The 263,436-nt window shown below is 44.8% G+C and overlaps 3 protein-coding genes and 5 non-coding genes across 12 annotated transcripts; 6 read left to right on the top strand and 2 right to left on the bottom strand.

Annotated features, from left to right (window-relative positions):
- Positions 1-4,598: 4,598 nt before the first annotated feature.
- Positions 4,599-4,670, top strand: TRNAH-GUG (transfer RNA histidin (anticodon GUG)). The gene has a single exon. It is a non-coding gene; the product is annotated as a tRNA-His (tRNA).
- Positions 4,671-5,308: 638 nt separating this feature from the next.
- On the top strand, positions 5,309-5,380 carry TRNAD-GUC (transfer RNA aspartic acid (anticodon GUC)). Its single transcript has one exon. It is a non-coding gene; the product is annotated as a tRNA-Asp (tRNA).
- A 1,198-nt stretch (positions 5,381-6,578) lies between these two features.
- TRNAD-GUC (transfer RNA aspartic acid (anticodon GUC)) lies at positions 6,579-6,650 on the top strand. The gene has a single exon. It is a non-coding gene; the product is annotated as a tRNA-Asp (tRNA).
- A 493-nt stretch (positions 6,651-7,143) lies between these two features.
- Positions 7,144-7,215, top strand: TRNAH-GUG (transfer RNA histidin (anticodon GUG)). Its single transcript has one exon. It is a non-coding gene; the product is annotated as a tRNA-His (tRNA).
- A 2,486-nt stretch (positions 7,216-9,701) lies between these two features.
- TRNAH-AUG (transfer RNA histidin (anticodon AUG)) lies at positions 9,702-9,773 on the top strand. The gene has a single exon. It is a non-coding gene; the product is annotated as a tRNA-His (tRNA).
- Positions 9,774-24,415: 14,642 nt separating this feature from the next.
- On the bottom strand, positions 24,416-39,875 carry CPOX (coproporphyrinogen oxidase). Its single transcript, XM_077821755.1, has 7 exons — positions 39,365-39,875; positions 36,865-37,008; positions 35,573-35,683; positions 34,051-34,192; positions 30,026-30,244; positions 27,016-27,120; positions 24,416-26,330 (listed from the first exon to the last, which is right to left on the bottom strand). The coding sequence occupies exons 1-7, from the start codon at positions 39,834-39,836 to the stop codon at positions 26,243-26,245; spliced, it is 1,281 nt and encodes a 426-aa protein (XP_077677881.1). The 5' UTR covers positions 39,837-39,875; the 3' UTR covers positions 24,416-26,242.
- A 92,956-nt stretch (positions 39,876-132,831) lies between these two features.
- On the top strand, positions 132,832-229,790 carry ST3GAL6 (ST3 beta-galactoside alpha-2,3-sialyltransferase 6). Of its 4 annotated transcripts, none has more exons than XM_077821716.1 (11): positions 132,832-133,024; positions 180,589-180,766; positions 181,097-181,187; positions 186,465-186,542; positions 195,131-195,234; positions 198,032-198,095; positions 212,192-212,287; positions 217,806-217,992; positions 219,379-219,516; positions 222,553-222,705; positions 225,777-229,790. In XM_077821716.1, the coding sequence occupies exons 2-11, from the start codon at positions 180,760-180,762 to the stop codon at positions 225,855-225,857; spliced, it is 999 nt and encodes a 332-aa protein (XP_077677842.1). In that variant the 5' UTR covers positions 132,832-133,024; positions 180,589-180,759; the 3' UTR covers positions 225,858-229,790. The 4 variants fall into 4 exon arrangements, with proteins under 4 accessions (XP_077677842.1, XP_077677859.1, XP_077677868.1 ...); XM_077821724.1 differs by lacking the exon at positions 132,832-133,024 and adding an exon at positions 175,359-175,435; XM_077821733.1 differs by lacking the exon at positions 219,379-219,516.
- A 4,040-nt stretch (positions 229,791-233,830) lies between these two features.
- On the bottom strand, positions 233,831-239,827 carry COL8A1 (collagen type VIII alpha 1 chain). 2 transcript variants are annotated; one of them, XM_077807309.1, is made up of 3 exons: positions 239,515-239,827; positions 237,721-237,723; positions 233,831-235,737 (listed from the first exon to the last, which is right to left on the bottom strand). In XM_077807309.1, the coding sequence occupies exons 1-3, from the start codon at positions 239,825-239,827 to the stop codon at positions 233,831-233,833; spliced, it is 2,223 nt and encodes a 740-aa protein (XP_077663435.1). The 2 variants fall into 2 exon arrangements, with proteins under 2 accessions (XP_077663435.1, XP_077663436.1); XM_077807310.1 differs by lacking the exon at positions 237,721-237,723.
- Positions 239,828-263,436: the final 23,609 nt, after the last annotated feature.

Below are 263,436 nucleotides of genomic sequence, written 5' to 3'. Positions count from 1 at the left end.
GCACGCGGCCCGGCGGCAGCCAGGCTTTCCGAAGGGCAGGGCGCCCACGTGTCGCGCGGGCTCCAGCAAGGCCCCAGGGACCCCTGAACGCCGGGACTGGGAGGAAGGCGCGGAGCTCGCCCTGGGCACGCTGCCCGAGCGCCTTTGTAAGGCGAGACGCCTGCACCGGGCAGGCAAGCGCAGCCTTGAGGCGGGGGTGCGAGCCGACTGCTGCAGAGCGGGGACAGGGGGCTTGTCACGCCCTGTAGAGGCACAAAGAGCGGCCCTCCAATTTTGCTAAAAGTAGCCGCTTCTACCAGGCAAATACGGCCTTTTGGCTACCCCGTCCGAACTTGCGACCACCTGGTGCGGGGGTATTGAATCTGGAGGGGTGGGGGACAGCCGGCAGAATTTGCTACCTCCTTGCACATTTGCGATGTTATGTCTTTGATTATTGAGGTGCGCTGTCTCATTTTGTGTGCGAGTATGTCTCAAGGGAGGGCAGACACGATCCCAATTTGATACCGCACTGGCCCATTTCATTTGCTACCGCCTTGCTCATTTGCAACGGATGTATTTGATTATTGAGGTATGCTGTCTAATTTTGTGTGCGAAGGGAGGTGAGACGCTGGGGTACAACGCACAGACCACACCCAGTCAAAGGGCTACTTCCCGTGGTAGCAAATTGGGCCAAAAATGAAGCCAATCGATCAGTACTTGCTGCCCGCGATCCTGCCCCCCACTCCAGTGATAGCGAATTCGGAGGTTTGGGAGGAATCGGCAGAATTTGCTACCTCCCTTGCTAATTTCCGATTGATCTATTTGATGATTATTCTGGGGCGGGGTCTCATTTTGTGTGTGAGTATGTGTAAAGGGAGGTGAGACTTTTTCATCCCAATCAACCCGCATGGCAACCCCTGCACTGGGAGAAATCTCCAGGGAGCTATTGCATCCCCCCTTTTTGCTGCCGGAGTGGCATCAAGAGGCTGATTAAGTGGATAAAGTCTCTTCCAAGGTGGCCTTAAAGCAACTGTGTTCCACTATAGAAACCCTTTTTTGAGATCCTGATGATGAAGGAAATGCCACTCTACCCCCAAGCCCCTATATTTGCAAGCACACCAGGTGGCTCATCCCATGGGGTAACTATTACCCCAAGCTGAGCTCCCCCCAAAGCTGAGCCCACCCATACTGTCCCCTTTGTGTCGTCACACCGGTGTCTTCCCACACAAACTTCTCTGTTCCTCTTCCCCTCCCACTGTATCACTGACAGGTGGACAATGAGCAAAGTCCCCATCCCACTCCAAACAGGGCCTACTGTGGTGCGACCTGCACTTGGAAACTCCGCTTTCTTCCCCCTGCTGCTGAGCATTCCATGGGATGCCAACATGGTTAAGTTGTTTGTAAGTCTGCTCACCTTCCAGCCCCCTCCAAGTGTCACGGTTTGTCGTGCTCCACATTGCACAAAGGAATAAAGTAAATAAGAAAAAAAAAATGGAGCGGCGAAGACGCTTGTGCTTAACTTGGGGTGCTGCTGTTGTTACACGGAAAGCCGTGAAGACTGGTGAAAGAGCAAGGAGTGCTGTTGCATAGCGTGGATTATAAAGCACAGTCACATGGGCAAAGCAGGTCTCTTGGAACGTGGCGCAAATTCAAAAAACAATCTCACTCCTCCCGAGTCCAGTGGTAAGAAACTATAATATCAGCAGCTGTACCTCATCATATAGGCTGGTGAGGTGGGAGGCGCTGTGTAGCCCCCAAAGGTGGCCTTTGCTGGGCAAGAGCATGCGAGGAGGGCCAGGGCTTTTCCCAGGGCTGTTGCTACAGCCAAAGCCTTTAGGAAGCTGATGAGAGCAAGGGGTGTTATTGCCTGGTGGGGCTCATGGTATGGTGTACACTGCCCGTAGCTGGTCCCTTGGTGCTCCGTACAGTGGCTAACATTAGAATCATAGAATCGTAGAATATCAGGGTTGGAAGGGACCTCAGGAGGTCATCTAGTCCAAACCCCTGCTCAAAGCAGGACCGATCCCCGACTAAATCATCCCAGCCAGGGTTTTGTCAAGCCTGACTTAAAAACTCCTAAGGAAGGAGATTCCACCATCTTCCTAGGTAACGCATTCCAGTGTTTCACCACCCTCCTAGTGAAAATGTTTTTCCTAATATCCAACCTAAACCTCTCCCACTGTAACTGAGACCATTACTCCTTGTTCTGTCATCTGCCACCACTGAGAACAGTCTAGAGCCATCCCCTTTGGAACCCCCTTTCAGGTAGTTGAAAGCAGCTATCAAATCCCCCCTCATTCTTCTCTTCTGTAGACTAAACATCCCCAGTTCCCTCAGCCTCTCCTCATAACTCATGTGTTCCAATCCCCTAATCATTTTTGTTGCCCTCTGCTGGACTCTTTCCAATTTTTCCACATCCTTCTTGTAGTGTGGGGCCCAAAACTGGACACAGTACTCCAGATGAGGCCTCACCAGTGTCGAACAGACGGGAACGATCACATCCCTCAATCTGCTGGCAGTGCCCCTACTTATATACCCCAAAATGCCATTGGCCTTCTTGGCAACAAGGGCACACTGTTGACTCATATCCAGTTTCTCGTCCACTGTAACCCCTAGGTCCTTTTCTGCAGAACTGCTGCCAAGCCATTCGGTCCCCAGTCTGTAGCGGTGCATTGCATTCTTCCGTCCTAAGTGCAGGGCTCTGCACTTGTCCTTTTTGAACCTCATCAGATTTCTTTTGGCCCAATCCTCCAATTTGTCTAGGTCCCTCTGTATCCTATCCCTACCCTCCAGCGTATCTACCTCTCCTCCCAGTTTAGTGTCATCTGCAAACTTGCTGAGGGTGCAATCCACACCATCCTCCAGATCATTTATGAAGATATTGAACAAAACCAGCCCCAGGACCGACCCTTGGGGCACTCCGCATGATACTGGCTGCCAACTAGACATGGAACCATTGATCACTACCCGTTGAGCCCGACAATCTAGCCAGTTTTCTATCCACCTTATAGTCCATTCATCCAGCCCATACTTCTTTAACTTGCTGGCAAGAATACTGTGGGAGACCGTGTCAAAAGCTTTGCTAAAGTCAAGGAACAACACGTCCACTGCTTTCCCCTCATCCACAGAACCAGTTATCTCATCATAGAAGGCAATTAGATTAGTCAGGCATGACTTGCCCTCGGTGAATCCATGCTGACTGTTCCTGATCACTTTCCTCTCGTGTAAGTGCTTCAGGATTGATTCCTTGAGGATCTGCTCCATGATTTTTCCAGGGACTGAGGTGAGGCTGACTGGACAGTAGTTCCCAGGATCCTCCTTCTTCCCTTTTTTAAAGATGGGCACTACATTAGCCTTTTTCCAGTCGTCCGGGACTTCCCCCGATCACCATGAGTTTTCAAAGATAATGGCCAATGGCTCTGCAATCACATCCACCAACTCCTTTAGCACTCTCGGATGCAACGAATCCGGCCCCATGGACTTGTGCACATCCAGCTTTTCTAAATAGTACTGAACCACTTCTTTCTCCACAGTGGGCTGGTCACCTCCTCCCCATGCTGTGCTGTCCAGTGCAGTAGTCTGGGAGCTGACCTTGTTCGTGAAGACAGAGGCAAAAAAAGCATTGAGTACATTAGCTTTTTCCACATCCTCTGTCACTAGGTTGCCTCCCTCATTCATTAAGGGGCCCGCACTATCCTTGACTTTCTTCTTGTTGCTAACATACCTGAAGAAACCCTTCTTGTTACTCTTAACATCTCTTGCTAGCTGCAACTCCAGGTGTGATTTGGCCTTCCTGATTTCATACCTGCATGCCCGAGCAATATTTTTATACTCATCCCTGGCCATTTGTCCAATCTTCCACTTCTTGTAAGCTTCTTTTTTGTGTTTAAGATCAGCAAGGAGTTCACTGTTAAGCCAAGCTGGTAGCCTGCCATATTTACTATTCTTTCTACACATTGGGATGGTTTGTCCCTGTAACCTCAATAAGGATTCTTTAATCCTTGGTATGGTATGGTGTACACTGCCCGTAACTGGTCCCTTGGTGCTCTGTGCAGTAACTAACCTTGCTCGTTAGTATAGTGGTGAGTATCCCCACCTGTCACGTGGAGACTGGGGTTCGATTCCCCGACGGGGAGGGTGACCGCTTTTTGAATGGGGGACAAAGAGATGCCGACCTCGGCCTGCACATTCCTCGCCGCCTCCTTCTATGGCGACTTCCGTTCACACCCCGCAGTGCTGATTTTCACCTCCACAGAGACAGTTACCTCGCATGGCCACCGCCGCCTGCTTGCCCCAGCGAAAGCCTCTACATGGCCTTCCGCCACTGGGCCCAGCTTCAGGACCTGCACGTGGGGGCACGTTTCAGAGTGGCAAAAAGAAATACACTGGCCAGGGGCCTGAGGACAAACGGGGAAGGACCTGGTGAAGGGGTGGAGGAAGAGAGAAAAATGGACAGGCATCAGGCTGCCCTCCTGTCTTTTTTTCTTTTGTTACGATTTTACCTGTGACAGCAATGGGGAGGCTTGAGAAATACCTGTGGCCGCGGATGAGGTCGGTGGCCACCCTGAGAGCGCAGAGCTGAGCATTTTCTACTCAGCTGTGGCATCAGCCAGCAGCTGGCCGTGGTCGTATAGTGGTTAGTACTCTGCGCTGTGGCCGCAGCAACCTCGGTTCAAATCCGAGTCACGGCATCCCTTTTTGGTGGGGGATACCCGGCCGCACGCCCAGTGGCTCAGCCTGATTGCGTCCATTTGCAAAGAGAGCCAGCAGCTGGTCCCTAATTTCTGCTTGGAAAGGAAAGTCCATGAGGTACTTCCATGAGCAAAAGAGTAAGAGGAATTCTTCCTGGGCGCCAGCGTCCAAAAGCAGGGTATTCCACCCCGGAAACCGTGGTGCTTCAAATGTCCGGCCACTGCGCATTGAAAGGAAGGATCTGCGGGCCTGAGAAACTGCAGCCCTCCAGAAGCTCTTCAAAAGCCAAAGGGTCCATGGGTGAGTTTGTGATTTGTGAGTTTGAGGAGTGTGTGAAGTGTGGAAGCGGGAGGGTAGAGAGACCCAGTTGTGAGAGGAAAAAGGTGCTGGGCAGCTCATCGGTGAGGGCAAGGTCCCGGGCAGGTGTTGTGGGAGGAGCTGTGTAGCCCCCAAAGGTGGCCTGCTGGCAAGAGCATACAAGGAGGGCCAGGGCTTTTCCCAGGGCTGTTGCTGCAGCCAAAGCCTTTAGGAAGCTGAGGAGAGCAAGGGATGTTGTTGCCTGGTGCAGCCATGGTATGGTGTACCCTGCCCTTAGCAGGTTCCTTGGCACTCTGTGCAGTGGCCATTCTTGCCCCTTTCCTCGTTAGTATAGTGGTGAGTATCCCCGCCTGTCACGTGGGAGACCGGGGTTCAATTCCCCGACGGGGAGGGTGACCTTTTTTTGAATGGGGGACAAAGAAATGCCGACCTCGGCCTGCACATTCCTTGCCGCCTCCTTCTATGGCGACTTCCGTTCACACCCCGCAGTGCTGATTTTCACCTCCACAGAGACAGTTACCTCGCAAGGCCACCCCTGCCTGCTTGCCCCAGCGAAAGCCTCTACATGGCCTTCTGCCACTGGGCCCAGCTTCAGGAGCTGCACGTGGGGGCACGTTTCAGAGTGGCAAAAGGAAATGCGCTGGCCAGGGGCATGAGGACAATGGCCCAACCAAACGGGGAGGGACCTGGTCAAGGGGTGGAGGAAGAGAAAAAAACGGACAGGCATCAGGTTGCCCTCCTGTCTTTTTTCCTTTTGTTACGATTTTACCTGTGACAGCAATGGGGAGGCTTGAGAAATACCTGTGGCCGCGGGTGAGGTCAGTGGCCGCCCCGAGAGCGCAGAGCTGAGCATTTTCCACTCAGCTGTGGCATCAGCCAGCAGCTGGCCGTGGTCGTATAGTGGTTAGTACTCTGCGCCGTGGCCGCAGCAACCTCGGTTCGAATCCGAGTCACGGCATCCCTTTTTGATGGGGGATAGCCGGCCGCACGCCCAGTGGCTCAGCCTGATTGCGTCCATTTGCAAAGAGAGCCAGCAGCTGGTCCCTAGTTTCTGCTTGGATAGGAAAGTCCATGAGGTACATCCATGAGCAAAAGAGTAAGAGGAATTCTTCATGGGCACTAGCGTCCAAAAGCAGGGTATTCCACCCCGGAAACCATGGTGTTTCGAATGTCCGGCCACTGCGCATTGAAAGGAAGGATCTGCGGGCCTGAGAAGCTGCAGCCCTCCAGAAGCTCTTCAAAAGCCAAAGGGTCCATGGGTGAGTTTGTGATTTGTGAGTTTGTGAAGTGTGGAAGTGGGAGGGTAGAGAGACCCAGTTGTGAGAGGAAAAAGGTGCTGGGCAGCTCATTGGTGAGGGCAAGGTCCCGGGCAGGTGTTGTGGGAGGAGCTGTGTAGCCCCCAAAGGCGGCCTGCTGGGCAAGAGCATGCAAGGAGGGCCAGGGCTTTTCCCAGGGCTGTTGCTGCAGCCAAAGCCTTTAGGAAGCTGAGGAGAGCAAGGGGTGTTGTTGCCTGGTGCAGCCCATGGTATGGTGTACCCTGCCCTTAGCAGGTTCCTTGGCACTCTGTGCAGTGGCCACTCTTGCCCCTTTCCTCGTTAGTATAGTGGTGAGTATCCCCGCCTGTCACGCGGGAGACCGGGGTTCGATTCCCTGACGGGGAGGGTGACCGCTTTTTGAATGGGGGACAAAGAGATGCCGACCTTGGCCTGCACATTCCTCGCCGCCTCCTTCTATGGCAACTTCCGTTCACACCCCGCAGTGCTGATTTTCACCTCCACACAGACAGTTACCTTGCATGGCCACCCCGCCTGCTTGCCCCAGCGAAAGCCTCTACATGGCCTTCTGCCACTGGGCCCAGCTTCAGGACCTGCACGTGGGGGCACGTTTCAGAGTGGCAAAAGGAAATACGCTGGCCAGGGGCATGAGGACAATGGCCCAACCAAATGGGGAGGGACCTGGTCAAGGGGTGGAGGAAGAGAGAAAAACGGACAGGCATCAGGTTGCCCTCCTGTCTTTTTTCTTTTGTTACGATTTTACCTGTGACAGCAATGGGGAGGCTTGAGAAATACCTGTGGCTGCGGGTGAGGTCGGTGGCCGCCCCGAGAGCGCAGAGCTGAGCATTTTCCACTCAGCTGTGGCATCAGCCAGCAGCTGGCCGTGGTCGTATAGTGGTTAGTACTCTGCGCTGTGGCCGCAGCAACCTCGGTTCAAATCCGAGTCACGGCATCCCTTTTTGGTGGGGGATACCCGGCCGCACGCCCAGTGGCTCAGCCTGATTGCGTCCATTTGCAAAGAGAGCCAGCAGCTGGTCCCTAATTTCTGCTTGGAAAGGAAAGTCCATGAGGTACTTCCATGAGCAAAAGAGTAAGAGGAATTCTTCCTGGGCGCCAACGTCCAAAAGCAGGGTATTCCACCCCGGAAACCGTGGTGCTTCGAATGTCCGGCCACTGCGCATTGAAAGGAAGGATCTGCGGGCCTGAGAAGCTGCAGCCCTCCAGAAGCTCTTCAAAAGCCAAAGGGTCCATGGGTGAGTTTGTGATTTGTGAGTTTGAGGAGTGTGTGAAGTGTGGAAGTGGGAGGGTAGAGAGACCCAGTTGTGAGAGGAAAAAGGTGCTGGGCAGCTCATCGGTGAGGGCAAGGTCCCGGGCAGGTGTTGTGGGAGGAGCTGTGTAGCCCCCAAAGGCGGCCTGCTGGGCAAGAGCATGCAAGGAGGGCCAGGGCTTTTCCCAGGGCTGTTGCTGCAGCCAAAGCCTTTAGGAAGCTGAGGAGAGCAAGGGATGTTGTTGCCTGGTGCAGCCCATGGTATGGTGTACCCTGCCCTTAGCAGGTTCCTTGGCACTCTGTGCAGTGGCCATTCTTGCCCCTTTCCTTGTTAGTATAGCGGTGAGTATCCCCGCCTGTCACGCGGGAGACCAGGGTTCGATTCCCCGACGGGGAGGGTGACCTTTTTTTGAATGGGGGACAAAGAAATGCCGACCTCGGCCTGCACATTCCTCGCCGCCTCCTTCTATGGCGACTTCCGTTCACACCCCGCAGTGCTGATTTTCACCTCCACAGAGACAGTTACCTCGCAAGGCCACCCCTGCCTGCTTGCCCCAGCGAAAGCCTCTACATGGCCTTCTGCCACTGGGCCCAGCTTCAGGACCTGCACGTGGGGGCACGTTTCAGAGTGGCAAAAGGAAATGCGCTGGCCAGGGGCATGAGGACAATGGCCCAACCAAACGGGGAGGGACCTGGTCAAGGGGTGGAGGAAGAGAGAAAAACGGACAGGCATCAGGTTGCCCTCCTGTCTTTTTTCCTTTTGTTACGATTTTACCTGTGACAGCAATGGGGAGGCTTGAGAAATACCTGTGGCCGCGGGTGAGGTCGGTGGCCGCCCCGAGAGCGCAGAGCTGAGCATTTTCTACTCAGCTGTGGCATCAGCCAGCAGCTGGCTGTGATCGTATAGTGGTTAGTACTCTGCGCCGTGGCCGCAGCAACCTCGGTTCGAATCCGAGTCACGGCATCCCTTTTTGATGGGGGATAGCCGGCCGCACGCCCAGTGGCTCAGCCTGATTGCGTCCATTTGCAAAGAGAGCCAGCAGCTGGTCCCTAGTTTCTGCTTGGAAAGCAAAGTCCATGAGGTACATCCTTGAGCAAAAGAGTAAGAGGAATTCTTCCTGGGTGCCAGCATCCAAAAGCAGCGTATTCCACCCCGGAAACTGTGGTGTTTCGAATGTCCGGCCACTGCGCATTGAAAGGAAGGATCTGTGGGCCTGAGAAGCTGCACTCCTCCAGAGGCTCTTCAAAAGCCAAAGGGTCCATGGGTGAGTTTGTGATTTGTGAGTTTGAGGAGTGTGTGAAGTGTGGAAGCGAGAGGTTAGAGAGACCCGGGTGTGAGAGGAAAAAGGTGCTGGGCAGCTCGTCGGTGAGGGCAAGGTCCCAGGTAGGTGTTGTGGGAGGAGCTGTGTAGCCCCCAAAGGCGGCCTGCTGGGCAAGAGCATGCGAGGAGGGCCAGGGCTTTTCCCAGGGCTGTTGCTGTAGCCAAAGCCTTTAGGAAGCTGCGGAGAGCAAGGGGTGTTGTTGCCTTGTGGAGACCATGGTATGGTGTACCCTGCCCTTAGCAGGTTCCTTGGTGCTCTGTGCAGTGGCCAGTCTTGCCCTTTTCCTTGTTAATTTAGTGATGAGTATCTCCGCCTGTCATGCGGGAGACCGGGGTTCGATTCCCCGACGGGGAGGGTGACCTCTTTTTGAATGGGGGACAAAGAAATGCCGAGCCCGGCCTGCACATTCCTCGCCACCTCCTTCTATGGCGACTTCCGTTCACACCCTGCAGTGCTGATTGTCACCTCCAGGGAGACAATTACCTTGCATGGCCACCCCCGTCTGCTTGCCCCAGCCAAATCCTCTTCATGGCCTTCTGCCACTGGGCCCAGCTTCAGGACCTGCAAGGGGGGGTCACGTTTCAGAGTGGCAAAAGGAAATACGCTGGCCAGGGGCATGAGGACAATGGCCCAGCCAAATGCGGAGGGACCTGGTCAAAGGGTGGAGGAAGAGATTAAAACGGACAGGCATCAGGTTCCCTCCTGTCTTTTTTCCTTTTGTTATGATTTTACCTGTGACAGCAATGGGGAGGCTTGAGAAATACATGTGACCGCAGGTGAGGTCGGTGGCCGCCCCGAGAGCGCAGAGCTGAGCATTTGCCACTCAGCTCTGGCATCAGCCAGCAGCTGGCCGTGATCGTATAGTGGTTAGTACTCTGTGCCATGGCCGCAGCAACCTCGGTTCGAATCCGAGTCACGGCATCCCTTTTTGGTGGGGGATACCCGGCCGCACACCCAGTGGCTCAGCCTAATTGCGTCCATTTGCAAAGAGAGCTAGCAGCTGGTCCCTAGTTTCTGCTTGGAAAGGAAAGTCAATGAGGTACATCCATGAGCAAAAGAGTAAGAGGCATTCTTTCTGGGCGCCAGCATCCAAAAGCAGCGTATTTCACCCCGGAAACTGTGGTGTTTCGAATGTCCGGCTACTGCATGTTGAAAGGAAAGATCTGCAGGCCTGAGAAGCTGCAGGCCTCCAGAGGCTCTTCAAAAGCCAAAGGGTCCATGGGTGAGTTTGTGATTTGTGAGTTTGAGGAGTGCGTGAAGTGTGGAAGCGGGAGGGTAGAGAGACCCGATTGTGAGAGGAAAAAGGTGCTGGGCAGCTCGTCGGTGAGGGCAAGGTCCCAGGCAGGTGTTGTGGGAGGAGCTGTGTAGCCCCCAAAGGCGGCCTGCTGGGCAAGAGCATGCAAGGAGGGCCAGGGCTTTTCCCAGGGCTGTTGCTGCAACCAAAGCCTTTAGGAAGCTGAGGAGAGCAAGGGGTGTTGTTGCCTGGTGGGGTCCATGGTATCATGTACCCTGCCCTTAGCAGGTTCCTTCGTGCTCTGTGCAGTGGCCAGTCTTGTCTCTTTCCTCATTAGTATAGTGTTGAGTATCCCCGCCTGTCACACAGGAGACTGGGGTTTGATTCCCTGACGGGGAAGGTGACCCCTTTTTGAATGGGGGACAAAGAAATGCCGAGCCCGGCCTGCACATTCCTCGCCGCCTCCTTCTATGGTGACTTCCATTCACACCCCGCAGTGCTGATCTTCACCTCCACAGAGACAATTACCTCTCAAGGCCACCCCCGCCTGCTTGCCCTAGCGAAAGCCTCTACATGGCCTTCCGCCACTGGGCCCAGCTTCAGGACCTGCGCGTGGGGGCACGTTTCAGAGTGACAAAAGGAGATACGCTGGCCAGGGTCATGAGGATAATGGCCCAGAGTGATAAGAGTGTGACTTTGAGGCGTGTCTGAAGTGTGAATGCGGGAAGGTGGTCAGAGGAAGAAGGTACTGAGCAGCCCGTCACTGAGGGAAAGCTCCCAGGGAAAGGTGAAAAATTGGGAGAAAGGCTGCAGCCTCTGAGAGCACTGAGATGAGTGGGTTTGTTCTGTATTCTGGGTGGTGGCCATGAGTGCATAGTCATTCATGCTCTTTGTTGTGTCCATAGCAACCTTTAGTCGAATGCGAGGTGTAGGCTCTCTTGATACATGTCGTGAGTGGATGCTTGTGAGAAGGAACAGGTCCTTTCTCCCAAAGTGTAGCCTCGAGTCTCTATTTGGACAGGGTTACAAAGGATTTAGATACAAATATGTTCAGCTTTCTCGCCAGGTCTGAACTTCAGGGACTGAGTATGCAGATCTTCAGAACTTATCTCCAAGGAGGGTTCTAGCCTAGGTCAACATCAATACGCCTTGGTGCTTATCTGGTAACTGATATGTTCGAAGACCTCAGAAATAATAACTAGCTTATTCTCAGAATCTCTTCTACAAATGGCAAAACTGAGGCACAAAATGGGGAAAGGAATCTCCGCAGGGCAAATAGGGAGGCAGTGGCAGATCTCTAGGACTAGAATTCAGGGTTTTCACTCCCACTAATGTGCTGTGACCACTTGGTCATGCTGCCTTTTCATTATGAAGGAAGAAATCAAACCAATATTATGAACAGAGGACAGAACCAGAACCCCTGGCCACTTCTCTGAGTTGTTATATCAAGTAATAGAGGTGTAGATTTGGTAGGCTCCATCCACTGTTCTCCTATGATCTTGTGGGGGTGTCCAGGTAGAGCACAGGGGAGGAGGAGGTTACGCCAAAAATAATGAAAGAACATAGGGCTGGCCTACAGGATGTAGCTGGATGGCATATCTCCCTTGAGGTATACTGGAGACTGATACTTACACAGTTTTTTTATAGTGCCGTGGTAATTGTCAGCTAAAAGGAGTAACTTCTTTCTCTGCACAATGAAACACTATAGACATTGGAAAGTGTGACCTCTTCTAATCAGCAAGGGACAGTACTGTGCAACGCACACACAAACACAATAGCAGATGCCACTCAGACTAACCATCCCAACATAATGTTGCAACACTAGGTGCAACACTGTCTTAATGTCACTGGAACTTTTCTAAGTGCATGAATTACAGGTGGTACTTGTGAGGTCATCTTTATGGTGTGCTTACCTGGAAAGCAGTTAAACCTTCAAATACCATCTTGTATTCTTTAAGTATATCCCAATGTCCTTGTGGTTCTTCCTTTACCATACTCTTTGCACTGAGTTTAAACTTGTCACAGCCTATCCGCCCAGTATAGTTTATGAGTCAGATTATACTACTTGAAATTCCAGCAAATTTTATATCCCGATACACATAATCCCGGTTGCATTTACCACCTACTTGCAGTTTTTCTGCTGAATAGGTTATTGATACTCAAGCTGTGAAGTGGTTTGGCCCTTAAAGTGTTGTATAATTTTACAGACATAACACTGGCCTGTGGTTGTGGATTGAAAAACTCACGGGTTTGTGATCATTAATGAGCAAATCCACATTCCACGCATACTTGGGAGGCTCAGTACTCAGCATACTGAGGAACAGCTCTTATGAATGCTCATCTGCTTCTGTGAGGGTATACATCTCTTTGCCATGGGACTCTTCCTTTCCAGAATTACACATTTCGGGAAAATGATTGTGTTTGCCACATCTTCAGCATTCTTACCCACACGCATGGCAGTTCCTTATGGTATGGCTACAGCTACATTTCTAACAACCTTTAATTGCCTCTGACTGCTCTTTTTTTACTTATATTGATCTCAGGCTTGTATTAGCAGCAGGATGCCCTCCAATCCATGACTGCTAGTCTGGGTGCTTACTAAAGGCAGATTTATGCTGCAATGTGTGCACATATTTTTCTGGTTCACCCAGCCCCTTTGATAGTGTTGCAGTCATTTCATCAGCATGACATATATCCACAGCACATTCAAGGGTTAAAGTAAGCTGTGTCTACACTACACAGCTTTTAGCGACACGGCTGTGTTGCTACAGCTCTGCTGCTAAAAGTCGATGCTGTGTACGGCTCTACTCACAACAAAAAACTTCCACCTCCAACGTTTGCGTTGTCAGCAGGAGAGCACTCCTGCCGACAAAGCGTAGTTCACACTGGTGCTTGTCGTCAGCAAAACTTTTGTCTTTCAGGGGATTTTTTTTTAACACCTCTGAAAGGCAGAAGTTTTGTCATTCAATTGCCAGTGTAGACATAGCCTTAGTTTCCTTCAACAACCTAGCTTTCAGTGAGAATGGCACAATACTACACACAACGTGGTCTTTAATGAGCGATTCACACACTTCTCCAAATTTGCAAGATTATGCTGCCAGTTTTAAGCAGTCACATATTTGTTTCTACTTTCCCCATCTGTCTGACTTCTGGTGAAAAATCAGTACCTTTCACGTGATATTTCTTTGAGGTGCACAGTATGCCTCCAACTTATTCTTTCAGACCTGTATTTTTCTTTCTTTGCCACATCATCAAATTGAAAAGTATGAAACACCTATCTTGCTGCTTCCTCTGTCACAGAAAGAAACAATGCTATTTGCAGCTGTTCATCTTTTTTGTCTGTGCCACTTGCAATGCTGTACCGCTCAAATCCTTGCTCCCACCTTCTCCTGTTTTCTGCTCAATTTCCTTCAAACACTAAGTTTCTTGGAGGCTTTAGCTGGCCCATTTAAAAAAACCCAACTCTTACCATTATAATATAAAAAAAAATGCTGAAGACTTTTTTAAGTAACAGTAAATACTTTAAAAAAAGAAAAGGAGTACTTGTGGCACCTTAGAGACTAACCAATTTATTTGAGCATGAGCTTTCGTGAGCTACAGCTCACTTACTTTATTTAACTTGCTGCTGAGAACTGTACAGAGTGGTGTGGCTGGCCTGCCTGCCTGGCTCCAGTTCCAATTTGCAAGCAATATGATTCCACTGATAAGGCTCACTACATAATGATTCCCCCCATAAAACACCGGGTCACTTTGGTTCCTACGCCAATGTTTCTACTACAGTAGAACCTCAGAGTTACGAACATCTCGGGAATGGTGGTTGTTAGTAACTCTGAAATGTTCGTAACTCAAAACGTTATGGTTCTTTCAAAAGTTTACAACTGAACATTGATTTAAAGTAGCTTTGAAACTTTACTATGCAGAAGAAAAATGTGGCTTCTAACCATCTTAATTTAAATGAAGCAAGCACAGAAAGAGTTTCCTTGACTTGTTAAATCTTTTTTTAAACATTCCCTTTTTTTTTTAGTAGCTTACGTTTAACACAGTATTGTACTGTATTTGCTTTTTTTTCTTTTTTTCTTTTTTTTTTGGTCTTTGCTGCTGCCTAATTGTGTACTTCCAGTTCCAAATGAGGTGTATGGTTGACCGGTCAGTTCATTATTCTGGTATTCGTAACTCTGGGGTTCTACTGTATCATTACAGCGGTGACCAGAAACCATTAGTTCAAATCATTAACTACAGATTAAAGCTTTATGACCGTTAAACCACAAATTACCAACATCACATGTCAAAATATACAAAGTAAATAGCCTTAAATCAAATTCTAGTAAATTCTCAAGCAGCATATTTCTTTCTCTGCCTTTCTGGAAATTTCAAATATTATTGATGGAAATATTTTTCATCAGTTTGTGTGCATGTGGTGAAATCAACATTTACTAACATTTACCAATAAATATCTAATCCTTCCAAGCCTAACTACAGACGGCCTTCCTTTGTTTCATAAATCCATTAGTTTTAAATGCAAAACATGTTTTGAAAAACTTTTTTCTTATCTATCCAGCACTTTTAAAGTAGTTTTATTTAATAATTAAAAAAAAATACTGGTTTTGTCCATTTGTAATTGGGGTGACAGGGCACTACCAGCAGCACCCCAATCACTGCCATGGCTACAGTCTAAAGAAAGCTGCAGGCCCACCTGGAGGATCCTTTTTATTGTGGGATTATGAGCACCTAGTGGTAATCATTGGCTAATAAAGTAATTGGGAGGATATAAGTGGAAGGCACAGGAAGCAGGCGGCTGGCTTAGAAGGTGAGCCTGGGTTGAGGAGTGAAGGCTGTGGGGAAGCCTCCATTGCACTCTTATTTTGTAAGAAAAAAATAAATGCCCACTTTGGTGAAAGATAACCTCGTGTGTGTTTGTGACCGTGAGACTACCCATGAATTGGCCAGGTAATGAAGTACAATAGGTAGCAATTCAGGCACCCTGTTGTTATACCAATAAAATAAAAACCAGCAGGATCTTATTAAAGGGGAAAAGGCAAAATACCACATTTATTGTGAATATAGAAAGAATCATAGTAAGCAGTTGGTTATAGCTATAACATTCCATTCAATTTCATATTTATTCACACAATCATTCATACAAACACACACACAGAGGTTCTGCAAGGTTGTTATCATAGTTACCAGCCTTAGAGTTGCTCATGCCAATCCACTGGCCAGGTGGTCTGGACATGAGGAGGGAGCAGGGCCTTGTCAGATGCTCATCTGATGCTCCTGGAAGTTGGTTTGCAGAATCAGACCCCAAAGTTCTCACTTTCTAGACAGGTTTCAGAGTAACAGCCGTGTTAGTCTGTATTCGCAAAAAGAAATGGAGTACTTGTGGCACCTTAGAGACTAACCAATTTATTTGAGCATGAGCTTTCGTGAGCTACAGCTCACTTCATCAGATGCATACTGTGGAAACTGCAGCAGACTTTATATATACACAGAGAATATGAAACAATACCTCCTCCCACCCCACTGTCCTGCTGGTAATAGCTTATCTAAAGTAATCGTCAGGTTAGGCCATTTCCAGCACAAATCCAGGTTTTCTCACCCTCCACCCCCCCACACAAATTCACTCTCCTGCTGGTGATAGCCCATCCAAAGTGACAACTCTTTACACAATGTGCATGATAATGAAGTTAGGCCATTTCCTGCACAAATCCAGGTTCTCTCCATTTTTATAGGAATTTCTTCCTATGGCAGTCTATGGGAATTGCTTCATCATGCTGTTGCTGAATCAATCAGCAGATGGCACATTCCTGACGGCTCCGTACTGCCAGATGTTATCTTGTTCTTTGGTTCTCCCATCCTTGAGGCTGTTGGGTGGATTCCAGTCTGCCCTCCGGGGGTCCTCTGGTTATTTCCACTTGACACCTTCTTTGGCCGATGGACACTGGATTCTTAGGCTGGCACCTCCCTGATCATTCAGTTATTATCCACGCCAAGCATCCATCCACATACATCCTCTATCTCTATTTTAATCACAATTGTTAACAAAGCGAGATGAATACAACAAAAGGGCGGGGAGTCTCTGGGTGCTGTTTCTGTTGTTACAGAGTATTGCTTTGAGTTTCTCTCTGTGTGAGTAGTTGTTGTTACAAAGAATTGCTTTGAGAACAGACTCTGTCTTAGAATGTACTAACGCAATTAGCAGCTTGCAAGTTTCACACATAGAGGGAAGGAAACAGTACCAAAAACCAAGAGACCTCTTAATTAGTGATAGCCTGGAATTTAAACTATGGGGAATCAAACTCATTTGTGATTTTAATACAGAACTTCTTTAATGTGATCCAACAATGATGATTGTAGTAATAAATTGCTTGTTTAAAATTGTTAAAAAGTATATAATGCCTTTTGTCTGGCAAAAAAAAATTTACCTGGAACCTAACCCCCCCATTTACATTAATTCTTATGGGGAAATTGGATTCGCTTAACATCATTTCACTTAAAGTTGCATTTTTCAGGAACATAACTACAATGTTAAGTGAGGAGTTACTGTACAAAGCAGTACAGACCGACGCATGTTCATTTTCATTATCTGAGTCAGATGCCACTAGCAGAAGGTTGATTTTCCTTTTTGGTAGTCTGGGTTCTGTAGTTTCTGCATCGGAGTGTTGCTCTTTTAAGACTTCTGGAAGCATGCTCCACATCTCGTCCCTCTCAGATTTTGGATGTCACTTCAGATTCTTAAACCTTGGGTCGAGTGCTGTAGCTATCTTTAGAAATCTTTGTGTTTTGTCAAATCTGCAGTGAAAGTGTTTTTAAAATGAACAACATGTACTGGGTCATCATCTGAGACTACTATAACATGAAATATGTGGCAGAATGCAGGTAAAACAGAGCGGGGGACATACAGTTCTCCCCCAAGGAGTTCAGTCACAAATGTAATTAATGCATTATTTTTTAATGAGCGTCATCAGCATGGAATCCTGTCCTCTGGAACAGTGGCCAAAGCATGAAGGGGCATACGAATGTTTAGCATATCTGGCACATAAATACCTTGCAATGCGGGCTACAAAAGTGCCATGCAAATGCCTGTTCTCACTTTCAGGTGACATTGTAAATAAGAAGAGGGCAGCATTATCTCCTGTAAATGTAAACGAACTTGTTTGTCTTAGCGATTGGCTGAACAAGAAGTAGGACTGAGTGGACTTGTAGGCTCTGAAATTTTACATTGTTTTGTTTTTGAGTGCAGTTATATAACAAAAAAAATCTACATTTGTAAGTTGCACTTTTACGACAAAGAGTACTTGTATGAGGTGAATTGAAATATGCTATTTCTTTTGTTTATTATTTTTACAGTGCAAATATTTGTAATAAAAATATACACTGTGATTTCAATTACAACACAGAATACAATATATATGAAAATGTAGAAAAGCATCCAAAATATTTAATACATTTCAATTGGTATTCTATTGTTTAACAGTGTGATTAAAACTGCGATTAATCACAATTAAGTTTTTTAAACACAATTAATTTTTTTGAGTTAATCCTGTGAGTGAACTGCGATTAATCGGCAGCCCTAATTTAAATAAATCCAGGCTGGAAGAGGTAGAGTGAGCAGGAGAGAAAACAAGGAAGGTTAGAGCACCTGAGATGTGGGTGAGGGTGAGGGTGTGAGTGGATGCATCTGCAGCAGAGTATATGATCTCTGAGGTTTGCAGCCTTTAGCCCAGTGGTTTTCAAACTTTTTTTCTGGGGACCCAGTGCTTGGGGCAGGGAGCACGCGGAGCCCTGTGGCCTCCCCACCTAGGAGTCGGAAACTGCTGCTGATCACTTCCGGGGTGCAGCGCAGTGTCAGAACAGGTAGGGACTAGCCTGCCTTAGCCGGGCAGCACCGCTGACGGGACTTCTAACGGCCCCTGACCAGTGCCAGTAACGGTTCTGACCAGAGCCACCACGACCCAGTGCCTTACCCTCCGTGACCCGCAGTTTGAAAACCACTGATCTAACACACCACAAAATACTGGACTGCGCTGCACCCTAGCTGCGTTACTGACTGGGAGCCGCCAGAGGTAAGTCCACACCCCAATCCCCTGCCCCTGAGCCCCCCCAAACCTGGAACCCCTTCCTGCACCCCAAACCCCTCATCCCCTGCCCTAGCCCAGAACCCTGACCCCTTCCCGCACCTCAACCCTCTGCCCCAACCCAGAGCCCCCTCCCACACCCTGAACCCCTCATTCCTGGCCCCACCCGGCAGCCCTCACCCCTGCTCCCCAACCCTCTGCCCCAGCCCTCAGCCCCTCCCACACCCCAAACCCCTCATTCCCAGCTCCATTGGGTCGCGGGCATCAACAATTTTCTTCAATTGGGTTGCCAGAAAAAAAGTTTGAAAACCACTGTGTTAGATGGATGCTAGCTGAAGATGAAAAGCATGTGACGTGCATAGGCGCCAACTTCTCCTCACGCCGGTGGGTACTCATGCACCTCCACCCCCAGCCCCGCCCTGGCTCCACCCCTGCCCTGCCCCCTCCCACCCTTTCCCCCATTCCAATCCCTTCCCCAAAGTCCCCACACCAACTCCGGCCCCTCCCTGTCCCTATTGGACTCCTTCCCCAAATCCCCAGCCCCGCCTCTTCCCCTCCTCCTGCCCTGAGCATGCAGCGTTCCTGCTTCTCCCCCCTCCCTCTCACAGCTTGTTGTGCCATGGAACAGTTGTTTTGCGGAGGCAAGCTCTGGGAGGAGAAGCAGGGACGGTGCACTCAGGGGAGGAGGTGGAGGCAGAGGTGAGCTGGGGTAGGGGGGCGGGGCAGGGAGCTTGGCTGCCGGTGGGTGCAGAGCACCCACCAATTTTTCCCAGTGGGTGCTCCAGCCCCGGATCACCCATGCAGTCGGCGCCTATGACATTGTGTGAAAACCAGACAATAACTATGCTCTTGAATGAACTCACACCGGAAAATGTTAAAAGGCAAAAAACACATCATCACCTGTGGGTGAACGCTTTTCACAAATTTCGGAGTAGCAGCCGTGTTAGTCTGTATCCGCAAAAAGAAAAGGAGTACTTGTGGCACCTTAGAGACAAACCAATTTATTTGAGCATAAGCTTTTGCGAGCTACAGCTCACTTCATCGGATGCATCTCTCACTTGGAGAGAATGTGTGGGTTTACAAGGAGGGAGGGAAACTGAGAAAATCACATTAATTCTTCTTAATAATTCATTGATTGAAAAACTCAGATCTCTTCCCAGCTACCTGTCTCCTAGAGCAGCCTAGGAAATGCAGGGTTCCATGCTGGTAGATTGTGGCATTTTCTGTTCAGAGAATAGGGGACTTCCCTCATCTACAATACTTGCTGGTTCTGTTTCCCTTTAATCAAAGAAATTAACAGGCTGCTCTTGCCTAATGCAATCCATGGAGTAAAATCCTGGAGAAATGGATAACTCTCTCCAAGGTCAAGGCTGGGATGGAGCATTATCAGCAGTTTTATCCCCTCTAATTTCACATTAACTCAACTGATGGTCAACTATGTCTTCGGCACAGTTATGTCAGAGAAGAATTCACCCCCCAGTTTAGGGGTCCTTAAGTTGAATGTTGGAAATATCAGAGGTTCTCTTTTGCTAAAGCTTCCTAATTTTAGCAAAGTGGGGGAAGTTACATCTCAAGAAGAGATTGGTGCAGCAACTCTACCTTTAGCTCTCTGAAGGATGAAGCCTTGAATAATCTCTGGGAAGCGTGATAACCCAGGATCTCCTGTTTACTAAGCAGGGGCTTCTAGCGCTACCAGCTGGACCCTCTGACCTGGTATTCCATGGTAAATACTGCAAGCCCCAGATGTCATTATTGAATGCTTTCGTGGCTGTTCAAAAAATGAAGAGTTAAGTTTTCATTATACTTAGTGCAAAGTCACATTGATAACACCCCATGCAAACATCAAATCTCGGTGCAGGGTCACGACAGTCAGGAAAATTAAGATAAGTGGATGGAGAGGACTGATTCTGTAGATCACCCCCCCCCCAAAAAAAACATGGTGAACTTCATATGGGGGAAAAAAAATCAGCTAATGAAATCAACTTGTCCCAGAGAGATCAAGGGAAGAATGTAGGGCAGAGCTAGCCAATCTAGTCCTTGTGGTTACTGCCAAGGCTCAGAAACCCCCACTATCTAACATGCCTTGTTTCAGCTCCAGTTGCTGGGCTCCCTGCACTTAGGGCAATTAGATAGTATAATCTTCCCAGGAAAGCCTCCATCTAGAAGGGGCATCTTGTCTTAGAGTAATTTGCTCGTAGCACTAGTTATGAAAATCAGACCTTCCTCCCTTTACAGCATCAGCCAATATGTAGCAAATCCTATATGTTTATTGCCAACCCCAAGTGATCAAAACAAAATGAGTCAGCTGTGAAATATCAGGAGTGGCATAAAAGTCACAGAAGTTGGGTTCTTTTTATTGGCATTCTGGTTTCTGAACCTTAGAATTACACTCTGTTCATGGTTTCAGGCTTTTCTCCGGAAGCAGAAATTCTCCGGTAACCACTTGCTCCCGAGAGCCGGGGCTTTAAGAAAACCACCAAATATCATAAGCTTGATAATAAAATTGCAAGGGCTAACAGAGAACTCGGCTTGTGCTTACCATGGCACTCACACTCCTATTTGTGAATAGGATTAGAATAAATTGTTTAGTACACTAAAAAGTAGATGATACGTCTGAGGGAAGGGAGCAGAAGGAGACTTCGCCGATTGGAAGGCATGAGATGCACTGTCCTAGGGTTGGGGGTTCCACGACCACCGCTCCCAAGAGAAGGAAGCGGGTGGTGGTGGTCGGGGACTCTCTCCTCAGGGGGACTGAGTCATCTATCTGCTGCCCCAACCAGGAAAACCGAGAAGTCTGCTGCTTGCCAGCAGCTAAGATTCGTGATGTGATGGAGAGACTGCCGAGACTCATCAAGCCCTCGGATCGCTACCCCTTCCTGCTTCTCCACGTGGGCACCAATGATACTGCCAAGAATGACCTTGAGCGGATCACTGCAGACTACGTGGCTCTGGGAAGAAGGATAAAGGAGTTTGAGGCGCAAGTGGTGTTCTCGTCCATCCTCCCCGTGGAAGGAAAAGGCCTGGGTAGAGACTGTCGAATCGTGGAAGTCAACGAATGGCTACGCTGGTGGTGTCGGAGAGAAGGTTTTGGATTCTTTGACCATGGGATGGTGTTCCAAGAAGGAGGAGTGCTAGGCAGAGACGGGCTCCACCTAACGAAGAGAGGGAAGAGCATCTTCGCAAGCAGGCTGGCTAACCTAGTGAGGAGGGCTTTAAACTAGGTTCACTGGGGGAAGGAGACCAAAGCCCTGAGGTAAGTGGGGAAGTGGAATACCGGGAGGAAGCACGAGCAGGAGAGTGTGAGAGGGGAGGGCTCTTGACTCATACTGAGAAAGAGGAGCGATCAACGGGTTATCTCAAGTGCCTATACACAAATGCACAAAGCCTGGGAAACAAGCAGGGAGAACTGGAAGTCCTGGCAAAGTAAAGGAATTATGATGTGATTGGAATAACAAAGACTTGGTGGGATAACTCACATGACTGGAGTACTGTCATGGATGGATATAAGCTGTTCAGGAAGGACAGGCAGGGCAGAAAAGGTGGGGGAGTTGCACTGTATGTAAGAGAGCAGTATGACTGCTCAGAACTCAAGTATGAAACTGCAGAAAAACCTGAGAGTCTCTGGATTAAGTTTAGAAGTGTGAGCAACAAGGGTGATGTCATGGTGGGAGTCTGCTATAGACCACCAGACCAGGGGGATGAGGTGGATGAGGCCTTCTTCCGGCAACTCGCAGAAGTTACTAGATCACACGCCCTGGTTCTCATGGGAGACTTCAATCACCCTGATATCTGCTGGGAGAGCAATACAGCGGTGCACAGACGATCCAGGAAGATTTTGGAAAATGTAGGGGACAATTTCCTGGTGCAAGTGCTGGAGGAACCAACTAGGGGCAGAGCTCTTCTTGATCTGCTGCTCACAAACCGGGAAGAATTAGTAGGGGAAGCAAAAGTGGATGGGAACCTGGGAGGCAGTGACCATGAGATGGTCGAGTTCAGGATCCTGACACAAGGAAGAAAGGAGAGCAGCAGAATACAGACCCTGGACTTCAGAGAAGCAGACTTTGACTCCCTCAGGGAACTGATGGGCAAGATCCCCTGGGAGAATAACATGAGGGGGAAAGGAGTCCAGGAGAGCTGGCTGTATTTTAAAGAATCCTTATTGAGGTTACAGGGACAAATCATCCCGATGTGTAGAAAGAATAGTAAATATGGCAGGCGACCAGCTTGGCTTAACAGTGAAATCCTTGCTGATCTTAAACACAAAAAAGAAGCTTACAAGAAGTGGAGGATTGGGCAAATGGCCAGGGATGAGTATAAAAATATTGCTCGGGCATGCAGGAGTGAAATCAGGAAGGCCAAATCACACCTGGAGTTGCAGCTAGCAAGAGATGTTAAGAGTAACAAGAAGGGTTTCTTCAGGTATGTTAGCAACAAGAAGAAAGTCAAGGATAGTGTGGGCCCCTTACTGAATGAGGGAGGCAACCTAGTGACAGAGGATGTGGAAAAAGCTAATGTACTCAATGCTTTTTTTGCCTCTGTCTTCACGAACAAGGTCAGCTCCCAGACTAATGCACTGGGCAGCACAGCATGGGGAGGAGGTAACCAGCCCTCTGTGGAGAAAGAAGTGGTTAGGGAGTATTTAGAAAAGCTGGATGTGCACAAGTCCACGGGGCCAGATGTGTTGCATCCGAGAGTGCTAAAGGAGTTGGCGGATGTGATTGCAGAGCCATTGGCCATTATCTTTGAAAACTCATGGCGATCGGGGGAAGACCCGGACGACTGGAAAAAGGCTAATGTAGTGCCCATCTTTAAAAAAGGGAAGGAGGAGGATCCTGGGAACTACAGGTCAGTCAGCCTCACCTCAGTCCCTGGAAAAATCATGGAGCAGGTCCTCAAGGAATCAATTCTGAAGCACTTAGAGGAGAGGAAAGTGATCAGGAACAGTCAGCATGGATTCACCGAGGGTAAGTCATGCCTGACTAATCTAATTGCCTTCTATGATGAGATAACTGGTTCTGTGGATGAAGGGAAAGCAGTGGACGTGTTGTTCCTTGACTTTAGCAAAGCTTTTGACACGGTCTCCCACAGTATTCTTGCCAGCAAGTTAAAGAAGTATGGGCTGGATGAATGGACTATAAGGTGGATAGAAAGCTGGCTAGATTGTCGGGCTCAACGGGTAGTGATCAATGGTACCATGTCTAGTTGGCAGCCGGTATCGAGTGGAGTGCCCCAAGGGTCAGTCCTAGGGCCGGTTTTGTTCAATATCTTCATAAATGATCTGGAGGATGGTGTGGATTGCACCATCAGCAAGTTTGCGGATGACACTAAACTGGGAGGAGAGGTAGATACGCTGGTGGGTAGGGATAGGATACAGAGGGACCTAGAAAAATTGGAGGATTGGGCCAAAAGAAATCTGAGGAGGTTCAACAAGGACAAGTGCAGAGTCCTGCACTTAGGACGGAAGAATGCAATGCACCGTTACAGACTGGGGACCGAATGGCTCAGCAGCAGTTCTGCAGAAAAGGACCTAGGGGTTACAGTGGACGAGAAGCTGGATATGAGTCAACAGTATGCCCTTGTTGCCAAGAAGGCCAATGGCATTTTGGGCTGTATAAGTAGGGGCAATGCCAGATCGAGGGACATGATCGTTCCCCTCTATTCGAGGCTGGTGAGGCCTCATCTGGAGTACTGTGTCCAGTTTTGGGCCCCACACTACAAGAAGAATGTGGAAAAATTGGAAAGAGTCCAGCAGAGGGCAACAAAAATGATTAGGGGACTGGAACACATGACTTATGAGGAGAGGCTGAGGGAACTGGGGATGTTTAGTCTGCAGAAGAGAAGAATGAGGGGGGATTTGATAGCTGCTTTCAACTACCTGAAAGGGGGTTCCAAAGAGGATGGATCTAGACTGTTCTCAGTGGTAGCAGATGACAGAACAAGGAGTAATGGTCTCAAGTTGCAGCGGGGGAGATTTAGGTTGGATATTAGGAAAAACTTTTTCACTAGGAGGGTGGTGAAACACTGGAATGCGTTACCTAGGGAGGTGGTGGAATCTCCTTCCTTAGAAGTTTTTAAGGTCAGGCTTGACAAAGCCCTGGCTGGGATGATTTAATTGGGGATCGGCCCTGCTTTGAGCAGCGGGTTGGACTAGATGACCTCCTTTCCAACCCTGATATTCTATGAAGTACCTGTGATTTAATTACTTCCATAATTTATGCTCCTTCACCATGAGAAACCAGTGACACAAACACATCTGCAGCTCTAGCCACTTTATTCAGTTTCACAGTAGTGTCAAATGACAAGTCAAATAGGAAACAGAAGAAAGCTGCAAACACCATCTTGCTAAAACAAAAGAGGGCACATTTTTCAGATTTGGGTTTCTAAAAATACCTTTAAAAAAATGGCCTGATATTCAAAGATTCTGAGCACCTTTGAAAGTCAGTCCACTTGGGGTTTGCCCATTGGTTTAACTTTAACTGAATTAGTAAACCAGGTTAACTAGTGCAAGTCTCTATGTGACCATTCATACCTGTTTATGCCTGGTTTCAATTTGTCAGTGCAAACTAAGCTACTATAAGCCAGGTTGAAGTAAATATAATAGTGCCACACAAAGCTACACCAGTTTAACTAAGCTGGTTTAAGATCAGACCTTTAGCTAAACTGGTGCAGCTTTATTTAGACCAAGCCGCCTTAGATACTTGGACCTGGAAAGGGTGAGAGTCTGTCACTTGTTCATACTGAGTAGTGCTTTACTCCTCAAGTAGTCCCTCTGACATGAATGGAGTTACTCAAGGAGTAAGGTACTATTCCACATAATCAAGGGCTGGGGAGAGAGGGGCTTTGAATGCATCCTGGATTTCAGTGCTTAACTTTAGACACCCGCATTTAACAATGTTGGATGTTCTTCTGTGAGAGTGTAGAGCGCAGCATGTCAGAACTTCCCTCTTTTAGTAAGTGTTCTCTACAATCTTTGCCACCATCCCCTAAAAGCCTCAGAGTCAGCAGTTAGTGAAGAACACTTTATCTCAGAAGTACATTCATGTAAATAAAACCTAGTGCAAAAATTAGTATATAGATGGATTTCCTCCTCTTTTGGGTCAGCGCTTTGCTTAAACATATGTTTTGCTCTATTTTAGTGGAAAGGTGAATTTTAATACATCTTCGAGGATTTTTGATCTACAAAGCACATTGATAAAACATTTTTTACACTGCAGTCTTGATGGCTGGGATATGATTAAAGTAAAAACACCTTCCTTAAAATGTATGGCTTCATTATTTTATCTGTGCAGTCTGTCTTTAACATAGCTCTGCTTGGTAGGTCTGAATAAAGGCAAGGTAGCTAATCTTCCTTAGTTTGCCCAGAGTAAAATGTTTCCTACCTGCTTTCAGTGGATTTTCAATGTGTTTTTTAAAGCAACCACCACTCCATGGAATTGCATTTGTCTAGTACATTTTTAGGAACGCAGGGCCAGATTTTAAAAAGTTATTTGGGCACACAATCGAATTGTGTGCCTAACTCCCACTGAGGTCAATGGGAGTTAGGCACCAAAATACCTTTAAAAATCTGTCCCTTAATGAAAAATAACTGTGATATAAAGTATTTGAAACTGGATTTAAAAAGAGGTTTAATACGCACCAGAACAGAGACACTCATTTAACTGTGAAACAAATAAGAACATTATTTTTAAAATGTTAAAATTTCCTGTGAATTTCCTAACAGCAAGCAGTGTAATTTAGGGCACAATTCACCTTTAGCTTGGAAAACACTAATTCTTTAGGGAAACATTTTATAGTATTTTATACCACTGTGTGTTTAGACAAATTGAAACAGTTACTGAACACATCAGTTGGTCCTACTAATATCTCACGTACCCACCACAAGGCAACAGACAGAGAAAAGTGTGCCAGCTAGTGAAACACTTCACCAACATGCAAAGGACGACAAGTTTACAACATTTTTAAGGCACGTGAGAACATCATAATTCCAGACAGGAACTGCCAGGCCATGGCAGTTTGAGTGAAATGGTTGGTAAGACTTCATATTGTTTGCTTATAGTTGAGCATCCCCCTCACACTATTCATCAGTGCACCCAGTCTTTGGGATTGCGCAGGACTTCCAGGATTTCAGCTTCTCTGGACTTCTCTGGTGGCGTGTGCATGTACTGCCATCTGCAACACAACAAAGAGGGAATACAGCTATTAGAGTCTGGCTGGCTGGACACCACTTGTCCAAAGCTGTGTTCTGATTGGATGTGGATGGCTGGGCCTTTCTGTGGATGCATAGTCACACACAACTGAAACTTCATCTCCAGTTAGGAACGCATATTCCTACGCCCATTATATTCAACGGCTTAGGTTTCAACTCCCCTCTTGCCCCAATACACCAAACTGCAGCATGTGGTCCTTTCACCCACTGCTTAGCTCATTGTCTAGCGTCAAAGATAAATAAAGAGCTCTGCAATAATCCAAGGTTAAAAATGAAGGTAAAATAGTCCACTGAGCAACAAGCTGCTGCTGAAACGGCAGGGAACCATAAAAGTGTATGGGGGGGCTGTGGAAAAAATAGTTAAAGATATTCCAAGCAGTAGAGAGTATTTAACCTTTTCCATTTTCTCATTCTTTTATTAGGAACTACTTTTCAGGTAGTGAAGGGAAGCAGTTTCCAAGTACTTCAGCATATAAAATCAGTCCACCCCAGCAACATGCTGGTTTCACAAAAGTAGGATTGGGGAGTGATATATGGTCTGCAGGTACGTATGAGGTACATTTACTGCTGCCAATACCTGGCCAAGACTGGACAGCAGGAAAGAAAACAGTGTTCTAGCATGTGAAAAACATGTAACTTTTCCCTTACCTGGCAGTCAGTGGCAGAGACATAAGAATGCTTTCAATCCTAGATCCTGGCGTTGCAAGGCCAAACTTTGTACCTCTGTCATAAACAAGATTGAACTCCACATACCTATGGGGGAATAACACAGACACAAAGGGTTAGCACAAAAACAAATTTATTGTCACATAGGTTGATGTTTGCAAGTAGCAGAAGGCTGCAAACAATAGTGCGTTTCAGTCTCCTTGACCCTGAAGACACCAGAACAAAGAGCACCAGTTTGGGGACCAGCTGTCCCACTGCAGCATATGTGTAGGAATGAATATGTACCCTTGTCCCCCTGTGAACAACAACAGGAAGCAGAGACTTTTACTGCACTCGCAGGCATCACAAAACGAGAACGGGAGGTTTCCAAATAAGTCAAATGAATTCACTGTCAACTCAGTGACTCAACAGTGAACGTCTACGCCATTCTTGAACAACTTTTTGAGAGAATATTGGAACCAACCCTGCAAGCCACAGACCCAGTTCACCAATAACCACAAAGGCAATGCACAATATGCAGTCTGGTTAAACTCTCAATAGAAACTCTTCACAGTTACAATCTGAAGCCATATTTGCCTCCTAAATAAGATACAAGATGGAGGCAGCAAAATCTTTAGCAAGTCTCCAGATGAAGTTTTCTAATGAAACAGCTACTTAATAAATTTACAGCCATCATGTTCTGGGCAACCTTTCTGTCCAAAGGGGCCACGTGCCCTTACAACACTGATCTTCCCAGCATGCAGTTCTTTACATAACAGGGGACATTTTCCAAAGGAGCTCATCCAGCTAGACTCCCTTTTGACTATTGTAAGGCTCTGTGGTGGCCCTGTCCTATAGCTAATAGGGAAAGGGTAAACAGTCTCCCTCTGAGAAAGACCTGCAGCTACCCAGCACTTATACAAGGATGTGTAGGGCAGAGTCAGCTGCAGGGAATTATAAAATGCCCAGCATCCCAGAACAGTGGCAGAGTGTGTGAGGCAGGGGATTTGGGAAAAGGAAGCTATGTTGTTCAGTAACACCTGCCTCCCAACCCCACCCCAGCCCCCACTGCCAAAACTTGTCTGAACTCTGTCCAGGCTGTACTGGGCTTGTCCTGCCCGAATTGCTGGGCTAAAACACCCACTCAAAATTCCAAGCATTGACCCCAAGAGTAGCTATAGACAGAGATTTAAAAGTAAAAGCTATATAAAAGACAAGAACTTCACTTCATGATTTAAAATACAGGAATGAGGTAGCACCTGCCAGTGCAAAAGTGGACACAACTCTCTTGTACAGAGTTAAGAAAGAAGGGAATTAAGATAAAATTTTAGTGGAAAGCATTCAAGACAGATTACAAAAAGCTCAATCCCCACCTAAACGCTAAAGCTCGGAGACACTTCCTGAGGCACATGGTGTATTCCATAAGTAGTGGTCAACATGCAGATTGGGACACCTGAAGCACTGTTGTGGCCCAGCTGTCTCTGTTATTGTTCTTTGCCTCAGCCCCTCAAATGGGAGAGTGCAGGGACCCTGCGTGGCACAGAAGCAGCCACTCTGCTTTCACCGTCTTGCTCCAGCATTCACGGCACTGAAAAGAGCCCCTACAATTCAGAAGTGGCTATCTTAACAACCAGACACTTTAAGAGAGGGACAGTGAGGGGTGGGACTCCTTATCTTCATGCAGAGGAGTGAAGATAACCTAGCCCAAGGCTCTGCAGGGAGATCAAACAGCAGCCTAGTAGGGTCTTGGCTGCAACCTAATGGAAACCCATTTTCCCACAACCCTCCAGAGTTTGCCACAACCATTCTATGGGCCTGATCCTACAATGCCCTGCTCATGTGAGTAGTCCCATTAAAGTAAGTAGGATTGCTCAGGTGAGTAAAGGCTGTAGGACAGAGACCAAAACTCAAAGGCAATCTTATTCTTTTCTATATCTTCTATATTCGTTTACTGGTTCATTCACTTTCTTTGAAGAAAGGGAGGAAGCCGGACAATAAGAAATAGCAATAAATGCTTTGAATAGAAATGGTGGAGTAAAAGGAGGAAAGAAGTAAGTACCACAGCAATTAATAATAGGATTACAGCTGACATTTACAAGGGATTCTCAGTCCCTTCAGATTTCTTATGCTACAGAGAATTTCTAAGTCAACAGAGAAGGAGTTTTGCCAGAGCAAGGTATTTAAGGAGTGCCATATAAGCAGTAGCTCCTTCTCATTTTGTATCTAGTGACAAAAGCCATTTGAAAGCCCACCTACAATATTATCCTGCAAGACATCTTGCCTCACTAAATTTCACTATCATAAAGATGGGCCTCTTCTAAGGTGAGAGAGAAATTAAAAAGGAAAGGTCTACATAAAGCACTTTATTACTTTTAAGAAATGCAGGAAATGGATGGCCTGATTTTTCCTAGTCTGTATTATTATTTACCATTGTCCCCATACTCACCTCATTACAGAACATTAAAACACAAGCGCTGTACCAGTAGGGATGGCCAATTTCCTCTTAGTTTAAAAACCTCATGTTTTAATAATGAGCATCATTGGCAGTGCTCAAGAGACTCTCTTTGAACTCGAGAGTTCCAAGGATTTCAGACTATGCAAAAGAAATCTCTTAAGGCAAAAAATACTTTATTCACTATGATACTCAGTTTGTACTGGCAAAGAAGTATAGGATCCTATACTTCTAAAATGGAATTAGCCTGAAGTCCTTTAAAAGGTTAAAAAAACCAAACCAAACCAAAACAAACACCCAAAAAAAATCCAACACAACAACCCTGAAAATCCTACTTAAGTTGGTACAACTGCATTTCTTAGGTTTTTTTTTTTTTTTTTTTTTAAAAACATAACTTTGTGAATCTGCAAAGATTCAACGTGGGAATGTTACAAAAGAGTTCTTGGAAAAACTTTTCCAGACACATGCAAGTTTCCCTAGTGTCATGACATAGAGGAACCAGTCTCACTTTCTCCTTTTCCCCAACTCCACTATGTTACATTTGGTTCCTGCATTACTCACCTCCCTCTGCGAAGCTGTTGCCATAACTTTTCCTCTGGTGTGAAAGAGTCACGGGAGTGTTTCTTCACAATGGGAACATAGCAAGGCACAATGGCTTTGGCACAACTCTGCACAAACTGAAATGCTTCTTCTTTTGAGGGAGAGTCCAGATCATCGAAGAATATGCCCCCAATCCCTCTTCGCTCTCCACGGTGCTTGATGTAAAAGTAATCATCACACCTGGAAGAAGCAACAACCAGACGTCAAGGCTAGTGCATTAAGTTCAGAGTAAAACAATCAAAACCCCAGACATTAGACAGGTGAAAAGCAGATGAAAGGTCAAATCCTGCAAGATACTGAATGCCCTCTTTGCCCATTGGCTTAAAGGAAAGCTAAAGGTGCTCAGCACCATGCAGGACTAGGCTCTACATTAGCTGCCATTAAGGGTTAAATCATACTCTCAGTATAAAGAAGCATAACACTGCTTATCTTAAAAAGAAAATCTGCTACTGCACATGTACACACAGGCATAATAGCAGATTTTGAAATACGTGGCTATGTATGCAAACATTAGTCTTCAAGGCTACAAGTCCACACCTTTCACCTTACCAAGGAAACTGGGGGAAAATCTTACCAAGGTACATCTGACAGATCTCTGTAGCACTTGTTTCCAGAGCTGTATAAAAATTCACATTTTATTTTGTGGAAGATTGCACACAAGTTTTTGCCATTTCACGTTCTCCCTAAAAAACACTTTCTCCTTTGCAATTTTACTAGTTTCTTTTAAAAACACTTGAAAGATTCACAAATCTTAGCAACATTTGCCCATGAAAGCAGGCCCAATTTCAAGTTTGAGACAGAACGAGAAAGTCTTAGTGTCAGGCTGTGCATTTTGAGACAAAAAGAGGACAGTATCTCCTTTTCTGAGGGTTCCTCCAAGGAGATCCCGTCTCTCTCTCTCTCAGTACTAGAATCTCATAACATCTGCCCGAAATGGCTGCTCTCAAGCAATAAAAACAAAAATATGGGGCCATACATGCACTGAGATGGAGAAGTTACTGTAAATTGAAAGACATTTCTCTTTGGCTGGGAGAATCAGCTTTTTATTCCAAGGTGGGTGCAGAGTGAAACTTAGGGAATGTCTACACTTACCTCTAGAGCGATTGATCCAGCAGGGGTTAATTTATCGTGTCTAGTGAAGACGCGATAAATCGACCGCCGAGCGCTCTCCTGCCGACTCCGGTACTCCATCAGAGCAGGAGACAGGCAAAGTCGACGGGGGAGCGTCAGCTGTAAACCTACTGCAGTGAAGACACCGTGGTAAGTAGCTCTAAGTACATCAACTTCAGCTACGTTATTCACATAGCTGAAGTTGCGTAATTTAGATTGATTCCCCCCCACAGTGTAGACGAGGCCTTAGAGAGCCAGTGGGACAGTGTGTGAAACTCAACAGAAGAGCATAGAGTACAGTATAAACCTGATGAGACACTTTGGACAGAAATTAGCACAGCAAGTATAAGTGCGAGCTTTTCCATTTGAGAAAGTTGGGTTCAGGGGCAGCACGTATGTCCCTAGACAACTGCTTCTTAAACCAAACACGAGTGTTGGGCTGTTTGCACAGGAAGGAAGTGATTCATCTCCCCTCCTCATGGGAGGAGAAGGAGTGTATTCCTTCCTGAGGCTGCCTTCTGAGTAAGGAACAAGGAAGTGCATGCTGATTCCACTAGATTCTCTCCTCCCCCCTGCATACATATACATCACTTGATAATGAGTAACGGTTGTACAGCCTTCCTTGTGGATATCTGTCAACACTTTAAGCAGACATACCCCACACTACTGGCTATCCTCAACCTCTGTAGCTTGCTTGAATAGTTTTCTCATCTAGTAAAGGAACTGTAACAACCTGTACAGAAGCACTTGGATATAGCCTACTATATAAGAGATTCCTCGAAGAGAAGATCATCACATGCACATTAACTAGCGTGCCTCCTAGATAACAGCAAAAATGAACTCACACCACCCACTTTATCTCTCACACTCAGACAAAGGCTGGCAGCTTACAGAAAGAAGTTACCCTTCCTCTGGATACCATAGCTTGTGGCAGATAAGACACTGGATGCAGAGCAGCAAGCAATCCATTATGCTTTAAGACTAAAGGGCGCCATCAGCTATGTCTTCCAAAGTGAGAGAGAGTCAGTTTAAATCTGTCTTTAAGTGATGTACAGCTGAACTTCCAATGCAGTTGTCATTGAAAGCTGCAGCTGTTTACAAAGCAGGATGCTCCCCTTGCATGCAGCAAGGACAAACTCCTTTCCCTCCTTGGCCAAAAAAAGCACCCTAATTAGTTCTGAGTAATATAATTTAACCCAGTAATTGGCTGCTTTATCTGACAGCAAAGATGCTGGGGTGGGATTTTCAAAAGTGCAGTGCTATCCCAACTGATCCCACTGAAGTCAATAGGAGTTTTACTACGGATTTCAGTGAGAGCAGAGTTAAACTACCTCCGAGTCCTTTTGACAATTGCACCCGAGGGTCTTGCCCCAACGAGGAAGAGGAATTGTTTAGGAAGGGCTAACAAGGTACAGGATATCTGGGAGCAGAGGGATGAAAAGAGAAGCAAGTTTCTTAGCTTGAACCATAAATAAAATGTTTCTCACCAGAGAGCTCTGTGGAATAGTCTCCCAGGGGAAGGCATGAAAGCCCAGTTGCTTGAGACATTCACAAAAGAGATTAAATTGGACAAGGCACTTTTGGTCTGCAATCCTCCATTGGCAGGGAATGGACAAGGTAAACCAACAGGTCTTTTGCAGCTCTGAATGTCTAAAATTAAGATGCCACATTGTGGCTCCTCACATCTAACACTATTTCATAAAGACTAGAAGAAAGTTGTCTACGGTTTTGCTTTCTGACATTCCCTCCCTCCTCTACCCCTGCCAATACCTGTATCTCTGGCTACTTTCCCCCAATCCCTCCCTCCAAAAATACAAAATAAATAAAAATATGCTTGAGTAGTGTTATGTTACAAGGAGATATAGATGGTCTTGTAATTAGGGCACTGGAATGAAGGTCTAGGTTTAATTGCTTAATATCTGTAACGTGCTTTGAGATGCTCATATGGAAGGCAGCAGGCACGACTGAAAAGCATTGTTATCAATAAATAAAGCAGCTGGCAATTTCACTCATGTATAATTACAATTGGGAATGTTTTTGCAATAGAGGGCGAGTGTGTTCTTTAGAGTTATATCACCTAAACCCTGCACAAGTTACATGTGTCAGACATTGTGCCATATTGTACAGTATTATTTATTAGGAGACAGGTCAGCAACAAGTAATATTATGCAAACAGAGCAATTAAAAACATTATTAGTGCAAACAGACCATATCATAGTAGAGAACTCTCTTTTCAATGAAGAGCAGCAAGCAAATTAGTTTGTGATTCTACAGCAGTCACTCCCTTCAGAGGATCTCAGTTCTTTTCAGGGTGTAATAAGTTAACCCTTACCATCTATCTCACAGGGGCATTTATTTTTTTCCTCTATTTTACCAGTGGGGAAAAATGAGACACACATATGTTAAGTTACTTGCCCAAGCTGACACAGGAGATCTATGGCAGGGACAGGGATATGGGGTCACACAGCAACTCTGGAAAACAGGCTACAAGTATCGATTTATGAGCCCAATTTTAGACACTCAAATTTGAGATATTGTCCCATATGAATAATGGAGATCTCCAAGTGCTTTACAAACATATCTGGTCAAATTTTACCCAGATACACACTGGCAGCTCCAGCAGAGGTTCACTGGGAGCTGCTCATATATATCTCAGAGGGCAGAACATGGCCCTGATAAACCAGACTAATTATATATCACTCTCAGATGCTTAACCAAGATTCCCAATAGCTTTGTGAGGTGGGCGAATGACCAACTTAAAGCAACAGCATTAGCACGGCCTGTTGTGCGATACCTCTTCCTTCCCACAAATGAAAAAAAAAAGAAAAAAAATCTGACCCAAAGTAAACAATTCAAATACGTCTCCCCACACATACCACTTCTTGTACTTGGGGTACAGTTCTGGATTATGCTGATCACAAGCTTCCTTCAGAGTTTTGTGAAAATGAACAGCATCCTCTTCATTCAAGTAAGTTGGAGTCAGGTCTGTTCCACCACCAAACCACCACTGCTTAGTGCCTACAAAAGACAGACATGCAACAACTGCTTTATTTCCAAACACAAATGATATACAAGGGTAGGTGTCAGATACAAACTAACAATTGCAACTACTTTCAAACATTAAATTCAAGAGTACCTAAAAGTAGCACTGTAAATGCTTAGTTTAAACTAATATTATATGGGTGAAAATGACTCATGAATCCTGACAATTATTAAATAAACCTCCAAGCAGGAAAGTTTGTACAGCATTATATCAGTTGACCTGACTACTGCCCATTCTCATGTGGTATCAATTGCACAAGGTTAGTCTTTTATAGTTATTATCCTGAATGGGCTTACAAAAAAAATTCTCTCAGGTTTGTAATGATAGTCAGGAGCCACATACAGTATATTAGTTTAAGTTAACCCTGCAGCAGGAAGGGAATGAGCAGGGAAATGAGTCAATTCCTATAAAAAGTTGTTTTGCAAATTGTGGTCCATGGACCACCGGTGACTGGTCACATGGTGTCGCTCCTCCTTGAGTCCTATTGATAAATTTCATTAAAATAAAGTTAAAAATAATCTCAGTACTTTCCTAATATTAGTTCTGTCATGAAAGCAATTGATGTAGTTGCAACAAGGAAGTTATGGGACAGGGAGGGGAGGGAAAATAGGTGGTATGATAGTGAATGGAGAGGTGGTCTCTATGAGACACACTGCATTAAGATGGGGTCCACATCTGGAAACCCCTGCTCTACAAGGCAGTAAGTTTCCTCTATATCTATCTATCTCCAGGCAGATAAAAGTTATGGCAGAAGAATTTTATATGAAATGAGGTTTATTTACAGAAGTGGCAGGAGGCAGAGCTTGTTTAGATATATGTACAAGCTCTAATTCCTGCCATTTTGTGAATAAACCTCATTTCATATAGAATTCTTCTGCCATGACTTTTATCTGCCTGCATATTTTAGAGTGCACAGTCACATTTCAACATTTTCCATGCCCACCGTTTTTAAAACACAGAGAAGGACAAAATCAGTCTGGTCTGCAGTGATCAGTCATGGAAAAGTATCTAGGAGATTACTGGCATTTTTCTAAGTATTTATGTTTTAGTGTAGTTTATTGACAAACAATTATAACATATACATTATATAACCACATTAGTCAGAAGCAATTTACAAACAGTAATTAAGTTGCAAAAACCTGCAAGATAGATACAACTATTACAACTATTTTACAGATACATAAACAAGAGTTCAGAGGTTAAGCGACTTACTCAATGCTACACAACAAATTTGTGGCATAGCTGGAAACAGAATTAGAAGGGTTCGTAATCCTGTGCTTTACCCACTAACTCACGTTCCATCCTTAAAGTTTGACTCCATATTTGTACACACTCCAGAACATTATAAATCTTACCGTCTGCTTCCTCAATTTCAAAGTATCTGTAGTTGAAGTGTATAGTTGGAACATGAGGATTCTTTGGATGGATAACGGAGCTTACACCCATGGCACAAAAAGGCAATTTACCTAGACAGCAACACATACATAAAAAGCAGTAGTTAAGAACGGGAACAATTTACACGCAGCACCTTTTATCCTGAAGGCTTCCAAACTACGGCTCCAATTCTGCAACTGGCTCTGCATGGTGTGTCATTGAAGTCAGCATGTCTACTAGACGGGTCTGACCATAGGAGCTAGCTGAAGAATCAAGATCTAGTGAATGCTGAAATGCAGTACACAAGCACAATACCAGCTCTTGCAATTTTCTCCTCCAAACAAACAGCAACATTTGGAATTTGAGAAATGCAAAGCAAGCTCAAGTTATCAACAGTGAGCTGTCATTTATGACAGTGTATTTATGGTCAGAAAAGAGACCCAAAAATAGCAGTGTAAATGCTTACAAGCTTGCTCCAGGTGCATCTTCCAAGTTATGCTGGTTTACTGCAGTGACAAAGAAGTATTACTAAGACCGCATGGAGACCAGGAGAAACTGGGTTCTATTCTGCCTTTTGTTTCAGCAACAAAACAACTCAACAAGTTCTAATTGACATGGGGTAGGGGAGGAGTTCCCTTTAGTTCCCTTAGAAAAACAGAAACCTAAATTGTACTTTTGTACTGGGGTTGTGTGTAATGGAACAAGATTTTTATTCATGAACAAATATGAGATGAAGGCAGAATATGGAATACTATGACATTTTTACTGGATCCTTTTTTGACTTGAACTACACTTTAGTGTTACTGCAAGGCTAATAGGAGCCAAGAGTTAAAAAAATTCTTCTGGCAAACATAACATGCCATCATATTAATGAATGTTGTTTTCACCTTGAGGTTGTTTTAATAGTCCACATACCTTTTCCTCTTTAATCTGGATTTTGTAATTGCTCAAACAAATTTGCCTGCACTTCTTTTGTCCTCAAGATAGAACAACAAGACAAGGGAGGTGAAACTTATTTTGATATTCAAATCTTTGGAGATTTGAAAGCTTCCTAGGTGAGTGTTCATGTTTAGAACCTGTCATGCATGCTATAGGAAGAGTTGTAGAGCACTGAGAAGAGAAACAATTTAATTCAGAAATGTGGCCTTCTTCAAGATCCGTTTGATGGGGTAAGGCAGTTTATAAAAACATAGGTAAGAGAAGTTTGGACTTATTTGTCTCCAACACAATAATTCACTGTAGGTTCAAATAGGTTTTAAGTAGCACATTTTACCATTTTTGGTCTTCAGAGTTTTCCCTCTGCTTCTCATCTGTTGTACTGCTTCCTCGGAAAGATGCCCAGAAACTACAGAAACATTGACGCCTGCCTTCTCAAAGACGTTGCCATCCTGGAGCACACAACTGATACCACCACCACCTGTTAAACACAAGCCCAGGAAAGTTTTGGTCTCAGAAGCATCTTATTCTGCCAATTCTTAACACTGACTAATAGAGTACAGGTGACCATTAGGTCTTCAAGAGCTATCTTGACTCCTTTGCTTACCTTGAATAACTACAAATGATGTTGATGATAAAATTATCTAGTTCTTTTACAGATCCACCCCTATTATTTGACAATCACCTCTTGAAGCAGTGAATTTTACAGGCTGACCATAGATTGTGTGAAGTACCTAGAGAGCCCATGTATTCGGTCACTGGAAACACAGTGAAGTCTGGAGTTACTAGAACCTGGCTAGAAACAGAACTATAAACCAGACTCACTTGTAACTGTGAATAGAAACAAACAGCCAGATTTTGACTTCAGTTGTGCAGCAGAGTTTTCGCCATAAAAAACCCTCCCGATGACCCAAGTTACATAAGTGGCAAGACTAAATGGTCAGCTTAAGTACCATTAGTACTCTCTTCTGAATTTGAATTTGTTTTAAGCAGTTCCACATCTCCAAAGTGAAACCAAAGACTGTAATTAATATCACACTTCATTCTCAGTCATTCATTGTCACTCATTAAGGGACACATTTTATCAAAACTTCTCATTTTAAAATACTATGATTGCTCCAAATCAGTTAGAAGCCTTGAAAAATCCATTCTCACTCTCCCACTTGTCAGCAGGAATAGTGAAATATTCCCTGGCAAGTACGGGGGCTTGTACAGAACTTAGTTTCATTTAAAACAAAAATCTAGCTCTTATGATTGTGAAGCGAATCTGTGAAATGTAAGGAGAATTCAGGAAGATTACACTTGACTTTCAGACAGCTTCTGTACTTCTGATGAAGTGAGCTGTAGCTCACGAAAGCTTATGCTCAAATAAATTGGTTAGTCTCTAAGGTGCCACAAGTACTCCTTTTCTTTTTGCGAATACAGACTAACACAGCTGCTACTCTGAAACACGGCTGCTTCCACAGCTATTCATAACTTTCCAGAGCAGCAGTAGTCTTTGAATAAGAAGGCTCCATTCAGCTTCTCTGCTGCTATTCAGAACCCTGAATGGAATAACAAAACTGTCACAAACCATGTCAGTTTCACACTGCTGCTTGGGAAAACAATGAGGAACCATATATGCAAGTACTGGAGTTGTTCAGGAGAAAGGGAGTAGGAATAAAGGAGGATTCAAAATAAACCTCTCTTTTGCCTCCAGCAGTCAGGAGGCTACTGAGAAGGGGTAGGTCTGGGGGAAGGGGGCAGATGGAAAACAACAACTTCTTGCAATTCAAGGAAGAGGCATCTTCACATTTATCAGACACCTACTAATCAAAGGCAAATACAGAAGATAGAGGTCCCCCCCATCAAGCAGGGTACATGGAAAGCATCCTGGTAGAAATCCCAGCAACCCTTCTCTTCCCTGGAGCTGGAGAGGACTCGAGATAGAGCCAGACTTCTCACTAATACCTTTATTCTGGACTCACTGGTAGGGCCTAGCCTTCTTTTGTACAGTAGGTTTGTTTTTCTATGTAGTATGTGTCTGGTAAATTTTTCAAGCCTTAACCATTTATATCCTCCCTTTTAGAATCTGTGTGTGACTGTGAGAAATGCCCAGAATTTATGCCTTGGAGAGTAGAGGCAGAAATGTGGTATCTACAAGAAAAGCAGCATAATAAAACAGAATCTGTCCATACCTCAAACAACTCTACCCCGTTTGGCAATAACTGATGACTGCAATATTTTACAAGAGAATTACTCAACTGCTTTTTGGCTTAACATAACACATTTTATTTTACACTGGGTGGGAAGTGATTGCTTAATTGCTAGAAACACAAAGACCTGTTCCTAGGAATTCCTAATTTATTTTCAGGGTGCAGCAGAGCTCTGATATTGGAAAGGAAAGAGGCCAGAGGAAGGGTCAATCAGATACAACATTCTCCAGATGATGCACACATAAGCATGCCTCCTTTTGGCACCCCTCTTTTTCTTTGACCAGTGGTAATGTGATGTGCGGATCTGTCCCTGACGGATCAAATGATTAACACCCGGAGGACCCGCTTCCCACCCTGCTCATGACAAGCTGGGAAAGCGTAGAAGAGAAACAATCCCCTCCCGTATCTTAGCGGTCGGCACGATCTACCCAGGGTGCGGCTTCACCGTGGGTTTGCGGTCTGATCGCCCACCTGTCAACTTGTTGTTATACCCGGAGTACGTGCGGCCGGGCACAGACACCCTGTAAGGATCCTCCGGTCCGCCCACCATGCGTGCAACTCACCCCCCAGGTGCGCGCAGCCAGGCTCCCACTCCGGGCCCTGCACCCTCGGCCCCGCTCCCCGGCCCGCTTGGCTCGTCACCTTCTTTCCTCTCCCACCGGTCCACGGTGAAGGCGGCGCCGCGATCCACCTGGGCCAGGGCGCGGCACACCTGGCTCTGGGTCTCCATGATCAGCATCTCCATGCGGCTCCGCACGTCCTGCCGCCGGCTCCGCAGCTCCCGCAGCCCGCTCACCGGCGGGGCCATGAAATCCCCGCAGCGCCGGGACAGCTCGTCCTCGTCCTCCGCCGCCTCCCCCAGGCTGGGCGCCACCGGCTCCCGCGACACCATCTCCGCCCGCCGCGCCAGCCCCAGCCCGGCCAGCGCCGCCGCGGCCCCCGCCAGCCCGGCCAGCAGCGAGCGCCGCCCGGGCCGGACCCCGGCCCCGCCGCCCGGGAGGCCCCCGGCGCCGGAGGAGGAGCTGAGCCCCCTGCGGGAGGCGGCGCGGCCCCAGGGGCAGCATGGACGCAGCGCGCCCCGGGCGCCCCCAGCCCCACGCAGCAGCAGCGACATGGCAGCGGCAGCAGCCGCCCGCAGCCCCCGCGCGCCGCCTGCGGCAGCCAGCGGCGCTCCGAGCACGGCATGCCGGGAAATGTAGTTCCGGTGCCGGCCGCTCCCGCCGCCCAGGGCGCTGCGCCGCACTACAGCCCCCAGCAGCAGCGGCGGCAGCAGGGAGGGGCGGGGGAGAGGGCTGCGGGCCACCCTAGAACGATGGGGCGGGGCGTCTCGCTCGCGCCGGACTTGGGCTGCGGGGGCGTCTGAACCCGGCGGGTGCTGCAGGGTTTGCGGGAGAGGGGCAGCGTAATCAGGCGCGTCCGGCGTCCCCAGCAGCGGGGCTGCAGAGTGCGGTAATCCCCACAGAACCGCTCGGTGCCTGGTGCAGGGCAGGGGGTCAATCCCCCCCCACCCAGCGGTTGCTGCCCAAGGCAGGGCTGCCGTAGCGTTCACACGAGTGAATATTGTTCTCACCTGCGAGGTGACAACGGGCGTGTGAGCATTCGTCCCCTGAAGACTTGGAGGCTGCGGAGAAGCGGCCCTTGAGATCAGATCCAGAGCGTGCCCCCTGACCAAAACTGATGCCACGCTAACTGAATGGCTCCTCCAACCCTCTGTGGGGTACGCTCTCGGAAGTCTACAGCAGAGCTTTATAATGTATCTTACAAACAAATCAACTGATCAGAGAAAGCCGACTGTCAATGGTACCGATCTATCCTGGATGCTGAGAAAAGCAACTTTTACTTGTTACTTTATTCAACTGTCCTGTGATTTCCCAGGGACAAGAATTTGGCTGCTAAAATACATAGTTTGTGTCAACCCAGTTTTAATAAAAGTAACTAGAGTTTTATATCTCTGAGTTACATCAGAAAAACTTTGAAGTAATTTTTGAATTCACTGAGAATTCGGATTACTTACTGTTGGCTTAACAATAGCAAGTGCATCTACTGGAGCCCTGCACTGCTTTTTGGTGAGCTTTGGTGGCCCAAAGAATTAGCTAATTGGGCTATGACTATAAATTGTCATTCTTTGTATTGAAGTAGTCCCTACAAACCATATTGTGCTAGACACCGTACAAATATAGTGAGAGGCAGCCCCAGCCCCGAAGAGTTCACAATCTAAATAGACAAGACAGAAGTGGAGTGACTTGCCCAAGGTGACACAGCAGATCCATGGCAGATCCAGGAATAGAACCATCCATAGTCTTCTGATGCCTCATGCAGTGCCCTATTCACTAGATTCTGTATGTGTCGCACAAACTATTCAGTCACTACCATCTGCTGGCGTTTTTAATTTGAACCTCCAGAGATGATGTAATCAAGTATATTTTAGAATGTTAAGTTCACAGTTTACTAGCAAATTGCTATTGTATATTAAATGCAAAAGAAACAAACAAAAAAACCCTGTTAATTTTGTTAAAGCTGCACAGGTAAAAATCAGTCAGGAATGGAAAAATTAGTTTCAGTGGCATCTTGGTAATGTTGTTCATCCTATGTAGTAATTTTAATAATAATGATCACATAGTACCTTTTGTCCTAAGGCCTCAAAACACTTTACAAAGGTGGGAATGTATCATCATCTTCATTTTGCAGCTGAGGAAACTGAGACACAGAGTTTAGTGACTTGACAGAACCAGGAATCGAAGGTAGGGATAGCTGGAGAGGCAACATGAACTAACAGGGAGGGGACAGGGCTGGGAGACAGGAGACTAGTCTTTTTCAGGTGCTGCCATTGACTTCCTGTGTGACCTTAAGCAAGTCACTTTGCCTCTTTTCCCAACTGTGGTCTGTTTTATCTATTTAGATTGCAAGCTCTTGGGGCAGGGACTAGCTCTGATGATGTGTATGTACAGTGCCCAGCACATGGGGCCTAGTATGTACTACAATAATGCGAATTATTAATATACATAAGGTCTCATCTATTTTGGCATCTGTCCATTTGTTGCTACTGAACATGGGGTTATGTTTCAAAATCCAATATTGTAGTAATGATTAACCACAAAAAAGGGTAAGAAAAACAAGGAAAGGCCTTTTTTTTTTTTTTTTTACTCCTATAAGAAAAAAAGCTGGAGAGACTAATGTTGAACTGATAGAACATGTTGATAACAAAGTTCCATAGGGCCCTGGCTTTCACTAGTGTCTCACCTTCTGTTAATTTATCTTTTATTTTGCTTTTCTTAATATCAGGAAAGGGCTGCGCTAGGGAGCTGTGAGTAATGAATCTATATTCCACCAATATCACTGTAGGTTCTACCTGATACAGAAAAAAGTTAGGACCCTTCTTCTGTAACCCTTGCTCACCTAAGTAATACTTTTCCATGCAAATAATCCCACTGAAGTTAATACAACTACTCATGTGGGCAAGGGCTGCTTGTATGAGTAGAGGTTTCTTTTTTTGTTTGGGCCTGTCAAGGTTCCTTCCCCACTCTGAACTTCAGGGTACAGATGTGGGGACCTGCATGAAAAAACCCCTAAGCTTATTTTTACCAGCATAGGTTAAACTTCCACAAGGTACAAATTATTTTACCCTTGTACTTTATTGCTGCCACCACCAAGCGTCTAACAGATATATAACCGGGAAAGAGCCCGCTTAGAAACGTCTTTCCCCCCAAAATCCTCCCCAAACCCCACACCCCCTTTCCTGGGGAAGGCTTGATAAAAATCCTCACCAATTTGCATAGTTGAACACAGACCCAAACCCTTGGATGTTAAGAACAATGAAAAAAGCAATCAGGTTCTTAAAAGAAGAATTTTAATAGAAGAAAAAGTAAAAGAATCACCTCTGTAAAACCAGGATGGTAAATACCTTACAGGGTAATCAGATTCAAAACATAGAGAATCCCTCTAGGCAAAACCTTAAGTTACAAAAAGACACAAAAACAGGAATATCCATTCCATTCAGCACAGCTATTTTCTCATCCATTTAAAGGAATCAGAATCTAGTGCATATCTAGCTAGATTACTTACTAAGTTGTAAGACTCCATTCCTTTTCTGTTCCCAGCGAAAACATCACACAGACAGAGAGAACCTTTGTTTCTCCTCCCACCCTCCAGCTTTGAAAGTATCTTGTCTCCTCATGGGTCATTTTGGTCAGGTGCCAGCGAGGTTATCCTAGCTTCTTAACCCTTTACGGGTGAAAGGGTTTTTCCTCTGGCCAGAAGGGATTTTAAAGGTGTTTACCCTTCCCTTTATATTTATGACAGGGCCTAAACCTGCAAAAATGTATTCTTCTGAAAGATCCCGTGTACTGCAAAGGGCCTATTCATACGGACATGGGCTTACAGGATTGATCTTTTTATTGTGAACTGGCAATATCATTCTATATAGAAAATGACTTCTTATTTGAGTACATGTTTATTTAGCATATTTACAGGCCTGCTCCTGTTTAAATTATTGAGAATTCTTCCATTGACTTGAGTGGGAGCAGGAGGAAATCTTTTTATCTGTAAAGTTCAGGCACTGGATCAGAGGTAGGCAAACTGTGGCCCGTGGGACCATCCTGCCCGGCCCCTGAGCTCCCGGCTAGGGAGGCTAGCCCCCGGCCCCTCCCCTACTGTTCTCCCTCCCCCGCAGCCTCAGCGTGCCATGCCGTCAGTGCTCTGGCCCGCTGCTCCTTGCCAGGCAGCGCGGCAGCATAGCTGGCTCCAGCCAGGCGGTGGTGCTGCAAGCTCCTGCTGCTCTGAGTGGCATGGTAAGGAGGCAGAGAGCGGGGAGTTGGATAAGGGGCGGGGAGTTCCAGGGGGCAGTCAGGAGACAGGGAGCAGGGGCGGTTGGATGGGGCAGAGGTTCTGGGGAGGCGGTCAGGGAACGGGGAATGGGGGATTGGATAGACAGAGCCCCAGGGGGGGCCTGTTGGAGGGTGGATAGGGGCTGGGGCAGTCAGGAGACAGGGAGCAGGGGGGGTTAGATAGGGGATGGGGTCTAGGGGGGGCGGTTAGGGACGGGGTGTCCTGGGAGGGGGTGATCAGGGAACAAGGAGCAGGGGGGAGGACTGGATGGGTCAGGGGTTCTGAGGGGGGCAGTCGGGGGCAGGAAGTGGGAGGGGGTGGATGGGGCCAGGGGTCAGGCTGTTTGGGGAAGCACAGCCTTCCCTACCCGGCCCTCCATACAGTTTCACAACCCCGATGTGGCCCTCAGGCCAAAAAGTTTGCCCGCCCCTGCACTGGATAGTTCTAACAAAACAAAAAGTTGGAACAGTAAGGGAATGGGTCAGAGTAGGGCCAAATGCCACACCCTCTTCAACACCTGCCACTGCCATACCTAATATCTCCATATATTTTAGAGGTTCATTTTATTACAGCTGAATACAGATAAAGGAAAGTACATCTTGGCCTGGTTAGTAAAATGATAAATCCAGTGTACTGATTAGCTACTTTTTCAGCTGACTTGAAGTCAGAATGGGAAGCAACATCAGTGATCAATTAGTACAATGAACTGACTAGCACAAAGACAAAAGACTTTAGTTAACAAATAAAGCCACATTTTCCCCCAAGCAAACACGTAAGTGACAGTATAACACTGTATAATGGTACTGAGCTAAACTGATCTACAAGAGTTTTGTTTTATTACAAATAAAACAGATTTGTTACCTGTACTTTTTTAAACATAAGCCTATTGTTGTTTTCATCATTGTTGCCGGCACCCAGTGCCGAGAGGCTAAACAACAGCTTGGGTTGGTTTGCTACCCGGTGTGCTACACCCAATAATCACAACGGGGTGGAGAAGGAGAAAAGTTTATTTGCAGCTGCAAAAAGGTACAGGGAGAATAAAATCTCAAATCCTGCACACAGAGCAGGAAGTTACACAGGCTTTTATACATCCTTTTGTCCCAGCATACTTATCCAATAGCAAGCTGCCCTAAGTATCCATATAGCCAGCCAATCTAGTTCCCAGCTAGTGCCCTTGTTCTTTGCATCATTTCTTAGACCATACATAAAGCTGCTTTATTCAGCATTGTTCTTCCATATCTTCCCTGTGTGGCCTTGCTTAGTTTCAGGCAGTCTGACTCTGCAACATATTGTTGCAGATTCTCAGCATAACTGCTGTGTGTGCCTCCAGGCGGGGGGGCCAAGGACACTTGGGCCTAGTACGCAGAGCTGCTGCGAGTGCCTCCCGGCGGGAGGGGGGGCCAAGGACACTTGGGCCTAGTGCGAGGGGGCTTCATCGACACTCGTGGTCTTCCATCCCCTCGAGTTACCTAGTGGCCATGCCTCAATGTCCCCAACATCATTAATATGATATATCTACCGTTAGATGAGAACCATGAAAACACACATCTGGGCTGGGTGGGAACAACATATAAGAGCCAAATTAACATTTTTTCCCCTCAAACTTCTACTCGTGTCTGTTTTTTCATTGGGTCAGTCATCCTAGTGAGCAGAGGCAACAATGTGGAGGCTTCTCAAGAGGACACTCTTGTTTGGTGATGTTCATTGGTGGAATAACCTCAGGGATAGCCCTAGACGAAATGGTGCCCCAGGCGAGGAGCGTCTTTGGTGCCCTCCCCACCATTTGTTAAACTTTTGAATACTTTTTTTTTATTGCATTTGTCCTTTATTAGTTGCTACTTATACTCTTCAAGTTGTAAAACACAAGTACATGTTCATAATTACACAATAAAACAAGGTTCGCAGTATCACAGATGGGCTCTCACTTTACTTCGTTCTTATATCTCACTGACTGACTGGTGGTGCCCTTCCCCTTGTATACCCCCGAGGGCATGGCTGACTGTTCTAGGAGGTTCAAGGAAAATGAAGTTCTCAGAAAGGCTGGAAGGTTCCATGAAATTCTACAAAGGTCCAGAACATTCTAGGAGATTAGTGAAAAATGAATCCACATCTGGAATGCCTGAAACATGTTACTTCAAACATTCTGTTTTCCTTTTTGTTGCTAACAACACAAACAGCACCCTGAACCTGGTGCCCCCAAAGTCTGGCTCCCCAGGTGGTCGCCTGGGTTGCCTGCCCCTAAATCCGGCCCTGCTCAGGGTTAACTCAATGGAGAATAAGCAGAGCTAGGTGGATATAGCCCAGGATTGGGCATGATAAGATTGCTTTAGACATTTGCACTGTTGAACAGACTCCACAATCAATTTCTTCATTGTAGAATACTATCTGGGGGAAAGTGCAAAATAGAATAGTCCACTTGGGGTGTATGGCTAAACTGCAATAAAACACTCGCTGCTGGCCCATGTCAGCTGACTTGTGCTCTCAGAGCTTGGGCTGCAGTGCTATAAAATTGCAGTGCAGACCGAGTCTGAACGTCTACACTGCATGAGCCTGAGTCAGCTGCCGCGGGCCAACCATGGGTGTTTTATTGCAGTGTATACACACTCTTGGAGCACAATTCCTTCTCTTTTCCTTTACTGGTATGGCTCCATTCTTTAGCAGCAGAGAGTGCTGAGAAGCTGCTCAAACCATATGTTGAGGGAGGGGAAAAATCTCTGAAACATGCTCTGTCTTCTTGATATCAATCATGGGACTTGATCCTACAGAAGATTGTAGAGAAGAGTTGTTAGACAGCAGTCCTAAAGTGCTGGTGGGATTATTGAATGCAGTGCATTGTTACATTCCAGTTCAGTAAGGTTAGGTGAGGGGAATGGACATTGCAATCTGTCAGGTCAGCAAGAACGTTGTGCCAAGCCTGCATCATTAGGCACTAAGCAGCTGCCTGAGAGATACTGTTCTTTGGAATGCTTGGACGCATTTCTGTGTCAGATGGTGACACTGAAGACTTCTGCAGCTTTCCTTTTCTTCTCAAATTTCACCTAGTAGCCAGTACTCCAGATTAGCAATAGAAGTAACTGAAAAAATCCCATGACTAGCATTCACTGGATTGGATTGAAATGCCTTTGCCCTGGTCATGCTCAATCACCAGGGGGCAATGCCCATGTCCATACTACTAGCACCTAGTACAAAGGGGTCCTGATTCCTGAGTGGAGTTCCCAGGCATTACAATCATAATATGATCTCAGTTCAATGAAGGTGTGAATGTCTGCTCACATTGCTGAGCATCTGTGCATATTTCTCTGCACTATGTGGAAGTGCAAACACTGAGTGCTAGCAGTTTGGCCTTCTCTATGTTATGTTTTCCATACAGCAAGATCAAATCAGGTATTTTAGTCTGGATGATTTATTGCTGATTAAAGAAAACAACTCAAAAAGATGGAAAAAATATGCATCTCATTTTGTAGCAGCCATCCTGAATTGTTTGCAGACTGTTTACTTTCATTATCATTATTCATTATACTGGATGAGCAACCTGCAGGATTGAACCCTTACGGACTTCTGTGAAGTTATTTCAGTATTAGATTGATTCTTAAACCAAGAAAAAAAATCTTCTGTCATTTTAGGCACCAGGGAGATGACTGTTCTCAAGTCTTTTTCTATTAAATGTATTAGATTTTTCAGTGCATAGCCCAGCTAGGCCCTGTTCCCTTATCAGAGCCTCTGGATGATATTGCTATACTAATAAATAAAGAAATAATAATAATATAAAAAGTGCCCATCAAAATTCTCAAAGCACAAGTGGAATAATTAACCCCTCTCTCTCCCCATAAAGGACAATATTACCAAAACCAATCTGCCCAGTGGGCCAGATTCTATTGTGTCATTTTAATCTGGTATATGAAATACTACTATTACTGGATTCTTCTTTATGCCAAAACCTTCTGAAATCATTATGGGCCTGATTTTTAAAGGGGTCTCACTACAACCACTAATTTTGCACCAACAATGATCACTGAAGATTATAATTGAAAAGGTATAATTGAAAACTCTTTTAAACTACTCTTACACTTTACAGGGTTCTAAATTAATTGTATCAACCCAAGACAAGGATCCAGGCATCAATGAAAACCTCAACCTCTGCTCCATGTGCTACTGTGGTTAAAAAAAAAAAGCTAACAAGATGTTAGGATGCTTAAGAAATAGGATGGAAACTAATACTATAATGCCTTTCTATAAATCCTTGATGTGCCATCATTTGGAATACTGTGTCCAGTGCTGATCAATCAGTCTCAAAAAGGATATTGCAGAGCTGGAAGGGGTTAACGAGAAAAGTGACAAGAATGATCAAAGGCCTGAAAAAGCTCTCATATGAAGAGAAATTGAAAAGATTAGGATTGTTAGAAAAGAGGTGAATAAGAGGAGCTATGATGAAAGTATATACAATAATGAATGATCTAGAGAAGGAAGATTAGAGCTTTTGTTCTCCCTGTCTCATAACAGAAGACCAAGGAGACATTCAATGACATTAAAAGGTGGGAAATACAAAACTGATAAAAGAAAATACTTTTTTCCACACGTGATTAAACTGTGGAACTCACCGCCACAGAAAGTTATTAAAGCCAAGAACCTAATAAGAATCTCAAAGGGATTGGACATTTATATGGATATCAAGAATATCCAGAGTTATAATAATTGACAATGAAAAATTTAGAAGAGATATTACATCTTGTGCTTCAGGTTTTAAGCCAATCTCTAACTATTACAGGTCAAGGTGAGACCTCCGTAAAGTGCAGATTATTCCACATCTGCCTACTGCAATGGCTCTTGCAGCATCTGACCATTGTTTGGGGCAGGATACTGGACTATGTAGACGTTTGATCTAACCCAGTCTGGCAATTCCTATGTTCCTATGTTTTTTTTGTTTTATTCTGTTTTAAATCAGACCCAATGTCTATTGTCTAAAACAAGGCCTGTGAAATTTTCAGACACTGGCTTTTTTGACTAAAGATATGGATTATATTTTGTATGACTTGCTGATAGCTTTGATATTGTATATTCTGTGTAATGTATATTTTTCTTGCTGAAATCTTCTGAGGTCAGGTGTACTGTTTAAATTAATTAATTTTAATTTCTGAATGTGTTGTATTTCATAACTATAATGTGAGGTGAGATGCTGAGGTAATGTGATATCTTATAATTCTATATTTTTTGGCAATTATCATACCCCTATGTGTGAGGCTGTGTTGGGGTGGATAAACCCCACAGAGGTCAACAAAGCACTAATGGAAGCCTGAGAAACCAGTTAGCTCACCCTGTTGCACCTGGAGGGTGTGTCAGGTTCAATTCAGTATCAGACCCAGCTGGGGAGGAGATGGGTGGTTTCTATAACGGAAGGAGCTCCGTGCACTTGAGGAAGAAGATATTATGTTATTTCCTGAGGAGAAAGGAAAGGTATCTGTCTGTTCAGGGTTGAGAAATAGAAGAACCCCTCTGTAAGGGAAAAGAGAGGAACAAGGTACAGTAATTCCTCACTTAAAGTTATTGTTTCATTGCTGATCAATTAGAGAATATGCTTCTTTAAAGTTGTGCAATGCTCCCTTGTCATATTGTTTGGCAGCTGCCTGCTTTGTCCACTGCTTGCAGGAAGAGCAGCCGGTTGGAGCTAGCTGGTGGGGGCTTGGAACCAGGGTGGGCCAGCAGCCCCCCTATCAGCTCCCCTAAGTTCCCTGTGTGGCAGTTGCTTAGCAGGCTATCAATTGCCCAGCAGTTCAGGTGTCCCTCCCCCCACTGCCATGTGCTGCTCCTGTCCTCTGCCTTGGAGCTGCTCCCTGAAGCCTCCTGCTTGCTGTGGGGGGAGGAGGAGTGGTGCAGATGTCAGGGTGTCCCCCTCCCACTGCTCCTGTACCCCATCCCCATGGAGGGGGGGGATGGGACAGGGCTCAGGATGGAGGGAGCTTACTGGCAGCAGTTGCTGTTTCAACTTGCTGATCTAATTAAAAAGGCAATGTACTTAGAGTGGGGTCTGTGCAGTTAAAGAGCAATGTGCATGTCACACAAACATGCACGTGTGCTCACACACCCCGCACTTTGGAAAATGGAAGGAGTGGTGTGCTCCAGTCCAGTGGGATAGCATAGGTTCACCATCATGTTCAATTTCCACAGGGAAACTGCCACTCTTGTGTTGTCTCCTCCCTCCGTTTGTGCTGCCTTGTACAGTGTGAGGCTACATTAACAACGTGTTAACCCTTGAGGACTCAACTGAGTGCTAGTTCATCCTTTAGCAGTAAGGCATCCTCTGGGAAATATCCCACCTTCTGACTTCACCACCTCAACCAAGCTTCACAATAATCCTTGCTGTGTACAGTATTAAATTGTTTGTTTAAAACTTATACTGTGTATGTTTGTGTATACACCTCTACCCTAATATAATGTGACCCGCTATAACGCGGTAAAGCAGCGCTCTGGGGGGGCAGGGCTGTGTGCTCCGGGGTTCCCCGTGTCTGGCTCCAACACGCTGCTCTGAGCAGCATATTAAGGGTGCCGGGCCGGGGCCGATGGGTTGGATATGGGGCAGAGGGTCTTGGTGGGGGTGGTGGCGGTCAGGGAGCCGGGGGGGGGGGTTTGGATGGTTCGGAGATTCTGGGGGTGGTCAGGGAACGGGGGTGTTGGATAGGGTGTGGGAGTCCCGGGGGGCCTGTTGGGGAGGGGGTATGTGGATAGGGGTTGGGGCAGTCGGGACAGGGAGCAAGGGGGTTGGGTGGGGTCTTGGGAGGGGTGGTTGGGGTGGGGGGTCTCTGGAGGGGGTAGTCAGGACAAGGAGCGGGGGGGTTGGATGGGTGGGAGGTTCTGAGGGGTCAGTCAGGGTGGAAAGTGACTATTAAGAACGGAAATCCTTGAGGCCAAAGCAAGTTTGATATAACATGGTAAGATTTTTTGGCTCCCGAGGACTGCATTATATCTGGGTAGAGGTGTATATAGTCTTTTGTCTGGTGAAAAAAATTTCCCTGGAACCTAACCCCCACTACCTCTATTTACATTAATTCTTATGGGGCAACTGGATTTGCTTAAAATCGTTTTGCTTTAAGTAGCATTTTTCAGGAATGTACCCACAATGTTAAGTGGGGTGTTGCTGTATAGGAACCAGGGTTAGTTTCTGTAGTTGGCCCTTCTGGAGTAAGGGGAGGCTGGCTGGCCTTGAGGGAAATGGCCTTGTGGGTTGGTATCCTGACAATAGGACATGGGATAACAAGAATTGGAAGAGGCTGAAATCTCAGCCCTGTATGGGAGGGAGTGAGTTGGTGGTGGTGGTTTGTCTTCAGTCACTTGGTGAAGAAACGGGAACTGACATAAAATTCCAGGGGAGGCAGAAGACTTCTTGGTTTGCTACATGTGTTAATACTGGTGAAGGATACTATTCAGAATGCTGATGGCCTGGAAGAAGCCAGACTCCAGAAGGACTTGGCTGGGGGGCCAAATGTCCCACTGCATGAGACGGATGATGATGCCACAAGGGAATGCACTAGGATTGTGAGTAATGACAATGCCATGAGTGAGGGGCTGCTTGGGGATGCCAGGTTGTTACATAGACCTATGAAGATTCCTCTTGAATGAGGTGGGTTCAGCTATCAGTGTTGGGGAGATGGTGAAGAAAGAAATATGGTTGAATAAACTAACAAATTTCTCTTAAATGAGAGAAGCACACTGATTTAACTTACTCTGACATTTAGATCAATTTAGCTTAAACCAGTGCAATGGGCTGTGTGAACCCTAGATACTAAGTCAATTAGGAATTGACTTAAGATAACAGTAAAATGACACACTCAAACCAAAATCAGGATGTCAACATGGGTTTTCACTGGCTTCGCTCAATTGGTTTAAAAACTGCCTTAAGTTAAACTTTCTCATGTTGACAAGGCCTGAAATACACTATTGCTTGTGTAAGCAGTGTCAGGATGAGCTCCACCCTGGCATCTGGTGGTGAGGTGTGGCAAGTTGTGGAAAAGAACTTCAGGGGCCGATGTCATTTGCATAGGCACACCCACCACGCCTAGAATGAGACCATAGCTGCTCAAATGGTCACTTTGGCTGCTGTGGGATCCCCAGCGTCTCTGTTATTGGGGCAGGAAGAATAAATTGTTATTACCCTGATTATGGGAACTGTGCTTGGAACTGTACGTGGCCTTTTGTTATGATGGAGGGATTCACCATCAACTAAGTAGCACTCGCTAGCCAAGGGTCATGGGTTCCAAAACTGTGTGAATAGAGAGAGGCTGGGGACAAGTATTAATACTTGGTGGCATGGGCCTCTTGGTGAGGGCCTTACATGCTAATTACACTTCCTCCTCTCTCCACTGTGGAATATCAGAGCTAATTTTGGTTTCATTAGAAGTCTAGTTATAGGCTGCTGAGCTCACTTTGGGCTGACAGTGCACCAGCACTGGGGCTCCCCTACTACAAGCTGAATTCACCTAAGAGCTGAAATCACTGAGTGTTGTGTTAAGTAGTGGGGGAGCCTGAAGATATATTGTGGAGCAGTTTGCGGGACGGCTGGTGAAGCAGTTCGACGCGGAGCAGCGTGTGGATGGCAGGAGCTGCTTGTGGGCCGTGGAGCTGAGCGAAGGAGTTTGTGGGGCGGCGGGCGGAGCGGAGCGCAGCTGAGCGAAGGAGTTTGTGGGGCGGCGGGCGGAGCGGAGCGCAGCTGAGCGAAGGAGTTTGTGGGGCGGCGGGCGGAGCGGAGCGCAGCTGAGCGAAGGAGTTTGTGGGGCGGCGGGCGGAGCGGAGCGCAGCTGAGCGAAGGAGTTTGTGGGGCGGCGGGCGGAGCGGAGCGCAGCTGAGCGAAGGAGTTTGTGGGGCGGCGGGCGGAGCGGAGCGCAGCTGAGCGAAGGAGTTTGTGGGGCGGCGGGCGGAGCGGAGCGCCGCTATGGGGCGGTCAGCTTCAGATCATGTAAGGTGCCTCTTACCCCCGTCCCATTTCCACCCAGGTTGGGAGGTAAAGCTCCGCAGATAAACTTTCGAACTCTGGGGCTGCCCTGACCAGGGACAGAGACTTTTGGGGCATTGGACTTTTGGGACTTTGGGTGATTTGGGGTTGCTGGACTCAAGAACCAAAGGGAAAAGGGCATGCCCCAATTTGCCTGGGGTGGGTTTTTTTTTGCTCATGGGTTGTGTTATGAATCCTGTTGGTGGTGTTTCCCCAACATAATGCCACATTGTTTCTCTCTGTTATTAAAAGGCTTTTGCTACACTCAGACTATGTGCTTGCGAGAGGGGAAGTATTGCCTCTTGGAGGCGCCCAGCGGGGGTGGTATGTATTTGTCCCAGGTCACTGGGTGGGGGCTCGAGCCGGTTTGCATTGTGTTATTGGAATGGATCCCCTAGATATTGAACCCGGCCCTTGTTGCTGCCAACTCTGACGGGCAGAAGGGTTACACTTGCACTAGCGGAGTCTGGTGGTGGATGCCAGCCCATGCATATATTCAGTGCTATGAGTTGCATTTTATACCACCTCAGCTGGCAAAGGGTGTACAGGGTGCAGTTCACCTTGACCAAAGTACCCCATTTGAGAGCAGGAGGCCTATGGCTATTTGGGAAACTTTAAAAATTATACCATGTGCTGCACCTAAAGGACAAATAGGTTCTGTGGTATGTGTCTTTACACAGTTGATTCCTCTTGCTACTGGGAATAACATCTACTTTGTTCTATTTAGATAAAGCACATGAAGAAATTTGTATAACAGTGTGAAGTACTTCCGTCTCTTATTGTAAACTCTGGACCTAAACGTCTACCCTTGATTAGTGATTTTGCCCTCCTGCCTTACTTTGCCTATTGCCAGTCTGTCCACCTGCTGCTGCGGCCGAAGTACTCTTCTCCCACAACTCTGAGCCCCTCACTTTTCAAATACCTCCATAGGTTTTGGTCATATTCAAGCTCCTTGTCCTTCCTACCTAGCTCTACAAGGCCATGAGTTTGCTCTGCCTGCTCTAGATCCCTGTTTTCACATCACCATCATGCCACATCTTCCTGATCCTCTTACCTTACTGGCCCCTTCTCCCATTCTTCACTTCGTGCCTCCAACATGCTGGCCTCTATGCCAGGAACACTGTCCCTGTCCTCACCTATGAAGTGCCTTTTCTCTCCTCCTTTGAATCCCTCCTTAAAAACCCAACTCATTAAGTAAGCTTCTCCTGAATAATCCCCATGCCTGCCCTCTCCAGGGCTGCCCCTGTGCTGTCTTGTACATATTCTTGCCTAACTTAGATAGTGAGCACTTAACAGGGAATATCTGATCTGTGGTTGTAACGTGCCATGTAATTTTATTGTGCAACAGAAATGTTAGCCAAATGAACTACAGTATGTATCTGAAAGATCATATATTACAGTTGATGTTACTATTGCTATGACCACTAGAGGGCATGCAGACTCTACCAGTTCTGTTTAGCAAGCTGTGGAAAATAACTCATTAGTTGACATTTGAAAGAATGATTTCACTCAGACTAAAGTTATTGGTCCCAATCACAGGGGCTGCCTGTAGCGAAGACCATGCTGACCTCAGGTAGGTGAAGGGGAGCTCCAAAAGGCAGTGTAAGACTTTGGTTTGCACTGTCCCAGGGCTGAAGCCACCGTGTACCGCACTGCAAAGGCCTGATCCTTCTCATGTAGATTAGTGGTGGGGAGAAATGAAACTTCAATCACAGATCAGCGCAGTACATGGGGCATACATCTACATCCACTTTCTTCTGGACATGTTGCCTTTGTCAGCTAGGCTTCCTATACTGAGGTACAAAAAACCGAGACATTTGAACCACTTCATCTGTGACAGCTACCTCAAAGGCATGATCCTGGTAAAACACTGACAGGTGGCAACCCTAATGTGGTGTGTGGGTGTGTATACACATACACAGTTGACATAATAACCACCAGAGAAGGCCGATTGAAGTGGAGTGATCCTTCCAGGCTGGACTCCACTGGTTCTACAGACAGACTATGCTGACTGGCAAACCAGCATTGTAGGGAAGTTCAGAGATCTGAAAATAAGTGTGATCTAACACATTGCATCATATCCTTTGAGCCCCTCAGCCACATGCTATGCTATGCAATGTGACTGTGAGGAATGATTAAAAACAAGGGCAGGACAAATACTGGTATCTTGTGATATGCTCAGATAACCTGATAGCTTGTCTAGGTACTTCTATGGCTCCTATTTGACAAGTTACACTTAACTGAACTTAAAATGTGTTTTATCAACCTGACAAATAACTGTCTCTGGTATTTAACCAGTTCTATTATAAAATACTGGGGAGATGGGGGGGACCTAACTTTCTTTTTATTTTATTTTATTTTTTTTTTTGTAACCAAAGGTTAACTCCTGGAATAGGTTTAAAAGTCAGCTTTACATTTTTTAAAGTGTGTGTGATATCTATATCTCTTGCAGGCGGGTCCCAGCACTGACACTTTCAAGTATTACAAATTCTTCTTCTCATAGTGGGTTGAACCATATCCCAGGTCTGAACTCCCCTCAATGGGCTTGTTCAGATCTGGATCCAGATCTGAACTTTGCATCTATATCAGTTAGAGAAAACCTGTTAGAGCTTAAGATGAACTGACTATTGGAAGCATTAAAATAGGTAGTGGGTCAGGTGCTTAGAAATTTAATTTACATAGGTAATAGGGTAGCAAGCTGCCAAAATAGAAATCTCATCTAATTAGCTAATGTCTGAGCTGCTGTAAACTTATGTAGCTACATGGAAGTCAGACCTATGCTGATTTATACCAGCTGAGGAGCTGGCCTTATAGTCTTAAACCTGTTGCTTTAAGGTGACCTGCAAAACAGAAAGGTTGGTGGTCCCTCCTTGGATATTGGTACTGTGCATACAAACAAATGCCTGAAAGCTGCTTATTCTGCTTGTTTTGTACATTAATTCAGATCTCATCCACCTGTCTTTCCTGCAATAATCTACCCATGACTAGAGAACTCCTAGTTAGAATTAGGACACACTACAAGTACCAAGGAAACGAAGCCTGAGCAATTGAGAGGATTTTTTTAGACTACCTTTTTGTTTTTAAAACTTATTTAACTCAACTCACTAACAAAGAACTGGAAGAAAAGATCTTTGTTAAATTGGACTTCCTGGCACTTCAATTAAAAACTGGTCCACTTCTCTGGCTTCTCTTAGGAAACAGAGTCAGGGAATTCAGGACTCTTACTATTAGTAAGTAACAGTAATGTAAAGGACCAACTCTATCAAATTCCTTCTGTCATGAAGTACCTAGATAGTGACCTCAAACTCTCTTGTCAGCAGATCAAGACATTTGATCCACACAGTATTCATTAGGGAAGTTATTCTGCTTTAATATTGCTCAGGTCACCATTAAGGTTTGGCATGATGGAGCAAGCTGAATGACATTGGGGTACATCATGTTTTTCAGTATGTGTTGGAGAGGGAAGTGACTGCCTTTTGGTGTGAAATGTCAACATTATATAGGATTCAGAGTAGCAGCCATGTTAGTCTGCATCCACAAAAAGAAAAGGAATACTTGTGGCACCTAAGGATATGTCTACACTATGAAATTAGGTCGAATTTGTAGAAGTCGGTTTTTTAGAAATCGGTTTTATATATTCGAGTGTGTGTGTCCCCACAGAAAATGCTCTAAGTGCATTAACTTGGCGGAGTGCTTCCACAGTACCGAGGCTAGAGTTGACTTCCAAAGTGTTGCACTGTGGGTAGCTATCCCACAGTTCCCGCAGTCTCCGCTGCCGATTGGAATTCTGGGTTGAGATCCCAATGTCTGATGGGGCTAAAACATTGTTGCGGGTGGTTCTGGGTACATATCGTCAGGCCCCCCTTCCCTCCCTCCCTCTGTGAAAGCAAGGGCAGACAATCGTTTCGCGCCTTTTTTCCTGAGTTACCTGTGCAGACGGCCATACCACGGCAAGCATGGAGCCCGCTCAGCTAACCGTCACCCTATGTCTCTCGGGTGCTGGCAGATGCGGTACTGCATTGCTACACAGCAGCATCAACCCATTGCCTTGTGGCAGCAGATGGTACAGTACGACTGGTAACTGTCATCGTCATGTCCGAGGTGCTCCTGGCCACATTGGCCAGGAGTGCCTGGGCAGACATGGGCGCAGGGACTAAATTTGGAATGACTTGACCAGGTCATTCTCTTTAGTCCTGCAGTCAGTCCTATTGAACCATCTTATGGTGAGCAGGCAGGCGGATATGGATTGCTAGCAGTCCTACTGTACCATCTTCTGCCAGGCAGGCAAGAGATGAGAATGGCTTGCAGTCCTTCTGCACCGTCTGCTGCCAGCCAAAGATGTAAAAGATAGATGGAGTGGATCAAAACAAGAAATAGACCAGCTTTGTTTTGTGCTCATTTGCTTCCCCCCCTCTTCCGTCTAGGGGACTCATTCCTCTAGGTCACACTGCAGTCACTCACAGAGAAGGTGCAGCGAGATAAATCTAGCCATGTATCAATCAGAGGCCAGACCAACCTGCTTGTTCCAATAAGAACAATTACTTAGGTGCACCATTTCTTATTGAAACCCTCCGTGAAGTCCTGCCTGAAATACTCATTGATGTAAAGCCACCCCCTTTGTTGATTTTAATTCCCTGTAAGCCATGTCGTCAGTCGCCCCTCCCTCCGTCAGAGCAACGGCAGACAATCGTTCCGCGCCTTTTTTCTGTGCGGACGCCATACCAAGGCAAGCATGGAGGCCGCTCAGCTCACTTTGGCAATTAGGAGCACATTAAACACCACACGCATTATCCAGCAGTATATGCAGCACCAGAACCTGGCGAGCGATACCGGGCGAGGAGGCGACATCAGCGCGGTCACGTGAGTGATCAGGACATGGACACAGATTTCTCTGAAAGCATGGGCCCTGCCAATGCATGCATCATGGTGCTAATGGGGCAGGTTCATGCGGTGGAACGCTGATTCTGAGCTCGGGAAATAAGAACAGACTGGTGGGACCGCATAGTGTTGCAGGTCTGGGACGATTCCCAGTGGCTGCAAAACTTTTGCATGCGTAAGGGCACTTTCATGGAACTTTCTGACTTGCTTTCCCCTGCCCTGAAGCGCATGAATACCAAGATGAGAGCAGCCCTCACACTTGAGAAGCGAGTGGCTATAGCCCTGTGGAAGCTTGCAATGCCAGAGAGCTACCGGTCAGTCGGGAATCAATTTGGAGTGGGCAAATCTACTGTGGGGGCTGCTGTGATGCAAGTAGCCCATGCAATCAAAGATCTGCTGATATCAAGGGTAGTGACCCTGGGAAATGTGCAGGTCATAGTGGATGGCTTTGCTGCAATGGGATTCCCTAACTGTGGTGGGGCCATAGACGGAACCCATATCCCTATCTTGTCACCGGAGCACCAAGCTGGCGAGTACATAAACCGCAAGGAGTTCTTTTCAATAGTGCTGCAAGCTCTGGTGGATCACAAGGGACGTTTCAGCAACATCAACGTGGGATGGCCGGGAAAGGTACATGACACTCGCATCTTCAGGAACTCTGGTCTGTTTCAAAAGCTGCAGGAAGGGACTTTATTCCCAGACCAGAAAATAACTGTTGGGGATGTTGAAATGCCTATAGTTATCCTTGGGGACCCAGCCTACCCCTTAATGCCATGGCTCATGAAGCCGTACACAGGCAGCCTGGACAGTAGTCAGGAGCTGTTCAACTACAGGCTGAGCAAGTGCAGAATGGTGGTAGAATGTGCATTTGGACATTTAAAGGTGCGCTGGCGCAGTTTACTGACTCGCTTAGACCTCAGCGAAACCAATATTCCCACTGTTATTACTGCTTGCTGTGTGCTCCACAATATCTGTGAGAGTAAAGGGGAAACGTTTATGGCGGGGTGGGAGGTTGAGGCAAATCGCCTGGCTGCTGGTTACGCACAGCCAGACACCAGGGCAGTTAGAAGAGCACAGGAGAGCATGGTACGCAGCAGAGAAACTTTGAAAACCAGTTTCAGGACTGGCCAGGCTACAGTGTGAAAGTTCTCTTTGTTTCTCCTTGATGAAACCCCCCGCCCCTTGGTTCACTCCACTTCCCTGTAAGCTAACCACCCTCCCCTCCTCCCTTCAATCACCGCTTGCAGAGGCAATAAAACCATTGTTGCTTCACATTTATGCATTCTCTATTCATTCATCACACAAATAAGAGGATAACTACCAAGGTAGCCCAGGACGGGTGGTGTAGGAGAGAAGCACCAGGAGGGGTGGTGGAGGGAAGGACAAGGCCACACAGCACTTTAAAAGTTTAAAACTTTAAAACTTATTGAATGCCAGCCTTCTGTTGCTTGGGCAATCCTCTGGGGTGGAATGGCCGGAGGCCCCCCACCGCGTTCTTGGGCGTCTGGGTGAGGAGGCTATGGAACTTGGGGAGGAGGGCGGTTGGTTACACAGGGGCTGCAGCGGCGGTCTGTGCTCCTGCTGCCTTTCCTGCAGCTCAACCATATGCTGGAGCATATTGGTTTGATCCTCCAGCAGCCTCAGCATTGAATCCTGCCTCCTCTCATCACGCTGCCGCCACCTTTCAGCTTCAGCCCTCTCTTCAGCCCGCCACCTCTCTTCCCAGTCATATTGTGCTTTCCTGCACTCTGACATTGTCTGCTTTCACACATTCATCTGTGCTCTGTCAGTGTGGGAGGACAGCATGAGCTCAGAGAACATTTAATCACAAGTGAGTTTTTTTCACCTTCTAATCTTCACTAGCCTCTGGGAAGGAGAAGATCCTGTGATCATTGAAACACATGCAGCTGGTGGAGGAAAAAAAAAAAAAAAAAAGAGGCAGTGGTATTTAAAAAGAAAAAAAAAAGATTTTCTAGAACAATGGGTACACTCTTTCACGGTAAACCTTGCTGTTAACATTACATACAGAGCACATGTGCTTTCGTTCCAAGGTCGCATTTGGCTCCCCCCACCACATGGCTAGCCCCTCACCACCACCCCATTTCCCCCCCCCCCAGGCTAACAGCAGGGAACATTTCTGTTCAGCCACAGGCAAACAGCCCAGCAGGAATGGGCACCTCTGCATGTCCCCTTAAGAAAAGCACCCTATTTCAACCAGGTGACCATGAATGATATCACTCTCCTGAGGATAACAGAGAGATAAAGAACAGATGTTGTTTGAATGCCAGCAAACATACACTGCAATGCTTTGCTGTACAGTGATTCCCTGAGTACGTGCTACTGGCCTGGAGTGGTAAAGTGTCCTACCATGGAGGACGAAATAAGGCTGCCTTCCCCAGAAACCTTTTGCAAAGGCTTTGGGAGTACATCCAGGACAGCTGCAAATGCCAGGGCAAATTAAACATGCTTGCTTTTAAAGTATGTATAGTATTTTAAAAAAGGTACACTCACCAGATACCCCTTCTCCACCTGGCGAGTCTGAGAGGCAGCCTTGGGTGGGTCCGGGGCGGGGGGGGGCGGGCGGGGGAATTGCCTCCAGGTCCAGGGTGAGAAACAGTTCCTGGCTGTCGGGAAAACCGTTTTTTCCGCTTGCTTGCTGTGAGCTAACTTCATCAATCATCATCATCAAAACCTGCTTCTGCATTGCCTCCATCTCCACTGAAGGAGTAAAACAACACGGCTGGGGTAGTGGTGGCTGAACCCCCTAAAATGGCATGCAGCTCATCATAGAAGCGGCATGTTTGGGGCTCTGACCCGGAGTGGCTGTTCGCCTCTCTGGTAGGCTTGCCTCAGCTCCTTAAGTTTCACGTGGCATTGCTTTGGGTCGCTGTTATGGCCTCTGTCCTTCATGCCCTGGGAGATTTAGACAAAGGTTTTGGCATTTTGAAAACTGGAACGGAGTTCTGATAGCACGGATTCCTCCCCCCATACAGCGATCAGATCCTGTACCTCCTGTTTGGTCCATGCTGGAGCTCTTTTGCGATTCTGGGACTCCATCATGGTCACCTCTGCTGATGAGCTCTGGCCAGTGTGGCAAGCTGCAGGTAACCATGCAAACAGGAAATTGAAATTCAAAAGTTTGCGGGCCTTTACCTGGCCAGTGCATTTGAGTTGAGAGTGCTGTCCAGAGTGGTCACAATAGAGCACTCTGGGATAGCTCCTGGAGGCCAATACTGTCTAATTGCATCCACAGTACCCCAAATTCGACCCGGCAAGGCCGATTTAAGCGCTAATCCACTTGTCGGGGTGGAGTAAGGAAATCGATTTTAAGAGCCCTTTAAGTCAAAACAAAGGGCTTCATCGTGTGGACGGGTGCAGGTTTACATTGATTTAATGCTGCTAAATTTGACCTAAACTCCTAGTGTAGACCAGGGCTTAGAAACACAATAGGATGCAATTCTTGATCTGGACCTTCCTGCATTAAAACTGCTCCCACCCCACGCTTGGATGCATCGGTGGTTACTAGGAAAGGTTTGTTAAAGTCTAGGGCCCTGAGCACAGGGTCAGACATGAGTGTCGCTTTAAGCTGGTTAAAGGCCGTCTGACACTCAGTCCACTGAACTGCATTTGGCAGTTAATTTTTGGTTAGGTCTGTCAGTGGGGCAGCGATTTGGCTGTATTGCCGTACAAATCACCTGTAATATCCAGCCAAGCCTGAGCCCTGGTCTACACTAGGACTTTAGGTTGAATTTAGCAGCGTTACATCGATGTAAACTTGCACCCGTCCACACGATGAAGCCCTTTATTTCGACTTAAAGGGCTCTTAAAATCGATTTGCTTACTCCACCCCGACAAGTGGATTAGCGCTTAAATCGGCTTTGCCGGGTCGAATTTGGGGTACTGTGGATGCAATTAGATGGTATTGGCCTCCAGGAGCTATCCCAGAGTGCTCCATTATGACCGCTCTGGACAGCACTCAACTCAGATGCACTGGCCAGGTAGACAGGAAAAGAACCGCAAACTTTTGAATTTCATTTCCTGTTTGGCCAGCGGGGCAAGCTGCAGGTGACAATGCAGAGCTCATCAACAGAGGTGACCATGATGGAGTCCCAGAATCGCAAAAGAGCTCCAGCATGGACTGAACGGGAGGTACGGGATCTGATCGCTGTATGGGGAGAGGAATCCGTGCTATCAGAACTCCGTTCCAGTTTTCAAAATGCCAAAACCTTTGTCAAAATCTCCCAGGGCATGAAGGACAGAGGCCATAACAGGGACCCGAAGCAGTGCCACGTGAAACTTAAGGAGCTGAGGCAAGCCTACCAGAAAACCAGAGAGGCGAACGGCCGCTCCGGGTCAGAGCCCCAAACATGCCGCTTCTATGATGAGCTGCATGCCATTTTAGGGGGTTCAGCCACCACTACCCCAGCCATGTTGTTTGACTCCTTCAATGGAGATGGAGGCAACACGGAAGCAGGTTTTGGGGATGAGGAAGATGATGATGAAGTTGTAGATAGCTCACAGACAGCAAGTGGAGAAACTGGTTTTCCCGACAGCCAGGAACAGTTTCTCATCCTGAACCTGGAGCCAGTACCCCCCGAACCCACCCAAGGCTGCCTCCTGGACCCGGCAGGCGGAGAAGGGACCTCCGGCGAGTGTACCTTTTAAAATACTATACATGGTTTAAAAGCAAGCATGTGAAAGGATTAAATTGCCCTGGCATTCGCGGCTCTCCTGGATGTACTCCCAAAGCCTTTGCAAAAGGTTTCTGGGGAGGGCAGCCTTATTTCGTCCTCCATGGTAGGACACTTTACCACTCCAGGCCAGTAACACGTACTCAGGAATCATTGTACAACAAAGCATTGCAGTGTATGTTTGCTGGCGTTCAAACAACATCCGTTCTTTATCTCTCTGTGTTATCCTCAGGGGAGTGATATCATTCATGGTCACCTGGTTGAAATAGGGTGCTTTTCTTCAGGGGACATTCAGAGGAGCCTGTTCCTGCTGGGCTGTTTGCCTGTGGCTGAACAGAAATGTTCCCCACTGTTAGCCACAGGGTGGGGGGAGGGTTGAGGGGGTAGCCACGCGGTGGGAGGAGGCAAAATGTGACCTTGTAACGAAAGCACATGTGCTCTGTATGTAATGTTAACAGCAAGGTTTACCCTGAAAGAGTGTAGCCACTGTTTTATAAAATGTGTCTTTTTAAATACCGCTGTCCCTTTTTTTTCCTCCACCAGCTGCATGTGTTTCCATGATCACAGGATCTTCTCCTTCCCAGAGGCTAGTGAAGCTTAGAAAGAAAAAAAAAAACGCACTCGAGATGAAATGTTCTCTGAGCTCATGCTGTCCTCCCACACTGACAGAGCACAGACGAACGCGTGGAGGCAAATAATGTCAGAGTGCAGGAAAGCACAAAATGACCGGGAGGAGAGGTGGCGGGCTGAAGAGGGTAAGTGGCGGGCTGAAGAGAGTAAGTGGCGGGCTGAAGACAGGGCTGAAGCTCAAATGTGCCGGAGCGTGATGAGAGGAGGCAGGATTCAATGCTGAGGCTGCTGGAGGACCAAACCAGTATGCTCCGTGTTTGGTTGAGCTGCAGCAAAGGCAGCTGGAGCACAGACTGCCACTACAGCCCCTGTGTAACCAACCGCCCTCCTCCCCAAGTTCCATAGCCCCCACACCCAGATGCCCAAGAACGCGGTGGGGGGGCCTCCGGACAACCAGCCACTCCGCCACAGAGGATTGCCCAAAAAACACAAGGCTGGCATTCAATAAATTGTAAAGTTGTAAACTTTTAAAGTGCTGTGTGGCATTTTCCTTCCCTCCTCCACCACCCGTCCTGGGCTACCTTGGTAGTTATCCCCTTATTTGTGTGATGAATGAATAAAGAATGCATAAATGTGAAGCAACAATGGTTTTATTGCCTCTGCAAGCGGTGATTGAAGGGAGGAGGGGAGGGTGGTTAGCTTACAGGGAAGTGGAGTGAACCAAGGGGCGGGGGGTTTCATCAAGGAGAAACAAAGAGAACTTTCACACTGTAGCCTGGCCAGTCCTGAAACTGGTTTTCAAAGTTTCTCTGCTGCGTACCATGCTCTCCTGTGCTCTTCTAACTGCCCTGGTGTCTGGCTGCGCGTAACCAGCAGCCAGGTGATTTGCCTCAACCTCCCACCCCGCCATAAACGTTTCCCCCTTACTCTCACAGATATTGTGGAGCACACAGCAAGCAGTAATAAAAGTGGGAATATTGGTTTCACTGAGGCTGCCTCTCAGACCCGCCAGGTGGAGAAGGGGTATCTGGTGAGTGTACCTTTTTTAAAATACTATACATACTTTAAAAGCAAGCATGTTTAATTTGCCCTGGCATTTGCAGCTGTCCTGGATGTACTCCCAAAGCCTTTGCAAAAGGTTTCTGGGGAGGGCAGCCTTATTTCGTCCTCCATGGTAGGACACTTTACCACTCCAGGCCAGTAGCACGTACTCAGGGAATCACTGTACAACAAAGCATTGCAGTGTATGTTTGCTGGCATTCAAACAACATCTGTTCTTTATCTCTCTGTGTTATCCTCAGGAGAGTGATATCATTCATGGTCACCTGGTTGAAATAGGGTGCTTTTCTTAAGGGGACATGCAGAGGTGCCCATTCCTGCTGGGCTGTTTGCCTGTGGCTGAACAGAAATGTTCCCTGCTGTTAGCCTGGGGGGGGGGGGGAACGGGGTGGTGGTGAGGGGCTAGCCATGTGGTGGGGGGAGCCAAATGCGACCTTGGAACGAAAGCACATGTGCTCTGTATGTAATGTTAACAGCAAGGTTTACCGTGAAAGAGTGTACCCATTGTTCTAGAAAATCTTTTTTTTTTTTTTTAAATACCACTGCCTCTTTTTTTTTTTTTTTTTTCCTCCACCAGCTGCATGTGTTTCAATGATCACAGGATCTTCTCCTTCCCAGAGGCTAGTGAAGATTAGAAGGTGAAAAAAACTCACTTGTGATTAAATGTTCTCTGAGCTCATGCTGTCCTCCCACACTGACAGAGCACAGATGAATGTGTGAAGGCAGACAATGTCAGAGTGCAGGAAAGCACAATATGACTGGGAAGAGAGGTGGCGGGCTGAAGAGAGGGCTGAAGCTGAAAGGTGGCAGCAGCGTGATGAGAGGAGGCAGGATTCAATGCTGAGGCTGCTGGAGGATCAAACCAATATGCTCCAGCATATGGTTGAGCTGCAGGAAAGGCAGCAGGAGCACAGACCGCCGCTGCAGCCCCTGTGTAACCAACCGCCCTCCTCCCCAAGTTCCATAGCCTCCTCACCCAGACGCCCAAGAACGCGGTGGGCGGCCTCTGGCCATTCCACCCCAGAGGATTGCCCAAGCAACAGAAGGCTGGCATTCAATAAGTTTTAAAGTTTTAAACTTTTAAAGTGCTGTGTGGCCTTGTCCTTCCCTCCACCACCCCTCCTGGTGCTTCTCTCCTACACCACCTGTCCTGGGCTACCTTGGTAGTTATCCTCTTATTTGTGTGATGAATGAATAAAGAATGCATAAATGTGAAGCAACAATGGTTTTATTGCCTCTGCAAGCGGTGATTGAAGGGAGGAGGGGAGGGTGGTTAGCTTACAGGGAAGTGGAGTGAACCAAGGGGCGGGGGGTTTCATCAAGGAGAAACAAAGAGAACTTTCACACTGTAGCCTGGCCAGTCCTGAAACTGGTTTTCAAAGTTTCTCTGCTGCGTACCATGCTCTCCTGTGCTCTTCTAACTGCCCTGGTGTCTGGCTGCGCGTAACCAGCAGCCAGGCGATTTGCCTCAACCTCCCACCCCGCCATAAACCTTTCCCCTTTACTCTCACAGATATTGTGGAGCACACAGCAAGCAGTAATAACAGTGGGAATATTGGTTTCGCTGAGGTCTCAGCGAGTCAGTAAACCGCGCCAGCGCGCCTTTAAATGTCCAAATACACATTCTACCACCATTCTGCACTTGCTCAGCCTGTAGTTGAACAGCTCCTGACTACTGTCCAGGCTGCCTGTGTACGGCTTCATGAGCCATGGCATTAAGGGGTAGGCTGGGTCCCCAAGGATAACTATAGGCATTTCAACATCCCCAACAGTTATTTTCTGGTCTGGGAATAAAGTCCCTTCCTGCAGCTTTTGAAACAGACCAGAGTTCCTGAAGATGCGAGTGTCATGTACCTTTCCCGGCCATCCCACGTTGATGTTGCTGAAACGTCCCTTGTGATCCACCAGAGCTTGCAGCACTATTGAAAAGAACTCCTTGCGGTTTATGTACTCGCCAGCTTGGTGCTCCGGTGACAAGATAGGGATATGGGTTCCGTCTATGGCCCCACCACAGTTAGGGAATCCCATTGCAGCAAAGCCATCCACTATGACCTGCACATTTCCCAGGGTCACTACCCTTGATATCAGCAGATCTTTGATTGCATGGGCTACTTGCATCACAGCAGCCCCCACAGTAGATTTGCCCACTCCAAATTGATTCCCGACTGACGGGTAGCTGTCTGGCATTGCAAGCTTCCACAGGGCTATAGCCACTCGCTTCTCAACTGTGAGGGCTGCTCTCATCTTGGTATTCATGCGCTTCAGGGCAGGGGAAAGCAAGTCACAAAGTTCCATGAAAGTGCCCTTACGCATGCAAAAGTTTCGCAGCCACTGGGAATCGTCCCAGACCCGCAACACTATGAGGTCCCACCAGTCTGTGCTTGTTTCCTGAGCCCAGAATCGGCGTTCCACCGCATGAACCTGCCCCATTAGCACCATGATTCCCACATTGCCAGGGCCCCTGCTTTGAGAGAAGTCTGTGTCCATGTCCTCATCACTCACATTACTGCACTGATGTCGCGTACTCGCCCGGTATCGCTTTGCCAGGTTCTGGTGCTGCATATACTGCTGGATAATGCACGTGGTGTTTAATGTGCTCCTAATTGCAAAAGTGATCTGAGTGGGCTCCATGCTTGCCATGGTATGGCGTCTGCACAGAAAAACGGCGCGGAATGATTGTCTGCCATTGCCCTGACGGAGGGAGGGGCGACTATTGACATGGCTTACAGGGTTGGCTTACAGGGAATTAAAATCAGCAAAGGGGGTGGCTTTGCGAGAAACTGAATGGCCCCCTCAGGGATAGAACTCAAAGCTGAGTTTAGCAGGCTGTTGATTTTACAGAGGGAAGGAGGAGAAAATAAATAGAAAACAAATCTGGTCTATTCCTTGTTTTGAGCCACTTCATTTATCTTTATACACCTTGCTGGCAGCAGACTGTGCAGTACGACCACCAGCCATCATCATCTCCTGGGTGCTCGGCAGAAGACGGTGCAGTATGACAACTAGCCATCATCTTCTGTGGGCTGGAGGTTAAAAGACAGCGCACTGCCGGTAGGACTGAATTGCCACGAGACGAAACAAGGGAAATGACCTGGCTGAGTCACTCTCATATTTGCCCAGGCGTCCAATTAAAAGAGCACCCTGGACTACGTCAATGACGGCTACCAGGCATACTGCACTGTCTGCTGCCAAAAGGCAATTAACTGCTGCTGTGTAGCAACGCAGTACCACGTCTGCCAGCACCCAGGAGACATACTGTGACGGTTAGCTGAGTGGGCTTCATGCTTGCCGTGGTATGGTGTCTGCACAAGTAACTCAAGAAAAAAGGCGCAAAACGATTGTCTGCCCTTGCTTTCACGGGGGGAGGGAACAGGGTCTGATGATATTTACCCAGAACCACCCATGACAATGTTTTAGCCTCATCAGGCATTGGGATTTCTACCCAGAATTCCAATGGGCGGCGGAGACTGCGGGAACTGTGAGATAGCCACCCACAGTGCAACGCTCCGGAAGTCGACGGTTGCCTCGGTACTGTGGACACGCTCCGCCGACTACATGCACTTAGAGCACTTGTGTGGGGACACACACGCACAATCAACTGTATAAAACCGCTTTCTACAAAACCGACTTCTATAAATTCGACCTAATTTCATAGTGTAGACATACCCTAAGGAAAAAAACTGTCTGAGAGGGAAACCCACTGGTCAATCCCCAAAAAGGAATGTTACGCCATTGTGTACGCTCTGAAAAAACTACATCCACCTGCAAACCGACCATGGTGTGCTGAAGTGGCTTCATACCGTCAAGGAAAATAACAAACTTCTTAGGTGGAGTTTAGCTCTCCAAAATTTTAATTTTGAAATACAACACATTCCAGGAACTTTTAATAAAGTGGCTAATGCACTCTCCCATAAGTTTCCCAGAATCGACTGGTTAAAACAGTCCTTGAAATGTGGGACATATTGTTAGTTTTTATATAATCAGTAATATATCTAGAGGTGCATGTGTTTTAACTCTGTTTTCTCCCAGAGCTCCAGGAAGAAATCACAGCCAGTGTGGTACAGGCCGTCCACCACAGTCTGTGATTTGGGGGGCTGTCATAATCAGACAGCTAAGGGTAGTCTAGAATTCCTCCTTACTGCAAGGGGTTAAGAAGCTCAAATAACCTGATTGGCACCTGACCAAAAGAACCAATGGGGACAAAAGATACTTTCAAATCTGGAGTGGGGGGAAAGAGAGGCTTTGTTTGTGCTCTTTGTGAGCTCTCTTGGAAAGCAGAGAAGCACTAGGTCAGAAAACTCTTCCTCCTATAAACCATCCTAAAGTGAATCTCAATATTGCAAAAAGAATAAGTAAATAAGGCAAGGCACATTAGATTACTTTTTTGTTTTCAACTTTGTGAATTTCTCTTTGTTAAAGAAAAGTTTATCCCTTCTCTACTTCCCCCCCACCCCCATAACTTTGAAACTGAAGCTAAGGGGGGTTCCTCTGTGTTTTGAGTCTTTTGTTACTCTGTAAAGTTATCTTCCATCCTGATTTTAGAGGTGGTTCTTTCACCTTTTCTTTAAATAAAATTCTTCTTTTAAGAACCTGATTTTTTTTTTCAGTGTCCTATAGATCCAAGGGGTTGGGTCTGTACTCACCTATACCAATTGGTGAGGATGATAGTCTCAAGCCTTCCCAGGAAGTGGGTGTAGGGCTTGGGAGGGTATTTTGGGGGAATAGGAATTCCAAGTGGTCCTTTCCCTGATACTTTGTCTAAATCACTTGGTGGTGGCTGCGTACCATCCAAGGACACAGAATTTGTGCCTTGGGGAAGCTTTTAACCTAAGCTGGTAGAAATAAACTTAGTGGTCTTTTGTGCAGGTCCCCACATCTGTACCCTAGAGTTCAGCGTGGGGAGGGAACCCTGACAGGCCCCATACTGAGAGAACCCAAATCCCCTGACTTCCAGTCCAGTAGGCTTACCCCATGAATGAAAACATAAAAGAAAAGCGGGAGAAAAGAAAACAGACCAAAAACTATTCCCAAATGTGTGCTGTCTTGTGTGTTAGGGTAAAAAAATACCACATTCATTGTACTGTAATCCTGAAGATAACTGGCAAAGTTTAAAAAGTAGACTAGCTTCTAGCATGCCCTATTGATACAGTCCTAGAGAGGAGGTTACTGAGCCCTGTGGGGTTCTGCTGTGGATGTGAAAACATTCATTACAGCCCTCTGAGTGGGAGGAACTTTGAGAGAGATCTTAGGGGTCTGACTGGAAGACCATAAGATTTGGTCCTCTCCCAAGCTTCTGATACAATTCAAGCTCTGGCTACTCCCAGTACCAATTAGGCTTTTCACTCACAGACTGAGCGTATCTTTATAAGATGACCACCTCTCTAATTTCTTGTGAACTTTGATTAAAAGTGAAATTGTCAACCTTGTTTACATTTAAATTACAGTACCACCATCAGGTCTTCGATGCTGGAACTTAAGATAATGGCCCCAGGAAAAAGTACCACCTCAAGCCAGTCTAGTTTGACTCCTGCTGCTAGTACAAAAGCACAGATTAAAAATGCTTCCTGGTGATTCTGTTCACAGACCCTTTTCTGTTCACTTTCTACAACTACTTGAGCAGTCAAGTTTTTCGAGCACAAATAAAATTCAGTTTTTTCATGAGTGAGACAGTCCAAATTTTCACTGAAAATGATATTCAAATAGTAAATTTGATTGTAACAGTCAAAGTTGGCACCATATTGGTCAGTTACATGTTTTGTTCAATAGGGGAAGAAAAACAATAGTACAGGACTTGTGACACTTAACATTTGAACATCCGACATACACAACAGATCATTCATCAGCTGTTCACATAGGGGGAAAACACTAAAGTAGAATAACTTCTATAAATGTAAGAATTTTGCAAACTGTTCATGAACAGAAGCAAAATTAATTTAAATAAATTACTTATTAGGAGATGCTGACTCAGCTCTGGCTACTAACAAGGAATCAAATATAGACTCCAGTAGAATGTTTCACTTTACCTTCCAAAATTAGAAAGGATTAAATTCAGGTGTTTGGAACAGTCTTTAAAGATGGTCTCTAGGGGCCTGATCGTGCAAACGTTCATGGGAGTAGTACTACTGAAGTCAGTGGGGCTATTCATGTGAGTAAGCGTTAGCTGAATCAGGCTGGGCTTGGGGGGAGGGAGAACAGGAAAAGGAGTCACAATTCAGGATAACTGCACCTCCATGATCCAGCAAAGGCACCCACTTTAAGACTGCCAGCTATCACCTCTCTTGGGCAGAGACCCTCGTCTTTCTCACTCCTGCCTGAGCATTTTCCAGGCTGCACGGTTCCCTGCTTACATCATGTTGTTCCCAGCAAGCCACATGGCCTAAACAGGCCTCATCTGTACTTTGCTCTCAAGAGACTCTAAACTAGTGGTGGGCAACCTGTAGACCACAGGCTGCATGCGGCCTGTCAGGGTAATCCACTGGCAGGCCGCAAGACAGTTGGTTTACATTGCCCATCTGTAGGCATGGCCATCCACAGTTCACCATTCCTGGCCAAGCCAGTCAATGTAAACAAACTGTCTTGTGGCCTGCCAGCAGATTACCCTGACAGGCTGCAGGTTGCCCACCACTGCTATAAACAGTGTAATTGCCACAATAATTTACCCCACAGCTCTTTCTATGCAAGCAGGTTTATTCTTAAGGTGAAAGCACAACAGAGAATGTATTAGCATGCACATAAATTCTTTTTTGTTAATAAGTTTACAAGAGATCATTCTCCTTACCCAGCTCACATAGGGGCTCTGGTAGGAGTCAGTCCTTGAAAACCCCTTTGTGGGGTTTGCTGTGGTTACAAGTTCATAACTGCTTTAATCAATTCATGGGCATGTTTGTTCTGAGCTAATCTTTCCTTTACAGAGTTTGGACCTTTGATCGTCAGATTCTCGGAACAGGTAATCAGTAGACAATCCTCAAAAAGGCTGGGCTTATCCATAACTAGAGATAAGCACTTGCATTGCACTCCTAGAGATTCTGCTGGCAAACCATTTGGAAAAGTCTATTCTTGTCTGGCCCATTACTCCACATAGTCCTCTGAGGCTCATAACACTTCCCAATGCTCAGAATAGTACATAACCTTTGTATTTAATACAATGGACTCCAAAGATACTTAAGCTTAATTCAGTAAGGCTTTTCAAGAAAATGGCAGACAGCTGCCATGTCAGTTTTCTTCCTTGTGACTATCCGTTCCTAAAGCTGCTGAACTAGGGCCAGGTTCAATAAAAACAGGAAACACATTTAGCCTGCATTCCTGTCCCATGAAAATTGAACTCATCAATGTTTTCGTTTTGCATATGAACAATAGTCAAATGAAGACCTTTGGAAGTTTAGTCACTACCTAGTGAATGGTGTTGCACTGTTTTGGTAGGGAATCTGTGCTGTGTAACAAGAAAGGGACAATGTATGCTAAATGGGAGAGGGAGTGGAAGTCTATGTATCCTATGAATATTGTTGGTTCATCCTGGTTTGGATGTGACTGGTATTACTCTATTGTTTGTCTTCACTTCTACTTCTAATTTTATATTTAAATAAGTAGAAAGGAAGAGAGTACTGGATATAAAAGATAAGGAAATACAGCAGGATCACCCTTTTAAAAAAAGATCCTATAGAATATAATATGGTTAAACTCAAATATAATATTTTAATCTATAGATTTAAATAGAAAATTTATTACCTCTGCTCTAGAATTATATAGGATGGCTTAAAACAAACAGGCCTGCATCTGTACTTTGCTCTCTAAGACTATAAACCCTATAAAAATGGTTAATAATTTCTATGAAATTCTATAGGTTCTAAACAAATAACCTGCAAAAAACCTTAGTGGTCTCACCCCTATTAAATGCTTTAATCTGTAGCTTCCCTTATGAATGAGTCCCATAGTAACTTTATGTACTAGGCCAGTTTTGAGACCTCCACATAATGTTTCAGCAATTTAGAAAACATTTACACACATTTGCTGGAAAAAATATTCAGTAATATGAAAAATATATAAGGTTAAGTCTTACTAGCTTTTACCACAAAGATTAATTGTCTGCTAATTTACTGTTGGTGCCACAAATGAACTGACTGATCTTTGTATCAGATATCTTAATTGTTCTTTTGTAAAAGACAAAAGCCTTTTAAACTACCCTGTAGAATCTTGTATTCTATGTATCTTAAACTATTTTATGGAAGTGTTGATTACAATTTTGACAATCCTTCCCATAAATTATACTACCATCTAAGCATCTATATATTTGATTGCATGTTTTAATGCTCTGGCCTTTGGAGCATGGGAAATATTAGTGTTAATGTATGTGTTAAGTTCCATGTGGCAGGATCAGCACTGGGGTTTAATGTTCAAACAATGCTACCCCGAATCTCCAATTAGTTATTCCCTTTAAAATACGGCATACAAGCTTTATTCTGCAAAGATGATTTATTAGGTTTTTTAGGACTGAGTATTAGCTAGGAAGTTCATGAATTGTTATTTACTCTTAGCTCTCTAAGTTTCCAGTATCACGTGTGATTATAATGAGCAGGTATCTTGTCTTTTGCTGGGCACAGCCCCTCCAAATCTTGCCCCTCCCTGCTCCCATTATACAATGGGACAGTACTGGTCTTACTGCTGGGGGGGCCCTGATGCCTCCAAGAAATGAGAGCAGAACTCCCCCTTTATTGTGCATTTACTAGAAGTGAATAGCCAGACTCTCAGCCAACCCACAATGTGTAATATGGCAGCATTAACATGCAAGACTAAAGCAGATGGAAACACCAGCTTGTCCTGATTCCAAAGGCTACAGCCAAAAAATGCATTAGATTCTGGGATGTTCCAGAACTAAATCAAACCACTTTCAAGCTCTTTCTAAATATGTGATGGCTTTGTTCAGCTTGATCACAAACAGGCAGGGGCTAAAGGAAAAGCTCAGGCTTCTAGTGTAGACAAGAGCCAGGAAAGTAATCCATGATTTGTCCTTAAAGTCCATGAGGATCATCTCAAGCATTTCCAGTGCCTATGGCATGAAGATTATCTTAGATTTTGTAAGATAATCTTCATGCCATATTTGCCAAACCAAATAAAAACACATGTTTCTGACAAGCATGCGAGCCCCTTAATCGCTTAAACTTGCTTCCTCAGAGATCCATGTAGGCTGCCGGCTGTCTGCGCTTCTGTTTTAACCCCATCAGAGGCAACATAGCAGGAAAGCAAAGAACACAGACTTAGCAAAGGAATGTCTCAAGCCCTTGATTTATTTGTAATGAACTTGAGTTATAGATATTTGAAAAATAACAAGTCCTGAGCACACCCTCCCCTTGTGTGAGCTCACCTCTTCTGTGATTCCAGGGTCTGGCAGAGTTTCAGGTTGGGCGGAATCCCTCCTGCCCTCTCCCTCCTCCCAGTCCACCTTACATGTGACAGTGGTTGTCCCCCCTGCTTTTAAAATAGGGCTTCCATCCCTGGGCTGCGTGCTCAAGCTGAGGAGCTCCAGATCCACCTGTTGTGCTTACCTCACTTTTGGGCCCCTGGGCAGAAAGATCCACAGGCATGGGCCAGTAGCTGAGTCACTCAAAGTTGATAGCTCCAGAATACTCTGTGAGGCCCTTTAATGGGGTGTCAAATACTGTTCCTTGGCAGGACAGCTGTCTGGAATGCAGTACAATAGGTCATCCAGACTAGGAGTACAACCCAGGATTCATAACTTGATACAGACGTGTCACAGCAGGAACAAGAGCTATTCAGTGGGATGGAGGACCCAAATTCTTTGGAGCAGGGGTCCCATAACAAACACAACACTTGCAGGAACCAAAAAACTGAGGGAGTCGGGGAGAGCATATGGGTGAGCACCCCCCCCACCCTTCTTGTCACAATCAGGTAACAGTGAGGGCGGCGAGAAGAATAGTTTCATGCTGGGGTGTGAGAGTTTGCCAAGATGAAGCAGCAGCAGATGCTAATGGCTATGATGTAGCCATGGTAGCACGCAGAATGGACTTCCATCTTGAACAGTCCCTTACAAGTCTTCCTTTGGCAAGAGTCAGTATGGGAGCATCTGGCTAATCAGCTGAACATGAGCTCCCAGTGTGACGCTGTGGCCGAAAGAGCTAATGTAATCCTGGGATGCATAAACAGAAATCTCAAGTGATAACAGAGGCTATATTACTCTGTATTTTGCACTGGTGTGACCACTGCTGGAATAGTATGTCCAGTTCTGCTATCAACAATTCAAGAATGATACTGATAAATTGGAGCGAGGTCAAAGAAAAGCCACAAGAATGGCTAAAGGATTAGAGGATCGGCCTTATAGTGATACTCAAAGAACTCAAATTATTTAGCTTTAACAAAGAAAGTTAAGATGATTAGTCTAAAAGTATCTACATGGGGAACAAATATTTAATAATGAGCTCTTTAATCTAGCAGACAAAGGTCTAACACAATCTAAGGGCTGGAAGTTGAAGCCAGACAAACTCAGAAAAGACAAATAAGATGTAAATTTTCAACTGAGTAATCAACTGTTGGAAAAATTTACCAAGGGTCAAAGTGGAGTGTCCATTAATGATAATTTTAAAATAAATATTGGATATCTTTCTTAAAGGAATATGCTCAAGGAATTATTTTGGGGAAGTTCTGTGGCTTATGCTAGACAGGAGGTCAGACTACATCTGTGTTTCTCAACCAGGGACCGGCTTGCTGCCTTCCTAAACTGTGTCAGAGAGATCTCTCAGGGACTGATGAGAAACACTAGACTAGATGATCACAGTTGTCCCTTCTGGCCTTGGAAGCTATTAATCTAGGTTTCTTAAATGCCTCAAAGTTGCATCTTCCAACCTCATTTGTGGTCATCCTGGTGCTTTACTTCCTTCAACCTCAGTGCTATAAACCTTCTGTAAAAGCATTCCTTCTACATGTTGGAAGGACCCTACCATTGCAGTTGTCTTGTTTTCAACTGGTGCAAGCCTGCAAGTTGCTGGGATAGTTCAAGTATCTCCTTGTTTGTGATGCAATCAAACCAATGGATGTTAAGAATACACCATAGTTTTTGACACTGAGTACTATTTAGTTTCCTCTCCTGAGCTGATTTCAACAACCATGTTTCTGCTCCATAGAACAGAGTTGTCATCACTACCACACTGACCACTCGTATCTTAGTTGTCACACAGACATCCTGATGCCCAAACAGGTCTTTGAAGATGCCAAAATGCCATCGATTCAAGATCGATCTAATGTGTGACTTCTTCAGTTACAGAACCTCCTGCTGCAACTGACTGCCCACATAGATAAAACTTGTCACAGTTCAAGGCAACTGCACCTGAATTCCCCTGGTCCAGCAGGGGCACCCAGACTCAGCTTTCCAGCCATGACCTCTCGGGCAGAGACATGCGTCTCTTTCCACCCCCTGACCAGGGTATTTCTAGGCTGCCCGTTCCCTGCCTTCCCTGTGAGTTCCCTAGTGAAGTCAGACTGCTTAAGCATGCGTGCTCTGCTTTTTGCCTCAGGGTATGAACAGTAACTACCGCAATTACGTTACCACACAGCACTTTCTGTGCAAGCACATTTATTCTTAAAGGAAAAGCATTACAAAGAAAACATATTAAAAAAACCTACTTGCATACTAATATGCTTACTGGAGGTGGCCCTAACCCTAACAGGGGCTCTGCAGAAGAACTATGCTTCAAACTCCACTGAGGAGTATTTCTGTTAGTTCAGAACAAGCACACATTGATCCAGTTTTGCATCTTTGATCTGCAGAGAGCAAGAATAGGTAACCAGCCAGACAATGGGTTTCTTCTTCAAGATGTTGCTTCAGAAGAATAGGTTTGGAGGTGGGTAATTTGCATTCCCTTCTTAGGAACCCAAAACAACTAAACATTCACTTTTGTCTGTCCTATTGTTTTCAAAGAGTCCTTTGAGGCTCATTACCCCTCCCAGAGTTTATATTAGTCATGTCTCCTCTTTAAAGAAGTTGCATACCATTCCACACGAATACAGAAGCATTGTTTTAAAAATGTAAATGAACTCCTAAGAGTCTTAAACCTAATTCAGCAGGTTTGTCCAGCATAGTACAGTAAATTGCCATCTCTGTCACAAAATTATTCACCCATTCAGTGTCCGTGCCATCTACATGCAGCTTTGGCAGGTCATTTGTTTTGGTTTTATAGGGGATGTGCATAGTTTTGGTTTTATCACCGTTGATCTTAAGTCCTATAGATGCTCCAGGTTTTTCACAGCTCTTCCAGCCTTAGCTGAAAGAGCTGTGGAAAAGCTGCAGCATCTATAGGACTTAAGTTGTCTCTCCAAGTAAGGCAATATCATCTACATCAGAGGTGGGCAACCAACTCTTGAGCTCCTGGCCAGGGAGGCTAGGCCCCTGCTCCCCCGCCCCCCCGCAGCCTCAGCTCGCCATGCTGCCAGCAATCTGGGCAGCGGGGCTGCGAGAACCGCCGGCCTGTCCTGGTGCTCTAGACCGTACAGCAGCGTGGCTGGCTCCAGCCGGGCACTCTGAGTGGCATGCTAAGGGAGCCGGGGGGAGTGGGTGGATAAAGGGCAACAGGTCCCGGGGCGCAGTCAGCAGACAGGGGTGTGGACAGGGGTTGGGGCAGTCAGGGGACAGGGAGCGGGGGGTTAGATAGGGGATGGGGTCCTGGGGGTAAGGGGACAAGGAGCAGGGGGTTTGGATGTGTCAGGGGTTCTGAGGGGGGCAGTCAGGAGGCGGGAAATGGGAGGGGGCGGATAGGGGGCGGATAGGGGGCAGGGCCCAGGCTTTCTGGGGAGGCACAGCCTTCCCTACTCAGCCCTCCATACAGTTTTGGAACCCCAATGTGGCCCTGAGGCCAAAAAGTTTGCCCATCCCTGATCCAAACAATACTAATAATGTGTCAAATGTCACCTTGGAAGGGCACAGAAATTGTGTAAAGGTCTCAGAAGGCACATGATGCAGCAACGTGTCATTAAAGAGTATAAAATTGGGAAATGAAAATTGGCAAATTGTGCCCCACATTATCACTCAAAATATAACCTGGTTGGGGGAGATTTGTTTCATAATATAAAATTAGAGATTCCGCTATCCATGCATTGGAGAGCCTTGCTGAAGTCCGCAGAGGTTGTATGGGGCACTGCTTAAGAAACAAGCAAGACGTCACATATCCTCAGGTTAAGTATGGGTGAGGTTGTGAACACTATCACAAAATTGGGAAAAGACCTTACAACAGCAGGAGCCAATAACTGGTGGGATGACTTAATGCATTCTAACATGGAAACTGGAATACAACACCTGATCCTGCAGCCAGTGAAAATCATGTGCCTTATGCAAGGGTTAATTATAATCTCTGTGTTTTGCTTCATAGGGTGGTTGTGTGTGTATTGATGCAAAATGTCCAGCAAGACCTTGTGTGTTCTGGGCCTAACATCCCCAGGCCCATGTACGGCACATTAATTGGCAACAATATCTCATGCCATGCAAGGGGATGTGCCGGCATTCTTGAGATATGTAGAGCATGGAATTGGGTTGTGTGTAAAGAGGCCACCAATAGCAGCCTAGCCCTGCTGATTGACATCTTATGGCCCAAGTCATGTTTTCCCCAATGGCTGGTAGGGGGCCCACCACATAAAAGTTAATTGAGTGCAGAACCCATATCTAGCATTACTTACGTAGGCATGCCGTGACAACTAACAGTGAACAATGTAAGGACAGGGCTAGGAATAATCATCGAACCGATGGTCACCTGGATCAAAGGACTCTCCCCATGGACTTATTCAGGCAGGACAGAGGAGCAGGACAGTTGGTAGTGCTACTGAAATAATGGACATTCTGTATGGAAGTATTGGACAAGAGTGGTAGTACACAGATGGCATCTTGTACCACAAAGCCCCCAGATTTGCAGGAATATTAATATGCACCAAGCAGGGGGTGTTTTTCTGGAGACACCCTGAACTGGAAGAAACGGACAAGTACATAACAGAGGACAGAAACATGGCGTAGTGGGTGCATGTAAAACAAGAAAAGGAGGGGATATGTAGGATGTAATATGTAGAATGTATATTTTAAGTGTTGGGACATGTGAAAAGATGCCAACTTGTCTAGGAAGGAAAGAGAACAGCCAGGTAAAAACCTGAGCCAGCAACCTGATCAGGTAAACAACTGGGGTCAGCAAACTAATCTTAGTGCTAGGCAGAAAAAGCATGGAAAAGAAATGGAAATGATCACATTTAATGTGGAAGCTAAATTCAGAGCTTAATGAGCTCAAATCAGAGGGACTGGATAACTTCCCTCTCAGAATACTGAAAGAAGTAGCACATGAAATCACTAGTCGGGTAGCAAGGATTTTTAATAGATTTATCAAATTGGGGGTGGTACCCTATGACTGGAGAATAGCAAACATAGTATCTATATTTAATAAAGGATGGCTGGAAATATCATCTGGGCACCTACAGGCCTGATAGTCTGACCTCAATAGTATGCAGGACTTTAGAACAAACTTGAAGGAAAAAATAATTAAAGATGGGGAAGTAAATGGAAAATGGGATTAAAATACAACATGGGTTTACTAAAGGTAGATTGTGCCAGACTAACCCGATATCTTTCTTTAAGGTGCATTAACTCAAATGCTTTGCTGAAGTCTAAATGCAGTAAACACAGTACCCTGTGAGAAATTATTCATTAAATTAGAGAAACTGGAGATTAGTACAGGAATTGTAAGGCTGGTAAGGAAACGGCGACAGGGTTATGCTGAAAAGAGAACTGTTGGGCTGGAGGGAGGTTACTAGTGAAGTTCCCGAAGGACTGGTCTTGGGACTGGTCTTATTTAATATTTTAGTTAATGGCCATGGCACAAAAAGTAGGAATGTGCTAATGAAATTTGCTGATGACCCAAAGTTGGAGGGAATCATCAGGGCAGAGAAGGTTTAGAATATTATGTAGGAAGAACTGGATGATCTAGAGAACAGGAGTATTAGAAATGGAATGAAATTAAATAGCATGAAATACAAGGCCATGTGCTTAGTTGTCACGGAGTCACCAGGGGATGCTCTGGAACTACTCCATACGAAGCCAGTCAGAACTCTGCGGGAGCCTCCTCTCTATGAGCAGACTGTCTCCAGGGCAAGACGCTTACACAGCTTCGAAATTCCTGGGTCTGACCTCGGAGCATTCAGCATCACCTTCTTACTCTGTGCGCTTCCCACAGCGATTCTGCACAGGTGGGCCTCCTGGGGAAGCAAGAAGGTCCTGCACCCCAATTCCACAGTCAGACGTGACTGCCAGCCAGCCAGTAAAACAGAAGGTTTATTAGACGACAGGAACATGGTCTAAAGCAGAGTTTGTAGGTACAGGAAACAGGACCCCTCAGTCAGGTCCATCTTGGGGGCCAGGGAGCCCAGAGCCCGATCTGGGCCTCCCTCCATTTCCTCAGCCAACTCCAAACTGAAACTCTCCCGCCCCTCCTCTTGCCTTTGTCTCTTTCCTGGGCTAGGAGGCCACCTGATCTCTTTGTTCTCCAACACCTTCAGTTGGCACCTTTGCAGAGGAGGGGCCCAGGCCATCAGTTGTCAGGAGACAGGGTGTCAGCCATTCTCTCTGCAGACACCATCACACTGGCCCTCTAGGGCTCTGCAACAATCACACACCCTTATCCCACCACCTAGATACTTAAGAACTGCATAGGGGAAACTGAGGCACCCACATAGTATTCAGAGAAAACATTAAGAACATTCCCACTTCGTCACAGGGACTAATAACAAGAATTTCTGCTATAAATTGGGGACTCATCGGTCAGAAATGACAGAGAAGGAAGACCTGTGTGTATTAGTCAGTCACAAGACCCCGAGCCACAAATGTGATGCTGCCATGAAAAAGGCAAATGTAATCTTAAGGTATATTAGGCAAGACATTCCCAATAGAGAGAGACAAGTATTAATGCCATTGTTTATGGCAGTGTTGAGATGTCATCTAAAGAAACACTGAGTACAGCTCTGGTCACCCGTGTTCAAAAGAGATGAATTAAAACTGTAACAGGTATAGAAAAGGGCTACTAGGATAATCAGGGAAATGAAGGGCCTATTTTAAGAGAGGACACTAAAAGAGCTTAGTTTGTTTAGCTCAGGAAAACAAAAGCTGAGAAGGGATATGATTGTTCTCTATAAATACATTGGAAGTGGAGGTAAACCCAAGGGAGGGAGAAGAGCTATTTAAGCTAAAGGACAATGGTGGCACAAGAACAAATGGATATAAACTGGCCATGAATAAATTAAGGCTGGAAATTTAGAAGAAGGTGTCTAACCATCAGAGGGGTGATATTCTGGAACAGCCTCCTAATAGGAATAGTGGGGGCAACAAACCTAACCAATCTTAAAATGGAGTTTGGTAATTTTATGAACAGGATTATATGACAATGTTGCTTGTGATATCAGAGGATTAGACTCAATGACCCAAGAGATCCCTTCCAGGCCTATATTCCTGTGAAAGAAAATTGAAGGACCTTCTGTGTTTAGCTCCAAAATGCATATGATGGATTTTGGGGGTCAGTTGTTGAGTCTTTGCTGTGGTCATTATGATTTATGGCCTAAATTTTCAAATTCTTGGATGCCCAACATGAGGCATCTTCAGGGGGAGTCAATTTTCAGAAGCTGGGTGCTCAGCACTTTCTGAAAGTTGGCACCTTTTAGAACAGCGGTGGGCAAACATTTTGGGCCGAGGGCCACATCTGGGTGGGGAAATTGTATGCGGGGCAGGGGGTTGGGATGCAGGAAGGAGTACAGGGTGTGGGAGGGGTGCGGTGTGCAGGAACGGGCTCAGGGCAAGGGATTGGGGCAGAGGAGGGGTGCAGGGTGCATGAGGGGACTCAGGGAAGGGCGTTGGAGTGCAGGAGGGGTCTCAGGGCAGGGGTGCAGGAGGAGTGCGGAGTGCAGGAGGGGTGTAGACTGCGGGAGGGAGCTCAGGGCAGGGGGTTGGGGTGCAACAGGGGTGCAGCAGGGGGCTCAGGGTTGGGGGGCAGGAAGGGTGCAAGGTGCAGGCAGGGGGCTTAGGGCAGGGAGTTGGGGGGCGGGGTGCAGCAGGAGTTCGGGCTCCGGTCTGGTGCTGCTTACCTGAAGCGGCTCCAGGGTGGCAGTGGTGCACACTGGAGCCAGGGCAGCCAGCCAGCCAGCCAGCCAGCCAGCCTGCCTGCCTGCCCGCCCGCCCGCCCTAGCCCCACGCCGTGCCACTCTGGGAAGTGACCAGCACCATGCCCCTGCACAGCCCCTGGGGGAGGGGGGTGCACAGGGCTCCATGCGCTGCCCTTTCTGCGCCTCCAGGTACCTCCCCCGAAGCTCCCATTGGTCGCAGTTCCCCGTTCCTGGCCAATAGGAGCTGCGGGGGGCGGTGCCTGGAGGCAAGGGCAATGCATGGAGCCCTCTGCGCCCCCCTCTCCCTCCCCCCCCAGGCTGCAGGGACGTGGTGCTGGCCACTTCTGAGAGTGGCACGGGATCTGCGGCAGCACAGGAGACAGTCCAGCTGGCTGGATCCCAAGCCCTGATGGGCCAGATATGTCCCGCGAGCCGTACTTTGCCCACCCTGTTTTAAAAGAATCTCAAGTTGGACACCTAAAAATGGAGGCACCCCAAATGACTAATCACCTTGGAAAATTTAGGCCTATCCATATAGTACCAATTGGGGAACACGGGTAAGCGTTAAAGCAGAAAACCATTTCTCCAATAGAGCAAATGTACAATGCAGAGTTGGCATTGTAAGTTGTAAGCAACTATATTCTATAGCTAGTGAATATAAACTAACTATAAACTAAAACTTGGAATGTCTGAGGCCTCAATACCTCCATTAAGCCTACCAGAGAACCTAAAAGTACTGAAGTAGGGGGCAATATACTTACAATTTTTCTTGTCTGAAGTTTATCTGCTCTGCCCCACTATCTACATATTTAAATAAATAACACCCCATTCTCCCCCCTCCCCCCCCCCCCGATGGAGTGGCTAGGTCTTTATGCCTGATCTCAAACGTGGGCAGGCTCACAATCTTCGCTTAAAAAGAAAAAAGGCATTATGTGAATCCAATAGCTGACTTCAAAGCCTCCAACAGAGTTGAAAACTCAGCATATATCTTGGGGGCATCCATAAGGGTTACAGACCTAACCCCTCTCCACAGGGAGAGAGCAAACCCATGAATCTGACTGCAAGAGGGGTTTTGTTTTTCCTCAGCCCTTAATTGGGCAAAGCACCCATTGATGTCAGTGTGATTTTTGTCTTTTGGCCAAATACACCAGAATTTTCTAGAATCTCTTTGGTGATTATGTAAATTTACCCCATGAAACCAGCTCTCTTCCTGATATGCAGTCTGACACTTAACATCCTGTTTTGCTAAACTTGGCAAAGATCAGCCCTCAAACAACTCCTCCAGCCCTATTGCATCACTCCGGCCTGATATTTAGCCAAAAGGTAGGTAGCTTTCCTGTAGACTTATGCTGCTTTATCTATCTTTGTAGTATTTAATTTAGTTTTCCAGGTTGTGTATTTTGTGACTTATTATTGCTGCTGTTTGAATTGCCTGAGCAGTGTCCTGAGTTCCTGGGTTGACAAGGTTGTTTTATAGTGAAGTTATTTCTAAAGTTGTTGGGTACATCCGTTTTATGAGAGCTGATCAGTTGCTAATAATATAAAAGCAGAGATTCTCACAACAATTTTTTTGGTAGCCTGTGACAATTTTTCCTAAAATACTTAATTAACATTGGGAAAAACAAATAGGCACATATACATGTCCAAATCATTGTAATTTTATCTATGTAGGGTGGTTGTTCTTTTGAGGAATCAATTATTAAAATGTACAGTTGCCTCTATTCTTTACTGAACCTAAACAGAATAGAAGCACAAATAAGGTGCTTTGAACGTTCTTGCCTTTTTTTTTTTCTTGTTTCCTTTGGGTTTTTTTAGACTTGCTAGCTGTATGTAAGTCTGCTGTGAAAAATGAGAAGAACAAACATACAAATACCACTTTTCACAGCAGACTTACTCAGCCCCAGCAAGCCCAGGGACAAATTTAAGCCCTGGATGGGGAGGTAGGACAGAGGCAATGGGGGCCAAGGGCAATGGGGCACTGGGGAAGGCAGGGGGGGCCAGAGGTGAGCTTAGGCCCATAGCCAGGGAACGGAGCCCAAAGCCCCACACCAGGTGACAGAGCCTGAAGCCCCGTGGCTGGAGCACGCCACCCCAGGGCTGAAGCCCAACCCCGTTGCTCCCAGGAAGGTGGGGAACTCAATGAGTCTGCCTGCTCCTCCAGCTTGTGGGTCTCCAGAGGTGGACAGGCCTCAACCACTGCTGGTGGACCCTGGGGAGGAGCTGCTGCTCCCCCCACCCCCAAATCACTGCTCAGGAAGCTGTGGCTGCAAGAAAAGTCTCTGGTGGCTGCATGCGAGAAACGCATCAAGGGTGGATGTAATAAATAATAACGATTATAAAGCATTAACTAATTAATCCTCACAGGACTTTGGTGTGCACTTCATTGATCACTGAAGTAGGAAGAAGTTAAGGTCACTATTTTCAGAACTGTTCATTAATTTTGGGTGCCTAACTTGAGATGCCTTGTGCTTGGATTTCAAAGGTACTGAAGACTTACAACTGCAGTTGAAGTCAATGAGACCTGTGGATCCTCAGCACCTCTAAAAATCAGCGCAATCTCTCCAGTGGGATACGTGATTATTACAGAGATGCAACTCTTGGGGGCAGGAACTATCTTTCAGGGGCGGCGAGTTATGTGGGCCCATGGTGCCCGTGCTCCAGCAATATTCAGAGCCCGGGGGACCAGCTCCACCAATGATTGGGGCCGGGTCTCTCCCCTGGCCCACCTGCCGCCTCTGCGCGCCTCCCCGGAGCATCCCTGCCTGTGTCCTGCAGCTCTGTGCTCTCTGCTGGCTCCTGGCATCAACTGCTGCCGCCGCAGGGTCCTAGAGCCCCCCAACCACTAGTGCCAGGGCAGGCTGACCCTGATCCTGTCCTTCTGCAATGGATGGACCCTTCCCTTTTCCAGCAGGACCCTCCACCAGCACAGGGGTCCCCCACTGACCACTGTCACAGCTCCTGCCCCACCCTGGGCAAGGAGAAGCAGCAGGGGAGGAGATGGTACACATGTGATGGCAAACCCCCCCAGCACCCACCACAGGGGAGGTGAGGGGGCTTCCTGGACCTGAGAGGGGCCCTAGGAACACATGCAGTGACAGTGGTGCGAGGTGCGTGTGCTGTAGGGGAAGAGAGCTGTGGGGGAGTCCTCTCTGGCCCCAGCTGGGAGCAGCCTGTCGGCACCCCAAACTCCTCATCCCTGGCCCCACCCCACCCCAGAGCCTGCACCCCCAGCCAGAGCCATCATCCCCTGCACCCCAACCCTCTGCCCCAGCCCTGAGCCCCCTCCTGCATCATGAATCCCTCATCCCTGCCCCCACCCCTGCACCCCAACCCTCTGCCCGAGCCCCTCCCACACCCCAAACCCTACATCACCAGCCCCACCTCAGAGCCCTCACATTTTTACATTATTAAAAAAAAAAAATCTGCTTACAAGGCAGGGATGTGGGGGGCGGGACTTGGACCCATGCTGGCCACCACCAAAAATTATACAAACCAGCCACCCCTGCTGTCTTTCTGATCTGAGTTTGGACAGTGCCACCTGCAATGGGGTCTTGGTCCACAGCTGGGGCTCTTAGGTACTACCATAATAACGTAATGGGTGCTGCTGCCAATTTGGCTGCATGTGACTTATTCATAGTTCCACAGCAACTCAGTGCAGACCTGGACTTAAAAATCCTGAGTTCCTGGCTCCTACCCCTACGTTCCTTCTAACAGTAGATCATGCTGTCTGTTGGCTGTTCTGTTCCCTATGAGACCGTGCTAGAAATTAAATGAGAATGAGATGACAAGAAGACATTTGATATCAATGTACATTTTGCCTATTCAAATATTTATTTATATTGCAATAGCACCCAAAGGCCCCCAATCAGAAATGAGGCCCTATTGTGCTAGGTACTGTACAAACACAGTGGAAGAGACAAGCCCTATCCCCAAAGAGTTTAAGCCCCATGAATTTGGATCTAAAATGATATCCTGGATACAAGGCTACATTATGCCACACAAAGCACCAGCAAAGCCCTAACAAAGTATTCAAAATTCATGATTCAGACCCCCAAAATGTCAATATTCACTAAACAATCATGAGGTTTTAAAAATATCTTCAGGGTTTATTTGCCTTGCCCCTAGGGTTCATGTTTTCAAGCTTTAGCTCTGAAACGATGAGGGCTAAAATCTTACTTTTTTTTAACAAAAGCTGAGATTCACACCAAATCACCTGACTACAGGAGCGGGAGCCTGAGAAAACCACCAATTAGCATGAGACTCAGGGTGACCATACATCCCGTTTTGGCCGGGTAGTCTCCTTTTTAAGCCCTGTCCCAGATGTTCCAACTTTTTTGGCAAATCTGGGTGTGTGTCCCATTTTCTCTTGCCAACTGATCAGGGGGCATGCCTCCCTTAGATGGGCATGGAGGAACTTTGAGGGGCAGGGGGGTTAGTGACGACACCAGATGTCGGGCCGCAGGCTGTTGCTCCAGCCCTGGGCAGCGGGGCTCAGGCCAGCCCTGTGCTGAGGGGGAAGGGCTTTGAGCCCTGGACAACGGGACTCTGGCTTTAGCCCCAGCCCTCGGTGGCAGGGCTCAGGTGAGCCCCACACTTGGGGTTGGGGGGAGGCTTGGGCCAGCCCCAGATGGTGTCCTGTTTTCCCTTTGGGAAATATGGTCACCCTAATGAGACTCTCAATAAAATCACAAGAGTTGGCAACACTGCCCCCTTCACTTTGCTCCATGGCACCAAGCCAGGATGACCCTTCTCACTTTGGCTTGGCAACAGAGCCATTTGCTGCAGCGTACTCAAGAAACTACAAAGGGGCATCCAGTATAGCACCAGGGACACTGAAAGCTGAACACATGTGTGTAATACACCTCAGAATCATAGGAGCCGACTCCAGGGCTGGAACACCCACCGGGGAAAAAACCAGTGGGTGCTCACCACTCACCGGCAGCCCCCCATCAGCACCTCACCCTCTCTCCACCCCAGCGCCACTGCTCACCACGATCAGCTGTTCTGCGGCATGCAGGAAGTGCTGGGGAGAGGAGCGAGAGCTGGGCGTGCACAGGGGAGGGGGCAGGAAGAGGCAAGGTGGGAAGAGGCAGGATGAGGGTGGGGTGGAGTGGGGGCGGGGCCTAGGGTGGAAGGCTTCCCCCTCCGGCACATTAGAATCTCAGCGCCTCTGCTCAGAATGACAAGCCTATTCCACACCCCTGGGTGCTTTATAACTGAACTTTTCAGCTAATTTTGGGGGTTATCTATACACTGGAGTAAGCCTGCTATATCAGTGCCAAGTGACCAACAAACCCAAAATGTGCTCTCATCATTTAAATAGTGGAAGTCAACATTGCTGGAAGTTACAAAGAACTACAGAGTACGACCACAGGTTTCCAGCCTCTGTTGTATCCAGTCACTCTGCTGTTATTGTCCTCCTTATTCCAAATCCACCTGAGTCATCTCTGGCATTTTTGCTGACTCAGGCAAATTGGAAAATATCCAGTCCAGCAGAAACCCTAGCAATCAACTGGTCACTGCCTAATGCAAAATGTTTAAATGATGCTAGCAATTCTGCCAACACAGTGCCGCAAATGCAGGACACCACCAATTGAGTAAGAGACCCAGAATAGTTGGCTCTCCCTGAAATGTAACTGGTTTTGTGCTCTTTGTATCAATTATTTCCAATTTATTTTAACTTCTTCCAGATGATCACCACATGTCTGCTAATTGGAAACATCTGTATGGTCAGCAAAGGGTATTTTATACTTGTTTTTTCACAAAGAAAAAAATCCTAAGCAAAGGCCCTGCCTAATGTACATAGAGCTGAAAAGCTAGGGGAGGTGAATTAGAAAATTTGCATCAATTTAGCTAAACTGATTTACTTAAATGAGTGCCACCCCCTTACGTAGACTCTCTTAAATGGGGTGAAGAACAGCTAATGTCGATTGAGCTTATTAGTTATTCTTTAACTGTTTTAAATGCATCCATATAAGGAGGTGGCACAGATTTAAGTAAATCAGTGCAATTTCCATGTATGGACCAGGCCTTAGATAGCAGGGCTTTCATTGATGGAGGGTTTTTGTTGCCAAGAAGTTGGTACAAGGTATGGCTATAGGCATCTGAATAAGGACTTTGATCCTGCTACCATTCAAGCCAATGGGAAAACTCCATTGACTAGAATGGTGTGGGATTAAGTCCTAAGTGAGGAACTCCTACAAAGTAGTATTTGGCCTGGGGCTGGTTGGGACAATTGCAAGGTGCCTGGTATGCTGTCAGTACCAGATTTACAAGGGCGCCGGGCCCACGCTCCAAAAGGGCCCTGGCCCTGCTGCTCTTCTCTGCCCCCTGCCCACCGCTCTCTGCTGCAGGGGCAGAAGCTTGGTGCTGCTGGCTCCTGGGGCTCCTGCTGCAGCAGGGCAGGCTCTGCTGGCAGCCAAGCTCCTTCCCTAGAGTGCTGTGATCCCACCCCCTCCTTCTCCCTGCCACCAAACAGCTGTTTGCTGACGCGAGGGAGGGAGAGGAGCAGGGCTGCAGCATGCTTGCCAGTCGGGGGAGGAGGCGGAGAAGAAGCAGGAGCGGGGCCTTGGGGAAGGGGGTGGAATCAAGGCATACTCCCTCCAACCCCCTGCTGTGAGCTGCTCAGGGCAGGAGTCTGAGAGCACCCCTATGACCCCACCCCACACCTCCGGCCCTCTGCCCTGACTCCTGCACCCCACTGACACCCCCCAGTCCTGACTCCTGCACCCCCAAGCACCCCCATGACCCCAGCCCTGACTCCTGCACCCCCCCATATCTCCACCCCTACCCTGAGCACCAAATGGGAGCTCCTGCACACCCCCCACATTCCTACCTGCACCCCTCACACCAAATGGGAGCTGCCCCAGGTAAGCACTCCACACCGCAACCTCCTGCCCCAACCCTGAGCCCTCTCCCTAATTCTAGCTCCTGGCCAGACCCTGCACCCCAACCCCCCGTCCGCTCCTGCATCCTAACTCCCTCCCAGACCCTGGACCCCCAGCCCTGTGCTCAGTGCACCCCTACCCTCTCTCTCAGTGCAGAGAGAGACAAAAGAGAATGGGCTAGAACCCATTGCAGGGGTAAACTGCAAGCGCAGCAGGGCTGGGGAGGGGGTAAACAGGATCCCCCCCACCCCTGCCTACATAGAGCAGCAGGCAGGGGCGGGGGGGATCCTGTTACCCCCTCCCCAGCCCTGCTGCACTTGCAGTTTACCCCTGCCCCTCCCTTGCTCCAGGGACCAACCCTAGCTCCCACCCCGCTGTGCTTTTGCCCCCTGCCCCTGCCTTGCTCCAGTCAGCAGGGACTAATCCTCCCCCCATGCCCCACTGTGCTCATCTTGCCCTTGGCCCCTGCCTCGCTCCAGCTGGGGACCAATCCTTCTCTCCCCCTCCCCCCCCCCCATGCCCTGCTGTCAGGGTGGATAAAAATCAATGGATTTTTTTTATTTAAATCGGATTTTTGAGGAAAAAACCTATCTAAAGATCTTTTTAATTAAGATACATTATGTCTCATCATGGAATAGGGATTATAAATTCTAATTCTATAGTATGAGACAATACATTCATGTAATGTTTAAGAAAAGTTTTGTAAATGAGTTCCAATAGTTCATGAATTAGGGACCCAATCTTATGGGGTTCCACAGGCTTCTGTATAGATTATTTCGGTTAATCTTTCTATCTACCCAATAGGACTCAATGCTCAGTCTAGAACAGAGGTGGGCAAACTACAGTCCATGGGCCACATCTGGCCTCCGGGACCATCCTGCCCGGCCCCAGAGCTCCTGGACAGGGAGACTAGCCCCCGACCCCTTCATTGCTGTCCCTCCTCCCCCGCAGTTACATCGCCGCGCGGGCAGCGCTCTGGGCAGTGGAGCTGCGTGCTCCTGCAGGGCAGCGCAGCAGCGTGTCTGGTGCTGGCCGGGCAGCACGGCTGCCAGACATGCCGCTCTGAGCGGCATGGTAAGGGGGCCAGAGCGTTGGATGAGGGGCAAGGGATCCCAGGGGGCAGTCAGGGGACAGGGAGCAGAGGGCGGTTGGATGGGGCGGAGATTTGGGGCGGCGGTCAGGGGACGGGGGCGTTGGAGAGGGCGTGGGAGTCCCAGGGGGCGTGTCAGGGGGCCGGGGTGTGGATAGGGGTTGGGGCAGTCAGGGGACAGGGAACGGGGGGGTTGGATAGGGGGTGCGGTCCTGGGGGGGCAGTTAGGGGTAGGGGGTCTCAGGAGGGGGCTGTCAGGGGACAAGGAGCGGTGGGGGGTTGGATGGGTCGGGGGTTCTGAGGGGGGCAGTCAGGGGGCAGGAAGTGGGAGAGGGTCGGATAGGGGGCAGGGGCCAGGTTGTTTGGAGAGGCACAGCCTTCCCTACCCAGCCCTCCATACAGTTTTGCAACCCTGATGTGGCCCTTGGGCCAAAAAGTTTGCCCACCCCTGGTCTAGAAGATACCATCAGAGGTGCTTAGTTTTGCAGTTCTTAAACTGTGGATTTGTCTCTCCAGAGGTAACATGCTTGTTCACAGCAAAAATGTTTTAAAATAAATAAATATATAGAGGTGAGAAATAATAGACCTCAACTCTATTGTCCCTCTGCAAATTTGTGTTCACAGAGTCAATCCCTTACTTCTCTTTAAATGTGAAAAGTTTCAAAAAAGTTCAATAAATAGAAGATTGTTGGGGGCGGAATAGAACTGGACAAGGAGAAGAAGTCTGGAGATAAATGTGAGAAGCGAGGGACATATGCTTTTTTGTTAAAATATTATGTTTGCTGTTGAAGAAAAAATCCAGAATACTTAACGTGGTTGTTTCAGTTAAATAAAACAATTTAAATGTCTGTGTGGTGATGTTCTCTTTCTAATACAGCATGGCAAGAAAATCCTCCAAATATTAATGATTAACCTGTTGAATTGGAGATAGTTCACCTCCCAATGACTTCATAAATATCTGATTCAATTATCTTTGGTAAATGAAATAACCAAACAACCATTCATTTTCTGATATAACTTAAAAACTCATCTGAAAAGTTTCCAAAATAAATCCACCATTTAAAAATGTATAGTGTGTACCTTCTAAAAATGAAACCTACATCTCTCGCTGAGTTGTGAAGAATATGTATTAAGGTTATAACAACCAACAAGAATGCACTTTTATGTAGAAACCAAGATTAAATAGAGTCTTCCTGACTAGTGATGTAAATCAAATCCACCCTGCCCGGTGTGCTATTGCCCCGGCCCCTTCTTTCCCCAGGGGGGGCCCACAAATATGTTTGTCGCTGGGCCCACAAAAAGTTAATCCAGCCGCGCATGCAGCTCATCCATTCGTCTGTGGCCAGACGTAAATTTTCCGATTTGCAAAAGCATTTTGTCTCTTTGGTGCTGCATTTGGAATTTTAACCATTCAAAATAAACTGTTAAAGACAATACTAAACCACAGAGATAGTAACTGTCCCTGTTTCAGGGGTGGGGGGGGGGGGCATTCTTTCACACTTATTCAGATGTCTGTCACAGAACTGCCAAGGTGCTGTCTACGTCTCCCTTCTTCCTGGGGCTAACATTAGTGCAGTTCCATTGATGGTAGCAACACGGGGAATGCTTGTGTAAATAAGATGCCAGGGGTCACTGGTATTTTTTACCATCATGTGAATTAGGCCTGCTCTGAGCAGGGTTATGTGACAGTCTAGTATGTGTTCACTGCACCAGGGAGGTGGAATTCCCAGCATGGGTAGACAGACCCTAGCTCAGCTTGAGCTAGCGGACTAAAAATAGCAGTGTGGATGCTGTGACCAGGGTTAGCAGCTGGAGTCCAAGCCTGCCTGACCTTTGGTTCAGAGTGGCTAGCCTGAGCTGCCGCCAGTGCCACACCTCCCGGCTGCAGTGTAGAAATACCCAAAGCTTGTACTTGCTGATTCTCAAAAATTTCTCAGTTCTTGAAAGTGGGAAGAATTCTATAAATGTGTTGACATTAAGACTGCAATCCTACAAACAGTTGGATAACTTTATTCATGTGAGCAGTCCTATTGCACATGACAGTGCTACTCCTGTGTGCAAAGTTACTCATCTTCAAAAATGGCTGGAAGATCAGGGTGTTAATCTATTTGTAGAGCTATTTGACCGACAAATAACTATAAAAAATGGGGAAGTGGAGGGTGAGCTCTATTAGTGGATGTGGTGAAACTGAGTTGGAGACTTTTTTGTAGGCTATCATTGCTGTGCAGTGGAAACTGCCTGATTTAGCATCGTATTTCTTCTGACATATGTTCTGCGTGACCTCTTTTCCCCATGATTTCTTTTCCTCTTAGCTTTAGGATGTTTCCTCTGTTTTCTTGTATCGTAAAGCAGTGAACAAATGTCAGACATTTGTTAAAGACATGCCAGAGTATGGCTTTAGTGCAAAGAGCACTGGACTGAGACTCAGGAGAAGTGGAGTCTATTCTTGGTTTTATTGCTGGCGGCTGGCAAGTCATTTACTTCTCCGTGCCTCAGTTTCCCATTTATAAAATGGGGGATGATGGTACTGGCCACCTTTGTAAAGCACTTGGAGTTCTACAGATGCAAAGGGCTATATAAGAGCTAGGTATTATTATTTATATTGCATTTATCTTTGTATTTCTTAATGCTCCAAAGCCCATGGAAGGGAATGGAAAGGCTTCCATGGACTTAAGTGGGCTTTGGATCAGGCTCATCATTCCTTTGTACTCTTCAGACAATAAAAAACTCATTATGCTTCCTTTGTGTTTCTCATTTGGCATTCAGAGACTGCTGTATTTTATATGAATCTGATACACCTGTACGTAAACGTATGCCACTCTATCCCCCAAGTTGAATGACATGCGAGGTGACTGTCCAGGATTCATCCAAAGTGTCCAGGAGTTAAAATGAATGCTCTGAGACATCAGTGTACCTGGCTACAGAGTGGTTAATAAAAATTACACTGCTGGTTGTTACTGCCAAAATGGGAGTATTTCAGGCATCAGCACAAAAGGACAAGGAGCCATAGCAACAGAACATTTCCTGGTATTTAACTCTGGCAATGTTTTAAGGCTTAGGTTCTGTGAGCAAAATGGAAAATGGGGCAGCTTTGTCTACAGTCAGAGATTTTTACAAACCATTCCAATCATGCTAAAACCAGTTCAGCTACCCTGGAGATGACAACAATGGGAGCCCTCAGTGAAATGGCTATCTGGCTGTGACAGCTGATTTCAGCACTGTGTTGATTAAACTCACTCAGAACAGTTTGAACAGACAAGGTACTAAAAATGGCTGCTGGAGCAGGGGCGCTGTCTACACTAGGGGCCAAGTCTAAACTGGGAAACTTCTAACTGGTTTCAAAAGTAGTTCATTTAGACTAGTTTTAACAGCTGGAGCCATAGGCAGCTGTTTTTATTGAAATGGTTGCAAGACCTCAGGTCTTAGGGTTCCCAGTATTGTTGCTATTGGTGTAGCTGAATCTATGTTAGCAACAGGGAGACTTTGTAAAACTGCTCTACTATAGACAAGGCATAAGTGTACAATGAGGTCAGCATCACATAAACAAACAAGATCTAGCAATGTAGACTTTTTGGAAGCGGGCAAAGAAGAAGCAATAACAAATTTGTAGCAGAGAAAGTCTGCTGGGCTTTTCTCAAGAGGTGCTCTGAGCGGTGTGAACTAGAGTGGGAAACGGGTCAGACAGACAGACAGCAGTAGGAGAGTGGGCAAAGGAATCAAGGGTGGACGGTGACCATGGAACCAGTAGCGTGTGCGATTCTCAAAGGTGCCTGCAGGGCTTAGGAGTGCAAGTCCCACTGGGGTGGGAGGCTCCTGAAAAAAGGTGGGACGGGACTAAGTGGAGAGGAAGCAGACCATGGTAAAAGAAGGACTGAATGATGTAGCTGGGGGAGTGAAAGAGCAAGTGGCCTTAAAAGTGATCTGGAAAGGGAAAACAAATTGGAATTTTGTGTGGAATTCTTTCTTTTGCTATGATTTATACAAAACAAACTTTTCAAGCTTTTTTTACATTAGAAATTCAGGTCTCATCTGTCCTGTTTTCCCTGAAGACTCTGGATAACTGGAGAACTAGTAGAATGATGACATTACAAGTACCAAGGAAGTGAAACATAACTCAGTAGGAAAGTGATTTTATTCAGGCTCTTTAAAGCATTTTGTTTTTATTTGATTTTGCTAAATACCTACAACTCAAAGACTTGGGAGAAAATGCTTTGTAAGGATTCAGTAAACTACTTCATTTAATGGCTGTGAAAACTTCATTACATGTTTCTGAGTCATCCAAGAACAACAACAAAAAGAAAAAACAACCACAAAAGAGAAGATTAAACTTAACATTTCTAATATTTCCAGAGGGAAAAAAGTGAAAAAAACCCACTTTTTATTTTTAGGCCTTCTTAATATATCAAAGCAAGAAAAGGACAAAAACTCATTTCCATATCTTTAGAGGTCACTTTTAAAAGAAATAGGGAGCTGATCAGGCAGAGGAGGCTCAGTGAGAAAGAGAGGGGGATGAACTGAAGACACATGAAGAGAGACCAGGGCAGTGAATGGAAATGCACCAGAGTAGCTGGTGAAACAAGGAAGGTTAGGAAGAGGAAGTGAGGGACAGCAAGGTCAGCCACATGGGAAAATGAAGTCACCCAGGACAAGGGCTGTGTTCAAAGCAGGTTGATTTGTATTGCATTTGACTGAGAAGCATTGCCTTGAAACACTGATTAGGGAAAACCTCCTGTTTCCACAGGAAAGAAACTGAAACTACTCTAACTCAAAGGCAAAAGCAGCAGGGCATGTTGAGGAGACGAACAGACTGAACTCCGTTATTTAAACATTATGATTTTAATTATATTGCATATTAGTCTGTATTCGCATCTTGCCCCAAGGGGAATGACAATGAAATACCAGCCAACCTACAGCAGTTTTGCCAAAATTACTTTGTTACTCTCCCGGGGACCTTCAGTCCATGAAAAAGATTGTGTATGTAAGCAGAGTCAGGATGAGCTCCACCCTGACATCTGGTGGTGAGGTGTGGCAAGTTGTGGAAAAGAACTTCAGGGGCCGATCTCATTTGCATAGGCACACCCACCCCGCCTAGAATGAGGCCATAGCTGCCCAAATGGTCACTTTGGGTGCTGTGGGATCCCCAGTGTCTCTGTTATTGGGGCAGGAAGAATAAATTGTTATTACCCTGATTATGGGAACTGTGCTTGGAACTGTACTTGGCCTTTTGTTATGATGGAGGGACTCTCCATCAACTTAGTAGCACTCGCTAGGCAAGGGTCATGGGTTCCAAAACTCTGTGAATTGAGAGAGACTGGTGATAAGTATTAATACTTGGTGGTATGGGCCCCTTGGTGAGGGTCTTACATGCTAATTGCACTTTTTCCTCTCTCTACTGTGGAATATCAGAGCTAATTTTGATTCTATTAGGAGTTTAGTTACAGGCTGCTGAGCTTACTTTGGGCTAATGGTGTACCAGCACTGAGGCTCCCCTACTACAAGCTGAATTCACCAAAGAGCTGAACTGACTAAGAGCTGAAATCACTGAGCGTTGTGTTAAGTAGTGGGGGAGACTGAAGATATATTGTGGAGCAGTTTGCGGGACGGCTGGAGTGCCTTGTGGACAGGCTGGTGGAGCAGTTCGTGGGACGGCGGGAGCTGCTTGTGGGACGTGGAGCGGAGCAGTTAGTGGACTGGCTGGTGGGAGCAGTTTGTGGGACGGCGGGAGCTGCTTGTGGGACGCGGAGCTGGTGGAGCAGAGCGGAGCCCGATGGAGCTGTGGGGCAGTCAGCTTCAGATCATGTAAGGTGCCCCTTATCTCTCTTCCACCCCCCCACCCCCCGATCTCCACCCAGGTTGGGAGGTAAAGCTCTGCAGATAAACTTTCGAACTCTGGGGCTGCCCTGACCAGGGACAGAGACTTTTGGATCATTGGACTTTTGGGACTTTGGGTGATTTCAGGTTGCTGGACTCAAGAACCAAAGGGAAAGGACATGACCCAATTTGCTTGGGGTGGGTTTTTGCTCATGGATTGTGTTATGAATCCTGTTGGTGGTGTTTCCCCAACATAATGCCACATTGTTTCTCTCTGTTATTAAAAGGCTTTTTGCCACACTCAGACTCTGTGCTTGCGAGAGGGGAAGTATCGCCTCTTGGAGGCGCCCAGCGGGGGTGGTATATATTTGTCCCAGGTCACTGGGTGGGGGCTCGAGCCGGTTTTGCATTGTGTTATTGGAATGGATCCCCTAGATATTGAACCCGGCCCTTGTTGCTGCCAACTCTGACGGGCAGAAGGGTTACATGTAAATCTGGTGCTAATTAGAAGTGGGTAACACTGTTGCTCTTGTTTGGAAAATCCACGTTTGCAGCATTATCCAAGTAATTCTTCCCCCACGCCCGAAAACAAAAATCGTTTTGCAGGAGTCTTCAACCCCCTGAATTTTTTGTTTTCAGGGAGGAGAGGTGCAAGCGGGGTGGGGGGTAGCAGTGGGGACAAAATCATGGGAGAATAAATGAATTGCAATCAAACAGAGGGAAATTAAATCCATTTTTATGGGGGGGAATGAATCTCTGAGTTTCGTAAAGAGCTGCTGGGCGGGCTGGTGCTTCCCCTAAAGAGGCTTGATTTTGTGGCTGAAGTACCAGCCTGGGAAGCAGACGAGTCTGAACTCTAATCCCTCTGCTGATCGGCCATTGAACTTTGCTTGTGGTTTGACTTACATTATTTAGTAGCTAAATGTCATTTTTCAGATGAGGAAACTGGGGTTTGGAAGTAAAATAACATGTTCTCAGCGGTTCAGCCTTGGTAAACTAGGTCTCTGGAGTCACATTCCTATGCTCATGAATTAGCTAGATCAGTGGGTCTCGAACTTTAGCAACCTGAGAACCCTCATTTTGATTTAAATTTTTTCATGGCCCCCAAGCCCCCCACTCAGCCCCAGGCCCTACCCCCACTCCACCCCTTCCCCCAAGGCCCCCCCCACCTTTTCCTGACCTAGCAACACCCCTCCCCCTCCTCCTTCCGTCCCCTTCCTCCGAACACACCCTGTCCACGCTCCTCCCCTCCCTCCCAGCAACTCCTCCATGCTGCTGAACAGCTGTTCCCCAGCACGCAGGAGGCGATGGGAGGGAGGGGGTGGAGATGATCAGCAGGGCCTGCGGTCCCCCTGGAGTGCCCTTGCAGACTAGTTTGAGAAACGCTGTGCTAGATGACAGAGCCTCTCAGGCAGGTGAGTTAACTGTTCGGAGCATGAGTTTTCCAAGCTGCAAAATAAGAATAATATTTGGCTACACCCGTCTGTGAACATCTTTAATGCTATATATTTGCAGGGTTGGTTTATGGGGACAATTATTACCCCCATGCTTTCTTTGGGAGATAGCGTGTCCCCCAGCGGGCTAGGTACAGGATGGGAATTGGTAAACCAGGGTTGTAATCCTGTTTCTGACACAGAGATAAAGTCTCAGAAGAGCTGGGATGATTTGTATTAGCATAGCATACTCCCATAGCACCTAGGAGCCCTAGTCATGGACCAGACCGCCACTACGTTAGGCCCTGTATGGTGTTAATACCATTCAGACCAGTGTGCAAGAATAAGATTGACAGGTGATGCTGCTTCATGAATAGCAATGTCTGTCATCATCAGAAAAACCAGTTAGCACAATGGATAGGGCTATGACAGTACTTCACTTTTAGAAATACTGACTCAGCAATTTGCCATGTCAGCGCTGATGATGTGGGGGGCAGGCCATCTCCTAGAATGGCTCTGCCAGACTGCTCTGTGGTTTCTTGTCTCACAATATGACTGAGAAGACTGTGACGTACTATCTTTTATTAGACCAACTTCTGTTGGTGAGAGAGACAGGCTTTCAAGTCACACAGAACTCTTCCTCAGAGCTGTGTGGCTCAAAAGCTTGCCTCTCACTAACACCAGTTGGTCTAATAAAAGGTATTCCCCACCTTGTGTCTCTAATATCCTGGGACCAACATGGCTCCAACTACAGTGCATATGAGAAGACTGTGACACACGAGCTGTGCTCATGAGAAGAGGATCAAGAGAAAGAGTGTGTGTGTAGGGGAATGGTTCCTGCAGTGTGCAAAGCTGACTGTGCCCCATGGGAAGGTTTAGATCGTATGGTTATAGGGGCTTTAAAAATGCCTAAGATAGAAGATAAGATACACAGAGGGGGCTTAATGCCCTTCTTGGGCTATCTGCTTTAGTTGTTTGAGGCCAGCTGCCTATTGTGTAGAGAGCTTTGAAGTTCCCACTCAATGTGTACACCTCTCTCCAAAACCACCAGGTCTTTCAGAGGACAGACCACAACAGGGACATGACCAGGAGATGACCTAATAAAACACAGTGAGGAAGGGACTCTGTTTCACAGCACTTCATATCAGGTTGTGAATGCTTTAGGACAGGGTGCCCAAGAAATATGTAGCCTCCTAGAGGAGAGAGATGGCTCCCTTCCCTCTGTAGTTCCTCATCCTTTGAGAAAAGCAATAAAAGGCAGATGAGGGACCCAGAGTGGCACCGAGAGTGCATTCAAAACTTTTGAGGGACCCAGCATTGGGATTTGGGATCTGTTGCATCCAGGGAGGGAGGAGAGGAGAGGGGAAAGTAGGCTGGTCCCAGTTCTTTATTCAAACCCCAAAATTAAAAAAAAAAAAAATGATAATCAATTAAAGGTTGTTTTTTTTTTTTTAGAAATGTCACCAAAATAAATGTGAATGAATTTCATAACAATTTATATTAGTAATTTATTCATTATTCAAATGAGGAAGTAGGTTTTGACTGGCTGTGACAGGATACTTCTTGGGTCACCCCCCCCCGTGGCACATCCCAGCACTCAGAGGGTTCTAAAGTAGCTGGGACACATCACCTCTGACCTGAAGCTTTGTCACACTGCCACCCCAGTTCCTTTTTGTACATGGAATTTGAATAAGGAACTGAGTTTTGACTGGTTACATATATGCCAAAATACTTCTCTGGTCACCTCCAGGGTCACATCCTTGCAACTGTTATGAAGAGATGATGCCATGCCACTCCCAGAGCCAAAGCTTCATTTCTGGGCAACACTCTGCTAAATGTTGTATTCCCATTTCTATTTTGCTTTTCCTTTGTTAGTAAACATACAAGAGACATGTAAAATCACTCCAAAACAACATTCAATCAACCTGTTGCAAATCCAGCTGTTATGTTTTCACAGATATTATGTGACAGTTAAAATTAGGAAGTTGATAAGAACACTGATTTATTCTTAGACAAATAAGAACAAGGTTACATTTATCAATTTGTTTAATTGTGTTACAAATGTTTTTTATAATGACTGTTGTGTCTTTTGCTCTTTACAAAACAAAAATGAGATGAAACTACATGGGCACAACTAGGTCAAAAACATACAAGGATTAGGTTTAATGCATACTGCTCCTCTGACTCGTTTTTGATGGCTTCTAAAACATATAACACCAAAGGCTACTTAGGGGATACTTCCTTATTCTTATACACTACAGTTAGTTGAAGCAGCTAGTGTCTTTTGAATTGCATGAGACTCATGCAGTATCAATATGTCTTGGTGAACTTTCCTTTTCAAGGAAGAACTCATCTGCGGTTAGAATACCTCCTGTTCCTTTCCTTCATAATTCCAAGGTTCCATCATAGAAATGCCACCCTATTTGTCCAACGTTGTGGAAAACTACAAAACAGTTCCCCCTGCTGTATATTATCCTAACAACTTTATAGCTGTAGTGAGAACACCTTTGCTTTAATAAACCCTAATGCTTATGCAAATAATTCTGATGTCCTCTGCTGAACTAATCAATATTTGAAACATTTTAAATACTAAAGGTACATTCAGATTACATGATCAGATGAAGGGTTTTTCTTGGACAGGGTTGTTTCATTCTCTGAATAGTCAGTGAATAGTATTTGAAAAGATGCAATTCAGTACTTTACTATAACAATCAAGCTGCATCTTGTTTTCTTTCAACTTACTTGCTATCATACATGGAAATCTCTGATGGACGTAGTCAAAGGTCAAAGTTCTGATTTTTGCTGTGCTCTGACTTAAATGCAATTAGAATGAGTAAGATGCATGGTTCACCATTAATGAAAATATGTTTACTCAATTGGTGTATTCCACTGCATCTGTTCACTTTACTTATTTTACAGTTTCAGAGTGAAAGAAGTTACTATTTCTTATAACCAAAAATATTTTAGTAGACAGCAGTTGTTGTTGTTGTTAATGCTAATCATTGGTGACACCCACAGGTAAGCATTCCTAAGGATTTGTACTTTAAGACCCTGTTTAGCACAAAAGGGAAGATTTTTTTTCATGAGTTCCTGCATAGAATTCCCATATAATTTTGGATTGTCTGCCTCTCCATAAGGAAGCTTTTATGGTCTGTAATCCTGACACAACCAACCTACTACACCAAATATCCACATGGAGGGAGAAACTTTGATAACGGTGCCTGTGCAGAAGGGCCAGTAAAATGGTTTCATAGATTCACGAAGGCTAAGCTGTTCCTCATGTTGGATTTTCAGACAGTGGGTGTATATGACTTGTACCTTGATGCCACAGGGTCACTAGCTGTCAAGAGACCCCCATCAGGCAAATATTGAATCTTATGTTTTTATGTGCTCAGTGCCCTTCAAACTCAATCTACAAACTACCGGCAGCAGCATTATTAACAGCAGACCAAAGCGCTCCAGCAATTTCATATTGGCTGGCCTGACTTTCTCCATATACCCTTAGGATAACTGGTCAATGTCACAGACCACAAAAAGTGGCATATAACTTTAGCTGGTCTTGAATTATGCTACTACAAAGTTTTCAACCAGATGTTTCATCTATATTATCTCCGCGCTTGTTTTGAAGTCTGTTGTGTGTGTGAAAGCCAAATGATTTTGCAATATAACATTTGTGCAGTGCAATGAATAAAAATATGTGGAGACGATTCTAATGTAAGGGTTTCCACTGATCACAAGAAGTTTTTCTAGCTTGTTTTTGCATTATTGCAAAATGGGAAAACTGTGCATGAATGCAGCTAAATGATTAGCAAACTCAGCCTGATTTTCAGTACAGCACATCTCATCAAACTGCTCTAGGACATAACAGTGGGGTAAAACATGTGCAGGGACAACAGCTGTCCTTTGCTAAAAAAGTTCTTGAATTTGACAAGAAAATAGTGATTGAGAATAAACAGGAAATTTGAAGAAATTTATCTTTTTGTTAAATCAATTCTCACATGCCCGGAAAAAGATGAGCAGGACAATGTGAATTCTCCTTCAAACATACATTATCGTACTCAGCTGTAGGCAGGCCTGTTCAATTATGTCCCAAAATCACCATTACGGAGAGGCATTATGCCACAAGAGATGGAGAGCCCCTAATCAGGGACAGCAAAGCCGGTGCTGAAAACTCATTCAGAATTGTTAAAAAAGCACATTCTGAATGACAAGCTCCATCATAGAGCTTCAGAGTTTGTGGAAGTTATGAGAGACACTGTTCAAGGTTAACCGTGTGCAAATGTAATAAGCATTTTGCAGGACAGTGACAGAAAGAGGTCAAAAAAGAAGGTAGCTAATAATTTTATTGATTCAATATTCTATGCAATGAGAAAGGGGAAATATCAATGAATTGCAATAGGAGTGGGCTGTTGTATGTGATTATTTCAGAGGCATCTTGTTTTTCCTGGGTGTTAATGCAGTCCTGACAGATACTGCAATCAGTCCATCCATCCTTCCTTCACAAGCTATTTTTTGAAAAACAGTACTGGATTTTACTTCACTAAAGTTATTGGCTATTAGTGCAGTAGAGTCAGTTTGATTTGTTTTCTTAATTCTTTCCTTTCTGGCAGATGTTTGTGCTCTAGGCCAATGCTGTGTTTTATTTCTCCTGTCACTTTTACAGTTATGTTCACATTGTGATCCTGCTTTTACAGTCTCTTTTTGATAGTCAGATCCAACCAAAACCCACCCATCAAATTTATATTTTGCTTTCACATGCCAAAATGGAGCATTTTTCTTCCTAGATGTCTTTGCTTTAACATGATCCTGTTTAAAGGAAAAGCAAAGAACTTATAATTTTCTTTTATTTTTTGCCAAAATACACGACCATCCATTTTCCAAACAATATTGTGCTAATGTTGATGACCGATATATCTGGTTCCACTAATTTTTACACAAATATATTAAATGTAGATGTATGGAATAATAATAATCCCTAGCTGTTATACAGCACTTGTCATTAGCAGATCTCAAAGCCCTTTACCAGGAAGGTTGGTATAATTATCCCCATTTTACAGAGGGGGAAACTGAAGAACAGAGAGGGGAAGTGACTGGCCCAAGGTCACCCAGAAGCCCGGTGGCAGAGCCAAGAATGGAACTGAGGTCTTAGACTCATAGACTTTAAGGTCAGAAGGGACCATCATGATCATCTAGTCCAACGGTTCTCAACCAGGAATGCGTATATCCCTGTGGGTACGCAGAGATCTTCCAGAGGGTACATCAACTCATCTAGATATTTGCCTGGTTTTACAACAGGCTACGTAAAAAGCACTAGTGAAGTCAGTACCAACTCAAATTTCATACAGACAGTGACTTGTTTCTACTGCTCTATATACTATACACTGAAATGTAAGTACAATATTTATATTCCAATTGATTTATTTTATAATGAAATAATGAGAAGGTAAGCGATTTCTTAGTAATAGTGTGCTGTAACAATTTTTTTTTATGTTTGATTTTGTAAGCTGTATGACTCTCGTGAAGGTGGTTTTCTTTTTGCGGTGAAACTTCTGAGTTTCACCACAAAAATTCATTAACAAGTGTAGACGCTCCCGCAGCTTTAGCGCAAAAAAGGACTTTTGGCACTTTAAATGGCAAGTGTAGACATAGCCTTAGAAACTATGCCTGAATCGAAGGCATCCTCTTTGTTTATTTCTCTTTGGGGAAAGCCATGGACCAGGCCGCCATTATGCTAGGCCCTGTACAGTGTTAATACCGTTCAGTCCAGTATGCAAGAATAAGATTGACAGGTGATGCTGCTTCATGAATAGCAATGTCTGTCATCATCAGAGAAACCAGTTAGCACAATGGATAGGGCTATGTCAGTACTTCACTTTTAGAAATACTGACTCAGCAATTTGCCATGTCAGCGCTGATGATATGGGGACAGGCCATCCCCTAGAACAGCTCTGCCAGACTGCTCTGTGGTTTCTTGTCTCACAGTATGACTGAGAAGACTGTGACGTAATATCTTTTATTAGACCAACTTCTGTTGGTGAGAGAGACAGGCTTTCAAGTCACACAGAACTCTTCCTCAGCGCTGTGTGGCTCGAAAGCTTGCCTCTCTCACTAATACCAGTTGGTCTAATAAACGGTATTCCCCACCTTGTGTCTCTAATATCCTGGGACCAACATGGCTCCAACTACAGTGCATATGAGAAGACTGTGACACATGGGCTGTGTTTATGAGAAGAGGGTCGAGAGAAAGAATGAGGAGTCCTTGTGGCACCTTAGAGACTAACAAATTTATTTGGGCATAAGCTTTTGTGGGCTATAACCCACTTTGTCAGAGGCATAGAGTGGAAAATATAGTAAGCAGGTGTCAAGGTTCCTTCCCTACTCTGAACGCTAGGGTACAGATGTGGGGACCTGCATGAAAAGCCTCCTAAGCTTATCTTTACCAGCTTAGGTCAAAACTTCCCCAAGGTACAAAATATTCCACCCTTTGTCCTTGGATTGGCCGCTACCACCACCAAACAAATACTGGTTACTGGGGAAGAGCTGTTTGGAAACGTCTTTCCCCTCAAAATACTTCCCAAAACCTTGCACCCCACTTCCTGGACAAGGTTTGGTAAAAAGCCTCACCAATTTGCCTAGGTGACTACAGACCCAGACCCTTGGATCTTGAGAACAATGAACAACGCTCCCAACACTTGCACCCCCCCTTTCCTGGGAAATGTTGGATAAAAAGCCTCACCAATTTGCATAGGTGACCACAGACCCAAACCCTTGGATCTGAGAATAATGAAAAAGCATTCAGTTTTCTTACAAGAAGACTTTTAATAGAAATAGAAGTAAATAGAAGTAAAGAAATCACCTCTGTAAAATCAGGATGGTAGATACCTTACAGGGTAATTAGATTCAAAACATAGAGAACCCCCCTAGGCAAAACCTTAAGTTACAAAAAAGATACACAGACAGAAATAGTTATTCTATTCAGCACAATTCTTTTCTCAGCCATTTAAAGAAATCATACTCTAACACATACCTAGCTAGATTACTTACTAAAAGTTCTAAGACTCCATTCCTGGTCTATCCCCGGCACAGACAGCATATAGACAGACAGAGACCCTTTGTTTCTCTCCCTCCTCCCAGCTTTTGAAAGTATCTTGTCTCCTCATTGGTCATTTTGGTCAGGTGCCAGCGAGGTTACCTTTAGCTTCTTAACCCTTTACAGGTGAGAGGAGCTTTCCCCTGGCCAGGAGGGATTTCAAAGGGGTTTACCCTTCCCTTTATATTTATGACAGCATGTATAAATATACAGCACATGAAAAGATGGGAGTTGTCTTACCAATTGGGGGGTGTCAGTGCTAACGAGGCCAATTCAATTAGGGTGGATGTGGCCTATTCCCAACAGTTGACAAGAAGGGGTGAATATCAACAGAGGGAAAATTATTTTTTGTAGTGCTAACGAAGTCATCAATCATGGTGGAAGTGGCCAATTCCCAGCAGTTGACAAGAAGGTATGAGTATCATCCGAGTGAAAATTATTTTTTGTAGTGACCCAGCCACTCACAATCTTTATTCAGGCCTAATTTGATGGTGTCCAGTTTTCAAATTAATTCCAGTTCTGCAGTTTCTCGTTGAAGTCTGGTTTTGAATTTTTTTTCTGAAAAATTGAACTTTTAGGTCTGTTATTGAGTGACCAGGGAGTGCTGGTAGCGCAGGGCCTGAGGAGAGAGTCTACATAGCCAGACAATCCTGCTGTCAGAGTGCCAATGCCTGAGATGATGGGGCGTCAGGATTCCCAGGTTTATGGATTTTGGGTAGCAGATAGAATACCCCCTGGTCGGGGATCTAGGGGTGTGTCTGTGTAGGTTTGTTCCTGTGCTTCTTCAGGGAGTTCTTAAGCAGATGGTGTCGTTTCTTTTGGTACTCCTCAGTGGGATCAGAGGGTAATGGCCTGTAGAACGTAGTGTCAGAGAGTTGCCTAGCAGCCTCTCGTTCATTCTCCAACCTATTCATGATGATGACAGCACCTCCTTTGTCAGCCTTTTTGATTATGATGTCAGAGTTGTTTCTGAGGCTGTGGATGGCATTGTGTTCTGCACAGCTGAGGTTATGGGGCAAGTGATGCTGCTTTTCCACAATTTCAACTCGTGCACGTCGGTGGAAGCACTCTATGTAGAAGTCCAGTCTGTTGTTTCGACCATCAGGAGGAATCCATGCAGAATCCTTCATCTTGTAGCGTTGGTAGGAAGGTTTCTGTGGGTTAGTGTGCTGTTCAGTGGTGTGGTGGAAATATTCCTTGAGTCAGAGATGGCAAAAGTAGGATTCCAGGTCACAGCAGAACTGTATCATGACTAGAGAAAGAAGGGTTCTGAAAAGAAAAATCTGCCGGGGTCCAAATTGCCAGAAAGATTCATCAAAATACACTGAGATTCAGAAAATGGTTCTTCAGTCTTTGGCATGAGGACAAAAAGGATGTAAAAACAAAAACATTAAAGGAAGGCTTAGTGAAAAATTGTGTGTGCCAGAAGAGCGAGGATTTCCAGTCTTTATATATAATGTGACCATTGTGATATTTGCAACAGCTGGTGAGGGGACAGTAAATGGGGAAGGCTCTTAGTTACTACAGTGCATTATGAGTCACATGGCCATGGTGCATCATGGGAGATATAGTCCAGTTTAGGAGCCCAGCCCATACAGGAGAATTGAGCCATGATGTACCTGAACTACCATTGCCATGAGGCACCATAAAAGCATTTCCAAATAAAAAATTATTAGCCTAATGTCTTGGTTTTCAGATGATCTTCTTGGACAAGAAGTCAAAATTTTCTGCAGAAATCAAACACTTTGTGTGAAAAATTTTGTTTAGTTTAAAACCTAATTTTATGTCAAGAAACAACTTTAATTGATAACTTTTGACCAGCCCTAGGTGTTCACTCTAAACTGTGTGGTGCTTCTCCCCTCACAGCCCCACCCCTTCCCCAGACTGGAAATACCAAGCAGGAGAGTGTAGTAGGGGTACTCTTCACTACAGTGTAATAGTTAAAAGGACTTGTCACTTTGGGGTGACCCAAGCAGTATTTTGTCATTTACGGGGGGTTGAAATCAAGTGTGTGTGTGTGTGTGTTGAGGGGCTGGCTATAGTGACATGGGTCAGCACTTCTTGCAAAGAAAAAAGCTTTGGGCCAGGGAGTGACATGGCCAAGGTACAGGTACTTCAGAACAGCCTAGTGGTTGCAGAGACATGTCACCTGAGATGATCCAAGTAGTATTTTGTTACTTGTTACCCGTCAAAACCCAGTTCTTTATTCAAAGATCTTCTGCAAAATGGAAGGTGAGGTGGTGATGTGTCACCAGATTGCCCAGGAATAAAGGTTCAAGTCAGGAAGTGACATGTTTCAGTGTCTTCAGAACGTGCTAATGGTTGCAGAGACGTGTCACTTGGGGTGATTCAACAAGTATTTTGTTGTCACATTTAGCCACTCAAAGCACACTCCCTTATTCTAACAATCCATTAATAAATAATAAACCATTTAATAACTCCCCTACATAAGAACGGCCATGCTGGGTCAGACCAATGGTCCATCTAGCCCAGTATCCTGTCTTCTGAGAGCAGCCAATGCCAAGTGTTTCAGAGGGTCTGACATTCCAGGGTGGAGTCCAGATCATTGAGTGTCATCACTTGCACTGCAACTTGAAGTGCCTCACAATGCTTCGCTATTGTAGGTCGCAAGTTGGGTCACTCACAAACAGCCTGCCAGCATGCAGGTCACACCCTGAGTGTCTGTGTATAATCACTACCCTGGTCCAGCAGATATGACCCCAGAAATTTATCAGCAAACACCAGCCACAGCTTTGGTTACTACTTGCAGGGTGACCCCAACACAATTCCTAAACTTAAACTAGACTTGGTTCAAGGTGGAGTTCTTACCACTTGTTTTCAGTACAGTGCTGACTCCCGTAGTCCAACAGCTGTTTCTTTTGTCATCTTAGGTGAACAGAAAGAGATGAGTAGGAAGAGAGAATTTGGGGTGTCTTTGCCCTTCATTTTTATAGTTCAGTCATCTGTTGAAATGCCTTTCCTGAGTGTGACCCCTAGATAAAGTTCTTTCCAGCTGAGAGCAAGGAAACATGGAATCTAGTGAGGGAAGGAGGCTTCATGCTATTTCTTTTCACCTATGTATGCTGAAATACAGATTTTCTTTGGCTTCTTTCTTCCCCCTGCTTTAACTGTCTGAGGACTCTGTTTAACACATATACAAACTGAGGTAAACACACATCCCTTTGTTTAAGACAGGCCTGCTTGGCCAGTTCTACCTAATCTGGGCTGTGTGAGTTTGAACATGTGCCTTTAACATCATACAGAGGGAATTTCATAACTTTACACTTAATGTCATAGTGAAATGTATGTAGCAACATTATTGACCACTGAATTATCTTTCAAATGATAACTCACCAGGCATATTTTATACATACATTACTACAGTAGTGTGTAGGATGTGAATACAGGAGTGCATTTGGTCACAGAGGGAATGAACAGAATGGCAATTATCAAGTGATCCATCCACTGTTGTCCAGTCCCAGCATCCCTCAGTCAGAGGCTAGGGACACCCAGAGCATGGGGTTGCATCTTTGACTATCTTGGCTAATAGCCTCCATGAACTTATCTCATTTTTTTTGAATGCAGTTATGCTTTTGGCCTTCACAACATCCCCTGGCAATGAGTTCCACAGGTTGACTGTGTGTTGTGTGAAGAAAATTTAATCTAATTAATTTTGGTGACATTTCTAAATATTTAAACTTTCTTTAAAAAAAAAAAGTAACTTTCACTGTTGAACAAGGAACTGAGAACAGTGAATAACGAACTAGGAATAAGGACCACATTTCACCCTGATGAAGAACACACTTTTTGTTTTGTAGGGAGAAGGCTGGCTGGACAACCCCTTGAAAATCCTGCAGAGGGAATGGAATAGCCTTTGAAAAAGTCCTCTGTGCTGGCCTCTAACCCCATCTCAAGAAGACCTGCCATGAGGTAAGCAACTTATATATGCATGTTTGCGGACAGTGGAGGAGGGTACAGCAGCCATCTTGGGAGTTCCTCCATCTCCCTCTAAGAGAAATGTGGGGGAGGAGAGGTGCTAAATCACAACATCTCAAAACTCTAAAAAAATGTTCACTTTGAATTCAGGTCTAGCGATGAGTAAAGCAGTATGATTATGCATAACGGGATGGGGGGATTTCATGAATTGGTCACGCATCACTGATTGGAGTGTATACCATGCATGTGCACAAGTGCACAGAGATGCCAGGGCTCATCACAAGAGAGGAAGAACCTCTGCTGGTAGTGCAGCTGTAGCAGCAAATTAATTCTTTGGGAAGGGCAGCAGGAATGACTGATAGAAGGGACTACTAGAGCTTGCTGGAATAAGTGGGATACAAAGTTGATATATCCAGAAAAGGTCAGAAGATGTCACAAGCCCCCTTCCTTTGAAAACTTCTTTTCTCCTCTGTTTGACTTCTTAAGGGAAGACCACTTGCTTTCCAACTCCACAGCAATTTTTGTCAACGTGAACTATTCATGAGGATACAGGATTCTGCTTGACTATGTGAGAGACCTTTTTCTTTGAGATAAAAATGTGGGTGATGGTGAGAAAAGACCCTGGAAGTAATCAGTACTGATTTAACCCATGAGCTATGTACATTTTGGCTGCAAGCTCATTTTAGCAGCTAGTTACCAAGCAGTCTCATCCATATATAAAAAAGTGCTTTACAAAGGTGGGCAAGTATCATTATCCTCATCTTACAGATGAAGAAATGGAGGCACAGAGGTGTAAGCACCTGTTTTTTCCAAAAGTATCCGCTGCTTTTGGGTAGACAATTTGAGGCAATTTTGGACCCAATTTTCAGAAGTGATGAAGAACTACAACTAGAGGTGGTCAGAAATGTTTTAATCAAAAAACGTCAATTAATCAACACCAAAACTTTTTGCAGGAAAGAATTGGTTTCAATGAATTTCTCAACTCAAAAGATTTTTGGAAAATACATTTTACAACATCCTATTTAGTTCCATTTTGACATTTTTAAATAAAAAAAAATCATTTTTCTGTTTTTATATGACTTTTTATTTTGAAATTTAGGATAATTATAATACACTTTTTTTTAAAAAAATGTTCAAAATTGAAATAAAACATTTAAAAATGATGGAAATTAAATATTTTTGATTGACCTGAACCATTTGTTGTTGTTATTTCATTTGTGAACATTTTTGAAATTTTGACTTTTCTCCGTTCTCTGACATTTCTGAAATTTTAAGAATGTTCAAGAGAGAGAAAAGCCACTTCCTGCTACGCTCTACCTTGTCCTCCATTTGAAGTCAATGGAATCTGTAGGCTCTTGTCACCAGAGGCGGATTTACAGTAAAACACAGGATGCCCCCAAAGACAGGGGGCCCCAGGGCTGGGCAGTTGCGGAGGCAGAAGCTTGGTCCTGCCACCTCCTGGGGCTCCTGCTGCAGGCTCCGCACCCACCAGCAGCCAAGCTCCCCCTTCCCCGCCTCTTCCCCGTCTCCTCCCCAGAGCGTGCTGCATTCCCACCCCTCCCTTTCCCTCTCAGTGCTTCCCCTACCACCATACAGCTATTTGCCAGTGCTCAGGTCACTCCGGGAGGGAGGGAGGGGGAGGAGTGGGGCCGCAGCATGCTTGTGGGGAGGAGGCAGAGAAGAGGCAGGAGCGGGGCCTTGGGGAATGGGCTGGAATCGGGGCAGGGCAGAGCAAAGGCAGGGCCCCCGTACTGCTCCTACACATACCCACCTGCCCCCTGCTGTGAGCTGCTTGGTGCAGGGGGCTGGGAGCAGACCCCACCCGCACCCCGTGCCCTGACTCCTGCACCCCCCCACATCCCCAGCCCAAGCACCAAATGGGAGCTCCTGCATACACAGCCCACATTTCCATCTGCACCCCTCGCACCAAATGGGAGCTGCCTCAGGTAGCGCTCCACATCCAACCCCCTGCACCAGCCCTGAGCCCCCTCCTGCATCCTAACTCCTGGCCAGACCCTGCACCCCAAGCCCCAGCATGCTCCTGCACCCTAACTCCCTTCCAGACCCTGCACCCCCAGCCCTGAGCCCCCTCTTGCACCCTAAGTCCTGGCCAGACCCTGCACCCCAATGTGTTTTTCCATTTTTTAATAAAGCCCTCTTATCCAAAGCACTTTACAATCATTAGCTAATGGTACAAACAATATTTGGAAAGATCATTAAGTGGTCCACCGAGCCCTCAGCGATTTTCAAGCGGTCTGTAGAAAAATAAGTTAGACTACAAAAAACAATCAAAGTGTTATACCAATAAAATAAAAACCAGCAGGATCTTAAAGGGAAAAAGGCAAAATACCACATTTATTGTGACTACAGAAAGAATCATAGTAAGCAGTTAGAAAAGGAGTACTTGTGGCACCTTAGAGACTAACCTATAACATTCCATTCAATTTCATATTTATTCACACATTCATTCATTCATACACACACACAGGTTCTGCAAGGTTGTTATCATATAGTTACCAGCCTTAGAGTTGCTCATGCCAAGCCACTGGCCAGTTGGCCTGGACATGAGGAGGGAGCAGGGCCTTGTCAGATGCTCATCTGATGCTCCTGGAAGTTGGTTTGCAGAATCAGACCCCAAAGTTTTCACTTTCTAGAGTCGATTTTTATAGGAATTTCTTCCTATGCCAGTCTATGGGAATTGCTTCATCATGCTGTTGCTGAATCAATCAGCAGATGGCACATTCCTGACGGCTCCGTGCTGCTAGATGTTATCTTGTTCTTTGGTTCTCCCATTCTTGAGGCTGTTGGGTGGATTCCAGTCTGCCCTCCGGAGGTCCTCTGGTTATTTCCACTTGACGCCTTCTTTAGCCGATGGACACTGGATTCTTAGGCTGGCACCTCCCTGATCATTCAGTTATTATCCACACCAAGCATCCATCCACATACATCCTCTATCTCTATTTTAATCACAATTGTTAATACAACAAAAGGGCGGGGAGTCTCTGGGTGCTGTTTCTGTTGTTAGAGTATTGCTTTGAGTCTCTGTGTGAATTGCTTTGAGAACAGACTCTGTCTTAGAATGTACTAACGCAATTAGCAGCTTGCAAGTTTCACACATAGAGGGAGAGAAACAGTACCAAAAACCAAGAGACCTCTTAATTAGTAATACCCTGGAATTTAAACTATGGGGAATCAAACTCATTTGTGATTTTAATACAGAACTTCTTTAATATGATCCAACAAAAGTACCTCACTTTATTTTCATTTACTTCCTATTACTTATAGGAGGAGGATGAAGAAAAAAAGTATGAAAAACGGTGGCAGAGGGGAGAAATAAGAGAGAATATTCTTTTTCTTGGCTGGGTCCAAATGAGGGGCCCTGAAAATGAAGCTGAACACAGGGCCTCACTACCTCTAAATCCGCCACTACTTGTCACCCTATGAAAACCATCCATCAGCAGCATTACACTGTATACTGGGATAGTTCTGACTTAAGTTTTAATTTCCTGGGGCAAATTCTGCTCCTGGTTCTGCATATGCAGTACTCACTCAAACCAGTGGGAATTGTAAGCACACAGCCAAAATAGGAATCCAAATTCTGCAATCTTGTTGGTTTTAAATTCAACTAAACATTGTCTGAAAGACAATCCCTTTTTATAAATCATACTGTACTGTGAACTGAATAAGGCTGTAACCATTTACAGGTAAGATAGGACTCGTGGCAATGATTCACCTTCCTATCTTTTTGCTGCAATGGTACAAAGATGAGGTTTTAGAAATGTGGTAAATAATATTCAATAAGCAGTGTTAATTTTAATAATTTATTTTGCAAGATATTAGTGGATTACCTTGTATTCTATATGATCTCATTGCTTGTGTTTATAGGACAACTGGCAAACGAGGGCTATTTGGCTTAGGTAATGATAATCCAATAATTAGCTTTCTCTCTTCCTCCAGATCTTCAGGACAAGATTTGGCTGTAGTTAAATGATATTCACAGGAATATGATAATAGACCACTGGGTGCACTTGCCTTACCTTCTCAACTCTAGAAAAAACTTGTCCTTACCCATAACTATTTCACATTTGGGGACAATGTATACCTTCAGATCAGCGGCACTGCTATGGGTACCCGCATGGCCCCACAATATGCCAACATTTTTATGGCTGATTTAGAACAACGCTTCCTCAGCTCTCATCCCCTAAAGCCCCTACTCTACTTGCGCTATATTGATGACATCTTCATCATCTGGACCCATGGAAAAGAAGCCCTTGAGGAATTCCACCATGATTTCAACAATTTCCATCCCACCATCAACCTCAGCCTGGTCCAGTCCACACAAGAGATCCACTTCCTGGACACTACAGTGCTAATAAACAATGGTCACATAAACACCACCCTATACCGGAAACCTACTGACCGCTATTCCTACCTGCATGCCTCCAGCTTTCACCCTGACCACACCACACGATCCATACAACCGCATTTGCTCCAACCCCTCAGACAGAGACAAACACCTACAAGATCTCTGTCAAGCTTTCTTACAACTACAGTACCCACCTGCGGAAGTAAAGAAACAGATTGATAGGGCCAGAAGAGTTCCCAGAAGTTACCTACTACAGGACAGGCCTAACAAAGAAAATAACAGAACGCCACTAGCCGTCACCTTCAGCCCCCAACTAAAACCCCTCCAACGCATTATTAAGGATCTACAACCTATCCTAAAGGATGACCCAACACTCTCACAAATCTTGGGAGACAGGCCAGTCCTTGCCTACAGACAGCCCCGCAACCTGAAGCAAATACTCACCAACAACCACATACCACACAACAGAACCACTAACCCAGGAACTTATCCTTGCAACAAAGCCCGTTGCCAATTGTGCCCACATATCTATTCAGGGGACACCATCACAGGGCCTAATAACATCAGCCACACTATCAGAGGCTCGTTCACCTGCACATCCACCAATGTGATTTATGCCATCATGTGCCAGCAATGCCCCTCTGCCATGTACATTGGTCAAACTGGACAGTCTCTACGTAAAAGAATAAATGGACACAAATCAGATGTCAAGAATTATAACATTCATAAACCAGTCGGAGAACACTTCAATCTCTCTGGTCACGCAATCACAGACATGAAGGTCGCTATCTTAAAACAAAAAAACTTCAAATCCAGACTCCAGCGAGAAACTGCTGAATTGGAATTCATTTGCAAATTGGATACTATTAATTTAGGCTTAAATAGAGACTGGGAGTGGCTAAGTCATTATGCAAGGTAGCCTATTTCCTCTTGTTTTTTCCTACCCCCCTCTCCCCCCAGATGTTCTGGTTTAACTTGGATTTAAACTTGGAGAGTGGTCAGTTTGGACGAGCTATTACCAGCAGGAGAGTGAGTCTGTGTGTGTATGGGGGTGGTTTTTGGAGGGGGGTGAGGGAGTGAGAGAACCTGGATTTGTGCAGGAAATGGCCTAACTTCATTATCATGCACATTGTGTAAAGAGTTGTCACTTTGGATGGGCTATCACCAGCAGGAGAGTGAATTTGTGTGGGGGGGTGGAGGGTGAGAAAACCTGGATTTGTGCTGGAAATGGCCTAACCTGACGATTACTTTAGATAAGCTATTACCAGCAGGACAGTGGGGTGGGAGGAGGTATTGTTTCATATTCTCTGTGTATATATAAAGTCTGCTGCAGTTTCCACGGTATACATCTGATGAAGTGAGCTGTAGCTCACGAAAGCTCATGCTCAAATAAATTGGTTAGTCTCTAAGGTGCCGCAAGTACTCCTTTTCTTTTTGCGAATACAGACTAACACGGCTGTTACTCTGAAACTAATCTTGGTGAGAAGACCAATCACACCATGTTTGTCAAAACGGACATTGGGACAGATTCTGCTCTTAGCTATGCTGGTTTAAATCCAAAGTCGTTCCCCTCAAGTCAGAGGACTCCAGATTTACACCATTGTAACGGAGGAGCAGAATTTGGCTTATTGTGTATTTTGCAGTGGCAGTTGTTTCCCTGGTCTTCCATTGAGTTAGTGTATTAAAAACACCGCAAAGCATATGTGACGGGTTGGATCATAGAAACCCCCTTGGGACTGCCACCTGATGTGCCAAGACTACTTCTGCTCCTGCTTTCCTGCCCTGTCATCTTAGGACTTCAGTGCCCTGCCTGGTTTGAGCCAGACCCGCTAGCCTGCTGCAAACCCAGACCCAGGTCTGAACCACATCCCCTAACAGCTGTAGGCTTAATTGAAAGCAACTTAGAAAGTTTTCCTGTCCTTGACACTCAGATGCCCAACTCCCAATGGGGTCCAAACCCCAAATAAATCTGTTTTACCCTGTATAAAGCTTATACAGGGTAAACCCATAAATTGTTCACCCTCTATAACACTGATAGAGAGAGATGCACAGCTGTTTGCCCCCCCCAGGTATTAATACATACTCTGGGTTAATTAATAAGTAAAAAGTGATTTTATTAAATACAGAAAGTAGGATTTAAGTGGTTCCAAGTAGTGACAAACAGAACAAAGTGAATTACCAAGCAAAATAAAATAAAACATGCAAATCTAAGTCTAGTACAGTAATAAAATTGAATATAGATAAAAACCTCACCAGTTCCAGTAAGCTTTCTTTTACAGACTAGCCTCCTTCTAGTCTGGGTCCAGGAATCACTCACACCCCCTGTAGTTACTATGCTTTATTCCAGTTTCCTTCAGGTATCTTTGGGGGTGGATCTCTCTTTAGCCAGCTGAAGACAAAATGGAGCGGTCTCCCAGGGGTTTGAATAGACTTTCTCTTGTGGGTGGAGACCCACTCCTCTCTCCTATGCAAAGTCCAGCTACAAAATGGAGTTTTGGAATCATCTGGGCAAGTCACATGTCCATGCATGATTGAGTTCCTTACCAGCCAAGCCACATTCCTGGCAAAGCCCAGATGTTGACTGGCATCTCCAAGTTCATTGTTGGCTTAAGGGCTTCTTGATTGGGCACTTACTGAGAATAGTCTTTTCTCAGGAAGCTGACCAACTGCTTCACTAAAACCTACTCAGAATCAAACAAGTATGCAGCAATATTCATAACTTCAAATACAAAAATGATACATGCATACAAATAGGATTAATAGATTCAGTAGATCACAACCTTTACAGAAATATGTTACATGGCATATGTAGCATAAAACACATTCTAGTTATGTCATACGTACATTTATAAGCATATTTCCAGAAAGCGTTATGGGGGGCACCGTCACAGAGTATAGTTAAGATTTAACCAACAAACCAAATATAGAAGAAATTATGCAATCTTCTCTTGCTGGCACTGTTGGGGTAAGAGCCAAAAGGATGTTACTTAATTGTAGCCATAAAGAAGTCTAGAGGGAGAATGCAGAGTTTGCAGTCTCTTCTCAGCCAGCTCCCTGTTTTAAAAAGAAAAAAATGGCCAGTAACCACATGTATGAATTTGTGTGAAGAGAGCTGATGTTCTACAGCATCAGAAAAAGCTGCCTCTGATCTCAAAAAGAACAGCAAGGTTCTTAATCCAGCCTGGATCCACTGAGTGATTCCAGTCACCTATCCCTGAAGGAGGATCAGACCCAGACAATTAGGAGAACAAGAATTGAACTCCCAATGTGCCTGTATGGATGACCAGCATGCAGGGAAATCTAAGATATAATATGAGCATAAGCTTTTGTGGGTTAAAGCCCACTTCATCAGATGCACGCAGATTGACAGAGCCAGAAGAGTACCCAGAAGTCACCTACTACAGGACAGGCCCAACAAAGAGTGTAACAGAACAGCACTAGTCGTCACCTTCAGCCCCCAACTAAAACCTCTCCAGTGCATCATCAAGGATCTACAGCCTATCTTGAAGGACGATCCCTCACAGAGCTTGGGAGACAGGCCAGTCCTCGCTTACAGACAGCCCCCCAACCTGAAGCAAATACTCACCAGCAACCACACAACAAAAACACCAACCCAGGAACCCATCCTTGCAACAAAGCCTCTTGCCAGCTCTGTCCATATATCTATTCAAGGGACACCATCATAGGACCTAATTACATCAGCCACACTATCAGAGGCTCGTTCACCTGCACATCTACCAATGTGATATATGCCATCATGTGCCAGCAATGCCCCTCTGCCATGTACATTGGCCAAACCAGACAGTCTCTACGCAAAAGAATAAATGGACACAAATCAGACGTCAAGAATTATAACATTCAAAAACCACTCTGAGAACACGTCAACCTCCTTGGACACTCAATTACAGACCTAAAAGTCGCAATTATTCAACAAAAAAAAGCTTCAAAAACAGACTCCAACAAGAAACTGCAGAACTGGAATTAATTTGCAAACTGGACACCATTAAATTAGACTTGAATAAAAACTGTTTCCCCATGCTAATTTTCCCCCTACGGTTACTCACACCTTCTTGTCAACTGTTTGAAATGGGCCATCCTGATTATCACTACAAAAGGTTTTTTTCTCCTGCTGATAATAGCCCACCTTAATTGATTAGTCTCTTTAGAGTTGTTATGGCAACCCCCATTTTTTCATGTTCTCTGTATATATGTATCTTCCTACTGTATTTTCCACCCCATGCATCTGATGAAGTGGGCTTTAGCCCACAAAATCTTATGCTCAGATAAATGTGTTAGTCTCTAAGGTGCCACAAGTACCCCTCATTCTTTTTGCTGATACAGACTGACATGGCTACCACTCTGAAAGATATAGTATGTATTTGCACCCCCACGCTTACATACTTAAATAGTATTCTAAGCCAGAATGAGTATGTTTAGCTTCTAAATTTAACTTCAAGCTAAAAGAAAAAACAAGTAGCAGGCCAAGTTATGATCTGTTACAAAAGTATAATTGCAGAGCAATGCTATTAACTTCAATGAAGTTTCACTAGATTTACAGCAGAGTAATAGAGAACACAGTTGGGCCCCAAGACAGCTTCTAAAATGGGCACTGAAGTTGTAACCTGACACTCTACCTTCTGAAAACTCTGTTGCAGAAAAGGAAAGGCGCACACTGAATCTCACGTGATTAGTTTAAAGAGATGACTGCTTGATTATCAATTATAGTAACTTTGGGCCTGATTCTGATCTCACACCATTTTTACACTGGTAACACCACTGAGATCAGAATCAGGCCCTACGGGTTTAGGATTAATATTTTACTGCCATAAAAGCCTTATGGCTGTTTTTGAAGTTTTTTTGTTGAATAATTGGAGTTAAAAGGCAAAGTCTAATATGACAAATCCATATTAACACCTGTGAAGTTACTCACAACTAGAATGGGAAATTTGGGCACAGCCTGTGGTGGAGGAAGTGCAGGGGGTGGGTGAGGTGGCTTGTGCAGAAGGCAGCAGAGTCACCATTACCAGATTTCTGTCAGCAGAGAGTTCTCCTGTGTAGTCCGAATTCTCCAGCGGCTCTATCCAGCTGGTGCAAGGCTACTGTGTGTCACAAAATGGCTTAAATCAGGGGTTCACAACCTTATGACACATAAATCTAAGCACAACCTTGTGTGGGCCAAACAGATTCTCTGCCCAAGGCCGACAGGCCAAGCCCCGCCACAGGCCTTATGAAATGCTCTGGTGGGCCATGTATGGCCCACAGGCCATAGGTTGGGCACCCCTGGCCTGGAAAATCCAACCTCAGGGTGTAGCTTAGTTGTTTTGTAAGTAATGTCTTTGAAGTCTTTGTTCTCATAAACACTAAGCAGACCTTAGAGCAGGAAGTGATGATGATAATGATGATGGGCAATCACTCGTTACCGAGTATGATCATCTTCCATGAGAGTTATGGGTCCTCAGGTGGCTAATAAGGCCAATCCTTGAACCACAAGTTCTATTACAATGAGGACAGATGTTTTCAGGCTCAGCAGGAGGCTGTTGACCATGACTGAAAGCCAGTCTCTCTTTCCTCCTGCGCCTCTTGTCCTCTTCAGCTTTTCGGCAAAAAATTTCAAAATGCAGGGGACCATCACGGAGAACTTCACTCCATTTTAAGCGATCCTGGGCAAGTATCTTCCAAGTGTCAATGGCAACATTACACGTTTTTAGGTTGTCCTTCAGCAAGTCCTTATAACGCTTCTGTTGTCCACCCACATTATGGTGCCATTCTTTCAGCTGAGAGAAAACAGGACCTGTTTTGGGAGGTGATGGTCTGGCATCCGGACAACGTCACCAGTCCAGCGGAACTGCTGACAGATTATCATTGCCTCGATACTGGTGGTCTTTGCCTCTTCCAGAACACTAATATTGGTGCACTTGTCTTCCCATTTGATCTTCAGAATCTTACGAAGGCAGCATTGATGGTGCCTCTCAAGGACTTTCAAGTGGTGTCTATAGGTTGTCCAAGTTTCAGACCCATACAACAGTGTTGGGAGAATAATGGCTTGATAAACAAGAAGCTTGGTGTCTGTTCGAATGTCGTGATCTTCAAAAACCCTGTGACGTAAACGAGAAAAAGCTACACTGGCACAGCTCATGTGATGTTGAATTTCTGCATCAATATCAGCCTTGGATAAAAGATGACTCCAAGGTAGAGGAAATCATCAATATTCTCCAGTGCTGCTCCGTTGATTTTAATAGATGGGGCATGTAATACCTCATTTGGAGAGGGCTGATAGAGCACTTTAGTCTTCTTGATATTAAGAGTGAAACCAAGACATGCGTAAGCATCGGCAAACACACTCAAGATAGTATGAAGATCTTTCTCAGAGTGGGCAAAGATTGCATTGTCATCAGCATACTGAAGTTCCACAATAGCTGTTGTGTAGATCTTACTCTTGGCTTCCAGCTTGTTAAGCCTGAACAGCTAGCTGTCCATTCTGTAAATTATTTCAACTCCAGCTGTAAACTTCCCAGCAATTAGGTAAAGAATGACAGCAGTAAAAACCGCAAACATGGTTGGAGAGATGATACAACCCTGTTTCAAAGTACAAACAGGAGTCAAAGGTTCAGTCTGGCAGCAAGTGCTGCTCAGAACAGTCACTTTCATGTTATCATGAAGCAATTTTAGGACACTGATGTCTTTATTAGGACATCCAATCTTAGAAAGTACAGTCCAGAGGGCATGGCGATTCACTGAATCAAAGGCTTTAGTTAGATCAATAAAAGCCATGTACAGTAGTTAGTTTTGCTCCCAATACTTTTCTTGCAGCTGCCATGCTGTAAAGATCATATCCACAGTTCTATGACATAGTCTTACCAGAATCACAGAGTGGTTTCTGGTAAAATTTCTTCTGACAGGGGCAGAAGGTGAGTTGCAAGGATCCACACCAGAACTTTGCCTGCAATAGCTAGGAGGGAGATACCACAATAATTCCCACAATCCACTTTATCCCCTTTCTTGAAGAGGGTAACAATCAGGGAATCCCTCATTTCACTGGAGATCTTCAAAATGTTCTTTCCAGCGAGAATTGATGGCTTTGTTGTCCTTCAGAAGTGTGGTTCCATCCTTAGAGCAAAGAGGATTCATACCATGTCAAACTGGCCCATAAATAGCCTTGGTGGCACTAAGGAAACCACATATATTGTGGATATCCGTGAGATGTTGGAGTTCTTGCACTGTCTCAGTCCACCATTTGTTCTTGAGTTCTCTGGTTTACATTGGGTTTCTGCCCTTGCCTTGGCATGGGCTTCTCTCTTTATATTACAATTTATGCCATTCTGCCAACCACGAAATGCCATTCTCTTCTCATTGATGAGTTGCTCAATTTCAGCATCATTCTCATCAAACCAGTCCTGATGTTTTCTGGTTTGGTAGCCTATGGTTTCCTCACAGGCATTGATGATTACTGCTTTCAGCTGGCTTCAATGTTCCTCAATTTCTTCCAGAAACTCTGTTGGGAGCTTTTCTTCTAAGACTGCTTGGAAGTGGTCACGCTTAATAGGGTCCTTCAAATCTTGAACTGTCAACTTGTGCCTGACCTGCTTCTTTTGCAGCCTCCATCTGGAAGTGATCTTAATTTTTATTTTGAATTGACTAAAGCGATGATCAGTCCAACAGTCATCAGCACTTGTCACTGCTCTTGTGAGAAGTATGTCACTGCGATCTTGAGCACGAACTATGACGTAGTTGAGGAGATGTCAGTGCTTTGACCGTGGGTGTCTCCAAGATGTTTTAAACTTTTCCTTTTGTCGGAAAAGAGTGTTCGTAATAATAAGTTCATGTTCAGCACACTTGGTCAGGAGCAGAATTCCATTTGAATTGGTTTTGCCAATTCCTTCTTTCCCAGTTGATCCTTTCCACAGGACTGAGTATCATCCAACACGTGTATTGAAATCCCCCAGAAGGATGATCTTGTCTTCTGTAGGGGTCTCTGATAAAATCGTTTCCAACGGAGAATAAAAATCTTCCTTTACATTCTCATTGGCATCCAGTGTTGGTACAAAGTGCTCACAATAGTTGCCTGTTGATTTTTGGTGAGTCTCAATCGGAGTGTAATAAACTGCTCATTGATGCCAACTGGTACTTCAAAGAGGCACCTTATGAGCTTGTTCTTTATAGAAAAGCCCACTCCATGCAATCGGGGTTCATCTATAGATTTTCCCTTCCAGAAGTAGATGTATCCTCCTTTCTCCTCCCTCACCTATCCTTCATCAACTCTTCTAGTTTCGGACAAAGCAGTAATATCGATGTTAAACAGACTCAATTCACGAGCAATAATGGCTGTACGTCGCTCTGGTCAGTCATTGTTTGAATTGTCCATCAGGGTACGTACATTCCAAATTCCAAAGTTTCTTACATTTTTCGACCGCTGAGGTGGTGATCCTGCTGGATGCAGCTATCCAGCCAGGAAAAACAGAGGGAAGACTATTTTTAGGGTACCTTTTTTAACCCCCTCCCCATGTGGCGTGAGCAGAGTGGATCCTAAAAAGGACTGCTCAGTCGTGGGTGCAGCTGCCAAGATGCTCGACCCACCTCAATCCTCGAGCAAGACAACTGTATCACACACATACTGCCTGTGTGTTGGTCTGTAACTAGGAACTTCCGGATTTCACTGTCCTGGTCCCGTCGTCACTCGCCGATTGCTTCCAGACTTCGGACTTGTGCAAATGTTATTTTCCCAAAATCTGGAAGATGCCTGTGCGGGACTTCTTTTAAAGTGGGGAGACTGGGGCACAACAGTCACCACACTATCCCTGACAGATAGGGGACTTGAAACCAATGGCCTGGACACCATGATGATTGGAGAGCCTCTATCTGCTGCAGCCTTCATTCACCTTCACAGCCGTTGTAACATTACACAACAGTTTCACCTCCATTGTGCAGTTATCCACCGTCTGCTCTGACGTTAGGGACTTCTTGGATCACACTTTGTCTGGAACCTCGCCCTTGACCATTCTGCCACGAGTAGCCCTAAGAGAGTACATGACTCCAGGCAGCATCACTCTCAGGGTCATTGAGACATGCAAGCCTCTCCACCATTACAAGATGGTGATCCATGGAGAAGGGAGGAAGCAATAGGCAGGGTGTGAACCTTATATTGTTCAATGACATGCACAGGTATATCTCCTTCAATGTGGGATACTCATGGTCGACAACTCTCATGTTTTTATTGTGAGTTTTGTGTTACCTGTTTTTTTTAATCCCCCTGAATTCTGGCAATTACACACGAATCTCATCTTTCAATTTAAAAACAAAAAGACATTTCTTGCCCTTGTGGCTGCGGTGCAGTGGTTGAAAATGGGAGGCCTAATGGTTCCATGAAAAGAAAGCAAATAAAAATAATCCAAAAGTAGTTGTTTTTTAAAACTCACGATTTTTAAATCAATCCTGTGATGGGGCGGGAGGGGGGGAGCTGACTTACGATATTGGAATGTCTAAGTTTTGGGCAATATTGGATACAGAGTGCATGAAATGAACAGAGTTCTCACTCTAATAAACATAAGTGTCAAAGGGGAGAGAGGACAAAGTAGCAGCCTCTTTCCCCCCCATTCCTACTTCCTCTGCACCTACAGAAGCTCCTCCATTCAAACGCTGACCTGTAGAGGCTTTGAGGTTTAATATGACATAGGACAGCCCTTAGTGCCATACCATCCCCTCCCAAACCTTAAGAATCCTGCACCGTCTGGGAGCTAATGGCAGCATAGCTATAGAAAGAGGGGGCAACCCAGGAGTTTTGTGAAGAGGCTTATCCTCCACTGGAATGCCCAGAGATCCCGGAATACCAACACATCTCTCTCCATGGGCCATAACACCCTCTTCCCCCTTTCCTCCCCAAAGAACGTGTCCATGTGGAGTCCCAAGAAACTTGCCGACTCCCACTGACTTTTTCATAGGAAAGGATGATGTAACCCTTTTACTCTTCAGCCAAATGCAGTGATGAAAAAAAATGGTGGCGTAAATGGCAGGTTGGTAAGTAAATGTTGTAATTTATACACTGAGGGGGTTTAGAAGAAAAAGCAAATAGGAGGAAGTAGTAAAATATGTGTAGCATGGGAGGGACCCGGTGTATTTTTCATGCTATAAATCTACTTTCCCACCTTTCTGTTGTGTAAATTGCACCAGCTCACACCATCTAAAGCTTTTCTTCTGCAGACTAACATACACCACCATTTACATTGCCTCTGCATTGCCACGGGCCCCGTTGGCCCAATGGCTCATCTGCCACAGGCGTGCCTGATCACTCAGGTTGTGTACTGAGGGGATTATCTGGCCCAAGTTTATAGGTATGACTCATTGCCAGCCAGAATTCGTGAACTGATAAATAAGTTGGAGGAAGAAAATGACGTGTTCAAAATTACATATCCGGCATCCCTTGTATTGTAGCTATCTCCCATCTCTAAGTTCAAAGTAGGTCACTGTAGAAGTACTTTAGTAAACAGGCAGGGCCTGATTCTCCTCACTTCAGCCCTGCTATAGCTCCCAGTGGCAAAACTCCCACTGACTTCAGTGGTGCAGGATCAAGCCCTTAACCTTCTTCTACAGCAGTGTAACTCTGTTAGCTTCTGTGGAATAACTCGTGGTTTACACAGGCGTAAGAAAGAGGTCATACCTGCCTATCTTTCTCTCTGTCCCCCTTCTCTGTATCTAGTCACTGCTATTCCTTGTTATTTTGCTGTGTTCATTTTCCCTTCATCCTGTATATTGCATCATTCTATAGACAGAGCCAATTGAAAGAGCACGCTGAGACATAACCACTTATACTTAATCCAAATCTTCAGCTGTTGTGAATCAATACATGAAACCATGCCTATTTACAACAGTTGGGAATCTGGACAACGTGAACGTGATTATATGTCAGAGGTCTCTTCGATTTGGCTTGATGCTTATAGTAACTATGCTATTGCACAGGTCAGGTCCAGACTTTGCCAACTATGTTTCTGACATCCAGCTCAAATCCAGGAGAAGCATTTATAATGTGGATGCGCTATTCCAGCGTCCAGAAGAAACTGAACTGGAGAGATCTGATAAGGAACTAGAATATAATGTTAATCTCATAATCTGAGTTTACTCAATCATGCTATCAGGGATAGATGGTAGAAGGCATGGGACACAAAGAAGCCCCTGCTGTGGTTGATGGATGACTGATGAAGATTATTTCCCTCCCACTGCTCAGTAAAAGACTCTTTGACATAATAAAATAATAGGAAACATTAGGCCATAAGAAGGAAATCAGTGTAGGAGACATAATACTAAGTGTGTTTGTCTCTGACATCATGGCTATTGGTACAGTATCATATGAGCAGATGTGTACCACTGCTCCTTCCCCTGTAAGAAAGTATCCTTCCCAAACTTGCTCTCAAACACAGTTTACCTGTTGGGCCTGATTCTGATTTCACACTGGAGTAATGCCATAGACTTCAGTGGAGATACTCCTGATTTACATTGGTATACCAGGCCAACTATGTAGAATCTAAACTCAACCCTTCTTGTGGTTTGGTTTTCTTAACACAGAAATTAACAGGAAGATACAGGTTTATTTACTTCCACCTCCCTCTCTCTCTGAGCCATCTGTATTAGGCTATGTCACTCTACACTGCAACTGGGGGTGTAATTTGCAGCTTAATCTGAATGTTTTGCCAAAAAGTAGCAGTGATGACATGGTGGCCTACGCTTCAGCACAGGCTAGCAATGCAGGTATGTAGACGGGAGAGCTTGTACAGTGCAAGCCACAACATCCTCACTTCCACTTTTAGAGAGCTAGGTAGATTAAAGCTAAGTGGCTGCTCTTCAGTGGTGTGCGAAGTGTTTCCTGTATGTATTTTGTAAATTATGTTTTTAAAGCAGTATGATAAAGAATTATATGACTTCAATTAGTCATCATCAGTACCAGGAACATTGATCCTGGTAGATAAATAATGGAGTTCCTTCTAAAGAAATGTTTTGAGGGAACACTTATAACTAAAGTGTAAACAGGAACATGAAGTGTACACAGTTATTAAGATTTGGCACACGTCACATCAACCGAAGCAGGATATTTGTTTTACAGGATAGCCAATATTATGTATTCTGAGCATTAAGCAGGGAAGAGTAAACTGCCAGCAGGAGCAGTTAGTCACATCAAGCATGTTTGAATGTCCATGAAGAGACCGCTTTAACTGAGTTTTAGGTAAAGATGAAATGAAGCATTGTAATGGATAACTGCATTTGTAGAGATTATGGAGGATGCTGTATTTAAAACTTATGGGCGAAATTCTATTCAACCTGGTGTAAACACAGAGTACTGTCAGCAGTCAGTAGAATTACTCTGTATTTTTAGGTTTCAGAGTAACAGCCGTGTTAGTCTGTATTTGCAAAAAGAAAAGGAGTACTTGTGGCACCTTAGAGACTAACGAATTTATTTGAGCAGTCACGAAAGCTTATGCTCAAATAAATTGGTTAGTCTCTAAGGTGCCACAAGTACTCCTTTTCTTTCTGTATTTATACTAGCGTGTGTATATATATAAGAGTAGAATTTGGCTCTGTACTTAATTCTATCTTCACTTACATGGACACAGCACCCACTTACATGCATTCATATATGTGAGGACAGGACTGGGCCCTATGTAGATTTCTCTTTGCAGAAACTATTGCATATTGATTGTCAGGGAGAAGCAAATGTGGATTTCAACAATCAGAGTTGAGAGGGGTTCTGTGTCAACTTAAAGGAACAGTTTGTATCACAACATTTCAGAATAACATCCAGGAAAGAGTTTGAGACTCGTAAAGGGAATGTCTTGTAAATACCTTTTTAGATAAGGCACAGGCTAAGTAAAATAACTACTGTGGTTTACTAAGAAATAAGTACAGACACTAACTTAGCAAGAATTATAGGTATAGCCGGTAGTGCCGCCTATAGTAAAGTCTTCCTTATACATTCCATTATAAGGCACTGCTTTCAGTTGCTTATAACTTTGCCAAACATTTGGGCTAAAATTTCTCATCTCTGGTGACTGTCTCCAACTGAATTTTTTTAAGTGTCAGCAAAAATGGTTTAGCCATTTCCAAGAACAAGATCAGGGGTTATTTTGCCCATGTTTTTAAACAAACAAATCTTGCAACCTTTTTTCGAGAAGTTCCAACTCTTCATGCTTTGAAGCAAGGGCTTTACATTTGGCAAAGGGGTTGCTCAGGTGTCAGAAAGGTGCTTTTTTGCTGTTCCTGTGGGGGTGAAATACTCAAAGTTGCTGGCCAAGTTATTAAGCCTTTGAAAAAATCTCATTTCATGTTTGCTCAGCAGAGAGCTGTTGGAATGTGGCTGCTACATTCCATCTGCACTGAGCATGTTCCAGCCCAGAGCTGCAGGGTTTGAGCGGCACTTTCTCTGAAATTGCTGCTCCCAGATAACGTGGGATGCTCTAGCACCAGAACTGCAGTCTCTCATTAGCTCAAATGGCAGAGGCCTGGACGGTGGACCTGAAGGTTCCAACACTGCTAATGTCCAGTAAGGGTATCAATATGGTTCCACACGATAGAATCTCTGCTTTTCAGTTTGCTCTTAAAACCTCAAAAAAATTACATGCAAAAAAGGTCAGAAAGGGGAGAAGTGGGCAATATCGTTCATCTCCTTCATTATTTTGTCCACCAGTTAGGCCTAATAGCCATCAGAACAATTTTGGTCCGTTAACTTGTGGTTCCACTGTGACAGTATTCAGAGCACAATCTGGACTGATAGACAGCAGTGTTCCCTCAATTCTCCAACCTGGGGTGCCTTTTACACTGCTTTTCCATGAGAGTAACCCCTCCTGACCAGCTCAGACACAGCCTCCAACATGCAAATCACTCCCAGTTATATTTTATTAGTGTTATAGTCAGCCATTATTGAATTACACTGTAGGGCAACACCAGCAAACTCCCAGTCCTAGACTTTCCCCCAGAAATGTGTGTCTTGTACTGCCCAGCATCCTTCTGGATAATACAAGCTTATATAAACTTTGTCATTTTATTAATAGAAAATGATATGCGCAAATCCTGTTACAGATGGAGTTTCCCAAACACACTGGTTTACATAAAACAATAAAACAAACGTATTAACAATAGAAAGATGGATTTTGAGAGATTAGAAGTAATGAGGCATAAAAGTCAGAAAGGATTCCAAAGAAATAAAAGGTAAAATGCAACTAATACTTAACAAGCTAAGTGAATTCAAAGCAAAGGTCTGTCTCACCACAAGTTCCAACAATCATACTGGCTGCATCTTTCAGTCAGGGTCTTTCTCCCCAGTCCAATGCTGCTTCCTTTCTTCTTCAAGTGTTGTTGATGCTGTTGGTAGAGAGAAAGGGAGAGATGATTTGAGGTGACTGTTCTCTCCTCTTATAGCCCTTTCTCTTGAGCAAGAATAACCTGCAGCTGATGTTCAGAAGACAGAAACTCTGGTTGGAGTTTGTAAGGAGAGTGATCACTTTAGATAAGCTACTACCAACAGGAGAGTGGGGTGGGGGGAGAGAAAACCTTTTGTAGTGGTAAACATTTTTTCATGGTCTGTGTGTATAAAAACTTCTTATGTATTTTCCACAGTATGCATCTGATGAAGTGAGCTGTAGCTCAAGAAAGCTTATGCTCAAATAAATTGGTTAGTCTCTAAGGTGCCACAAGTACTCCTTTTCTTTCTGTGTGGACAGGAACCTCATTTGTCAAAATGTAGATTTTTTGCTCACAGCCTCTCTCTTGCCAAAGAGTGGTCACTTAATCAGGTGATGGTCCATTTGATCTCATTGACACCTGCTGAGGCATTGGCTAACCTCTTGTCTCAGGGGAAGTAGTTTGTGACTGCCCTCCAGAACATGTTGGGACATGTCTTAGGCCTTGTCTACACTGCCACTTTACAGCACTGCAACTGTCTCGCTCAGGGGTGTGAAAAAACACCCCCTTGAGCACTGAAAGTTTCAGTGCTGTAAAGTGGCAGTGTAGACAGTGGACCCGCCCTGGTAGCTGTGCAGGAAAGGTCTGATGCAGTGGCCATCTGGATTCTGGCATTCCCTAGCTTATGAGTTCTTGACTTTGCAACCTATGAGTTCTTTTAACAGGTGTGTGTGTATAAAAGGTAATATATAAACAGAATAAAAAGGAGTAGAAGTTAGAGCTAGCAGGATAAAGATGTGGCTGCATTAGATTAGCTGGCTCAGTGTGAGAAGACAAGTATTTTAAAAGTATGTGGCATAGGCAGGACAGGGGTTTTCTAATGGCCATGATGTCTGGGGGCAGGATATGTCCATACTGCAGCCGGGACTGCGCCTTCTAATCTGGGTAGACAGACACATGCTAGCTCTGCTTGAACTAGCATGCTAAAAATAGCTCTGTGGCAGGAGTAGGCTTATGTCCAGAATAGAGCAGTGCCATTCGCACCTATCTGACTTAGCAGCGAAAGAAAGAATAACGGATAGATGTAGAGAGCAATTTTTTGATTTTGAAGAAATTTGGACCCCACTTCTTTCTACATTTGCTGAGATAGCTCAAATAATGCCAGACTTCTATGCCATCTGACTCTTCTGCCTTTCCCCTCCCTCTTCCTGCCCCCACCCTCTCAGGTCTCCTTCCCATTTTTGTCTATTTGTGTATGTCTCTTTTATTAATTATTATTGTTACTCCCACCTTAACATGTTATGTCTGTATATTATTGTCTGGTTTTGTGTTTGGTCTTGGAGCTTTGACAAATAATTGCATAATTTTATGGGGTAGCCTGTGAAATGTGCAGTGTTTGCTAACATTTACCTTTTTGTTGTTTGTGTCTTTATGAAAGTTCATAAAAAATTAATCACAAAAATAAACAGTACTCTGGAGATTGTGGTACAGGCAGCAGCTCAGGCTAGCAACCCAAGCTCTGATGAAGTGCTAACACACATCTGTTCCGGGCTGGGAGGCACACCCCTCGCTGCACTGTCCATCAAATCAGCTTTTTGTCAAACCCTGCCAAGGTCATTGTAAGGAGTGGCCCTCTGAGCTCCCAGCCAAAACCCCTTTCAGCTGCGTTTATCATGGGATGTTCCCTTGGAACAGAAAACAAAATTCTCCAGTTTTCAAACTGGCCAGGACTTACTTGTGATTTTACACTCTCTCTCTCTTTAATATAAAAATTACCCATTACAAACCACTGCCCAGAATGGGGCTTATCTGGTGCTGCTCTGCATGTTTCTGGAGCAGGCTGCAGTTTGGCAGTGGTTATATCAAATGTGCCACCACTATTGAGGAGCTGCATTTTCCCCAGAGCAGCACAGGGGAAGCATATTGCACTGATGCCATACCTGAAAATGTGCTGCAAACTCTTGAGAACATGGTAGATGAGGAAGGGTCACTGACATCATCCTCCTTCAGGAAAGGGCTTTTGATTTCAGGTAATTAGGAACATGGCTGTTATAAATAGGAAAGGCCTATTCAATTATAATGACCCCTCTACTTATCCCCAGCAGGATAGAATCTGTAGGCTGATCCTATAATGAATGTCAATTGGTACTCAACTAATGAGAGGAGCGTACTAAGGTTCTTGTCCCAGAATCAGACATAACAGAGTCAAAATTGACAAGTTCAATATCTTGTAGAGAACCCCAGTGTGTATGGCAAGGGCACTCACATGGAGAGCAAAACATGACCTTAGCCATCTTTATTAATATAATTAATAGAGACAAGAAAGCTCCAAATACAACAAGCTCCAACACAAGCAAATAGCAAGAATAGAGTATTAGAGAATTCTTAACGGTTATTCCTCGCATAGTATATGCTCATAGACTTATATACTCAGACCCCTTTCTTGGCCAGATCGGTGGTAAGAGATGAAGGGACAAAGGACCAGACCTGTCTCTGGCATGCCAAATGGGTCCAATGGTCCAGATCCCCAATGCTTGAAGATAGGTGATATATTATAGCACTAAAATATTGAAGGGTAGAGGGCTAGCTATCTTCTTCATGCGGGTCCTTACTTACATAGGGCCTGGGATTCACCAAGAATATTCATACAAACACGCAGCCTCCTCTGTCCATATCTGACTTCCTCACCCTCATAATATGGGGGTGCATTTCCCTGATAGGCTATTATGTTAAGCCCTATTGCCTCATTACCTTATTGCTAAAGCAAGTTTGTGGTTAGACATCTGTCAACGATCCTATTCTAAAATAGCCAAGCTCGGTATTCCTGTGATTGCCTAGTCTCATTTTGTGTTAACTTTTGGCGAGATATTCTCAGTTCCTAAAAATCTAGAGTGACCATTGGGTCACTTTTTCTATGCTAAAGGTCAGGGGCTCATGTCTTTTATGCTAACTTGCTTAAGCCAATGTCTTATAGGATGCAGGCAAGGACTGTCCTGTCCTTGCCTACAGACAGCCCCCCAACCTGAAGAAAATACTCACCAGCAACTACATACCACACAACAGAACCACTAACCCAGGAACCTATCCTTGCAACAAAGCCCGTTGCCAACTGTGCCCACATATCTATTCAGGGGACACCATCACAGGGCCTAATAACATCAGCCACACTGTCAGAGGCTCGTTCACCTGCACATCTACCAATGTGATATATGCCATCATGTGCCAGCAATGCCCCTCTGCCATGTACATTGGTCAAATGGGACAGTCTCTACATAAAAGAATAAATGGACACAAATCAGATGTCAAGAATTATAACATTCATAAACCAGTTGGAGGGATAGTTCAGTGGTTTGAGCATTGGCCTGCTAAACCCAGGGTTGTGAGTTCAGTCCTCGAGGGGGCCATTTAGGGATCTGGGGCAAACATTGGGGACTGGTCCTGCTTTGAGCAGGGGGTTGGACTAGATGATCTCCTGAGGCCCCTTCCAAACTTGATATTCTATGATTCAACACTTCAGTCTCTCTGGTCGCGTGATTACAGTTGCGATATTACAACAGAAAAACTTCAAAACCAGACTCCAGTGAGAGACTGCTGAATTGGAATTCATTTGCAAATTGGATACAATTAACTTAGGCTTGAATAGAGACTGGGAGTGGTTAAGTCATTATGCAAAGTAACCTATTTCCCCTTGTTTTTTCCTACCCCCACCCCCCCACTGTTCCTCAGACGTTCTTGTTAAACCCTGGATTTGTGCTGGAAATGGCCCACCTTGATTATCATGCACACTGTAAGGAGAGTGATCACTTTAGATAAGCTATTACCAGCAGGAGAGTGGGGTGGGGGGAGAGAAAACCTTTTGAAGTGATAAACACCCATTTTTTCATGGTCTGTGTGTATAAAACATCCTCACTGCATTTTCCACTTTATGCATCCGATGAAGTGAGCTGTAGCTCACGAAAGCTTATGCTCAAATAAATTGGTTAGTCTCTAAGGTGCCACAAGTACTCCTTTTCTTTTTGGGGATAGGGTGTGTTTCTGTTCAGCCACCAGCAGCAACTTCTGAAATGGTTCCTCTTACAGTTGCCTGATCTTGCTGCTCTCATTAATTTGTGGGTTCAGGTGACTTCTTGGGAGCATGTTATAGATCCAAAAAGGGACAATAAATGAAGACAGACATTTGAGGAAAATCCTGCCCCTAATGATATCTGAATGGGGTTCAGTTCCCCTGGCTTTCTCTCTTCGCACTGAATTGACAGTTGGGCTTTTCAACTGTTAAATCCTAGAATTTTGGACTGGTCCCAGGTTGGCAACTTGCTGATGGTCAGAACAGGATCAGGAGGATCATGTGTTGTTTGCACATGACTAAAGTCAAGTAAGTGCTGTTTGTTGGTTTCAAAGGAAAGGCCAGCAGGAAAGAAAGAAAGAGAGTAACTTCTTGTATACTTCAGATTCACTTAAGAATTAAGAAGAAACAATTCTAACAAGAAAAGGAGGAGTTGTGGCACCTTAGAGACTAACCAATTTATTTGAGCATAAGCTTTCGTGAGATGAAGTGAGCTGTAGCTCACGAAAGCTTAAGCTCAAATAAATTGGTTAGTCTCTAAGGTGCCACAAGTCCTCCTTTTCTTTTTGCAAATACAGACTAACACGGCTGTTACTCTGAAATTCTAACGAGGTAATTTAAGATGGAACTCAGTGAGAGAAAATGTATTCATTAGATGGGAATGGGAGAAGGAGCAACTTTTCACTTTTAGTCAGCCGAATATTCTTCTCCTACCAGGTTTTTGAGTTAAGGAGGAAAAAGAAGTTTTCATCCAGAAGCATCAGTCTGAGGGTATAAATTAAGGCACATCTACACCTGGATAAGTAATGTGCTTCTTGCTATCATTATTTGTAAAACCTAACTAGATCAACGCCACCCAGGTGACCTGCCAAAAACTGGGAATGTGAATACTATCCAGTTGGGAGTTTTAGAACAACATTGACAATAGGAATAAAAGAGCCTTTGTGGCTGTGTAATTTGTTTTGGGAGATGATTTAAAGATAAACCTCTTCCATAGTGGTAACAGGTAAGAAAATCCCTCCACTGTATGCAGATCTGGTAAGGAGAAGAATAGGTATGTGCTGGAGGACATTAGCAAGATTTGGAGAATCTGGCTGGTGATGTCACATAAATCTGTAACCTAAAGCCACACAATTCTCCATGTCCCTATAACTGAGTACAGAGGGGATGCTGATTCTTAATCCACGTTCCTACCAACAGACTTCTTGACAACACACTGATGTTTCTTTCAAATGGGAAGGCTCCCTGCTCACATCACAGACAGTTTGTGCCCATCTCAGATATAAAACCAGTGTCAGCAGTCAGGCAAACATTCAGGGAATTAACTGATAGCAGTATCAATATGTAGGATGTATTACTGCACATCTAAAAGCATAACTATCAAATTTGGTATGTCAATGTACTGCTCTTTGAAAGAATCCAAAGAACTACTGAAGTTGTACAAGGATAAAAACTGAAGATAATGGCATTTTTCATTGCTTTGGACTAGAAAGAGGAGTTGGCCAATCACTTCCTTGGAGGCCTTTATAAATTAACATTAATTTGCATGTACACCTGATTATTTAATGAGGTTTATGGCAGCTTCTCATGGTAAAGCCCTTCAAACTGCACAGGGACCTTGATTAGCAAGGATAGGGACTGAAATATTGCCTATGCTTGGCCCATTGATATGTTTACGCATAAAATATACTAGCTACTCACAGGTACATCAGCATATACAGAGCTGTTGTGGTTATTATGTCTACCTCTTAACATTTTCAAAGATTTTTAGAAACGTAACCACTCCATACAACAGTCTGTGAGAAAGGTATCATCTCCATTGTACAGATGGGGAAACAGAGGCTGAGTTAACCGAATTGCCCAAGGTCATAGAGGGAGTCAGTTTCAGAGATGGAATTAAAATTCAGTGGTACTGGCTCTTGGGTGTGTATTCAGGCCAGTAGACCAGAGTTCTCTTACCTGCCACTGAAGGTAGAACAGTCTCTACAACATGGTCATTTCCTGGAAAAATAGTTAATTGGCACTAGCTAATGCTGTGTATTCATTCCCCTTTGGAATTAAATTACTCAGACTAACATGGTTCTAGGATGCCTTAGTGTTGGCGTCAGGATTTTGCCCAGCACAAATAAACTATTTGCATGACAGAAAATGATGACACACACGAGGGTGGAGGACGGTTTCTCTAATTATCCTTGCCGTTTTTACATCCTGCAAATGAGTCTTGAAGCAGGTGGGACAAGTACTAGCCTGCGAAATTCATCTTAAATCACAACCCTTCTGTCATGGAGCTCGATTTTAATCAAACCCACGTTACTGTTAGCTGCTAGAAACGATGTGCTGTGCACACTGCTAAGAGCGCCTCTTGGCTGTATCCGTTACCCTATTAAAGAGAGCGGGCGGGTGAGGTAATATATTTTTACTGGCCCAAGCTGTTGGTGAAAGAGACAGGCTTTGGCGCTTACACAGAGCTCTTCTTCAGGTCTGAAAGGGTGTCTCTCTCTCCCCAACAGAAGTCGGTGGAATAGAAGCAACTGCCTGCCTCATTTGGTCGCTCTCACATCCTGGGGTCCAGAGGGCTGCACCCACGCCCCCTTCTTACTCTCTCTGTCAGTTTAGCCTCGAGTCGGGGCCTCATTTACGCAACATCCGCCGGCTGCCTTATGGCAAAGCGATCGACCTCTGCAGCGCAGGGTGCTGAGCCGAAAGTTGTTTCTGCTCAAAGCCCTGGAAACTCACGCCGAGACCCCTGTATCGCCGGCCCCTAGCTGGGCTCCGGCGACCGGCTGCGTCGGGCTCCTGCGGGTGTCCGGCCAGTTCAGCGGGGGCGGGGGGCGTCTCCGTTTCCCCTAGCCAGAGACGCGCTCCGAGAAAGCAGCAGTCGCCGCAGCATCTGGCAGGAGGCGGAGCCCGCCTCTGGCCACGCGCCCCGGGCTCCTGGACGCCGTCTCCTGCTTTCGGGGCGCTTGGACGCAGCTCAGCCCGGGCCAGCCAGCAGCGCCCTCGCAGCCCACCCCCGGCATGCGGCGGGCGGCGTGCCCCAGCTAACCCCCCGCCCACGCGTGTGTGCTCCGCAGCCTGGGGGCAGCGAGCGGGGCCGGAGTGCCGCAGCCGGACGGGCACAGTGAGTAACGCGCCAGCGTTGGCGGGGGGAAAGGGGTAGCGCTTGGGGCTGGCCCCCGGCGAGCGAGAGAGGGGCCGGGGCCGCGCTGCTGCGGGGTCCGGTGGAGGGAGCTGCGCCCCCGGGGAAGCCGCGGGCAGCGGGGCGGCTCTTCCTGTCGCGCTCTGGTAGCCTGGGGCTGGGCGGCGGGCGGGGCCGGTGTGAACGCGGCTGGGTTCCCCAGCGCCCTTGCGAGGCAGCCCGCCGTGTCGCGCAGGGAGCCGGAGGCGCGCGCGCCCCAGGCAGGCTGCCCCGGGGAGCGCGTTTCGGAGGCGAAGGGGACAGGCGCTGCGCCGAGCTGGCGATGGGAGCGGAGAGGGAAGGCACACGACGAGGCGGCGGGTGGTGTGTCCCCCAGCGCTGCCCGGCCCCCCTCCGTGGCGGCCTGTGTGCGTGTCGCCTGCTTCCCCGCGCTGGCCCCCTTCCTTCCCGGCATGAATTCGGTTCTCCTGGGAGCGGTGTGAACGGGGGCCGCGAACCGATTGCAGGGAGGCGGAGTGGGATTGCGAGCGCGGCATTCGGAGCTGCGGCAGGGTGGGGGCGGGGGGCGGCTTCCTTCCAAATTCTCTTAATGCCTGCCGAAAAGATCGACTCTGGGTCTGTAATAGGAGCTCCGGAGGCGTTGCCCCTCTTCCTCTGATTTCTGGGAGCAGGAAATACCAAGGCACAGCCGCCTGTTTTTGTGAAAAGATTCAGTGCGATCGCAAGGAGTAAAACCACTTAGTGCACTTTCGTTCGTGCAGTTATTTCCTCTCCTACCAGCCGATCCATGTGGCAGCCTCGCTGATCTCTCTATCTATCTACCGTGCAAATTTGTTTGCCAAATTTCAAGTCTGATTTATAAACCAAGAGGACCTGAATATATATATGTGTGTGTCTGTGTGTAAAATAAATAAGTTTTTCTTCTCTCTGTCTCTTGTTCCTGTTCGGAAAAACCCACGAAGATGAGGAAAACCCTTTATAACAAACTGATTATAGGCACAGTGCTGTAAAATGCAGTCAGCAGAGAAATCTGAAGAGAGATTTCCCCACCCCCTTAGTCTGATACAATAATCCTAGGTGTTAATTTAAAAACGCCTCAAACAGAAGTGATGTTTTTTAATTGAGTGCCCCTTGTTATCAAAAGAAGGTGTGTTTTTTTCCCCTTACTAAAATATAGTTAACACCAAATGCATTTTAAAACAAACAGTAGTTTACAGCATGCATCTGAAGAAGTGGGTTTTTTACCCACGAAAGTTTATGCCCAGATAAATCTGTTAGTCTTCAAGGTGCCACCGGACTCCTTGTTGTTTTAGTAGTTTACAGGTAATCTTTTGATGGACTGTTTCTTAAGTATTCTGCAAAGCCAGCTACTTTTTTGTCACTGAAAAAAACCTAAGAAAGTTTCTATTCGTGTGCTGTTATTTGGTGGCTCTGCAGAGTATGATTTGAATGATGTATTTTGGTTTTGACAGTCAATATTCAGATTATAGTTATTTAAAATTATGAGCCCAATCCTGCAGTCTTTATTCAGGCAAAATTTCCAGTGAAATCAGTGGGAGTTTACCTGATTATAGGCCTGAACCAAAACCCACTGAAGTCACAGAGAGTATTTCCATTGACTTTAATGGGGACTGGACTGCTTATATCAACCTGAAGTTTGGTAGCCAAATTGTAAAATCTTAATTTCTTCATACTCTGTCTCTCCCATCTCCCCCACCACACTCCGTATGTCAAGTTTGTAATGCATAAAAATATTTGTCTCTTCACATAGTTACACAGCCATTAGGCAAAGACAGTTTTGTTGGCTGAACATTCAAGACCTTAGCATTGGGATTGTTTCTGTAATGACAGACCGTTGCATTGTAGCCAAACTGAATGTAAATAGTAACCAAAGATGTGTATGTATATCAACCTGGAAAACTTCTACAGGTTGATCAATTTGTGTTAGATTTCTTATTTGCAGTATAAGGTTATTCTAAGGAGAACACAAAAATTAGGGCTGTGCCTTTTTTATTTTTTGCTTCTTTATGATGCATTAGAAAAGTCAAAATAGCACTTTTTACCTTTTTTGCAGTGCTCAGGTGTCAAAATTTTAACAAGAGCTCCCTCAAAAGTTTTCACATTCTTTAAAGTAGGGGTTCTCAAACTTTTATTGCTGGGCCCCTCTTTGAAAATATTTCAGACTGTGATGATCCCCCACCCTGCTCTTGGTACTAGACATAGTTTTTGCGGCATCAGTGCAGATTTCTACAGAGTTAAGTAACTATACTGTGGGTATATTTACACTGGCACAGTTACAGCGCCGGCATACACTGCTCAGAGAGTGCTGAAGGGGAAACTGCTGTTGTGTGTTCATGCTGTCAGCTGCTGGCACAATAGCGTGTTTACACTTCCGGCACTTGCAGCGGTATTTTGAGTGGTGCATGCTGGGCAGCTGTCCCACAGAGCATCTCTCCCTGTTCAGCCACTAAGAGTTGTGTGAAGGTGGAGGGGGCTGCAGGGCATCCTGGGTCCTGACCCAGTGCCCCGTGATGCATTGCTTCACATCCCAGCAATCCCTGTGCTTCTGTCTGCATTTGGCACCATCTTTCAACTGGTTTGTGTACTGTGTCTGCGGGAATGGATCCTGCATTGTTGACCAATATGCTGCTTGCTCTTACTAACATATCAAGAGTGGCAGTGGAGTTATTCCTTAGACTGCAAAGGCAAGAGGAGTGCGATATTGATCTCGCCACGTGTAGTAGCTATGACATGAGATTGCTTGTGGCATTCACGGAGGTGCTGACCACAGTGGATCGCCACTTTTGGGCTCGGGGAAACAAGCACTGAGTGGTGGGATTACATCGTGATGCATGTCTGGGATGACGAGCAGTGACTGCAGAACTTTCATATGAGGAAAGCCACATCCATGGGACTGTGTGATGAGCTAGCCCAAGCCCTGTGGCTCAAGAACACGAGCATGAAAGCTGCCCTGTCATTGGAGAAACGCATGGCGATTGCACTATGGAAGCTGGCTACTTCAGACTGCTGCCGATTGGTCACTAACCAGCTTGGAGTGGGAAAATAGAGCATTAGACTCGTGTTGACGGAAGTATGCAAGGCCATTAATCGCATCCTGCTGCAAAAGACCGTGACTCTGGACAACATCCGTGACATTGTGGATGGCTTTGCACAAATGGGCTTCCCTAACTGCAGAGGGGCAATAGATGGCATGTATATTCCAATTCTGGCACCAGACCAACTAGCAACCGAGTGCATTAATTGGAAGGGGTATTTCTCTATGGTTCTCCAGGTGCTTCTGGATCACCATGGGCATTTCACGGACATTAACACAGGCTGGTCTGGAAAGGTGCATGACACGTGCATCTTTCGGAACACTGGCCTATTCAGGAAGCTGCAAGCAGGGACTTTCTTACCGGACCAGAATATCACCGCAGGGGAAGTCAAAATGCCCATTGTGATCCTGGGAGACCCCCCCTACCCCTTAATGCTGTGGCTTATGAAGCCATACATGGGGCACCTTGACAGCAGCAAAGAGCTGTTCATCAGCAGGCTAAGCAAGTAGAGAATGACTGTTATGTGCTATTGGCCATTTAAATGACTGATGGTGCTGCCTATGTGGGAGACTGGACCTGACTGGTTACAGTATTCCTATGCTTATAGCTGCATGCTGTACGCTCCATAATATTTGTGAAGGGAAGGATGAAAACTTCACTCAGGGCTGGACAGCTGATGCTCAGCACCTGAAGGCTGAATTTGAACAGCCAGAGACCGGGGCTATTAGAGGCGTGCAGTGCAGATCCATAAGGATCAGGGATGCTTTGAGGCAGCAATTGGAAGCTGAAATCCACTAATATTTTTGCTGTGCTTGGGAGTGCAGTGCTTGTAATGCTAGGAGGTGATTGTGATTGGTGCAGGTGATGCACTATGAAGGTTTAAGAAAATTGCCTGTTGCTTTGCAGGGCTCTGTTTGCTTTCAATTAATGGAATAAAGATTGCTTTCAAACCAACACAATTTTTTTATTAAAAATCAACAACCGGAGGAGAGAGACAAACCAAAAAACACATCAGCACTGTGGGGGATAGGGGAAGGGAGGGTCCCAGGAGGAGGTGAGGTTCTGGGAAGGCTAAAGATTTGTGTATGTCCAGGTATCCTATGCAGCCTTGTCCTCTGGAGTACAATGCAGCGGGTACTGTACTTCAGCAGGGCTAAACTGCAGAGGGATGGGTATTGAGTGCAGTGGGTCCTGGGAGTCTGCAGTTCTGGCTGTGGTGGGTCAGGAGTGGAATGTAGCAGGTAAAGACTGGAGCCAGCAGGTTGATAAGAATGTGTTGGTGGTGTCTGGGGGGCGCATGGGAAAGAGTTTTGTGACAGCAGCTGCAGGGAAGGAGCTGCTCAGTTTGTAGTTGTAGCGCTTGGAGTGTGTCCACCTGGTGCTCCGTAACTTTTAAGAGCCACTCCGTGGCTTCATTCTGACGTGCCGCGTTCTCCTTTCAGTCCCCCTTCTTGCTGTCTTGCCACTCCTTCAGTTCTTGTTTTTCTGCCGTGGAAAGCATCATGACATCACGCAGAAAGTCCTCTTTAGTTTTTTGTGTCTGGTTTCTAATTCTGCATAGAGGTTCAGCCGGCCATAACAAAGAGGACCTTGGGAGCCCAGCCTCCCTATCTGTGAAGCCAAAATGCAACATTTTAGAGAAGCAGTATTGTTTGCAACACACAGAACACTGATTCAAATACCTGTCACTAACTGGCCGACCCCAGGCAAGCACACATGAGCCAGAGGACCCCCAAAATGGGCACAGGGGCAAGGGAAATCAGTGTTTCAGGACCGTACTGTACATTGGGAATGTGGCTCTTAAGGAGAGCCAGCACTGGGGGTGGGTGAGGGCTTATAATCATTACTGTCCCCACATTTTCCACAGGCTTTGTTCATTATGGAAGATACCTCACTGCTGAGGTTGAACAAGGACTCAAGCGAGGGTCTTCTCCAAGACTGCAGCTTCTGCTCCGGCCCTTATGTTGCTTGCCTGTGTGCAGCAATGGTCCCCCCCTACAGTGATGGCAAAGTTACCCTTGATGGGGCAAGAAATAAAGCAGCTCTGCCAAAAAACCTGCAGCAGAATCTCCACAACAGTTTTGTGGAGATCTCTTGAGGCAGATTCCCATGAAGCGAGGAAGTCAATCAACACTCTGTTCCACTGCTCAGACGAGGCATGTGGTGGTACGCGCATTATACAGACACAAGCCTGCTTTCGGCAACCCTCCTGCCCCCAACAACTCACTTCAGCGATTCCCGAAATCAGAGCCACTTACCAGGGGCCTCCTCTCCTTGTTGCGCTTCATCAGGTTCTGACAACTGTGACTGGCTAGGCTCCTCCAGGATAGAGAAGAGCACCTGGTTGCATGCATCTCTAACCTCTGAGTTGTCCTCTGCCTCTGGATCCCCCTCCACATCCTCGTCCAAGATTTTCTCCTCTTGGCTCAGTCCACTCTCAACTGGCATGTGCGTCACCACAGTGGCCTTCACAGTGGAGGTAGGGTCGCCACCGAGTATTGCATCCAGCTCTTTGTAGAACCGACAGCACATGGGTACAGCACTGGAGCGGCGGTTTGCCTCCCGTGCCCTGTGGTAGGTGTTCCACAGCTCCTTCACTTTGACCCTGCGCTGCAATGTGTCCCGGTCATAGCCCCTTTCTGTCATGCATTGTGAAATCTGTCCTTAGGTATCGTAATTCCTATGGCTGGAGCACAGCTGGGACTGGACAGCCTCCTCTCCCCAAGTGCTGATGAGGTCCAGCAGCTCGGCATTGCTCCAAGCGGGGGCTCACCTGGTGCGTGCAGCAGGCTTGGCCACCTGGAAAGATGCGCTGAGACCACTGCACGCATCACCGAGCAAACAGGAAGGGGGCTTTCAAAATTTGCAAGGAATTTACTGGCTGGGGCTGACGGTCACCTGAGGGCAGGGCAGTAGAGTTCAAACTGATGGTGAGAGAGGCAAGAGCAGGGATTGTGGGACACCTCCCGGAGGCCAGTCACAGCGCTGTAATCTACCTGGGTGTCTACATTGGCACTGCAGCGCTGTAGCCCCAGCGTAGAAAGCCGTACGCCTCTCGTCGGGGTGGTTTGTTTTTATAGCACTGCAGCTGCACAGTTTCTGCGCACTAAGTGGCTTGGCAGCGTGTGCACCTCGGGAGTTACACCGCAGGAAGCCGCTTTACTGTGCGGCAACTTGCCAGTGTAGACAAGGCCTATGCTACCCTTAGTTCTGCACTGCTGCAGAGCAGGCCAGCTCTGAAGGCAAGGAAAAAGGTGATCTCACAACTTCCCTTACAGTAGCCTCGCCAGCCCCCCTTTTGGGTCAATGTTCCCTCTAATTTTTTCCATCCATGTGCGGAAAGAATTTTGTTTTATGCACCAATATTGAGGTAATGTGTGGCTGTGCACCACCAATAGAAACAAAAAACCTAGACATAATATATATTTTAAAAAAGTTACCATAGGGATAATTACTCCAGCCAGGACATGTTAGGCATTTTAGAACTCAGTACTGAAAGAATTTAAATTTAAGCATAAGAGAGAAATAAAATTATGAAATGCATAGACCAGTCAAAAAACTAAAATAACAGCACTTTGAAAGAATAAAATTACAGAGAATATATGTGCATTGCAGGAAGTACCAAGAAGTAACAACAACAATAACACAAGTATGCGTTGGGAGGTGAGTGTGAAAGACACAGTGTGAGTGTGTGAGAGACAGAGATGGAGTCTCCGTGTGTGTGCACTGGCTGCTGGGGAAGTATATGAGAGACCATGTGCTGTCTCTTTAAGTGGAGAGGCACTCTCCACTCTGAAGGCTCGTTCAGACCAAGCAGCCTGATCTAACTCCTGAGCCCTGCTCCCCTGCCCCCGCTCTGCGGAGACTGGGTACATGGGGGGAGGAAGAGGACACAAAAAACCCATTAATTCTTGTCTCTTAACCAGAAGTATTTTCCTGCCTTTTAAAAAAATGCTAGTCAATGAAAACAGTGTTGAGTATGAATTTAAACATTCTCCTGCCTTATGCACAATTTTAGTGTAGAAAAAGCAGGATATAGAATTGACTAGTGTATTTTCATTGTCCAAGATAAATAGCTGTCGAAGTTCTAAATAACTGGATTAAAAGCTACTGTCTCTTTCCACTTGGTTTCACTTCCTGGTTTTCTGTGGTGTCAAAACCACTAATTCTTCAATTATTCATCATCTTCAAAGGGTAAAGGAGGTACAATTTCTAATGTTTAAAAATCAAAAATCTTTTTCTATTCCCACGCCCCACCCCTCCAAAGCACTATCAGCCCTTCTTTATACATGTTAAAAAGCAAAAAAAAAGCACATGAATTTAATTGCTTTTCTTTGCAGGTTACCCTTAAGTACTGGAATTAAACTGCTTTTGCGCTGTGGTTCTGTAATTTATAGCTCAGCGCTTGATTTATTCACACAACAGTAATCTGCAATACAAAATAGGTACCTTCAGGGCAACATAAATTTGTTGCATTCCATGAAAATATATAGGTAGCGTGAGGTTACTGGTGTGGTTTGTGTAATGAGAATGTTGAGTGAGCAGTTTGTATAGCAGTGATACTTACTGTTGCATTTATATGCTATTTAAGGATATAGTGCAGTGAGGAACTTAATAATAATATGATTCTTGCCGGGTACATATCTCCCATCTAAAAATACGGACACATCTTTGATGCCCTTCAAAGTTTATTGTATTAGGACAGCTCTTGAGAGGATCAGAGTGGAAGAATGGTTAATATTTTGGCTTTAGAAAAAGGTTACCTAGCACGGACAGCAGGCCTGATTCTCACTTACACTAAAGTCTGTTTATACCATTCTGGCTTCCTTGCTGGTGAGCAGCTGGCATAAAGGCTCTACATTTCCTCTGCTCCCAGCACTAGAGCACACTGTGCTATGGATAGTCTCTGCTTCCCAGGAGTGTGTTCTGAGCAGCTCAGCATAAGAGCAGACCTGAGGCTACTCTAATTTACCTCTGCATGGGCCCAGAATATAGGGAGCACAAAGGTTCCCCTTTTTCCATTGTGCCCCAGATTTAGGAATGGAGTAATTGAGAATCAGGACTAACATGAGCTCTTGTAAACTGACAATAAAAAATAAATTCAGGCTCTTACTTAAATGGGTGCTCTTGGTTTAGAGCCAGATTATTCTGAAGCAAGTTTCCTGTGTCCTAGTTTGATAAATCCAATTCTCTGTTCACCATTAATCAGCAGAAAACTTTCTTTGGTAAATGGGCTGCTAAGGCCTTCAGTTTCTGCAGAATTCTAACTTATTTCAAAACTGGAAATTTCTATCCTTGTGGGCACAGTGAATGCTGCAAAAGAAAAGGGAAATGAGAGAGAGAACTTGTTAGATAGAAGGAGATAGAAAGCAGAGAAATGTAAATCTGCTTACATGAGCCCCTATCACGATAGTATCTGAACACTTCACAAACATTAATAAATTTCTCTCTCCAACACTTCAGCTAGCCTAAAGGGAATAAGAGGGACTGAGCCTCTGCGCATGGTCCAGGGAGAGAACCCCGTTAGGAAACTAAGCCCTGGTCTACACTGGAGGGGGGGGGGGGAAATCGATCTAAGTTATGCAACTTCAGCTATGTGAATAACGTAGCTGAAGTTGACGTACTTAGATTGACTTACTGTGGTGTCTTCACCACGGTGAGTCTACTGCTGCCGCTCCCCCGTTGACTCTGCCTGCGCCTCTCGCAGAGCTGGAGTACAGGAGTCGACGGGAGAGCGCTTGGGGGTCAGTTTATTGCGTCTAGACTAGACACAATAAATCGATCCCTGCTGGATTGATCACTGCCCACTGATCCTGCGAGTAGTGAAGCCATACTTTCAGGGTATGTGTACACAGCAATTAACAGCCATGGTTGGCCCATGTCTATCAGATCAGGTGGTGGGGCTGTAAAACCGCAGTGTATTTGGTTGGCCATGGGCTGGAGCCCAGGCTCTGGGACCCTGTGAGGGGGAAGTTCCCAGAGCCCAGATTCCAGCCTGAGACAGAACATATGCACCACAAATTTTACAGCCCCACAGGGCAAGCCCAAGTCAGCTGACATGGGACAGTAGTGGGTGTTTAATTGCTGTATACAGGTACCCTCAGGGCTTCTCTAAACACAGAATTTGCATGAAATTAACTAAAGGCATGATGTTAAGTCAATCTAGTTAAGCCAGTGTAATTCTGGATTTACCTACACTAGTAAAAGTGTTGAGGTTAGCTAATGTATAGTTAACCTTGATCTTTTTCATAGCATAGATGGAAGTTATCATGTTCTTCTTCAGTTTAGTTAGGAGAAGCCTAAAGTTCACCTTCATCACCTTAATTGAGTTGAAACTACAGCTTGCCTTGGATCTGATGATGTTACCTATCATGTTGTCAACATACACCTTCAGGTGCCTTAAAGTGGTGTTTAGGTATCCAAATGTAGGATTTAGATGTCTATCTTCAGGCACCCATATTTTTCAAATTTGGCCCTTCTTGTATTTACGCATACCTGTGCATATAAAGCAATCCTGTGAACTTTGAAAAGCCCTGTAGCATTACAAAATAGCACACATCTGACCAGTGCCTCATGTTAGGGTTCACTGGCTCTTGCCCTAACATGATGCATTGGTCAGTTGTGTTATTTTGTAATACTCCATGGCTTTTCAAAGTTTATAAGTTTGCTTTCTGTCTCAAGCTTCTAGAGTAAAAAGCAATTTTGAAAGAAATCTTTGAAAAACTGCACTGTATAACAAAACAAAAAGCCATTTACTTGACTACGTGTAGGTTTCATGCTCTAATGGAGTTCTGTGATGTCTGCAATATTAACAACATACCGAGGAGGGTGGGAGGTTACTGTGAAGATGGAACTGGAGTGGCTGTGATAGGAAATAAAGGGCTGAGGTCTCGGGGAGCAAAGAGAAGATGTTTTTAGGTGATACAGTTGAACCTACTTACAGTAAATTCTGATAGAGCAGAACTGGATTTTTATGCTTACGTGGAATTAAAGTGGCCTGCACTGTTATGTGCCAGCTGTAATTCTGGTTAGACTGATCCTTGCCTTACAATGAAGCTTTTTTGAGGAAAAGTGAATTTGTATTATAAGAGGGTTCCACTGTAATGTCCTGACTTGCTAGAGTGTGGCCCACATTTTGCCTCAAGGTCCATGTGTCCTGCTCTCATTGACTTCAATAGGAGTTATATGTGCGTGCATCCAAGGGAAGAATTTGGCACTTAGCAAAGGCTTTCCATTTGAGGAAAAGACTGTCTAGAAACATTACAGGCATTAAATAAAAAAAGCATCAGTTATTAAGAATTTATGGGAAATGCAAAACTATATTTAACATTTGTAAAATACTACGTTCAAAAACCTACTAGTAGAAAAAACATTTTGAGAGAGTTTCTTTTGTCTATCCAGCGCAAAGTGGCTTTGGCTGAGAAAATAGAGAACTAAGTTGATACTAACAATTGGTAATCAGATATAACACAAGTCACTGCGAATTATCATGTGAGGCAAATCCTCAACCCAGCATCCAGCCTCAGTAGTTAACTTAGGACATGTCTACACTTTTAAATGGGTGCCACTTTCATATAGGTGTGTTTAATTGATCCACAACAGTAGTGCAATCAGTTTGTACACACAAAAAGGTTTTCTGGTGATTGAGTAAGTGTTGCCCTGTATTAGTGGCCACACAGCATAGAGCTGTTTTGCACTGAGTGCACAGTGTTCTGCTCAGACATCTCGGAGTGTATTGCTCATCCACAGTTGAATACGAATAGTGGGAATTTTTACCTGAGCATTGTAGGATTCCTACCCCAAGGCAATGGAATTAGAGGTTTGGTGCCAAACTCACTATTCTTTCTATGAGCCAGCGCCTACAGGCAGCATGCGGGAAGCATGGTTCACTGCAATCCTCACAATCATGAATATAAACCGACTGTTGTTAAGGTATGTAAAGCGCAACGGCTACAGAACTAGACCAGGAAGAACAGCAGAGGAGGATGAACAGCAGAGGAGCTTCTCCTACAGCTCTTCATGGAACAGCTTCACACAGAGTAGTGCTGCTTTTGGGCTCCCCCAGTGAGTGCTGGCTGGTGGGACAGGATAGTGCTGCAGATCGGGGGTTACCAGTGGCAGAACTTCAGGATGTCAGAAGCCACTTTCTTTGAGCTCTGTGGAGTGCTGACCCAGGATCTGTACCAGTGAACCACCAACCACCCATGTGAGCTCCCCGGAGCGTAGAGAAACACACGACTATCACCATTTGGAAGCTCACCATCCTGGATTGCCACCACGCAGCTGCTAACCAGTTTGCTGTTTGTAGGTCAACTGTTGGTGCTGCTGTAATGGAGATGTGCACCACTATCAAGACGGTGCTTTCCTTCTGGGTCATAAGACTATGCAATGTGCAGGTGGTTATTAATGGCTTTGCCCATCTGGGTTTCCCTCATTGTACTGGGGCTGTTGTTGGAACCCAGGTGTCTGTTCTTTGCCCCCACCCCACTTCAGGCCTCAGACTGAAAGGCATCTTTCTCCGTAATTCTCTGAGGAATGTTCCCTAATATTTATGTGGAGTAGTCTGGGAAAGTCCATGATTCCAGGATCTTTCAGATGTCTGGATTTTTCCATCCAGCAACAAGTAGAATTTTTGTACCCATGATCTATAAGGACATTAATGGCCTTGGAATCCCTCCTCAGCATTCTAGGAGAAGCAACTTGCCGTGTGCTCCCCTGGCTTATGAAACCTTTCCTTAGACAATTAGGTAGGAGAAAGGAACTGTTTAATTATACCCTGAATCATTGCAGACAGACTATGGAATGTGCATTTGGAAGTCTGACTGGTCAATGGAGGGTCCTGCTGTGGAGTCTGGATGCTGATATAGAACATATTCCTTGTGTCAGAACTGCTTGCTAAATTTCACACAACTGTTGGGAGAGCAAGGGGGAGAGCCTTGCACAAGGATGGTAGCAGATGGTGGATACTCTTGCCTAGCATTGTGATCAGCCAGAGAACACTCTCTGAGAAGTTATGCAGACACGCCGTGGCACTTAGGGTACGTCTTCACTAGCAACATTAAAATCCTGCCGCTGCAGCGCTTTAACATGGCTGTATAGTCATGGCACCAGCACTAGGAGAGAGCTCTCCCAGTGCTGTAAAAAACCCACCCCCACGAGGGGAGTAGCTCCCAGCCCTGGGGCACTGTCTACACTGCCACTTTACAGCGCTGAAACGTTCTCGCTCAGGGGGGTGAAAAAACCCGCCCCTGAATGCTGCAAGTTGCAGCGCTGTAAAGTGGCAGTGTAGACAAGGCCATAGTGAAGGAATGCATTCTGTTACTACTTTGAGTCTAGGGCCCACTTCTGAGAATAATTTTTAACATTACTGCATGTTTCATGTCTTTGTTTGCGATGCACTTTATTTTAATACAGCGCTTATTTGGATAATGTTACTGTGCATGTATGATTGTTACGGGCTTGTTTTGCCCAGGATGTTGTTCAGTAAAAATACAGACTTGTCTGCTGATATAAACTTCGTTAACGTTTTTTCATTTTGTTGAGCAGTTGTACTGCAGTAGAAAATTAGCTGCATGAGCACGGTCTGCCTCTTCATGGTCCAGTGAGCTGTCTCTCTCTTCCATTTGCAGCGGAAGTGGTAAAAAGCAAAGAATCAAATTAAAAAAATGTTTTTGCAATAAAGGCGTCACAGCTGAAAACAGCCCCTTTCTTTTATTAGCCATGTTAATCAGCAATTTGGGAGAAGGTGGGTGAGTCAAATGTGTGGAGCATAATGTGGTGTTTTGGCTTTTTCATATCACTATAAGAAGTCATATAGGGAGAGTTCAAGTAATTCTGGCAAAGCCTATACTATGAGCAGGGGGGATTGGGATTTACAAACCCGTGTGCTAGATAACAGTTAGACCAGCATAATAATATTCAGAGGTTGCTGGGCTTTGCTGTCCATGACATAAGGTTTTCCAGTGTTACCAGCATCTGGTGCTCCAGAATCAGTCATCCTGTTCACCGTTGTTGCTAGCATTCGATGCACCTAAATCAGTTGTGCTGTCAACAGTGTTCTCTGGTGCACGGCTTAGACACCTAGCTAAGATCCAGTCAAGCTCCTTGTAAGAAGAGCAGATGGTTGTACCTCTCCGTATAGTCAAGTTATACTTGGCATGACTGCATTCCAACTGGAGCACCTTTGCTTTACTGCAGCACTGGTATCCTATCATGGTTGTGCCCCATTCTGAGCATTTCCTGTGAAACCCCTTGTATAACTCCAAGAATTCCTACCTAGTGCTGGCAAGATAGGCAGAATAAATCTCCTCTTCCCTGTGGTCTATAAATAGTCTTGCATGGATACGAAATTTGTATCTGCATCCGATCCGTGATCCACAAACATGGTTCGCGCATATCTGTGGATTTGCAGGGTTCTATCTATTAAGTCCAGAACCTCATTATAAGGACCATGGATCAGCAAAACAATGACTGGGAATCTGGAAGATGACACACTGGTATGTGAACTACTCATGCACTGGTATTGCAAAGGATGGTACCAGGTGGTGAGCGATAATTTGAACAGCAATGTTACATGGAGCAGTAGAAGGCACACAGGTACACAAACAGGCAAGCAATGTAACCTGCAAAGCAGTATGGGATATCATTGGGAGGACTCAGAAGATGTGATGCATCGGCAACAGGATATGATGCATCTACATCCACTTTGCAGTGAGTGAAATCATCCTGCACCTGAGTAAACACACTTCCAAAGTGAGTTTAATAGCACATACTCAGAAGCCAGTTGATTTGCAGCAGCTACGTTAAGTGTGTGAATGCATGACATGTTGATGCTCAGCATCTCAAGTTGGCCTGCAACGAGCATGAAGTGTAGAGAAGCCCTTACTTGGGGGATGCACAGGGGGAAGAGGGAGACAAAATCCTGCGGCCTGAGGTGGTGGAGTTTGCAGACTGGCTCTGAGACTCTAATACATGTCCTCTTTGGAGTTGTGGGAAGGAGGCGAGGTTCCAGCTGAGGGCTGGTTCTCCGCTGCAAAATGAGTGTAAAATGCTACTATGTATGTAAGAATAGAATTCAGATCTGGTGGCATTTTATACTCACTCTGCACAGGTGCAAAGATACAAGGCAGAGGAGAATCAGAACTAGGAGAGCCTTCATTCTTCACCTAGCCTGCCACCATTCATCCTCTGAGCTCCAAGTAGAGGGCCTGCCCTAAACCCTGCTGTACCCCTGTGCAGTGGAGTAAAAGCACCAGGACTGCAGAGGCAGGGGAAAACCCTTAGATACTCTTCTGACTGGCAAAAGAAGGTGTGTGAGGAACATGACAATTCTTTGGAAGACAGATTGCTGTGGGACATAAGGAGAACCAATTCAGGGTTGTTGGTGGCATTCATGGATCATCTGGAGATGATAGAGAGCCCCTTTTGGGCCTGAGAAAGGAGCACTGACTGGTGGGATCACATCGTAATGCTGGTTGCAAGCAGTGGCTGCAAAACTTTCAGCTGCACGAGACATCACAGCTGGATCTACGCCGAACTTGTCCCAGCCCTCCAGTGCAGGAACACCAAAATGAGAGCTGCACTGATAGTGGGGTAGAGACTGGCGATCACACTGTGGAAACTTGCAATGCCAGATTGCTACCCGTAGGTCAGGAAACAATCTGGAGTCAGGAAATCCGCTGTGGGGGTTGCTGTGATGCAAGAGTGCAGAGCCATTGACGAACTCCTCCTAGGCAGGTCTGTTACTCTGGGCAATTTGCAGGACATAGTAGATGGGTTTGCTGCAGTGGGATTCCTAAACTACAGTGGAGCAATAGACACAATTCATCTCCCTATTTTGGCACCAGATCACCTTGCCACTGTGTACATCAACAGAAATTACTATTTGTCTGTGATTATGCAGGCATTGGTGGATCACTGGGGTTGCTTCACCGACGCCTGTGGACTGGTCAGGGGAGGTGCGTGATGCTCACAGGAGAGTTCAGAAAGCTACAGACAGGGACTTTGTTTCCTGACTGGGAGATTACCATTGGTAATGTTGAAATGCCGGTAGTGATTCTGGGGGGCCCAGCCTACCCCTTGCTCATGAAGCCAAACACCTGTTACCTCACCACCACCAAAGAGCTATTCAACTACCAGCTCAGCAGGAGCAGATTGACAGTTGAATATGTTTTTGGTTGTTTGAAGGGATGCTGGTGGTGGTTACTCACAAGGTTGGATCTTGGTGAGAAAAACATCCCAATGGTTATACCTTCCTGCTGTAGCCTGCATAATATATGTAGCCAAGGGGGGAAAGTTTCTGCTGGGGTGGAGGTGGAGCAGCTGTCTGATGAGTTTGAACAGCCAGATACAAGGGCTATTAGAGCTCAGCATGGAGCTATATAGTTCAGGAAGGCTTTGAAAGACCATTTTGATAGTGAGCCAGAATAGTGTGTAGTGTTGTAGTGTGCTCTATGTGGCCCATCTCTTTTGTGGCCTGGTAGGAATTGTGTAGTGATTGTTGTACATGTAGGCATAAAGCATTGTCAATCCTGCTATTGTTTTTGATTGTCAATGATCTGATGAGTTGTGTGACGCTGTGCCGTAACAGGTAATTGGTTGCTTTCAGAACTGCTTAGCGCTCAGCAGCATATATTGCAAACTAATAAAGTTGAATTATATTCCAAATAATAAAATTGTATTCTGTAACAAAATCAGTGCAAAAAAACCTATGCAATTTTAAAACAAATAAATTACAAACTTAATAAATTAAGAGAACGGACCTGATGAAGGGAAAAGAACATTTGTGCCTATGTCAGCTGCACATGCACCAACCATGGCTTTTACAGGTTTGTAGTGTAAGTGAAGCTGTGATTGTCTTTAATGTCTTCCAGGGTGGAGTGGTAGAGGTTGTGCCGTGACCCCTGATGCTGTGTGGAATGTGTGTGTGGGCGTATAGGGAGGTCACGATATTGAATTCTTGATGGACTGCAGGGGGAGGTGAGCCCTGAATCACTGAACCTGCAGATCCACCAGAGTCTGCAGCATCTGTGTTTGCTGTCAAGAGAAGCCCTATTATGTCCTGGTGCATCTCCCTCTTGTTTTCCTGCACCTTTCTCTTCTCTACACTTTCCTTCTCCAGACTGTCCTCAATGTTCATCCTCCAGGCCCTGTGCTCACGGTCTGATGCAGCACTGGCTTGCATGATTTTGCTGAACGTATCATCCCGAGTCCTCTTCTTTCTCTTCCTTATCTGGCTCAGGTGTTCCATGGATATGAAGGGAGAGACCCGGAGGGTCACAGTAGCTACAGATAAAACACTACACATGTATCGTGGTCAGTGCATTCACTATAGAAAGTGAAACTTAAGATGCTGAACTCATGCCCCTTGCCCCCCATAAGTTTTAAGCCGTTCATTCTCACTTCTGCTTGGAATTGCTTGTGCATGGTGGCAGTCGCAGTGCCAGACAGGGTGAGTATGGCCTGCTGGAGGGGAGGGGAAATTAGAAGAGAATTTCTTGCCTGCATGCTTCTAGCTCTATAGGACAATGACACTGAATACTGGCACCGTTTTCTACAGGAAGTGGTAATTTTAGCTCCTGTCTCACTCCTGAGCGTAACAAAAGCAGTCAGAGCACACACAGCTGCTGCAGGCATCCTGAAGCCACCCAGGCCCGTATGCTGCTAGCCTCTTTACTGCAATGGTGGTTGCCCAAGTTGTTGCTGAGTGGCATGGGAAAGTGTCCTACCACGGCGGAAGAAATAAGGCTGCCAACCCTAGAAACCTTCAGGAGAGGAATCATAGAATATCAGGGTTGGAAGGGACCTCAGGAGGTCATCTAGTCCAATCCCCTGCTCCAAAGCAGGACCGATCCACAGTTAAATCATCCCAGCCAGGGCTTTGTCAAACCTGACCTTTAAAAACTTCTAAGGAAGGAGATTCCACCACCTCCCTGGAAGTTTCATCAAGATCTCTCAGGAGGATTCAAAGGATGTCCCTATGTACATAAATAAACAGCTTCACACAAACCCTCTCCCCCTACCCGGCTCTTGAGGGGAAGAAAGAGCAGATATAATACTCTGCCTCTCTTGGTTGTACCATTACCTCCTCTAGTATGAGCAAATTAATGTAAAGTCAAAAGACTGTGTCCTGCTACTCTGGAGGAGGGGCATCCCTTTAATTGAAAATTTGTGTACACACTTCTCTGAGGTTCCTACCCCTGCATCGGGCTCACCTGTGCTCAACTGGCTGAACTGCAGTGGAATCAAAAACCGGTCCTGGCCCACTGCGCAACTGGATCCCCTAATCACATGTCCCCTATACTCCTCCTCCTCCTTTCTCGTATACCACCACCTCCTCCTGGCTCTTCATGGCAGGGGCTTGTGACTCAGGCACCATGGTGCTTTTTTGTGGGCGGGGAGGTCTCTGCCTGGGATGGCATGCAGCTCTTTGTAAAAGCGGCAGGTCTGCAGCTTGACAGCAGATCGATTGTTGACCTCCTTGGCCTTCTGGTATGCCTGCCACAGCTCCTTGGCCCTGCTGCTGGTCCCTGTCGTAGCCCTTCTGCATCCCCTGAGCAATCTGCTCTTAGATATCCACATTTCTGTAGCTGGATTGGAGTTGTGCCTGCACAGCCTCTTCTCTCCAGAGGCCCGAGAGAGCCAATGTCTCCTGTCTACTTCAGGCAGGAGTGCATCTGGAGCATGTAGCCAACATGGTCAGCTGGGCAGCTGCACTCGGCAATGGAGAGCCACTAGATGTGCTTGCCAAGCCTGGTAATTAGGAAAAAGGAATTTCAAAAATCTGTAGGACTTTAAAGGGGTCTCTGTGACCCCTCCTATTGGAGTTCACAGTGGTGACCAGAATGGTCAGTTTGGGGCATTGTGGGACAGCTGTTGGAGGACACTTATGGTCGACGTAACTAATGCAGTGTCTGCACTCACTGCACTAGCCTAAGTACATCGACCACTGCTCTACTCTATTTGCGGAGGTGGTGTTATTAAGTTGGCATAATGGGGCACTAATGTCGGCGGGAGACAAATTGAAGTGTAGATAAATGTTATACCAATAAAATAAAAACCAGCAGGATCTTATTAAAGGGGAAAAGGCAAAATGCCACATTTATTGTGAATACAGAAAGAATCATAGTAAGCAGTTCGTTATAGCTATAACATTCCATTCAATTTCATATTTACACACACACACACACATTCTGCAAGGTTGTTATCAAAAAGTTTGCCAACCCCTGCTGTAGAATTCAGCTCTCTCCACCAAGTAAACTTGCCACTCTGGAGTCCTCTATTCTATTGTAAGCTTCATGAACTATCCAGCCCCACATCAAGAAGTAGTTTTAAAATAAGAGAAGGGCATTGTATGCAGTTAGGATGTGGATTTCCTCATGCGGGAAGGAATGGAGTGGTTTCTTTCTTTAAGTTAAATGGCATGTAGAACTCAAATAGCAGTCACAAGCAGAACTTTGCCACTATTCCCGGAACTGTTGACTTCCGTGACCTTATTCCCTGTATAGCATTGTTTTTAGTTAGGATCCCTTTTCCTTTAGTGCTAACTTAAAAGAAAATTTCCTAAATACCAACTCTCTGTATGCCAAATGTATTGTTTCCTTGGTGCATTCTCCCTGGTTGAACACGTCTAGTCCAACCAATTCCAAAGAACATGAAAGATGTCCCTGTATAAACTTAGACTGTAAGTTCTCCACAGTGCTTGTCAGAATTTTATATAAACTTTCAATGGATAATATTAATGTTTATTTTTAAGCATTTTTTTTCCAGATTTTTGTCTATTCAAATTTTCACAGTTGTAGGAAATTATGGGGGCAGGTCAGACAATGGAGGGGGTCAGACTTGTTTAATGACAGGAAACATGGAGATTCAAAAAGTTAAAGCTTTACAATCATTAAAACGCAAATTGTCAACATTGCATGTCAAAATATACAAATTAAATATCCGTAAATCAGACTCCAATAGGTTCTTAAGCAGCATTTTTCTTACTTTGCCCTATTTGTAAACTTCAGTTGTCATTGATGGAAATATTGCTTGTCTGTGGGTGTGTGGTGAAATTGATGGAGGACAGTTAGGGCAGACGTAACTAATGCAGTGTCTGCACTCACCTAAGTACATTGATTGTGGCTCTACCCCACTTGGGGAGGTAGTGTTATTAAGATGGTGTAATGAGGCATTTATGTCAGCGGGAGAAAAATTGAAGTGTAGACACATGCGCACAACTAGATCGACATAAACTGCCTTATGTTGACCTAACTTTGTTGTGCAGACTAGGCCAAATACAGTAGCAGTGTGAGGTTCAGGTATAGGGTTTTTTTTCCTTTTTGTTTTTTTTGTGTTTGTGGTTTGATTTCATTTTTCAATCTAAGCCTAAGGGGACAAAATAATACTCTTAATACTCAATTCTTCTCGCTGACAGATTTGTGACCATCTTTAATTAGAAAATTAATTGTGTGTTCCCCAACATTTTGTATTGAAAGTTGAGTACATCCCCACTGGTTTCAGGAGTGTTCACGGCTAAGTCATGCCTCTGCTGCAGCTGACCTTGCTACTGCAGCTACACTACTATTTATACTTGTGTGAGCTTTCAGCAAGCAACAGCGAGTACGTATACTCAAGCAGTGGAATCACACCCTTTAGCTTGCAGTATAGACATTGCCTAAGGGGCAAAAAGATTTTAACACTCATCACTTACAGGTATAAACTTATTGATGCCTTCCCCCTATAATGTAAGTTTGCCAACTTGAGGGCTAAATATATTGCTTGCATCATCTGGTGTGTTCTTTTTAGAGCCAGATTTGCAACTACACTGTGTATTTACTAGCTCCTGAAATTTTCAGCTCTGCTTTGCATTATTGGGCGTGTTCATTTGCTGATGATAAATTCATGTTTAAAAAAACCATAGCATTCCAGGGATCATTTGCAATTTTGCAAATAATTCTCTGTTGTATATAACAATTCTTTGATAGCTTGAAAATCAGTATATTTTCCAACACCTTTGTTTGCATACACTGACTTATGTATTATAGAATTTCTCACTGGTGCTTAGCTTTTGCAGTGTGTGTGTTTTATTTTAAAGAAAAAGATCAATGAACGTATTATTACTGGGAAAATCAAACTATGTATATAGACAATTGTATGAGCTTTGCAAACATACATAATATTTAAAATGCAAAAGATTTGAGCCCTTCAGACTTGACACTGCCCTTCTTTCAGATTTGGATTTAGCTTCCTCACAGTGACTAGTAGTTAAAATGCTGTCATAGTCCTACTTTTAATTTTCAAAATCAGAAAGCAGTGTGAATTTAGAATCAGAAAGGTGTTGGGTTGACAGTCCTGAAGCTTAAAATCTTCCATGTTATCCAAAGAATAGAGCATAGGCAGCTGCAGTGCAAGCTTCCTTCATGCTGACCTGCAACTTTTACCTTAATTCTGACTTGGAAGGGTCACTGCTGGTGAAGAGAATAGATCAGTTTCCAGGACTAATGAATTAAGTGTGGTGAAATTTGATGACTTCCCCCCCAAAAAACTTAGCTTTGCATTTTTTACCAGTCGTGCTGTGAGAATATTGAGCATCCTAGTCCTCCCTCCTCCCCCACCTAGCCAGACACCACAGACTAGCTCATGAAGTCCATTTCTAGGGTGAAATTTTGCCCTGAACGATTTTAAGACCGTTGCTTTTGGCAACTTTGGCTTATGGAGAGAAGATGTGGAGCAACATAGCAGTCTCACACCCACATTTATAATACATACACAGAAAAGGTCAATAGGGACTGAGGTCACCAGGCATAAGGTCAATAGGGACTGAGGTCACCAGGCATACATGCATTCTACCTCCAAAGCCTGTATTTTGTCCTCAACCCCATGATCTTGCAAGGCCAGAAATGCCAAAGCATTAACAGTTGCCAGGGGAAGGGCAGCTGCTGCCCCATATTTCTGTTGGTTGTGAACCAGATGAGTGTCTCATGGTGCTTTGGGGCTGTCCTCATGGGTCCTGGAGCACCAGAAGTGTGGGTTGTTCAGTGGAAGGCAGGTTGTCCTTCTGCATAATTAGAGATGAATATTCTGCAGCTGTCAATAAGAGAGGGCTGTTGAAGTGGGCATCTGCTCTGCTGCAAATCCAGTAACAGGTGCTTCTTCTGGCCTTATGCTTCCTTTGGTCCTCCTCCAGTCTTTGGGGACATTATGGCAATCGGCAAAGCAGGAGCCTGTTAATGAAGTGTGTGAATTTTAATTGGAATTTTGGGCATCTGGGGCAAGGGAGCTCATGATCACATGGAGTAGATTCATCCTGTCAGAAAATCAGCACCAGTAACGTAAGGCTTGTGTGACCATTCACAAGCAACCACATAAGTTCAAAATGTGAAAAAGGAACACCTTTGGTCTTGTATAGTTGCAGCCACCTTAACCAGTACAATTTTTGTTTGCACAGTTTTTGAAATTTTGTGAACTTGGTTGCATTCCATAAACTATGAACCAGGAATGTTTTGGTGGAAAGATCATTTTGTTGCAAATATTTCTAATCATCCTTACTATTCAGTCTTTGCCCTGCCTGTTGGGACTGCCAAAACAAAGGCCTATTGTGTAGGTGATACTTTATTATTATTTATTTATTTTATATGTAGACAGCTGTTCATTGGGAGTTCCGAGCCTGCTCACTCCTTCCGCCAAAACCATCCAGGCAATCTCCAGATTGTAAAAACTTTTGGTCACTATTGTCCCATCCAGGAGTTGAACCAGTGAACTAAATTAAAGTGTTCTGTATTGGGGTGTCAAACATCTGTCCCGTCAGGTGAATGCAGCTACTTGTTCTATTTATGCAGCCCACAGGGCACGTCCAGATTCTGCAGAGTCTCCATTTTTTTTCTTCTTTTGAAGTAAGTTTCTAGCTCTTGTGATTGCAAAAAAACTTCTAAACATGAACCAGGGGTAAACTGATGCAATGTTACCTCCGGGAGCATGGAGACAGGCTGAAACAATGGCTCAGAAAGGCGTGAACTCTGCAGTTTCCTTGTAACCGCTCTGGAGTATCAACCACAATGATGACATTTTAATGTCAACAATAACTATGGTGTTGTTGATCCTTTAGTGGATGGAATAGGAAAATGGTTGAAGAGAAGCCCAAGAGGTAGACTTTGGGTATTGCTGCAGGGAAGGAAACTTAGAAGGAAGAACAAAGGAAAGATGTAAAGACAAGGAAGAGGGAGAGAAATTGAGAAAGGGGAAAGAAGAGAAACAAAGGGCACAAATAGCAGTGATCCAAAGTTGGGGGAGTGAGGGGCATGGTGTGTCATATTCTTCGACTCCTTGATATTGAATGTGACAATAAAGAACTAAATAAATAATAGTAAATAAAAGTTTAGTTACTGCATTAAGGCCAGGTTCTAGCCTCCATCTTTGTGTAAACCTATTGACATTACTGGGCAATGTTGTGGATGAAGAGAACTATGAAGTCCTACATTTATGTCCTGGATCGCAGACCAGAACTAAAAATGGAATTCAGCACTCTCCACCAAGTAAATTTGCCACTCTGGAGTCCTATATTCTATTGTAAGCTTCATGAACTATCCAGCCCCACATCAAGTAGTTTTAAAATAAGAGAAGGGTATTGTATGCAGTTAGAATGTGGATTTCCTCATGCGGGAAAGAACTGAGTGGTTTCTTTCTTTAACTTAAATGGCATGTAGAACTCAAATAGCAGTCACAAGCAGAACTTTGCCACTATTCCTGGAACTGTTGACTGCCATGACCTTATTCCCTGTATAGCATTGTTTTTAGTTAGGATCCCTTTTCCTTTAGTGCTAACTTAAAAGAAAATTTCCTAAATACCAACTCTCTGTATGCCAAATGTATTGTTTCCTTGGTGCATTCTCCCTGGTTGAACACGTCTAGTCCAACCAATTCCAAAGAACATGAAAGATGTCCCTGTATATACTTCGACTGTAAGTTCTCCAGAGTGCTTGGCAGAATTTTATATAAACTTTCAATGGATAATATTAATGTTTATTTTTAAGCATTTTTTTTCCAGATTTTTGTCTATTCAAATCTTCACAGTTGAAGGAAATTATGGGGGCAGGTCAGACAATGGATGGGGTCAGACTTATTATTTAATGACAGGAGACACTGAGATTCAAAAAGTTAGCTTTACAATCATTAAAACGCAAATTGTCAACATTGCATGTCAAAATATACAAATTAAATATCCTTAAATCAAACTCCAATAGGTTCTTAAGCAGCGTTTTTCTTACTTTGCCCTATTTGTAAACTTCAGTTGTCATTGATGGAAATATTTTTTGGAGGGTGGGTGTGGGTGTGTGGTGAAATTGATGTTTACTGACCGTTACCAATACAAATCTAATTCCTCCAAGCCTAACCATAGTAGCCATGGCTTCATATATGTTTTTACTATGCCCTAGCACAGGGGTTCTCAAACTGGGGGTCGGGACCCCTTAGGGGGTCGTGAGGTTATTACACGGGGGGTTGCGAGCTGTCAGCCTCCATCCCAAGCACTGCTTTGCCTCCGGCATTTATAATGGTGTTAAAGAAACAAACAAGTGTTTTTAATTTATAATGGGGGTTGCACATGGAGGCTTGCTATGTGAAAGGGGTCACCAGTACAAAAGTTTGAGAACCACTGCCCTAGCATAATAGAACCCTGGCTCTGATTCAGGCCTTCGGGTGTTACTACAAAAGAAGTATAACAAACAGTAATGATTATATTCAGGGCCAAATTCTTTTTTCTTTCACACCAGTGAAAATCTGGAGTAGCTCCACTGAGTCAATGGAATTACTCTGGGTTTGTGCTGGTATGATTGAGAGAAGGAATATCTACATGGAGTTATTCCAGATTTACCACTGCTGCAGCTGAGCCATATTTAACTCTTGGTAGAGTTAAGCCTTTAGCACCATGGGGTCCTGGTCTGTGACTTCTCCTCCTAGACACTAGGGTATCACAAATAATTAATAATAATAATACTTAGCTCAACTTATATTTTAAATCAAAATTGCCACACCTCTTGTCCCTGATTTTGCATTCAAATTTCTTTTCTTTTTGTTCTTCAATTTTAAATGCAATTTATTATGGATTTAGACTGAGTTTTTCACAAGAAACTAGGGGATTTAGCCACATATACTCCCCCTTACTATTAATGGGAACTGAGGCTAAATCCGCAGCTCCCATTAAAATCAGTGGGAGCTGTGTGGCTAAATTTCCTAGTCAGTCCTGAAAATCTCCGCTTTATTATTAAAAGGAAAAGCCAGTGTCCTCTTTTAAAATGAGACTGGAGCTAGGGCTTTGGGAAACATTCCCACATGTAATCAGGGAAAACTCCCTGGGTTTGTGGTTTTATTGGGAACTTTCTGAATTAACTTTGGTAGATTTGTGGTTTCTGGTAGAAATTGAGTGGGTTTGCATGAATTTTGACCCAAAGCTGAGCTAAACTTGACTGGTTTCAACTGGGCTTTAGACTTTGTGGGGGTTTTTCTTTGGGATGGTGAAGGGTTGTTTATTTGATCCTGACACTCTGGGCTGTGTCAACCCATGTGAATAGAAAACAATGATTCTGCTACGTGCCTTCCTTTAGAATGTTTTCTTTCTTCAGAACTGCAGATAGCAGACCCTTTGTCAGAGAGTAATGAAGTGTGCATGAAGGCGTAATCCGCTGCCGAGATGTGTACAAGGCTATTAATTAGGCCTGTCAAGCGATTTAAAAAATTAATCGCAATTAATCGCACTGTTAAACAATAATAGAATAACATTTATTTAAATATTTTTGGATGTTTTCTACATTTTCAAATATATTGATTTCAGTTACAACACAGAATACAAAGTGTACAGTGCTCACTTTATTTTTGATTACAAATATTTGCACTGTAAAAACAAAAGAAATAATATTTTTCAGTTCACCTAATACAAGTACTGTAGTGCAATCTCTTTATTATGAAAGTTGAACTTACAAATGTAGAATTAGGTTGAGAAAAACTGGATTCAAAGATAAAACAATATATTACTTTACTGTCTACAAGTCCTCTCACTCCTACTTCAGCTCAGACAAACAAGTGTGGTTACAATTTGCAGGAGATAGTGCTGCCCACTTCTTGTTTGCAATGTCACCTGAAAGTGAGAACAGGCATTCACATGGCAGTGTTATAGCTGGTATCGCAAGACATTTACATGCCAGATGTGCTAAAGATTCATATGTCCCTTAATGGTTCAACCACCATTCCAGGGGACATGCATCCATGCTGATGACAGGTTCTGCTCGATAATGATACAAAGCAGAATGGGCCGACGCATGTTCATTTTCATCATCTGAGTCAGATCCCACCAGCAGAAGGCTTATTTTCTTTTTTGATGGTTCGGGTTCTGTAGTTTCCACATCTGAGTGTTCCTCTTTTAAGACATCTGGAAGCATGCTCCACACCTCAGCCCTCTCAGATTTTGGAAGGCACTTCAGATTCTTAAACCTTGGGTTGAGTGCTGTAGCAATTTTTAGAAATCTCAAATTGGTACCTTCTTTGCATTTTGTCAAATCTGCTGTGAAAGTGTTCTGAAAACAAACACGTGCTGGGTCATCATCCGAGACTGTTATAACATGAAATATACGGCAGAATGTGGATAAAATAGAACAAGAGACATACAATTCTCCCCAAGGAGTTCAGTCACAAATTTAATTAATGCATTTTTTTTTTTTAAACAAGCATCATCAGCATGGAAGCATGCCCTCTGGTATGGTGGCCAAAGCATGAAGGGGCATACAAATGTTTAGCGTCTCTGGGACATAAATGCCTTGCAACACCGGCTACAAAAGTGCCATGTGAATGCCTGTTCTCACTTTCAGGTGACATTGTAAATAAGAAGCAGGCAGCAGTATCTCCCGTAAATGTAAACAAACTTGTTTGTCTTAGCTATTGGCTGAACAAGAAGTAGGACTGAGTGGACTTGTAGGCTCTAAAGTTTTACATTGTTCTGTTTTGAATGCAGTTATGTAAGAAAAAGAATCTACATTTGTAAGTTATACTTTCATGATAGAGATTGCACTACTGTACTTGTATGAAGTGACTTGAAAAATACTATTTCTTTTATCATTTTTTGAGTTAATTGTGTGAGTTAACTGTGATTAATCAACAGCCCTGCTATTAATTGCTTCCTGCTTTCTCAAACATTGTACAGCATGTCTCTTTAGTTATTGTCATGTGTTCTGTTTATTTTTTACATTCGAGAAGAAAGCCTCAGTCCAATGTTACTGCTGCATGCCAAGACTTATGGGGAAACAAGTTAAATTGACTCAAACCCTGTTGACCTTCAGAGTAAGCAGTAAGGCCTGTTAATTTGCCAAGGTTTTTTAGAAGAGGAGTTAGAGAGGGAGCAGTTGGATTGGGGGAGCCCTAACACATGGCTGAGGAGAAGTCATAATTGTCTGGGTTTATATTGTTAATTCTCAGTGTGTCTTTTATATCATGTGCAATTTATAAATGAAAACCTAGCTTGATCTGGTTAAAACTGAACATTTAGAGGATAATCTATGGTATGGCAGCGTGGAAAAAAGCTTATAGTAACATAGTATTGTGATTGAGATTTTACATGCATACATGTCAGTTTGACCTGAATTTTAGAATTGCTAAAATACCCACAATTCTAGTTGAAGTAAATGGAGATTCAGGTGCCCAGCATCTCTGAAAAATCAGGCTCTCAGTCGACAGCTAAGATTCCAGTAGAGCATGCCGTAAGTAGCTTGGTGGTTTGTTTTTTGTTTTACAACATTTAGCGAGGCATGAGTCATAGAAGTATAGGTTTCAGAGTAGCAGCCGTGTTAGTTTGTATTCGCAAAAAGAAAAGGAGTACTTGTGGCACCTTAGAGACTAACCAATTTATTTGAGCATAAGCTTTTGTGAGCTACAGCTCGCTTCGTCGGATGCATAAAAGTGGAAAATGCAGTGAGGATATGTAGGGCTGCCAGGGACCTTGAGAGAGGTCATCTAGTACAGCTTGCTCTGCTGAGGTAGGATCAAGTAAACCTAGGCCATCCCTAGGTGTTTGTTCTTAAAACTCTCCAGTGATGGAGATTCCACAGCCTCCTTTGGAAGCCTGTTCTAGAGCTTAACTAACACTTACTATCAGAAAGTTTTTCCTAATATCTAACATAAATCTTCCTGGCTGCAGATTAAGCCCATTGTTCCTTGTCCGACCTTCAGTGGACATGGAGAACAATTGATCCCTGTTCTCTTTATAACCGCCCTTAACGTATTTGAAGACTGTTATAAGGGTCCCCTCCTCTGTCTTCCTTTTTCAAGACTAAACGTGCGCAGATTGTTTAACCTTTCCTCAGAGGTCAGGTTTTCTAAACCTTTTATCTTGTTTGTTGCTCTCCTCTGGACACTCTCTCTTGTTTGTCCACATCTTTTCTAAAGTGAAGTGCCTGGAACTGAATGCAGTACTCCAGCTGAGTTGTTGTTTTACTTTGTATGGTGTTGATTTAAATGCTATAAATGGATGCTCCTAGTGCAGGTGCAAAAAGGGGTGGGTGGGTGAGAAGGATGCCAATATGCTTACTCTCAACTCTTGTACCCTCTCACAGAAGCCAGCCCCAAGGGTAGTCTGCTAGTGCCTCCTTGGGGCAGGGGTCGGCAACCTTTCAGAAGTGGTGTGCTGAGTCTTCATTTTTTCACTCTAAGTTAAGGTTTCGAGTGCCAGTAATACATTTTAACATTTTTTAGAAGGTCTCTTTCTAAAGGTCGATAATATATAACTAAACTATTGTTGTATGTAAAGTAAATAAGGTTTTTAAAATGTTTAAGAAGCTTCATTTAAAATGCAGAGCCCCCCGGACTGGTGGTCAGGACTGGGCAATGTGAGTGCCACTGAAAATCAGCTTGCGTGCCGCCTTTGCCTACCACTGCGTTGGGATATGAGCCATCCCATAAGCAGTAGGGAGAAGGCAGAAGCTACGGCCTTGACCCTCTCCTCTACCCAGGGCCCTGGAGCTTGCTGACTGCAGAGGGGAGCAAATACTCCACCCTTCTAAGAGGTGGTGCAGTGGGCACAGCCCCCCATGGACTGGGGAGTCTCCCATTGGTCCGACTGGGGCATTGTGGCTCCACACTGACCCCAATACAGATCAGTAATTAGCTGCTGCAATCTGCAAATATATTATAAAATTTGGTGACTCTCCCCATCATCCTTCAACTCCTGACCCTGGAGGTAGCTAACTTATATCAGGAAAGTCTGGAATGGAATAAATATAATTACAGACACATATGTCTCAATAATAATTCAAAGGGGCTGTTGTGTTGAAAAATTATCCATGTATTCTCCAGCTGTGAGGATCGTGTCTTCCTTCATCATCAAACTCAGAGAAGAAAACATGAATCCAATCTTGCATTATAGTTACTGTTAAGCTAGTGTTGTTATGCTTTGTAGCTCCCACACTGTCAAGGAGAGGCCATCTCATTGTCTCCCAGAGTGGTTGACAAGTCCGTTGCAAGACGACTGTGGTAAGCAAGGACACAATCTCACTGACTCCTTCAAGGGAGACTTTGCACCCCCAAAGTGTAGCTTAATTACTAGCCTAAAATTTTCAGAGACATTTTTCTGAATGAGTACTTACACTTTTTCGCTTTCTTCCCCATTTCTATAATTGGTGCATTACATTTCCTGATGCTCAGTGTCACTGTTACAGGGCTAACTGCACCGTTGTTTCCTCTCTGGTCTCTCTGGGTACACCCATTCAGACATCAGAGCTCATGCTCGTTACTAACTGGGGTGGAACTGCATGATTCGCCCAGTCTTAAATCAGGTCCTGGGCTATAGCATCCCATGGATCGATTGAGCTTATCCAGCAGATCCAACTGGGTTTGGCATCTGCAGTTCTTCCCTTCGGGCATCTGTGACCAGCAGCGAATGCAGTGACCAGACAGTAGTCTTAACCAGGGTACTGTATTGTTTAATTATAACAGTAGGGATATAAAGCATAACACTAGAGAAAAAGGATTTTAACACCACAAAAATTGTACACACGGCTATCGTCCATCTCCCTGACGGAAGCTCCGGAAGGTCTAACTTCCTCAGATGCCCAATGGGTGTCTTTGTGTCAGTCTGAACAACTTCTCAGCAGCAACTGCCTCATCTCTGACCAGAGTCAGTCCTTTTTTAACTGTTTATAGTCCTTTTAATGTGCTGGCTGACAGCATTGGCTAAAACCAGCTTTGTAGCTTGGCTGGAGTCTTGCGGTAGGTGTTTTGTTGCTGAAGCAGCTGTAGTGTAGACATAACTTATATGAGCTGGTTATTGGGATGTTTATGGTATGAATATGTTGGTTTAGAATATCCAACCGTTGGAAAAACAAGCAGGAAGTTAAACAACAGCATGGCATAAGCTGCCTACTTGTAAACATTTCTGGGTGTGGTTAAGAGACATTTTTCTGTGTGAGTTCCTTCGAGAGTATAGTGATTTTCTGGTTTCACCCACATAGTTGCTGTTGTGGCATTTAATTTAATGTGTGGTTGAAACCAGACAATCTCATTACACCCTCAAGTGAACTCACGCAGAAAAATGATAAAAGACAAAAACACCCTATCACCTGTCAGTGAACCCTTTTCACAAAGTGATCACTCTTTGTCTGACCCCTCGGTCCTCCTCCTCAAAGGAAACCTGCACAATGCCTTCAAAAGATGAGTCGCGGAGCTTAAATTGATAATTTTGCTAGATGCTAAAAATCAGGCACTGAATAGAGACACTGGATTTATGGCTTATTACAACAATCTGTCACTCACTACCAACCCCCTCCGCTGCTTTTGCCTTAGTCCCCCTTCCTTTCCTCCTTATGACTGGAAGAGTGTTAACAGGCCACTTCCTCATTGGGACAGTGAGTGCTAGGTACTAGATGAGATCAATCCTGAATGGGTGATACCAGTTTGGGGAAGATCAGAGCCCTGGTTTGAGTCCTAGGTGCTACGCGTGTGCACACAGACCATGGTAATATTTTGATGTACCGTAATATTTTTAGGGGAACGGTAACTTGGGAACCCTTCGCTCAAATGACCTCAAATTTGGACCACTAACCCTATCCTGGATTCCTATGAGCCACAGCAAATGTCAAGACAATGCAAGTCGGCATGTGGATTTTAGATCACTTAGAATAACTGACTGTTGAACAGAAATATAGAATTAACCGTAACTATAGTGGTATTGCCACCCCTTTAACATTATTTTTTGGGGGGGAGAGGGAAATGCTATGATACTAGTCTGAAAATAAATACCACCCACAGAAGTTAAAGTGCTACTGTGAGGTTAAGGAAAAAAATATGAGGAATAAAAAGCGTTACCCGTATTATTTGTGGTATTTTATGCCAAATTTTTATCCTTTTAAATAAGCAGCCTGAGAACCACAAAACTGCCTCAGAATTCAATGGGAAAAGCAGGTGATCAGCACCGCTGCAAAACCAAGGTACTTATTGTTATTTGTGTTGCAGCAGAACCTGTGAGCCCCAGACATGCACCATTGTGCTAGGCTCTGTACAAACACAGAACAGAATGAAGGTCCATGCCCCAAAGAGTATTTATTTAAGTAACTGATTTTAGGAACACAGGAATATTTTGCCATAGTTATTAAGAACTGAAAGAACTGTAGGTATCTAATTTACTTTTCAGCACTTAAACTGTTGATTTTACTTTTTTGCATTTCACTCAGGGTATGTCTACACTACGGAATAAGGTCGAATTTATAGAAGTTGGTTTTTTAGAAATCGGTTTTATATATTCGAGTGTGTGTGTCCCCACAGAAAATGCTCTAAGTGCATTAAGTGCATTAACTCGGCGGAGTGCTTCCGCAGTACCGCGGCTAGAGTCGACTTCCGGAGCGTTGCACTGTGGATAGCTATCCCACAGTTCCCGCAGTCTCTGCTGCCCATTGGAATTCCGAGTTGAGATCCTAATGCCTGATGGGGCTAAAACATTGTCGCGGGTGGTTCTGGGTACATATCGTCAGGCCCCCGTTCCTTCCCTCCCTGAAAGCAAGGGCAGAAAATCGTTTCGCGCCTTTTTTTCCTGAGTTACCTGTGCAGACGCCATACCACGGCAAGCATGGAGCCCGCTCAGGTAACCGTCACCCTATGTCTCCTGGGTGCTGGCAGATGCGGTACAGCTTTGCTACACAGTAGCAGCAACCCATTGCCTTCTGGCAGCAGACGGTGCAGTACGACTGGTAGCCGTCCTCGTCGTGTCCGAGGTGCTCCTGGGCACGTCGGCTGGGAGCACCTGGACAGACATGGGCGCAGGGACTAAATTTGGAGTGACTTGACCAGGTCATTCTCTTTAGTCCTGCAGTCAGTCCTATTGAACCGTCTTATGGTGAGCAGGCAGGCGATACGGATTGCTAGCAGTCGTACTGTACCATCTTCTGCCGGGCAGGCAAGAGATGAGGATTGCTAGCAGTCGTATTGTACCATCTTCTGCCAGTCAGGCAAGAGATGAGGATGGCTAGCAGTCGTACTGTACCATCTTCTGCCGAGCAGCCATGAGATGTGGATGGCATGCAGTCCTTCTGCACCATCTGCTGCCAGCCAAAGAGGTAAAAGATAGATGGAGTGGATCAAAACAAGAAATAGACCAGCTTTGTTTTGTACTCATTTGCTTCCCCCCCTCTTCCATCTAGGGGACTCATTCCTTTAGGTCACACTGCAGTCACTCACAGAGAAGGTGCAGCGAGGTAAATCTAGCCATGTATCAATCAGAGGCCAGGCTAACCTCCTTGTTCCAATAAGAACAATAACTTAGGTGCACCATTTCTTATTGGAACCCTCTGTGAAGTCCTGCCTGAAATACTCCTTGATGTAAAGACACCCCCTTTGTTGATTTTAGCTCCCTGAAGCCAACCCTGTAAGCCGTGTCGTCAGTCGCCCCTCCCTCCGTCAGAGCAACGGCAGACAATCATTCCGCGCCTTTTTTCTGTGCGGACGCCATACCAAGGCAAGCATGGAGGCCGCTCAGCTCACTTTGGCAATTAGGAGCACATTAAACACCACACGCATTATCCAGCAGTATATGCAGCACCAGAACCTGGCAAAGCGATACCGGGCAAGGAGGCGACGTCAGCGCGGTCACGTGAGTGATCAGGACATGGACACAGATTTCTCTGAAAGCATGGGCCCTGCCAATGCATGCATCATGGTGCTAATGGGGCAGGTTCATGCGGTGGAACGCCGATTCTGGGCTCGGGAAATAAGCACAGACTGGTGGGACCGCATAGTGTTGCAGGTCTGGGACGATTCCCAGTGGCTGCGAAACTTTTGCATGCGTAAGGGCACTTTCATGGAACTTTGTGACTTGCTTTCTCCTGCCCTGAGGCGCATGAATACCAAGATGAGAGCAACCCTCACAGTTGAGAAGCGAGTGGCGATAGCCCTGTGGAAGCTTGCAACGCCAGACAGCTACCGGTCAGTTGGGAATCAATTTGGAGTGGGCAAATCTAGTGTGGGGGCTGCTGTGATGCAAGTAGCCCACGCAATCAAAGATCTGCTGATATCAAGGGTAGTGACCCTGGGAAATGTGCAGGTCATAGTGGATGGCTTTGCTGCAATGGGATTCCCTAACTGTGGTGGGGCCATAGACGGAACCCATATCCCTATCTTGGCACCGGAGCACCAAGCCGGCGAGTACATAAACCGCAAGGTGTACTTTTCGATAGTGCTGCAAGCTCTGGTGGATCACAAGGGACGTTTCAGCAACATCAACGTGGGATGGCCGGGAAAGGTACATGACGCTCGCATCTTCAGGAACTCTGGTCTGTTTCAAAAGCTGCAGGAAGGGACTTTATTCCCAGACCAGAAAATAACCACTGGGGATGTTGAAATGCCTATAGTTATCCTTGGGGACCCAGCCTATCCCTTAATGCCATGGCTCATGAAGCTGTATACAGGCAGCCTGGACAGTAGTCAGGAGCTGTTCAACTATAGGCTGAGCAAGTGCAGAATGGTGGTAGAATGTGCATTTGGACGTTTAAAGGCGCGCTGGCGCAGTTTACTGACTCGCTTAGACCTCAGCGAAACCAATATTCCCATTGTTATTACTGCTTACTGTGTGCTCCACAATATCTGTGAGAGTAAAGGGGAGACGTTTATGGCGGGGTGGGAGGTTGAGGCAAATCGCCTGGCTGTTGGTTATGCGCAGCCAGACACCAGGGCAGTTAGAAGAGCACAGGAGGGCGCGGTACGCATCAGAGAAGCTTTGAAAACCAGTTTCATGACTGGCCAGGCTAAAGTGTGAAAGTTCTGTTTGTTTCTCCTTGATGAAACCCCCCGCCCCTTGGTTCACTCTACTTCCCTTTAAGCTAACCACCCGCCCCTCCTCCCTTCAATCACAGCTTGCAGAGGCAATAAAGTCATTGTTGCTTCACATTCATGGATTCTTTATTCATTCATCACACAAATAGGGGGATGACTACCAAGGTAGCCCAGGAGGGGTGGTGGAGGAGGGAAGGAAAATGCCACACAGCACTTTAAAAGTTTACAACTTTAAAATTTATTGAACGACAGCCTTCTTTTTTTTTGGGCAATCCTCTGTGGTGGAGTGACTGGTTGGCTGGAGGCCCCCCCACCGCGTTCTTGGGCGTCTGGGTGTGGAGGCTATGGAACTTGGGGAGGAGGGCGGTTGGTTACACAGGGGCTGTAGTGGCAGTCTGTGCTCCAGCTGCCTTTGCTGCAGCTCAACCATACACTGGAGCATACTGGTTTGGTCCTCCAGCAGCCTCAGCATTGAATCCTGCCTCCTCTCATCACGCTGCTGCCACATTTGAGCTTCAGCCCTCTCTTCAGCCCACCACTTACTCTCTTCAGCCCGCCACCTCTCCTCCCGGTCATTTTGTGCTTTCCTGCACTCTGACATTATTTGCCTCCACGCATTCGTCTGTGCTCTGTCAGTGTGGGAGGACAGCATGAGCTCGGAGAACATTTCATCGCGAGTGCGTTTTTTTTTCTTTCTAAGCTTCACTAGCCTCTGGGAAGGAGAAGATCCTGTGATCATTGAAACACATGCAGCTGGTGGAGAAAAAAAAAGGGACAGCGGTATTTAAAAAGACACATTTTATAAAACAGTGGCTACACTCTTTCAGGGTAAACCTTGCTGTTAACGTTACATACATAGCACATGTGCTTTCGTTACAAGGTCGCATTTTGCCTCCCCCCCCACCGCGTGGCTACCCCCTCAACCTTCCCCCCTCCCTGTGGCTAACAGCGGGGAACATTTCTGTTTAGCCACAGGCAAACAGCCCAGCAGGAATGGGCTCCTCTGAGTGTCCCCTGAAGAAAAGCACTCTATTTCAACCAGGTGACCATGAATTATATCTCACTCTCCTGAGGATAACAGAGAGATAAAGAACGGATGTTGTTTGAATGCCAGCAAACATACACTGCAATGCTTTGTTCTACAATGATTCCCGAGTACGTGTTACTGGCCTGGAGTGGTAAAGTGTCCTAGCATGAAGTACGCAATAAGGCTGCCCTCCCCAGAAACCTTTTGCAAAGGCTTTGGGAGTACATCTAGGAGAACCGCGAATGCCAGGGCAAAGTAATCCTTTCACATGCTTGCTTTTAAACCATGTATAGTATTTTAAAAGGTACACTCACCAGAGGTCCCTTCTCTGCCTGCTGGGTCCAGGAGGCAGCCTTGGGTGGGTTCGGGGGGTACTGGCTCCAGGTCCAGGGTGAGAAACAGTTCCTGGTTGTCGGGAAAACCGGTTTCTCTGCTTGCTTGCTGTGAGCTATCTACAACCTCATCATCATCACCATTCTTCGTCCCCAAAACCTGCTTCCATATTGCCTCCATCTCCATTGAAGGAGTCAAACAACACGGCTGGGGTAGTGGTGGCTGAACCCCCTAAAATGGCATGCAGCTCATCATAGAAGCGGCATGTTTGGGGCTCTGACCCGGAGCGGCCGTTCGCCTCTCTGGTTTTCTGGTAGGCTTGCCTCAGCTCCTTCAGTTTCACGCGGCACTGCTTCGGTCCCTGTTATGGCCTCTGTCCTTCATGCCCTGGGAGATTTTGACAAAGGTTTTGGCATTTCGAAAACTGGAACGGAGTTCTGATAGGACGGATTCCTCTCCCCAAACAGAGATCAGATCCCGTACCTCCCGTTCGGTCCATGCTGGAGCTCTTTTGCGATTCTGGGACTCCATCATGGTCACCTCTGTTGATGAGCTCTGCATGGTCACCTGCAGCTTACCCCGCTGGCCAAACAGGAAATGAGATTCAAAAGTTTGCAGTTCTTTTCCTGTCTACCTGGCCAGTGCATCTGAGTTGAGAGTGCTGTCCAGAGCGGTCACAATGGAGCACTCTGGGATAGCTCCCGGAGGCCAATACCATCGAATTGTGTCCACAGTACCCCAAATTCAAGCCGGCAAGGCCGATTTAAGCGCTAATCCACTTGTCGGGGTGGAGTAAGGAAATCGATTTTAAGAGCCCTTTAAGTTGAAATAAAGGGCTTCATCGTGTGGACGGGTGCAGGTTTACATCGATTTAATGCTGCTAAATTCGACCTAAAGTCCTAGTGTAGACCAGGGCTGAGTTTACCCAGTGAAATCACACTGATCTGTTGCTAATCAGTTGCACCTTCTGGTTTTGTAATCGGGGGTGTGCTTGCAGCTCAGGTAGTCAGACCCATGCTAGTTTGAGGGCTTGTCTACACTGGCACTTTACAGTGCTGCAACTTTCTCACTCAGGGGGGTGAAAAAACACCCCTCTGAGCTTAGCAAGTTTCAGCGCAGTAAAGCGCCAGTGTAAACAGTGCCCCAGCACTGGAAGCTACGCCTCTTGTGGAGGTGGGTTTTTTTAGAGCGCTGGGAAATCTCTCTGTCTTTGAGCATGTTATGCAGGATACTGTGTGTGTGTGTGGGGGGTACCTCTAGCTTCCTTGTCTGTGACCAGGTGCCACCCAATCTGTGTCTGTTGCCCCCCAGCTAACTTGCAAATGCAAAAGCTGCTGGGCTGTAGTACGTCACCGAATTCAGCTAGAGGGGAAGCAACATGAATTGGGGGGTGGTAGCAGTAGATCCTAGATAGACAGGGAAGGAACAAGAGATTCTGAGCAAGGCAAGGAAGCTGCAAAGGGAACAAGAGATTGAGCAAGGCAAGGAAGCTGCAAAGGGAACAAGAGATTCTGAGCAAGGCAAGAAAGCTGCAAAGGGAACAAGACAAGCTGCACAGTCCTCCTGTAGCTCTGTTGCTGAATGCACCCAATGGCAGTACTCCAGGGCTTTTGCACGCCCGTGGAAAAGGGGATGGATTGTGTTGACTGGCTTCTCTCGCCTACATGTAAGAGTCAAAGATGGTAAATTGGGAGAGGATGAGAACTTTGTTGATATAGGAGACCTCCAAGGTTGAGTGGGTTGAGAGGAGGTGGCTGTTTTTTTCTCCACCATGATTTTGGAGCAAGACTGAGGGCGTGTCTCGACTGCAAAGTTAAGTCAACATAAGGCAACTTATGTCGATCTAACTATGTAAGCATACACGCTACCGAGTTCTTCCCCCCGCTGTAACTCTCCCGCTACGCTGACCTAGTAAATCTAACTGGATGAGTGGCGTAAGGCTTAGGTCTATGTAGTTCAGGCAAAGCAGTATCTGTATAGACACTACTTTTACTTGTAGGGTGCCCGTTTTCAAATAGGGGGTTGGGGGGTTCCAGCTGTGAGCCCCAGCATTGATGACTGCTTAAGCCTCACAGCCGGGCACTGAGAGCCTGGGCTGTGGGCTCCCGGCAGAGCTCCCAGCTGGAGCCCAACTGCCATCTGGGCTCTCAGGCCTTCCCCGCACCCCGCCTTAAGTCGGTGCAAGTGCTCTTGGTGAGGATGTGCACCACTGACAGAAGGAGGGTCGTGTGGCTATGAAAAACCACAATAATTCCTATGTTAGGTTGACTTAATTGTGTAGTGTAGACATGACCTGAGAGTTGGAAGGGTGCCTGATCTGCTGGGATGGACTTTGTGTCTTGCCCTAGAGGTAATTATTTAGGAGCTTAGGGTGGAACAAAACTGTGGCACGTTGTGAATATGTAGGTTGGGGCCAGTTGGTTGTATGGGTTTTCTTCACTCAATTGCTGTGGCTGTGAGTAAAGATGCACAATCCAGGATACAATACAGTGCAAAGTGTTTCGTATCAGTTCTCTTGTTTTTGCTTTTCTATCTCAGAAGAGAGGGGTGCCAACAGACAAGCAGCCCATTTAACCACTGATCTTGCATGAAATGACAAAGTGTTAAACCATCCCTGATTTGATTAGGGACAAGCGTGGTTTGTTTTCTTTAAAGGTGTTGATGGGCCAAGGAGGGAGAGGGTCTTCTAAGATGAGAAGGTGCTAGTGTTAAGACTCTGTACTCTGCCTATGACATAAACTGAGCCAGCCATGGTGACTACTTGCTGGGTGCCAGACACCAGCTAAATTTCTTATTCAGAAAATCACCTTGCTTATGAAAATGAAGGCAGGTTGAGAGTGAGAAGAAGGCTTAGAATAAATTTCCACTTAGCCTTGCATTCTTCACAAGGTGCTTTGAGCCCAAGGATATACCAGTCTGGGGTGAGTTACTGGCCTCAGAAGCAGCGTGGAGTAGGGAAGTGCAAGTATGTGTAAAACAGGTGCTAATGCAGAAGTCTCCCTAAAGCCTTGGGACAAAATGAAACCATGATGGTGTTTGTCTGTGCAGGGCCCAGTTGGAGGTGCTTTGCTTTCCCTTATCTGAGCCGGCTGGCAGGCTGTGCTGATGGGGAGCAGAATGGTTGTGTTGGCTCTATAACAGAGGGGGGCAAACTATGCCCCCTGGGCCACATCCAGCCTGCGGGACCCTCCTGCCCAGCCCCTGAGCGCCTGGCTTGGGAGGCTCGCCCCCAGCCCTTCCCCTGCTGTTCCCCGTCCCCCGTAGCCTCAGCTCACTGTGCTGCCGGCACAATGCTCTGGGCACTGTGAGCTCCTGGGGCAGTGCAGCTGCAGAGCCCGGCCTGACCCAATGCTCTGAGCTGCGCGGTGGTGTGGCTGGCTCCAGCGCCGCCAGCCACCGGTGCTCCAGACAGCGCAGGGAGCGGGGGTTGGGTAGGATAGGGGGCAGGGAAGTTTGGGGGATGGTTGGGGATGGGGATGTGGATAGGGGTCAGGGCAGTCAGAGGATGAGGAACGGGGATTGTATGGGGGCAGGGGTCCTGGGGGGGCAGTCAGGAAGGAGGGGGGGGGTTGGATGGGGTAGTGGGGGACAGTCAGGGGCGGGGGTTCTAGGGGCAGTCAGGGGACAGGGAGAAGGGGTGGTTAGATGGGGCAGAGGACCTGATTTGGGGGGAGAGGGAGGAGTCAGGAATGAGAGGAGAGATTGGATGGGGCGGTGGGGGGGGTCTGTGGGTGGTCAGGGGACAGGGAGGGGTGGATGGGGCAGGGGTCCCGGGGGAGCTGTTGGGAGGGAAAAGCCGGGGGGGGGGTCAGATGGGGGTGGAGGCCGGACCACGTCTGGCTGTTTGGGGAGGCACAGCCTCCCCTGACGGGCCCTCCATACAATTTTGGAAACCCGATGTGGCCCTCAGGCCAAAAAGTTTGCCTGCCCCTGCTCTATAAACACTATACTGTTGCAGTCCCTAATGTGATACCAACCTGATCCTGAAATAAAGGCAGGCCAGCCTTCAGATACTAAAAACAACTTACTGACCCTTCTGAGTGCCCCCAATGTACTGTGCAGCAATGCACAGCTAAACTGCTGGCTGCAATAGCAGGTGAAATACAGAACCACAAGATGTCAGTCTTGTCATCTACCACCTTCCCTGCTGAACACCACTGGTGGAGAATAAGTACTGGGGAAAATACCTGTTGCAAAGGAAATTCCAGCCCCCCTCCTCCCTGCTTCTGAAGCACTACGTTCTGTTCCTGGAGAACTACGTGGAAAAAATCCCCTACAGAAAGCTCACTCACTGTGGGGAAGTACATACTGTTTTCAATGGAGGCAGTGTCTGTGGGAGTGCATGGCTCATCCAGTAGTGTGCCAGCAAGAGGAGGTTTCAGCTTCTGCAAAGCAAACAAACAAAACCATCTCTTCCCCTATCATTCAGATGGATTGGACAGGAATACCCATACGTTATAAATTCTGTCCAGATCAGTGGATCTAACATAGGGGAAACTTTTTTTTTCTTTTTTTTTTTGTTTAACTTGTAATAGGAGCACTTTTGTTGCAACACACCAGCAGGAAACCAACGATGCCATTTTCACAGTAGACTCTCAATGCGGGCAGTCATGGCTTAGTGTGGAAATCTTTGAAGCAGATTTAGAACGACTTGCCCATTTAGAAATATTATGTAAGTAAGTTGAACTAAGACACTATTAAACTGACCATGCACAGCTGGAGAACAAAACATTGTCCTAGTCCCAAACCCAGGAAATGGCGTGTTAATTCAGAGATGGTTCATGATGATATTCAATTCATTTCCCAGCTTCATTTAAACATATAATTTTTTTTTAAAAAAAGAACGCTCTGTCTCTTGCTAAATCGATGTCAGAATGGCACTGAAAGCAAGGGAAAATGGCAAAAAAGGGGAAGAGAGTTCAGGACTAGGTAAATATAATAAAATAAGATTAGCAAGCTAAGGCCCTACCACAACACTTTTGTGTAATGCCCATGACAGTATTTCCTTCCTGAAAAAGAGCAGAGATATCAAACTATGCAATGATATTTTGGAACAGATAGTAAACAATAGAAAAAGTCAGAATTAATGCAATGCACTAACTGAGCAGTATAAATATATTCTTTAAACCTACTCTACTGGGTATGTGTTTTGGCAGTTTATGAAGTTCTTTTTAAACATTAAGTTCTGGAATTAGCACTGCCTGTGTTTATCTTAATGAGCAGAAGGCCCACAGGAAATGTACTGCGGCGCCAACTACAGGAAAACAATATAAAGTTTTGTATTACAGTATTGCTACCTCAAGCAGTCAAAAATCATGAGTTGTGCCTTCCCCCCCCCCCCACCAGATTGGCTTAAATATCCATGAGATTAAAAAACAACAGCAACAACGAAAAAGTTTGGTTTTGTTTTTTGCAACTGGCTTTTGAACTTTTAGGTTGCACTCACTCCACATTTTCAGCTTTTCTCCACAACTATGAGGGCTGGAAGCTTACTTTGTTTTAAAGAAAGCTGAGATTCTCATGTAATCTCTTAATTGCTGCAGCTAGGATTTGAAGCAAAACACCAAATATCACAAGACTCGCGATGAAATTGCGAGAGTTTGCAACACTGGTATTATTTATTTAAATTGCACCCAAAATCCACTTCATAGAACTGATAAGGTAGAAGGCACAAGGAAGAAACCCCTGTGAGCCCCTAAAGGCTTGTCTTCACATACAGCACAACAGCGGCACAACTGCATGGGTGCAGCTGTAGCACATTAGTGAATCATAGAATCATAGAATATCAGGGTTGGAAGGGACCCCAGAAGGTCATCTAGTCCAACCCCCTGCTTGAAGCAGGACCAATTCCCAGTTAAATCATCCCAGCCAGGGCTTTGTCAAGCCTGACCTTAAAAACCTCTAAGGAAGGAGATTCTACCACCTCCCTAGGTAACGCATTCCAGTGTTTCACCACCCTCTTAGTGAAAAAGTTTTTCCTAATATCCAATCTAAACCTCCCCCACTGCAACTTGAGACCATTACTCCTCGTTCTGTCATCTGCCACCACTGAGAACAATCTAGAGCCATCCTCTTTGGAACCCCCTTTCAGGTAGTTGAAAGCAGCTATCAAATCCCCCCTCATTCTTCTCTTCTGCAGGCTAAACAATCCCAGCTCCCTCAGCCTCTCCTCATAAGTCATGTGTTCTAGACCCCTAATCATTTTTGTTGCCCTTCGCTGGACTCTTTCCAATTTATCCACATCCTTCTTGTAGTGTGGGGCCCAAAACTGGACACAGTACTCCAGATGAGGCCTCACCAATGTCGAATAGAGGGGAACGATCACGTCCCTCGATCTGCTCGTGAAGATGCGACTACACCAGCAGAAGAGCTTCTCCCATTGGTGTAGTTGAGCGGTTCTCAAACTTTAGCGGCCCAAGTACCCCCATTTTGATTTAAATGTTTTCGTGGACCTCTAAGCCCCGCACTCAGCCCTAGGCCCCAACCCCACTCCACCCCTTCCGTCAAGGCCCCACCCCCCTCTTCCCACCCCGCTCCATTCCTGCCCCTTCCCCACCTCTTTCTGCCCCCTCCCCTGAACGCGCCCCACTCCCCCCTCCCTCCAGCACCTGCTGCACCCTGCTGAACAGCTGTTCCCCAGTGTGCAGGAGGCTCTGGGAGGGAGGGGGAGGAGTTGATCAGCGGGGCTCACGTGGTCCCTGGAGTACCCCAGTTTGAGAAATGCTGGTGTAGATAATCCACCTGAGAGGTGGTAGATATGTTGAAGAGAGAAGCCCTTCCACTGACACAGCACTGTCTACATGAGTGGATAGGTTGGTATAGCTACGTTGCTCAGGGGTGTGGATTTTTCAAACTCATACAGGTTTGTAGTGTAGACTGGCCTAAGAGTTTATCATTTCTTAGACATGCTGCGATGAGTAAGGGTAACAGGCAGTAGGGAGCAGAGGAAGGGTTGAGGAAGGAAAAGGGTGGCCACATCACATGGTTACTCAGTTTAGGTTTTGTAGCTGCTTCTGCACACACTTATTATACAATGGAGTGACCACACCATACATGTAAATTATCATTATGAGAATGCTTGATAGGGCACACAATTGGTGTGAAGTTGTTGCACCCTGCCCTCAGGCACTGTACTTATTGACACAGAAGAGTAAAGACTAATTGCAAATGAAAATGTGGCCCCAGCAGGGATGCTGGTTCCCTATCCCAAGGAAAAAGGGTGGCTACACTGTTTACAAATACATCTCCTTACTAAGTATAGAGTGTGATCTATTCTGAGTATGTCTGTATTTGAAGCCAGTGGGAGCAGGCTAAGGCCCTTGTGTTCAGAGCCGACATAGAGCAATCTTGGGTATCTGGATACTTTGTCACTTGAATATGTGGAAGGCTCTCCGAATATAGTAATAGAATCTGCTAGCTTAGTTTTCCTACATTTACACTGGGTAGTAGATAAAGTAAATTTGCAAAGGTTTATTTAGGCTCCTTATTAGAAATTCCCATGGTTCTCTCTTTACTTCAAAACCACATATCCAGTCACAGAAAATTACTCAGCAAAGAACTGTAAACAACTAATGCAAAGAATGTCTGACACTGGCTTATCACATTTCTTTTCCTTTTCTTGTAGGTATTTTTGAAGTGCTTGTGAAAGTTTGGACAGCACTATTTAAGCCCTCTGCTTACTCACCTATCACGAAGAGCAAGGCAGGTTGAACTCCCCAGGCCTAGAGATATCATGGGCCATTTTATCCTTGGCCTCTTTTATTATTAATCCTTTTTGTTAATTATTAATTATTAATCCTTTGTGTGTGTTCTGGCTACTTGTCTGATAGGAAACTGGGATGAAACCATCAACTAATTTCACATTAGCTAGCAAATAGCCTGTTCTCCAGCTTATAGCACTTCTAAATGCTCAGGTCTTAGTCCTGCTTTTGTGATATTTGGACATATGTTCATTTGTTTCTATGTAGCAGATAAACATGGTTTATTATAGGTAGGAGTGTGTGTGTGTGTACATGGCTAGTAACTGATTGAATACGGTATTTGGAAGTGTATTGGTATTTCTGAAGGTAGGATCGTATTAGTGGAGGAATGGTGTCTTCTGAAAGTGGTAGGTAAAACTGATACACAGTATTTCACTCTGATCCAGTTTGCAGCCACAATTAAAGGTTATACGAACTAAAAATGTGGTGGGCAAAGCCAAGTCTGCCTACATACCTCTGGTGTCCTCAGTGGATAAAACCCACTATTGGGAAAGGATAGCATGGTTTTCAATGTAATACAAATGATCCCTGCTCCTGTAGGTTCTCCCTTGTAACTTAATAGCAATACCCCACTCACTGGAGCCTAGATCGTTACATCTTTTAATTCTGGTTCCATTTATCAAACCAGTCTCGGGGGGAGGACTTGAATTATGCAATGGATTTTTAAAGTCCCTTAAAAGAAAAAGTTACCTTGGGCAACTTCTGCTTTCAGTTATGTCGATACCACCCCATTGGCTCCAGGTGAGTAACCTAGGGATAAATGAGGGTAGAATGTCCCCAAATCCTCTTCATCATTATCAGTTTGGTTTCTGATCATTCATAGCTCAAACCATTGTGCCCATACCATTCAGAGTCCCACTAAAGTGGCTCTTGATGCAAGCCAAGCCAAAGATAACTTGACATCTTTCATCTGATATAGGCAGCACACATTGGTTGCCTAACACTTTTTGCATCAAAACCCTCTGTCTTCAATTGCTTATTTTCTTGAAACCTTTGGGTCTGAAATTGTCCATGTCTGATGTTTGCTTTGTGTGTATTTATTGATTGATTGATTGATTGATTGGGGGAGTAAAACCAGTAAATGCTGTCAATGTTAAAAATGCAACCTAATTTCTTCAGCAAATGAGGCAAGGATCCTATGGATAACAGCATAATTCACCGCACAAACTTCTTGCATCCTGTGGAAAAAACAGTATTTTAGCATGTGATTAAAGACTGTATCATAATGCATAATTCATAAAGGGGCAAGGTTAAGGTTGCATGAGCAACCTTTAATTCTGGCATTGTCTAACTTCTGAATGCTTCACTGTGCAACCTTGGTGATGGTCTTTTAACATAGCTGTTCCATATGGAATTTCTATATAAATGAAAATAGTGACATTTTGTAAAATGCCTCTTGACTATGACTGACTTGTGTTCTTTTGTTTAGTAAATTTCTTTGCAAGGGTAAAGGGATACAAAGTAGTTATTAAAAACATAGATAAACATTTTCCAATGCTTAAAATCTAAACTGAAATATAGTTTATGAGCTGAGAATTCAACTTTTTTTTTCTATTTAGAATTCATTAGTAGTTCTAACAAAAGCATTTAGGGGCTTATTTGCCTCTCATTTGCACTGCTTTTACACAGTTCTGATTCCACTAGGCCAGATCCTCAGCTGATATAAATTGGCATAGCTCCACTGAAGTCAATGAAATCAGTGAAGTCAGTGATTTGCTACTGCTGAAATCTGACCCATTGTCTTCAGCTGATTCACTCCTGATGTGCACTGATTGAAGTGGGAGGAGAATCAGGCTCTTAGTATTTGTTACTTACCAATGTATCATTGTCTTCTGCTGTGTAGGTGGGTGGGTCAGAGAGTCTCTGTTTTGATAGCTGTATCCCCGATAATGTCACGGCAAACCTGGTGGCTGAACTTTGTGACTTTGTCCTCACCCATAACTATTTCACATTTGGGGACAACGTATACCTTCAAATCAGCGGCACTGCTATGCATACCCGCATGGTCCCAGAGTATGCCAACATTTTTATGGCTGACTTAGAACAACGCTTCCTCAGCTTTCGTCCCCTAATGCCCCTACTCTACTTGTGCTACATTAATGACATCTTCATCATCTGGACTCATGGAAAAGAAGCCCTTGAGGAATTCCACCATGATTTCAACAATTTCTATCCCACCATCAACCTCAGCCTGGACCAGTCCACGCAAGAGATCCACTTCCTGGACAAAAAGAAAAGAAGTACTTGTGGCACCTTAGAGACTAACCAATTTATTTGAGCATGAGCTTTCGTGAGCTACAGCTCACTTCATCAGATGCATACCGTGTTTCGGTATGCATCCGATGAAGTGAGCTGTAGCTCACGAAAGCTCATGCTCAAATAAATTGGTTAGTCTCTAAGGTGCCACAAGTACTCCTTTTCTTTTTGCGAATACAGACTAACACGGGTGTTACTCTGAAACCTGACTTCCTGGACACTACAGCTCTAATAAGCGATGGTCACATAAACACCACCCTATACTGGAAACCTACTGACCGCTATTCCTACCTACATGCCTCCAGCTTTCACCCTGACCACACCACACGATCCATTGTCTACAGCCAAGCTCTGCGATACAACTGCATTTGCTCCAACCCCTCAGACAGAGACAAACACCTACAAGATCTCTATCAAGCATTCTTACAACTACAATACCCACCTGCTGAAGTGAAGAAACAGATTGACAGAGCCAGAAGAGTACCCAGAAGTCACCTACTACAGGACAGGCCCAACAAAGAAAATAACAGAACGCCACTAGCCGCACCTTCAGCCCCCAACTAAAACCTCTCCAACGCATCATCAAGGATCTACAACCTATCCTGAAGGATGACCCATCACTCTCACAAATCTTGGGAGACAGGCCAGTCCTTGCTTATAGACAGCCCCCCAACCTGAAGCAAATACTCACCAGCAACCACATACCACACAACGAAACCACTAACCCAGGAACCTATCCTTGCAACAAAGCCCTTTGCCAAGTGTGTCCACATATCTATTCAGGGGACACCATCATAGGGCCTAATCACATCAGTCACATTATCAGAGGCTCATTCACCTGCACATCTACCAATGTGATATATAACATCATGTGCCAGCAATGCCCCTCTGCCATGTACATTGGTCAAACCGGACAGTCTCTACGTAAAAGAATAAATGGACACAAATCAGACGTCAAGAATTATAACATTTAGAAACCAGTTGGAGAACACTTCAATCTCTTTGATCACTTGATTACAGACCTAAACGTCGCAATTCTTCAGCAAAAAAACTTCAGAAACAGACTCCAATGAGAGACTGCTGAATTGGAATTAATTTGCAAACTGGACACCATTAACTTAGGCTTGAATAAAGACTGGGAGTGGATGGGTCATTACACAAAGTAAAACTATTTCCTCATGTTTATCCCCACCACCGTTCCTCAGACGTTCTTGTCAACTGCTGGAAATGGCCCACCTTGATTATCACTACAAAAGGTTCCTCCCTCCCCCACCCCCCCGCTCTCCCGCTGGTAATAGCTCATCTTAAGTGATCACTCTCCTTACAGTGTGCATGATAAACACCCATTTTTTCATGTTCTGTGTGTATATAAATCTCCTCACTGTATTTTCCACTGAATGCATCCGATGAAGTAAGCTGTAGCTCATGAAACCTTGTGCTCAAATAAATTTGTTAGTCTCTAAGGTGCCACAAGTACTCCATTTCTTTTTGTGGATACAGACTAACACGGCTGCTACTCTGAAACCTAACAAATCATTGTGTTCGTTTCCTTGCAAAAGAGTCCCATACCTGACATTCTGTACTCATATAAAGCATTGCTAACAAACAGGCTATGCTGGATATAGTTTCCTTGCAGCTTTAGAGAAGGGCTTGTGGAAATCAGAGTTTCACTTTGTACCCCTAAAATGGAAGAAGACTGGACTGTGGCAAAAAGCATGCAGTCTGGATTAAGTTAAAGGTGTGGAGGAGATGCTAGGGGAGGGTGATATGTGAGGGGTTGAGGTTGAAAGAGCAGTCTAGGCTAATAATACAATTCAAAACAATAAAGCAAGGCAATGTCGGGGGTGATCTCATGTCCTTCCTTTCTTTGAAATATAATTTGTTTATTGCATGAGTTCCTTACCTATGGATGCCATTACAAACCGTGGCTCCAATCCTGCAATCAGATCCATGAGGAAGGGTCTTGAACTCAATGGATTTCTGAGCAGGTGCATGGATCCTCCCTCAGGCTCAAGGCCTACATGTACTGTAATACTTTTGTCATTCAGCTTTCTGTGTGTTTTCATGCTGCAGTAATCTGGATATGGCAATAGGATGTAGCAGTATAATGCATTAGTGTCACACAGTCACCTTTTTTATGTTTGTTATGAGTCAGGGAGATGTAATTCAGGTGTCTTAAAACTGTTAGGAAAAAAACAAACCAAGCCTAGTGCTGCTTAAAACAAGCCACAGGAGGATGTTCATAGAGTTACAAGGCCAAAGGCAGAGCACTTTCAGCTACCTGAGAAATATACCATTATGTGTATATTGGTGTAACTGATCTCTATTAGAGTATGGTTCATTAGCATTAAATCTCTTTTTCAAAAACATGTAAAAAGCATGGGGGACACATATGCAAAATATCAGCCTACTAAGAATGACTTTTCATGGTAGAGGGAAAAGTGAAAATAATAGAAGAGTACATCTTTCTTTTGCAAATTTCCACATCATTTTGTGGCCAAACAGCTACTTTCAGAGGGTTCAGTGGCAGATGACATACTGATAGCTGTTGAAAGGGCAGTGTGGTAATTTGAAGGATGGTTCATTTGAAACTGTCACTTTTCCTCTTCCACCACTTCCCTTGGTCTGGCCCAGCTGCTTTTTAATTTTGATTGTTTTCTTAAACCACTCAAATTAGGTGAAAACTTTAACTTCTATCTATCTATTTATTTATTTATTTTTTAATCTTTTCCTGCTATTCCTCCCAAATTAAGTAGGTGCTTGAGTGCTCTCCTGAACTTGGACCTAAGTTTTCCTCCTACCCATTTAAAATAATGAGTAGCATTCTTCTCTCCACAGTGCAGTCACTGTCCTGAACTGATGGAAGTTTGAGGACGGCTGTGACATCATTAAGAAGGCCGAAGAAGCCAATCCCAACATGCCTTTGGACATTCCATTGATCAAAGCCTAACTTCATTAAAACGTGATGGGGGAAAAAGAAAAAGGCAGTATCAATTAAAAGTTAGCAATATGACCGGTAGGTTTCTGAGATCATATCCTGGCCTATTTCAATGCCATTAGCCAGTATATTTGTTGAACTAAGCAAATCAATAAGTTTATACTATCACAGTGGAATATTCATGTTTATAAATGCAGAGGAACATAGCATTCAGTTGCTGTTACTGAACTCTTGAATCCCTAAACTTAAGGGACCCAGTAACCCTATTTGCAGATTTTTAAGGCCTGAGGAACCATTTTGACTGAATTAAATGCAGTTAATAGTGATGATGACAGTTTACACCATTCATCAAAATATGTTTGTGGAAATAAGTGTAAAACAAAAGTGTTTTATCTTATTGCATTTCAGGTCTGCCAGTCATGAAACGGATTCTGCTAGTGATTTTCCTGGCTGCTGCTGTTATGTATGGTATACTTCTGTGGAAGACAAATGTCTATTTGTAAGTTTAATTTCTGCTGGGATGATGGTGGGATCCATGAAGCGATTTAGGTATTACAATGCTCTGGCCTTGGCTACCCTTGCGAGTTACAGCGCAATAAAACTGCCCAGAGAACTGTACCTCACTCCCTGTCCACAATGAAGAGGCATGTACAGCGCTGGGTCTCCGCAGCTACAGTGCTGCTGGTACTCCACCTCCCCAAGAGCATTAACAGCTGTTGCGCATTGGCTGAGATGCTCCAGTGTAAACGGGGAGTAACGTTATTACGCACTGATTGACCTCCGGAAACTCCCCATAACCCTTTTAACTGAAGCGTCCTCTCTTGTTTCGTTGTGAACTCTGGACGTGGAAGAGCCGTTTCAAAGCTCCGTTTCGGGGGGCTGCTTATCAAAAAAACAGGCACAGCTACTGTTTGCTTTGAATGAGTGAGAGGCAGGCAGGGGGGCTCCGTTGGAGTGCCAACAGCTAATGTTTGCTTGAAGAGAGAGGTGGGGGGTGGGGTTGGGATCCGTTTTGGGGAATGGCTGCTTATCTCGCCTATGAGAAAAAAAGAAATAGCTGCTGTTTGCTTTCAGTGAGTGAGAGAGAGAGAGAGGCGGGGTAGGGAGGGGGGTCTGTACTTACAAGACAACTCGCTGACACACACTCAGCACCCCAAAACCCCACGCTCCCTGTCACACTCCACCCCACTCCCCCCATTGGAAAAGCACGTTTCGGCCACTTGAATGCTGGGATAGCTACCCATAATGCACTGCTCCCAATGCAACTGCAAATGCTGCAAACGTGGCCATGACAGTGCGCTGTCAGCTGTCAGTGTGGACAGACTGCAGCGCTTTCCGTACTCAGCTGTACGAAGGCAGGTTTAACTCACAGCGCTGTACATCTGTAAGTGTAGCCAAGGCCTTAGTGTCACAGCACCTAACTTTTAACTCTCCTAGAAAATCACAGGAACAACACTGTGATCTATAAAGTTTGAGTTAAGCATCTAGGTGCCCTTTACAATGAATGGGGGGAGATCCACAGAAGACTGCATGCTTGATGTTGAGTTGCCTAAGCTAGCCAATGGGAGATGCTGACCAAAAGGATGTGCTAAGCCCTGTCCCTCTCATGAAGATAGGCAACTCCCTGCAGCCTGGACATAGATGACTATTTCTTCTTGCAATCCATTAATAGGAACCCAGTATCTGGACTCAGGTGGCTTAGGTGATTTAATTGCTTCTTGCTGGAATGAGTTAGGTGCCTGCCTACTTCCAAACAAAAGGGCCAGAGGAGAAAGTGGTGGTGCCCACCTAAAAACATTTTGCCCAGTGGTTAAAGCACTTCCTGGGAAGTGGCAGAGACAGGTAAAAAATTAATAATCTGAATAAGTGTATGTCAAGCTATATAATTTCTTAAATGTGTATAGATATAGTGTATCCTCCTGGTTAATATAAAGAAGTAACAAATTGGGTGACTGGGCAACCCAAAATGGCAGATGAAATTCAATGTTGATAAATGCAAAGTAACACACATTGGAAAACATAATCCCAACTATACATATAAAATGATGGGGTCTAAATTAGCTGTTACCACTCAAGAAAGAGATCTTGGAGTCATTGTGGAAAGTTCTCTGAAAACATCCATTCAGTGTGCAGCGGCAGTCAAAAATGCGAACAGAATGCTGGGAATCATTAAGAAAGGGATAGATAATAAGACAGAAAATATCATATTGCCTCTATATAAATCAATGGTACGCCCACATCTTGAATACTGCGTGCAGATCTGATCACTCCAGCTCAAAAAAGATACATTGGAATTGGAAAAGGTATAGAAAAGGGGAACAAATGATTAGAGGTATGGAACAGCTTCTGTTTGAGGAGAGATTAATAAGACTGGGACTTTTCAGCTGGGAAAAGAGATGACTGAGGGGTGGATATGATAGAGGTCTAGAAAATCATGACTGGTGTGGAGAAAGAAAATAAGGAATTGTTATTTACTCCTTCTCATAACACAAGAACTAGGGGTCACCAAATGAAATTAATAGGCAGCAGGTTTAAAATAAACAGAAGGAAGTATTTCTTCACACAAAGTGCAGTCAGTCTGTCCCAGAGGATGTTGTGAAGGCCAAGACTGTAACAGGGTTCAAAAAAGATCTAGATAAATTCATGGAGGATAGCTCCATCAATGGCTATTAGCCAAAATGAACAGAGATGTAAAACCATGCTCTGAAGCATCCCTAGCCTTTGTATGCCAGAAACTGGGAATGGGCGACGGGGGATGGATCCATAGGCGCCAACTTCTCCTGGTGCTGATGGGTGCTCGTGGCCCCTCTGCCCCAAGCCCACCCCTGCCCTGCCCCCTCCCGCCCATGCCCTGGTCCTATTCCAACCCCTTCCCCAAATCCTGGCCCTACCTCTTCCACACCTCCTCCCCTGAGTGCGCCGCGTTCCTGCTCCCCCTCCCCCCACAGCATGTTACTCCGCAAAACAGCTGTTTCACTGCAGCAAGCACTGGGAGGAGAAGCGGGGATGGTGTGCTCAGGGGAGGAGGTAGAGGCGAGCTGGGGTGGGGGGCGGGGCAGGGAGCTTGGTTGCCGGTGGGTGCAGAGCACCCACCAATTTTTCCCCATGGGTGCTCCAGCCCCGGAGCACCCATGGAGCCTGTGCCTATGCATGGATCACTTGATGATTACCTGTTCTGTTCATTCCCTTTGAAACACCTGGCATTGGCCACTATCAGAAGACAGGATACTGGGCTAGATGGACCTTTGGTCTGACCCAGTATGGATGTTCTTATGTTCTTAAATTTAGTGTAAATGCTCTATTTAGTTGCAAATCAAAAAAATGTTTTAATAGTTACCAACTAATGAAAATCAACCTTTAATGGAAAATAACTAAAAAGTACACATGCAAAATAAGATTTAAATCAATTATTTTAATCAAGTTTCCTGCTTGCTGATTTAAAGCATGATTAAAACTGGTGATCTAAATCACTTTGACTTAAATCAATCCACCCTGATTTAAAGACACTTCCTTCTGAAGGATTAGATTTGATGGTCTTTAGTTTCCACCTACATTAAACACTATTACGTGTCATTTTGTCACAAATAAGGCCAAATTGTCAAAGCCTGAAGAGCTGCCTACATGTGAAAAACTCACACATGCATGTGTACAAACACCTCAGGTAACTGGGTGCATGAGTTTATTGTGGAAGCAAACACCTATAATTAAGTTTCAAGCACAAATGTGGGTGTGCGCTCCAGAACTGTGGCCGCACATAGCCTTCCACTTCTATTTAAGTCTGATCTGCCAGATGGTGTTTATGTGGTTTGTGCTATAAAACCATGAACTCAGTGGTTAATATTTTTTTTAAACCCATATAGTATTTCCCTTAGTTTGGTTTGTCAGAAGTGCTAGAAGTGCTATGTGGCAACTTGAAGTCAGAACATCATTTTGCATTTGATTATGCAACTGTAAATGGGTGGTTTCACCTGCCTGCTCCTAACACAGCACACACACAACAGATATTGCAGAAAGCGAACCCAACTTTCATTCCTGGGCTTTGCCTTCTTAAATAAACTAAGGCAGAAATGTGCTTATGAATGTAAACATTAGGTCTGAACCCACAAAGATATTTAGGTGCCTAAGTCCCATTTTTAAGCACCACTGTGCTCCACAAAACCCACTCTCTGCTGCTGCCTAACCCTGTAGGCACCTAAACTCATTTGGTGCATAAGATTTGCAGTAAAAGTTCTTTAGACACCCATGTTTCTATCTCTGAGCATGCACACTGCTGCTTCACTCTAGGCATCCGGACATCTCTCTCCCACTTACGATCCAGTATGATCCACAAACAAGGGGAAGACAGGTGGCAGAACGCCTATCTAGCCGGCCAGACCTGAACTGATAAGCATGCTCAGAGACCACCTAGCTCTATACCAAACAATTCGAGGAAGGGGAAAGGACCTCCCAGTCCAGTGGTTAGTTACTCACCCAAGATGTGGGAGACCCCTGCTTCAAGTCCCCCCACTGCCTGATAAAGAGTGGGGATTTGAACAGGGGTCTGTCTGTGTTGCCTCTCAGGTGAGTTCTAACCACTGGGCTGTGGACAATTCTGATGTGAATCTTCCCAATCTCTCCTGTTTGAAGTTGTTCCACTGTAAGGAAATAATTTAAATATTAATTGGGCTAGAGAGAGACTCACTCTGTAATCCAGTGGCTCTAGACCACTCAGCTGAGAGATGGCAGATCCTTGTTCAAATCCCTTGTTTTTATCAGGCAGAGTGGGGAGATTTGAACCAGGCGTCTTCCACATCCCAGATGAGTATCCTAATCACTGAGCTAAAGGAAGAAAGGGAGGTCCTCTCCTCCCTCCATTTTACATGGACTTGGTCAGATGCTTAATTCATTCTCTCAAGAAATGTCTTAGGCATGTAAGCCACCGAACTCCAGAAGAGGGTTTCCCGGTTGTTGTTCACTAGCAGAGATAGGCGCCTCCCTGCAGCCTGGATTTAGTTGCCTATCTCCAGGAGAGGAGGAGGGCTAGGACACACTCTCGTCAGCATCTCCCATTGACTAGCTTAGGTAGCACCACGCCTAGCATGTTGGCTTATGTGGAATGCATTCTAAGACACCTATCTCTCCCCATTCATTGTATAGGGAGCCGAGGTGCCTAGCTTGCGTTTTATGGATCCCATTGTTCCGGTGATTTTTTTTTTTCTAGACACCTAAAAGTTAGGCATTGCAATGCTCAGTATTGCAAATGCCTAAGCCTTTTCATGGATCCAGGCCTTCTCCCTCAAGCTTTATTCTGAATGGGCTGATTTCTCCATGCAGGATTTCCTCCTCCCCTCCCCATGCACTCTCTCTTCTCACAGAAGAACTCAATGTTTATGTTTTTAAGTAGAACAAGTAAGACCCCACCTGGTGTGGCTATCAGGGTGAGTGAGCAAAAAGAGTTATGTATCTCCACGCAGGGCCCTAACACCTGATCTCCAGTTGTAGCAGTTTTAATAACTACTAGGTAATGAAGATAGGTATCTTGGAGCAGCACTGAATGATAAAAATCTTACCAGTAAGAAGCATGGTATTAACTAGTAAAATTAATGTGAAAGCAACCAGAAGATTTACTTGCAAACCTTTATTTGGTCCTACATTTGTGTTTTATTCATTGGTGGGATCTATTGACATCAGTAGAACTAAAAATCAATGCATTGAACTTGATTGTCAAAGTTTCCCACCCTGTCACTGCCGCCTGCTTTAGTTGCCTGTTCAATTTATATTAATTCTTTTCTTTTAGGCTGCCGCCTACAGCTATACGAAGAAAAACTGGACTAGAAACGTGTAAATTGGAGCCACCATTTGCGTCTTTATTGAAGTAAGTCCAAATGAGGATGCGCTAACTGAAGAGAGATTTTAGTTATCAACACATTTTGACCATTAATATTTTTCATCTTAACTACCCGATCAGATGTGACCCTCAGGATCAGTTTCCTGAATATGCATGAGCTGCTTTGTGCCACTCTGTCCACACAGAGCAGCTGTGTGGTCACTTTACATCACCAGGGCAGCACAAAGCAGAACATACTTATGAATCTGTAGTGAATAAAAAATTATATTTAATTATTTAAGAATAGTGAATTTATTTCCATAATGGAGACACACAATATAACAGCTTTTCATGCTTGTACAGTAAATAAAGCCCTTGTTTCTAGAACTCAGTCATTCAGGGGCTTCCTCTGATTTTTCAGGGATCTGTGCTTCCACAGTTGCTTTCAGCATCTCTAAAAATCAAGCTATGAAACTGTAAACCTATCACACGCCAATCAATAGGCTAAAGCCACGGGTCCGATTCTACCTTCACTGAAGGCAGTGCGGTTGCATGGCTATAACTGAGGAGACAGAATTTTACTTGGGATGTTACTCAGACAGTAATCCAGGGAGATTTTTGTGCATTTAGGGCCTGATCCAAAGCTCACTGAAGTTAGGGGGAATATCACTGCTGACTTGAGTGGGTATTGATATGGGCTCTAAAAGCCCAACATTTGGAGGTGCTTTCTTAACATTCTGTGGCAATACCTACAACTCAGTGGAATTGTGTCCAGTTCAAAGGCCAAAAAATGTGCTCATCCAATCAGGAAACAGGATTAGTTACATGGTATTATTTCTAGCTACCACAGCTCAAATTTGTGAAAATGGACTTGAGTACACATGGTGAATGGTCTGATCAATCCATAGAGTTAAGAATGAAATAAAATTTGTTGGGTAAATTTTGAACAACAAATACATTTGGGGAAATTATCTGCCTACGGACACCATATGCATAGAAAATACTGGATGAATTTAATCTAAACGATAAATCTCAGCTCAATTTAGGACTGAATGAATAAGGACCTCAAGACTCGGCTGTATGTTTCTGTTTAGTTTGTTTTTTAATGGAAGTATACTTTTATTCTTGAAACTCACATCACATTGAAGATGGAGCTCCAACTTATTCTGAAAATCAATGCATCAAATGAGTCAAAATTAATTCCACCTTTAATGAAATATGTGAGTTTTAATGTCTGTATTTCCATGAACTAAAAAAGTGGGTTACTGATGGTTTACTTTCCATCTCTCCTTGGTGCACAAGGAATGTTTGATTAGCCTCATCCTCAGGCATAACACAACAGCTTCTACTCCATTTAAGGAAGCAAAAGTGCAGGTATTCTGGTTTTATTGTAATTTGAGAGGTAAAAGGGAAGAAGAATTGAATTACTCCTCAGAGAATTCTGCACCAAAAAATTAAAAATTATGCGCAGAATATTTTAAACTTCTGCAAAATTCTGCAAATTTTATTTGTCAATAAATAAATGTGGCTCCAGCATGGCAGTGAGGAGCACAGGCCACTGGCTGCACTGAAGTGGGAGATCACCCTGAAGCCCCCATCTCCCCCGGTACAGGGACTAGGCAGTGAGGCTGCACCTGACCCTGACATGGTGCAAGGGTTGGGCCTGCCCCAGAAACACCCCAGGGCCCTGCCCCTCTGTGCCAGGTGCACCAAGTGTGGCTGGGCAGGCTCAGCCCAGCAGAATCCAAGTGTGGAGGGGCTTAGAGTGGGGGGATCCAGGTGTGGGGTGAGAGGTTTCTGTGTGGGACAGTCTGGGTGCAGGGGGCTCAGTGGGAGATCTGGATGCACAGGGACTCATTGTGGGGTTCTGGGTGGAGGGGCAATGGGACTATGCAGGGGATCCAGGTGAAGGTGGTTGGGGCTCAGCAGAGGGGGTCTGGGTGTGGGGGGCTCTGTGGAGAGGTCAGGTGCTGGGGGAGTGGGGCTTGATGGGGTGGGGCTCCAGGTGCAGCTGCTTGGGGATTAGTGAGGTGGGGGTCTGAGTGTGGGGGGCTCGTCGGAGGGATCCATGTGTAGGGGGGTAGGGCTTGTCAGGGTGAGGGTTTGATGGGCCTGTGTAATGGGGGAGCCCCAGCTGCTGCCAAGGGGACGCTACATGCCAGGCTCCTGCTTCTCCCCACTATTCCCCTATCCCCTTTTCTTCTCCATCTCCCTCCCTTCACTCCCACATTCCCCTCCCCCGCTCTATTCCACCCCCACCCCTTCCTGACCCACTGCCTCTTCCCCCTCTACCCCCTCACCTCCCCTTCCCCAGACCCACTGCCTGCACTCACTGTTGTGGCTTCCCTTTGCTTCCCTGCTGTTTTCTGCAGGGAAGCACAGGAATTCGGGGGGTTGGGGGGTGTCAGAGGTGTTTTCTGCAGGTGTGCAGTCACGCAGAATTCCCCTAGGAGTAGAATTAGGATGCTGAGCCAGATCCTGGGCTGGGGTAAATTATCATAGCTCCACTTTGGAGCTGATTTACAAGGGCCAGATCCTCCACTTATGTCACTTGTTAGATTGGAGGGATGAAAAGATTTTTAACCTTATGGAACTAGGCACTGGAAAGAAACCAGGTGCATTCACATCACAGAGTGAAGAATTAAGGTCCACTTTGGAGGGAGTAAGCTCCATCTGCCCCCGAACAGTAGAGATTATTACTAAAGCGACGACATAATATTGACTTGTAGGGTTTGGTATCATATCCAGGTTGGTCTCTTTATTTCAGATAAAATAACTTATATCCATAGTTTTCTTTTGTTGTTAGTATACTGTCAAATGCTTTATTAAGATTAAAAATATTTGATGTTTGTTTTAGGAAGTAGCAATATTGACTCATTAAACAATGATGGAAGTATTTATTCTGCAGAACATAAAAGCAAGCCCTGAACTAACAAGTCCCAACGAACACTGCTCTGCCTATGTGTCATTACAGCTGTTACACTAGGCTCCCTCCTTATGACAATATTCACCAATCATTTCTCCATTGTCATTTTAATGCTTTGTTGCTCTTTGAATGATGGTCCCTGTTGCGTTCCACTGAGGGTTTATGCATGCGCCTAGAGCCGGAGAATTTGAAGGTTGAATGGTCCGCTCATTCACCCTTGCTTCGCTTCATGGTTTCCTCCAAGGTGATAAAGGGCAGGGTGGACTGACCGTGCCTCCAGTTTCTTCTCATTGCTGTATGGTCCAGGTCAGAGCTGCTAGTGTTTTGTAGTCTGCGATGCACTTAAATAAATAAATAAATAAACAAACAGTTTTACAATTGCATATAGTTAGTTTTATTCTGGTTTTTGCTGTTTTTAGTGTAGTTTAGTGTATAGTCATCATTTCTAAGAGATAAGAGACTTTGGGGAATCCACTTACCAGTGCCGTACCCACGCCACACCCATGCCTAGGTATTGGATTATGCTGAAGATGACTGGGTTCAAGATCTGCGCCTCCTTTCCATGTTTCTTCTCAGTTAGCAACAAGCACCAATACTGCCTCTACTTACTGCTTGGGAGAAGCCCACATTTCATCAAGGTGCAGTATCTGCCTGTCCTTCCCAAGCCATACCTGGTTCTCTGCCTCAAGAAGCACCTCATGGAGGTTGCCATGAGGTTACAGTCAGATCCAGGCTGGGGAACGCCCCCCGTGCATCGGCCTGAGAATCCTAGGAGCATGCCTCTGACCATGAAGGCTGAGTCTTGTTTCGATGGTACCAGTATTACGGACCCCATGCTGGGGCCTTGTCAGAAGGCAAGGAAGCATGCACATAAGCATGGCATGGTAAGTCTTCCTCCATGCCCCTAAGGATGATGCACCTTACATGAGTTCCAGCCATGGAGAAATGGTGTGTTCCAAGGCTTGCAAGCAAGACAAGAAATCACACAGATCAGTGGTACCAAGCACTGAGCCACGCATGCCTTCCAAGTCGGCTCCCCTTAACTCAAGGGAACCGTCGATTTCAAGACAGTCCTCTGCTCCGGTTCTGGCTACAGGGAGGTTGGAAATGACACCAGAGCAACATGAACTCTTCGCCCTGGGGGAACCAAGATCTCCATGCCTTACTCTGCTGCCTGTGCCTATTGAGGTACGATCTCCAACCCAGGGCTTATGTCGGTCAACTTACACTTCCACCTATTTGCCTACAGTTTATATGGTCCACCAGCTCCAATGGTACCAACATGGGAACTGGGATCCGAGTTTTCATCATTGGAGGATTCAGATGAAGTGCAAAGGCCACTCGTCTCCTACCACCAATACAAGTGTCTTAAGGGACCACCAGCTTCGTGACGGTACCCTACTTTCCCCCAACAGAGGAGCCATTGGTATCTCACTCCATGGGGCTCTCTGCAGCATCCGCCGGATGCATCCTGTTGGCCATATTGGGGGTCCTGGCCTCAATGTCCTCCTTTGTAGCCTTCCCATTCAGCAAGAGAGGGTTCACCCCTATCCCTGCTTGGGGCACCCTCAAGTAGGTGTTTGGAAACAGTTTTGGAGGATGAGCCACTCAGGCCAGTTCTGACAGTATTGAACAGGAATGATTCCCTTCATCCTCTCCAGATGCTGCTGTGACCTCAGCTTCTCCCACACCTGCCAGTTCCAGGATTTCCTACACAGGGTGTCTGAGGACCTTCATATTCTACTGGAAGAGGTACAAGACAAGAAGCATTAGCTTCCGGACATCCTTCATGCCTTGGTACTGGCAGAATTGCTCTACCAATCAATGATGCCATTCTTCAGCTGGCTCGAACTGTTTGGCGTACCCTGACCATTTACACACCTAACCCAAAGGGGGCAGAAAAAAGGTATTACATACCAGATAAGAGGTCTGGGTTTTTATTCTCCCACCTCCCACTCAATTCCCTCATGATCCAAGTGACAATGGAACGGGCCAAGTGGCAGCACCCACTCTCCACTCCGGCAGACAAGGAGGCCAATGGCTGGACCTTTTGGGTTGCAACGTTTTCTCGTTGGCTAGCCTCCTATTTTGGATCTCGAACTACCAGGTCTTATTGGCCAAATATGATTTTCTCAGTAAATTGGAGAACTTTACTGGCAAAGATTGAGCCCATTACCAGGCTATCCTGGACGAGGGCAAACTTGTCACAGATAGAACAGACGTCAAGAACAGCGCTTCAATCTGCTGTAAATGCAGTGGATATCTCTTCGCGCACAATGGCTATGGAAATGGTTGTGCAGAGAGAATTGTGGCTGCATTCATCTGATTTCCCCAGGGAGGTACAAAATACCATAGAGGACCTCCCTTTCAATGAGTCTCCCCTGTTTAACCAGAATTCTAACAGTTCCCTTCATTTCCTCAAGGATTCCAGAGCCATGTTACGATCTCTGGGTATCTATACCCCTGCGCCCAAAAGAAAATTCTACCACCTGCACAATGGTTCAGGACTCCCCAGTTTTTCCACCAACAACCCTATAACCCACCTTGCAAGTGACAGAAGACCCAGAGATCCCGTCCTCCGGGACCATCTTCACAGCCGTCAGCATCACATGCTCATTTCTCTCAGAAGCGATACTTCTGAATGCACCTAGAGAGCCACCAACCACCATGCCTCCTGCCATGCACCTGACCTACCCCCTTCGGGGTGGTCTACCACTCTTTTTACCAGCTTGGAGTGCAATAACAACAGATGTGTGGGTCCTGGATGATGCTCGACATGACTATACAATCGAGTTCACAAAGCTACCTCATCCACATCCCCTTCCCCAATCCCCCGTCAGGGACCACACCCATGACAGCATACTCACTCTAGAGGTAGACTCTTGACTGCGGAGAGGACTGATAGAACACATTCCTCTGAACTATCAGAGCATGGGGTTCTATTCCACTTATTTCTGGTACCCAAGAAGGACGGGTGGAGACCAATCCTGGACCTCCACCATCTCAGTTGCTTCGTCTGCAAACCCAAATTTCATATGTTCACCTTAGCAGCCATCATGCTGGCACTAGAAAGAGAAAGAGGCATGTGGTTTATGGCTCTTGATATGTAGGATGCCTATTTTCACATAGACATCCATCCAACCCACAGAAGGTTCTTGGGATCACGGTAGGCCCTCAGCACTTCCATTATCAGATCCTACCATTTGGACTTACTATTGCTCCATGGGTCTTCACCAAAGTTTTCTCTGTGGTAGTGGCCCACCTCTGGCCTCAGATCTGTCCACCATTGGAGGAAAGAGAGCACTTTGGGGGATTGTCAGCAGAAAGTCCATGGTATGTCACTTGAGTGAATAGACTCTCTGGAGCCACAGCTGAAGACAGTGAAGGTGGTGGCCAAGGAGGGATAGGCAAGTCCTGACCAGAACAGAAGGACTGTTAACTAATTGGGCGACAAGTTCCTGCAGGATCTGGAATCTGTCCCTTGGCAGGTAGGCTCATGCTGAGACCATGTTGATAAAGGTCCCTATGAAATCCAGGGACTGTGTGGGCACCAAAGTTGATTTTTCGACATTTACACTTACAGCCAGGGAGAAAATGAGTCTGAGTAACATGGAGGTCGAGGCTTGAGCCACATCTCTTGATCACGCTGCTAGTAGCCAGGCGTCAAGATCGGGGACTATAAGGACCCCATGTGCTAGATGTGGGCTTCTGGACAATGCTGTGAAGATGGTAAACTTTATAAAAGCTCATCCCTTGAATTCCTAAATCTTTTCCACTCTGTTATGAGATGTGGAATGAGCATGTCAATCTATCGCTCCACATGGAGGTTCGATGGCTGTCATGAGGTCAGGCCATGGCAAGTTTCTTGGAACTTCACTCTGAGATCAAGGTATTCTTTACAGACCACTCATTCCCTCTCTCTCACTATCTGCATGATTCAGTCTGGCTTTCACGATTGGGATACTTGTCATATATACTCTCGCCTGAATGATCTAAATCTAGGACTTCAAAGGCTGTGGGATTGGAGTTATGGAATCACTGATAGGATCACCTATTTTAAGTCGATGATGGAAAAAAAGCTGGAATTCTGGGCTCACTGAGTGGAGGAAAACAACACTGACATTTTCCCAAACATGCATGAATTCCTGACAACAAATGAATTACAGTTGCAGGACAGTGTTAAAGCTTGGGAGTCACCTAATTGGAATTGATACGAGCAATCACTCGAAGAAAAAATGGTTACTCACCTTCTCATAACTGTTCTTCGAGATGTGTTGCTCATATCCATTCCAAAACTGCCCGCCTTCCCCTCTGTCGGAGTAACCGGCAAGAAGTAACTGAGGAGGCGCCAGGTCAGCAGGGTCATATATTGAGTGCCATGGAGGTGCCACTCCAGGGGGCTCCACAGCCGACCCGATGGGTGCTGCCAGGGGAAAAACTTTCTGACAACTATGCACGCGGTGCGCACACACCTAATTGAAATGGATATGAGCCACACATCTCGAAGAAAAACAGTTACGAGAAGAGGAGTAACCATTTTTTATTCAAGATGTGTGATCTCTATCTGTATTCCAGTTCCACCCTCCATCTCCTCTACTGTGGATCTGTTTGATTTGCAGTGGAGAAGGAACCGGAGCATGGTTGGTCCAGCCAGCCCTTTATCGCCTCGAAGGAAACTATGAGGTGAAGCAATGGCACATGCATGGACCAACGGACACTACTACTTTCAAATTCTCCAGCTTTGGACACGTGGTGCTCATGCGTAAACCCTCAGTGGACTACAGATAGGGACCACATATCTCAAAGAATCTCCAGTTACGGGTAAGTAACCTCCTCATCTAAGGCCTGATCCTGCAAGCTGCAGAGTATCTTCTGTGAGGTGCTGCATGTCCTCAATTCTTACTGAAGTCAAATCACATGCATGCTCAAATCACTTCCATGCACATGAAGGGACATTGTGCATGGAAGTCAATGGAAGGTGAAGGTATTCAGCGCTTTATAGGTTTGGATTTACCGGTTGTATGTTTGTTTGACTTGATTTGGCAACTTATTCCACACAGTTTCTTCCTTTGTGTGGTATAATCCTGCTAAACAGCTATTGAGGAGCCTCTGAACGAGCAGATAACCTGTCTCCTCTGTTCAGGTTCTGACACAGTGCCACTCACCATGGAATCTGAGCACCTTCCAAACGTATTAAAGAGAACACAAGGAGATCTCTTCAGAGCAGAGCATCTGGTTAACCTCTGAGAAATCCCTCTCATGTAATTTTTTAAAAACCTTCATTAGATCTCCTCTATTTTGCCTCCAGTGTGAATAAGAGTTTTTAATTTTCAAACCAAAGTTAATTGTGGTTGTCGTAGCATATTGCAGACTCTCTCAAACTTGGGGTTAGTTATCTGCTGGTGTGAAGGGGCACAGCTGTATGGATTTCAATGGGTCTGAGTCAGTTTACACCAGCAGAGAATCTGTCCCTCTGACTTTCTTTCTGTTTGAACTTCTGATACTGTTACATTGTAAAACATTTTTCCCCATTCCAGGGGCTGTGCTGTTTCCATGCCTTTATTAGTCTCTCTAAAAAACTGATAGCATGCTATTTAAAGTATGATTTAAAAGGTTTTGAAAGTGATTGCTGGCATTGTTGGTTGATTCAAATGGGCATGTGTGTTCTATTAAAATTACTTTCTGTTCTCCCCTCCCACCCTTCTCTTAGAGGTCAGCAAATATATCCATTCCTATGTGTTAATGACTTCATGAAAGTAGCACTGTCCAATGGAAATGATAAGATTGAGTTACCTTATGGAATAAAGAGAGCAGGTAAGTATTTATTAGGGATGCGTACAGTATTAAATGTAAGCTATATCAATGGGTATATCTACACTGCACACTAAGTCTAGATCTGTGGGACCCAGGCTTGTGAACACCAGTGTTTCCACGCCTGTACTTGAGTGTCCACATTGCATTGTACACCTGGGTTTACAGTTGATGACCTGGGTCTCACAGCAGTGCTAACATGTCCATACCACATTATGCAGACCTTCTGACTTGGGTCTGCAGCTTGACTATATCCACACTGCAAAGTGACAGGGCTTGGACCCAAGTCTGGCTCTGACATACCCCCTAGCAGGATCTTAGGACCTGGGTCCTGAGTGCTTGCTGACCCGAATCAGACTGATTTGTGTGTGGAGGGAAGTGGGGCTTGGACTCAAACCTGAGTCAGAGTCCAGGCTTAGTGTGCAGTGTGGACATCCTTAGCATCAATTATTAAATGGATCTTTACTTTTTTTATTCAGGTACAGTACTATATAATATATATACACACTACTATTGTTAGAGAAGCAGTATGTGGACAAGGGTAATCCAGTGGATATAGTTTAGTTGGACTTTCGGAAAGGTTTTGACAAGATCCCACACCAAAGGCTCTTAAGCAAACTAAGTAGTCACGGGATAATAGGAAAGGTCCTCTCATGGATCAGTAATGGGTTAAAAGATGGGAAACAAAGGGATAAATAAAAGGTTAGTTTTCAGAATGGAGAGAGGTAACTAGCTGTGTTCCCCAGGGGTATGTACTGAGACCAGTGCTGTTCAACATAGTTGTAAGTGACCTGGGAAAAGGGATAAACAGTGAGGTGGCAAAGTTTGCAGATGATACAGAATTACTCACAATAGTTAAGTTACAGGCAGACTGTGAAGAGTTACAAAAGGATCTCACAAAACTGGGTGACTGGGAAACAAGATGACATATAAAATTCAATTTTGATAAATACAAAGTAATGCACATTGGAAAACATAATCCCAACTGTACATACAAAATGATGGGGTCTAAATTAGCTGTTACCACTCAAGAAAGAGATCTTTTGGAGTCATTGTGGACAGTTCTCTGAAAACATCCATGCAATGTGCAGCGGCAGTCAAAAAAGCTAACAGAATGTCAGGAACCATTAGGAAAGGGTTAGATAATAAGACAGTAACTATCATAATGCCACTATGTAAATCCATTGCATACCCACACCTTGAATACAGCATGCAGTTTTGGTCACCCCATTTCAAAAGAGATATATTAGAAATAGAAAAGGTACAGAGAAGAGCAACAAAAATGATCAAGGGTGTGGAACAGCTTGCATATGAGGGGAGATTAAACAGATTGGGACTTTTCAGCTTAGAAAAGAGGTGACTGAGGTGGGATATGATAGAGGTCTATAAAATCATGACTGGTGTAGAGAAAGTAAATAAGGAAGTGTTATTTACTCATAACACAATGACTAAGAATCACTAAATAAAATTAATAGGCTGCATGTTTAAAACAAAAGGAAGCATTTCTTCACACAACACACGGTCAACGAGTGGAAATTATTGCCAGGGCATGTTATGAAGGCAAAAATTAAAACTGGATTCAAAAAAGAATTAGATATGTTCATGGTAGGTAGGTCCATTAGTGGCCATTTGCCAAGATGCTCAGGGATGTAACCCCATGCTCTGTGTGTCCCTAAGCCTCTGTCTGCCAGATGCTGGGACTGGACAACAGGGGATGGATCACTTGATGACTGCCCTGTTCTGCTCATTCCCTCTGAAACACTTGGCATTGGCCACTGTCAGAAGACAGGATACTGGGCTGGATGGACCTTTGGGCTGACCCAGTATGGCTGTTCTTATGTTCTTGAATTCTTATGGTGTAGCGAGATAAGAGTCAAGGACTACTAAATTCTCATCCCAGCTTTGCCACTCACTCACTGTGTGACCTTGGGCGAGTTGCTTAAGTCCAGACTTTTAAAGGGATTTAGGCATTGCATGTGCAGCATGACAAGGCCAAGTGACTTAGACAGCTAAGTCCCATTTTCAAACATGATTTAGGCATTTGTAGCCCGATTTTTAAAAGTGTTTAGGCATCAAAAGATAGGCACCTAAACACTGTTTAAAAATCTGGAAGGAAGACAATGGGATTTAGGCTCTTAGGTGCCAAAATCACTTGGAAATGGGTCATAAGTGCCTTGCAATGCTGACTGGAGCAATCCCTACATACCTTTAAAATTCTGGGCCTTAATCTCTTTGCGCCTCAGTTCCCCATCTGTAGAATAAGGGTAATATCCTTTCTCTACTTCACAGTCATGTTGGGAGGATGGATTCATTAAAGACTTTGAGGCATTCAAATGCTAATGATGATCAAAAGCCATTCAGTTACCTTAGATAGATAAAATGGCTAACAGTGGACCTTTTAAGATGCCATTTGCGATTCTGGTCCAGGATTCTGGTCCACCATATTTACTGTATTCATCTGTGTCTAATAGTCTCAGATCTGTAGTGTCTGAACATGAATCCCATTCTGTTCTTAGACCCAGGCATGCATGAGGGAGGTAAGGCAGCTGTTTATCCTGGAGGAGCTGTAATAAAACTGTATTGTGAACAAACATATAGTCTTAAATTATGGCAACGTTCTGATTCTATTTTCTGGGCAGACAATGAATGGACAAAAGCTTTTCTAGCTAAAAATGCTGTGGTCAAGGTGACAGGTTTCAGAGTGGTAGCCGTGTTAGTCTGTATCAGGTATGTTTATTTCTGCACTGTGAAGCACTGACCACTTTCATTTGAAACCCTTTTTTCACTTTCTGCTTTCTAGAGAGTTATTTTCACCTAGCCCTTTCAAGACTGAATAACTGCGGACTATTCAGTGAAGATGATGGGTGAGGTTGTTTTTTGTTTTTGTTACTGTTCTTGTGTTTTACAGTGTAACTGTCAGTCAGAAAGTGAGATCAGTGGAGTTATTCTGGATATACAGTAGTGTGACTGAGGTCAGAATCCGATCCACTGTATTTTTTATATATATATATATATATAATATATATATATATAAAATATATATAATATAGTATATATGAATGGTCCCACTGTATAATTAAGCCCAGTTTTAAATTCAGGTAGGGTCAACATTCAATAATTATCTTCTTGTGGGCGAACTTAGAATCTTGACTTTGTTCTGAAGAGGGTTCAGTGCTTTAGGGGGTTGCTAACTGAATATGGGCCCTTTACCCTTAAAGTCTTATTGACCTTAGGGAATTGCAGTTACCCCTGAAGCCCATGTTATGATTTTCCTATTGAAAAGTCTGAGTGTAGGCCAGCCTAAGAAGATTTTAGTGCCAGTTCAGAAGGCAAGGTTGAGGTGGGTTTTCAACAGGTCACCAACAGTGGCCATGTCTATAATGGGGAAATTTACCAAAAAAAGGAAAAAAAAAATTTAAAAAATCTAGTAGTTCTAATACAGATTCAACTTCATTATTATGTGCCTAGTCTCTTCCCCTATGTTGAGCCCCGAAAGACTGTCTCTGGCAATCTAATGATTGATAGGGAATGGGGATGGAATGGAACACACTCTGTGGATTGCTCATTGACTACCATGTATTAGGTTTTAGCCTTTGAGGTCTTTTAGGTGGACACCACTTTTTCTGGACTTTGATTTCTTAGTAGGGTCGCATATTTTCAAACTAGCTAACCACACTCAATCACCAAGCAACATACACGTCATTGTACCCCACACACCAAACAAGGTGCAGTTACATATTTCTGGTTAAGGTGGAAAGTACTACATAAGTTTTGATACAAAGAATATCAACGCTTATTGTACTTTATTATTTTGTTTATGTCTCTTTGTCCTCAAAGAAATTAAGCTATAAATTATTGTTCTGCATCAGAATGCCAAGGGCATATTTTAAACATACTGCTTGGACTCTGCATATTGTAACTTAAGAAACTGGGGGCTAAGCCCAAGCTTTAGCTTATTTTAGGCCCCTGTTTTAAACACAGGAAAATGGTCATTTTTAACATTGGACCAATTTTTTTCCCCCAGGGAGCTCTCAATTTAAAAAAAAGCCTTCCTGTTCTCACTTACAGGTGGTCTGACATCAGGCAGTCTCAGTCAGGGAGGTGAGGATCAAGGGCCAGATTTGTAAACTATTTAGGCACCTAAGGCTGCCTGTTCCCACTAGCTTCCTATCTGCATCTTTAGATGCCGATGTACTTTAAAAAAACCTGGCCCCTAGAGACCAGTGCAGAAGCTGCTCATAGAGTAGAGGAGTGGCAGCTACTTAATGGCAGAAGACTTTGCACATTGAAAGAACATGCTGCTGCTCAGTGGCATCTTGAAGGAAGCAAACCCACAGATGTTGGTTCAGAAGATCATTATATTCAGTAGTGTCTATGGTGACTATGTCAAGAGTCTTTTAGTCATTTTGATAGCAGAGCAAAACCAGGTAGCAAAATTAAATTTAGCAATTCTCACTATAGATCAAAAGTAATACAATGGTTGTTTATCCATTTAATGTTGTTCTCCACTCAAAATTTGGGGTGTGTGTGTGTGTGTGTGTGTCTGTAATGTTTAGAGGGTTTTTTTCATTTTTGTTGCAGTATTATAGATTGTGTTTATACTACTAATCAGTAGTGTGGTTACTTAACAGACAGTAGTTTAAATAAGCCTAAATGTGATGACTAGGTGCTATGTATTCTATTTTAATTAATCTAATTTGTGCGGTATGTACAGAGCATGAATCACTATAGTATCTAAGACAGGGGTGGGCAAACTACAGCCCACAAGCTGCATATGGCCCACCAGCCGTTTTAATCCGGCCTCAAGTTCCCTCTGGGGCGCGGGGTTTGGGGCTTGTCCCGCTCCCGTGCTCCACCCAGGGAGCAGGGTCAGGGGCCGCTCCATGCGGTTCCTGGAAGCAGCGGCATAACCCCGCTCCGGCTCCTATGCGTAGGATCAGCCAGGGGGCTCCGCATGCTGCCCCCGCCCCAAGCGCCACCCTTGCAGTTCCCATTGGCTGGGAACCACAGCACAAAGAGCCGCCTGGCCATGACTCTGCATAGGAGCCAGAGTGGGAACATGCCGCAGCTTCCGGGAGCTGCTTGAGGTAAGTGCTGCCTGGAGCCTGCACCCCTGACTGCCTCCCATGCCCCAGCCCCCTGCCCCAGCTCTGATCCCTGTCCTGTCTTCTGAACCCCTTGGTTCTAGCCTGGAGCCCCCTCCTACACCCCAGGCCCTCTCCGGAGCCCTCACTTCCAGCCTCATGCCCTAGCCCGGATCCCGCCCCCCCGCACCCTGAACTCCTCATTTCTGGCCCCACCCCAGAGCCCGCACCCCCAGCCGGGGCCCTCACCCCCTCCCGCACCCCGACCCCCAATTTCTTGAGCATTCATAGCCCGCCAAACAATTTCCATATCCAGATGTGGCCCTTGGGCCAAAAGATTTGCCCACCCCTGAACTAAGAGTTCTGGGTATATGTGTACATGTATATAAGATACAACATTAATCATTGGAAAGAATCCTCAAAAGCCCTATGTAGAACAGCAATTAAGTAATTAAACAATTTAGTATTACTGCAATTTAGCCTTGTTTACTCAAAATATACAGTGATTTGTCCAGTAATCTTTCTCATTCTGGTTCAGACTTTGTTTGTATAAAGTGGACCATGGCCATGAAGACATGTACCTCAAATCTGTATAAAAATAAGCGAATTATATGGGATACTGGTAAAACTGTCCAGAGTGAAAAGGGGAGGGAAATGGTGTTGTTTTTTTATAGTGATGAAGTTTTGAAATCCAGTCTTAACTGAAATGCATATTTTGCAAAAGCCTATTTTGCAAACCCTGCCTCAAATTAGTAGTCCTACTGAAATCAGTGGAATTACTGACTTGAGTAAAGGTTTGCAGAGTTGAGCCATAGCTTTGAAATGCTGCATTGCATGTACTTTCAAGCATGCCAGTTCCTTATATGGGATACTTATATTCATGATACTTACTTGTTCTCTCATCAGAACTCTTATTCAAATCCTGACTTCCATTAGCAATAAAAGTAGCTACTATAAATGCATTATGCAATAGTAAACATTTCTTTTCCACCCATCCCTTGCCAAATAGCCTCAAAGAAAATCATATAAACTTCTTCACAGCCTCCTGTTTAGGGAGGCTGAGATGATGCAGTGAAATAGTGGAATGAGTCTTCTATCTGTTTGGAATGCCATGCTTAGGAAGGAGCTCTCCCATAGTACTTTTAAACTTTAAAGGCCTTGCTTTCATTTTAAAATTAGTCTTTTAACATTGGAAAATGCAAGAAGAGGCACTTTACAATAAATTAAATATTTAAATTAAAATTAAGTTTTTATAACTTCAAATTAAGAGGCTCCCCAGCATGATAAATCCAAGATTTTGTGTGTGTGTGTGTGTTTGGAGAAAGGAGACATTGCTGGACACATGAGTAACCCAGATATTAATATAACAGAGCAGTGGCCCTTTAGCTTTCTGATCTCCCAATGTGTTAGACACAATTACTTATCCCCACTACCCCCTTTTTAAATGTGATATTAGTAGACAGACAGTATTTGAGGTTCAATTTACAGTAGTTATGGTTAACTCAGAGCACACTTACTGCCAATTAACTATTAAGAGTACTTGCTAAAATGTCCTAGGAATAACTACCTTAAAAATGGCATGTTTGATACCTGGAGCGTGGTCTTAGCAGCCCATCTGTTTCCATGTCTGCACTGGAAGAAGTTGTCCTTTAATCAGAGTGTCTCTGATCAAAGTCTAGTCCTGTTACAGATGTCTCCAGTAGTCTCTGCTACATACCCAAGGCTCCTATGAAACAGAATCAGGCCAAGAGCAGAACATATCTACGATAAAGCAACAACTATACTGTATAATTTTAATCCATTCGCTTAAACCATTTCCATCATCTCTCAAAAGTAGACAGTGATCAGATACTACTGCACACACTAGATAAGGAGGATAAAAATAATGTAGAAACAATTTGCATATGCTAGACCTCCAGTTGGATTTAACCTATTCAAGCCCCTTAGTATAGGCAGAGCTGAAAAACTGGTCTTCATGATTTGGGCGGTGATAGTTGTTGGACTCTGAGCTTGTGTATAGAACATCAAAGTATAATCAATCCACAAGTGACTTAGGGTATGTCTACACTGAGAAATTAGGTTGAATTTATAGAAGTCGGTTTTGTAGAAAGTGGTTTTATACAGTTGATTGTGTGTGTCCCCACACAAGTGCTCTAAGTGCATGTAGTCGGCAGAGTGTGTCCATAGTACCGAGGCAACCGTCGACTTCCAGAGCATTATCCAGCAGTATATGCAGCACCAGAACCTGGCAAAGCGATACCGGGCGAGTAGGCGACGTCAGCGCGGTGACGTGAGTGATGAGGACATGGACACAGACTTCTCTCAAAGCAGGGGCCCTGGCAATGTGGGCATCATGGTGCTAATGGGGCAGGTTCATGCGGTGGAACGCCGATTCTGGGCTCGGGAAACAAGCACAGACTGGCGGGACTGCATAGTGTTGCAGGTCTGGGACGATTCCCAGTGGCTGCGAAACTTTTGCATGCGTAAGGGCACTTTCACGGAACTTTGTGACTTGCTTTCCCCTGCCCTGAGGTGCAAGAATACCAAGATGAGAGCAGCCCTCGCAGTTGAGAAGCGAGTGGCGATAGCCCTGTGGAAGCTTGCAACGCCAGACAGATACCGGTCAGTCGGGAATCAATTTGGAGTGGGCAGATCTACTGTGGGGGCTGCTGTGATGCAAGTAGCCCACGCAATCAAAGATCTGCTACTATCAAGGGTAGTGACCCTGGGAAATGTGCAGGTCATAGTGGATGGCTTTGCTGCAGTGGGATTCCCTAACTGTGATGGGGCCATAGACGGAACCCATATCCCTATCTTGGCACCAGAGCACCAAGCCGGCAAGTACATAAACCGCAAGGGGTACTTTTCAATAGTGCTGCAAGCACTGGTGGATCACAAGGGACGTTTCACCAACATCAGCGTGGGATGGCTGGGAAAGGTACATGACGCTCGCATCTTCAGGAACTCTGGTCTGTTTCAAAAGCTGCAGGAAGGGACTTTATTCCCAGACCAGAAAATAACTGTTGGGGATGTTGAAATGCCTATATGTATCCTTGGGGACCCAGCCTACCCGTTAATGCCATGGCTCATGAAGCCGTACACAGGCAGCCTGGACAGTAGTCAGGAGCTGTTCAACTACAGGCTGAGCAAGTGCAGAATGGTGGTAGAATGTGCATTTGGACATTTAAAGGCACGCTGGCGCAGTTTACTGACTCGCTTAGACCTCAGCGAAACCAATAATCCCACTGTTATTACTGCTTGCTGTGTGCTCCACAATATCTGTGAGAGTAAGGGGGAGACGTTTATGGCAGGGTGGGAGGTTGAGGCAAATCTCCTGGCTGCTAGTTTTGCACAGCCAGACACCAGGGCGGTTAGAATAGCACAGGAGGGCGTGGTGCGCATGAGAGAAGCTTTGAAAACCAGTTCCATGACTGGCCAGGCTACGGTGTGAAAGTTCTGTTTGTTTCTCCATGCTGAAACCCCCCGCCCCTTGGTTCACTCTACTTCCCTGTAAGCTAACCACCCTCCCCTCCTCCCTTTGATCACCGCTTGCAGAGGCAATAAAGTCATTGTTGCTTCACATTCATGCATTCTTTATTCATTCATCACACAAATAGGGGGATAACTACCAAGGTAGCCCAGGAGGGGTGGTGGAGGAGAGAAGCACCAGGAGGGGTGGTAGAGGAGGGAAGGACAAGGCCACACAGCACTTTAAAACTTTAAAACTTATTGAATGCCAGCCTTCTGTTGCTTGGGCAATCCTCTGGGGTGGAGGGGCCAGGTGGCCAGAGGCCGCCCACCGCGTTCTTGGGCGTCTGGGTGAGGAGGCTATGGAACTTGGGGAGGAGGGCGGTTGGTTACACAGGGGCTGTAGTGGCGGTCTGTGCTCCTGCTGCCTTTCCTGCAGCTCAACCAAGCATATTGGTTTGATCCTCCAGTAGCCTCAGCATTGAATCCTGCCTCCTATCATCACGCTGCCGCCACCTTTCAGCTTCAGCCCTCTCTTCAGCCCGCCACCTCTCTTCCCAGTCATACTGTGCTTTCCTGCACTCTGACATTGTCTGCCTCCATGCATTTGTCTGTGCTATGTCAGTGTGGGAGGACAGCATGAGCTCAGAGATCATTTCATCACAAGTGTGTTTTTTTTGCCTTCTAATCTTCACTAGCCTCTGGGAAGGAGAAGATCCTGTGATCATTGAAACACATGCAGCTGGTGGAGAAAAAAAAAAAGAGGCAGTGTTTTTTAAAAAGACACATTTTATAGAACAATGGCTACACTCTTTCACGGTAAAGCTTCCTGTTAACATTATATACATAGCACATGTGCTTTTGTTCCAAGGTTGCATTTCGCCTCCCCCCACCACGTGGCTAGCCCCCACCCTGCCCCTCCGGCTAATGGCGGGAACATTTCTGTTCAGCCACAGGCAAACAGCCCAGCAGGAACGGGCACCTCTGAATGTCCCCTTAAGAAAAGCACCCTATTTCAACCAGGTGACCATGAATGATATCTCACTCTCCTGAGGATAACACAGAGAGATAAAGAACGAATATTCTTTGAATACCAGCAAACATACACTGCAATGCTTTGTTGTACAATGATTCCTGAGTCCGTGCTACTGGCCTGGTGTGGTAAAGTGCCCTACCATGGTGGGTGGAATAAGGCTGCCCTCCCCAGAAACCTTTTGCAAAGGCTTTGGAAGTACATCCAGGAGAGCCACAAATGCCAGGGCAAATTAATCCTTTCACATGCTTGCTTTTAAACCATGTATAGTATTTTAAAAGGTACACTCACCAGAGGTCCCTTCTCCACCTGGTGGGTCCGGGAGGCAGCCTTGGGTGGGTTCGGGGGGGACTGCTCCAGGTCCAGGGTGAGAAACAGTTCCTGGCTGTCGGTGAAAACCGGTTTCTCCACTTGCTTGCTGTGAGCTATCTACAACTTCATCATCATCATCTTCCTCGTCCCCAAAACCTGCTTCCGTGTTGCCTCCATCTCCATTGAAGGAGTCAAACAACACGGCTGGGGTAGTGGTGGCTGAACCGCCCTAAAATGGCATGCAGCTCATCATAGAAGCGGCATGTTTGGGGCTCTGACCCGGAGTGGCCGTTTGCCTCTCTGGTTTTCTGGTAGGCTTGCCTCAGCTCCTTAAGTTTCGCGCGGCGTTGCTTCGGGTCCCTGTTATGGCCTTTGTCCTTTATGCCCTGGGAGATATTGACAAATGTTTTGGCATTTCGATAACTGGAATGGAGTTCTGATAGGACGGATTCCTCTCCCCATACAGAGATGAGATCCCGTACCTCCCGTTTGGTCCATGCTGGAGCTCTTTTGCCATTCTGGGACTCCATCATGGTCACCTCTGCTGATGAGCTCTGGCCAGCGTGGCAAGCTGCAGGTGACCATGCAAACAGGAAATTTAAATTCAAAAGTTTGCGGGCCTTTTCCTGTCTGCCTGGCCAGTGCATCTGAGTTGAGAGTGCTGTCCAGAGCGGTCACAATAGAGCACTCTGGGATAGCTCCCGGAGGCCAATACCATCTGATTGCATCCACAGTACCCCAAATTCGACCCGGCAAGGCCAATTTAAGCACTAATCCAGTTGTCAGAGGTGGATTAAGGAAATCGATTTTAAGAGCCCTTTAAGTCGAAAAAAAGGGCTTCATCGTGTGGACAGGTGCAGGTTTACATCGATTTTAATGCTGCTAAATTTGACCTAAACTCGTAGTGTAGACCAGGGCTTAGATAACCAACTTCAAAGTTCAGCTACCAACATCAGATGCTTTACCAGTAATTCAGAGGCTGCCACTTTTTTATGATATTCAGCAGTATTTTCCAATTCTCTCTAATTTATCACGAAGGGGGCTGGAATGTGTGTGTTTTACCAAGCTATAAATCTCACTGAATTTTCAATTAATGGAATACTGTTTAAGCAGTTGTACTAGAACTACGGATTAAGATCTTAACTGCACCATGAGAAAAAAATAGAATTAACAAGCTAACAACACGTACTCTAACTCTGCCAGAACACAGGCTCTGATCCTGAACTGGGCCCAACCTGTGCTCAGTGCAGCTTGGAAGACAAGGTGCAAAGCCAACTATTCCTTCCCACAACGCTGGGGCTGTCCAGCTATCAACCGGTTCCGCAGTGCAAAGAACAACAACTTGTGGCCTGAAGGGCCATTTCAGCAGCCAGGCATTGCTGAGGTGAAGAAATGCCCTGATCATGGCCCCTAAACCAAAGATTGGGAAAGGGATGGCATGAAAATTACTATGGTAGCTCTATACCACTTGGGGATTCTGCTATAGAGGATGAGTCATTTATTGGCTGGTTAACCAAGCTTTAAGGACAATTTGTATCATCAGAGCAGCACAAAGCAGCCTTAATGGATGAGAGAGTGATGTCTGTAATTTTTATACCTTCACACCAAACAACCAGAGAGAATAATAAAAAACAAATGGGGTGAAGGGAGTGGGGGAGAGAAACAGTGGAGAAATCCACACCTGTCAGCTAAAGATTTGTTCATAAGTGATGACTAGTCCATCACACTGGCAAAAATCTTTAGGGCCAGATTCTCAGCTGTGCTGACTTTTTGGAATCTGAAAAGCCAAGCAGAACAATAGGACAGGTAGCGCTAATCATGCAAATAACAGACATTAACTACTATTTATATTGCCTGGGATATTAGGGTGGTGTGATCTATATTGATCACTTAAAGAGGCATGTGGCTGCTGTTGGCAGTTGAAAAAGGGCAGATTATTATGAGGTAACCGATTCGCATTGTTAGTGCTTCTCAGAGTTCAAAGTGGAAAAACAATTAGTGGAAATGTACACATCTCTCTCCCTTGCTGTGCCCCTTCCTTCTTGGTTTCTCCCCTTTCACCTTCCTCCTTCCCCCACTAGCCTTCTATCTCTCTTTCTTTTCTTTCCATCCCTTAGAGGCTGCCTTTCTGCTTCCCTTCACTTCCCTTTCCCATGCTGCTACTCTCCTACAACCCAGCTGGCTCACTTTAAACCCTCTGATATAACTAGGAACAATGGAGCAGAATTAAGAGAGAGGATATTTTTCCATCCCAATTTCTCCAGCAATGAAGGGGGTGCATCAAACTCTGGGATACATTCGTTTGCTTCATTGCTCAGGATATCTTAAAACTAGATTGGACAAACAGCTGGAAAATCTACTGTAGGGAGTTGTCTCTTTGTGTGTTCACTGCGTGCTGCAGCAGAGTCTGATAGAACTGTCTAAGAAGACCACAGTAGTGAAGGGGTCACACGACCCACTTCCGGACAGGTCACCCCACCCCGGAACTCGCCCTGATTGGTCAAATCTCCTCTCAGGACGAAACCCATCCTGATTGGTAGAGGGCAGTGGGAGGAGTTGTTAGAGGGATCACATGACACACCTCGCATCCGGTCATGTGGCCGCCTCCCACTGCCCTGTACCAATCAGGAGGGGTTTCAGCTGCTGGGGACCACCCCCGAGAGGAGATTTGACCAATCAGGGCGAGTTGGCTGTGTGTGTGCGCCACCTGGTTTATTGTTGACAAAGCACAGTTTTAGCACCCCATAGACTCGAAAGGGATACTAAGACATATATGCCCATTACAATGGAGCAGCTCAGTGAATGGCGGGACTTTCTGTTCCCCACTTGGGTGGACAAAGACACATCCCCTGTGACCCCTCTTTTATACGCTGATACAAACAAGTTATATATTGCCCTTCTGATGTGGTTAGTTACCATCCTTTACCTTGTACATGTTGGTTTGATCAGAACATCTCTATCTGTCACCCTGACCTTACCTTTAGGAGGGGTCAGTGTGTCCTATGTTATCTTTGGGGAGTGTGCTTATACCATACTTGGTATTGGGGTGTTCTGATACTAATCTTCTGGAACGTGTTTACATGAGTGTCCTGTGCCTAGCACTTCTTAGGGCTGTTTGCATTTTTGCAATACCAGCCTTGTTCTTGCCAGGTTCTGTGAACTTGCACATAGGCTTTTTTTGTAACAGGGCCTGACTTCTGCTCACAGCCTGACTTTGCTTTATATCAGCAGGGCCTGACTACTTCAGTTCAGGCCTTCGGCCTTATACCAGGCCTCATGTCTCAGACTCTTTCTTTCTGTTACAGCCTGAAAAGATGGATAAAAATGACTAAACAGGCTTTCTCCATCTCTAACTTCTGTGATACCAAACCACACTGAATTAGGCCATTGGCTGGATGTTTCAGCTAAAATATTCATCAAGGAATCAGTTAATTATATTAACATTCAGATGGTCATCATCGGGGCCCTACCAAATTCATGGTCCATTTTGGTCAATTTCACGGTCGTAGGTTTTTAAAAATCGTAAATTTCGTGATTTCAGCTATTTAAATCTGAAATCTCACAGTGTTGTAATTGTAGGGGTCCTGACCCAAAAAGGAGTTGTGTGTGGGGAGGTGTTGCGGTACTGCTACCCTTACTTCTGCCACCGCCAGCAGCAGCTCACTGCCTTCGGAGCTGGGCAGCTGGAGAGCGGCGGCTGCTGGCCGGGAGCCCAGCGCTGAAGGCAGAGCCACAGCCAGCAGCAGCGCAGAAGTAAGGATGGCATGGCATGGTGTCGCCACCCTTACTTCTGCACTGCTTCCTGCAGAGCTGGGCCCTCAGTCAGCAGCCGTCACTCTCTGGCCACCTAGCTCTGAAGGCAACAGCGCAGAAATAAGGAAGACACGGTATGGTATTGCCACCCTTACCTTTGTGCTGCTGCTGGCAGGGTGCTGCCTTCAGAGCTGGGGACCTGGCCAACAGCTGCCACTCACTGGCCACCCAGCTGCAAAGGCAGTGCAGAAGTAAGGGTGGCAATACTGTGACCCCCTCCACTCCCTCCACACAGCCCCTTTTGGGTCAGGATCCCCTGTTTGACAAAAGCTGGTCTTCCCCATGAAATCTGAATAGCATAGGGTAAGATGGGTGGGCAAACTATGGCCCGGGGGCCGCATCTGGCCCTCCAGACTTTTTAATCTGGCCCTCGAGCTCCCGCCGGGGAGCAGGGTCTGCGGCTTGTCCCGCTCCAGTGCTCCAGCCGGTGAGTGGGATTGGGGGCTTGCCCTGCACTGTGTGGCTCCCTGAAGCAGTGGCATGTCCCCACTCTGGCTCCTATATGAAGGGGCAGCCAGGAGGCTTTACACACTGCTGCTGCCCCTGCAACTTCCATTGACTGGGAACCGCTGCCAATAGGAGCTTCGGTGGTGGCGCATGTGGACAGGACAGCTTGCAGAGCCACCTGGCCGTGCCTCCACGTAGGAGCCAGAGGGGGGACATGCTGCTGCTTCTGGGAGCTGCTTGAGGTAAGCGCTGCCCGGAGCCTGCATCCCTGCCCCCTCTCATGGGCCCCAACCCCCTGCCCCAACCCTGATCCTCCTCCCGCCCTCCAAACTCCTCTGTCCCAGCCCGGAGCAACCTCCTGCAGCCCCAACCCCTCATTCCCAGTCCCACCCCAGAGCCTTCACCCCCAGCTGGATCCCTCCCCCCCGAACCTCAATCCCCTGCCCCAGCCCAGAGCCCCCTGTGGCACCCTGAACTCCTCATTTCTGGCCCCACCAGAGAGCCCTCACCCCCTCCTGCAGCCCAATCCCCAATTTCATGAGCATTCATGGCCCGCCATACAATTTCCGTACCCAGATGTGGCCCTCGTGCTAAAAAGTTTGCCCACCCCGGGGTAAGAGCACACAAAAGACCAGCTTTCACAGGGGGAGACCAGATTTCATGGTCCGTGACGCATTTTTAATGGCCGTGAATTTGGTAGTGTCCTAGTTATCATTAGGCTTCTGAGCTAATACCCATTGCAATACGTGAGGCAGGTCACACCTTTCTTAGATCTATTGATTATCTGTTTGCAGAATGGTGAAAGTGACCGTGAATTTGTTCGCATTTGGAAACTTTTCTTCACAACTGTGAAAGCTAGAAGAATTCTTCCTTTTAATGAAAGTTTAGAGTCTGTGGAAACTGCTGGAGCCACCAAAGAAGTGTTGGGATGGTGTGCCAGCCCTTTGCACCTCATTTCAAGCCTTGTGGCTGCTTTTTGCAAAATTCAATTTTCATAGACACCTACCCGTTTACCTTTGAGATGTGTTACCGGCTGAGCAAGAATCCCCTGGTAAAGGAAAGGCATTTCCCAGTGCAGACATGGCTACAGAACAGCTGTTGAAAAGCTACTGTACAAGTGAGATCATTATAACTAAGGCTGTAAGTCAGTCACGGCAGTCACAGAAGTCACGGATTCCATGACTTTGACTTTTATGCAGCTGCAGCAGCTGGTGTGGTTGATCCCAGGGTCACCCAAGCAGCTGGCCCTGGGACCAGCTGCTGCAGCTGCCCCAGGGCCAGCTGCACCGGCCACTGCCAGAGCAGCAGAGGTGTCAGGGGCCTCGGAGCAGCGGGCGGCCAGAGGCAGTCAGCCCCTGCTGCTGGAGCAGGGCCCAGCTCTCAGCCCCTGGACCCCCCCGGCCCCGAACATCAACGCCCCAGGAGAAGCTAAGATTTAGTCAGGGGTATTTGTAGTAAAAGTCATGGACAGGCCAGGGGCCAAGAATTTTTATTCACTGCCCATGACTTTTCCATGACTTCTACTACAAATACCCATGACTAAACCTTAGCCTTAATTATAACGCTTTTTGACAAGGCCTGAGGGACATAGCATTGGCTCTTGTCTCACCTCTTCTGTACAGAGGTCGATTAAGGTTTTGGGGGGTCCTTCCCCACCCCTTCTGCCTGAGGCCCCACCATCGTTTTGCCTCTTCCGTCTGCGGCTCTTCCCATAGCCCTACCCCTTTCTGATCCTTCCCTGGGGTGCCCCTGGAGGGTCCTCCCCATTCTGCCCCCCCCCCCCCCACCACAGCCCCACAACCCCTTTTGCTCCTTTTTGCCCCCCCTCCACTCCAGCCCCAGGGTCAGAGAAGCTCTGTCCCCATGCCATGGCCTGGGGCCACAGCAGGGCGTGAGAGCTCCCCCAGTCCCAGGGCCGCAGCCGGGGTCTGGGTGCTGGGGTTCCCCCCCCCCCCACCTGCTTTTCTGTGGGGAGCAGGGTCAGGCCCTTGGGCTTTCCCTGCTGCCCTGTGGCTTCTGCTGCAGAGTGGGTATGGTGGGTACTTGTGGGGAAGGGGGCGGCCTTCCCCCATCCTGTGGCTGCTGCTGCAGAGCAGGGTCAGGGCATGGGGACTTTCCCTGCCCCGGCAGCCGGGGCTCTGGGCTTCCGCTGCCCGGCCGTGGATTTTTTCTGGGGCCCCTGGACACAGGCCCCATTGCTAATCCACCACTGTTTCTGTAAGCTTAATTGTCAGAATTGTCTTTGGTCTGATTCCACCACCCTTGCTCATGTCAAGTAATACTTTGTTAAATCAATAGTCCCATTGAAAGAAATGGCCCTGCTTTGTATATTGAAGTACTGCTCAGTAGGCTAAATTACAGAACCTTAGTCATATTGAGTAGTACCTTAACTTGTCAAATAGTCCTATAAAACCGCCTCCAAGAAGTGCCCTTTGTAGAGTGCTGTGCTATTTATTGATTAAATATGATCTATAAATGCTCGGTGTTAGGTAAATAAGACCTTGTTTCATGGCTATGACAGTTTCCGAAATAACTCAGTCTGTGTTGGGAATGTTATAATGCCAGTGTTTGACTTCAAATGTTGCTTGCGTGCTGATGGGTACCCACTTTACCACACACAAATCAAATCAAATCCAGACAATGGTAACTAAACTAAAAATCCCATCCTAAGCCATATTCTGTTCTTGGTTTCTATGCTACCCCTGAAACCAAATGTTCATAAGACAGGTACAATTTAAAGGAAAACATAATAAATTTGATATGTTTGATGAGCATGCATATTAAAGCTCTGTTTGTTCAACAGTGTTTTCTGTAGAAGGTGTGTTGTTGTTGGTAATGGAGGAGTACTTCGAAATAAGACACTAGGGGAGAAAATTGACTCCTACGATGTGGTAATAAGGTAAGTTGTATTTCTTCTTATAGAACAAAGTTTTTATGAGCTGCTTCGGATTTCAGCTGTTATGGGTTAACCTGTTTAACAATAAAATTCCATTCTATCCTGGATATTCCTGACTACTTCAAGCAATTTGTAAAACAATAAATTGTGTGATATTATATTCTATATAATTAACAGATAACACTGAGTGATGGTTAAGGTTGCACCAAGACCCATCTCACTCACCCATATCTTTGAAAACAGGGAAATAACAGATAAAAGGAAAAGTCTCTAACATTCCTTGCCACCTTCATTTTGCTGTTTACAGCTCTCTCCAAAGGGCATTCATTTACATCCCCACTGCATATAGAAAAGTAATATGTACCCAACTTTATTCAACAAGCTGTCCACAGCGGCACTTAGGTCAGTGTAACTTATGTCACTCGTGTGTGTGTGTGTGGCTTATTCACACCCCTGAGCAACATAAGTTATACTCACATAAGTGGTAGTGTAGACATAGTCTCACATTCAATTTGTGACCCCCAGATCCTTTTCAGTAGTACTGCCACCTACCCAGTGATTCCCCAATCTCCCAAGTGCTTGCTACCCCTCCCAGCTTGGTGTCTTCCACAGATTTTATATGCATATTCTCCACTCCAGTGTCTGTGATGCTGGCTACATCATAGAACCATAGGGTTAGAAGAGATCGCAAGGGTCATCCAGTCTAACCCACTCCCAAAATGCAGGATTTATTGTGTCTAAACCATCCAAGACAAGTCATAATTTAGTTTATGTACTAATATTTCCCATTCTTCCTGTTTATTCCCCATACTCCTTGTATTTCTCTATTGACATCTAGGATTTTGAGCAGATTCCCCCACGTATTTCCCTCTTGTTGCTCCTATGACACTATTGCAATTTTCGATGTCTCTGCCCCTCCCAAAATTTACCTTCTGGTAAGGTTGCCCTTTTTTCCTCATGGGGTTTTGTCACCTGCCCCCTTTGAACCTAGTGTAAAGCCCTTCTCACTAGGGTGGTGAGTCAGTGCACAAAGATGCTCTTCCCCTTCCTGAAGTCCTGTGGTGGGGAGGTAAGCCCTATTTGGATACACTGAATCTACCTAACGCCTCTGTCATGAGAAGATAACTCCTGAACTGTCTTCATAGCATCTGACTTCATTAACGTGCCAGCCAGCACTACTCCTGTGTCTGCATTCTACTTTAGGTCATTTAGTAACAATATTGGCTTTGATTAGTAACATTGTATAATTTGTTACATCTAATATCCTGGGACCAACACAGCTGCAACAATACTGCAAACAATGTTCGAGCTGTAACTTTTAAACCTTTATATAACTCTTTATACAAAATATGTTGTCACTTTTAAACAAACTCTATTTCAGTCTTCTCCTAGAAAAGAATTTTGCATTCTTCGTTTCATAGCTCAGAGTGCTATGATGGTTTTAAAAAGGGATCCCAAGAAAATGTCAGGCTCCAGAAAAATTTTAATCAAATTTTAACCCTAGCATAACTTTACCTGTTGTGGTACCACCACCAAACTTCTTCTTATGGTACTGATATACTGTTTCAAAGGTATATTGTGGTGTAAATTCAAACAGTGCTTTACAAATACAAGACATGCTCATTCGCCATCAAGAGCGTACAATCTAATGGCATTAGTTTGCAGACAGTGCCTTCTACAGCCAATAGTCGATCTCTTTAGAGTAAATAGGACCAGTCATGGTAGTAAGCATTATGCTGCATAGCAAATGTTTGCAAGGCCAGCCAGGCCCTGAGAGAGATGAGAAAAAAATACATGAAAATTCAGGGAAAGGAAAATTATTGCGAAGAAGGAAAGATAGCAGAATTCTTGGAGGAAGTAGCTTTTAAGGAGGGTTTTGGAGAAGGGGGCAGAGGACTTGATGGACATGAAGTGGTAGTGTTGTAGGCATTGCAAACAAGATAATAGACCAGGGGTTCTCAAACAGGGGGGTTGGACTCCTCAGAGGGTCGTGAGGTTATTACATGGGGGGGGGGGTCGCGAGCTGCCAGCGTCCACCCCAAACTCTGCTTTGCCTCCAGCATTTATAATGGTATTAAATATATTTAAAAGTGTTTTTAATTTATAAGGTGGGGGGGTCACACTCAGAGACTTGCTATGTGAAAGGGGTCACCAGTACAAAAGTTTGAGAACCCCTGTAATAGATGATGCAAAGCTTAGTGCAGAAAGAGCTGAAAGGAGCAGTGAGGGAAGAGGATTGGGAAGAATAAAGAGAGAGCTGGTGTTCTAAATAAAGTAGCACAACAATGAATCTAACTTTCCCCTTAAGTAAATCCTGTTTTTTAAAGGTTTCAGAGTAGCAGCCATGTTAGTCTGTATTCGCATAAAGAAAAGGAGTACTTGTGGCACCTCAGAGACTAACAAATTTATTTGAGCAAAGCTTTCGTGAGCTACAGCCTACTTCATCGGATGCATAAAGTGGAAAATGCAAAGAGGATGTTTTATACACACAGACCATGAAAAAATGTGTTTATCACTTCAAAAGGTTTTCTCTCTCCCCACCCCACTCTCCTGCTGGTAATAGCTTATCTAAAGCGATCACTCTCCTTACAATGTGTATGATAATCAAGGTGGGCCTGAGGAGGGAGTCTACATAGCCAGACAATCCTTCTGTCAGGGTGCCAATGCCTGAGATGATGGGGCTCCCAGGATTTCCAGGTTTATGGATCTTGGGTAGTAAATAAAATATCCCAGCTCGGGGTTCCAGGGGTGTGTCTGTGCAGATTTGATCTTGTGCTTTTTCAGGGAGTTTCTTGAGCAAATGGTGTAATTTCTTTTGGTAACCCCCCGTGGGATCAGAGGGTAATGGCTTGTAGAAAGTGTTGTTGGAGAGCTGCCGAGCCTCTTGTTCATATTCCGACCTATTCATGATGACAACAGTACCTCCTTTGTCAGCCTTTTTGATTATGATGTCAGAGTTGTTTCTGAGGCTGTGGATGGCAGAATTATGTCAGAATTATGTCAGCAGGATTGTCTGGCTATGTAGACTCCCTCCTCAGGCCCTACGCTACCAGCACTCCCAGCTACCTTCGAGACACCACTGACTTCCTAAGGAAACTACAATCCAAATCGGTGATCTTCCTGAAAACACCATCCTGGCCACTATGGATGTAGAAGCCCTCTACACCAACATTCCACACATAGATGGACTACAAGCCGTCAGGAACACTATCCCCGATAATGTCACGGCAAACTGGGTGGCTGAACTTTATGACTTTGTCCTTACCCATCGCTATTTCACGTTTGGGGACAATGTATACCTTCAAATCAGCAGCACTGCTATGGGTACTCGCATGGCCCCACAGTATGCCAACATTTTTATGGCTGATTTAGAACAACGCTTCCTCAGATCTCGTCCCCAATGCCCCTACTCTACTTGCGCTATATTGATGACATCTTCATCATCTGGACCCATGGAAAAGAAGCCCTTGAGGAATTCCACCATGATTTCAACAATTTCCATCCCACCATCAACCTCAGCCTGGACCATTCCACACAAGAGATCCACTTCCTGGACACTACAGTGCTAATAAGCGATGGTCACATAAACACCACCCTATACCGGAAACCTACTGACCGCTATTCCTACCTACATGCCTCCAGCTTTCACCCAGACCACACCACACGGTCCATTGTCTACAGCCAAGCTCTACAATACAACTGCATTTGCTCCAACCCCTCAGACAGAGACAAACAAGATCTATTTCCCCTTGTTTTTTCCTACCCCCCGCATTCCTCAGATGTTCTTGTTAAACCCTGGATTTGTGCTGGAAATGGCCCGCCTTGATTATCATACACATTGTAAGGAGAGTGATCACTTTAGATAAGCTATTACCAGCAGGAGAGTGGGGTGGGGAGAGAGAAAACCTTTTGAAGTGATAAACACCCATTTTTTCATGGTCTGTGTGTATAAAACATCCTCACTGCATTTTCCACTTTATGCATCCGATGAAGTGAGCTGTAGCTCACGAAAGCTTATGCTCAAATAAATTGGTTAGTCTCTAAGGTGCCACAAGTCCTCCTTTTCTTTCTGTTTTTTAAAGTTATGTGACAGGGGTACCTAGCTGACCTATGGTGTCTTTTTAAGTCCATGAAGACTCTTTAAAATCAACATGTATATACGGTAATCATTAACATTACATCAGAAATGAACTCACTTATTACCATGGACCTGTCCCACAAATACTGGAACCAGCTGTAACAAATAGAATTTTCCATCGTTTCTTTCTTCTTTTAAGTATTATTCATTTCCAAGCCCCTGCCCTGAGGAGTCTGCAGCCTAACTCAGACAAATGTGATACACAGTGTCATGTTTTAGACAAAGTGATAGAGATCATCTTCTTGAGATTTTGTGAAAGCAGTGGATTTTAAGGAGGACTGGGAGAGTTCTTAGCATGCGAGGATTGGCAGATGGTTCCAAAGAGTACAGGACAGCCACAAAGTAAAGGATGTGCGATGGTGATTTGTACTACTACTTCCACCACTCGTCAGCTTGTTTAACTCTTCAGGGCAGAACAGAGTCCCCAATATCTTGGCTTCCCCCTTTTCTTTAATTCAGTGTCTCTGAGAGCAGCAGTCACTCAGCATTTACAAATATTAATTAAAACAAACCCCAGAAACTATATAAATGCACCACATAGGTTAAATTAAAACTAGGTAAATGATGGACACGGTCTGAACCCTAATTCTGTCGAGATATAGAAGAGAATTAATTCTCTTCATTTATCCAACACTTGGGGGGTTGTATTGTCTTCTCTGGAACCTGGATCTTCCAGCAGTTAATCAATAGCTATCCGTGCCAGGGCTTTCCTGGGGTGTTTTCACCACATTTGAGGATCTACCTAAGTATAGGATACACTGTCTCCAGTTCCCCCGCTTTCTGAGCTGTTTCTCCAGCACAAATCCACCTTCAGCTGACTCTCCAGCAGGTACTACTGGCCAGCAACTTTTCTAGAACGTCCCTATCCGTAAGTGTACATAGATTTACCCTGGGGAATTGCCAGGGTGACTCTCCTGTTGTCTGCTCTAGGACAGTTTAGCTTTGTAGTGACCAGTTCTACCACATTTGTTACTCTCCCATCTTGGCTGTCAATTTACTAAACAAAAGAAACAAGAAAACAAAGGGCCTGGCTTCCTCCATCATGACTTAGGAGAAAATTGCTACTGAATTAAACTGAACTAGATAATCTGAAGTTTTAAGGCAGTATTCGTTTATGGGCCAAGTCAGAGGGAATCTTGCTGGAGTGGGGCTGCATGGTTGGCAATATTGTCATTTATTCTGAACCTTCTTGACCACATTTCCTAACAAGTTTGAAGACCCTGGGCTAAATTGTCAATGCAGGATCTACCTGCACATCTCCCAATTAACATTATTAATAAAAGTCACACTGCTAAATCCTTGTGCTATTTGCCCTGCAGAGCCCATCAAAATGGATTTATGGTGATCCTCTCTGTATATATTTTTTTCTCCCTTTGCCTACAGAATGAATAATGGTCCCGTCATAGGGTACGAAGAGGATGTTGGAAGGAGGACAACTTTCCGACTTTTTTATCCAGAGTCTATTTTTTCAGATCCAATTAACTATGATCCTAACACTACTGTAATTCTTCTTGTCTTCAAACCACATGACTTAAAGTGGCTCTGGAACATACTGAGTGGTCATAAAATAGTAAGTTTATTTATTTATTTATTATATTTAGTTAGTTTTGGTTCAAATTGTCTTGGCTTTGATTATCTGGGCTGAGTGTATGCATCAACCTCTTTGTAGTACTCTTGGAAGTAAAGTGCTGTAATAAACTGAAGTAATTATCAGAACAGCTCATGCTATGTTCCTACAATTTAGCTGAAGACAAGAAAAACTTTGGAAAATAGTCTTGGTCAAAGCCTCAGCTGGTGTCAATCAGTATAACTGAACTGAATGGAACTACAGCAGTTCACACCAGCTGAGGATATTACCCTCTGTTTTGAAACCATTCTACCTGTGTCATATAGTTTTTGGATTCTTTCCCCCATCCCAACCCCCCCACACCAGGCCCCAATTCCTTCCTCCACAGTTTTATATTGCTAGGAATATATGCATGGAAACAGGATTTTATTTTTTTAAGTATTCATCCCCATTTGCTCTCTGTTCCACACCTAAATGAGAATTATTTTGATCCACACTGGATCATGGAATGGGAGCTCAACTTATTTACATGGCAGATGGAAAAGGAGAATTTTTTTATAGGACGTGGTATTGTTTTAACACGTAAGGGACATTAGGCTTGTTTCTGCTCTCCCTTACTCTGGAATCACTGGGTTATTGGGGAAGGTGGACTAGATGATCAGAATGGCCTCTTTTAGCCTTAAAATTTATTAAACTTCAGTTGAATTACTCCTGATTTTTATACCAATTCAAGTGAGATCAAAATCAGTTACTCCATTTTCAAAGTGAGTGATAAGCACAGTACCTGCCAACATTCTCAAAGCAAACATCAGTAGATTCTGAATTTGTATAAATGTATGTAACTTGCATCATTTTGAATAAATCTGCATAGTCTATGGGGAAAACCCTGTAAGGTAGAATTGGCAACCCTGTAAGCAGCAGAAGGAACTAAAATCAAAATGAATTCCCTGTCCGTGCAAACGAGCAAGCAAAGTACAGAAAATATGACTGATCAACCAAATTGTCTCAAAATCGTATAGGCCAAATTCTGCCTTCAGATACATAGGTGAAAGTGCTGTTGACTTCAGGGGGAGATGTCCCGATATATCTGAAGGTATTATTGGGCCCAGTGTTTTTCTAACTGTTCTATACTGTGCCAGAAATACTACTGGTGGGTATTTTATATACAAGAAACTCCATTATTTTTCTTATACTCAGTGACATTTTGAGACATGTAAAAAATCAAAGATTCTATCATGATTTTTATTTATTTATTTATTTTAAATCATGTGTGTGGCTTCTCCTCTCTGCCCACTCCAAATGCATGACATGTGAGTTAGACTTAGAGATGCTACAGAAAAGCAAAATCAACTAAGCCTAAAAGTAAAACAATATATTTGACTATTACAGAATACTAATAGTTTCTGGAAGAAACCCGCCTTGAAAATGATATATAAAGCTAACCAAATCAGGGTACTCGACCCTGTCATTATCAGAAAAACAGCACATGAATGGCTTCAGTTCCCAACAAAGTTTCCCAGAAAAGAAGTAGGTATATTTTTGTTTGTTTCCGAGTAGATTATATAAAATTATCACCATAATCTGTTTATTGTAATTCAGTATGTTGAAAAACCTCTTTCAGGTTTATGCTATATTATTGTTTTTTGGGGTTCTTTAAAATAATTTCATTGACATTTTCATTAGACAAAACCACACCATGGCCTTGTTTAGTCATTGACTATGAAGCACATCTGTATGTCTTAAAGTGTGCAGTATTTCCCATGCTTGTTTTGTAGTTTTAACATGAGTTAACTGGTTGAGATGAGCCCTACAGCTTAAGCTAACACACGTCAAAAATAGACCTTTTATCCTAGTGTGGATATGGCTTCTGTGTCTACATAGATTCATGTAGCATATACATACAGAGGAAAAGAATACATAATAGCATGTGTGGGGAGAAGGGCTATAAAGACTTCATCATAATGGATTTGGGCTGGCTAAATTAGCCACTGGAATGAGATGGGCAATATTCAGTCCTGGAAAAATAGTGGTTTTAAGGTGTAATGGCTCATAACTAGAATGGAAAGCTTTATATCACTGGCTTCTATCCTTACCTTCCAATAGGACATAGCCCTCACTTCAGCCCTGGAAAGTTCATAGCCATTGCATCCCAACCATACAGCATTACCATGCATGGAAAAACTATATAGGTAAATTTTGCAGAAGTTAGTAAAATGTATCAGTTTTATTTTTCCTCCCCCATCCTCAGTGAGATTCACGATACTAAGGTTTTAGTGTTGGAGGAATAAGAAAAATGGTGCCAATGTGGTTTTTATTTTAAACTGCCTGAAATATTCCTAAAATATTTTTGTTTATAAAACATTCAGCATAAACAGAATACCTAATGGTGGGGTTTGTTATAAAGATTTTAGTGGCACTTGCTTAGGTTGAGGTGTATATCAATTGAGCAATAGGGGCATCCTCAATTAAACCTTTCCACCATCTGCCCCAGAGAGTCTTTCAGCATTTAATACACTGAAGTGTGTGACATCTTACCCGTTCCTTCAGAGATTAAAAAAAAAACCATTGCCAAATAGGTAACACTGCTGTGGTGTTGAGTAAAGAACCACAAGAGAGGGAGAGGATACTTTTCTCAGTGGTGCCGTTAAGACTGGGCACTGGCATAGAAGTCCAAGGAGTCACAAAACCAGGAAAAAGAAAGACGTTTAGCCAGGGACGCCGGTACAGAACCCAGATTCATGGTTTTGTTATTCAAACATTGTTTTTAATGATGAAATATATTTGTAATTTATAACAAGACCCTCTGCATTTGGGGGCTATCATTCCTTAGTGGGCTCCTGCATAGTTCTGTCCTCTTCCAACAGCCTCTTAGCATTCTAGTGGAAGGAGTGCCATCAAGTGGTAGCTTTGCAAATTGAGGCAGAGCATTGCGATTGACGTAACCTCTTATTTTTATATTAAAATAATTTTAATTGATAGTTTCTTTCTAAAGAATGTTCTAACAGAACTGTAGGTTTCGACCTGTAAACCTTCTTTGTGTAGGCAAGATTGATCTTAGACTGCACAGGCCTTTGTGATGTTAAGTAAATAAGCTTCATCTGCCATACCCTGAGGCCACAGACTAGTTGTTACACAAAGTGCTGTATCATAAAAGAGCAGCTGACGCCCTATGGAAATCTTTCCAAAGTATCCTCTATAGAATAAATACCACATTTGTCTGATTTGACCTTCCTAATAGTTCTTGCTAAGCATATTTGATTTCCATGAAAGCAAATTTATCTGTTCCTGTTGCTTTTTTTTCTCTTATATTAAATCACAACTTGCATCTGCTAGCTCAGATGGGTTCTTTGGAAAGGACTGGAATGTCACAAAGGTGTTTATGGCTTCAAATGGGAGATAAAGCAACCGGAGCAGAGGAGAATCTAATGACCCTCTCAAGCCCCATAGACAGAGTGACCAGATGTCCCGATTTTATAGGGACAGTCCTGATATTTGGGGCTTTGTCTTATATAGGCACCCATTACCCCACACCCCTTGTCACGATTTTTCACACTGGCTATCTGGACTTCCTACCCACAGAAAGCCCAGTGGCTTTGTGAACTCTATGTTAGGAAATATTGTCCCCCTTAAAGGTGGCCTCAGCCCCTTCCGGGAGTGGCATGGGGTCAGGATACGCAGGAAGCCTGTCTTAGTGGCAACTACACTGCACCGCTGATCAGGAGTTGCCAGAAGTAAGTGCTGCCTGGCGGAAGGCTGCACCCCAAACCTCTTCCTGCACCCCAGCCCTGAGCCCCCTCCCAGAGCCAGTACCCTGTACCCCCTCCAGCACCCCAGCACTCTGCTCCATCCCGGAGCCCCCTCCTGCACTCAAACGCCTTCTCAGAGCCTGCACCCCACACCCTCTCCTGTACCCCAACCCCCTGCCCCCGGCTCAGCCTAGAGCCCCCTCCCACACTGCAAACCCCCAGCCCAGAGCCCGCACCCCCTCCCGAACCGTAATCCCCTACCGCAGCCTGGTGAAAGTGAGTGAGGGTTGGGGAGAGCGAGTGACGGGGCGGGGCTTTGGGGAAGGGGTGGGGTAGATCCTGGGCTGCCCTTAAATTCAAAAAATGATCTTGGGTGTAAAAAGGTTGGAGAGCCCTACAAGAGGTCATCAGATAGATCCAGTAGTAACAATGAATTGAATATTCACATAGTCTTCCTCTGCTCTGGTAATACATTTTAATTGGCTCTTCAGAATTAAAAACTGGACACTGCTCATAATTATCTTTAATGTACAAAGTGATGTTTTGACTTCTACGGTGTGGATATATGTTGCTGGGTCTAGTTCTAGAGACCTAAACAATTTCATCACTCTTGACAATTTTTCTTCCAGAAGAAAAATTTTTTTTTCTTTCTGAAATTTCCAGCTCTGAAAAAGCTCAGAGCTACTTTTAGCAACGTTGCTAACTTTTTAGCACTGCAGAGTCATTAGTGCATTTTGTGTTGTTGTTAAAACCCCCACTCTTGGATTTGTCTCCTTATATCAAGCTGACAATTATATTTGTTTGTTTGTGCTTTTAGAAACCCAAACATCCTACAACAGGGCTAATTGCCATCACGATGGCATTTCACATATGCAGTGAAGTTCACCTGGCAGGCTTTAAGTACAACTTCACTGACCGAAACAGTTCTTTGCATTATTATGGCAATGAGACCATGTCTGAGATGATTGAGGTAATGTACTATTTTCTTTTATGGGAAATGCTTAGAGAAAAATAGTCTTGTGCTAATAAGTTGGGAGACACAATGGTCTGAAAGAATGAGCATGGTTGAGGAGTCGGAAAGTCTTGAGTTCTATTCCTGGCTCTAGTACTGATTGGCTTTTTGGCATTAGGCAAGTCACTTTACCCTGCCTCAGTTTCCCCTTCTGTAAAATGGGTGGAGCTGGTCAGAAGTTTTCCAGTGGAATGTTTTTCTGTTGGAAAATGCCAGTAAGTCAAAACTGACACATTCTGCAGAAACATGTCTGTTTCATAGAATCATAGAGCTGGGAGGGGCCTTGAGAAGTCACCTCATCCATCTCCCCCACACTGAGCCAGGACCAAGTAAACCTACCTAGACCATCCTGGGTAGGTGTTTCTCTAACCTGTTCTTAAAAACCTCCAGTGGTGGGGATTCCACAACCTCCCTTGGTAACCTATTCCAGAGCTTAATGACCCTTATGGTTAGAACATTCTTCCAAAAGTCTAATCTAAATCTCTCTTGCTGCAGATTAAGCCCATTACTTCTCCATGTCCCTGGAAAGTAGATAAGAACAACTGATCTCCATCCTCTGTATAACAGCCCCTAACACATTTGAAGACTGTTATTAGGTCCCCCTCAGTCGTCTTTTCCCAAGGCTAAACATGCCCGGGTTTTTTAACCTTTCTTCATAGGTCGGGTTTTCTAAACTTTGTATCATTTTTCTTGCTCTCCTCTAGACTCATTCCAATTTGTCCACATCTTTCTTAAAGTATAGCACCCTGAATCGGACACAAGTATTTCAGTGGAGATCTCACTAGTGCAGAATAGAGTGGGACAGTTACTTCAGGTCTTCCATATAATGCTCCTGTTAATATACCCCTGAACAATATTTGCCATTTTCACAACTGCATCACATTGTTGGCTCATATCAGGGGTGCAACCAGAATGACTCCTGGCTCACATCAACTTGTGATCCACTATAACCCCCAGATCCTTTTCAGCAGTACTACCACCTAGCCAGTTATTCCCCATTTTATAGTTGTGCATTTGATTTTGTTTTCCTAAGTTTAGTACTGTACCCTTGTCTTTATGAAATTTCATCTTGTTGATTTCCGACCAATTCCCCAATTTGTCAAGGTTGTTTTGAATTCTAATCCTGTTCTCTAAAGTGCTTGCAACCCCTCCCAGCTTGGTATCAGCTACTCATTTTATAACCACACTCTCCACTCCACTATCAAACTCATTAATGAAAATATTGAATGGACCTCGGACGGACCTCTGTGAGACCCCACTACATAAACCCTCCCAGTTTGACAGCGAACCATTGATAACTATTCTTTGAGTATGGTCTTTCAACCAGTTGTGCATCCACCTTATAGTAGATGTCATCTAGATCACATTTCCCTAGTTTACTTATGGAAATGTCAAGTGGGACTGTGTCAAAGCCTTACCAAAATCAAGATATATCACATCACAAGAACAGCCATATTGGGTCAGACCAAAGGTCCATCTAGCCCAGTATCCTGTCTTCTGACAGTGGCCAATGCCAGGTGCTTCAGAAGGAGTCTACTGTTTGCCCCCTATGCAGTAATCCAGGGACAATGTCAAAGCAGAAAATTAGGTTTCCACAAATCTTCCAATGGAAGAGAGGCAGATTTCAAAACTTTCCTGCCAGGCAGGTTTCTGTCAGAAGGAACCGAGGAGCAGACCCACACAATTTTTGCTTGATGGGAAGAGAGAGCAGAGCTGGCCTTGAGATGCTGGGTTTTTTTCTGCTCCTTCCTGCCCTCTTGTGGAAATTATTTGGGCTGGCAGCTACTTTCCTCTACACTCTGCCCTGTCTGAAATTTTTTGTTGGCTCCTGAGGAGTCAGGGGAAGCTCTGCTTGACAGGACAGCGTTGGCTGCTGCTGTAGAAGAGGCAGGGAATGAGGAAAGACAGATGGCCAATCAGTTCAGGATTTCCCTAGGTGGGGTTTTTCCACAAACACACGGAAGGGTCAGAAAACCACTAGTCTGTCCCCACAGTATTTGGGAGGTTTGTGTAGGGCCTGATCCAAAACACATTGAAGTCAGTGAAAAGACTTCCATTTACTTCAATAGGCTTTGGATTGGGGCTGAGGAAGAGGAGATAGATTGGAATTTGGAGGGAGGGGCTGTTTTTGATGTATTGTCTAGAGACTGACTGATAGGACCCAGACCTGCCAAAAATTCGTCTGTGCACTATTCATGAAATCAGGTGGAGCTTTAAAAATAAATTATTTTCCAATTCTGTATGAAGAAACAAGTTTTCTAAATATGTATATTTATCTATTTCATATAAGCATGGTGTGGAATCCTGGAAGTTAGTCATGGAAGAGGCCTCTGAGGTCACGCCCAGTCCATCTCTCTGCCACTGATAGATTATTCCCTGCAGTATAGTTTCTAATATGAGTCTAGTCTGGTTTTGACTTCCACCACTTCTCTTGGGAGGCTATTCCTCAGCCTTTGGATATATGCACACTGCACGCTTCTTTCAGTGGCTGTAGAGTACATACCCAGGTAGCACCCCCAGCAAGGGTATAAATAGCAGTGTAGCCAGTGAGGGACAGTTTAGGCAGGTATAGTATGGACACACCTGAGTACATGCCCTACATCGCTCTCTACTCGCTCAAGCTGTGTCTCCCTAGCTGCACTGTTATTTTTTAGCAATGTAGTGTCCCGTTGCTCGAGCCTTTTACTGCCAGAGGTAAAGACTCTGTCAGTGGGGAAGGGCTCTGGCAGGGGGTGGACTTTCCTGCTGCCACCCCCTGCCAGAGCCTTTCACTGACACATCGCTATGTGCTACAGTGTGGATGCAGCCTGCTTTTCACTGCTGCATGTAGCTGTATGTACACTATATGTTGTCACCAATGGTGTGCAGAGTAGGCGTAGCCTATAAGCGTATGAGTCCCTTCCCACAAACGTTTCTGGCTATAGCATTATGTAAGTAATCCATTTGATTCATGGAAAAGAGCGTACCTTTGTTGTTTGCAGTAACAATTTGATTTTGTCTTGTTTCCCCACACCCCGCCCCCCCTTCAGAATGGATACCACAACATCATTGCTGAGCAAACGTTTTTGAAGTCGCTTATAGATAAGAACTTTGTGATCAGCTTGACATGAGACTGAATAGACAATGGCAGAATGATCACTATTTTCAACAAGATAGATTTTATTTTTTGTACTGTATTTTTATTTTTTAAATGCCATATCTATTACTGAAATATTTAAAAGAAGCACGGATGCCTCATAAAGGTGGCGGTAGTGGGGTGCCACTGTCTAAGACTGATGATGAGTCGCTATCTCCTGGACACAAGTAGAGTGAACTGATGTCTGTGACTCTATTTAATTATGAAAAAATACAACCTTCAGCTAAAAAATATCAGGGATATATAAAAATATGATGCACACCATTTATTTAACAATAAGAAAAAAAAATCAGCAACTGATTTCTTTTCCGTATCTTCCTTTCCTGTTGCCCAGAGACTTGGAAGGCTATGAAATAATTGATAAAGGGATACAAAGTCTTTCACCCTCTCTTCTGGTTTGAAAACGATTTAGGATAAGTGTATCTGCAAATCATTACTATCTGAAGGATGTCTAGTAGCTGTACAGTATATAAAGTGCATTTTTAGTCTCAGTCCACCTCCCAGAGGGCAGATGTCCACATCATAGAAAATCACCTTCATAATTCACACAAACTGGTGTTTTCTTGTTGTCTATCTCAACAAAGAGGCCCCAGACTGAACTGCCCATGGACTTCTGGATATAGCATGTGTACACCTGGGTTGGAGACCCACTGGTATAACAGTGTGGGGAAGTCTGGATTGATTCTGCTCATGCTGTATCTAATATATGGATACATTTGTTCTCAGTGCTGTCAGTCTGATTTATTTCACAAGCACCTGAATTCATTTTTAAGAGGTAAGCACAATCTCCTTTAAACTGTGGAATTATAGAAGAGTTTTAAATATCTGAGTTGTTTTGACACTACTGTGCAGTATTGACCATTTTCAGATGGATTCGCAACCAGAACACCCCAATGAATATGAACTAGAATCTTGAGTTTGTAAATTAAAATTTCTTTCAAACAAAATGTCTTTGATGAATAGATTTCCCTCCCCTTCCCAAACACACACACTCCAGAAGCCTTTGCACTTCTTATTCTCCCAAAGATGAAGATATATTTTCCAAAACAGCACAATTCCCCTCACCATAACAGGTAACTGTGAAGGGTTTCAAGAGCACCAAGAGATCATCACATGCACCAATCATCTATATTTCTTGACAGTATGAGCAAAACAGCATCTGAGACACACATTGACCAATTCAGAGAATTACAATTTTGTTTTTATCTGGCAATTCCTTTGTCCTCCTTTCCTTTTATTTTTTCCTGTTCTCTTGAGTTTTAGGCTCTGTGTGTGTGTAACAGTTTCAGAAGTGCCTAAGTGATTTAGGCAACTAAATCCTATTTTCAAACGTGATTTACGTACTTTGGAGCCTAAATCCTAACTCCTAAGTGCCTTAGTCATTCTGAAAATGGGGCCTAGACTTCTAAGTCACTGAGGGTCTTTTGAATTTTTTTACTCAGGATCTTCAACTATAAAATGTTTGGTGGGATAGTCATATATTGTGAACCAGTTTTCTCACAGAAGTCCATAGTAGCTCTAAGTGAAATCTGCTTGAGAATGTCACCAGGAGCTATGAAGGCCTAAGTTGCAAAGTAAAATTCCATTCTAATCATCCTATAAGGTACATTAGTCAGGGGAGGTACGTTTTAAAGCTCTGTGGTCAATTGATCGATCTTCTAGGAATCAGAAAATCACAAAGAAGTATGTTTCAAAGGAATTTTGAAAGTGGATAACATCATCTAATATTCCACAGCAGTATATATTAATTTGAACAGAGATTAATCTAAAAAACTAGGAGTGCAGGATTGCCTTCTTCAGAAATGAGGGCATGAAGCAAAAGACTGAATCTTGCTATAGAGTATTGACCACTTTTTCCTTGCATCATAAATGTAAAAGTAAGCAAGTACCTGATTTAGATTAGTGGTCAAAGATTTTCTATTACACATTTTATATTACTGTCTGTCAGAATTGTTACAAGTATTTTAAAAAAATTATATGGGTCTCACCGTCTCTCTCTCTCTCTTTTTTTTTTAGCTGCTTGGTTCTAATGAGTGCTATAATTTTTTTTTATCTCCGATGGTCTCAGATTAAGCTTGTTGGATTAGTCAGGCCTAAGCTCTAGTGAGGCCACATCATACTACATTTTGTAAGGACATGATGATTTTGAGTAATTCCAAATGTCTTTAGAAGGTGATATTGAGGCTCTTGCTCTGTTAATCATGTTTTCACTATTTTTCTTACCTCCACACTGCCATCATTTTTAGGCCCTTGCTTGAAAATTTATACGCAAATTGATCCATTGTTTTTCACAAGACCTTGAAGCTGGCTAGCATTCATTTCAATTCATTTAAAAGGCTTGTTTGTGTGGAAAGAAAACCATGAGGAGGTGCATCAGAAGAATTACAGTCATTATTTTTATGTGTCTAGTGCTGTTGAGAGAGGTTTTTATGTAATTACTACATGTGCGGCTTTCAAAAAGCACTCCGCATCAGTGCTGGCCTAACTCTGTACCCCTTGAAGACATTGGTAAAACTCCCACTTCCGTGGAAGCAGAGTTAGGCCAAAAGTGAAAATTCTACCTTATAAAACTAGGAACACGGCAGCCTCATGCTGGTCCAACTACATGAGGTCTCTTAAGTATCTGTATCGAACCCATTACATTCTGGCAGTATATAGGTAGTAAAGACTTGTACCAAAGTGTCCAACTGTATCAAAGTGTCAGCGTTTAGTATGATAGTATAACAGGATCGCTTTCCAAAATTAGCTATATAATTTTCCCTCTCCTTTTGAGCATCCCCTGGTATTTATCTTTGTCATTTCTCTTTCCTTTCCTTTCCACCTTCTTCCTCATTGAAGAAGGGATACAGCAACACATAGCTTTGGAGAAGTGATTGTTCCTCATCTATACTTGTTCTCCAAATTGGTGTCGTCCATAAATCTACTCTCATCCACCTACATCTTTTCTTAAGTTCCTGTCATACGGTTTTTTGTTTGTTTGGAGACATAGAAATAAGTTATGGGTAGGTTTCAGCCAAAAGAACTGACAATTGGGGTTTGTGACAGTCTAGTTAGTCACCTAAACTATACACACATCACCAAATGGTGACAACTGGGAAGGGGGAGATGGTTGTGAGGGAATGCAAAGAGAACAAAGTTAAGCTTTCAGAGCACTCCAATACATGCTTTGAATGCTACATATATAGAGCAGAGGGTACTGTCTTCAGAAAGCATAATTTATGGGTAAGTAATTTTATCTTTGATACTAAGCAGTGAAATAATTATTACAAAGATTTTTTTGGTAGCATAATGCAGGCTTTATAGAATTCTGTATACATTGGACCTGTTTCTCCGCTGCCATGTACCCTGTGTAGTTATTTACACCTGGGGAATGTGGACACCACATGGTTTCAAATCAGAATAGTAGCATTTTGCACCCATGTTGCACAGGTGTAAATAACTACACAAGGTGCTAGGTAGTGGAGAATCAGAATCATGGTGTCTGTTTTAAATATAACACATTTTTCAGGTCATCCTGTGCCACTGTTATTCCAACTTGCCTTGAGATTTTTCCTTTTAAAAATAAGTTGAGCAATTGGAGGAGGAACTTTTTCTAAGACTCGCTTTCTACAATGGGCCACTCTATTAAAAGCTGCTTTTTAATTTGATATCTGCAACAGTACAAGTTGAATTCCAGGATACTGCAAGCTGTAGTTCCATGTAGCGTGCCAGTATAACTGTGCCGAATACTAATGAATTTATTTCGGTTTTCCTTCTGCCAGCTGCAATAGACCATTTGCTTTAAGGCCCCAGTCAAAATACCACTGAAGTGAAGGAGAGTCTTCAGTGGCCTTTGGGGAAGATTCTTAAAGCAATGGACTGAGCTTGCTGTGTTGTGAAAAGAAAAGGAGTACTTGTGGCACCTTAGAGACTAACCAATTTATTTGAGCATGAGCTTTCGTGAGCTACAGCTCACTTCATCAGCTCACGAAAGCTCATGCTCAAATAAATTGGTTAGTCTCTAAGGTGCCACAAGTACTCCTTTTCTTTTTGCGAATACAGACTAACACAGCTGTTACTCTGAAACCTGTGTTGTGAAAGTTATCTTAATTTCTTCAACTGTAACAATTAAGGGCAATTCTGAGATGTAACTAAAAGACAGGTTACAGATTAATGCACGAAGGATGAATCTGTGAGTGTTTAATGCACATCTGTAGATTACATTTCAAATGAAAATGTATTATTCCTATTTTGGAATGACAAGAAGGGTGTTTAATAATTAGTATGTGATGTGTATTGTTATGTACACAAATAATATACTTATCTTTTTTCCAAACACCCTTACAGGGCACTTTTACATATTTTCTTAACCTAAAATATGGGAACAGGGGTGTTGTTTGTGTGGCTGTGTTGTTTGTGTATGTGTTTTAATAATTTTAAGAGTATGTGAAAATCAATGTTTTGTTTTTCTGGTTTCAATAAATATTTGATTTCATTTGCTGTTTGGCTTGATTTTTGTGTGCCTTTTACACAAACTGTATTTTGACAGTCATTGGCTGTTAACAGGTATTTTAAGTGGAGTTTTGAATATTGTGAGTCAGATTATTTTCCATATAATAAATCTGTTTTAAGGACACTGCCCTCTTCAGGCACATTTTAGCAAATCACAGTGCTAGACCTCATTACAGCACTATATAAATGATGTATGGTGGCTCTATCATTGCCGTTCAGTTGACACATTTAATTTGATAAAGGAGATGTCAAGTTTCTATGGTGGTGGGTAGAGAAATGAGGAGGGAAAGTGCCATCCATGTAACTTTAACATGAGCTGTAGCATAGTGCACAAATGATACACTCTATCAGAACGGTGGCTTTTGCTTTCTCAAAATTGAGGGGCAGGACAAAATCACTCTTTTTTGGGAAGATTGACACTTTGCAAATTAGGTTTCAAACTACTCTTTGCTGAGCAAAAGCAAAATCTTGTCACGGTTGGTGATGGTAAATTTCATCAAAGAAGAAAATTCTCTTAGAGGCAACATTTTCATGGGTTTTTAATCTTGTTCATCACGAGTCGTGTCTGGAAGCTCAATAGGAAGAGCTTGAGGAAACAGGAAGCTCACGAGAGACTTCAGAGGAAAAGCAGAGAAATACTAAAGAACATATTGTTTGCCTCAGTGCTATTTGTTTTTTCTCACTTTTTCCCCCCATGAACCTGAGTTTGGAAAAGAAAAAGCCCTTTCTTCGGTGTGTGGTTTTAGGGATTCTGAGTGTGGCCCAGTGTTCAAAAAGAAGAAGAAAAAAATCCACCATGAATGAATATGCGTGCACTTTCACTTTAGTTTTGACATTTTGTGCTAGATTGTGACATTACATTTTGCCATGAGTAAGGGGCTGCCCTGCCCCAAGAGCACCTCAGGGAATGGACTGTGAGAATTAAAAATTTGTTCTCTGGTCTCTGTCTGACCAATCAAGGCACCAGGAATTTGCTACTGCTCTATTTCAGTATCAGATTGTTTCCCACACTACGCTAGTTTGGTGAATAAACGTCTCTGTTCTACAATGGCAGATCTGGGAACAGAATTCAGATCTCCTGACTCTGGATCTGATGGCCCATCCTCAGCAGCATGCTGTACAGCCCACGGTATATTTATGCCTATTGGTAGGTTCAAGGCTTAAAAGGAGACTGTCACTAATTGCCCACCCAGAATGATGAGGATCATACTTAAGCATGTGTCTCTTGAGGCACATCCCCTCTTCCTATGCTCCACCCTTTTTTCAACCTGTGTTTTCAAGCAAGGTACATAGTTCTCCACACCAACCAGTACTCTACTTAAACTCTCTCTCCCACACACTCACTCTCTCTCTCTCTCTCTCTCTCTCTCTCTCTGAGCCTCCACAACACCCACGAGACACGGCTGTGCATCAAGCAAGGCCATGCAGGATTAAGGCCTATGTAGAAATGCTAGTGGTGTTTCCTCAGGGTGATATTTGCATTTGAGCACATTCAGGATTCTAGAGGCACCATCTGTTGGTAAATGCTCTGCGATTACATTAGTTTCTTTGTAATACGGATTAATAGCAAGCTTGGCAAAATAAAATAAAACGTCCTTTGTAGATCATCATTCATGCTGGTTTGTTTTTCCTGCTCTGAAATGTGAATTTGGTGCTTCAAACTTTCTAGTTGCTCTGTTAATAAAAGGAAACTTTTATTTTTTAGATATTTAATAAGATATTTTTTTCAAATCAGTACAAAAAATTTAAATACAAAAATTATTTGCTATTGACATATCTCATACATATCCTGGAAACTCACCAAAGTCACCAGTGTCTGGTAAACTGTCCATTGCCACCAACATTCCATAAAATATCTGAGATCACGCACCGCACTAGAGTCATTGCAGCGCTGTGTTGGTAATACACTGCATTAAACTCTGTATTTAAATAATGGTAATGCCAGTTAAATCTTTTTTTTTTTTTTTTTTGTGCACGGAAGTTCCTAGTTCATTTTGAATTAAATAGGGTTGCATTAGTCAAGACATAGAAGATGTGTTCAGTCTACTTTTAAACTAATGGAATAGTGTGATGTGCAACACTGAAAAGGGAAACACAGAAAAGTACAGTATAAAGATATTTTTAAATTAATCTCAGTAATTAATTTTTTGCTGTGAGATTAGCACCATTGTTGAACAGACAGTACCTTGTAAAAATGTTGCTTCCCCCACATACACGCACATTTGATGCCTATGTATGCTCATATACAAACTTAGGCAATCAGTAACATAAATAAAAAGAACTGGAAATCAGTTATTACATTAAAAGAAATTGTTCTCAAATGAATCATAAGAGTTTAAGGCCAGTAGGGAGCATTAGATTATCTAGTCTGACCTGTATATGAGAGGCCACCGACACCTCTCAGCACCCACGCACAATGGAAATGAGAGAAAAGTAAAAGAGTTTGCTTGATCCTTATTACTAATGAAAATTATTGGGCAACCTCAAACTAATTTGTTTATTATTTAGCAAACAGAGCAAGTGCTACTTTTGCTGTACATTCATTAATAAGCTAATTTTGGCTGAATCCCAGAACAAGCGCATTCTCTTAAAAGCCGAACAGAATGCAGTTTCTTAGGAAAGGTCTGGGAAAATGCGTGTATTTATACTGCACTGATGTTCGTTGGCCAAAATGCTACATTATTTTAATAATTTGGCATAACATCCCTAAAGTCATTAGACTAAAACCATATCTCCGGTCTACCATGTCTACCTTCTGCTTTGTAAATATATACGGAGGCTTCTTGAATGCTGTGGTATTAAGGGTTGATCTATTGCCCACTGAAGTCAGTGGCAATTTTCCTTTTGATTCCAATGGCTGTTTGGATAAAGCAGTGAATTAAAATTCTCTTGTGCGAATATTCTTTTCCATCTTAAGTATGTTATTAGAAGAAACTGTCCTGTGATACTGTATGTGGGGAAAATAAGGATTTCAGCTAAGAGAATCTTTGCTTATGGTGCAGGTTTAGATAAACCTTGCTTTAAAAAAAAAAGCATTACTCAAACTTATACATATATCAGATCATTTCATACTGACACATTCTGTTTAAGTTATCTTTTCATCTCACACTTTAGATCAATGTTCAGTTAAATAGGCAACAGGAGTGAGTGATGTATGCAAGATTTGACCCTTAATATTGTATTATTGTGAATGAAATGAAGTAAGTATGGTATCACAGAAATATATAATGTACAGCTAATATGTCCCCATTGGATACAGAACAACTGTTATGAACCGGATACACATCATAAAATATGTTCACCACACCATTTTTATAACAAGCTGTGCATAATGTGAAACTTTGTTGTACAAGAGGGATCTAAAACTGTCAGTAAATGCATCTTTCAATGGTATAAAAGTTTGAAGCAGAGGAAAAGAGTTGTAATTTTGTCTGGGGTTTTTGTTTTGTTTTGTTTTTACATAGGATACAATAAATATCCTGAGAAAGACGAGTGAACATATTGCCCCGCATAGAGTCCTGCTGCCTGTTCAGATGGCATCTGAATATAAACTTTGTCTCCAGGCATCAGTTGAATGACGGTGCTTCCAGAAGCTTGATCCAGGAAGCCTTTTTTATATTCATCATATGTGTACATCAGTGGCTCATTGTTCTTGTACAAAGCTACCCAGACGCTGGCCCCTTTACAGTGAATGTGGTAGGCAAAGTAGTAAATCCCAGGGATCTCACAGGTGAAGATACCAGTCTGTGGGTTATAGTTCTGCCTGCCATTGTAGAGAAGCTTGTCAAATTTCACAGGCACCCCGACCCGTGGGAAGGGTGTGGTGAGTTCTGCCGTGAATGCAGGCATTTCGTAGACAGTGCCACCATTCTTGCCTTTCTTGCCCATATAGCCAGGTGGGGTCTTCACTCCATCAATGCCAGGCCCCAGCTCTGGCAAATATTGTCCAATGGCCGGTGGGGTGGGTGGGATTATTATTGGAGGACCAGGTGGACCTGGAGGCCCTGGAGGACCCTGAAGACCCGGCTGGCCTGGTGGACCAAGTGCCCCAGGTTTTCCTGGTGGTCCTTGCAGCCCTGAAACACCAGGTTTCCCTACTCCTGGAAAGCCTGGTGGACCGGGTACACCTGGTTCTCCTTTAGGTCCTGGAAGTCCAGGTGGTCCTATTGGGCCGCTGGGTCCTGCGATACCTGGGATTCCAGATGGACCTTGATGGCCTTGATCACCGGGGATTCCACGTTCCCCTTTAGGTCCTAATTGCCCAGGAACACCAGGCAGGCCTGGCAAACCTTTGTGACCAGCTTCTCCCTTTGGCCCTATTGGACCAGGTAGTCCTCTAAGACCCGGGGGTCCTACTTCCCCAGGAAAACCTGGCTTTCCTGGGAAACCTTGTAGGCCAGGTTCACCTTTTGGACCAATAGGACCTTGAGGCCCTACAGGTCCACCTTCTCCTTTTGGTCCAGGGAAACCAACAGCACCGGATGGCCCCATTATTCCTGGTAATCCTGGTTGACCTGGCTCCCCGGGGGGCCCACCCATGCCAGGGGGACCCATGTGCCCTTTCTCACCTTTAGGCCCCAGTGCTCCAGGGAAACCACCGATGCCACGATCACCTTTAGGCCCAGGAAATCCTGGTTTCCCAATCCCTGGTAGGCCTGGGGGTCCTGGTAAACCTGGCAAGCCTTGTTCCCCTTTTCCACCTGGGAATCCAGGCTGGCCTGGGATTCCATCTTGGCCTGGTTTTCCAACACCTGGAAGGCCAGGTGGACCTTGAATCCCAGGTGCCCCAAGAAGACCTTGTGGCCCTCGTTCACCTGGAAGTCCTGGTTTACCTATAGGTCCCTGTGGTCCTGGAAACCCAATCATTCCTGGTTTGCCTATCCCTGGGAGTCCAACTGGACCTGGAGGGCCAGGTAACCCAGGTGGACCTTTTAACCCTGGTAAACCTGGAATCCCAATGCCTTTTTCTCCTTTAGGGCCTTGAAGCCCCGGGAGTCCTGGTGGTCCTTTCATTCCTGGTTCACCCTTTACTCCTGGTTGTCCTGGTAATCCTTGACCACCTGGTTTTCCTATTCCAGGCAGTCCAGGAGGCCCTGGTGGTCCCTGTGGACCTGGTATTCCCATAGGCCCAATCTCTCCCTTTGGTCCCATCTCACCTCTTGACCCAGGGAGCCCCATTGCTCCTGGTTTTCCAGGCATTCCAGGCATACCTGGTTTGCCTATTCCTGGATATCCTTGTGGACCTGGTTTTCCTTTGGCTCCTGGCACTCCATGACCTGGTAATCCTGGGGCACCTGGTGGCCCTCTTGGTCCAGGCTCACCTGGGGGACCTTGCTCACCTCTCAAACTGGCTAACGGTATTTCTGTTTTTAAGAAAAGAAAGAGAGAGAACAACCATAATTTTACCTTTATTGGAAATCATGTATGCAGTTTAAATAGCTCGGTCTCATTTAGGTATTGCTTGGATTTGTGGTAGATACACTAGGTACTACCACCTCATGGCCCCAGTAGTTGATTAGAATTAAACATGGCACTTTTATTGTTCTGAATGATTTCATGCACCCCAAATTTCACTTTATTCATAGTTTAAGTGAAATAGTTATTTTCCCCTCAAAATCTTTCCTTAATTTTTATGTGAAAGCTATCCACACCATAGGTCAATTTGCCACATATATGGGCCAACTTTCAAGTCTGTGATGAAATGCAAAAAACCTTGAATTTTGAGTTGTTCTTTATTTTGTTATAAATATGTCACCCCTCTAGTTGATGACTTACGATTACTTAGTTTACACTTAAATGTTTTGCTGGTATAGCTGTACCATTGTAACTATCCTGACAAAACTCTTCCAGTGTAGATGCAGCTTACACCAGCAAAAAAGTGCTTTTCTTCAGATAGCTTTTGCTGGTTTGACAAGCAAAATAAGCTAAGTAGCCAAACACACTTTTATGCCAGTATAACTGCATCTACACTCAGGTTTTTGCTGGCAGACGTGTTGCCAAAAAAAAAAAAAAAACCCAACCCACATCCCTAACCTGTGCTGCTATGCCAGCAAAAGTTTCTTCTGTAGACCTGGCCAACAAGGCAAGATGTATCTCATTCTAATGCTTTCACTTGATTAAATTGTTGAGTAAACATATTTTGTAAAATATTCATCTCACTAATATATATGACAATTTCTGTTGGGCAACTCTCTTAAGTCTACGCTTTTTAGTAAGTCCGTGTATTTCAGCACTGATGGCAGCCGGCTATACACAAAAATTTATAGTGAGATGTTAAGAATTGAATTTAACCAACAAAAACCAGAAAAAGGTATTTACCAGTGTAATATCTTCAGCATGATCCTTAAATCTGGCATTCTTAGTCTTTTCTACCCCTTTACCCCTAAATCACCCATTTTTTCCTCTCATGACCCCATATCCCCATTCTTTTCTGTCTCTGAATGTTGTGCCATTTCAGTTTAAAATATCTAAACTGATTTGATACACAATAATTTAATAATCTGTATTGGCTCAATGCATCAAACTGCTCGGGGCTAGACTGTAGCTTTGCCACAGCCCTGTGTATGAGGAAGTATGTAGCAACACAGGGAAGGAATTGTACATCTGGGAGGCACAATTCCTGCCCTGCTTCCCCCTTGTTTCAGAAGTGGGGTGGGGCATGTTAGTGATTTGTTGACGTATATCAGCAGCAAACAATAACATCCTGTGCATCTGCTCAGCTGTTCTGGCTGGTGCTTTAGGGAGGGTGGAGTTAAAGCTCTACCCCCTCCCAACTCACTTGTGTGCATGGGTGAGAGGGAAACAGCATGTGCAGAGTCCATGTAGGAACATAAAGGGAGATCTTAATCCCCCTTAATTCCCTGCACAGGCACACACAGAGCAAGAGACAATCTACCCATAGCATTTATATAGCACTTAATATCTTCAAAGCACTGTACAAACACTAAGTGCTTTACACCCTATGCAGTAGATAAGTTTTACTTCCATTTTACATACTACTCATACTACAAGTTTTCCCTGTAGACTGCAGGTTTTCAGACCTTTCTATATAGGTCTGCAGGGAAAACATACCAGACTACAGAGAAATTCCCTGCTGATTGGCTGCCCTCCTCCATTAACCCTTGTAATAGGATGGTTTGCCCTATGCGATGGAGGGCCTGGGGATAAGCCAACCTGATTACAGAAAAAAGAACGAGGAGTACTTGTGGCACCTTAGAGACTAACACATTTATTTGGACATAAGCTTTCATGAGCTACAGCTCACTTCATCGGATGCATGCAGTGGAAAATACAGTAGGAAGATACATATATACATAGAGAACATGAAAAAATGGGGGTTGCCATACCAACTCTAATGAGACTAATCAATTAAGGTGGGCTATTATCAGCAGGAGAAAAAAAACCTTTTGTATTGATAATCAGGATGGCCCATTTCGAACAGTTGACAAGAAGGTGTGAGTAACAGTAGGGGAAAAAATTAGCATGGGGAAACAGTTTTTACTTTGTATAATGACCCATCCACTCCCAGTCGTTATTCGAGCATAATTTAATGGTGTCCAGTTTGCAAATTAATTGATTAGTCTCGTTAGAGTTGGTATGGCAACCCCCATTTTTTCATGTTCTCTGTGTGTGTATATATATCTTCCTACTGTATTTTCCACTGCATGCATCTGATGAAGTGGGTTTTAGCCCATGAAAGCTTATGCCCAAATAAATTTGTTAGTCTCTAAGGTGCCACAAGTACTCCTGTTCTTTTTGCTGATACAGACTAACACGGCTACCACTCTGAAACCTGATTACAGAGTGAACCTCACCTGAGCGGAATCAGGCAATTCCCGATAAAGAGCAGAAGGTGACTGCAGTAATAGACTGAGAGCCAGGCTTAAGTGGTGATAAATCTCAGCTGGGAAAAGTTCTGGAAGGAGAGCTAGGCAGAAAGCCTGGGGATTAAGACCAGCTCTCCAGGCAGACAGGACTGGGAGAGACCCTGATTAAGAAGGGAAGAGATGGAATCACCAAGAGGAGACCTTAAAAGGCTGGATAGGAAGTGGCTAAGAGAAAACTGCAGCTCAGGTAAAGGAGCAGACCTAGTTGTTTAATACAGGGCACTGGGCTGGAAGCTAGAGTAAAGGGTGGGACTGAGTTCCCCGTTGGCCTGAAAGAAGTACCCTAGGGAGGTGGAAGGATTTTTGTTTGTGTTAAAGAGATTTGTTTGGGACTGTGACCCTGGGAAGGGTGCCCTTAATATGGGGACCCAGCCAGAGGGCTGAGCCACTGACAGGGAAACTGCCACAGTGCTGGAGTGACTGTCAGGGGCTAGCCCATTAAGTGAGTTGTTGTGCTATGCCTGGCCGTGAGAGGGCCCCTAGCCGTGTGTGACCTTGGTTACATCTCCCTTCTCTGGGGAAAGCAGTTACTGGGCTGCTCCTGCAATAGGCCGGGGGTCAGCAACCTTTCAGAAGTGGTGAACTGAGTCATCATTTATTCACTTTAATTTAAGGTTTCGTGTGCCTGTAATACACTTTAGGAAGAGACCTTTTAAAAACTTTAAAGTCTATAATATATAATTAAACTATTGTTGTATGTAAAGTAAATAAGGTTTTTAAAATGCTTGAGAAGCTTCATTTAAAACTAAATTAAAATGCAGAGCCGCCCCCCGGGACCAGTGGCCAGGACCCAGGCATTGTGAGTGCCACTGAAAATCAGTTCGCATGCCGCCTTTGGTAAGCGTGCCATGGGTTGCCTAGTCCTGCTATTGGCAAACTAGGCAGCTTGGGTGGACAGGCCGAACTTGACTGAGGTTGCTGCCACCCAGTGTGCCAGGTTGCAATACCACTCACTCAGGTGTGCGACACTGTGAGCTGGTGGTTGGCCCCTCCCCACTTCTACCACAAGCAGATTCAGCCACGTTCATTGGGCATGTACCCGAATATGCTCTTCTGTGGCAGGAACCTGGCCAACTACTCAGGGTGCGTGCCAGGCTGTGTAAGCATCTGGCTGCAGAAGCAATGGGCAGTGATGTTTTATGACCATTATTTGTCTGCAGTTAAGTACTAATTATGATTCCTAAAACATTAACCCAGTGTTGGTCCCTGCAGGTCTGAGAGGAGTGGGGAGGGGGTTTCACTTGGTATGTTTACCTTTATCTTTTTTTGGCACCATCTCTTTGCCAAGCATAGGCAGCTGTGGGATTTCTTTCATGTACTGAGGCAGGTGAGGGTATTCTTTTCCATATTGCATATGTGGCACCTCCTTGCCCATGTGCTGCATTGGAGTGCCTTCTTTGCCCAGTGGCATGTGAGGTACTTGTTGTCCAAGGGCCTGATATTGTGGGATTTGGTGTGGCAGCTGCTTGATCCCATAATAGACGCCCCCTTGAATGGATCTCACTAGCTCTAGGTAAACTGTTACAGCCACTGCCAGCAGCTGCACAGGGGCTAACAGCGCAGCCATGACCTGCAGGAGTAGAGAAAAGGAATAATTATTGCACATAAAAATCTGCAAACGATATTTTCATAGCCGAAATCTTGTATCTTACCCAAAGCCCCTTGCTCTCTGCAGCAAACGGGACCTAAATTCTGTAGCAAGATCTCTGGATTCTGCATCACTGGTGAAATCATTTTTAGCAGCTTCATATGCACTTTAATAGGAAGATTTGTTTAGACCTAAAAAGGAATAATCCACTCAATGCAGTACTCCCTGTGTTTATATTTATACTAAATCCAGTTTCTTTTATACCATTGCTGCTCCCACACTTTCAGGTTTCACAAAAAGAAAAGGAGTACTTGTGGCTCCTTAGAGACTAACCAATTTATTTGAGCATAAGCTTTCGTGATGAAGTGAGCTGTAGCTCACGAAAGCTTATGTTCAAATAAATTGGTTAGTCTCTAAGGAGCCACAAGTACTCCTTTTCTTTTTGCGAATACAGACTAACACGGCTGTTACTCTGAAACCTTTCAGGTTTCACTGTACCACAGGTTGTTGGTATTGTAAATGCATATCTGCACTCCAGAAGTTGTTAGGGGAGCTGGAAGTTAGAGTAACTGGATATGGGATGCCTTGGGCTTTTGTCACCTGGGCAGTGGGGAAAGCAAATTAGGATTTGTGGGATAAGCGCATTAGCTGAATCCTTTTACTAAAATCAGCAGTGAAATAGTTAACTGTGCTGTTTAAGTTCCCATCTTTGTGTTAATACCCCATTGAGAGGAACAGGGCATTTCACCCCGCACAGAGCTTTTGTATTAAGCTATCTATGAGCTCAGGCAGACATTACATTGGCTACACTCAGGCCATGTGTCTGTTTTCTTCATGATAATGAGGGCTAGAAATGTAACTTTAAAAAAAAGAAAAGCTCAGATTCTGGAGCAGAAATCTGCATCATGGGGTGAATTCTGTGACTACAACATACACAGGGTCCTGATTGTATGTCTCAGTCCTTATTCTTAGTTATAATTGAATGTCCAACCAGCTCACTTTGCTTTTGTATTGGCGGGACGTAGGGATTCGGAGAACTGAGAGTTTCCTAGGGAAGAACAGATTTTGGGGACCAGAGTAGGGTGTGGCCATAGATGATCTGAGGCAGTGGGAAGTCTCTCTATAGGCTATGCTTTACTGGGTATTTTAGTATTTGTGGTTTGGCTGCTAGTGTCCAAATGTATGCTGCAAACTTTGGGCCTGCTTCTGTCTTCCCTTACTTCCCCCAGGCCTCAAACTCAGCCCCAGGGAATGCTTTGAGTAAGGAGGTTCCCACACCTGGTAGTGATGTGTCAAAATAGCTCTTCACCACCCCCCATCACGTATGTGGAGGCATGATCAGGGCAGAGTACTCTGGGTATTCTTGGCTGTGGAACAGCATCTAGGAGGCCAGCTAGCTCCTTTACTTTACACCGGGGGCTGGGCAGGCCACTGGATGGTCTGAAAATACAGAGAAGTGCAAAGGTAGCTAAAGCCAGTTTCTTTCCCTCCCTCTCCTACCACCTCCTCTTTGCAAAGTGCAGCTTGGGGCCCAACAAAGAATTGGGGCCCTTTTTGTCTTGGTGGTGACAAAGTAAATTGTACTGAACAAGGCACTATGTCCATAATGAGGCATATTCTGGGGCAGAGCAGTGTTGCCATCCTCCTGCTCAGGCCAGGTATATATGGAGTCTATCAGTTCCTGGACCCTGTGAAGGAGAGTCCTGCCTCATATATATGGCTGCTACCACTAAGGCCCTGCCCCCTAGAGACTGGGGTTCCCTTGGTAGAGAGACCATACCATACGTGGCAGGACTCTCCATCTCTAAGGGGTGAGCTCCCCAGCTCAGCTTTTAGTGGGCCAGGCCAGAGCCTGCCAGGCTCAGTGTGCATTGGACCTGGGCCTCCACCCCAACAGGAGGGGGAAGGCCAGTGGTCCTGCCCTGAAGACAGATTCTTCCTTGGAATAGGGAGCAGTGCGCCCCTCCCCCAGCCCAAGGAGGGAAGATGGGGGGTTGACCAACCAGGCATCCCCAGAAGCAGAGGGAAAGTGGGAATGGCCACTGCCCCCTCCCAGAATACCCCGGGGTAAGTCCTACGGCAGGTCTGTGAGAGCAGAAGGGGATGTGTGAATAAGGGGTCTCAGTTCGGGAGGGAGGGATAAGGGTGGTTGGAGCCCAGGGCGATGAGTACAGTGGTGGGGTGGGAGAGCTGCAGCAGTGGCTCCTGTTGCTGCCTTAAAAACTGGGCCTGCGGTTCTTGTCTCCCCCCTGACCCTGAGGTGATGGAAGTGGGTAGGGAGGTTGGGGATCAATGCAATGAATGGAGCACTGGCAGGTACCCTGCTCCTGGCTGTTTTGAGCCTCCTGTGGGTCACAAGAGCCTCCCAAAAGCTCCAGCAACCCACAGGGAGCAGATCCAGCAGTGAAGTGGTTGTGCATTCCACCAGCTGCTCTGACCCCACCCCCCTTCTCCAGGACCCTCAGGCCATCCTACGTCAGGGAGAGTGTAAGGAAAGTGGGACAAAGGCAGCTGGACCAGGTTAGGTTAGGGAGACCTGGGGAGCAAAAGGAACCTAGGGAAGGATCAACTTGGGGTTGGGTTGCTCCTACTAGCTCCAGCCCCAAGCTCCCCCTTTCCAGCTTAGCAGGGACCTGAGGGTGTATGTGGGGGAGGGGAGAGGGCCTCAGTGTAAGGCAGCTCCCACAGAGAACTTGCACTCTTAACAACTTTCTTGATAATCCCTTAGATAATGAGGGATCACCAAAGGCACAGCTTCTCTGTTACGTTCTTTCCAGCATGCTGAGCTCTTCTGTAAATCTGACCACCGACTTTTGGTACCAAAATGGGGAGCCCAGGGTCTCTTAAAAAGCCCATAGGGTTGTATCCACTCAACCTAATTCATATTCTTTCTCTCCTGGATGGAGAGAGAGAGTGTTCTGAAAATGAAATGTCCGCCATTTTGGATTTTCTTTTTCAGCCATATGGTTCAGGATGCAGGGAACAGCCACAAATAAGTAGTATTTAAGCAAACAAAACATGAATGGAGAGGAACAAGATGGCAAACACTTGGGTGGAACATATACCCCTCTTTCTGGCCTGACCACTCTCAAATTAGAAGGGAAGGTAATAATAATACTTGATCAGATTATAGAAAGAGCACTTTCTACATAAGGACCTCAAAGATTTTACAAGAATAATGCCACACAACACTTCTGTGAGGTACATCAGATACGTAGTCTCTGTTTTGCATATGGGTAAAATAAGGTACAGATTGGTTAAGTCACTTGCCCAAGCTCACAAGATGGGTCAGTGGCAGAACTAGGAGAACTATATCGTAATGAATAAGCACAAAGGGGCCAAATTAAAGTTGTATAGGGAGAACAGACAACCTTAATACTGGTTCTTTCTAATTTTTGAATGCTTCAGTTTGCAGCTTTAACATTCTTTTAGTGCATTTTTTGGATGTAATTATAGAATAGTATAATATCATTGTGTTTTCTTAATCTGTCCAAGAATGATCCGAAGTCACGCTTGAAAGCAACTGTAGAGGATTGAATTGTTAGAAAGAAGAACTCAGTAAATCATTAAAATAAATGAAAGTATGTTAGCAAATGTACTCTATATGGTGGATTTGTTTCATGATTCTGAACTCCCACTCCTAGGAATTTTAAGATCTCAAATATAGCTAGTTGCTTACAGTATGCAACACAATATAGCAAAGAAACAGCGCTGTCCAAATAAACAGTATGCTTAGTTTGTAATTTTGGATGTAAGAATTATAAAATCGGGATTAAATTGCTAGTACTAACTATATAAAACCCCAATTCAGTTGTCCATCCCTATTTAGCAAAACATTTAAGTGCATGCTTAAGTCCCATTGACTTCAGTGTTTTAGCACTTATTTAAGTGCTTTGCTGAGTTAGGGCTTTAGGGTATGAAGTCTTGCACCCCTGAGCTTCCACGATACCTCATGGAACGCCTTGGAAAACCTTCGGTTTAGAGTTAATGTTGCTGATGCTATGATGTGTGTTTTGCTTCACTTTTTTCTTATGGGATTTTATTAAGTCTATCTACTTGTGGAACATCCCTGGTTTTGCGGGATCTCAGTCATATGCACAGCAACCATTTATGGCATCAGAAGCAGGGTTTCAATTTTTAGGTATGAATTTTGTACAACTCGGAAAAACTACAGTTGTGCAGCGAACTAATGAAAGGGAGTTGCTCCATGTTTTCTTAATGAAAAGGTTTTTCCTTGAGATGGCTTCTTCAAAATGAAATTTTCACGACAATTGTCAATGTTGTTGAACTTTGTTTTTTTGTGAACAATGTGGCCTTTTTAATTTTAAAAACTTTTATTGAATGTTTTTGGTAAACAAAACTCTGATCACTTTCATGAAGTTTTCTATAGCTTCAAAAATTTTCATTTTAAAATTAAAATTTTTGATAAAGCAATATATTTGTCCGTTTGCCTTTTTAAAAAATATTTCAAAGGATTGAAAATTGCTTGTGAAACTAGGTGTGCGGGGGGAGTGTTCTGTTTTTTTTTTCCAGTTTTTGACCAACTCTGTAAATCAGACTCTTTTTATTCCATTACCCATTCTAAGCGCTTGATGTTTGTCTCTCTTCTTCTTTTTGAAGATAGTGGAAATCTTTCTGTTCACTTTGGGACTGGATCAAGCGTTGTTGGATTAAGCCCTCTCTGGATAACCTTTCCAAAGGAAGGATGGGCAGATGTATCGCAAGAAAGGTAGGGCAGCAGCTAAGCCAAGTCTATCCTGCCTTTGGCTCTCTTTTCTTTAACGACCTCTTAACTTTTTATTAGTAGCTTTTTGCATTCTTTGTGCTGCTTTGGGTAACTCTCAATACTAGGTTGCCAGTATCTGTGCACATAGTAAAAGTGTTCTTATAGAGCAGTCATTTGTAGATCTTGGTGTATTTCTTTTTTTTTTTTTTCTTCAAGTATAATTATCTTCTTTTTTAGAAGTGGGGAAACCGAGCCACAGAAAGTTGAAGTGACTTGCCCAAAGTCTCCCAGTAGGTCAATGTACTAATGTCCTATTCCTTTTTTATTTAAAAAAAAATGATGCATCATTTTCAGTGTTGGTATGTCTTTTGCACCTTCTCCTCTTGTCTCCTCCCCTCCCACCCCCCCAAAATATGCAGCACGCACAAGTATGTCTCCCCGTTCCATGACTCATTCACAAAAGGATAACAGACTACTGTGGCTGAAACTAATGAAATTATTTATTCAGCTTGAGTAGTAGAGTTTTATACTGAAGCTCTGGGTTTGATTTTATTCACCATTCACATGGGGGTCATTAGGTTTACACTCTTCCCCCCCCCCACACACACACACCTTTTTTTCCTCCCAATTGGGGCCTGATCCAAAGTCCAGTGAAATCAATAGAAAGATTCACCCAGAGACTTTAATAGGCTTTTAATCAGGACCCTCTTGGACCCTAATCTGATTTTTGTTGTTTTTAATTTCCCTGCTATATTCTCACTGTTCCTTTTTGGTCCCTTTACTAACTGAATGGTAATTAACATACAGCTTTGACAACAACTGGATGGGGGGCCCCTGTCTCAATGGGAAGGTGAAAGTCCCTCTCGCTAAGCATAACTTTTGTGTCCATCTGTTCCCACTTTCATCTCCAATCCAAAGGTATCTGTATAAAAAGCTTTGAAGGCACTGGCTAACTTGTGACTGACATTAAAAATTGAAATATGGGGGGCCTGGAGAACGGAGTAGTTAAATGGAAGCCTTGCCAACAACAAAAAATGACCATCTTTTTGGGAAATGGAGAGAGGGGTAGTAGGCTTATTTTTTCTCATGCAATGCACTGCTTTTGTGGTTTTATTACAAGATGACTACTGTGTGCAGGTGAGAGGGATAGAAAATGAAGAGTAGACAGTATGGACAATAAAATAATTTTAAAAAAATCAAATATCTTATGGAGATACACTAGTCTGCTCATAGTTTAGGGTGAAACAAACTCTCAACCCTAAGACTTTTTTTTTTCTTTTTCTTTTTCTTCCTTTTTTTTTTTTTTTGGACTGACCTCTATCTTTGCCAAACCTAATCCAATTCACGTGCAATTTCACAGACAAGAAAGTACACCAGGGTGCAGGTTTCAGGGTGCATCTGATGAAGTGAGCTGTAGCTCATGAAAGCTTATGCTCAGATAAATTTGTTCGCCTCTAAGGTGCCACAAGTACTCCGGTTCTTTATATGAGGGTGGAAAGTCTGAGGCAAATCAGATAAGGCATATGGGAGATAAGACGGCTCCAAAAAATGAGGTGATCTCACAGTGTTTTTTTTGTAATGTTTTTTTGGCTTATCAGAACTCCAAAACAGTGTGGCTTGGAAACTTCAAATTTGTTTTAATCTATTGGTTTTGGCAAGGACTGGTGCCTTTGACTGGTTTGCGGGGTTTCTTTGTGCAATTATTTAGGGCTAGATTGTGACTTGGACTACATGCCCGTGGAGGGAAGTAAGAGTTTCCTAAGGCCCCTGAGGGAGCTACGTGGATCTTAGGATCTACAGCTGATAGCTAGGGAGAGGACAGGAAATGGGCAGAACCATAGCTTTGTCCATCCAGCCACTGGCTAGCACAGCTGAGCCACTGCGCAAGGTGGTCTAATTTGCTGCAGGTACAGGTCAGGAGCAAATTATGGCCCCTGCTTCTTCCAGAGGAAGAGGGAAGCAGTGATGGAACTGTGCTTCTGAGAGTACCTCTGCACTGGAGCTGGAAGTGTAATTCCTAACTCGGATAGGCATATCTGCGCTAGCCCTGATTAAGCTAGCATGCTAAAAAAATCAACAGGTTTCAGAGTAACAGCCGTGTTAGTCTGTATTCGCAAAAAGAAAAGGAGTACTTGTGGTACCTTAGAGACTAACCAATTTATTTGAACATGAGCTTTCGTGAGCTACAGCATCCGATGAAGTGAGCTGTAGCTCACGGAAGTTCATGCTCAAATAAATTGGTTAGTCTCTAAGGTGCCACAAGTACTCCTTTTTTTTTTAAAAAAAAAAAAAAAAAATCAAAGTAGCTGCTGCAGTGTGATGGAATTGCATTTGGGGCAGCTAGCCCATCTGAAGCCGTAGGTATGGACATAGGACAGCCAATCCATCCCGCTGCCCTGGCAGCTGTGGCTACACTGCTATTTTTAGTACACAAGGATCGGCCAGAGCTAGCAGAGGTATGATTGTCTGTCTGAGCCAGGAATTACACCTCCAGCTCCAGAGTAGACCTACCCTGAACCAAGTGCCTTCCAAAACTACTCCTGGGGTTGTGCAGCTTGCGTATCATTCCTTGCTGCCTCTGAGGGTCAACTTTTTAAAGGTATTTAGGCATCTAAAGACAAGGTGTGTAGAGGGGATTTTCAAAAGGGCCTGAGTACCAACTCCCATGGGAGTTAGACACCCAGCCACTGCAAATCCCATCAGGTATCTATGTGCATCTCTAGGGGTCTAAACACTTTTAGAAATGTGGCCCTTAACTCTTAAATCAGCGTCTGCTTATTTTTACAGCTTCCATAGCCTTTATGAATTGCAGAAGCAGATGGTCACAATGCAGGTAAAAAAGCAAGAAAATGCAAGTGTAGAGAGCAGGAGGGAGAAAACCCCATGGGGAGAGGCTGCAGTCAAGGGCAAATGTGAACCCCCAGCAACTTAGTCACCATTCTCCAGATAGATTCACTTTGAGATGATCTGATGAGTAGTTAGCTAAGTGATCAGTTCCCCTCACAACCAGGCTTCCTTATCAAGTCTCCTGAATTGCTGTCTTATCACAGGGCTGGATGTGGTACAAAATACCTATGCTAATGTGTGAGTTCCTTCTGAGAAGCCTCAAGTGAAAAGGAGAGGGTGCTTTGACTTAAAGAAAAGAAGCTGTGTAAAGAATCCTTGTATCAGTGTGTGTGTGTGGGGGGGGGGGGCGGGGGGGATTACCCCTGTGAGTCAGTGACAGCCTCTCACCGTATTAATGCACTTTAAAGCTTCAAGAAAAGGAGTACTTGTGGCACCTTGGAGACTAACCAATTTATTTGAGCATGAGCTTTCGTGAGCTACAGCTCACTTCCACGGATGCATACCGTGGAAACTGCAGAAGACATTATATACACACAGAGACCATGAAACAATATCTCCTCCCACCCCACTGTCCTGCTGGTAATAGCTTATCTAAAGTGATCATCAAGGTGGGCCATTTCCTGCACAAATCCAGGTTCTCTCACTCCCTCACCCCCCTCCAAAAACCCCACACACACACTCACTCTCCTGCTGGTAATAGCTTATCCAAAGTGACCACTCTCCCTACAATGTGCATGATAATCAAGGTGGGCCATTTCCAGCTTGATTATCATACACGTTGTGAATAGAGTGGTCACTTTGGATGGGATATTACCAGCAGGAGAGTGAGTTTGTGTGCAGGGGGGCGGAGGGTGAGAGAACCTGGATTTGTGCTGGAAATGGCCCAACTTGATGATCACTTTAGATAAGCTATTACCAGCAGGACAGTGGGGTGGGAGGAGGTATTGTTTCATATTATCTGTGTATATATAAAGTCTGCTGCAGTTTCCACGGTATGCATCCGATGAAGTGAGCTGTAGCTCACGAAAGCTCATGCTCAAATAAGTTGGTTAGTCTCTAAGGTGCCACAAGTACTCCTTTTCTTTTTAATTTATATTGGGTGGGAAAGGAGAGCTCATGGCAAACTGGGTTTGCCATTAAATGTGCAATCCTGCCTCAAACTACTCCCTTTGACTTCAGTGACGTGTGGTATTTTTTTTTTTTTTTCTCTCCTCAACGGGAAAAGATCTATAAAAACCTATCAACTTGAAATACATCAATTGCTCAGCATGTGGTGCTGTCTGCCTGTGATCAGCATAGAGATGTTGTTCTGGCAAGCTGCCTAAAAGCAACAAGCAGCAGTTGGTGTATTCAACTGCAGCCAGTTAGAAAGCACTTTCATTGTTGTTTGTTACTCTTCGCATTCAAAAGAAAATATACAGAAGTCAAGAAATCAACCACAAAAATCACTGTGAATAAATATGGGGGTAGGGAAAGGGGGTAAAAAAACAAATTAAATAAAAAAAAACCATTATAAAACAATACTGAGCCCTGTAAATAGTCTTGTACTAGTCCATTTTAAGAAATGAAGGAATATCAACAATCCATTTCCTATGTCTCCTCTTACTGCTTTAAATGTATATGCTTTTAGCCAAACTTGATTGAATCAGAATATTTTGTGATGTGATGACAGATGACCTCTGCAGAGATCCTAAGTGGTGAAATTAATAGCTGGAAGAGGTTTAAAGGCTGAGTCAATGGTCGAGCAATTAACACTTGACAAGCCAGGCCATCACACCCAGAAGCCTCAAGATCAAAAAATCTCCTGAAGAAAACAATACTGTTCTTTGTGCTGCACATCCCTATGGCTTTGTTTGGGAGTGACTGCAGATACATGTACCCATAGCAGGTAAATCTAATCTAGCCTTTTCAGCCTTGGCAGTATTGCTTTAACAATTATTGGGGGGCAGGGGTGGGCCCTCCAGAAGCAGCAATTAGAAAGCCACACAGGACTCTCAAGTACTTTTATGTGATCTTAGGTTGAAACCATTTATTGTTCTCTCTGACTCCTTATTACAATCCCATGGTGTTGTGGGTTGCCCCTTTGTCATAAAATTTTGTCTCACTCACTAGTTTCTGAAACTGGCAAAACATTGTACTGTCTGTTCATTTTCTCACTTTGATGGTGCACACAATGTGTTTTCTTTCTTCTTGCCTTCCTGCGGCTTTGCAGCGTCTTTATAAAAGCAAAAGGGCTTGGAGATAAATTGGTGCCACTTACAGCATTTCTATTTGCTGTGCTTTGCGTGTGTCAAAGGCCGCTTCTGTCTCATTTTTCTTTGTGTTCTAACTTCTCAGAAACCCAAAGTGCCCAGCCAAGAGATATGTAAATAGTGTGTGTGTGTGTGGGGGGGGAGTCTGTAAAATATTTTTCTTGAAAGTACCTCTGGTCTTTCAGATAATTTTTATTGGAAGGATATTTCCATTGGAAAGGAAGACTCTTCCCTTGTGCATACTTTCCCTACCTTAATTCAAATATTAGAAGGAAGTGTCTCAATCCAGAAGACAAAACATGCCATAGCAGCCCATCCAGATGGAAAATAGAGCTGGAGGTTTAAACCTCCCATTTCTCATAATTTTGTTTGGGGTTTTGATTTTTACATTTTAAATCCTTTTTGTGGCATTTTGTTTGTTCACTTTAACCATGGTAAGATGTCCTCTTCTTCTTCTTCTTTTTTTTTTTTTTTTTAACAGAACATTGTTAAACACAGATGGGATAGCTTTCTTAATTCTGAACAGAGTACATTTTATTTTCCAGGCTCTTTCTCCAAATAAATTAATTTACCGGTATCTTAATTTATGCTGAATATTTGTGTAGGGGTTTTTTATTTCAGAACTAAGGTTTTTTTTAACAAATGCTTCTAGACCATTTAAACTAGCTAATCTATGTACCAGGTCAACTGCTGGTGTAAATTGAAAGTCACTGGTTTATGCCAATTAACATCCCATGAGGATCTGGCTCCTTGTGTGTGGACCCCATCAATGGAGTAGCTGTATAATTTCTATAATGTCACCATTGCTGAATTACATTCATTTTGATACATCATCATTGCACTCCTTTATCGTGTCTCCCCGCTCCTGCCATATAGACACATTCTGGAAATACCTCCTGGGTTTTGTATTTCTATTTGGCGTAGCATTGAATGAGAACCATTTCTTTAGTATGTACTCGACTGATTAACAAGAAGGAACAGCATTTATTAGCATTTATTTTCTTTTTTATTACCATAGCACCTAGAAGCCCTAGTCATCTAGCCCCATTGTGCTAGGTGCTGTACAAAAACAAAACAAAAAATTATCCCTGCCCCAATGACCTGACAATTTGTTAATTGTGAAATTTTTCCTAAAAGACTCCATGCCGTGCTGTCTATCAACTGAGAGATCCATTTTTCCTTTGTCATGAGATTATTTTAAAGACTTTCTCATGCGGTCTAGAAGCAAATATTATTATTCTTAAATAGTCTTCATAACTATCTGACTTTTTTGCCTGGTGTTAATTGCATCATTCTGTGCCTCTTTAATAATGGCTGACTTTACAAATTCCGGAGGTGTACAGCCAATGCACTTAGTCATTGGAGGCTACATTCATCCTTGAAGTCTTCATAGTTACACCACTACTGCTTAACATCAAAGATGGAAGGTGTGGCTAGGAGCAGGCCTTAAACAATTACTAAATTGCTGTAGTAATTGTTTAAGGCCTGCTTAAACAATTACTACAGCACCTCCAAGCCCTCATCATGGACCAGGACCCCATTGTGCTAGGTGCTGTACAAATATAACACAAAGAGACAATCCTAGGGATCCCTAATTAACATTACAGAGGATCTACTGACTTCAACAGGGGAAAATTCAGGCTTTTAGGGTCTTATCCTGAGGACACTTTACATGTGAGTAGTCCCATTGAAGTTAACTTATATGACTAAAGTTTACTGTGGCTGTAAGTATCTGCAGGTTTGGGCCTCTCGGAAGGCTTAAATGGGACTTCAGCAGTGCATAAGTCTTGTACTGGTCCTGAACAAAGGGTGAATTTCAGTCCAAAGGAAGATGTGCCAACAAAAAATTACTTTAAGAATTGAGAGAAAAGCAGTGTAGAGGAATTAACTGAGATTGCAGAGCTTTAACAGCTCTCTGCTTAGAATCAAGCTGTAATTTCACTTTTCCGCTCACTGGCTTAAGCATTAATAATAAGCTAAGAGTGACTGCTTTGTCCAACAACTAAGAACCTTTATCATCTGTGGGATTGTATGCAGTCCATGTTTGTGGCTAGTAATATTGTTTCCAATGTAGGCTGTTGCTAAACTGGATGCAATAAACATTAACCTGTACCAGTAGGTCACCAAAAAGGCAACATTTAAGAAAGGAAATGAGGCAAACTCACGATTCTTTTCAGTTGTCTTATTTTAAATAAATGCAGTATCCCTCTAGGAGAGTGTGTTTGTTTATTTTTAAAGTGTTGCATTAGGAAAAAAATACAAAATTCTGGCCTGGGGCCGTGCCACTATGCTCCATAATTTAGACTTGGAAAGATTAGATTAAAGCAGATAATATTGCTAATAAACAATTCCTCTATCTACCTATAAACTGATTTGAAAAAAGGTCAGCATCATAATCCTAAAGAGAGAGAGAGAAAGTTTAAAAACATCTTTTGCAGTTGCAGACAGTTTTGTGTCTCCTCTATTTAGACAAGTCCCTGCCCCAAAGACTTGTCTCGTACTATGTGTTTGTACAGACCTTAGAACAATGACACCGGGAGCTCAATTGGGGCTGGTGGGTGCTATGATAGTAGTAATGAGGCTAATATAGCCATAAGACGCTAATGGGAAGAGGACAAAAGAGGGAATTTAGGAATAAGACCGTGCCTCAGTCAGCATCTGTCACATCAGATTGGCTAACTACACAACTTATTTGTAAGAACAACCAAGCTTGAAGCTTTCAGATCAACTTATATAATAATAATTAAAAAAATTAAACCCACTGTACTTCAGAATCCTAAATCAACCTTCTAGAGTTGTTTTCATTCTACTCTGGCGCACTCCTGTCCTTGCATTCCTTCCCATTTCACCACTTTGCTCTGTATGACAAATAGCTGCATCTTGTCTCTGTCCTTTTTTTAACCCTTTTGGCTTTTGTGTGTGTTTCCTGATACAAAGACTCTGAAGAGCAGTCAGTTGAAAATGATTTACTTCTTGATATTTAGCAAAAATGATGGTGAGCTGTTGCAATGTATTTGGGTTGGAATGAAACCCCTCATCATGATGAAATATGACTCTGTGAAATAAAGTCATCCAGGGTAACTTGAGATTTTTGGGCTATTTTTTCCTCCCAGTAATAAACAATACTGGGTCCATGTAGTATTGACATTGTAGTCACAAAATATTTTCACCTGAAAGTCACTTCTGTTACAGAAGAAAAGACACATGGCATATATGTAGGGGTTTTTATTCGTGTGTTTTATCTTGGGCATGCAAAATTTATTAACGCAATATTCTTGTACAGTTTTCCTGGCTACTTTTTCTTGGCTCATTCCAGACATTTGGCTGGAGAAAGATAGACCAGAATTTTCAACTAAGCTTAACATTCGCTGAAGCCTCTTGTCACCATATAGCTCCGGAAATTCTCTCAGCAAAGTTCAGGTAGAATATAGAACCAGAAATAGACATTGGGGAAATTGATGTGGTAGTGGGTATAGCCTTAAAACTCTTGTTTGCCAATATCATTGAGGGCCAAAATGGAAGGCTCTCATTTGTGCTCTGGGAGTAAAGAAACAAAATAATTATAAAATGCCCCCTTTTGAGTGAAGGTTTGGCTTGAATCTTACTGGATCTGATCCAATTTCTACCTCTGGTGTTAATCGAAAATTTATCCACAACTTAGTTCACTTGGGGTGAAATTCATCCCTGTACAGAAGGCCAACACAAATACCATTGGCCTGCTGGGGTGAATCTCAGCCTTCAAAGAGCCACATCTTGGTTCTGTTGAAATCGGTGTTTAAAAATCCCATTGGCTTTAGTGGGACCAGGTTTTCATCTTCTGTTCGAATATCCATTTTTGAGGGGTGGAGTGGTGGCAGAATCTATAAAATAGCCAGACTGTTACATTAAAAGCACATATGCGTATCTAAGTTTTGACTATCCTTTTCTAAGGAACGCATGAGAAAACATGCATATGGATCCCATTGCCTGCAAAGTTTGCTTGTTTTAAGCATTCAAGAAATCAATTGATCATACTTCAAAGGACTTTTTAGCTGGAAGTGGGAATGTAAAAGTTCTGTTCATATCTTCACTGCATCTCAGCCAATGCTATCAGCCAACCCACTTCATACCTGAGGAAAAGACTACTTCTCTTTTGGCCTGCTAAGGAGCTCTGCAGAGCTGACTCCTGGCCAGCAATCAGGCCTATAAATCTCTGAGAGTATTTGTGCTTTGGAATTTCTCTTGCCCTTTGGATGAGGAAATGAGGGGGCTGCAGAGCTCCACCAGTACGTAGGAAGCTCATTCAGTTTTATTCTCTAACACTGTTATACTTTTTTTTTCTCATTTACAAAGTAATACAAATACCAAAGCCATGTGTCTGCTTATTTTGAGCAGTTTAATAATTATATCATCGGCGTCACCAGATAACATGCTGTGGATAAGCTAGATTTTAGCCCTTTTTATAATGTAACCAAAGCAATCTTGTATATTGTGGGGTTTGGCTATATGCTTTATTGTGCTTGATCTTTACCCAGCTGCAAAGAGTGGTGCAAGAAAACACAGCAGGACTCAGTGTTCTAAATGTGTTTTGTGTTAAACTCCTCACAAGAGGCTTACATTTTAACCATCATTTGGAGCCTTTATTTTTGGTAATGTACTTTTTAGTCAATTAAACAGGCCCTAAAGAGAATGCATTTGGAAAGAAGCATCTTTGGTGTCATGTTCTTTTCATGTTGATACTGTGTAGTTGAGCATCAAGAAAAACAGCACACAGCCTTCTCCTTTGAAGGTTACTAAGCTTTAAAATGTCAGGTTTCAGAGTAGCAGCCATGTTAGTCTGTATTCGCAAAAAGAACAGGAGTACTTATGGGACCTTAGAGACTAACCAATTTATTTGAGCATAAGCTTTCGTGAGCTACAGCTCTCTTCATCAGATGCATACCGTGGAAACTGCAGAAGACATTATATACACAGAGACCATGAAACAATACCTCCTCCCACCCCACTCTCCTGCTGGTAATAGCTTATCTAAAGTGATCACTCTCCTTACAATGTGTATGATAATCAAGGTGAAGTTTTTTTGTTGTAAGGTAGCGACCTTCATGTCTGTAATTGCGTGACCAGAGAGATTGAAGTGTTCTCCGACTGGTTTATGAATGTTATAATTCTTGACATCTGATTTGTGTCCATTTAGTCTTTTGCGTAGAGACTGTCCAGTTTGACCAACGTACATGGCAGAGGGGCATTGCTGGCACATGATGGCATATATCACATTGGTGGATGTGCAGGTGAATGAGCCTCTGATAGCGTGGCTGATGTTGTTAGGCCCTGTGATGGTGTCTCCTGAATAGATATGTGGGCACAGTTGACAACGGGCTTTTGTGGCAAGGATAGGTTCCTGGGTTAGTGGTTCTGTTGTGTGGTATGTGGTTGTTGGTGAGTATTTGCTTCAGGTTGGGGGGCTGTCTGTAGGCAAGGACTGGCCTGTCTCCCAAGATTTGTGAGAGTGTTGGGTCATCCCTCAGGATAGGTTGTAGATCCTTAATAATGCGTTGGAGGGGTTTTAGTTGGGGGCTGAAGGTGACGGCTAGTGGCGTTCTGTTATTTTCTTTGTTAGGCCTGTCCTGTAGTAGGTGACTTCTGGGAACTCTTCTGGCTGTATCAATCTGTTTCTTCACTTCCGCAGGCATTTAAAATGTACATCTATGACTTGGCTTGACTGCACCCTGCCAGAGTGCACACATCAGAAATGGGCGGGGGTGACAGAATCCAGACCCAGAAAAGCTGAAGCTCATTACTTGAGGTATAATCTAAACTTCAACAGCTGCTATCTCTGAATTCAGATACAGCATTCTGAACTGAAATGCCACAAATGTTGCTAGCTCTCCATTCTCAAGGCTTCACTAGTCTTCATTCTCTTCACTAGTGTTTCTGGAGGTGGATGCGGGAGGGTGGGAAGGATGGATGAGGGAATAAGACTGTGGCCCAATTACATACTGGCCTATGAGTGGAATGTAAGGTAACCTTGTGCTCGGGACACTGCCTCTGAGAGGAGAGAAGACACCTGGTTGACTTGCCACTGAATCCTTAAGCCCAGAGTGAGACATCACAGATGTTTGATGAAACCCTCTTGTGGTACTTTCTTGAACACTCTAGCAGTGATGAGTTAAACAATGGATTAACCACTCCAGCTTCCTGGATCTAGCAAGATACAGGCCTGGCTGTGGAGACCACTGAAGGATACTCCAGGGCACAAGCCCTGATGAGTGTCTCAGAACAGCTGCTGAATGTGAAATACTAACCTATGAGCAAACTGTGCTATCGCACATGGAAGCAGAAGGCCACAGTGATTTTGAGCCTTTAGCTCATAAATGATGAATTAAGGAAGGGACTGTTAGTGCCTCCAGAGACCTGTCCTAGGTAGGCACTAGGTCATGCTAGGAACTATATGATGGCAGCAACTGCAGCAGGAAGTATACAAGGAACCTATGAGGACTGCAATGTGCTTCCTGGGGATATAAATCTTGATTAAAATGTGGAATACTTACTTTACAATTCAAAGGTGTACTTGAAGGCAAACTGGTATGTGTTGATCAGAAGGCTATTAACAGAGTGCAAGGGAGCACTGTGCCAACTGAGGACGTACAGAGTGAAGGAAGAGTCAGTCTCTGTGTTGTTGCTTCACCAGGGTGTTTCACCTCTGGGACTAACCAATGCAGTGTAATGTTAACTGACAGAGTAGGTAAACACCCTTCAAAACTATTAATGCACCACAAGGTCCTTGCCAGCACAGAGCCTAACTTCTGGTGCAAGGAGCTATGAAAACAGACCAGTGCAGATGGAAAATGGGACCGTGTCTGTACAATGGCTCTTGGGTTGTTCACTTTTCCATCAAATATTGGTAAAATGTCTGGTTTTCAATTATCCTATATTTCTATTTCTCCTGCCCCACCAGGTATGCTTCCTGAACTAAAAAAAGTTTGTAGCACTGCACCCCATAATCTTAAGTGATGTTATGATATGATTATGGCATAATTTTGATGTATTTTATGCAAGATGGGTCATGTGAGATCACTGGAAAGGTTATGATTTACTGAATATGATTATCCTATTTGTACATCTGTATCATTTTTGTATCTGAAGTTAGGAACATTGACTATGTATCTGTATGACAAATGTGTTTTACACCTGGGGAACACCCATTAGGCAAGAGGCTCTGTCTAGATGGCTGGTTGGGAAGGGCCCATTCAAGTTAATGAACCGTTAGGGAGAACAATAGTCCTTAAAAGGAGTTTATTGCCTATGGAGGGAGGGAGCTTCCTGAAAGCGCTACAAACAGCCTGACTCATGGCTGCTGTGACACTTCAGGGACATGTGACCAGATCACCTGGTGCTGGACTCCATCTTGGGATACCAAAGTTTTTCCACTGAATGGCATGGGAACTAAGCTTTGAAACAAAGGGTTCCTGTCATAAGTAAAGGCTATATAAGGCAGGGGAATGAAGAACCATGATGTTGTCACTGACACCCCACCCAAAGAGATTCCTGGAAACACCTGAGGAACAAAGACTGAAGTGGGGGAAGTGCTGGACTTTAGCCTGTGAATGGAACACCTGGGGTTCCAAAACTGTAAGCTAGTGCATCTTACCTCTTAAAAATCTGCAACCTGCTTGCATCATTTAGGGTAAGGATCTTCTATACATCTCCAATCTGTTTAGTATATTAAGTTTAGATTGCATATTTGTTTGCTACATAATCTGCTTTGATCTGTTTGCTATCCCTTTATAATCACTTAAAATCTATCTTTTGTTTAAGCTTTTTTCCTTTATCTAAACCAGTGTATGTGGGAGTCATAACTGGGGGCAGAAAGCTATTGTCTATTCCTCTCCACATTGAGGGAGGAGACAGATTTCATGAGCTTATGCTGTAAAGTTCACTATGCAGTGCAGGATAGTATAATTTTGGATTTACACCCCGTGGGGGGATGTGTGCCTGAGCAGCTTGAAGCCTTCCCATGCAGAACTGATCATAGCATCTGCATGTAACTGCAGCTGGGTGTGTCCCTATCTGTATGTGTGATGGAGGGGGCTTGAGAGCTTGTCACAGCAATACAGTGTAAAGGGAGCCCAGGCTGGTGGGTCAGGCAGGGTCAGTGGTACCTCAGCTCCAGATGGCACCGCAGGGGGAACCCATCACTCTGTTAAGTGAAAAGACTGAACAGATGGATTTCCACATGCAAGTACAAGAGATACGTCAGTCACACCAGTAATGCAATGAAAAACATTGCAGGCAATTTGAGATTAATTTTTCTGCTTCTCTGTTCTAGACTATTGTGCATAACTAAGAATGCAGTTGAGGAGGTACAATGTCAGCTGGAACTTTTATTTGATGTTTCTTCTTAGTCAGGGTGCCTAATCTCCTGCATACCTCTCCTGCTCCAAATAGAGTTTAGGCAAGTTGTATATGGTCAGACTTACCTCCTTCGTGGGGCTTGGGCTATTGATAACTCAGGCTGAGGATTATATTCTGTTTTTGTTATCTGAGTGTTCTCCTAAATCTGAATGACTTGCCTGCAAGACCTTTGTCTCTAGTTCCTTCTGCTCTGGTTACACCCACCTCTCCTACATCCTGCCACGAGTAGGCTCATGGGGCCTGTACTTCCCTGCGAATGAAGTCATGCTCCTCCTTGAGGCTTAGGAAGAGAGGCTGCCCTGCCATCCCTTTCCCAAAGACCATGAAAATTGGGTCAGTATTAAACCCACTTTGCAACTCCCTAGGGAAAGAGAAATTGTGGGCTTCTCAACAGATATATTGTCCGATATATTGCAGGGCCTGCATGGCAGTACTTTCAGGTGCTTGGTTTTATCTGTTGTGAGGAAAGAGTGGTCTGGGTACTAACCTAAGACTTAGGAAACCTAGATTCACCTCTTCATTCTGTCTCAGACTCCCTTGATGACTTTTTGCACAAGCCACTTTCTCTCTGCCTCAGTTCCCCATCTGAAAAATGGGGATAATAGCACTGTCCTATCTCAGAGGGGAGTTGAGGATAAATGTTACAGATTGTGAGGTGCACCGATACTATGGTTGTAGGGGCCATACAAGTACTAGGGTATCTAATCCATCTTCTCTATCTTTACCATGCTCCTGACCATGGAGATTGTCTTTGTTTTTTATTAAGGCTGCAATTTAGTCACAGAAGTCATGGAATCGGTGACTTCCAAAGACCTCCGTGACTTCAGCCAGCACTAGCTGGGAGCTGCAGGGTCCCCTACTGTCTGCAGAGGCTGGAAGGCGCAGTGCCACCATGAATGGCAGGGGGGAGCCCCACAGCTTCCCGCCACCACTCCAGGCCACCACAGGCAGCAGTGGGGGCCCAGCAGCAAGAGGGACCTCCACTGCTCCCATCCTCCATGGGCGGCAGGGGGGATCCCCGCAGCTTGGAGCCACCAGCGGAGGGTGATCCTGGAACTCCCAGACCGCCCTCCCCCCCACCAATTGCCCAGGCTACCCATTTTGTCATGGGTGCTTTTAGGAAAAATCAAGGACCAATCACAGGCTTTCGTGAATTTGGCCGTGACTTTACTAAAAATACCCATGACAAAAACTTAACCTTAATTATTATACAGAGAAGGGAAACTGGTGTGGGTCATAAACACCTCAAAATGCCATTATGTTCCCCCTCTTAGATTTCTCTGTTAACTGTAGCTGAGACCTTTCATAGATAACAGTCCCCATGAACTTCCAGCCTTCTAAGCAAAAACGCACACTGAGCAAAAACTAATCATTCTTGTTGACTCAACATTTTCACTCCGGTTTATGAAAACACAAGAGACTGGAATACGTTTGTTAGGAAGATGAGCACTTCAGACAAACCATATTTATGAAGCCTGGAAGGGAATGAGAACTGTAAAGTCCCCCATCCAGGTTGTCTAAATAAAATCAAATGGATCTGATTTTGGATCTGTTTTTCTCATGCTAGGTACTGTTATTACTCTACTACTTAGATTTGGTCTCTCTGTGTATATTGTAATATCTAAAACCATGTGCTTGCATCATTTATTCCATTTTATTCAGATACTTCATTCATTCAAATAAGAAACTGGTGTCCACTATGGTAATTGGATACTATATTACTTTCTCTATTCTTGGTGCTAGGGCTGACAGAAAGCTACTCTATCAACTTAATTTAAACTCCAATATAATCACTCTCCCACCCCTTTAATAACAATACTGCTTCATACTCCCCATGACAGTTTGGCTTCCACTCTAGGACACTGAAAAGATGGAATAGTACTTCACAACTAATAAGATGCATTTCTTTGTCCTGACATTACAGCTAATCCAGAATTGGATCAGTATTGTGTGTGTTGGAGCAACCTCAACTTGGCTTAGCTTTGAAAGGCTTGTATAAGACACCTCCTTAACTCCAATTTAAAAACCGCCAGAACAACTTCTTGTCCTTTTTCAGTAGAAATGTGCCAATCAGTATCTTTTTTTTTTTTCCCTTCCCTTTCTTTCTTTCCAGAAATGGTTAATTCCTAGAAAAATGTGCAGTTCTCTTAGAAGAAAAAAATAAAAGTAAAGTAGTAATAGTGAAACTTCACCAGGATCTCAACTCCTATAAGTCAGAGTCAGAAAACAGCTATAGAGTCTGATTCTTGAGTGGTATAAATTAAAAGAAACTCTATTGATGTCAATGGAACTCTGTCTGTAAAAACTGGTAGGAACATAAGAATGGCTGGACTGTGTCAGACCAATGGTCCATGCAGACCAGTATCCTGTCTTCCAACAGTGGCCAGTGCCAGATGCCCTGTTCTGTTTATTCCCTCTGAAGCAATTATCGAGTGATCCATTCAGTCCAGTACCAGCTTCTGGTAGTCAGAGGCTTAGGGACAACCAGAGCATGTGGTTGCATCCCTGACTATCTTGGATAATAGATATTGATGTACCTATCATCTGCGAACCTATCCACTCTTTTTTCTGAACCTCATTCTACTTTTAACCTTCACAACATCCCCTGGCAAATGATTTCAATGAGTTGACTGTGTGGCGTGTGAAGAAATACTTCCTTATGTTTGTTTTTTAAACCTGCTGCTTATTAATTCCATCCGGTGACCCTTAATTCTTGCATTCTGTGAAATAACACTTCCCTATTCACTTTCTCCACACCATTCACAATTTTCTAGACCTGTATCATATCCCCCCTTAGTCACCTCTTTTCTAAAACCAACAGTCTCAGCCTACGTCTACACTACAAACTTATGTCGATATAACTGTCACTCAAGGGTGTGGAAAATCCATACCCCCAAGCGACACAGTTATACCACCCTAACTCTCTGTAGAGAGTGCTATGTCGACAGGAGAGCTTCTCCTGTCAACATAGCTACTGCCTCTTGTGAAGGTGGAGTTCCTGTGCCAATGGGAGAAGCTCTTCTGTCAGCATAGTGTTTTCACTAAGCACTATAGCCATGCAGCTGCACCGCTGCAGCACTGTAAGTGTAGCCAAGCCCGCAGTCTTTTAATCTCTCCTCATATGGCAGCTGTTCCATACCCTAATCATTTTTGTTGCCCTTCTCTGTACCTTTTCCAATTCTAATATCTCTTTTTTTGAGTGGGTGTCAAGAACTGCATGCAGTATTCAAGATGTGGGTGTACAATGGATTTATACAGTGGCACTATATTTTCTGTTTTATTATCTAGCCCTTTCCTAACGGTTCTTAATGGTGTAACTGAAAGGATGATCAAGCCCATTGTTTGAAGTTATCTAGTCCATCCTACTGTACATTTTTTAGTGTGTTGGCCAGTCTGGATTTAAATGTTTCAAGGGATGAGGCTTCCATCACAACTCAGATTGGTGTTTAAAAATAAAGTTTAACTCACTCCCCCCAAAGACCGTTTCGCACATTTTTAAAGGAACAGTGGAATAATTCCAGCCAGACCAAAGAGCCTGTACAAGTGCAAAAAGAAAAGGAGGACTTGTGGCTAACCAATTTGTTTGAGCTTAAGTTTTCATGAGCTACGCTGTACTCCTTTTCTTTTTGCGAATACAGACTAACACGGCTGTTACTCTGAAACCTGTACAAGTGCACAGGCTCAAGTGCAATTCTGCTGTGGAAAAAGGTGGGAGACGGGATTTGGCGACAATGCGCAGGGAGGTCACATATTTTGGACACGCTGACATTCTCCTGCAAGTGAGTTTGCTGTGCTCCAGCATGTAGGAAGCTGGAGAATGGATTCTGCAGTCTCTCTGGCTGCTGCAGTACAATGTTATTTCTTTCCTCTCCATGCCTGGCCACTCTCTGGAAGGGCAGGGGAGGGCAGACTCCTGGGTTACAGGGCTTTGAGGCTGCTGAATTGGCTGTGGATTAGCTGTGCTGCCATTCTGTGGTTTGGGAAAGGATTCCTTCCACCTACAGGGATCCATAACAAGGGCTGTGCACTGGTTCTAGTCTTTGGCCCTACATGATTAACAATTTGATAGCACTACTAGGTGAAACAACTGCTAAAATACACAAAAATCCTCCCCCTGGTAACAATGGAATAGAAATCTATAAGGAAACCCTTTTTTATTCCTGTAGACAAGGGATTCTTTGAATGGACTGAACAGAGACCTTGGGTTTTATGGCTTATTACAACAACCCACTAACTCTCTCTCTTTGTCATGACTGCAGGGTTGTTAATGGACCATTCCCCCTTGAATGGTCCTATAACATGTGCTAACTACTTATGCTAAACAATCTGTTCCATCTTGCATTTTTGCTATGATGGCAGGAGTCCTTTCTTGGGCCTAAAGAAGAGGTGCTGTATGTAAACTGGAAAGCTTGTCTCTCACCAACAGAAGTTGGTCCAATCAAAGATATTACCCTCACCCACTGTGTCTGTTTTGAATGGTTCTAATTTAAACACAGTTCAATGGATGATAACAAAGTCACATGCTGCTTTGTATCTAATCTCACAGGAAATGCCCTGTGCTGGGCAGTTCAGGGACAAACCGCTACATTCGTCACTATTATTTATGTCACACTTATTTGGAGTCTTATTAGCTTTCCTGCTGCAGTCTTTTAAAACTTGTCTGTCAAAAAAAAAAAAAAAAAAGTCAAATCCAATCTCTCAATTTTGCAGATGCAAATGAGGTCCTACAGCCATCTTAACTGTTGGAGTGAATCTACAGCTGGGAGAGTTCATGTCCGCACTTGTAAACCTCCCCACACTCCCCCAGTCCATTTTCAGTACAATTTAAAAATCGGGCCCATTGAATTACAAATATTGTGGAAGTTTATTTGGAAATGTTGATTATCTCTGCATTTATTTAAAATGTGGAAGATATTGCGGGAAGATGGTGGCAGATTCAAATTTATATGGAGTGATTTTTTTAAATCAATATTAGGAAAAAAATTATTCTTTTAGGATTGCTGGGGGGGGGATAGCTCAGTGGTTTGAGCATTGGCCTGCTAAACCGAAGGTTGTGAGTTCAATCCTTGAGGGGGCCATTTAGGGATCTGGGGCAAAAATTGGGGATTGGTCCTGCTTTGAGCAGGGGGTTGGACTAGATGACCTCCTGAGGTCCCTTCCAACCCTGATATTCTATGAAATACACAAGAGGTTAACTGAACTAGCCACTAGGTGGCACCAGTGATCCATTCAAATACATCAATGTCAGATTTTTAACTAACATGGGAAATATTTTATAACTAGGTATGGCAAGTGTATTGGTGATACTAATTTTCTTCCTAACATTTGTTGGGGCACAATTGTATCATCAGAGATTGTGGGAGCCAGAAGAA

The sequence above is a fragment of the Eretmochelys imbricata genome, chromosome 1 (assembly GCF_965152235.1).
Source record: "Eretmochelys imbricata isolate rEreImb1 chromosome 1, rEreImb1.hap1, whole genome shotgun sequence".
Lineage (NCBI taxonomy): Eukaryota > Metazoa > Chordata > Testudines > Cheloniidae > Eretmochelys > Eretmochelys imbricata.
This window is presented reverse-complemented; position numbering and strand designations above follow the sequence as displayed.

Excerpts from the sequence above, each read along its gene's own strand:
- CPOX (XM_077821755.1), bottom strand. The coding sequence starts at position 39,836 with ATGTCGCTGCTGCTGCGTGGGGCTGGGGGCGCCCGGGGCGCGCTGCGT. Across the intron at positions 35,684-36,864 it reads AACTCTGAAGACCAAAAATG|GTAAATTGCCTTTTTGTGCC; the intron begins GTAAAATGTGCT and ends GTTGCTGTCTAG. Across the intron at positions 30,245-34,050 it reads TACCCCAAGTACAAGAAGTG|GTGTGATGATTACTTTTACA; the intron begins GTATGTGTGGGG and ends TGCTTCTTCCAG.
- ST3GAL6 (XM_077821716.1), top strand. Across the intron at positions 186,543-195,130 it reads CCATTTGCGTCTTTATTGAA|AGGTCAGCAAATATATCCAT; the intron begins GTAAGTCCAAAT and ends CCCTTCTCTTAG. Across the intron at positions 212,288-217,805 it reads TCCTACGATGTGGTAATAAG|AATGAATAATGGTCCCGTCA; the intron begins GTAAGTTGTATT and ends CTTTGCCTACAG.
- COL8A1 (XM_077807309.1), bottom strand. The coding sequence starts at position 239,827 with ATGGCTGCGCTGTTAGCCCCTGTGCAGCTGCTGGCAGTGGCTGTAACA.